Source organism: Anomaloglossus baeobatrachus, chromosome 1, assembly GCF_048569485.1.
Source record: "Anomaloglossus baeobatrachus isolate aAnoBae1 chromosome 1, aAnoBae1.hap1, whole genome shotgun sequence".
Lineage (NCBI taxonomy): Eukaryota > Metazoa > Chordata > Amphibia > Anura > Aromobatidae > Anomaloglossus > Anomaloglossus baeobatrachus.
In genome coordinates, this window is record NC_134353.1 from 13,128,129 (window position 1) to 13,355,341 (window position 227,213).

The 227,213-nt window shown below is 49.8% G+C and overlaps 1 protein-coding gene across 1 annotated transcript; it reads left to right on the forward strand.

Annotated features, from left to right (window-relative positions):
- The first annotated feature begins 62,656 nt into the window (after positions 1-62,656).
- Positions 62,657-185,633, forward strand: LOC142303855 (transcription factor COE3-like). The gene is made up of 16 exons (XM_075345658.1): positions 62,657-62,899; positions 98,081-98,237; positions 98,370-98,433; positions 100,138-100,193; positions 102,597-102,670; positions 109,563-109,631; positions 135,718-135,799; positions 146,222-146,339; positions 146,553-146,686; positions 146,819-146,945; positions 163,707-163,795; positions 179,365-179,430; positions 179,805-179,982; positions 181,629-181,814; positions 183,411-183,614; positions 183,797-185,633. Exons 1-16 carry the CDS (start codon positions 62,769-62,771, stop codon positions 183,826-183,828), a joined length of 1,767 nt encoding a protein of 588 aa, XP_075201773.1. The 5' UTR covers positions 62,657-62,768; the 3' UTR covers positions 183,829-185,633.
- The last annotated feature ends 41,580 nt before the right edge of the window (positions 185,634-227,213 follow it).

Here is a 227,213-nt window from a genome sequence, read left to right on the forward strand (position 1 = left end):
CTTGGCCAGAAAAAACTACGCAGCAGGCGGGCCCGAGTCTTTTTGGTCCCCATGTGCCCAGCCGCAGGAACATCATGAGCTAAACGCAATAGTTGGGGTCTGTATTGCTGGGGTACCACAAGCTGATGTACACGGGTCCAGGGTTTTTCTGGGCAGGATGCGGGCTTCTCCCGATATAAGAGGCCTTTTTCCCATCTATATACCTCCCCCTGATTTCCTCCCCCAGGTTGGGCGGCCGCACTACGGATAAGCTCTAGGGTGGGGTCTGACAGTTGAGCTTCCCTGAACTCTTTACGATCTATCTCCCCCCAATCAATGGCCACAGTTGGGTCTGATGTACTCACATTTGTTGGCTCTGATGAGGAGGCTGAAGATTGAGGAGTTGGGTTCTCCTCTGATGGGCTGGAAGAAAGACCTGCACCAGGATGGTGTTTGGCTTGGCTGCGGGTGATGGCGGTGACAAACTGGCTGGATAGTCCTTGTCCTAGGTCATTTCCCAAAATTACAGGGGTGGGGAGGCCGTCCATAAGCCCCACTTCAACCTCTCCTTGGTCAGTTCCCCAGTCCAACTGCACTCGTGCCAGAGGGATGTTCGAGCGCTGGCCCCCAGCAAGGGTGATGGTCACTTGGCGGCCAGGTAAATGATGTTCTGTGGGAACAATATCTGGGCTGACCAGGGTGATGGAAGATCCCGAGTCTAGAAGTCCCTGAGCCTGTATATCACCGACATTGACCGCCTGGATGTGGGGATGGAGGTTAGCTGGTGTACGGTGTCCGGCCTGCCGTAGGGTGTGGACTGGATAAACCACTTCCTCAGCTATTGGTGTTTCTCGGGAGTAGCATTCCTCAGGTCTCGTTGGTTCATCTCGGCATATGTTGACTGGTAGACGGGCTCCAGGCATGGGGCCCCGGTTTTGTAGACACTCTTTGGCCATGTGTCCAAGGCGCCCACACGTATAACAGCGCCGTGGGTTAGACAAGTCACCCACCTTGTTGGTAAACCTTTGTCTTGTTGGGGCTTCTGTGGTAATGAGTTAGTCCAGCACGTGAGTCTGGGGGTCGCTTGGATCCATGGTTGAGGGACCTCCTCAGATCGGTGGGCCTAGTGGGCCTCCAGCTGGGTCGGTTGGCTGTAAATTCGTCAGCCAATCGCGCTGCTTGCTCTGGGGTGTCGGGCTTCCTGTCAGCTACCCATTCTCGGACTTCCGGGTCCATCTGCTCCAGCAGCTGTTCAAGCACTATCACATCCCGGAGGGCAGCAGCGGAGTGGGCAGCCCGACCATCGAGCCAGCGTTTACAGTGTCGTCGGAGTTGACTGCCAAATTCGACGTACGAGACACTCTGGCGAGACATAGTCCGGAACTTAGTGCGATGTCTCTCGGGTGTTATGGTAAAAAGGGCCAACAAAGTGTCCTTAATAATTCCGTAGTCCAAGCAGTCCTGAGGCCCAAGTGATCGGACAGCCTCCTGGGCCCGGACCGGCAAGCTTGTCCACAGGTATTTGGACTACTCATCTGTGGGCACCTGGTGCATACGCATTAGCATCTCAAAGTTTTGCAAGTGTTCATCTATCTCAGTGCTGGAATCATTAAACACTGGCACATCCTGGTAGCGAAGATGACTTCCTTGGAGGTGGTCTATCCTGGAGGTAGGTGCTGATGGTGAGGAAATTGGAAATCCAAACACAAATTGCAGAACACCAGCCCTCTCTTCCCTTGAAGCTTCAGGCCCCAATGCAGTAAACAATACCTTGACTCGGTCTGCTTGGGTTTGGTTTGTTTCCAGACTGTCACTGGATCTAGGATGAGATACAGGGTTTACCTCCTCTGATACCACAACGGCAGTTTCCTCATCATCCTCTGCATCATTCTGGGCATCCCAACAGACTAATTTCCGGATCAAGTCTGACCGAGTGTCAGTGTAATACTTATTGTATGTTCTGAGGATTTCGATAGCGTTAGGGCAATGACAACCAGAGACGAGTTCTGGGTACAAGATGTTTATAATATGTAACCACGGTAGATACACAACGGAACAAACACAGTAGAACAAACACACAAAATACCTTCCCGAAACGGAGCGAAGGGAATTCCCGGGGCCACGCACCGGACTCCCCCAGGGAGAACACCAGAGCGAACCCCTATACAGGGACTGTCCAGCAATCACCCCGGAAGGCCTAAATGCGCAGCAGCCGGGACACAAGGGGCAAGTGGTAAAGTCCAGAAGTGTCCGTACGGGATGATAGTCCAGAGTGGTTACGAACCGGAGGGAAACCGGGCAGAGTGCTGACCGAAGATGGCAGACGGAATCCGGGCACAGCTTGAAGAAACCGGGTATGGTCCAAAGTCGGTCGGTAGTCTTTCAGGAGGATCCAAAGGCAATCAGGATTTGGAAGCAGCAAAGCAGGAGCACACAGCAAGCAGTATACTCAGGCACTGGACTAAGCTTAGAGGCGGCCTTTTAAGCAGCTGGACAGGAAGTAGGGCAACAGAACAGTAAACTCCATGTTAACTGAGGGCAAGCTCATTCAAAAGAGAACTGGAAAACCCGGAAACCTGACATTACTCCCCCCCCCAGAGACGGCCTCAGGACGGATCAGGGCCTGGCTTGTCCGGGTACCGTCGATGAAACTGAGCAATCTTCCGGGGTGCCCGAATGTTACCCACCGGTTCCCAGGAATCGTCCTCGGGGGCGTACCCCTGCCAACGTACCAGATACTGAAGCCGACGACGATGGAGCCGGGAGTCAATAATGTCCTCAATCACGAACTGCTCCTCGCCGTCGACCATCACAGGCGGAGGAGGAGGCACGACACGACCATGAAATGTATTGGGAGAAACGGGTTTGAGGAGAGAAACATGAAAGACCGGGTGTACCTTTAGATGGTGCGGTAACCGCAGCCGACAGGCCACAGGGCTCACGATCCCGGTGATCTTAAACGGACCGATGAATTTTTGTCCCAGCTTCTGCGAAGGAACACCCAATCTCAGGTTTTTGGTGGATAACCATACAGAGTCCCCTACCTTATACATGGGTGCCGGTTTCCTGTGAGTGTCTGCCGACCTCTTGTAACGCTCCTGAGCCGTAGCCACAGTGTCCTTTAGAACCTCCAGATTTTGTCGTAGCTCTGTCACTCTGTCCTCCACCGCTGGCACTGAAACCGGTGACCTAGGCAAGACATTCGGATGGTAACCCAAGTTAGCGAAAAAGGGCGTTACCTTAGTGGAGCTGCTCTGAGTGTTGTTATACGAGAACTCCGCCAACGGAAGCATCTTCAACCAATCATCCTGCAGATGGCTGACATAACATCGAAGGTATTGTTCCAGGGTTTGATTAGTCCGTTCGGTTTGCCCATTTGTCTGGGGATGGTATGCAGAAGACAAACAGACATCAATCTGGAGTGCCGTACAAAACCCCTTCCAGAACCTAGACGTGAACTGCACGCCCCGGTCAGAGATGATCTCGTCTGGTACCCCATGCAATCGAAATACATTCTGGATAACCAAATCCACTGTCTCTGCGGCTGAGGGAAGACCGGTACACGGAATAAAGTGAGCAGCTTTGGTCAACCGATCCACCACCACTAAAATGGTATTGTGACCGCCTGAGACCGGCAACTCCACAATAAAATCCATTGATATAGACCCCCAAGGGCGAGATGGCACGGGTAACGGTTGAAGGAGTCCCGTAGGAGCCACACGAGGGACCTTGCACCGGGCACAAACCACACATGAGTGGACATAGTCCTTTACATCCTTTAAGCAGGTAGGCCACCAGAAAAAACGGCTCAGAAATTCCTGTGTCTTCTGTACTCCCCTATGACCAGCCAACACGGAGTCATGGACCAACTTGAGAACCCGAAGTCTTACGGCCTCCGGGACATAAATGCGTCGCTCTCTCAACCACACACCATTCCGAAGAACAAGAGTTACATCATTCGGGGGGGCAGCAAGGAATACGTCACCATCATAGGCCAGCTTGATGTCCTTCCACAAGTCCTGGTCCTGGATTACTCCAATGAAATTGGCATCCGATAACACGGTCTGAGACGGGGTTCCAGGCACGGAGTCCACGGCGTGGATTCGGGACAAGGCATCGGCTTTCCCATTACGTGAACCTGGACGGTATGTAACAATAAAATTGAATTGGTTAAGGTATAGGCTCCAACGGGCTTGCCGTGGAGACAGGCACCTGGCAGACTTAAGAAATTCCAGATTACGATGATCTGTGAGTACTATCACTTGCTGCGCGGCTCCCTGTAAGTGGTGTCTCCATTCCTTGAAAGCGGAAATAATCGCCAACAATTCCTTGTCCGCAATGTCATAGTTCCTTTCTGCAGGGGACAACCGGCGGGAAAAGAAAGCACACGGATGCAAGAGACTCTTGTCCCCAGTCCTTTGAGAAAGGATGGCCCCTAATGCGTAGTCGGAAGCGTCGACTTCCACGATAAAGGGAAGTGCGGGATTCGGATGTACCAATATTGGCGCTGAGGTAAAACAAACCTTGAGACGATGGAATGCTTCCTGGGCCTGGGCGGACCACACAAACTTCTGTCCTTTCTTGGTTAACAGAGTGATGGGACGAACGATCTCTGAAAAATTACGGATAAAGCGTCGGTAAAAGTTGGCAAAACCGACAAAGCGTTGTACCTCTTTGATGTTTCCCGGTTCCGGCCAGTCTAGAATTGCTTGTATCTTGCCAGACTCCATGTTCAATCCCTGAGGAGAGATGACATAACCTAAGAATTGTATTTGTGAGGAATGGAATTCGCATTTCTCCAGTTTGATGTACAGGTGGTTTTCCCTCAGTCGGGTAAGTACGGTCTTGACGTGCTCCTGGTGTTCCTGTAGGGAATCAGAAAAGATTAGGATATCGTCCAGATAAATCACCATGAATTGGTCCATGATATCCCTAAAAATGTCATTAACTAGATGTTGGAAAGCCGCGGGAGCGTTACAAAGTCCAAAAGGCATCACTAGGTACTCAAAATGTCCATACCGACATCGGAACGCGGTCTTCCACTCGTCTCCGGGACGTATACGAAGTAGATTATATGCCCCACGGAGATCCAATTTGGTGAATATTTTTGCTTGTTGGACCCTCTCCAATAGCTCAGGAATCAACGGTAACGGATACCGGTTCCAGATGGTTATTTTATTCAGTTCCCGGTAGTCAATACAGGGTCTCAGAGTCCCCTCTTTCTTTTTCACGAAAAAGATGGGTGCCCCTGCTGGTGAGGTAGATGGGCGAATAAATCCCTTGGCTAGACTTTCATCAATGTACTCTTTTAGTGCTTCCAGCTCAGGTGCCGCCAACGAGTAGACATGACCAAATGGAATCTCCGCCCCTGGGAGTAAGTCTATCGGGCAATCATACGGTCTATGCGGGGGAAGCCGATCGGCTTTTCTTTTGTCGCATATATCAGCGAAGTCACGATAAACCGGGGGTAAAACAGGTACCTGTACAGTGTCCTCCGCATTTGGTGTTACTGGAACCGGAACAGTTGGACTAATGGTCGGACCACTCTGGGGTGGGAAGGATATTTCCTTAGTCTCCCAATCGATGACAGGATTTGTAGACCGTAGCCACGGAATACCTAAAATAATCGGAAAATGAGGAGAAGAAATTATCATGAAAACAAGGGTCTCCTGCTGACCTGGCTTCATCACGCATTCTAGTGGAACTGTTTCCCGATCAACTGGTCCAGAGATTAACGGAGACCCGTCTACCGTCTCCATGGTAACCGGTGAGGATCTTTGCTGAGTCCGGATACCGTGTTTCCTGGCAAAAGAAGAGTCCATGAAATTTCCCCCTGCCCCAGAGTCTATCATTGCAGAGGTAGGTATTAGCTGTCCCTGCCACCGGATCTGAATAGGAAGTGAGCAATGGGTATATTTCCCTTCTGAGTCCTTCGGTGAGGTTGACATTACAGTCAAGGGAAATACCGCATCCAAGTGTCCACTTGCCTCGGAGATATCGGACTCTGCGTCCGTGTGGTCACACTCTGCCATGGCTGCCAATACCTTATTTGGGCGATTTGGACGTTTCGGGCAGTCGATCAAGAAATGGTCCGATTGACCGCAATAGAAACACAAACGCTCACGGAGCCGGTGTTCACGACGTTCGTTGGTCTCTCGTTTTTGCAGAGAGTCCACTTGCATAGGAACGTCCTCGGCCTCCCGTGGCGTCCTGAGAGCGGGTTCTCTGGAAGGAAACGCAAAATTGTTTATACGGTTTACAGCTGCCCATTTTTCCTGTCTACGTTCCGTCAAGCGGGTATCAATGCGCACACAGTGCTGGAGAAACAGTTCAAAATCCCCTGGAGATTCGGAACGAGCTAACTCGTCCTTGATGGTACCGGACAAACCTTTTCTGAAAACAGACAATAATGCATTGTTTCCCCAGTCGGTGTCTACCACTAACCTCTTGAACTCAGTGGCGTATTCAACGACAGAACGCTTTCCCTGACGTAAGGAAAGGAGAGCCGATTCAGCGGTAGCACGGCGATTCGGATCATCAAACATTTGCGCCATTGCGGTCAGAAAGTTATCCAGGTTATTTAAACGGATATCCCGATTCTCTATCATAGGATTAGCCCAAGCCAGTGCTCGTGAGGTTAATAACATGATGATACATAACACCTTTGACCGGTCAGAACGGTAATAATCAGCATGTACGTCAAAAAACAGTATACATTGGTTAACAAATCCACGAAACTGACTACGATCACCATTGAAACGGAATGGGGGTAACCTAGGCATACCGGCAGCTGATACGGACGTAGTGGGGACGGCTTGCTGAGCCTCTACTCTGACTTGCAAGTCCTGTATAGCCGGACCCAGTACCTGGTGATCATGGCCCAGCTGTGCCTCCACATCTCTAAGTTTAGTCTGCACCGCCTCCATCTCCTGCTGCAAGGAGTTAATCATGGAAAAGAGCTGATCTACTCGTGTCTCAGTCATTGCCCCAGCGAAATCCTCTTATTGGCCTGAGTATAATGTAATACTTATTGTATGTTCTGAGGATTTCGATAGCGTTAGGGCAATGACAACCAGAGACGAGTTCTGGGTACAAGATGTTTATAATATGTAACCACGGTAGATACACAACGGAACAAACACAGTAGAACAAACACACAAAATACCTTCCCGAAACGGAGCGAAGGGAATTCCCGGGGCCACGCACCGGACTCCCCCAGGGAGACCACCAGAGCGAACCCCTATACAGGGACTGTCCAGCAATCACCCCGGAAGGCCTAAATGCGCAGCAGCCGGGACACAAGGGGCAAGTGGTAAAGTCCAGAAGTGTCCGTACGGGATGATAGTCCAGAGTGGTTACGAACCGGAGGGAAACCGGGCAGAGTGCTGACCGAAGATGGCAGACGGAATCCGGGCACAGCTTGAAGAAACCGGGTATGGTCCAAAGTCGGTCGGTAGTCTTTCAGGAGGATCCAAAGGCAATCAGGATTTGGAAGCAGCAAAGCAGGAGCACACAGCAAGCAGTATACTCAGGCACTGGACTAAGCTTAGAGGCGGCCTTTTAAGCAGCTGGACAGGAAGTAGGGCAACAGAACAGTAAACTCCATGTTAACTGAGGGCAAGCTCATTCAAAAGAGAACTGGAAAACCCGGAAACCTGACAGTCAGTGTTCCTGTAGTCAATCTTTTGCATCTGGCACAGATCCTGTAGCATCCATTTACTGCTACGGTCGTAACTCCACTCTTGTCCTTGTTCCATGGCTGAGCTGGTGGGGTTGGACATGGCAGCGTCCGAAACCTGAATGCCTCCCCTATGGCCTGCTGGGTATGCTTATGTGCCTCCCTGGTTGTTGAGCCCTGGACGGTGTCCGAAAACACCAGTCCACTGCAGCTCCCCTGGGTAAACCAGGCTGAGTAGTATCCCACTGCTGCCACCAATTGTGGAGACACGGAGCTCAGTGGGTGCTCTCGTCCACTAAAACCCGCCGCCTTTAGAAAGACAGCGTGGCTCAGGGCTCATCCCAACTGAACGCCGGCCTCATTAACCGTGGGCGTAACACTACTCAGACAACACAGGGTGAGGGAACCACAATAATTAGACTTATTGGATCCCCAAACAATTAACGGCACATAACACAACCAGCAAAACACACAAATGTAACAGGCAACAGAGTCTCACCCTTCCGCTGGCTCACAAGGGATTTAGAATGTCCATGCCTCAGAGCTTCCAGGGCCGCTTTCTTCAGTCCAGCAGCACCCCGCTTTTGGCGGGCACCCACCGAGAAAGGAATAATGCCAGATTCAGGAAGCTGTGTGAGGTCTGCAAAGTCTGTAACAGGTGACTGAGCTGTCCCAACCTGAGTGTCCTCCTTAGGTAGTCCTGGTATGACGTTACAATCCTGGCAGCCGGAGGCGAAATCCTTAGGCTGTGGATATGGTCTCCAACCGGAACCGGAGTCCCTAGATTGAAGCCATAAGATATCCTGATCCTTTAGTCAGCTCCAAAGAGCTTAGACTGGATCCATCAGCATCCACTAACCTTCATCCACCCTGGTGGCTTAAATAAGTCCCTTTTATAGCCATAACCTTCCCTTAGGATACACTGCGTCCTCATCAATTGGTTGGACAAGATTGCTTCTCCCATTGGATGAATTTCAAGCTGCATGGATAATGTTCATTTAAATGATGTGCATAGAAAGACTCAGTATATCTACATGGAGTCGGCAAGTCACCGACTAGACAATGGCTACTAAGGTAATCACATTATCAATACACAACTACAATACAATGGTTACTGGAAAAGTCTGGAGAGCAATAGCTAAGCAAACATGACTTAGCACACATAAGAACAATAGTCTGGCTGAATGTTAAGAAACTTTAACCCATGAGAGTCCATGTCGTCACACCCCGCTTTTGGCGGGCACCCACCAAGAAAGGAATAATGCCAGATTTAGGAAGCTGGCTGAGGTCTGCAAAGTCTGTAACAGGTGACTGGATTGTCCCAACCTGGGTTTCCTCCTTAAGTAGTCTCTGATTTGATGGTATAATCCTGGCAGCCGGAGTCGAAATCCCTAGACTGTGGATATGGTCTCCAATCGGAACCGGAGTCCCTAGATTGAAGCCACAAGGTATCCTGATCCTCTATCCAGCTCCTAAGAGCTTAGACTGGATCATGCACATCCATCAACATCAACAACATGGTGACTTAAAGAAATCCCCTTTTATAGCCACAGCCTTCCCTTTGGATACACTGCGTCCTCATCGGATTGGTTGGACAAGATTGCTTCTCCCATTGGATGGATTTCAAGCTGCATGGATAATGTTCATTTAAATGATGTGGATAGAAAGACTGAGGATATCTACATGTAGTCTGCAAGTCACTGACTAGACAATGATTACTAAAGTAATTACATTAGCAATACACAACTACATTACAATGATTACTGGAAGGGTCTGGAGAAACAATAGCTAAGCAAACATGAGTTAATACAGAAAACAATACGTCTGGCTGAATGTTAAGAAACTTTAACCCATGAGAAAAGGAGGGGAGCCAGCACTGCTTATGAATGGCATGCAACAATGAAGAAATAAAAAGTGTAATATTCACAAATTCATTCCTACTGTAACAATTCAATGAGATTTTTTGCAAATGATTGATCAATGATTTGAGCCCCCCTGCCCCGTCACGGCAAATCTCTATAGGGGGGTCCCTAACGCTATATTATAAATTATTATGTACCATAAGGTCTCATATAATGAGCAGGACCATATGAAAACACCACTTACCTGAGACATGTCCGAACCGCTCCCATGCTGCCAGGACTGATAACCGCGAATAAAGGCAGCCCAGGTGCCAGTGTGTGTGGCAGAACCACACACACCAGCACAATGTCAGAACTGGCCCTCACAGTGCCAGAGCACCAAACATGGATGAAGGCGGAACAGGTTCAGGCAGGTGGTGTTTAATAATAATAATAATAATAATTTATAATATAGCGTTAGGGACCCCCCTTATAGAGATTTGCCGTGATGGGGCAGGGGGGCTCAAATCATTGATCAATCATTTGCAAAAAATCTCATTGAATTGTTACAGTAGGAATGAATTTGTGAATATTACACTTTTTATTTCTTCATTGTTGCATGCCATTCATAAGCAGTGCTGGCTCCCTTCCTTTTTTCGTTTAACCCATGAGAGTCCATGTCGTCACACTTACAATGACAATCCAGGCATCTCAAGAAAATGGGGGGTAGATAATGACTGCCTGAACCAGTCATCCAGAACCTTGCGATGTATTTGGGTGCCATGGAGTTTGATGGAGAGTTATGTTCTGAGAAGTTGTGGAGGGACTATGTGAATATAATTCGGCTAGGGAGTGTGACAGGCCACCCTAAAAAGATGCGTTTTTAGGGAGCGTCTGAAGCTGAGTAAGTTGTGATTTGTCCTAGCTTCTTGAGGTACAGCATTCTAGAGGATTGGTGCAGCTCAGGAGAAGTCTTGGATTCATGAGTTGGAGATTAGTGTGGATGTTAGTCGGAAGTCATTTGCAGAGCGTAGGGAACGGGTGGGGTGATAGACAGAGAGGAGGGTGGAGATGTCGTGTGTGCCGCACTGTGGAAAGCTTTCTGGGTGATAGACAGAGAGGAGGGTGGAGATGTAGGGGGGTGCCGCACTGTGGAGAGCTTTGTGGTGATAGACGGAGATGTAGGGGGTGCTGCACTGTGGAAAGCTTTCTGGGTGATAGACAGAGAGGAGGGTGGAGATGTAGGGGGGTGCCGCACTGTGGAGAGCTTTGTGGGTGAGAGCAAGCAGTTTGAATTGGATCATGTGATATATGGGCAGCCAGTGCAATGACTGGCACAGAGCAGAGGCATCCGAGTAGCGGTTAGCCAGATAGGTGACCCTGGCTGCTGCATTAAGGATGGACTGTAGAGGAGAGAGTCTAGTTAGGGGGAGACCACTTAATAGAGAGTTACAGTAGTCAAGGCGGGAGTGGATCAGGGCCACGGTGAGGGTTTTTTTTGTGGTGTGAAAGGGGCGGATTCTAGAGATGTTTTTGAGGTGCAAGCGACAGAAGCGGCTAAGAGATTGTATGTGGGAGGTGAAGGAGAGATCAGTGTCAAGTATAGCACCCAGACAGCGGGCCTGCGGCCTAGGACTTATCATGGTGCCGCTCACAGTGTGGGAGATGTCTGGTTTAGGAAGGTTGGAAGACAGAGGGAAAAGAAGTTAAGTTTCAGATACAGAGCAGACATGACATTGCAAACTGCAGTCAGGCAGTCACTGGTGTTCTGTAGTACAGCGGGGGTGAGCTCGGGATGAGGTGTATAGCTGTGTGTCATCAGCATAAAGATGGTACTAAAAGCCAAATCTGCTGATGGTCTGTCCAATTGGGGCCGTGTAGATGGAGAGAAGAAGAGGGCCAAGGACCTTAAGGGACCCCAACAGTGACAGGAAGAGGAGAAGATTTTTAGCCAGCAAATGATACACTCAATGAGCGGCCAGAAAGATAGGAAGAGAACCAGTAGAAAATGGTGTCCTTTAACCACAACCGTAGGACTTGTATCCAGCTCCAGACAGCAATGATAGTTCTTAGGATAGCTCCTCAATCTAGATGATGGAAATCATGACCATAGCAAGTGTATCCAGCTCCAAAGTCTATAGTCTATCCATTGACATCAAGACCTGGCCCGAACAATAGCACCTCTCCCCTCCACGTCTCAACACCAACTCACTAACCAAACGTGTCTCTTCCTTTTTCTACCAGTTTTGGGATCCTGGATGAGGAGAGGTGATCACATCCCACCCCTTTAAACATTTGTTTCATGTAACTCCAAGTAAGGAGGGTAGTCTCCTGGATGGGATGCCCCCTGCAGAGGGGAACAATTGACGTACAGCCCCCCCACCAGATGCAGGACAATTAATCCTACTGCAGGCCTGATTACATTAGAGTGCAAGGAGGCCAAATAAGATGACATACTGTTACAACCCCTTCCCCCTTCCAGTTGTGTACAGACAAGTAACCTTAAACTGCTATGCAAGCACATCTCTAATAAAAAAACAACATCAAGATGGACATAGCACTCCATCCTGGATAAAGTCCAGTAGACTTTAGTTTGAAGGCAGCTCCTCCCTGCTCCCTCACTTTTTCAGCATAGCAAATGCTGGGATCTTTTCTCCTGTTATCCACTGTAATTTGTGCTGCGATGGAGGGGGCTACTACTACACAGATATTAGCTTACCTCTGCCGCTTGCTCTCTCTCTCTGCCCGCTCTCCTAGCACAGCCAGCATCAGCCTCAACTCAGTCGGTCCTTTGCCCTTTGGATGACAGCCCTGGACTGTGGCTCCTCCTCCTATGGGTGTATTCTGTCCCACTCGGCCAAGCCTTATATTAGGGTCGCTCGTTTGTCTTACAGCAAATTCTCCAGCGGTCTCCCAGAGGAAAGGGTTCTCCACTCCTCCTTGAGCCTCTTGGAGATGGAGTTTGCCATGTCTTTTGCCAAGCCATTGCTCAATAACTTTCCTCGTTAAGCTGTGCAGAGATACGTGATCCCACCACTTGAGAAGATCTGAGGTGAGGGGTTGTATTAATCACCTAGGCATGTTAACGATGCAACAATTTTTATTTCTTCTGTGCATGGTCTTACAACAACCATAGTCCTTATGCTCCTCCAGATGATGATGGATATCACGACCATAGTACGTGTATCCAGCTCCAGTCGGCAACAATTGTCCTTATGCTCCTCCAAACAACGGATGTCACAACCGTCGTGCTTGTATCTAGCTCCAGCCGGCAACAGTAGTCCTATGGATTGTTCCTCAATCCAAACGACAGATATCTCGATCATAGCAAGTGTATCCAACTCCAGCCGGCAACAATAGTCCTTATGCTCCTCCAGACGACGGATATGACGACCGTAGCGCTGGTATCCAACTCCAAACTCTACTCCATCCAACCTGGCTGCAACGACAGAAGACTTCAGATCATGCGCCCTCTGAGACCGGGACAAGTACATCCAGCTTCTGGGCGCCCTGACGCTGCTGGACCGAGCCACATGCATGCGTGAGATCTCCAGGAGCTGGTGGGGACGTCAGCTCTTACAAATAATGTTATCAGGCCCAGAGGGGTGTGATAACACCAAAAAAGGGCCGACTAGTCAGGAGAACTAACGCCCATGCAACTACTGCTAGGCCTAATTTGAATTAGAAAAATGGAGGTAAAAATGTTTTTGTTTTTTTTAAGTTTTAGTTTGGTTAAGGAGGGAATTTGGCCATGTCAGTGTAAAAGCTGTCGGCTTAGAGAGCAAGAGACCTGACAGATTCCCTTTAAATTGACAAGCAAGCATATCTCTAATAAAAGCACAACAATGAGATTCACAGGCCCAGCACTTTGTGCTGGTGAAAGTCCAACAGGCTTTAGTTTGTGGCCAGCTCCGAATCACAACCAGCATCTTTAGCACTTTGCAATTCTTCTAGGCTGGCTGTTATTTTCTGGCTATATATAATATCACTGGCAGGTTATGACAAAAGGAGGAATGACGCCCAAACTTTAGATTCCTATCAGAAGACATGAAATGTTCTCATAAGATGTCTTGATACTGAATTCATCTTGCCTTCCATGCATTTTACATTTTGACACTAGAGGAAAGAAAGTTCTCGCCATGCTTCACTGTAGATATCACTGAGCCCCACCGTGTTTCACTGTAGTCATCACCAAGCCCCCACGATGCTTCACTGTAGACATCACCGAAGCCCACCGTGTTTCACTGTAGTCCTCACCAAGCCCCCACAATGCTTCCCTGTAGATGTCATCGAGCCCCCACTGTCCTTCACTGTAGACACGATCGGGCCCCCTCTGGGCGTCACTGTAGACATCGCCAAGGCCCCACCGCACTCCACTGTAATCCTCACCGAGCCCTGCCTCTCTTCACTAGACATCACTGAATGCCCACCACATTTCACTGTAGACATCACTGAGCCCTCGCCGTGCTTCACAGCAGACCTCCCTGAGCCCCTGCCGTGCTTCACAGCAGACCTACCCGAGCCCCTGCCGTGCTTCACTGCAGACCTCCCCGAGCCCCCGCCGTGCTTCACGGCAGACTTCCCCGAGCCTCTGCCGTGCTTCACTGCAGAGCTCCCCGAGCCCCCGCCGCGCTTCACTGCAGACCTCCCCGAGCCCCCGCCGTGCTTTACTGCAGACCTCCCCGAGCCCCTGCCATGCTTCACTGTAGACCTCCCCGAGCCCCCGCCGTGCTTCACTGCAGACTTCCCCGAGCCCCCGCCGTGCTTCACTGCAGACCTCCCCGAGCCCCCACCGTGCTTCACTGTAGACTTCACCGAACGGACATACAGTAATTTCACATAAAACACCATAAATAGGCCAGACAAAATTATTGCTTGAAACAACCTTGTTGCTAGCATGTGATGCTCATTCAAGCTCACCTGTGGTAAGTAACAGGTGTGGGCAATATGAACATCACACCTGAAACCAGATAAAAAGGGGAGAAATTTACTCCATCTTTGCATTGTGTGTCTGTGTGTGCTGCACTAAGCATGGAAAACAGAAAAATAGAAGAGAATTGTATGAAGGCTTGAGAACAAGGCTTGAGAATTGTTGTTGAAAAATATCAACAATTTCAAGGTAACAGTTTATCTCCAGAGATCTTGATGTTCCTTTGTCCATAGTGCACAACATAATAAAACATTTTACAATCCATTGATAAAAGGTTGAAACAGGATAGTCCAGATAGTGGATAAATCTCAATCAAGCTCCAAAGAACTTCAAGCTGTCCTGCAGGATCGGGAGCTTTAGTGTCAGCACAAACTATCCATCCACATCTGAATGAGATGAAATGCTAGGGAAGAGACCCCACTGCTGACCAAGACCTAAAAGAGCCAAAATGTACATCAATAATTAAAATCCTTCTGGGAAAGTGTCTTGTGGACAGATGAGACCAAGATGGAGCTTTATCGCAAAGAACATAATTCTTGTGTTTATGGAAAATAGAAACAGGCCTTCAAAGTAAAGAACACAGCACCTACAGTCACATATGGTGGAGGTCAGAGATGTCTTGGGGTTGTGTTTCTGCCTCTGGCACTGCGTGCGGTGACGTTGTGCAAAACATCATGAAATCTGAAGATTACCAAAGGATTCTGGGTGGCAATGTGGAGCTCAGTGTCAGAAAGCCTCTTATAGTCCTAGATCAGGGGTCTTCAGAAGGACCATGACCCCAAACACTTCAACAAGCCTCAGAAATGGATGGAAACAAAGCACTGGAGAGTTCTCAAGTGTCAGCAATGAGTCCGGACCTAAACCCCATGGAAACTTGTAGAAAGATCTCAAGATTGGGAGAAGAAAAAAGGAAAGGAGAGAAGACACCTTCAGATATGAGACCTGGAGATAAAGAAGAGTCCGAGATTCCGGGTGAGAGGAGGAAGAAGCTTGTGGACGGGGACAGGAGGCTACTGATGGAAGGGATTTATTCCAGAGGGTAAAGGGCGAGGAACCAAATATTAAGAGGGGACATCAATTTTTTTCTGTCCCATTTATGGATTTTTTTTCTGTATTTCTGTCCAATTTGCCTTATTTTATCTGCATTTTTGTGTTGTTCCAATATACACAAGGGAAATAATCATGTGTATAGAGAGAGAGAGAGAGAGAGTAATCGCCACATTCAGCACTAGAGGGCAGTGCCGCACTATATATACAGTTGTAAAGCAGTAATAATTGCCGATGCTGTGAGTGTGAAATACCGTATGACGCTTACAAAGCGGAGGACTCTGCCCTCAACGTCTTACAGATATGTCTCAAAGATATAGAAACTACTTATCCGTATACGTACACACATTGCCTTGAAAAGGTATTCATACCCTGTGAACACTTCCACATTTTTTTCACATTAAATCCACAAACTTAGATGGATTTTATGTGACACCAACACTAAGTACAAGAATTTGTGAGGTGTAAGGAAATACCTGATTTTCTAAATATTTCATACGTATAAATCTGAAAATTGTGAGGTGCATTTGTATTCAGTTCCCTTTAGTCCCCAGTGACCAGTTGCCCCCAGAAGTCACATAATCTGTACATTGCCTCCTCCTGGGTGATTTCTTCTCAGTATAACTACAGCTGTTGTCTGGAGGCCTCAGAGGTTTGTGTTAGAACATCAGAGATCAAATTGCATCAGGAAAACCAAGGAACCTACCAGACAGGTCAGGGATAAAAAGAAGAGTAAAGCAGGGTTAGGTTATAAAGAAATTGCCCAATCTTTGAACATCTCACAAAGCACTGGATTACGGTACAACTGCAAACCTACAGGACACGGCCACCGAAATTGACATCCCAAGAAGGAGAGCACTAATGAGAGAAGGTGCCAAGATGCCCATGGTAACTGGAGGAGCCATAGAGATCACAGCTCCAGGGGAGAATCTGTCCACAGGACAAGTATTAGTTGTAGTCTCCACAAATCTGCCCTTTATGGAAAAGTGGCAAGAAGAAGCCATGTGTGGGCCACAGCGAGCAGTGGGAGAAAGGGCTCTGGTCAGAGGAGACCGAAGGAGAATCTTTTGGGCTAAATGCAGAACTCTGTGTGTGATGTAAAACTAACACTGCACATCACCCTGAAAACACCATCCCCACTGTCACACATGGTGGTGGCAGCATCCTGCTGTGGGTGGCTTTTCTTCAGCAGGGGCAGGGAAGTTGGTCAGAGGTGATGGAAGATGCATGGAGCTAAATACAGGACAATTCTGGAGGAAAACCCGTTAGAGGCTGCAGAAGACGTGAGACTGGAGTGTAGGTTCACCTTCCAGCAGGACAACGACTCTATACATCCTGCAGAGACACAATGGAGGGTTCAGATCGGAGCATATTCCTGTGTGATCGTCCGAGTCACAGTCCAGACCCAAATCCACCGAGAATCTGTGACAAGACATGAAAACTGATCAAGGTTGTCTCCATCCAATCTAACTGACCAAGAGCTCATGTGCAAAGAAGAAGGGAAAATGTCACCTTTAGATGTGCAAAGCTCGATAGACAGACCCCATAAATTTCAGTAACAGAAGTCTGCAAAAGAACATCTGAACAAGCCTGATGCATTTTGGAAAAATCCTGTTGACCGATGAGGTTAAAATAGGACTCTTTGGTTACAATGATTAAAGGTATGTGTGGAGAAAAGCACACAGAATTTCATGAAAAAACATCTCACCTACCATTAAGCATGAGGTGGATCAATCATGCTTTGGGGTTGTGCTGCAGCTAATGGCACGGAGAACATTTCACGGGTAGAGTGAAGAATTAATTCAATGAAATTTCATCAAATTCTTAATTCAAATATGACCTCATCTGTAAAAATGCTGAAGATGGCATCTGCAAATGGATATTGATCCTAAACATACAAAATCCACAATAGACAACCTCAAAAGCTGCAAGCTGAAGGTTTTACAATGGCCCTCACAGTTCTCTGATCTGAAAATTTGTGACTAGACCTCAAAAGAGCAGTGCATGCAAGACAAGCAAGGAATCTCACAGAACTGGAAGACTTTTCCAAGGAAGAGCAGTGCATGGAAGATGAGCCATTAATCTCACAGAACTGGAAGACAGACCAGGAATCTCACAGAACTGGAAGACTTTTCCAAGGAAGAGCAGTGCATGGAAGATGAGCTAGGAATCTGACAGAACTGGAAGACAGACCAGGAATCTCACAGAACTGGAAGACTTTTCCAAGGAAGAGTAGTGCATGGAAGATGAGCCAGGAATCTCACAGAACTGGGAGACAAACCAGGAATCTCACAGAACTGGAATACTTTTCCAAGGAAGAGCAGTGCATGCAAGATGAGCTAGGAATCTGATAGAACTGGAAGACATACCAGGAATCTCACAGAACTGGAAGATTTATCGAAGGAAAAGCAGTGCATGCAAGACGAGCCAGGAATATCACAGAACTGGAAGACCTCTCCTAGGAAGAGCAGTGGATGCAAGACGAGCCTTGAATTTCACAGAACTGGAAGACTTTTCCAAGGAAGAGCAGTAGATGTAAGATGAGCCAGGAATCTGACAGAACTGGAAGACGTCTCCAAGGAAGAGCAGAGCATGCAAGATGAGCCAGGAATCTCACAGAACTGGAAGCTCAAGCTGTCTCCAAGGAAGAGCAGTGTATGCAAGATGAGCCAGGAATCACACATAACTAGAAGACGAGCCAGGAATCTCACAGAAATGAAAGACTTCTCCAAGGAAGAGTAGTGCATGCAAGACATGCCAGGAATCTCACAAAACTGGAAGATGAGCCAATGAAGGAAGGATTAAAATTCCTCAAACAAGAAGTGAAAGACTTGTGGCTGGTACAAAATGCGTTTACAAAGTGTGATATTTGCAAAGGCGGTACTACTGGGTACTAACCAATAAACAAAACAGACCCATTGGTCTATAATATTGTTCTACAGGTCATGGGGGAAATATCAAAAAATAATTCAGACCTGAGGACAGGCACACCCCACAAACTAGCAATATCAGAAGGAGGAACAATAGTGGAGTTAATTGTGTAACACAATATTAATCGAACAATCAATAAACAGTATGAAAAGTGCTGGTGCATCGGTAAGGTGACAATGCCAGTGCCTACAGCTCACAAGCTATACTAAAGCCTGATGTGAATGTCATCAGGGTTAATAAAAGTACATGTGTGAAGGTATCTGTCAGTGTAAATAATACAGTGTGATAGGTGCAAGCATCTGCTATCAAACACTTACAAAAGCTTACACATAACATTAGTTTGGGAGCACAGGCACAGTGAAAACCTCACCACCTCGACGTACGTTTCGCTGGTACTACGCCTGCTTCTTCTGGGAGGAAAGTCAGATAAGAAGTAGGTGTAGAACTTGTGAAACATACATAGAGGTGGTGAGGTTTTTACAGTGCTATTGCACTGTTTTTGCAGTATCAAAATAAGTCCCAGAACATATCATTTAGCTGCAACCCAGCTTACCCGGAGTCACCAACATTTTAAGACCTTGTCACTACTAATTCAGCTTTCCAATCAGCATTAGACTGAAAACATTTGAGCTGCTCTCCAGCTTTCCAGGCTCAGAGTATATCATCATTGTGCTGTACCTTTTCCAGCATCAGCAGGAGTCTGACAATGCATTATTCCTGAGATGCCGCCCAGATTTCCCAGCATCGTCATCATCATTACTGAGCTGTAACTTCATGTTCTCAGTCTTGTCTGAAATCTCAATATGTAACCACTAAAATACAATCCAACTTTCAAACCATCAGAAGCCGTCTCAACGTCCGTCCGTGATCTGGAACCCAACCTTCCTTGACTCAGAAGTAGGTTTGAATGTGTTATCACTAAGATGCAGCCAAGCTTTTCTAGAATTTCCAAGCTGCAAGCTAACACTCACACGGTGACCGTCTCAGAAGATATCAATACTAGGCTAGAACTTAGCTTTCCCAGAGTCAGCAGCAGTCTTCAAATACAACCAGCTTTCCCAGTATCAGCAGCTGTCTTAGTAGACGAGATGAGTGAATTTGCCACACATCAAAAGTTCTCCAAGGCCACCAAGTGCATTAGTCACACGACGTTTGGCTCTAAACTCGCTGAGTGTCATAACGGCATCAGACGCTGTTCAGACCACAGACTGTGACACTCCTCACCATTTTTTCTCTGGTGCTTCTGCGTTTCACAAACCGGCTCGGGCGTTGACCAGCTGTGTACTCATTAGTGATCAGACTAGCAGTAGTTAATTTCTGCTATCCTGTTGATTACCGTTTGGATCACATGTTGTGGGAGACCTATCACAGTACTACCAGCCTTTTTAAGATGGAGGAATTTGTCTTCTTGTGCCGACTATAGTTTTTTTCTAAACCGGTCCATGTGCTGTTGTTTTCCAGTGTGGTGATTTACTGTGACTTGCTTGGTGTGCTATGGAATTCTTCCCGTCATCTGGGTATTTCCAACCTGCTTTAGTTTTCCTTCTTATTACTTATTTTATCTCTTTGTAAGTGTGCTGTGTGATAGTTTTGGTTTCCCCTGTTCCCATGCTTCTGTCCTGCCCACCCTACCCCGAGGGAGGGAGGGGGTATGAGATCAGAGATAGTCAAGAGCAGGGATAGGAAGGTGGCCCAGAGATCCTCACCTCCTGACGTATCCCTAGGTGTTTATTCTTTACTTAGACATTGTTTACAGAAGAAGCAATGTCTTTTGAATAAGTTACAAAAATTATCCTTTTTTTAGGATATCACAGCAGCTTTAGTGTTTGCAAAGCAGAGATGGCTTCTTTTAGCCGTTAGAATATGAATTATTTTTTGAGAGCAACTTCTTATTTCCCCTGTGGGGAGTAGGGTTCCCAACGGTACAGTATGAGACATAATGGAGAGACAGTTGTCCGGCTTTGTAGAAGTAATGGTAGCAGTACGGACCATGATGGACAGGCAGCAGTCGTTGTATTGTTATGCTGGTGATAAATAGCCAGTCCCTACTGTCAGTGATTGCTAATCTAATCATTGGTTTTGGAAAATCCTCATGGATTAATTCCTGAATTATTTTCACAAGTGCAACATTTTCCAGACTTTTTTTCTGAGTATCTTCCCTGGAGACAGTAATCTGATGGCAAACTATTGCTTGCACTGGTCCCATCTGCTGACCCGGAAATCAAGGCTTAAGGTATCTGCTGGAGGAAGAGCACAGTCCAGATATGGCTGAAATTGGATCATCAGGACGTGCAAAAGTTTTGGTGCAGTGGATGAAAAATCTAGTGGTCCATCATGTTCTGGCTGCTGCTGTTGCTGACGCTGCTGGTTTTTTGGCCACTTCTTGTAGCAGTTGTGCTTGCAGAGGTGGTATAGCAGTGAGGGACCTACCGGTCAGACGCGGGCTGAGCGAAAGCTGTGACACGCAGGGTGCAGAGATTATCCCGGAATATGACAATTTTCGCCCTTTTTTGGAACCAGATAAAAATCCCCCCAGGTTACCAAAAGCATGGCCGTCTAATAGTCGTTCCTTGCTTAACACAATACCTGTTAGCATATAAGCAACTGATGAAGCAGCTTGCCATGCTTGCTAATGTGACTTGAGCTACAGCCCCGCACTTTGATGGTTGCTCTTCATCATCACATTGACCGTCAGCTTGTCACTTGGCTTTACCTTTAAAAACTAATTTTCTTCCCCAAATTCATCCACTCCTCCCAGGTCACCATCTACTTCAAGCTCCTAGATATCTTTCACCACCAAATGTAGGACATGGCCTGCAGAAAGAACGGGATAGATTGCCAACTGCAGCGTAGCCACAATGAGTCCACCATTGTCACTGGATACAAAGCCCAAATAGGATTGTCAGGAAAATGTCCAGCAGGAAGAATTCTGCTCCATGAGGTAGACCACCTCTCTTCTCTGGGCTCCTCAGCTGAAAAACATTGTGGCATCACCACAGCTTTCACCCACTAAAGGATTGAGGAGGAATAGAAGTAACGTTCTGCTCTGTCATTGTTGAGGAAGCTGTCTATATTGGTGGAAGTGGATTAGAGCCGCTTTGTGTTGAAACCAGACTTGCTGTACCATGGAGGTGTCATTACCTCATGGTCTCGTGGTGTATTGACGCTGCTGCCACGCAAGACACTGACCCAGTGAACCTTGAAAGACATGTACCATAATTTCTGTTCTACGTATCAATGCTAGAGGGCACCATGCTTCATAAAGACAATTCTGTGAAGCTACCATTGATTTTTGCCATGTGAGATTACAAGGTATGGAAGGCTTTCCTGAAGACATGTGACAACGTAGCCCTCGTTAAGGTTGACCTCTTCCCCAGGGTTGGCTCCGGTCAGTGGATTCCACTAAGTTCTTTGTCTGACATTGTACGGCCATCAGTTGGCACGCAAGTGGATAACTGGGCAGATATTCATGTTTCCTGATGGTACAATCAAATATGGATAACTGATGATGGAACAAAGAAGGAGGATGATGACAATAAGGAGTAGATAATGAATCCGTTAACGTCCGGGTACTAATTGTGGATGTGTTTCGACTAATTGAATGACCACAAGGAGGAGTCCTGCTCAAATTACTGTTAAGTTTAGTTTCCATCCTGGGCATATGGTGCCGCTTCTTGGACTGATGGAGAGCTGTAGTTCTTACATTTCCACCATGTCGCCATGACTTAGTCTGTTCCTTTAGATCAGGAACACTGCAATGGTATTGTCCTATAGCAATGTAAAGAAAGATGCCCACACAGGAGAAGCTCAACATCAGCTCAGACACTTCTAAGCCGACCAAGGTAGAAGTAGATCTGCCCCAGATGGTTATGATCATTTAGATGTACATGTTCTCTGCCCTGTATTGCCACCACTCTTCACTGATCATCATCCACCTGTCACCCTGATTGGCTTCCCAGGTCCTGTCCAACAATTATCATCGTCATCATCATTCAAGCCACATTTCTCGGTGTGTAACCTGTCATGAATCTTTGCCCCGATTCCCTCGCCCTTTCATCATGCACACATCAAAATTTACTTGTAACTCCTTTCTTTTCTGTGTACTGTGTTTTAATGACTCAGGTCTGAGCTCTGTTTTCCTATTTCTGCTTCTTTACTCCCTGATTACCTGTAGTCTGTGTACTATGTCTCTATGACTGCGCTCTAAGCTCCTCTCTCTACTCCTCTCCTCACACACCCTGTAGCCTGTACACTGTTTCATTAAATGAGCTCCTCTCACTTATCTCTCCTGACAAACTATCTGTATTATCTGTTCTATGTCTCTATGACTGCACTCTGAGCTCCTCTCTCCTAACACTTGTCCAGTCCTCATACATTATCAGTATTCTATATACTATGTCTCTATGACTGCACTCTGAGCTCCTCTCTCCTAACACTTGTCCAGTCCTCACACATTATCAGTATTCTATATACTATGTCTCTATGACTGCACTCTGAGCTCCTCTCTCCTAACTCTTGTCCACTCCTCACACATTATCAGTATTCTATATACTATGTCTCTATGACTGCACTCTGAGCTCCTCTCTCCTAACACTTGTCCACTCCTCACACATTATCAGTATTCTATATACTATGTCTCTATGACTGCACTCTGAGCTCCTCTCTCCTAACTCTTGTCCACTCCTCACACATTATCAGTATTCTATATACTATGTCTCTATGACTGCGCTCTGAGCTCCTCTCTCCTAACGCTTGTCCAGTCCTCACACATTATCAGTATTCTATATACTATGTCTCTATGACTGCACTCTGAGCTCCTCTCTCCTAACGCTTGTCCACTCCTCACACATTATCAGTATTCTATATACTATGTCTCTATGACTGCACTCTGAGCTCCTCTCTCCTAACTCTTGTCCACTCCTCACACATTATCAGTATTCTATATACTATGTCTCTATGACTACACTCTGAGCTCCTCTCTCCTAACACTTGTCCAGTCCTCACACATTATCAGTATTCTATATACTATGTCTCTATGACTGCACTCTGAGCTCCTCTCTCCTAACTCTTGTCCACTCCTCACACATTATCAGTATTCTATACACTATGTCTCTATGACTGCACTCTGAGCTCCTCTCTCCTAACGCTTGTCCACTCCTCACACATTATCAGTATTCTATATACTATGTCTCTATGAATGCACTCTGAGCTCCTCTCTCCTAACGCTTGTCCAGTCCTCACACATTATCAGTATTCTATATACTATGTCTATATGACTGCACTCTGAGCTCCTCTCTCCTAACTCTTGTCCACTCCTCACACACTATCAGTATTCTATATACTATGTCTCTATGACTGCACTCTGAGCTCCTCTCTCCTAACTCTTGTCCACTCCTCACACATTATCAGTATTCTATATACTATGTCTCTATGACTGCACTCTGAGCTCCTCTCTCCTAACTCTTGTCCACTCCTCACACATTATCAGTATTCTATATACTATGTCTCTATGAATGCACTCTGAGCTCCTCTCTCCTAACTCTTGTCCACTCCTCACACATTATCAGTATTCTATATACTATGTCTCTATGACTACACTCTGAGCTCCTCTCTCCTAACGCTTGTCCACTCCTCACACATTATCAGTATTCTATATACTATGTCTCTATGACTACACTCTGAGCTCCTCTCTCCTAACGCTTGTCCACTCCTCACACATTATCAGTATTCTATATACTATGTCTATATGACTGCACTCTGAGCTCCTCTCTCCTAAAGCTTGTCCAGTCCTCACACATTATCAGTATTCTATATACTATGTCTCTATGACTGCACTCTGAGCTCCTCTCTCCTAACGCTTGTCCAGTCCTCACACATTATCAGTATTCTATATACTATGTCTCTATGACTGCACTCTGAGCTCCTCTCTCCTAACGCTTGTCCACTCCTCACACATTATCAGTATTCTATATACTATGTCTATATGACTGCACTCTGAGCTCCTCTCTCCTAACTCTTGTCCACTCCTCACACACTATCAGTATTCTATATACTATGTCTCTATGACTGCACTCTGAGCTCCTCTCTCCTAACTCTTGTCCACTCCTCACACATTATCAGTATTCTATATACTATGTCTCTATGACTGCACTCTGAGCTCCTCTCTCCTAACGCTTGTCCACTCCTCACACATTATCAGTATTCTATATACTATGTCTCTATGAATGCTGTCACGCTCCCCGGGTCCTCGGCTCCCCTTCCCGGGTCCCCTGCCCCGCTCCCCGGCTCACCTGCCACGCTCCCCGCGTCCCAGTCCCTTGTGCCCGTCCTTCCTGGGCTTCCTGGCCGCCGATCCCGGCGCCCGACGGCCTCCCAGGCGTCCTCCTCTCAGCCTCCTTCCCTGGCTTCTGGCACCCGGGCCGCGCGCACGCGCATTAGGGCGCGCGCGCGCGGTCACTGACCCTTTCTTAAAGGGCCAGCGCCCATTAACAGGAAATGAGGTTAGACAGGTACGGGGTATAAAGGGGGTTCTTGTCCAAGGGGGCGGGGCCTGATCTTCGTGTTTTCTGAGCTAGGAGTCAGGTCTCCTTGTGTTTTCCTGCCATACTTACGTATCTCTCTTCTAGAGCTGATCCCGCCTCGCCATCCAGTCCTGCTGAATCCCGAGCCCCGCACGCTGTCCGTCTGCCATCTGACAGTCCGTACCATCTCGGATCCCTGCGGTGACCTGTCATCTCGCTCCCAAGGTTCCGGACCCCGCCTGACATCATCTCGGCCTCCGAACCTGAGCTACGTCACCCGGACTACCATCTGTGACTCCGTGGTCCCAGGGACTCCTTCGCTACCTTCACTTGCACGGACTGTTCTGCTGCCCATCAGTGCTTCAGCTACCGGACTCCCTACCACCATCTTAGAGTTCGGTCCAGTGGATCCACCTCCTGGGTCTGCCCGACCGCCCGGCCCTGACAGTAAGATCAGGCCATGGATCCCGCTGCAGCACTATTGGCCCTGCAAGAGGAACTCCAACGCCAGCGTGAAGTCCAGACCCGCATGCTGCAATTTATGACCTCCGTGGACACTCGCCTGTACACATTACAAGCATCAATGACGCCTGCAGCACCCAGGTCTCCCACTAGGCAATCCACGGCTCCCGCACCAGTGGCAGCCGCGTCGGATGCTTCCCGACTCCGTTTGGCGTCACCTCCTCGTTATGCTGGAGATCCCAAGACCTGCAGGGGCTTCATAAACCAATGCTCCCTTCACTTCACGCAGCTGCCCCATCTGTTCGCCTCCGACCAAGCCAAGGTCGCCTTTATAATGTCTCACCTGGAGGGCGAGGCACTGGCGTGGATGAACCCCTTGTGGGAGAAGGAGGACCCCATGACCAAGGATCTTCAAGAGTTCCTGCAGGCCTTTCGCAGTACCTTTGACGAGCCGGGACGCGCCTCTGCGTCTGCTTCATCACTTCTCCGCCTACGTCAAGGAACACTGACGGTGGGCCAATACGCCATCCGTTTCCGCACTTTGGCTTCTGAACTCGGGTGGAATAATGAGGCCCTGACAGCCGCCTTCTGGGAAGGACTGTCAAGTCGCATCAAAGATGAGTTGGCGGGTCGTGACATGCCCTCCACCCTAGATGCCCTGATTGCCCTAGCCACGCGAGTGGACATTCGTTTTCAGGAGCGCTCCAAAGAGCTGGTTCGTGAGCGACGTGCGGTACGGCACTCCTCTCCGCCACAGAAGTCCTCTGTGCCACAGTCATCTACAGCTGGGATTCCTGTCCACGAACCCATGCAGGTTGATCGAGTACGACAGTCTGACCAACGTCGAGCAGAGCGGCTCGCCAAGGGCCTCTGCTTTTACTGCGGAGGGGACACACATCTCCTACGCTCCTGTCCGGAAAGGCCGGGAAACTCCAAAGCCTAGGGTTGGTAGGAGAGGCCACCCTAGGTGCTGGGACTCTCTCCGACCCAGTTATGTGGACGGTACAAGTATCAACAGGAGAGACGCGCTTCACGGCTGAGGCATACCTCGACTCCGGAGCAGCAGGCAATTTTATCCAGCAGGCCACGGTGGACAAATACCAGCTGCCTGTTACTCTACTCGAGAAGCCCCTACTGATTGCCTCGGTGGATGGGAGACCCCTCTCTGATACCATCTCCTGGATCACGAAGCCGGTGGAACTGCGTATCGGTGCTCTGCACACCGAGAACATCGCTCTCTACGTCCTTCCACACATGTCCCACCAAGTCCTGCTGGGACTTCCTTGGTTGCGAACACACGAACCCTCAGTCAACTGGGGTACTGGCGAAATCACCCGTTGGGGCTCTGCCTGTCATGAGAGATGTCTAAAGTCTATACAACCAGTCCGACGACCTCCGGTTCCTGAGAACCTACCGGGTCTGCCCTCGGCCTATTGGTCCTTCACGGACGTTTTTGACAAGAAGGAGTCTGAGGTACTTCCGCCACACCGTCCCTACGATTGCGCCATCGACCTGCTCCCAGGAACAACACCACCTCGAGGACGGATATATCCGTTGTCTCCAGCCGAAACCAGGGCCATGTCCACCTACATCATGGAAAGCCTGGCAAAGGGATTCATCCGGAGATCCTCCTCTCCTGCGGGAGCAGGCTTCTTCTTCGTTAAGAAGAAAGAGGGTGACCTTCGCCCATGCATTGACTACCGGGGCTTGAATCAGATTACTATAAAAAACAAGTACCCCCTACCGCTCATCCCCGAACTGTTCGATCGGCTCAGAGGAGCCCGTGTGTTCACCAAACTGGATCTTCGGGGTGCCTACAACCTAGTTCGTATCCGCTCTGGGGACGAATGGAAGACCGCGTTTAATACTCGCGATGGGCACTATGAATACTGTGTGATGCCCTTCGGTCTGTGTAACGCTCCTGCCGTATTCCAAGAACTGGTGAACGACATTTTCCGGGACCTTCTCTACGTATGTGTAGTAGTTTATCTGGATGACATTCTTGTTTTCTCTCCGGACCTCCAGACCCACAGAGAGAACGTAAAGCTGGTTCTACAAAGACTGAGAGAGAATCGTCTCTACGCCAAATATGAGAAGTGCGTCTTTGAGCAGTCTTCTCTTCCTTTCCTGGGATACATCATCTCGGGGACTGGGCTGCAGATGGATCCCAAGAAGGTCTCCGCCATTCTCAACTGGCCTCCCCCTTCTGGGCTGAAGGCAATCCAACGGTTCCTGGGATTTGCCAACTACTACCGCCAGTTTATTCCTCACTTCTCCGCCCTGACTGCTCCTCTCTCCGCTCTGACCAAAAAGGAGGCTAATCCAAAGGACTGGTCACCTGCGGCCGACGCCGCATTTTGCTCCCTGAAGCGAGCATTCGCCTCCTCTCCTGTACTCCACCGACCAGAGTTAAACCGCCAGTTCACCTTAGAGGTGGATGCTTCCTCCTCAGGAGCCGGAGCAGTGCTCATGCAAAAATCCTCCTCCGGGAAGATGGTGACTTGCGGTTTCTTCTCTAAAAGCTTCTCAGCACCTGAACGTAATTACACCATCGGTGACCGAGAGCTATTAGCGGTCAAACTGGCTCTGGAGGAGTGGCGCTACCTCCTGGAAGGAGCAGTGTACCCCGTGATTATCTACACGGACCACAAGAACCTGGAATACCTGCGGTCCGCTCAGCGACTGAACCCACGGCAAGCCAGGTGGTCCTTATTCTTTGCCAGGTTTGACTTCCAGCTTCATTTCCGACCCGCGGACAAGAATATACGCGCTGATGCCTTGTCTAGGTCTCTCATGCCCCTGGAGCAGGAGGAAGAGACTATCCAACCTATCATCTCTCCTAACAAGATTGTTCCGGTGGCTCCTGTCACTCTGGCCCAGATACCACCCGAGAAGACCTATGTCTCTGAGACCGACAGGGAAAAAGTGTTACACTGGGGTCATGCCTCGAAAACAGCCGGCCATGCAGGCCAGAAGAGAACATGGGGTGCGATTGTACGCCATTACTGGTGGCCATCCCTTCGCACGGACGTTGCCGCCTTTGTCTCTGCCTGCCCCTCTTGTGCCAGGAACAAGACGCCCAAACACCTGCCCTATGGCCGTCTTCTGCCTCTGCCGATACCCTCAGTTCCATGGCAACACATAGCGATGGACTTTATTACGGACTTGCCAGTATCCTCCGGACACACAGTCATATGGGTCGTGGTGGATCGGTTCTCCAAAATGGCTCACTTCGTCCCTATGCCCGGACTGCCCTCTGCTCAGGAACTCGCGGAAGCCTATATACAACACATCTTTCGCTTACATGGCTTTCCTTCCCACATCGTGTCCGACAGAGGAACTCAGTTCACCTCCCGCTTCTGGAGGGCTCTCTGCAAACATCTGGGAGTGACTCTGGACTTTTCTTCCGCTTACCATCCTCAGTCTAATGGCCAAGTGGAGAGGGTCAATCAAATCTTGACATCCTTCTTACGTCACTATGTCAACGCCCATCACGACGACTGGTCCACGCTTCTGCCTTGGGCTGAGTTCTCCCATAACCACCACGTCAGTGAGTCGTCCTCCAAATCTCCCTTCCATGTCGTTTACGGACTACAGCCTTCCGTCCCGTTGCCTATATCCCCTTCTTCGGATGTCCCTGCTGCTGATACTGTAGCCCGTGACTTCGCTACCATTTGGGACTCTGTCAAGGCGTCCCTTGGGCGCGCTTCCCAGCGGATGAAGAAACACGCTGACAAAAGGCGTCTAGACCCTCCGTGTTTCTCTCCTGGTGACCTGGTCTGGCTTGCTTCCCAGTACATCCGACTGAAGATTCCTTCCTACAAGCTGGGTCCTCGCTACATCGGGCCGTTTAAGGTCCTCAGCAAGATCAATGAGGTCTCCTACAAACTGAAGCTTCCGGCCACGATGAGAATACCCAACTCCTTCCACGTCTCTCTCCTCAAGCCGGTGTTCCTTGGTCCCTTCTCCGCTGCTGCCAGCCCGGCTCCTCCTCCTATTGCTGAGGACGACATCTACGCGGTAAGAGATATCGTGGCCATGAAGACTGTTCGTGGCCGGCAGTTCTTCCTGGTGGACTGGGAGGGGTATGGTCCTGAGGATAGATCCTGGGAACCCAGGGAGAATGTGGGCACTCCTCTGATCCGTGCCTTCATGTCTCGGTTGCGGGGAGGGGGGCGTGGGGGGGGGTACTGTCACGCTCCCCGGGTCCTCGGCTCCCCTTCCCGGGTCCCCTGCCCCGCTCCCCGGCTCACCTGCCACGCTCCCCGCGTCCCAGTCCCTTGTGCCCGTCCTTCCTGGGCTTCCTGGCCGCCGATCCCGGCGCCCGACGGCCTCCCAGGCCCTGCTCGGCTCCCCTGCGTCCTCCTCTCAGCCTCCTTCCCTGGCTTCTGGCACCCGGGCCGCGCGCACGCGCATTAGGGCGCGCGCGCGGTCACTGACCCTTTCTTAAAGGGCCAGCGCCCATTAACAGGAAATGAGGTTAGACAGGTACGGGGTATAAAGGGGGTTCTTGTCCAAGGGGGCGGGGCCTGATCTTCGTGTTTTCTGAGCTAGGAGTCAGGTCTCCTTGTGTTTTCCTGCCATACTTACGTATCTCTCTTCTAGAGCTGATCCCGCCTCGCCATCCAGTCCTGCTGAATCCCGAGCCCCGCACGCTGTCCGTCTGCCATCTGACAGTCCGTACCATCTCGGATCCCTGCGGTGACCTGTCATCTCGCTCCCAAGGTTCCGGACCCCGCCTGACATCATCTCGGCCTCCGAACCTGAGCTACGTCACCCGGACTACCATCTGTGACTCCGTGGTCCCAGGGACTCCTTCGCTACCTTCACTTGCACGGACTGTTCTGCTGCCCATCAGTGCTTCAGCTACCGGACTCCCTACCACCATCTTAGAGTTCGGTCCAGTGGATCCACCTCCTGGGTCTGCCCGACCGCCCGGCCCTGACAAATGCACTCTGAGCTCCTCTCTCCTAACGCTTGTCCAGTCCTCACACATTATCAGTATTCTATATACTATGTCTCTATGACTGCACTCTGAGCTCCTCTCTCCTAACGCTTGTCCAGTCCTCACACATTATCAGTATTCTATATACTATGTCTCTATGACTGCACTCTGAGCTCCTCTCTCCTAACGCTTGTCCACTCCTCACACATTATCAGTATTCTATATACTATGTCTCTATGAATGCACTCTGAGCTCCTCTCCCCTAACGCTTGTCCAGTCCTCACACATTATCAGTATTCTATATACTATGTCTCTATGACTGCACTCTGAGCTCCTCTCCCCTAACTCTTGTCCACTCCTCACACATTATCAGTATTCTATATACTATGTCTCTATGACTGCACTCTGAGCTCCTCTCTCCTAACGCTTGTCCAGTCCTCACACATTATCAGTATTCTATATACTATGTCTCTACGACTGCACTCTGAGCTCCTCTCTCCTAACTCTTATCCAGTCCTCACACATTATCAGTATTCTATATACTATGTCTCTATGACTGCACTCCTCTCTCCTCTCTCCTAACGCTTGTCCAGTCCTCACACATTATCAGTATTCTATATACTATGTCTCTATGACTGCACTCTGAGCTCCTCTCTCCTAACTCTTATCCAATCCTCACACATTATCAGTATTCTATATACTATGTCTCTATGACTGCACTCTGAGCTCCTCTCTCCTAACTCTTATCCAATCCTCACCCATTATCAGTATTCTATATACTATGTCTCTATGACTGCACTCTGAGCTCCTCTCTCCTAACACTTGTCCACTCCTCACACATTATCAGTATTCTATATACTATGTCTCTATGAATGCACTCTGAGCTCCTCTCCCCTAACGCTTGTCCAGTCCTCACACATTATCAGTATTCTATATATATACTATGTCTCTATGAATGCACTCTGAGCTCCTCTCTCCTAACTCTTATCCAGTCCTCACACATTATCAGTATTCTATATACTATGTCTCTATGACTGCACTCTGAGCTCCTCTCTCCTAACGCTTGTCCAGTCCTCACACATTATCAGTATTCTATATACTATGTCTCTATGACTGCACTCTGAGCTCCTCTCTCCTAACTCTTGTCCAGTCCTCACACATTATCAGTATTCTATATACTATGTCTCTATGAATGCACTCTGAGCTCCTCTCCCCTAACGCTTGTCCAGTCCTCACACATTATCAGTATTCTATATACTATGTCTCTATGACTGCACTCTGAGCTCCTCTCTCCTAACACTTGTCCAGTCCTCACACATTATCAGTATTCTATATACTATGTCTCTATGACTGCACTCTGAGCTCCTCTCTCCTAACGCTTGTCCAGTCCTCACACATTATCAGTATTCTATATACTATGTCTCTATGACTGCACTCTGAGCTCCTCTCTCCTAACTCTTAGCCAGTCCTCACACATTATCAGTATTCTATATACTATGTCTCTATGACTGCACTCTGAGCTCCTCTCTCCTAACTCTTGTCCAGTCATCACACATTATCAGTATTCTATATACTATGTCTCTATGACTGCACTCTGAGCTCCTCTCCCCTAACTCTTGTCCACTCCTCACACATTATCAGTATTCTATATACTATGTCTCTATGACTGCACTCTGAGCTCCTCTCTCCTAACGCTTGTCCAGTCCTCACACATTATCAGTATTCTATATACTATGTCTCTATGACTGCAGTCTGAGCTCCTCTCTCCTAACGCTTGTCCAGTCCTCACACATTATCAGTATTCTATATACTATGTCTCTATGACTGCAGTCTGAGCTCCTCTCTCCTAACGCTTGTCCAGTCCTCACACATTATCAGTATTCTATATACTATGTCTCTATGACTGCAGTCTGAGCTCCTCTCTCCTAACGCTTGTCCAGTCCGCACACATTATCAGTATTCTATATACTATGTCTCTATGACTGCACTCTGAGCTCCTTTCTCCTAACTCTTGTCCAGTCATCACACATTATCAGTATTCTATATACTATGTCTCTATGACTGCACTCTGAGCTCCTCTCCCCTAACTCTTGTCCACTCCTCACACATTATCAGTATTCTATATACTATGTCTCTATGACTGCACTCTGAGCTCCTCTCTCCTAATGCTTGTCCAGTCCTCACACATTATCAGTATTCTATATACTATGTCTCTATGACTGCACTCTGAGCTCCTCTCTCCTAACTCTTGTCCAGTCCTCACACATTATCAGTATTCTATATACTATGTCTCTATGACTGCAGTCTGAGCTCCTCTCTCCTAACGCTTGTCCAGTCCTCACACATTATCAGTATTCTATATACTATGTCTCTATGACTGCAGTCTGAGCTCCTCTCTCCTAACGCTTGTCCAGTCCTCACACATTATCAGTATTCTATATACTATGTCTCTATGACTGCACTCTGAGCTCCTCTCTCCCAACTCTTGTCCACTCCTCACACATTATCAGTATTCTATATACTATGTCTCTATGACTGCACTCTGAGCTCCTCTCTCCCAACTCTTGTCCACTCCTCACACATTATCAGTATTCTATATACTATGTCTCTATGACTGCACTCTGAGCTCCTCTCTCCTAACTCTTGTCCAGTCCTCACATATTATCAGTATTCTATATACTATGTCTCTATGACTGCACTCTGAGCTCCTGTCTTCTAACTCTTGTCCACTCCTCACACATTATCAGTATTCTATATACTAGGTCTCTATGACTGCACTCTGAGCTCCTCTCACCTGTCTCCTCTCTTCTTTCGTACACTCTCAGTATTGTGTACTATGTTTCTATGATTAAACGATGAGCTTCTCTCTACTATCTTATCCTTTCTCCTCACACACGCTCTATACCCTGTGTACTGTGTGTCTCTTTCAGTGCATTCTGAGCTTCTTTCTCCTATCTCTTCTCCCCTCACACACTATCTGTACTCTGCACTGTCACTATGACTGAGCTTCTCTCTTCTATCTCTTCTCCCATCACACACTATCTGTATTCTGTGTACTATGTCTCTATGACTGACCTCCTCTCTCCTATCTCTGCTCTCTTAACACACTATCTGTATTCTGTGTGCTATGTGTCTATGACTACGCTCTGAGCTCCTCTCTCCTGTCTCTCTCCTCACATACTATTTGTATTCTGTGTACTATCTCTCTATGACTGAGCTCCTGTCTCCTATCTCTTCTCTTCTCTTCACATACTATCTGTATTCTGTGTACTTTGTCTCTATGACTGAGCTCCTCTCTCCTATCTCTCTCGTCACATACTATCTGTATTCTGTGTGACTGAGCCCTGAGCTCCTCTCTCGTCTCTCTCCTCACATACTATCTGTATTCTGTGTACTATGTCTCTGTGACTGCGCTCTGAGCTACTCTTTGCTATCTTTTCTTCTGTTCTCACACATTATCACTATACACCTGCATGCAAATTCTTCAACATTGATCTACAGCAGGGGTCTCTGCTGGGCCGCATCTGGGGGGCCGCATTCTTTGCAGGACAAAGTGACATTTTTATTGGTACCATATATTTTTTACACACCTTTGGATCACTGATTTTGAACATTTTTCACTTGTTTATTATAACAAACGTGCACGTTCTTTGTTTAAATATAAAAAAAACCCCAAAAACAAACATTTTTGATGGTAAAAAAAAATGTCATGCCTTATTTTTTTATTTTTTTTTTAACATTTTATCCCTTTCTTGTAACTAATAGTGTTACAATTATCACCATATAGTAATTTTGGGCAACATCTTTTAGCAATGTTCCCCATCTTGTTGTAATGTGCCCATCCTTGTCCCCTTGTAGAATTGTGCCCCATCCTACAGTAATGTGCTCATCCTTGTCCCCATCGTATAGTAATGTCCCCAGCCTTGTCTCCTTGTAGTATTGTGCCCCATCCTACAGTAATGTGCTCATCCTTGTCCCCATCGTATAGTAATGTCCCCAGCCTTGTCTCCTTGTAGTATTGTGCCCCATCCTACAGTAATGTGCTCATCCTTGTCCCCATCGTATAGTAATGTCCCCAGCCTTGTCTCCTTGTAGTATTGTGCCCCATCCTACAGTAATGTGCTCATCCTTGTCCCCATCGTATAGTAATGTCCCCAGCCTTGTCTCCTTGTAGTATTGTGCCCCATCCTACAGTAATGTGCCCATCTTTGTCCTCATCTTGTAGTAATGTGCCTCATCCTTGTCCTCATTCTATAGTAATGTCTCCATCCAATAGTAATGTCCCCAGCCTTGTCCCCATACTATAGTAATGTCCCCATCCTCTAGTAATGTCCCATCCTCTAGTAATGTGTCCATCCTTGTACCCATCCTATAGTAATGTTCCCCATCCTTGTCCACTTGTAGTAATGTCCCTATCCTGTAGTACTATGCCCATCCTATAGTAATGTCCCCATCTTATAGTAATGTCCCCAAACTATAGTAATGTGCCCACCTCGTCCCCATCCTATAGTAATGTCCCCATCTTATAGTAATGTCCCCAAACTATAGTCATGTGCCCACCTTGTCCCTATCCTATAGTAATGTCCCCAAACTATAGTAATGTGCCCACCTTTTCCCCATCCTATAGTAATGCCACCATCCTATAGTAATGCCCCATCCTATAGTAATGTCCCTATCCTATAGTAATGTCCCCAGCCTTATCCCCATCCTATAGTAATGTTCCCCATCCTTGCCCCTTGTAGTAATGTCCCCATCCTGTAGTACTGTGCCCATCCTAGTCCCCATCCCATAGTAATGTCCCCATCCTATAGTAATGTGCCCATCTTTGTCCCCATCTTGTAATAATGTGCCCATCCTTGTCCCCATCCTGTAGTAATGTGACCATTCTTGTCCCCATCCTGTAGTAATCTGCCCATCCTATAGTAACGTCCCCATCCTAAAGTAATGTGCCCACCTTGTCCCCATCCTATAGTAATATGCCCACCTTGTCCCCATCCTAAAGTAATGTGCCCACCTTGTCCCCATCCTATAGTAATGTGCCCACCTTATCCTCATCCTGTAGTAATGTGCTCACCTTGTCCCTATCCTGTAGTAATGTTTCCATCCTATAGTAATGTGCCCACTTTGTCCCCGTCCTGTAGTAATGTGCCCACCTTGTCCCTATCGTATAGTAATGTGCCCATCCTGTAGTAATGTGTCCCATCACTGTCTTCTTTTACTAATCTGCCCATGCAGGTCCTCTTCTTGTAGTAATGTGCCCTTTCTTGATCCTCTGCTTGTAGTTATGTCCCCTCAGGCGTTTTGCGTTTTTCCAGTTTTTTTTCCTCTCTTCTGAGAGCCGTAACTTTTTTATTTTTCCGTCAATCTCGCCATATGAGGGCTTGTTTTTCGCGGGCCGAGTTGTAGTTTTAAATGAAACCATAAGTTTTACCATATAGTGTACTGGAAAAACTGCAAAAAAAAGTGTGATCGCACAATAGTTTTTGGGACATTTTATTCACCATGTTCACTATATGGTAAAACTGATGTGTCGCTGTGACGTCTCAGGTCGGTGCGAGTTTGGAGACACCAAACATGAATAGGTTTACTTGCTAAGGGGGTTAAAAAAAATTCACAAGCTTGTAAAAAAAAGTGGAGCCATTTTCCGAAACCTGTAGTATTCTCATTTTTCTTGATCTATGGCTCAGTAACAGCTTATTTTTTGCGTTTCAATCTGATGGTTTTAACGGTACCAGTTGTGCGCAGATGCTACGTTTTGATCGCCTGTTATTGCATTTTGCGCAAAATTTGCGGCGAACAAAAAAATGTAATTTTGGCATTTGGAATTTTTTTGACGATACGCCGTTTACCGATCAGATTAATTGATTTTATATTTTGATAGATCGGGCATTTCTGAACGCGGCGATACCAAATATGTGTATATTTGTTATTTTTTTAACCCTTTAATTTTCAATGGGGAGAAAGGGGGCTGATTTGAACTTTTAGGTTTTTTATTTTTTTTATGTTTTTTTTTACTTTTTTTTAACTATTTTTTTTATTTTACTAGGTCCCTTAGGGGGCTATATGGATTAGCAATTTGATCGCTCTTCCATATCTACAGATCACAGTTACAGAGCTGAGATCTGCAGATACGCTGCTTTACTTTCAATGCTGGCTGTATTCCGGCATTGAGAGGAAGTGACTCATGTTAGCTACAGGCGTCATAACATGACCCTGTGCTACCATGGCAACCACCGGAAGTCACGTGATCATGTCACGTGACTTCCGATGGGGGCGGGGTAAGTCATCATAATGGCTGCCTGCATATACATCTCGCTGCCAGATTTTGGCAGCGAGATGTAGGGGGTTAATAGTCGCGGGTGGCAGCAATTCCACTCGCGACTAACAGGCACACATGTCAGCTGTTGAAATCAGCTGATATGTGTGTGGATCGCCGCAGCCCACCAACAGCAGGGGGAGGGGATTAACCTCACATGATCTATGACGTACCCAGTACGTCATGGGTCGCTAAGGGGTTAATGTGCCGTTCTACACACACTCACACACACACACACACAAAAACCCAAAAACCATTCTGACCTGTCCCGCGTTGCCTCGGCTGCCTCATCTCTGCTGCTTGCTGTCTGCAGGCCCATGACTATCATCATCATGATATCATGGCTATCGCGGCTGGTGCAGGGGCAGCGCTTTATGTCAGATGATTGTTTTGTGGGTGCTGCGGGTGCACTCTGGGCACTCTGGGCACAAAGTTTCCAATGCAGCCATAGCCGTCCGCCAATCAGAGGTAAGCAGCTGAGGTCAGGCAGTTTTCATTGGAGGAATAGTTGTACACAGAGCGCTGGACTCTGAGCGTGCAGCGTCGGCAAAACAATCATCTGACATAAAGCGCAGACAGTGGGTGCGGCCCCTGCACCGGCCGCGATAGTTAACAGGGGCACGGGCCTTGAGGGCCGCACAAAGCAGTCTAAGAGGTCGCATGCGGCCCGCGGGCCGCGTGTTTGAGACCTCTGTTGTAAGTAATATCATTTTACCATTACCATAATATAGTAATTTTGGCCAACATTTTGTAGTTATATTTCTATCCTGGTCCTCATATTGTCCTCTTGTAGTAATGTGCCCATATTGCGCCCTGGTAGTAATGTGCCCATATTGCACCCTGGTAGTAATGTGCCCATATTGCCCCCTGGTAGTAATGTGCCCATATTGTGTCCTTGTAGTATTGTGCCCATATTGCACTCTAGTAGTAATGTGCCCATATTGCGCCCTGGTAGTAATGTGCCCATATTGCCCCCTGGTAGTAATGTGTCCATATTGCTCCCTGGTAGTAATGTGTCCAAATTTTCCCCTTGTAGTAATGTGCCCAAATTGCCCCCCTGGTAGTAATGTGCCCATATTGTGCTATTGTAGTAATGTGCCCATATTGTGCTATTGTAGTAATGTGCCCATATTGTGCCCTGGTAGTAATGTGCCCATAGTGTGCCCTTGTAGTAATGTGCTCAATTTGTGCCCTTGTAGTAATGTGCCTATATTGTGCTCTTGTAGTAATGTGCCCACATTTCTCCCTGGTAGTAATGTGCCCATATTGTGCCCTTGTAGTAATGTGCCCATTATGTGCCCTTGTAGTAATGTGGCCATATTACCCCCTGGTAGTAATGTGCCCATATTGTCCCCTGATAGTCATGTGCCCATATGGTCCCCTATGGTAATGTGCCCATATTGTGCTGTGGTAGTAATGTGCCCATAAACTTTTCTAGTAGTAATGTGGCCATATAGCCCCCTGGTAGTAATGTGCCCATAATGCCCCCTTGCCCCCTGGTAGTAATGTAGCCATATTGCCCCCTGGTAGTAATGTGGCCATATTGCCCGTTGTAGTAATGTGCCCGTATTGCCCCCTTGTAGTAATGTGCCCATATTGTCCCCTTGTAGTAATGTGCCCATATTGTCCCCTTGTAGTAATGTAGCCATATTGCCCCCTGCTAGTAATGTGGCCATATTGCCCGTTGTAGTAATGTGCCCATATTACCCCCTGGTAGTAATGTGCACATATTGCCCCCTTGTAGTAATGTGCACATATTGCTCTTTTGTAGTAATGTCACATATTGTGCCCTGTGGTAATGTGTCCAAATTGCCCTCTGGTAGTAATGTGCCCAAATTGCCCCCTTGTAATAATGTGCCCAAATTGCCCCCTGGTAGTAATGTGCCCATATTGTGCTATTGTAGTAATGTGCCCATATTGCCCCCTTGTAGTAATGTGCCCATATTGTCCCCTTGTAGTAATGTAGCCATATTGCCCCCTGGTAGTAATGTGGCCATATTGCCCGTTGTAGTAATGTGCCCATATTACCCCCTGGTAGTAATGTGCCCATATTGCCCCCTTGTAGTAATGTGCACATATTGCCCCCTTGTAGTAATGTGCACATATTGCCCCCTTGTAGTAAGATCCCATATTGCCCCCTTGTAGTAATGTGCCCATATTGCCCCCTTGTAGTAATGTGCACATATTGCCCTTTTGTAGTAATGTCACATATTGTGCCCTGTGGTAATGTGTCCAAATTGCCCCCTGGTAGTAATGTGCCCATATTGCCCCCTGGTAGTAATGTGCTCATATTGTGCCCTTGTAGTAATGTGCCCATATTGCCCTCTGGTAGTAATGTGCCCAAATTGCCCCCTTGTAATAATGTGCCCATATTGCGCCCTGGCAGTAATGTGCCCATATTGCACCCTGGTAGTAATGTGCCCATATTGCCCCCTGGTAGTAATGTGCCCATATTGTGTCCTTGTAGTATTGTGCCCATATTGCACTCTAGAAGTAATGTGCCCATATTGCGCCCTGGTAGTAATGTGCCCATATTGCACCCTGGTAGTAATGTGCCCATATTGCCCCCTGGTAGTAATGTGCCCATATTGCGCCCTGGTAGTAATGTGCCCATATTGCGCCCTGGTAGCAATGTGCCCAAATTTCCCCCTTGTAGTAATGTGCCCAAATTGCCCCCTGGTAGCAATGTGCCCAAATTTCCCCCTTGTAGTAATGTGCCCAAATTGCCCCCTGGTAGTAATGTGCCCATATTGTGCTATTGCAGTAATGTGCCCATATTGTGCCCTGGTAGTAATGTGCCCATATTGTCCCCTTTGGTAATATGCCCAAATTGTGCTCTGGTAGTAATGTGGCCAGATTGCCCCCTGGTAGTAATGTGCCCATTTTGTCTCCTTTGGTAATATGCCCATATTGTTCTCTGGTAGTAATGTGGACATATTGTCCCCTTTGGTAATGTGCCCATATTGTGCTCTGGTAGTAATGTGGCCATATTGGCCCCTGGTAGTAATGTGACCATATTGCCCCCTTTGGTAATATGCCCATATTGTGCTCTGGTAGTAATGTGGCCAGATTGCCCCCTGGTAGTAATGTGCCCATTTTGTCTCCTTTGGTAATATGCCCATATTGTTCTCTTGTAGTAATGTGGACATATTGTCCCATTTGGTAATGTGCCCATATTGTGCTCTGGTAGTAATGTGGCCATATTGGCCCCTGGTAGTAATGTGACCATATTGCCCCCTTGCCCCCTGGTAGTAATGTCCCATCCTGTAATATTCCATTGTGACGCTGTTCACATACAAAAAAATTAAAATATTTTTCTCACCTTTCCTCCGTTTCCTTGTTGTCCTACTTACCTGGTTCTTTCAGCCGCAGCCACCTAGCGCCTGTGACAGTTGCAGCCTGATACATACATGGGGCCGCCGCCATCAGCGTGTTCTTACTGGTTAACGAATTGCGGGACTGCTGCACTCCTCACATCTTTATGTTTACTAATGGCAGCCGTGCCGGCCAATCAGAATACACCCAAGTTAGCTGCTAGCCTCTCATTGGCCGGCGGCAGCTGCCGTTGGTAAAGGTGTGTAGAGACGTACTGCTCTGCGCGGTGCGCAGATTATACTCGCCAGAAAAAATTGCTGACGGTGGCGGCCGGCGTATGTACCGAGCCACAATCGTCACGTGGTCTAGGTGTCTGGGGGCCGCAAGAAGCAGCCTCAAGGGCCGCAAGAAGCAGCCTCAGGGGCCGCAAGAAGCAGCCTCAGGGGCCGCATGTGGCCCGCGGGCCGCGTGTTTGAGACCTCTGATCTAGCCTGTCTGGGATTGAGACATTTGGCTCAAGATATAGGGTTTTTATGGTATGTGATTGCCGTAATCAGATGAACTGCCCCCTCCAGCCAATGGCGCCATTCCTCGAAAGCCAACTTAATTGCCAAGGGCCCTCTGTTACCAACATCATAGTTTCTGTCGTCCAAGGAAAATTTATTGGGAAAGAAAGATCATGGATGCCATTTACCAAAAGATGGACCCTGTGACAGCACAGCCCCCACCCCCACCACAGATGCATCAACCTCCACGATAGAACTCTGTGAAACTTCAGGCTGACTGAGTATAGGTGCTGTGGAAAAACAGCTCTTTAAATAGGAAAATACCTGCTGGGCAGAGCCCGACCATTTAGAGAAATCTGTCCCTTTCTTTGTCATTTCAGTGACAGGCTTTACAATTACCGAATAATTCTGAGTACATTTCCATTAAAAATTGGTAAATCCTAGAAAGCGCTGTAAATCTTTTAGGTTTTTTGATTGATCCCAGTCAAGTACAGCACGGACCTTCTTAGGATCCATCCGAAAATCCGAAGCTATCAACTGGTACTCCAAAAATTGTACCTCTTGGGCAGCGAAAATAGACTTCTCCAGTTTGGCATACAGATTGTTATCTCTTAGAATACGTAGCACCTGTTTTACATGTATTTGATATGGCTCCATATCTGGTGAGTAGATCAAGATATCGTCCAAATAAACCACCACAAACCTGCCCACCACATGCTGAAAAATATCATTCACAAAATGTTGGAAAACGGCAGGGGAATTAGTGAGACTAGATGACATGACCAGACTTTCACAATGCCCCTCAGGTGTACTGAAAGATGTCTTCTATTCTATTCCCCTTCTCTGATTCTAACCAGATTGTAGGCCTTCCTTAAGTCCAACTTGGAGAACCCCTTAGCTCCCACAATCTGGTTGACTAGATCCGGAATCAGATGGAGAGAATAAGGGTTTCAGACGATAATCTGATTCAATTCCCTAAAATCCAAACAAGGGCAAACACCCCCGTCTTTCTTCTTAATGAAGAAGAACCCTGCCACTGCCACTATGGGCAAAGAGGAGGGTCTGATATGTCCCTTCTCCAGGCTCTTAGCAATGTAAGTGTGCCGCCCCCGTGCCAGCAGCCGGCGCTGCTCAGGTCCGGGCCTTCTGGGGCGGTGGCTCGAGGGTCTCCAGACCCGGGGGTCTCGCGGACACGCCGAATATATGGTGGGACGTAGATGTATGGGCTAGGCCGTATTAAGTTCGTGACGCCACCCACGGTGTGTGGTGAGTTGGGACACCACCGCTGCTGTTATGGGGCACCCGGGGGAGGTGTAGCGGCAGCAAGATGTTAACCCCTCCATGGGTAGCGATGGTGGCCCCGTGACCCAGTGGCTCTGGTGCAGGGTATAGCGACGGCAGGGGAATGCGTGTTTACTCACAATCAATAATTCACACAAGTCTCTGGTAAACCAAGGTGATGGTGGCCGGTGCCGCGGCCGGCTACATTCGGGTCCCCCACCTGGCTGGTGATCTCTATCCTTTTCCTCTGCACTGTTTTGTGTAAGGTGGACTTCCTAGTCTGGAACGTAGGAGTCCACTCCCGGCTGGATGTGGTCTGAGGAGCCATGCCTGTAGACGCTGGCCCGTGGGATCTATGGGCCCTGGCGGTGACCTCTTATCCCTATCAATGGGCTGTTGTCTTCTATGAGGGACTTTGGGTGGGACAGGACCTCTAGTCCTGGCCTCAATCGGTTAATTAACCAGTCCGCTTGTTTCCGGTTCTGGCTTTAGGGTCTGAGTACCCCCCTGTGTGCTCCGGTTTCCGGGTCAGTTCCCCGTGTCTGTACCGGCGGGCTACAACCCTGTCCCGGTCCACCTCGGTTCTGCCGAGCTGTCTTCCCCTCTCCTGCTGACGGAGACCACCGTCTGCCTCCTAGCCAAGGCACCGGGGCTCCTACCCTGGTACCGTTCAACTTGAACTTCTCCTGCTGGAGCTACACACTCCTCTCCAAACTGAACTCTAAAGCTAAATCTGACTCCGACAAGGCTGCTTGTTTTCCCGCCCTGGGCTGTCTAGACCCCTGGGTGGGCGTGTCCCAACTGCCTGGTCACGCCCACTGGTGTGTCTATCTTTCCCTAAGGGGGGTGACTAGGGTTTCTAGGATGGCTGTGTGTTGCCTAATGAGGGAAGGTGTCATGCGGGGGCTTATTTGTGACTACCTGGTTTTGCCAGGGCGTCACATAAGCTTTCATGACTTGTCGCTCTGGGCCAGAAAGATTATACAGTCTGGACTTGGGAAGTATTACTCCACGAAGCAGATTAATGGGACAGTCGTATACACGATGGGGAGGGAAATCCTGACACCTCCTCTCCGAAAATATGTCTTCAAACCCAGACAACTCGAGACTGTAGAGAGATAAGGGTTCAGACAATTATCAATACAGTAGTTTCTCCACGCCACAATTTCCCTGGATTGCCAATCCACTACCGGATTATGTTTCACCAACCAGGGTAGACCCAGTACAATGGGAGTGGGAAGACCCTCCAGAGCATAGCAAGAAATTACTTCAATGCAGGGTCCTACCCTCAGTTTTATACCATGTACTATCTGTGTCAGGCATCCCTGAACAAGCGAAACTGAGTCAATGGCATAGATAGAGATGGGGTTATCCAACATACTGTAGGTGAACCCATGAGTTTTTACCAACAGAGCATCCACCATGCTGACTCCTGCTCCACTGTCCCCAAACACAGAAACGCTCTTAGTCCTGCTCTTTAGCACCATCTTTGCTGTCAGGACAAAGCAAGAATTACATGTGGAAGACAAACATATACCCGGATTATCCATCCCCACACCACCAATGGTAAGCCAAGTACCAGATGTTCTTTTCTGCTTTGGAACTAAGGGACAGACTCCAATAAAATGAGCTTTTTTTTACCACAAAAGAACACCTTTTGCAGATTTTAGTGGGAATATGGGAAGTAGTGCCTCCCTCTAGCTGCAAGGGCTCCTCCAAACCCATGAGTGATGGTTCACCCCCAGATCGCTCGCCCCCGACAATGGGGTACTGCCCTGAGAGAGGGTCTCCAGGGAGAGTGGTCTAACCAGTCTGTCAAAGGAGTCTGTCCACACCTTTAGCCAAAGACATGGCAGCCTCCATGGACCAGGAGTTTCGTAAATCATTAAGGCATCTTTCAATTTGTCTGAAAGGTCCTAACAGAATTGGCTTCTGAGAGCCGGGTACTTCCATTTAATGTCAGTTGTCCATGTACAAAATTCCAAACAAGAAGTCTCCGTTGACTGATCTCCTGCTGGAGGCAACACAGCCTGGACTCTGCCAAAGAGACTCAGTCAGGATCATCAGAGATGAGACCCAGTGCTTCAAAAATGTCATCCACCCATCGGAGACAACTGTAGCCATATGGCAACGAGAAAGCCCCTTGTAATAGTGAGATAACAAACTCCACCCGCTGTTCCTCATCTCCACAGGAGTAAGGCCAAAGCCTAAAGTACAGTTTACAAGTCTCCTAAAAGACAAACAATTAGTCTCTACCCCCTGCAAACCTGTTTGGGAGCAATTTTAGCTCGGCTGGATCTGTCTACCTGCAGAATCCCCAACATTAGGACTTAGCAACCACTGATGGGGGTGCACAGATAACATGAGGTCTGCAACCTCCAGGGACAGACCCTGCAGTCGCTGAACCAAGGCAGCAACAGGAGCCATGAGGGAAAAAAATCCTCCTTTTTATGAGATGAAGGTAGAAGGAGGTGATCAGATACAGGGAGTGATAAGGTGAAGGTAGAAGGAGGTGATCAGATACAGGGAGTGATGAGGTGAAGGTAGAAGGAGGTGAGCAGATGCAGGGAGTGATGAGGTGAAGGTAGAAGGCGGTGACCAGATACAGGGAGTGATGAGGTGAAGGTAGAAGGAGGTGACCAGATACAGGGAGTGATGAGGTGAAGGTAGAAGGAGGTGAGCAGATGCAGGGAGTGATGAGGCTCAGGTAGAAGGAGGTGACCAGATGCAGGGAGTGATGAGGCTCAGGTAGAAGGAGGTAAACAATAGGATAAAGAGTTGCACACCAGTCACAATGTATAGGGGAATAATGAAAAGCATAACTGCTATATGAATACTAGACTGAAAAATACAATGGACTATCTGAAATATTATTTCAGATAGTCCATTGTATTTTTCAGTCTAGTATTCATATAGCAGTTATGCTTTTCATTATTCCCCTATACATTGTGACTGGTGTGCAACTCTTTATCCTATTGTTTAGTTGTATATTTTTGAGTCTTGCACCCTGTTCACACCATTGGTGTTCCAGACATACATTCTTTAGCAGGTAGAAGGAGGTGACCAGATGCAGGGAGTGATGAGGTGAAGGTAAAAGAAGGTGACCAGATACAGGGAGTGATGAGGTGAAGGTAGAAGGAGGTGACCAGATACAGGGAGTGATGAGGAGAAGGTAAAAGAAGGTGACCAGATACAGGGAGTGATAAGGTGAAGGTAGAAGGAGGTGACCAGATGCAGGGAGTGATGAGGTAAAGGTAGAAGGAGGTGACCAGATACAGGGAGTGATGAGGTAAAGGTAGAAGGAGGTGACCAGATACAGGGAGTGATGAGGTGAAGGTAGAAGAAGGTGACCAGATACAGGGAGTGATGAGGTGAAAGTAGAAGGAGGTGACCAGATACAGGGAGTGATGAGGTGAAGGTAGAAGGAGGTGACCAGATACAGGGAGTGATGAGGAGAAGGTAAAAGAAGGTGACCAGATACAGGGAGTGATAAGGTGAAGGTAGAAGGAGGTGACCAGATGCAGGGAGTGATGAGGTGAAGGTAAAAGAAGGTGACCAGATACAGGGAGTGATGAGGTGAAGGTAGAAGGAGGTGACCAGATACAGGGAGTGATGAGGAGAAGGTAAAAGAAGGTGACCAGATACAGGGAGTGATAAGGTGAAGGTAGAAGGAGGTGACCAGATGCAGGGAGTGATGAGGTAAAGGTAGAAGGAGGTGACCAGATACAGGGAGTGATGAGGTAAAGGTAGAAGGAGGTGACCAGATACAGGGAGTGATGAGGTGAAGGTAGAAGAAGGTGACCAGATACAGGGAGTGATGAGGTGAAAGTAGAAGGAGGTGACCAGATACAGGGAGTGATGAGGTGAAGGTAGAAGGAGGTGACCAGATACAGGGAGTGATGAGGAGAAGGTAAAAGAAGGTGACCAGATACAGGGAGTGATAAGGTGAAGGTAGAAGGAGGTGACCAGATGCAGGGAGTGATGAGGTGAAGGTAAAAGAAGGTGACCAGATACAGGGAGTGATGAGGTGAAGGTAGAAGGAGGTGACCAGATACAGGGAGTGATGAGGAGAAGGTAAAAGAAGGTGACCAGATACAGGGAGTGATAAGGTGAAGGTAGAAGGAGGTGACCAGATGCAGGGAGTGATGAGGTGAAGGTAGAAGGAGGTGACCAGATGCAGGGAGTGATGAGGTAAAGGTAGAAGGAGGTGACCAGATACAGGGAGTGATGAGGTGAAGGTAGAAGAAGGTGACCAGATACAGGGAGTGATGAGGTGAAAGTAGAAGGAGGTGACCAGATACAGGGAGTGATGAGGTGAAGGTAGAAGGAGGTGACCAGATACAGGGAGTGATAAGGTGAAGGTAGAAGGAGGTGACCAGATGCAGGGAGTGATGAGGCTCAGGTAGAAGGAGGTGACCAGATGCAGGGAGTGATGAGGTGAAGGTAAAAGAAGGTGACCAGATACAGGGAGTGATAAGGTGAAGGTAGAAGGAGGTGACCAGATACAGGGAGTGATGAGGTGAAGGTAAAAGAAGGTGACCAGATACAGGGAGTGATAAGGTGAAGGTAGAAGGAGGTGACCAGATGCAGGGAGTGATGAGGCTCAGGTAGAAGGAGGTGACCAGATACAGGGAGTGATGAGGTGAAGGTAGAAGAAGGTGACCAGATACAGGGAGTGATGAGGCTCAGGTAGAAGGAGGTGACCAGATACAGGGAGTGATGAGGTGAAGGTAAAAGAAGGTGACCAGATACAGGGAGTGATGAGGTGAAGGTAGAAGGAGGTGACCAGATACAGGGAGTGATGAGGTAAAGGTAGAAGGAGGTGACCAGATACAGGGAGTGATGAGGTGAAGGTAGAAGAAGGTGACCAGATACAGGGAGTGATGAGGTGAAAGTAGAAGGAGGTGACCAGATACAGGGAGTGATGAGGTGAAGGTAGAAGGAGGTGACCAGATACAGGGAGTGATGAGGAGAAGGTAAAAGAAGGTGACCAGATACAGGGAGTGATAAGGTGAAGGTAGAAGGAGGTGACCAGATGCAGGGAGTGATGAGGTGAAGGTAAAAGAAGGTGACCAGATACAGGGAGTGATGAGGTGAAGGTAGAAGGAGGTGACCAGATACAGGGAGTGATGAGGAGAAGGTAAAAGAAGGTGACCAGATACAGGGAGTGATAAGGTGAAGGTAGAAGGAGGTGACCAGATGCAGGGAGTGATGAGGTGAAGGTAGAAGGAGGTGACCAGATGCAGGGAGTGATGAGGTAAAGGTAGAAGGAGGTGACCAGATACAGGGAGTGATGAGGTGAAGGTAGAAGAAGGTGACCAGATACAGGGAGTGATGAGGTGAAAGTAGAAGGAGGTGACCAGATACAGGGAGTGATGAGGTGAAGGTAGAAGGAGGTGACCAGATACAGGGAGTGATAAGGTGAAGGTAGAAGGAGGTGACCAGATGCAGGGAGTGATGAGGCTCAAGTAGAAGGAGGTGACCAGATGCAGGGAGTGATGAGGTGAAGGTAAAAGAAGGTGACCAGATACAGGGAGTGATAAGGTGAAGGTAGAAGGAGGTGACCAGATACAGGGAGTGATGAGGTGAAGGTAAAAGAAGGTGACCAGATACAGGGAGTGATAAGGTGAAGGTAGAAGGAGGTGACCAGATGCAGGGAGTGATGAGGCTCAGGTAGAAGGAGGTGACCAGATACAGGGAGTGATGAGGTGAAGGTAGAAGAAGGTGACCAGATACAGGGAGTGATGAGGCTCAGGTAGAAGGAGGTGACCAGATACAGGGAGTGATGAGGTGAAGGTAAAAGAAGGTGACCAGATACAGGGAGTGATGAGGTGAAGGTAGAAGGAGGTGACCAGATGCAGGGAGTGATGAGGTGAAGGTAGAAGGAGGTGACCAGATGCAGGGAGTGATGAGGCTCAGGTAGAAGGAGGTGACCAGATGCAGGGAGTGATGAGGTGAAGGTAGAAGGAGGTGACCAGATGCAGGGAGTGATGAGGTGAAGGTAAAAGAAGGTGACCAGATACAGGGAGTGATGAGGCTCAGGTAGAAGGAGGTGACCAGATACAGGGAGTGATGAGGCTCAGGTAGAAGGAGGTGACCAGATACAGGGAGTGATGAGGTGAAGGTAAAAGATGGTGACCAGATACAGGGAGTGATAAGGTGAAGGTAGAAGGATGTGACCAGATGCAGGGACTGATGAGGCTCAGGTAGAAGGAGGTGACCAGATACAGGGAGTGATGAGGAGAAGGTAAAAGAAGGTGACCAGATACAGGGAGTGATGAGGAGAAGGTAGAAGGCAGTGACCAGTGTGAGGAATCAACCGGCTGTATTACAAAGGGCCGGTATGTTTTGCAGAAGCGTGGGTGCTCTGCAATGTGAAGTTGGCTGGGACCTGTGGTTCCACAGGATTGCATTACATGCAGAGCCATGGAAGGATGTGTGATGCTGATTACACACTCCTTACCACCTGTGGGTGTGGCTCCAGCAGGGGTTAAAGCAATCCTGTCTCTGGACCTGGGTGGAGCGTGTCTAGGGCAGTCTAGGGAGAGACTGGCTCTAGATTTCCAGTGTGTGCGCTGGAGACGGGGAGAACAGAAGCAGGGGGTTTTGCTCTGCTCAATAGACCTTCTCCTGAAGGAAGGGGCTTTTAGGTCCATATGCAAAGCCTGGCTGGAGCCAGGGGGAACTTGGTAAGGACACTAGCCGCCTTCAGAGGAAGGTAACCCGGATTGGACTTTGAGGATAAAGCCAAGTACTGACAAGGGTCAGGGACACGTGTGAGGAAGTCCAAGAGTGTGTGGACTTTATGTTATGTGTTGGACTTTGAGGATAAAGCCATGGTTCCGTTCGTCTGTGTCGGGACTGTAGAGAGTCTTGGAAACGTTCGAAGCCTTCTTGAATATCGGGTACACCATGTACGTGACATGGAGCGGTTGAGGCAAGAAAAACTGAAAATTGAGGAGCAGCTTCCCCAACTGTGTGGGGGACAGCAGCCGTCTTCCACCCGTTGTTCAGGGGAAAGTAGTGGAAGATGGCGTGTTGGTCCAGTAGTTAAGACACGCGATAATAGGAATCGCCGACAGAGAGGTAACCTACGATGTACTGTAGATAGTGGCCGCTATGAGCTTAGAGTTCCCAACAGTAGCCCTGGGGGTACTCGAGAAAGCCTAGGTTCGGACAAGGCTGTAGGTTTAAAATACAAAAAAAGACAGTTTGCGCTCTGATAATGCTAAAGTATGGAAACCATGAATGTGTAAACATGGACCTGCATTACTGCTGAGAAAAATCTAAGAAAAATGAGATATTTAGCATATATAAATGGCCATTTGTATATCTGCCCAGTTGCCCCTTCACAGCATAGCTCATAACTGTGTACCTGCTCTATGCTGAAGCCTCTCTCTGGGTTAAAAACCTCCTGTGTATGGGCAAGTAGGAACCTGCTATATAGGATAAGATTACCTGTGGCAACTGGGGGAGGGGTTCAACTGGGGGAGGGGTGCACGGTCAGAAGGTATGACCCTCTTGATATAGACCAAAAAGACTGCCTGCACTCAGCCTCATCGATTTTCCTTAGCAGTAATGCAGGTCCATGTTCACACATTCATGGTTTCCATACTTAAGCATTATCAGAGCTCAAACTGTCTTTTTTTGTATTTTATGTCATGTTCAGTCATGCGCCTGTTCACACGTCAGGTCGAAAGGCTGAACACGTCAGGTCGAAAGGCTGAACACGTCAGGTCGAAAGGCTGAACACGTCAGGTCGAAAGGCTGAACACGTCAGGTCGAAAGGCTGAACACGTCAGGTCGAGAGGCTGAACACGTCAGGTCGAGAGGCTGAACACGTCAGGTCGAGAGGCTGAACACGTCAGGTCGAGAGGCTGAACACGTCAGGTCGAGAGGCTGAACACGTCAGGTCGAGAGGCTGAACACGTCAGGTCGAGAGGCTGAACACGTCAGGTCGAGAGGCTGAACACGTCAGGTCGAGAGACTGAACACGTCAGGTCGAGAGGCTGAACACGTCAGGTCGAGAGGCTGAACACGTCAGGTCGAGAGGCTGAGTGCAGGCAGTCTTTTTTGTCTATATCAAGACTGCAGGTTTGACTGGGGACGTGTCTCTCTACTACAGTGACCCTGGGGGGGTCAGGGAGAGAACGGTTCGGAAAAGAGATGTCCTTTAACCCTAAGTTGACAAGACAGGGTTTGGTGACAGTGTCGGGCGATGTCTCAGGGTCTACTGCTCTTGGGCGCCTTGGATAGCGCTCTCGACTGGTGGGGCATGACAGCGGGGATGCCCTGTCTCGCGGCCCCGGGTCGTTGGCAAGTGTTCTCCCCTACGGGTTTGAACAGAGGGAGAGAGTATGTGAGGTATCAACCGGCTGTATTACAAAGGGCCGGTATGTTTTGCAGCAGCATGGGTGGTCTACAATGTGAAGTTGGCTGGGACCTGTGGTTCCACAGGATTGCATTACATGCAGAGCCATGGAAGGATGTGTGATGCTGATTACACACGCCTTACCACCTGAGGGGGTGGCTCCAGGGGTTAAAGCAATCCTGTCTCTGGACCTGGGTGGAGTGTGTCTAGGGCAGTCTAGGGAGAGACTGACTCTAGACTTCAGTGTGTGCTGGAGACGGGTAGAGCAAAAGCAGGGTGTTTTGCTCTGCTCAGGAGACCTTCTCCTGAAGGAAGGGGCTTTAAGGTCCATATGCAAAGCCTGGCTGGAGCCAGGGGGAACTTGGTAAGGACACTAGCCGCCTTCAGAGGAAGGTAACCCGGATTGGACTTTGAGGATAAAGCCAAGTACTGACAAGGGTCAGTGACACGTGTGAGGAAGTCCAAGAGTGTGTGGACTTTATGTTAGGCCCCTTTCACACGTCAGTGATTCTGGTACGTTTGTGCTTTTTTTTCTACGTACCAGAATCACTGACATACGCAGACCCATTATAATGAATGGGTCTGCTCACACGTCAGTGATTTGTCACTGCACGTGTCTCCGTGCGGCGTACCCGCGTGTGCGTGATTGCCGCACGGAGACATGTCCATTTTTTTTTTTTTTCTGGCATCACTGATGTTCCACGGACCACGCAGTGGTGTGGTCCGTGAAACACGTGCCAGAAAAAAACCTGCTTTTAAAATAAAAATCATTTTTACTCACCCGGCGTCCAGCGATGTCCTCTGCAGCCCGTTCTCCCTGCTGCTTCTGAGCCGGCTCATTATTGTCACGCATATTCATTATGCGCGACACAGCCGACCCGGAAGCAGCTGCTGCGGGGGTCAGCGCCCGCCGGATGCTGCACCGCGGGAGCGATCAGCACCATGGAGAGCGGGAGCGGGCGCACGTGAGTGAATCTCTAAGTGCAATCACGGGCCACGGAGAACGGAGCCCGGATTGCACTTAGACAACCCACGTGTGCCGTGAATCACTGACGTGTGAAACGGGCCTTATGTGTTGGACTTTGAGGATAAAGCCAAGTACTGACATCTTTCTGTTATGTGACCTAGTATGGTTTATTTGATCTGTTAATAAACCATATGGTCTGTTAAAGAGACAAAATTGTTCCGGTGTGCGTTAATCCCGATACCTGATGTGTGGCCCCCATACACTCGGGGCCCACATCATTACACCAGATACATGGAGTGATGAGGTGAAGGTAGAAGAAGGTGACCAGACATAGGGAGTGATGAGGTGAAGGTAGAAGGAGGTGACCAGATGCAGGGAGTGATGAGGTGAAGGTAGAAGGAGGTGACCAGATGCAGGGAGTGATGAGGCTCAGGTAGAAGGAGGTGACCAGATGCAGGGAGTGATGAGGTGAAGGTAGAAGGCGGTGACCAGATGCAGGAAGTGATGAGGTGAAGGTAGAAGGCGGTGACCAGATACAGGGAGTGATGAGGTGAAGGTAGAAGGCGGTGACCAGATACAGGGAGTGATGAGGTGAAGGTAGGAGGAGGTGACCAGATACAGGGAGTGATAAGGTGAAGGTAGAAGGAGGTGACCAGATACAGTGAGTGATGAGGTGAAGGTAGAAGGAGGTGACTAGATACAGGGAGTGATGAGGTGAAGGTAGAAGGAGGTGACCAGATACAGGGAGTGATGAGGTGAAGGTAGAAGGAGGTGACCAGATACAGGGAGTGATGAGGTGAAGGTAGAAGGAGGTGACTAGATACAGGGAGTGATGAGGTGAAGGTAGAAGGCGGTGACCAGATACAGGGAGTGATGAGGTGAAGGTAGAAGGAGGTGACCAGATACAGGGAGTGATGAGATGAAGGTAGAAAGAGGTGACCAGATGCAGGGAGTGATGAGGTGAAGGTAGAAAGAGGTGACCAGATGCAGGGAGTGATGAGGTGAAGGTAGAAGGCGGTGACCAGATGCAGGGAGTGATGAGGTGAAGGTAGAAGGCGGTGACCAGACACAGGGAGTGATGAGGTGAAGGTAGAAGGCGGTGACCAGATACAGGGAGTGATGAGGTGAAGGTAGAAGGAGGTGACCAGATACAGGGAGTGATGAGGTGAAGGTAGAAGGCGGTGACCAGATACAGGGAGTGATGAGGTGAAGGTAGAAGGAGGTGACCAAATACAGGGAGTGATGAGGTGAAGGTAGAAGGAGGTGACCAGATACAGGGAGTGATAAGGTGAAGGTAGAAGGAGGTGACCAGATACAGGGAGTGATGGGGTGAAGGTAAAAGAAGGTGACCAGATACAGGGAGTGATAGGGCTCAGGTAAAAGGAGGTGACCAGATACAGGGAGTGATGAGGTGAAGGTAGAAGGAGGTGACCAGCTACAGGGAGTGATAAGGTGAAGGTAGGAGGTGGTGACCAGATACAGGGAGTGATGAGGTGAAGGTAGAAGGCGGTGACCAGATACAGGGAGTGATGAGGTGAAGGTAGAAGGAGGTGACCAGATACAGGGAGTGATGAGGTGAAGGTAGAAGGCGGTGACCAGATACAGGGAGTGATGAGGTGAAGGTAGAAGGAGGTGACCAAATACAGGGAGTGATGAGGTGAAGGTAGAAGGAGGTGACCAGATACAGGGAGTGATAAGGTGAAGGTAGAAGGAGGTGACCAGATACAGGGAGTGATGGGGTGAAGGTAAAAGAAGGTGACCAGATACAGGGAGTGATAGGGCTCAGGTAAAAGGAGGTGACCAGATACAGGGAGTGATGAGGTGAAGGTAGAAGGAGGTGACCAGATACAGGGAGTGATGAGGTGAAGGTAGGAGGAGGTGACCAGATACAGGGAGTGATGAGGTGAAGGTACAAGGAGGTGACCAGATACAGGGAGTGATGAGGTGAAGGTAGAAGGAGGTGACCAGATACAGGGAGTGATGAGGTGAAAGTAGAAGGAGGTGACCAGATACAGGGAGTGATGAGGTGAAGGTAGAAGGAGGTGACCAGATATAGTGAGTGATGAGGCTCAGGTAAAAGGAGGTGACCAGATACAGGGAGTGATGAGGTGAAGGTAGAAAGAGGTGACCAGATGCAGGGAGTGATGAGGTGAAGGTAGAAGGCGGTGACCAGATGCAGGAAGTGATGAGGTGAAGGTAGAAGGCGATGACCAGATACAGGGAGTGATGAGGTGAAGGTAGAAGGCGGTGACCAGATACAGGGAGTGATGAGGTGAAGGTAGAAGGAGGTGACCAGATACAGGGAGTGATGAAGTGAAGGTAGAAGGAGGTGACCAGATACAGGGAGTGATAAGGTGAAGGTAGAAGGAGGTGACCAGATACAGTGAGTGATGAGGTGAAGGTAGAAGGAGGTGACCAGATACAGGGAGTGATGGGGTGAAGGTAAAAGAAGGTGACCAGATACAGGGAGTGATAGGGCTCAGGTAAAAGGAGGTGACCAGATACAGGGATTGATGAGGTGAAGGTAGAAGGAGGTGACCAGCTACAGGGAGTGATAAGGTGAAGGTAGGAGGTGGTGACCAGATACAGGGAGTGATGAGGTGAAGGTAGAAGGAGGTGACCAGATACAGGGAGTGATGAGGTGAAGGTAGAAGGAGGTGACCAGATACAGGGAGTGATGAGGTGAAGGTAGAAGGAGGTGACCAGATGCAGGGAGTGATGAGGTGAAGGTAGAAGGAGGTGACCAGATACAGTGAGTGATGAGGTGAAGGTAGAAGGAGGTGACCAGATACAGAGAGTGATGAGGTGAAGGTAGAAGGAGGTGACCAGATACAGGGAGTGATGAGGTGAAGGTAGAAGGAGGTGACCAGATGCAGGGAGTGATGAGGTGAAGGTAGAAGGAGGTGACCAGATACAGTGAGTGATGAGGTGAAGGTAGAAGGAGGTGACCAGATACAGAGAGTGATGAGGTGAAGGTAGAAGGAGGTGACCAGATACAGTGAGTGATAAGGTGAAGGTAGAAGGAGGTGACCAGATAGAGGGAGTGATGAGGTGAAGGTAGAAGGAGGTGACCAGATACAGGGAGTGATGAGGTGAAGGTAGAAGGCGGTGACCAGATACAGGGAGTGATGAGGTGAAGGTAGAAGGAGGTGACCAGATACAGGGAGTGATGAGGTGAAGGTAGAAGGAGGTGACCAGATACAGGGAGTGATGAGGTGAAGGTAGAAGGAGGTGACCAGATACAGGGAGTGATGAGGTGAAGGTAGAAGGAGGTGACCAGATACAGGGAGTGATGAGGTGAAGGTAGAAGGAGGTGACCAGATACAGGGAGTGATGAGGTGAAGGTAGAAGGAGGTGACCAGATGCAGGGAGTGATGAGGTGAAGGTAGAAGGAGGTGACCAGATACAGGGAGTGATGAGGTGAAGGTAGAAGGAGGTGACCAGATACAGGGAGTGATGAGGTGAAGGTAGAAGGAGGTGACCAGATGCAGGGAGTGATGAGGTGAAGGTAGAAGGAGGTGACCAGATGCAGGGAGTGATGAGGTGAAGGTAGAAGGAGGTGACCAGATACAGGGAGTGATGAGGTGAAGGTAGAAGGAGGTGACCAGATACAGGGAGTGATGAGGTGAAGGTAGAAGGTGGTGACCAGATACAGGGAGTGATGAGGTGAAGGTAGAAGGAGGTGACCAGATACAGGGAGTGATGAGGAGAAGGTAGAAGGAGGTGACCAGATACAGGGAGTGATGAGGTGAAGGTAGAAGGGAGGTGACCAGATACAGGGAGTGATGAGGTAAAGGTAGAAGGAGGTGACGAGATACAGGGAGTGATGAGGTAAAGGTAGAAGGAGGTGACCAGATACAGGGAGTGATGAGGTGAAGGTAGAAGGGAGGTGACCAGATACAGGGAGTGATGAGGTAAAGGTAGAAGGAGGTGACCAGATACAGAGAGTGATGAGGTGAAGGTAGAAGGAGGTGACCAGATACAGGGAGTGATGAGGTGAAGGTAGAAGGAGGTGATCAGATACAGTGAGTGATAAGGTGAAGGTAGAAGGAGGTGACCAAATACAGGGAGTGATGAGGTGAAGGTAGAAGGAGGTGACCAGATGCAGGGAGTGATGAGGTGAAGGTAGAAGGAGGTGACCAGATGCAGGGAGTGATGAGGTGAAGGTAGAAGGAGGTGACCAGATACAGGGAGTGATGAGGTGAAGGTAGAAGGAGGTGACCAGATACAGGGAGTGATGAGGTGAAGGTAGAAGGAGGTGACCAAATACAGGGAGTGATGAGGTGAAGGTAGAAGGAGGTGACCAGATACAGGGAGTGATGAGGTGAAGGTAGAAGGAGGTGACCAAATACAGGGAGTGATGAGGTGAAGGTAGAAGGAGGTGACCAGATGCAGGGAGTGATGAGGTGAAGGTAGAAGGAAGTGACCAGATTCAGGGAGTGATGAGGTGAAGGTAGAAGGAGGTGACCAGATACAGGGAGTGATGAGGTGAAGGTAGAAGGAGGTGACCAGATACAGGGAGTGATGAGGTGAAGGTAGAAGGAGGTGACCAAATACAGGGAGTGATGAGGTGAAGGTAGAAGGAGGTGACCAGATACAGGGAGTGATGAGTTGAAGGTAGAAGGAGGTGGCCAGATACAGGGAGTGATGAGGTGAAGGTAGAAGGAGGTGACCAGATGCAGGGAGTGATGAGGTGAAGGTAGAAGGAGGTGACCAGATACAGGGAGTGATGAGGTGAAGGTAGAAGGAGGTGACCAGATACAGGGAGTGATGAGGTGAAGGTAGAAGGAGGTGACCAGATGCAGGGAGTGATGAGGTGAAGGTAGAAGGAGGTGACCAGATGCAGGGAGTGATGAGGTGAAGGTAGAAGGAGGTGACCAGATACAGGGAGTGATGAGGTGAAGGTAGAAGGAGGTGACCAGATACAGGGAGTGATGAGGTGAAGGTAGAAGGTGGTGACCAGATACAGGGAGTGATGAGGTGAAGGTAGAAGGAGGTGACCAGATACAGGGAGTGATGAGGAGAAGGTAGAAGGAGGTGACCAGATACAGGGAGTGATGAGGTGAAGGTAGAAGGGAGGTGACCAGATACAGGGAGTGATGAGGTAAAGGTAGAAGGAGGTGACGAGATACAGGGAGTGATGAGGTAAAGGTAGAAGGAGGTGACCAGATACAGGGAGTGATGAGGTGAAGGTAGAAGGGAGGTGACCAGATACAGGGAGTGATGAGGTAAAGGTAGAAGGAGGTGACCAGATACAGGGAGTGATGAGGTGAAGGTAGAAGGAGGTGACCAGATACAGGGAGTGATGAGGTGAAGGTAGAAGGAGGTGACCAGATACAGTGAGTGATAAGGTGAAGGTAGAAGGAGGTGACCAAATACAGGGAGTGATGAGGTGAAGGTAGAAGGAGGTGACCAGATGCAGGGAGTGATGAGGTGAAGGTAGAAGGAGGTGACCAGATGCAGGGAGTGATGAGGTGAAGGTAGAAGGAGGTGACCAGATACAGGGAGTGATGAGGTGAAGGTAGAAGGAGGTGACCAGATACAGGGAGTGATGAGGTGAAGGTAGAAGGAGGTGACCAAATACAGGGAGTGATGAGGTGAAGGTAGAAGGAGGTGACCAGATACAGGGAGTGATGAGGTGAAGGTAGAAGGAGGTGACCAAATACAGGGAGTGATGAGGTGAAGGTAGAAGGAGGTGACCAGATGCAGGGAGTGATGAGGTGAAGGTAGAAGGAAGTGACCAGATTCAGGGAGTGATGAGGTGAAGGTAGAAGGAGGTGACCAGATACAGGGAGTGATGAGGTGAAGGTAGAAGGAGGTGACCAGATACAGGGAGTGATGAGGTGAAGGTAGAAGGAGGTGACCAAATACAGGGAGTGATGAGGTGAAGGTAGAAGGAGGTGACCAGATACAGGGAGTGATGAGTTGAAGGTAGAAGGAGGTGGCCAGATACAGGGAGTGATGAGGTGAAGGTAGAAGGAGGTGACCAGATACAGGGAGTGATGAGGTGAAGGTAGAAGGCGGTGACCAGATACAGGGAGTGATGAGGTGAAGGTAGAAGGAGGTGACCAGATACAGGGAGTGATGAGGTGAAGGTAGAAGGAGGTGACCAGATACAGGGAGTGATGAGGTGAAGGTAGAAGGAGGTGACCAGATACAGTGAGTGATGAGGTGAAGGTAGAAGGAGGTGACCAGATACAGGGAGTGATGAGGTGAAGGTAGAAGGAGGTGACCAGATACAGGGAGTGATGAGGTGAAGGTAGAAGGAGGTGACCAGATACAGTGAGTGATAAGGTGAAGGTAGAAGGAGGTGACCAGATACAGGGAGTGATGAGGTGAAGGTAGAAGGAGGTGACCAGATACAGGGAGTGATGAGGTGAAGGTAGAAGGTGGTGCCCAGATACAGGGAGTGATGAGGTGAATGTAGAAAGAGGTGACCAGATACAGGGAGTGATGAGGTGAAGGTAGAAGGAGGTTACCAGATACAGGGAGTGATGAGGTGAAGGTAGAAGGCGGTGACCAGATACAGGGAGTGATGAGGTGAAGGTAGAAGGAGGTGACCAGATACAGGGAGTGATGAGGTGAAGGTAGAAGAAGGTGACCAGATACAGGGAGTGATGAGGTGAAGGTAGAAGGCAGTGACCAGATACAGGGAGTGATGAGGTGAAGGTAGAAGGAGGTGACCAGATACAGGGAGTGATGAGGTGAAGGTAGAAGGAGGTGACCAGATACAGGGAGTGATGAGGTGAAGGTAGAAGGAGGTGACCAGATACAGGGAGTGATGAGGTGAAGGTAGAAGGAGGTGACCAGATACAGGGAGTGATGAGGTGAAGGTAGAAGGAGGTGACCAGATACAGTGAGTGATAAGGTGAAGGTAGAAGGAGGTGACCAGATACAGGGAGTGATGAGGTAAAGGTAGAAGGAGGTGACCAGATACAGGGAGTGATGAGGTGAAGGTAGAAGGAGGTGACCAGATACAGGGAGTGATAGGGCTCAGGTAAAAGGAGGTGACCAGATACAGGGAGTGATGAGGTGAAGGTAGAAGGAGGTGACCAGATACAGGGAGTGATGAGGTGAAGGTAGAAGGCGGTGACCAGATACAGGGAGTGATGAGGTGAAGGTAGAAGGAGGTGACCAGATACAGGGAGTGATGAGGTGAAGGTAGAAGGAGGTGACCAGATACAGGGAGTGATGAGGTGAAGGTAGAAGGAGGTGACCAGATACAGGGAGTGATGAGGTGAAGGTAGAAGGAGGTGACCAGATACAGGGAGTGATGAGGTGAAGGTAGAAGGAGGTGACCAGATACAGGGAGTGATGAGGAGAAGGTAGAAGGAGGTGACCAGATACAGGGAGTGATGAGGTGAAGGTAGAAGGTGGTGCCCAGATACAGGGAGTGATGAGGTGAAGGTAGAAGGCGGTGACCAGATACAGGGAGTGATGAGGTGAAGGTAGAAGGAGGTGACCAGATACAGGGAGTGATGGGTGAAGGTAGAAGGAGGTGACCAGATACAGGGAGTGATGAGGTGAAGGTAGAAGGAGGTGACCAGATACAGGGAGTGATGAGGTGAAGGTAGAAGGAGGTGACCAGATACAGGGAGTGATGAGGAGAAGGTAGAAGGAGGTGACCAGATACAGGGAGTGATGAGGTGAAGGTAGAAGGAGGTGACCAGATACAGGGAGTGATGAGGTGAAGGTAGAAGGAGGTGACCAGATACAGGGAGTGATGAGGTGAAGGTAGAAGGAGGTGACCAGATACAGGGAGTGATGAGGAGAAGGTAGAAGGAGGTGACCAGATACAGGGAGTGATGAGGTGAAGGTAGAAGGAGGTGACCAGATACAGGGAGTGATGAGGTGAAGGTAGAAGGAGGTGACCAGATACAGGGAGTGATGAGGTAGAGGTAGAAGAAGGTGACCAGATACAGGGAGTGATGAGGTGAAGGTAGAAGGAGGTGACCAGATACAGGGAGTGATGAGGAGAAGGTAGAAGGAGGTGACCAGATACAGGGAGTGATGAGGAGAAGGTAGAAGGAGGTGACCAGATACAGGGAGTGATGAGGTGAAGGTAGAAGGAGGTGACCAGATACAGGGAGTGATGAGGAGAAGGTAGAAGGAGGTGACCAGATACAGGGAGTGATGAGGTGAAGGTAGAAGGAGGTGACCAGATACAGGGAGTGATGAGGTGAAGGTAGAAGGCGGTGACCAGATACAGGGAGTGATGAGGTGAAGGTAGAAGGAGGTGACCAGATACAGGGAGTGATGAGGTGAAGGTAGAAGGAGGTGACCAGATACAGGGAGTGATGAGGTAGAGGTAGAAGAAGGTGACCAGATACAGGGAGTGATGAGGTGAAGGTAGAAGGAGGTGACCAGATACAGGGAGTGATGAGGAGAAGGTAGAAGGAGGTGACCAGATACAGGGAGTGATGAGGAGAAGGTAGAAGGAGGTGACCAGATACAGGGAGTGATGAGGTGAAGGTAGAAGGAGGTGACCAGATACAGGGAGTGATGAGGAGAAGGTAGAAGGAGGTGACCAGATACAGGGAGTGATGAGGTGAAGGTAGAAGGAGGTGACCAGATACAGGGAGTGATGAGGTGAAGGTAGAAGGCGGTGACCAGATACAGGGAGTGATGAGGTGAAGGTAGAAGGAGGTGACCAGATACAGGGAGTGATGAGGTGAAGGTAGAAGGAGGTGACCAGATACAGGGAGTGATGAGGTGAAGGTAGAAGGAGGTGACCAGATACAGGGAGTGATGAGGTGAAGGTAGAAGGAGGTGACCAGATACAGGGAGTGATGAGGTGAAGGTAGAAGGAGGTGACCAGATACAGGGAGTGATGAGGAGAAGGTAGAAGGAGGTGACCAGATACAGGGAGTGATGAGGTGAAGGTAGAAGGAGGTGACCAGATACAGGGAGTGATAAGGTGAAGGTAGAAGGAGGTGACCAGATACAGGGAGTGATGAGGTAAAGGTAGAAGGAGGTGACCAGATACAGGGAGTGATGAGGTAAAGGTAGAAGGAGGTGACCAGATACAGGGAGTGATGAGGTGAAGGTAGAAGGAGGTGACCAGATACAGGGAGTGATGAGGTGAAGGTAGAAGGAGGTGACCAGATACAGGGAGTGATGAGGTGAAGGTAGAAGGAGGTGACCAGATACAGGGAGTGATGAGGTAGAGGTAGAAGAAGGTGACCAGATACAGGGAGTGATGAGGTGAAGGTAGAAGGAGGTGACCAGATACAGGGAGTGATGAGGAGAAGGTAGAAGGAGGTGACCAGATACAGGGAGTGATGAGGTGAAGGTAGAAGGAGGTGACCAGATACAGGGAGTGATGAGGAGAAAGGTAGAAGGAGGTGACCAGATACAGGGAGTGATGAGGAGAAGGTAGAAGGAGGTGACCAGATACAGGGAGTGATGAGGTGAAGGTAGAAGGAGGTGACCAGATACAGGGAGTGATGAGGTGAAGGTAGAAGGAGGTGACCAGATACAGGGAGTGATGAGGTGAAGGTAGAAGGAGGTGACCAGATACAGGGAGTGATGAGGTGAAGGTAGAAGGAGGTGACCAGATACAGGGAGTGATGAGGTGAAGGTAGAAGGAGGTGACCAGATACAGGGAGTGATGAGGTAGAGGTAGAAGGAGGTGACCAGATACAGGGAGTGATGAGGTGAAGGTAGAAGGAGGTGACCAGATACAGGGAGTGATGAGGAGAAGGTAGAAGGAGGTGACCAGATACAGGGAGTGATGAGGTGAAGGTAGAAGGAGGTGACCAGATACAGGGAGTGATGAGGTGAAGGTAGAAGGAGGTGACCAGATACAGGGAGTGATGAGGAGAAGGTAGAAGGTGGTGACCAGATACAGGGAGTGATGAGGTGAAGGTAGAAGGAGGTGACCAGATACAGGGAGTGATGAGGTAGAGGTAGAAGAAGGTGACCAGATACAGGGAGTGATGAGGTGAAGGTAGAAGGAGGTGACCAGATACAGGGAGTGATGAGGTAGAGGTAGAAGGAGGTGACCAGATACAGGGAGTGATGAGGAGAAGGTAGAAGGAGGTGACCAGATACAGGGAGTGATGAGGTGAAGGTAGAAGGAGGTGACCAGATACAGGGAGTGATGAGGTGAAGGTAAAAGGAGGTGACCAGATACAGGGAGTGATGAGGTGAAGGTAAAAGGAGGTGACCAGATACAGGGAGTGATGAGGTGAAGGTAAAAGGAGGTGACCAGATACAGGGAGTGATGAGGTGAAGGTAGAAGGAGGTGACCAGATACAGGGAGTGATGAGGTGAAGGTAGAAGGAGGTGACCAGATACAGGGAGTGATGAGGAGAAGGTAGAAGGAGGTGACCAGATACAGGGAGTGATGAGGTGAAGGTAGAAGGAGGTGACCAGATACAGGGAGTGATGAGGTGAAGGTAGAAGGAGGTGACCAGATACAGGGAGTGATGAGGTGAAGGTAGAAGGAGGTGACCAGATACAGGGAGTGATGAGGTGAAGGTAGAAGGCGGTGACCAGATACAGGGAGTGATGAGGTGAAGGTAGAAGGAGGTGACCAGATACAGGGAGTGATGAGGTGAAGGTAGAAGGAGGTGACCAGATACAGGGAGTGATGAGGTGAAGGTAGAAGGAGGTGACCAGATACAGGGAGTGATGAGGTGAAGGTAGAAGGAGGTGACCAGATACAGGGAGTGATGAGGTGAAGGTAGAAGGAGGTGACCAGATACAGGGAGTGATGAGGAGAAGGTAGAAGGCGGTGACCAGATACAGGGAGTGATGAGGTGAAGGTAGAAGGAGGTGACCAGATACAGGGAGTGATGAGGTGAAGGTAGAAGGAGGTGACCAGATACAGGGAGTGATGAGGTGAAGGTAGAAGGAGGTGACCAGATACAGGGAGTGATGAGGTGAAGGTAGAAGGAGGTGACCAGATACAGGGAGTGATGAGGTGAAGGTAGAAGGCGGTGACCAGATACAGGGAGTGATGAGGTGAAGGTAGAAGGAGGTGACCAGATACAGGGAGTGATGAGGTGAAGGTAGAAGGAGGTGACCAGATACAGGGAGTGATGAGGTGAAGGTAGAAGGAGGTGACCAGACACAGGGAGTGATGAGGTGAAGGTAAAAGGAGGTGACCAGATACAGGGAGTGATGAGGTGAAGGTAGAAGGAGGTGACCAGATACAGGGAGTGATGAGGTGAAGGTAGAAGGAGGTGACCAGATACAGGGAGTGATGAGGAGAAGGTAGAAGGAGGTGACCAGATACAGGGAGTGATGAGGTGACCAGATTGGAGGAGGAGGAGTACTGAGTTTGAATATTGGGGTGTACATGGCAGGGGGGGGTACTCCGTTGATTAGAGGACTCAGTGTGAATATTGGGGTGCACATGGCGCGCGTGTGTGGGGGTTTCTCGGGTGATTGTGAGTATTGGGGCGCACATGGGGGGTGGGATCAGTCCGGAGACCCGGAGACGGGCGGACTCTGGGATGGGGCACCGGCAGGGAGGAGGTGGAGAGGTGCAGGGGGAGGGAGGCTGCTCTTCCCCCCACTCCCTTGCAGCCTCCCCCGGGACCCTCCGCCCGGCAGCCTCCAGCCGAGGAGCACGATGCAGCCTCAGTGTTGTGTGCGCCGCGCTGCTGAGCGGAGGATCCCGGACACCTGCGCCCGGCGGGGACGGCAGATCGCGGGGAGCGCAGCGCCCGATGTTCTCCCTCCAGGAGCCGCTGTCCCGGGCGCTCAGCATGAAGGAGGAACCGCTGCCGGCCGCTCTGTCCACCGTGCGAGCCTGGATGCACAGCCCGGGGATCCTGGACTCCGGCACCGCGGCGCAAAGGTAAGAGGGGCTGCACCGGGGTCCGACCACAGCTGGGGCTCCACTGCCCACCAAAGTCCCGACCACCACTGAGGCTCCACACTAAAGTCCCGACCACCACTGAGGCTCCACACTAAAGTTCCGACCACCACTGAGGCTCCACACTAAAGTTCCGACCACCACTGAGGCTCCACACTAAAGTTCCGACCACCATTGAGGCTCCACACTAAAGTTACGACCACCACTGAGGCTCCACACTAAAGTTCCGACCACCACTGAGGCTCCACACTAAAGTCCCGACCACCACTGAGGCTCTACACTAAAGTTCCGACCACCACTGAGGCTCTACACTAAAGTTCTGACCACCACTGAGGCTCCACACTAAAGTTCCGACCACCACTGAGGCTCCACACTAATGTCCCGACCACCACTGAGGCTCCACACTAAAGTTCCGACCACCACTGAGGCTCCACACTAAAGTTCCGACCACCACTGAGGCTCCACACTAAAGTTCCGACCACCACTGAGGCTCCACACTAAAGTCCCGACCACCACTGAGGCTCCACACTAAAGTCCCGACCACCACTGAGGCTCCACACTAAAGTTCCGACCACCACTGAGGCTCCACACTAAAGTCCCGACCACCACTGAGGCTCTACACTAAAGTTCCGACCACCACTGAGACTCCACACTAAAGTTCCGACCACCACTGAGGCTCTACACTAAAGTTCCGACCACCACTGAGGCTCTACACTAAAGTCCCGACCACCACTGAGGCTCCACACTAAAGTTCCGACCACCACTGAGGCTCTACACTAAAGTTCCGACCACCACTGAGGCTCTACACTAAAGTTCCGACCACCACTGAGGCTCCACACTAAAGTTCTGACCACCACTGAGGCTCCACACTAAAGTTCCGACCACCACTGAGGCTCTACACTAAAGTTCCGACGACCACTGAGGCTCCACACTAAAGTTCTGACCACCACTGAGGCTCCACACTAAAGTTCCGACCACCCCCAGAGCTGTCCACTCGACATTGGTGCTGCGACCACTACTGGGGCTCAACTCCCAACTAGGGCTCCAACCACCACCAAAGTTCAGCACCCAACACCAGGGCTCCACTCCCAACTAAAACTGTGCTTCCGACACCAGGGCACCACTCCCTTGCAGAGCTATGCTTCCAACACCAGGGCTCCACTCACCACCAAAGCTGAGCACCGGACACCAGGGCTCCACTCCCCTGCAGAGCTGCGCTCCCGACAACAGGGCTCTACTCCCCTGCAGAGCTGTGGTCCCAACAACAGGGCTCAATTACTCACAACCAAGTGCTCCCCACCATGGACTCCTCCAACTATATGACTCTCAGGAAAATTTCTTACTGCTCCTGATCTGCAGACATGAACCAATGGTTCTGACTGAGGACGATCTCCAGACATGAACCAGTGCTCCTGACCAACAACCATCTTCAGACATGAACCAGTGCTCCTGACCAACAACCATCTCCAGACATTAACCAGTGCTCCTGACCGACAATGATCTCCAGACATGAACCAGTGCTCCTGACCAACAACCATCTTCAGACATGAACCAGTGCTCCTGACCAACAACCATCTCCAGACATGAACCAGTGCTCCTGACCAACAACCATCTCCAGACATTAACCAGTGCTCCTGACCGACAATGATCTCCAGACATGAACCAGTGCTCCTGACCGACAATGATCTCCAGGCATGTCCTACTGATGCTCTTTTGATTTCAGCAAATTACATATTGACCCAGGACTGTCATAGGACATATTCTATTGACCCTGATTTAGGACTAGCTCAGGAATCTTTCTACCTATACAGACCCAGAGCAACCTCAACACATGGACCAATAACACTTAAGATATGTCCTACTGACACTGAGCAAACCATGATCCACAGAAACTCACCGAAGTCCAACCACGATCCACAGACACAAACCCTTCCTTGGTCAACAGACCGAGGATAATCCATGTTCCACTTACCTAGGGCCAATCCACTGACCAAGGGCCAACCATGATCCACAGACCCTGACCCAGGACCAGCTATGCTTCACTGACCAAGGACCATCACAGGACATGTCCTACTAACTGTGACCCAAGTCTGTAAAGCAGTAGGTTTATCTTCCCGACACTGACCCAGCGCTGACACAGGGGGACTCATTGTCTATGACCTAGAACCATTTCAGAGCCTTTCTTGCCAATATTGAAATAATCTCACACAGTTCAAATAACTTAAGGTTATTTCAGAAAACGTTCTCCTGACCCAGGACTATGACTTCTAATGTTCCTCTAATCAAGGATTATCATGTGAACTGTCTTACTGGTGCTGGACAATCCCGTACTTTGCCTGTTGAATCAGAGCTATTGAAATACACGTCCTACTGATCCAGAATGTTACACTAAATGAGGAAAACTCTAGAAAATGCTCTCCTGAGCCCGGATTATGCACAGTGTATTTTTTTGGTGGGACAATCATTGACCATGGATCATACAAGGACAAGAATGATATAGGTTCTGATGCTGGATTATTGACCTGTGGACCTCGTACTGATCTGCGGAGTATATCCTGCTGATGCTGAGCCTGCATGGTTACAATCATGATCTGCTAGAGCTGGAACCAAGAAGAACCTTTAGCCAGATCCTGGACTTTCACAGGATGCTTCTAACTAACACAGGACCAATAATGTTACATCGCATGTCCAAAAGACCAGACTTACAGTATCTGAGGAAATAGCCTACGGACACTGTGATTCCGGAATATCGCAGGTTACGCCATACTATAGCCGAATACTATCACAGAACCTGTCCTCCTAATACTATGACCCAGGACTATTACAGAACCTGTCCTACTAATACTGTGACCTAGGATTATCACGGAACCTGTCTTTCCACATGATCCTCTGACGCTTATTCAGGACTATCACAGTACATGGAGCTCTGACACTGACCCAGGACCATCACAGTACATGGAGCTCTGACACTGATCAAGGACTATCACAGTACATGGAGCTCTGACACTGATCCATGACTATCACAGTACATGGAGCCCTGACACTGACCCAGGACCATCACAGTACATGGGTCTGTGACACTGACTCAGGACCATCACAGTACAAGAACCTCTGACACTGGCCCAGGACCATCACAGTACATGGGCCTCTGATACTGACACAGGACCATCACAGTACATGGAACCCTGACACTGACCCAGGACCACCACAGTACATGGAGCTCTGAAACTGACCAATGACCGTTACAGTACATGGAGCTCTGAAACTGACCGATGACCGTTACAGTACATGGGCCTTTGATACTGACACAGGACCATCACAGTACATGGAGCTCTGACACTGACCCAGGACCATCACAGTACATGGAGCTCTCACACTGACCCAGGACCATCACAGTACATGGAGCTCTGACACTGACCCAGGACCATCACAGTACATGGAGCTCTGAAACTGACCCACCCAGGATTATCACAGTACATGGACCTCTGACACTGACCCAGGACCATCACACTACATGGACCTATGTCACTGACCCAGGACCATCACACTACATGGACCTCTGACATCCAGGATCATCACAGTACATGGAGCTCTGACACTGACCCAGGACTTTCACAGTACATGGAGCCCAGACACTGACCCAGAACCATCACAGGACATGGAGCTCTGATACTGATCCAGGACCATCACAGTACATAAGCCTCTAACATCAAGGACCATCACAGTACATGAACCTCTGACTCTGATCCAGAACGATCACAGTACATGGAGCCCTGACACTGACCCAGGACCATCACACTACATGGACCTCTGACATCCAGGATCATCACAGTACATGGATCTCTGATACTGACCCAGGACTATCACAGTACATGGAGCCCAGACACTGACCCAGAACCATCACAGGACATGGAGCTCTGATACTGATCCAGGACCATCACAGTACATAAACCTCTAACATCAAGGACCATCACAGTACATGAACCTCTGACTCTGATCCAGAACGATCACAGTACATGGATCGCTGACACTGACCCAGGACCATCACAGTACATGGACCTCTGACATCCAGGATCATCACAGTACATGGATCTCTGATACTGACCCAGGACTATCACAGTACATGGAGCCCAGACACTGACCCAGAACCATCACAGGACATGGAGCTCTGATACTGATCCAGGACCATCACAGTACATAAACCTCTAACATCAAGGACCATCACAGTACATGAACCTCTGACTCTGATCCAGAACGATCACAGTACATGGATCGCTGACACTGACCCAGGACCATCACAGTACATGGACCTCTGACATCCAGGACTATCACAGTACATGGATTTCTGACACTGACCCAGGACTGCCTCAATACTTGTTGTTAACACATTAAATGCCATGGAAAACATGAACTCAAACTTTATGGTCTCATGGTTCATGGAAAATGTCAAGTTAAAATTTGTCACATCTGTACAGAATATAGTGCTAATGCCTTGGTGTATAGTGAATGTGGGGGCACAGGGGCCTTGGTGTATAGTGTATGTGGGGGCGCAGGTGTCTTGGTGTACAGTGTATGTTGGGGCTCAGGTGCCTTGGTGTATACTGTATGTGGGGGCGCAGGTGCCTTGGTGTATACTATATGTGGGGGCGCAGGTATTTTCCGGCACTGGAGCTAGATACAGTGTAGTACCTAGATGAGAAGGGGTCGGGGCCGTCACATACCGGGGGACACATTGAGGCGAGTGTCAGCGCCGCTGATCCCAGATATAGGAATGCCGGTAATCTGTCCGGGGCGTGAGACGTGAGCGGGATCTTCTCTGAATTACATTTACGCCTTTAGTGAAAGCTTTACTGCCCGATCGTATTCTTTCTTTTGCTGATTAATGAGAGGATCGTATATAAATGGATGAATAAAAGAAAGGAAAATCCAAACAAAGAATAAGAAAAAGTGAAAAGAAAATAAATACAAATAATGAAAACGGCAACAAACTCCAAAATCGTGGGATGCGGTTCTATTTATTATTACCTTTACTAAATACATTTTTGCTATTTTTGTTTATTTACTTTATTTGTTTTATATTTTATGAAAGTTAGTTTTTTTTTATTAAATTTTAGTTTTTCTTCATTTGTAATCTGGACTTTTGTGTATTTTGAGCAGTTTCTTGTTTGTTGCTCTTTATTTTGAGCAGTTTCTTGTTTGTTGCTCTTTATTTTGAGCAGTTTGTTGTTTGTTGCTCTTTATTTTGAGCAGTTTGTTAGTTTGTTGCTGTTTGTTTTGAGCAGTTTGTTATTGTTTGTTGCTCTTTATTTTGAGCAGTTTCTTGTTTGTTGCTCTTTATTTTGAGCAGTTTCTTGTTTGTTGCTCTTTATTTTGAGCAGTTTCTTGTTTGTTGCTCTTTATTTTGAGCAGTTTGTTACTGTTTGTTGCTCTTTATTTTGAGCAGTTTGTTACTGTTTGTTGCTGTTTATTTTGAGCAGTTTCTTGTTTGTTGCTCTTTATTTTGAGCAGTTTCTTGTTTGTTGCTCTTTATTTTGAGCAGTTTCTTGTTTGTTGCTCTTTATTTTGAGCAGTTTGTTACTGTTTGTTGCTCTTTATTTTGAGCAGTTTGTTACTGTTTGTTGTTGTTTATTTTGATACATTGAGTGTTTCTTCTTTATAGAGGGTGTTGTTGTTCCTCGTGGGTTTCTTGCGTTGTCGCCGCGGTGCTGTCCTGCGCTTCTCCCCTCGCTGAGGATCGACTCTTGTGGATCCGGGCTTTTTCCGGATGACATCTTCACCATCTGGCTTCCTTCATTTTCGGTTAATTGTGGTGTAATTGTCTGGGCTGCGGACTCGTGACATGTGCACATTGTATCCAGTCACCATTCTGCTCCTCTTTTTTTTTCTTGTTGTAAATTGACACATTTTACAATAAACAGACTTTAATAATTAGCCCAAAATAAATAAACAGAAGTTAATCAGGGAGTGGTGTGTCCGCGAGGCCCTCATTAGGAGATGGACGTTGCGGACGCCGGGCTGCGATCGCCCGCACATTGTGTCATCAGAGAGGGTCCATATATTCTTTATACTCTGTAACAATTAATCTTTGTTGCTCCATTGTGCTATGTGAAAATAGACCGCACAATAGAGAGGTAAAATGTATATACAGGGTGTAAATATATACAGGAAAGAAGAACGTCACTGCCCTAAAAACAAGGAAGGAATAAAAAAAAGGAAAAATATAATAAAGTGATAAACAATGAATAAACCAGAAAATACAAACATCACGTTAGTGAAGAGTGAAGAGAAACATTCCTTATTGTGTGTACTGCGCAGAAGATAAATCAGAAAAGACGACTCGCAAGAAAGGAACAATTGTTTGTTTTCTGGAATTCCGAGGAAGAATTATTATTATTACAATTTTGTAACTTTTCTTAGCTTTGGTGTATGGGGCTCTCAGGATTGTGCACCCCGTCTCTGTGCTCCCCGTCTCTGTGCGCCCCATCTCTGTGCTCCCCGACTCTGTGCGCCCCATCTCTGTGCTCCCCGTCTCTGTGCTCCCCGACTCTCTGTGCTCCCCGTCACTGTGTGCCCCGTCTCTGTGCTCCCCGTCTCTGTGCGCCCCATCTCTGTGCTCCCCGACTCTGTGCGCCCCATCTCTGTGCTCCCCGTCTCTGTGCTCCCCGACTCTCTGTGCTCCCCGTCACTGTGTGCCCCGTCTCTGTGCTCCCCGTCTCTGTGCGCCCCATCTCTGTGCTCCCCGACTCTGTGCTCCCCGTCTCTGTGCGCCCCGTCTCTGTGCTCCCCATCTCTGTGCTCCCCGTCACTGTGTGCCCCGTCTCTGTGCTCCCCGACTCTGTGCGCCCCGTCTCTGTGAACCCCATCTCTGTTCACCCCGTCTCTGTGCTCCCCATCTCTGTGCTCCCCGTCTCTGTGCTCCCCGTCTCTCTGTGTGCCCCGTCTCTCTGTGTGCCCCGTCTCTGTGCTCCCCGTCTCTGTGCACACCGTCTCTGTGCGCCCCGTCTCTGTGCGCCCCGTCTCTCTGTGCGCCCCGTCTCTCTGTGCTCCCCGTCTCTGTGCTCCCCGTCTCTGTGCTCCCCGTCTCTGTGCTCCCCGTCTCTGTGCGCCCCATCTCTCTGTGCGCCCCGTCTCTCTGTGCTCCCCGTCTCTGTGCTCCCCGTCTCTGTGCGCCCCGTCTCTGTGCGCCCCGTCTCTCTGTGCGCCCCGTCTCTCTGTGCTCCCCATCTCTGTGCTCCCCGTCTCTGTGCTCCCTGTCTCTGTGCTCCCCGTCTCTGTGCTCTCAGGATTGTGCTCCCCGTCTCTGTGCTCCCCGTCTCTGTGCTCCTTGTCTCTGTGCTCCCTGTCTCTGTGCTCCCCGTCTCTGTGCTCCCCGTCTCTGTGCTCCCCGTCTCTGTGCTCTCAGGATTGTGCTCCCCGTCTCTGTGCTCCTTGTCTCTGTGCTCCCTGTCTCTGTGCTCCCCGTCTCTGTGCTCCCCGTCTCTGTGCTCCCCGTCTCTGTGCTCCTTGTCTCTGTTCCCCCTGTCTCTATGCGCCCCGACCTTCCTCTTCATTAGTCGTGGTCAGACATGATGTTATGGTGATGGCTGGTTGCCGGTTAGTTCATCATTGTCCCATAGTTCCCAGTGACTGATGGTTTTGCTGATGGATTGTGTTGAAGCCTCCGTGGTGTCCCCCTTAGTGCAGTGGTAGCCCCCCACACTGGCTGTATGGATTGGGGTCTTACACAAAACTTTTCCTAAACCCCAATGTTCTCCCCAATATTTGCTGGGGTCCCGCAGCTCCATATCCGCACTGCTCCGGGGGCTTCAGCCTGAGTAGTCAGGGGTGTACTTTTATACTATTTTTCTATTTTCATGGCTTTTTTACAATATTGCATCTTTGTTACGACAACACTTTGAAAGAAAGATGAATGAAGGGGGCGGCTGTATAACGCCGGGGGTCCGGGGAGTCACTATTGTAATATTGAGGTGACTGTAGCTTTAAGATTTTTGCAGAAATCTGATTGGTTCCTTATGTTTGTAAACAAAAGTGAAACATTGTTCCTTTTATTTGTATGCAAAGCTTAAACATTGTAACTTTCCTCCTGGGCTGATGGGTGGGGGCTCAGAAGGGGCGGATGGTCCGGCAGAATGTGTGAGGGGTGGGATGGCACCCCCTGGGTAAGGGTTAGGATGGCGCTCCCGGTGTGAGGAGTGGGGGACGGTGCCCCCGGTGGTCACTTATGTCACCCGCGGTTGTGATGGAGTAGGATCGCTTTTCGTCGGTTCAGTGACTGTTTCCCTCCTTATTGAGCCTGTGTTCCCGCCGTCCTCCTGCAGGGGGAGCTCCAGACCTTGGCAATCCCCCGATGTAGCAGAGCCGCCGGTGTCCTCACGCTCTGTCTCATCTGCGCCGTTTATTATTTTATTCCCTCAATATTTGTCGGAAAATAGAACGTTATGTAAAAAGTAAAAACTTCAGAGCGGAGTCCAGAGCGGTGAGACTCAGGGCCGGGCATAGGGTGCACGGATATACCCGGACGGGGGGGACAGGGCGGAGTCCAGAGGAGGGGATGAGGCTGAGGACCGGGGCATAGGGTGGACAGATATACCCGGATGGGGGGGACAGGGCAGAGTCCAGAGGAGGGGGTGAGGCTGAGGGCCGGGGCATAGGGTGCACGGATATACCTGGACGGGGGGGACAGGGCAGAGTCCAGAGGAGGGGGTGAGGCTGAGGGCCGGGGCATAGGGTGCACGGATATACCCGGACGGGGGGGACAGGGCAGAGTTCAGAGGAGGGAGTGAGGCTGAGGGCCGGGGCATAGGGTGCACGGATATACCTGGACGGGGGGGACAGGGCGGAGTCCAGAGGAGGGGGTGAGGCTGAGGGCCGGGGCATAGGGTGGACAGATATACCCGGATGGGGGGGACAGAGCAGAGTCCAGAGGAGGGGGTGAGGCTGAGGGCCGGGGCATAGGGTGCACGGATATACCTGGACGGGGGGGACAGGGCAGAGTCCAGAGGAGGGGGTGAGGCTGAGGGCCGGGGCATAGGGTGCACGGATATACCTGGACGGGGGGGACAGGGCAGAGTCCAGAGGAGGGGGTGAGGCTGAGGGCCGGGGCATAGGGTGCACGGATATACCTGGACGGGGGGGACAGGGCAGAGTCCAGAGGAGGGGGTGAGGCTGAGGGCCGGGGCATAGGGTGCACGGATATACCTGGACGGGGGGGACAGGGCAGAGTCCAGAGGAGGGGGTGAGGCTGAGGGCCGGGGCATAGGGTGCACGGATATACCTGGACGGGGGGGACAGGGCGGAGTCCAGAGGAGGGGGTGAGGCTGAGGGCCGGGGCATTACACTACACACATCACTAAATCATAGACCTGAAGAGCCCGGTGTACTTACTATAATAGTCTAGGTCAGTATAGAGGGGTGCGTTTTCCTTCCTGGTGGAGAAATGTGTATATTAGTTCTTGGGATGGTTCAGCCTTTCTTCCCTCCATTGTCACGGTCAGTACACCGGCCTCCTCAGGTCCGGGAGGTTTATACACCGATCTGTAGAGTTTATGTTGTAGAATCAGGAGTCACATCCACAATAAACTCCTCTGTTATGTTCACTGGAGGCCGGGGTCCGGTGAGACGGGGCCGCAGCGAGGGGGAACGGCGAAACCCCGGCCACCCGCTCTCCAGGACTGAGGCGGCAGCTCCCTGGACAGGTGGTGGCAGGAGGTACAGCACAAGCCAATGTCGGGGGCTCCAGAGATCAGCCCCCCCAGTAACGGCACACCAGTAATCCAATGTCGGGGGACTCCAGAGATCAGCCCCCCCAGTGACGGCACAACAGTAATCCAATGTCGGGGGGCTCCAGAGATCAGCCCCTCAGTGACGGCACAACAGTAAGCCAATGTCGGGGGGCTCCGGAGATCAGCCCCCACCAGTGATGGCACACCAGTAAGCCAATGTCGGGGGGCTCCAGAGATCAGCCCCCAGTGACTGCACACCAGTAATCCAATGTCGGGGGGCTCCAGAGATCAGCCCCCCCAGTGACCGCACACCAGTAATCCAATGTCGGGGGGCTCCAGAGATCAGCTCCCCAGTGACGGCACACCAGTAATCCAATGTCGGGGGGCTCCAGAGATCAGCCCCCAGTGACGGCACACCAGTAATCCAATGTCGGGGGGCTCCAGAGATCAGCCCCCAGTGACGGCACACCAGTAAGCCAATGTCGGGGGGCTCCAGAGATCAGCCCCCCAGTGAGGGCACACCAGTAAGCCAATGTCGGGGGGCTCCAGAGATCAGCCCCCCAGTGACGGCACACCAGTAATCCAATGTCGGGGGGCTCCAGAGATCAGCCCCCCAGTGAGGGCACACCAGTAAGCCAATGTCGGGGGGCTCCAGAGATCAGCCCCCCAGTGAGGGCACACCAGTAAGCCAATGTCGGGGGGCTCCAGAGATCAGCCCCCCAGTGAGGGCACACCAGTAAGCCAATGTCGGGGGGCTCCAGAGATCAGCCCCCCAGTGAGGGCACACCACTAAGCCAATCTCGGGGGGCTGCAGAGATCAGCCCCCCAGTGACTGCACACCAGTAAGTCAATGTCGGGGGGCTCCAGAGATCAGCCCCCCAGTGACGGCACACCAGTAAGCCAATGTCGGGGGGCTCCAGAGATCAGCCCCCCAGTGAGGGCACACCAGTAAGCCAATGTCGGGGGGCTCCAGAGATCAGCCCCCCAGTGACGGCACACCAGTAAGCCAATGTCGGGGGTCTCCAGAGATCAGCCCCCCAGTGAGGGCACACCAGTAAGCCAATGTCGGGGGGCTCCAGAGATCAGCCCCCCAGTAACGGCACACACTGGTGATCTGCTGGGGGGCTCCAGAGATCAGCCCCCCAGTAACGGCACACCAGTAATCCAATGTCGGGGGGCTACAGAGATCAGCCCCCCAGTGACTGCACACCAGTAATCTAATGTCGGGGGGCTCCAGAGATCAGCCCCCAGTGACGGCACACCAGTAAGCCAATGTCGGGGGGCTCCAGAGATTAGCCCCCAGTGACGGCACACCAGTAATCTAATGTCGGGGGGCTCCAGAGATCAGCCCCCAGTGACGGCACACCAGTAATCTAATGTCGGGGGGCTGCAGAGATCAGCTCCCACCAGTGACGGCACACCAGTAAGCCAATGTCGGGGGGGCTCCAGAGATCAGCCCCCACCAGTGACGGCACACCAGTAAGCCAATGTCGGGGGGCTCCAGAGATCAGCCCCCCAGTGACGGCACACCAGTAATACAATGTCGGGGGGCTCCAGAGATCAGCCCCCAGTGACTGCTCAGCAGTAATCCAATGTCGGGGGGCTCCAGAGATCAGCCCCCCAGTGACGGCACACCAGTAAGCCAATGTCGGGGGGCTCCAGAGATCAGTCCCCACCAGTGACACCACACTAGTAAGCCAATGTCGGGGGGCTCTAGAGATTAGCTCCCACCAGTGATGGCACACCAGTAAGCCAATGTTGGGGGGCTCCAGAGATCAGCCCCCACCAGTGATGGCACACCAGTAAGCCAATGTCGGGGGGCTCCAGAGATCAGTCCCCACCAGTGACATCACACTAGTAAGCCAATGTCGGGGGGCTCCAGAGATCAGCCCCCAGTGACTGCACAACAGTAAGCCAATGTCGGGGGGCTCCAGAGATCAGCCCCCCAGTGACGGCACAACAGTAAGCCAATGTCGGGGGGCTCCAGAGATCAGCCCCCAGTGACTGCACACCAGTAAGCCAATGTCGGGGGCTCCAGAGATCAGCCCCCCAGTAACGGCACGCACTGGTGATCTGCTGGGGGGCTCCAGAGATCAGCCCCCCAGTGACGGCACACACTGGTAATCTGCTGGGGGTCTCAAGAGATCAGCCCCCACCAGTGATGGCACACCAGTAAGCCAATGTCGGGGGGCTAGGGAGATCAGTCCCCACTAGTGACACCACACTAGAAAGCCAATGTCGGGGGGCTCTAGAGATTAGCTCCCACCAGTGACGGCACACCAGTAAGCCAATGTCGGGGGGCTCCAGAGCTCAGCCCCCACCAGTGATGGCACACCAGTAAGCCAATGTCGGGGGGCTCCAGAGATCAGCCCCCCACCGGTGATGGCACACCAGTAAGCCAATGTCGGGGGGCTCCAGAAATCAGCTCCCACCAGTGACGGCACACCAGTAAGCCAATGTCGGGGGGCTCCAGAGATCAGCCCCCACCAGTGACGGCACACCAGTAAGCCAATGTCGGGGGGCTCCAGAGATCAGCCCCCCAGTCACGGCACACCAGTAATACAATGTCGGGGGGCTCCAGAGATCAGCCCCCAGTGACTGCACACCAGTAATCCAATGTCGGGGGGCTCCAGAGATCAGCCCCCCAGTGACGGCACAGCAGTAAGCCAATGTCGGGGGGCTCCAGAGATCAGCCCCCCACCAGTGATGGCACACCAGTAAGCCAATGTCGGGGGGCTCCAGAGATCAGCCCCCCAGTAACGGCACGCACTGGTGATCTGCTGGGTGGCTCCAGAGATCAGCCCCCCAGTGACGGCACACCAGTAAGCCAATGTCGGGGGGCTCCAGAGATCAGCCCCCCAGTGGTGGCACACACTGGTAATCTGCTGGGGGTCTCAAGAGATCAGCCCCCCAGTGACGGCACACCAGTAAGCCAATGTCAGGGGGCTCCAGAGATCAGTCCGCACCAGTGACACCACACTAGTAAGCCAATGTCGGGGGGCTCTAGAGATTAGCTCCCACCAGTGATGGCACACCAGTAAGCCAATGTTGGGGGGCTCCAGAGATCAGCCCCCACCAGTGATGGCACACCAGTAAGCCAATGTCGGGGGGCTCCAGAGATCAGTCCCCACCAGTGACGGCACACCAGTAAGCCAATGTCGGGGGGCTCCAGAGATCAGCCCCCACCAGTGACGGCACACCAGTAAGCCAATGTCGGGGGGCTCCAGAGATCAGTCCCCACCAGTGACATCACACTAGTAAGCCAATGTCGGGGGGCTCTAGAGATTAACTCCCACCAGTGACGGCACACCAGTAAGCCAATGTCGGGGGGCTCCAGAAATCAGCTCCCACCAGTGACGGCACACCAGTAAGCCAATGTCGGGGGGCTCCAGAGATCAGCCCCCCAGTAATGGCACACACTGGTGATCTGCGGGGAGGGGGGGGGGGATTTCCTTCCAGACACAGCTGCAATCAGACCCCGTATTGTAAATCCGTTTGAATGAACCAATGATACGAGAACCGTGAAGATGTGTGACCACAAGTGAAGTGACGAGTGATTGACTCACGTTCTGCCCACGATGCCACTTTTCCTGACTCCTCCATTCTCAGGAATATGCACCCCTTCATGCCCAGTGTCTGTAGTCCTTTGTAGATCTCAGCTGGCTGTTGTAACCTGCTGCAGATGAGATGCACAGCAGACTCCAGCTCCAGCCCCTCCTCACGGGCAAAGGCCTCTCGGTCACTAATAACTTTTGGTGCTTCAGCGCCTTCTTCACATCCACCAAAGCTCTTCTATCAGCTCAGACGAGTGCGACGTCCGATCCAGAGTCTTACACAACTTCGGAAACCAGACGATGGTGGACGGTGAGCTGCTGGGACCATTGTGCTGTTAGAAGATCTGATGTCAGCTCCTCACAGAATGATTTCCTGGAGTCACCGAGCCCCCACCGTGCTTCACTGTAGACATCACCGAGCCCCCGCCATGCTTCACTGTAGACATCACCGAGCCTCCACTGTGCTTCACTGTAGACATCACCAAGCCCCCGCCGTGCTTCACTGTAGACATCACTGAGCCCCCGCCATGCTTCACTGTAGACGTCACCGAGCCCCTGCCATGCTTCACTGTAGACATCACCGAGCCTCCACTGTGCTTCACTGTAGACATCACCGAGCCCCCGCCGTGCTTCACTGTAGACATCACCGAGCCCCTGCCTTGCTTCACTGTAGACATCACCGAGCCTCCACCGTGCTTCACTGTAGACATCACCGAGCCCCCGCCATGCTTCACTGTAGACATCACTGAGCCCCCGCCATGCTTCACTGTAGACATCACCGAGCCCCTGCCGTGCTTCACTGTAGACATCACCGAGTCCCCGCCACCCTTCACTGTAGACATCACCGAGCCTCCACTGTGCTTCACTGTAGACATCACCGAGCCCCCGCCGTGCTTCACTGTAGACATCACCGAGCCCCTGCCATGCTTCACTGTAGACATCACCGAGCCTCCACCGTGCTTCACTGTAGACATCACCGAGCCTCCACTGTGCTTCACTGTAGACATCAACGAGTCCCTACCATGCTTCACTGTAGACATCACCGAGCCCCCGCCGTGCTTCACTGTAGACATCACCGAGCCCCCGCCGTGCTTCACTGTAGACATCACCGAGCCCCCGCTGTGCTTCACTGTAGACATCACCGAGCCCCTGCCATGCTTCACTGTAGACATCACCGAGCCTCCACCGTGCTTCACTGTAGACATCAACGAGCCCCCGCAGTGCTTCACTGTAGACATCAACGAGCCGCCACTGTCCTTCACTGTAGACATCACCGAGCCCCTACCATGCTTCACTGTAGACATCACTGAGCCCCCGCCGTGCTTCACTGTAGACATCAATGAGCCCCCGCATTGCTTCACTGTAGACATCACCGAGCCTCCACCGTGCTTCACTGTAGACATCACCGAGCCTCCACCGTGCTTCACTGTAGACATCACCGAGCCCCTACCATGCTTCACTGTAGACATCACCGAGCCTCCACCGTGCTTCACTGTAGACATCAACGAGCCCCCTTAGTGCTTCACTGTAGACATCACTGAGCCGCCACTGTCCTTCACTGTAGACATCACCGAGCCCCTACCATGCTTCACTGTAGACATCAATGAGCCCCCGCATTGCTTCACTGTAGACATCCCCGAGCCTCCACCGTGCTTCACTGTAGACATCACCATGCCTCCACCGTGCTTCACTTTAGACATCACCGAGCCCCTACCATGCTTCACTGTAGACATCACCGAGCCTCCACCGTGCTTCCCTGTAGACATCACCAAGCACCTGCCAAGCTTCACTGTAGACATCACTAAGCCTCCACCGTGCTTCACTGTAGACATCAACGAGCCCCCACAGTGCTTCACTGTAGACATCAATGAGCCCCCGCATTTCTTCACTGTAGACATCACCGAGCCTCCACCGTGCTTCACTGTAGACATCACCGAGCCTCCACTGTGCTTCACTGTAGACATCACCGAGCCTCCACCGTGCTTCACTGTAGACATCACCGAGCCCCTACCATGCTTCACTGTAGACATCACCGAGCCTCCACCGTGCTTCCCTGTAGACATCACCGAGCACCTGTCATGCTTCACTGTAGACATCACCGAGCCCCAGCCATGCTTCACTGTAGACATCACCAAGCACCTGCCATGCTTCACTGTAGACATCACTGAGCCTCCACCGTGCTTCACTGTAGACATCAACGAGCCCCCGCAGTGCTTCACTGTAGACATCACCGAGCCCCTACCATGCTTCACTGTAGACATCACCGAGCCTCCACCGTGCTTCACTGTAGACATCAACGAGCCCCCACAGTGCTTCACTGTAGACATCACCGAGCCTCCACCGTGCTTCACTGTAGACATCACCGAGCCTCCACCGTGCTTCACTGTAGACATCACCGATCCCCCGCCGTGCTTCACTGTAGACATCACTGAGCCTCCACCGTGCTTCCCTGTAGACATCACCCAGCCCACGCCATGCTTCACTGTAGACGTCACTGAGCCCCACTATGCTTTCCTGTAGACATCACCGAGCCCCCACCGTGTTTCACTGTAGACATCATCGAGCCTCTGCCATACTTCACTGTAGACATCACTGAGCCCTCGCCGTGCTTCACTGCAGACATTACTGAGCCCCTGTCGTGCTTCACTGTAGACATTACCGAGCCCCCGCCGTGCTTCACTGTAGACATCACCGAGCCAACGCCATGCTTCACTGCAGACATCACTGAGCCCCCGCCGTGCTTCACTGCAAACATCACTGAGCCCCCGCCGTGCTTCACTGTAGACATCACCTAGCCCCCGCCGTGCTTCACTGTAGACATTACTGAGCTACTATCACTTATCACTATAGGCATCACCAAGACCCTGCCGTGCTCCACTGTAGACATCACCAGGCTGCCGTCATATATCACTATGGGCAGGGTTCTCTTTGCAGTGGATGCTTCTTTCTTTCTCAGACATAATTGGTTCATAGAAAACTTCCATTTTTGTTTCCTCACTCAGCAGAATAGGATCTCAGACATTTGTGGATATTTCTGTGGTTTTGATCATGTTAAAGGCGACTTATTTGTGCTTTTTGGGTCAGTGGAAGTGACGACCCGGAGTGGAGACCTTCAGCGCTTAGGAAGCTCCTTACCGAGATCTCAGCATCTGCCACCACTAGACCTTCTGGAAGTCTTCTCCAGTCACTGGAGGGTTTTAGAGCCCCTGATTCCTCAGGAGTCCGGTGGGTGCCTGCTGGTGTCAGCCTCCTCAGGAGTCCGCTGCCTGCTGGTGTCAGCCTCCTCAAGAGTCCGGTGCTAGCTGGTAACAGCCTCCTCAGGAGTCCGGTGCCGGCCGGTGATAGCCTCCTCAGGAGTCCGGTGCCTGCTGGTGTCAGCCTCCTCAGGAGTCCGGTGCCTGCTGGTGTCAGCCTCCTCAGGAGTCCGGTGCCTGCTGGTGTCAGCCTCCTCAGGAGTCCGGTGCTAGCTGGTGACAGCCTCCTCAGGAGTCCGGTGCCTGCTGGTGTCAGCCTCCTCGGGAGTCCTGTGCCGGCCGGTGATAGCATCTTCGGGAGTCCAGTGCCAGCTGGTGACAGCCTCCTCAGGAGTCTGGTGCCGGCCTTTGACACCCTCCTCAGGAGTGCGGTGCCGGCCGGTGACACCCTCCTCAGGAGTGCGGTGCCGGCCGGTGACATCCTCCTCAGGAGTCCATTGCCAGCCGGTGACAATCTCCTTGGGAGTCTGGTGCCAGCCGGTGACAGCCTCCTCTCAGGAGTCTGGGCCAGAGACAGCCTCCTCTGTGACCTCTGCTCCCGGGTGTATCTTTTTGCACCCTTCTTGTGCGCAGAGTTCTCCTGCTTCCGGGTCTCGCACCGCGCTCCTGGCTGGTGCTGGCTCCTCACCGGGTATTTATCATTTTCATCAGTTCATTTGATAGAATCCGACTCACTCTGGAGCCAGAATAACGGCCGCGTCGTGCGGAGAATTTACAGACGCTTCTGGTTTCCTTCGTTTTTATGGTTTTACACTTTGTTGTTGCTTAATTGTTTTATTCAAAAGTAAAAAGTTACAGATTTTACTGATAAAATGAATTTACAATGAGGAAGTGGGATTGTGACTGCATTATATGATACGCTGAGCCAGAGCTGCGCTCTCATCCTTACACCGGACCCTGTAACCGCCTCTGAGGAGAGCAATCACCTTCCCCCACCCCGCGCAACAAGACTGCAGGAAAGTGGGAACATCAACACCAGCAGAACAGTGAGTGCAGCTCTGGAGTATAATACAGGAACAGTAATGTAATGTATGTACATGCTGACTGCACCAGTAGAATAGTGAGTGCAGCTCTGAGACATAATACTGTAACAGAGAATTTTATAAACTTCTTTGATTGTCATGGCGGCATCGGTTCTGTTCAGACTACAGATTCTGACAAATAACTTCTCTGGTGTCTGTGATGAATGCAGGCAGACTAAGGCGTCAACTTGCAGAGTGGTGGTTCATAGGCAGGCTAGAAAGAGATAATGCCTGCTAGGCTCCTTGTTAGTCTCCTTTGATCACATGCTGTGGGGGAGCCAATCACATCTGCTCCCCTCCTATATATGGTGGCTAGATCCTTCCTTCTATGCCAGCTATAGTTTATCTTAGCTCGTCTGTTGAGGTGTGGTGATCCATGGTGATTGTAGTACTTGTTGCTCAGTGCGGTTGTGGAGTTAACCCTTGTTACCCTTTTGTTGTTACCTTCCTGTTCTTGCTTTTCTCCTGAGTCTCTCACTTTTTGTTCCAGTGTGTGCAGCACTTTATTAATAATGTATTTCCTCACCTGCTGTTGGAAATTTGTTATCATTTGTCTGGATGATATTCTCATTTATTCACAGGATTTTGAGTCACATTTGAAACATATTAAACAGGTTTTACAGATTCTCAGAGAGATCAAGTTGTACGCAAAATTAGAAAATTGTGTATTTGCCGTTCAGGAACCTCCATTTTTGGGTTACGTAATTTCTCTGGTTTTAGGATGGATCCCTCTAAGTTGCAGGCTCTATTAAAATGGGAACTTCCTGAGGACCTTAAGGCCCTGCAACGTTTCCTGGGGTTTGCGAATTATTACAGCACGTTCATTAAAAATGTCACTGTCATAGCAAGAGGATGCTTTGTATGCATTTGACTAATAAAATTCTTCGCGTCAGCACCTGTACTAATTCAGCCTTTTGTGTCGCTTCACGGAGGAAGTTGATGCTTCAGAGGTGGGGGTGGGGGCTGTGTTGTCTCAAGGCTGGTAAACTACGTCCATGTGCCTTCTTTTCCAAGAAGCTGTGTCTGGCTGAATGTAATTACGACATTAGTAATAGGGAATTACTGGCTATCAAATTAGTGTTGGAGGAGTGGTGACACTTTCTGGAGGGAGCTGTCCATCCTCGAACAGTAATTACTGACAGTAAAAATCTGATAGATGGCTAAATCCAAGATTGTGGAGGCCCAGGATAAGGCAGCATCTGGGGTCCAGCTAGCAAGGCGTTTGTTCCCCTGAATCTATACCTTAGGGTTCTGGGGGAACATCATGATTCTGTCCTAGCTGGTCACCCTGGGGTGAGTGGTACTCTGGATCTCTTATTGTGTCGTTTTCTTGGGCCAAAATCCAGAGGGATGTGGTGTCCTATGTGTCGGCTTGTGCCACCTGTGCACGTTCTAATGCCGGCGTCACACGGTACGATATATCGGGCGAAATGTCACCGGGGTCACGTCGGTAGTGACGCACATCCGGCATTGTCTGACATAACGAGCAAAAATACTCACCTTATCGTTGCTCGTTGACACGTCACTCATTTTCAAAAACTCGTTCCTCCTTCTGCGCGACGGTTGTTCATTGTTCCTGAGGCAGCACACGTCACTCAGTGTGACACCCCGGGAACGACGAACACAGCTTACCTGCGGCCGCCGGCAATGCGGAAGGAAGGAGGTGGGCGGCATGTTACATCCGGCTCATCTCCGCCCCTCCGCTTCTATTGGCCGGCCGCTGTGTGACGTCGCTGTGACGCCGAACATCCCTCCCCCTTCAGGAAGAGGATGTTCGCCGCCCACAGCAATGTCGTCCGGGAGGTAAGTGCGTGTGACGGGGGGTTAATGACTTTGTGCGCCACGGGCAACAAATTGCCTGTGCTGCACAAACGACGGGGGTGGGTGCGATCGCTTGTGGAATCACACAATAGATCGTCTCGTGTGAAGCCCACATAAGGCATCGTCCCTCAGGTTGTCCGCAGCCATAGAGTGTTCCTAGAAAACCTTGGATGGATATTTCCATGGATTTTATTACAAATCTTCCTCCCTCTGCTGGTAATATGGTCATTTTTGTGGTGGCTGACTGGTTTTCCAGAATACTTATTTTATTACCCTACCATCATTACCCAATACTCCATGGAGTCCCATCTGATATTGTTTCTCATAGAAGGGCTCAATTTATGGCCAATTTTTGGAGGGCTTTCTGCTCCCGGTTAGGGATAAAGTGTCTCACTCTTCGTTGCTCCACCCTCAGTCTAATGAGCAAACAGAACACGTGAATCAGAACCTGGAGCAGCATTTGCACAGTTCCTCGTTCATTCCTCTGGCCGAGTTTGCTAATCCCTGTCATGAGTCCTCTGGTGTGTCCTCTTTTTTGTGTCTATCGTCGTCATCCCCAATTCTGAATGATTCAGGAGGGGCACTCGTCCGGGGTACCTGGCGAGGACCAATTGGTCTCAGCACTATCGTCTACATAGGAAAAGGTTCAGCGGCATTTGCTTACAATGGGCTTTAGTTATAAGTGTGTGGCTGACAGTAGACGTGTGCCTGGATCTGTGTGTAGGTGATCTGGTGTGGTTATCCACGAAAACACTCCACAGTGTTTTTTTTCTGCTTCTTCTGAGTTACACAGGTAGGATAGGGTGTCGACCAGCTGTGTGTTCATTTGTGATCAGGCTGGCAGGAGTTAATTTCTGTTGTCCTGCTGATTACCTCTGGGATCACATGTTTTGGAAAGACCTATCACAGCTACTCCCACCTATTTAAGATGGAGGACTCTGTTTTCCCATGCCGGCTATAGCTTTTGCTATACCAGTCCGTGTGCTGTTGTATCCCAGTCCTGCTGGTGATTGTATTGCTTGGTGTGTGAAGTTGTGGACTTCTCTCATTGTCTCGTTGTTTCCTCCCTGTTTTTATTTTCCTTATTTTGACTTGTTGTTTAATACCTCTGTGTGAGCATGCTGTGTGATCTAGTCTTAGTTTCCCCTGTTTGTCCTTATCTGTAGGTTCTACCTCCCCTGTCCCGGCCCTCTCCTCGGTTGATGAAGTGGGGATATTAGGTCAGGGTTGTACAGGAGCGGGGTTAGGAAGGCGGCCCAGACATCCTCACCATTAGATGTATCTCTGGGATCAGGGACAGCTAGGGCCCCTATAGCCTAAGGGATGGTTTAGGAGCCCCGGTCCCCAGTTATTCCATCAGACCCTGTGACAACTTCTGTTTATTCCGCCACTCCTCTGGTAGTGAGGCACAGCAGGTGGGAAAACCTCCACTCTTCAAAAAAGGGGCGGAATTAGTTTTTTTCTTTGGCAAAAGGGACACTTTATCAGTGCCTGTGCTTGTGACGAAGGAAAGACGGCAGTTGGAAAACTCCTATACCCAGGTGGGTTGACGGATTCCAACCTGGGTCTATGTATTTCCTCCACTATGCCGTCTCAATACCACAAGGGTTACAGTTGGGGGCTAGATGTCCCTATTACGGTCCTTCTTGATAGTGGATCAGGGCCAAACATGATCGATGAACAGTTTGCTCGATGCTCAGGGATGAATTTGAAGGAGTTACCAAATCCGGTGTAGCTTTTTGACCTCAAGAGGTTCATCACCTCTTAGTCGGGGGGAGGGGGGCTTTTTTGAATCTCTGCAGGGGCTGGAGCTCTGTGTAGGGGTTCTTCATTCGGAGCTCATATAATATTATGTTCTTGAAGTCATTCCAGCACAAATTGTATTGGGGTTCCCCTGGTTTGCATTACATAACCCCACTATTGACTGGAAAACCCAAGCAATAATAACATGGAGCATGTATTGTAATGAACTCTGTCTAGGAACCTGTATTTTGGCCATTACCACAGTCTTCCGGATCCTTTCTCTGAATTTAGTGTTGTGTTTCCAGATGGGGGATGTCAGGAATTGCCGCCACATAGGCCATATGAGTAATTTCTTATGACTGCACCATAAAGTTTATGCCGGGGGCAGAATTGCCCAAGTGCCGACTCTATAATTTGTTGGGTTCTGAGACATTAGCGCTCACAGGACATAACTTAAGGCCCCGTCACACGCTATGATATATCGTGCGATATGTCGTCGGGGTCATGGATTCCGTGACACACATTCGGCATCGTTGGAGATATTGTCGCGTGTGACAGCTACGAGCGACTGTGACAAGCAAAAATACTCACCTTATTGTTGCTCGTTGACACGTCGTTCATTTTCATAATGTCGGTCACATTCCTGGACGCAGGTTGTTCGTCGTTCCTGAGCGACGATACAGCTTACCTGCATCCCGCCGGCAATGCGGAAGGAAGGAGGTGGGGGGAATGTTATGTCCCGCTCATCTCCGCCCCTCCGCTTCTATTGTGTGACGGCGCTGTGACGCCGAACGTCCCTCCCCCTTCAGGAAGAGGATGTTCGCCGCCCACAGCGACATCGTTAAGGAGGTAAGTACGTGTGACGGGGGGTTAACGACTTTGTGCGCCACGTGCAACAAATTGTCCGTGACACACAAATGACGGGGGCGGGTGCGATCACACGATATATTGATGCGTGTGACGGGGCCTTTAGAGTTTGGCTAATGGACACATTAGGCCGTCTTCTTTGCCGGTGGCTGCAAGATTCGCCTTTGTCATAAAAGAAGGATGGTGGATTACAGCCATGCCTGAACTTCAGTGAGCGGAATAACGATTCGAGACCCGTATCCTCTGCCACTCATTTCTGACCGATTTAGTCAGATTACCGGTGCTAAATGGTTCTCTAAACTTGACCTTAGAGATGGGCCTATAGCCTGATCCGGCTCAGATAGGGAGATGACTGGAAGACATTGTTTAATACGCTGGAGGGGCACTTTGAGAACCTTGCGATGCCATTAGGTCTTACAACCCGCCTGTGGTATTCCAGAATTTTGTTATTGATGAGTTTTCTCATCTTTTAGGGAAATCTGTAATCGTTTACCTTGATGACGTGCAAGCCAATGCTGTGTCGTTGGGGAGGGGGGAATCCTGAGGAACCTGTCCCCAATCTTCAGAAGGGAGTGGTGGTGTCGGCGTTCAGTACTGATGTGGAGTCTGCGATTGCTGATTCTCAAAGTGATAAGCCATCTGGGGGTTCAGTGAACAACTTATTTGTCCCTCTGAATCTTTTCCTTGGGGTTCTGGGAGAACATCATGATTCTGTCCTGACTGGTCACCCTGGTGTGAAGGGTTCTCTGGACTTCATATTGGTTTTGGTGGCCCAGAGTCCGGAGGGATGTGGTGTCCTATGTGTCTGCGTGTGCCACCAGTGCGGTCTCTAAGGCATTTCACTCCCGTCCTTCAGGATGTCTGCAGCCTTTTAGTGTCTCTAAAAAGCCTTGGACGGACATTTCCATGGCCTTTATTACGGATCTTCCTTCCTCTGGTGGTAATATGGTCATGCTGGAGATGGTTGATAGGTTTCCTAAGATGGCACAATTTATCTCCTTGCTGTCGTCACCCAATGCTAAGACTTTAGTCCAGGTGTTTATACGTGAGACTGTCAGACTCCATGGAGTCCCGTCTAATATTGTCTCTGATGAAGGAGCTCAGGTTATCGCATGGTTTTGAAGGCCTTCTGCTCTTGGTTAGGGATAGACTGTTTCACTCATCGGCGTTCCACCATCAGTCTAATGGACAAACAGAAGACATGAATCAGAACCTGGAGCAGCATTTGCATTGCTTTGGTCAGATAGTCAGGAGCAGTGGTCGGTCTTCATTCCTTCCTCTTGCAGGCTTTGCGATCAATAATCGCCGCCATGAATCCTCTGGTGGATCTTCTTTTTTGTGTCAATGGTTGCCATCCCCAGTTCTGTACATTTCAGGAGGGGCACTCGTACTGGGGAGGAACAATTTTTCTCAGCACTATGGTCTACATGGCAGAAGGTTCAGCAGTATTTAAGGGACATACGTTCTAAGTATAAGTGTGACTAGATGTGTGCCTGGTCCGGACCTGTGTGTGGCTGACTGTAGATGTGTGCCTGGTCCGGACCTGTGTGTGGCTGACTGTAGACGTGTGCCTGGTCCGCACCTGTGTGTGGCTGACTGTAGATGTGTGCCTGGTCCGCACCTGTGTGTGGCTGACTGTAGACGTTTGCCTGGTCCGGACCTGTGTGTGGCTGACTGTAGACGTGTGCCTGGTCCGGACCTGTGTGTCGGCTGACTGTAGACGTGTGCCTGGTCCGCACCTGTGTGTCGGCTGACTGTAGACGTGTGCCTGGTCCGGACCTGTGTGTCGGCTGACTGTAAACGTGTGCCTGGTCCGGACCTGTGTGTGGCTGACTGTAAACGTGTGCCTGGTCCGGACCTGTGTGTCGGCTGACTGTAGACGTGTGCCTGGTCCGCACCTGTGTGTCGGCTGACTGTAGACGTGTGCCTGGTCCGGACCTGTGTGTCGGCTGACTGTAAACGTGTGCCTGGTCCGGACCTGTGTGTGGCTGACTGTAGACGTGTGCCTGGTCCGCACCTGTGTGTGGCTGACTGTAGACGTGTGCCTGGTCCGCACCTGTGTGTCGGCGATCTGGTGTGATTGTCTACAAGAAAATTAAGCTTAAGATACCTTCACTGAAATTAGGACCTTGGTTTATTGGTCCGTTCAGAATTAATCCAGTTACTTTCCGCCTGGTGTTGCCTCCATCTTTTACCACAGGCAGATTCTGTTGTCGGATTGCAAGAGTGGTGATTCATAGGCAGGTTAGCAAGAGTTAATTTCTGCTAGTCTGCTTGTTAGTCTCCTTTGATCACATGTGGGGAAGCCAATCACATCTGCTCCCATCCTATATATGCTGGCTAGATCTTTCCTTCTATGCCAGCTATAGTTTATCTTAGCTGGTCTGCTGAGGTGGGGTCATCCAGACTACCTGGTGGATGTTATTCCTTTTGCAGAGCTCAGTTGTGCAGTGTCTGTATTATTCTGTATATATACACTGCACAGTACCACTTCCCCTGTCCTGTATACTGGGTGTAATCCTCAGTACCTGTATTATTCTGTATATATACACTGCACAGTGCCACTTCTCCTGTCCTGTATACTGGGTGTAATCCTCAGTATCTGTATTATTCTGTATATATACACTGCACAGTACCACTTCTCCTGTCCTTTATACTGGGTGTAATCCTCAGTATCTGTATTATTCTGTATATATACACTGCACAGTACCACTTCTCCTGTCCTGTATACTGGGTGTAATCCTCAGTACCTGTATTATTCTGTATATATACACTGCACAGTACCACTTCTCCTGTCCTGTATACTGGGTGTAATCCTCAGTACCTGTATTATTCTGTATATATACACTGCACAGTACCACTTCTCCTGTCCTTTATACTGGGTGTAATCCTCAGTGTCTGTATTATTCTGTATATATACACTGCACAGTACCACTTCTCCTGTCCTGTATACTGGGTGTAATCCTCAGTATCTGTATTATCCTGTATATATACAATGCACAGTACCACTTCTCCTGTCCTGTATACTGGGTGTAATCCTCAGTATCTGTATTATTCTGTATATATACACTGCACAGTACCACTTCTCCTGTCCTGTATACTGGGTGTAATCCTCAGTATCTGTATTATTCTGAATATATACACTGCACAGTACCACTTCTCCTGTCCTGTATACTGGGTATAATCCTCAGTATCTGTATTATTCTGTATATATACACTGCACAGTACCACTTCCCCTGTCCTGTATACTGGGTGTAATCCTCAGTATATGTATTATTTTGTATATATACACTGCACAGTACCACTTCTCCTGTCCTGTATACTGGGTGTAATCCTCAGTATCTGTATATATACACTGCACAGTACCACTTCTTGTATAGTGACACCATCTCACGACTTTGGTGCGGCTCTGGGTATCGTATCGGGGTGTGGCGCCTGTTTTCCGCCTGCTGGTGCCCTCTGTGCCCAGGAGAGCGCTGGCATCGTAACATTAATTAGAGGGAAACTGTAATTAGTAACAGACGTATAAAAAATATAATAGGTGGAATTCCCGGCGGAGGAGAGGTTTACACCCTCCGCAATTAACATCTGCCGCTTCATTAACCCCTACTATAGCCTGACCAGGAGCGCCACTCTTCATGGACTATATTACCTGAAATACTCTGTGCTGCTGTGGTGCCGGTCCCTTTTTTCTTCCAGATCAGCCCTCCCCTCTTCCTCCCCTGCTTCTGTCTGTGAATTCCCTGAAGATGAGACATTATATCCTGAAATACTCTGTGCTGCAGGATCACCCTGCAGTTTCCTTGTTTTGTTTTGTATTTGTTTCCTTGCAGGTGAAGTTTGGTTTCTCTTGTGTGTGAGCATGGGGTTTCCCCTTTGTAGCCCTCCCGCAGGAAAAGGGAGTTTCTCCATGTCTAACTTGGTTTTTTGCACTTTTGTATTTTTTTGTTCTTTTTGGCATTTTGTCTCTCCCTTTATTTACAAGAGTACCTGATATAATAGGGGTGAGGTCGTGCAACCTGAAAGGCCATTTTTACTATCAGGAGATTGATATTTTTCTGCAGGATTTTTTTACTGACCACAATCCGTTTCCTTTCCTTTCCTTTGTATCTAGTTAGCTGGACCTCGCCTTTGCTAAATCTGTTTTTCCTATCTGTGTATCATGCTTTCCTATAGCACCGTAATCTTTACATGTCGGGGGCTGTCTACTACTTTGGGGACTACTCTGAGGCAAGGTAGATTTCCTCATTTCTGTGAGGTGTAGCTAGTTTCTCCGGCTGTGACGTGGCGTCCAGGTTTTTAGGAACGCTCCACAGCTACTTCTAGTGTGGCCTTATAGTTAGGGGATTGCTGTCAGCTCAGGTTCCAACTACTCTTATTTTCTTGGTGTTTTTCCACCAATGAGAGTTTTTTGTAATCTTCCACGGTTACTGTGTTGGGATCACATGTTGTTGGAAATCTATGACATTTACTCCCTGCCTTTTTAAGATGGTGGAATCTGTCTTCCCACACCGACTATAGCGTATTGCTATGTGGGTCTGTATACTGTTGTGTCCCTTTCCTGCAGGTGATTATATTATGTGGTGCTTGGAGTTGCTGTGTAGTTGTCTTGTTGTTTCCTCCCTGCTCTTATTTTCCTCCTGACCTCTTATTGTCTTATACCTCTGTGTGAGTGTGCTGCGAGATAGAGTTTTGGTTTCCCCTGTTTGTCTATCTCTGTTGCCTTTCTCACACTCTTGTCTCAGCCCTCCTACAGGATAGGGAGGAAGGGGGTTTAAGATCAGGACCGCAAATCTCATACCTTCCAGAGTCCCTTGCGACTGGACGGAAGGCCACACATCTCTTACCTTCCGATGTCCCTGGTGGTTGGATGGGAAGCTGCAAATCTCTTACCTTCCGGTGTCCCCGGTGGTTGCCAAGGAGGCTGCAAATCTCTTACCTTCTGGTGTCCCCGGCGGTTGGATGGGAGGCTGCAAATCTCTTACCTTCCGGTGTCCCCGGTGGTTGGATGAGAGGCTGCAAATCTCTTACCTTCCGGTGTCTCTGGTAGCTGGATCGGAGGCTGCAAACCTCCTACCTTCCGGTGGTTGGATGGGAGGCTGCAAATCTCCTACCTTTCGGTGGTTGGATAGGAGGCTGCAAATCTCTTACCTTCCCGTGTCCCTGGTGGCTGGATGGGAGGCTGCAAATCTCTTACCTTCCGGTGTCCCTGGTGGTTGGATAGGAGGCTGCAAATCTCTTACCTTCCGGTGTCCCTGGTGGTTGGATAGGAGGCTGCAAATCTCTTACCTTCCGGTATCCCCGGTGGTTGGATGGGAGGCTGCAAATCTCTTACCTTCCGGTGTCCCTGGTGGCTGGATGGGAGGCTGCAAATCTCTTACCTTCTGGTGTCCCTGGTGGCTGGATGGGAGGCTGCAAATCTCTTACCTTCCGGTGTCCCCGGTGGTTGGATGAGAGGCTGCAAATCTCTTACCTTCTGGTGGCTGGATGGGAGGCTGCAAATCTCTTACCTTCCGGTGGTTGGATAGGAGGCTGAAAATCTCCTACCTTCCGGTGGTTGGATAGGAGGCTGCAAATCTCTTACCTTCCGGTGTCCCTGGTGGCTGGATGGGAGGCTGCAAATCTCCTACCTTCCGGTGGTTGGATGGGAGACTGCAAATCTCCTACCTTCCGGTGGTTGGATAGGAGGTTGCAAATCTCTTACCTTCCGGTGTCCCTGGTGGCTGGATGGGAGGCTGCAAATCTCTTACCTTCCGGTGGTTGGATGGGAGGCTGCAAATCTCCTACCTTCTGTTGGCTGGAGTAGACATTGGAAGGAAACCGGCTGTCACACCACGCTTATCACCAATTCCAGTCCGATATAAATTATTCTATGTCTTTATTGCATAAGCTTAGTACAGGTCAACGCGTTTCAGGGGTCGCAGCCCCCTTCCTCAGGACAATTAGCAGTGACAAGGAAAGTAGACGAAAGAGATAAGCCGGTGTATATATATATATATATATATATATATATATATACTCCTGGGTACAGACGTCATAGGACCTCCCTCTATTTCAAAAAGTTGGCTGGATCCTTATCAGTCCGTAAAAACTGTGATAACAAACAAGTGAAAACAATCCAAAAACATAAACTCCAGACAACATAAAGCTTGGTTGGGAAATTACAGGAAGGAGCAAACATCAAAATCCAAAAACACAGAAATAACGGATTTAGCAAAAAAAGAATAAATCCCTTAAAAGGTCGGAAAGGTCTAGAATCCCGGCCAATATGTCACCCAAAGAGAGGATTGTGACGGCTGAGGAAGGGGCTGCGACCCCTGAAAAGCGTTGACCTGTACTAACCTTATGCAATAAGGACATGGGAAAATGTGTATCGGACTGGAATTGGTGATAAGCGCGGTGTGACGCCCGGTTTCCTTCCAATGTCTACTCTGACCTCTTCGGGGGTTCAGCTATTTCACCTAGTTACCACGTTATAGGCGTTGTGATTGGCAGAACTCCTATAGGTGAGAACATCTTTCTAATTAATATCTTGGTGTTTCTTTGGTAAAACCCCATGCGCTTTTTGTTCCACATCCTCTGACCTTCCGGTGGCTGGATGGGAGGCTGCGAATCTCTTACCTTCCAGTGGCTGGATGGGAGGCTGCAAACCTCTTACCTTCCAGTTGCTGGATGGGAGACCGCAAATCTTTTACCTTCCGGTGGGTGGATGGGAGGCTGCGAACCTCTTACCTTCCGGTAGCTGAATGGGAGGCCGCAAATCTCTTACCTTCCAGTGGCTGGATGGGAGGCCGCAAATCTCTTACCTTCAGGTGGCTGGATGGGAGGCTGCGAACCTCTTACCTTCCAGTGGCTGGATGGGAGGCTGCGAACCTCTTACCTTCCGGTGGCTGGATGGGAGGCTGCGAATCTCTTACCTTCCAGTTGCCGGATGGGAGGCTGCGAACCTCTTACCTTCTGGTGGCTGGATGGGAGGCCGCGAATATCTGACCTTCCAGTGGCTGGATGGGAGGCCGCAAATCTCTTACCTTCCGGTGGCTGGATGGGAGGCTGCGAATCTCTTACATTCCAGTGGCTGGATGGGAGGCCGCAAATCTCTTACCTTCAGGTGGCTGGATGGGAGGCTGCGAACCTCTTACCTTCCAGTGGCTGGATGGGAGGCTGTGAACCTCTTACCTTCCGGTGGCTGGTTGGGAGGCTGCAAATCTCTTACCTTCCAGTTGCTGGATGGGAGGCTGCGAACCTCTTACCTTCCGGTGGCTAGATGGGAGGCCGCGAATCTCTTACCTTCCAGTGGCTGGATGGGAGGCTGCGAACCTCTTACCTTCCGGTGGCTGGATGGGAGGCTGGAAATTTCTTACCTTCCAGTGGCTGCATAAGATGCTGCGAGTCTCTTACCTTCCGGTGCCTAGATGGGAGGCCGCAAATCTTTTACCTTCCGGTGGCTGTATGGGAGGCCGTGAACCTTTTACCTTCCGGTGGCTGGATGGGAGGCTGCGAACCACTTACCTTCCGGTGCCTAGATGGGAGGCTGCGAATCTCTTACCTTCCGGTGGCTGGATGGGATTTATTCATAGTTGGAGCTTCCAGAACTTTCTTCTCTTTATGTAGCTTCAATATAGGACATGTTGCGGTTTTGTGCTTCTAAGGCCGTGTTCACACGCTGCATAATTTCTGTGCGTTTTGTTTTATTCCATTTTTATGCCTTCTCCTTATTTGATGGGTTTTTGGTAAAGATGTGAAGCTGAGTTTTTCAGTGTTTTTTTTATAGTACAAAAAAACTTTGACTCTGCACTTAAAGGGAATCTGTCAGCAGATTTTTGCTATGTAAGGTGAAGCCAGCATGCTGTAAGGGTTAACACAGAAAGTTCAGGCATGCCTGTTTTGTTACAGTCCCATCTTTTGTTTTTTTGCTACAGTGCCTTGTGAAATTATTCAGCCCCTTGAATTTTTCAACCTTTTCCCACATTTCCGGCTTCAAACATAAAGATAAAAATGTTAATGTTCTGGTGAAGAATCAACAACAAGTGACACAATTGTGAAGTTGACTGATATTTATTGCTTATTTTAAACTTTTGTAAAAAATAAATAACTGAAAATTGGGGCGTGCAATATTATTCATCCCCTTTACTTTCAGTGCAGAAACTCCCTCCAGAAGGTGATTGAGGATCTGTGAATGATCCATTGTTGTCCTAAATGACTTATGATGATAAATATAAGCCCCTGTGTGTAATCAAGTCTCCGTATAATGCCCCTGCTCTGTGATAGTCTCATGTTCTGTGTAAAGCGCAGAGAGCATCATGAAGACCAAGGAACACAACAGGCAGGTCCGTGATACTGTTGTGGAGAAGTTTAAAACCGGATTTGGTTACAAAAAGATTTCCACAACTTTACACATCCCAAGAAGCCCTGTGCAAGCGATTATATTGAAATGTAAGGAGCATCATACCACTGCAAATCCACCAAGACCCGGCCGTCCATCCAAACTATCATCTCACACAAGGAGAAGACTGATCAGATGCAGCCAAGAGGCCCATGATCACTCCGGATGATCTGCAGAGATCTACAGCTGAGGTGGGAGAGTCTGTCCATAGCACAACAATCAGTCTACACTGCACAAATCTGGCTTTTATGGAAGAGTGGCAGAAAGAAAGCCATTTCTCAAAGATATCCAGAAAAAGTGTTGTTTAAAGTTTCCCACAAGCCACCTGGAGACACCAAACATGTGGAAGAAGGTGCTCTGCTCAGATGACACCAAAATCACACTATTTGGGCACAATGCCAAACGATAAAAGCAACACAGCTCATCACCCTGAACACACCATCCCCACTGTCAAACATGGTGGTTGCAGCATCATGGTTTGGGCCTGCGTTTCTTCAACAGGGACAGGGAAGGTGGTTAAAATTGATGGGAAGATGGATGGAGCCAAATACAGGACCATTCTTGAAGAAAACCTGTTGGAGACTGGGACGGAGATTTGTCTTCGAACAAGACAATGATCCCAAACATAAAGCAAAATCTACAATGGAATGGTTCACAAATAACCCTATCCAGGTGTTAGAATGGCCAAGTCACAGCCCAGACCTGAACCCAATCGAGAAAGAGCTGAAAACTGCTGTTCACAAACGCCTCCATCCAACCTCACTCAGCTCCAGCTGTTTATAAAGGAAGAATGGGCGAGAATTTCACCTCTCCATGTGCAAAACTGATAGACACAAACCACAAGAGACTGCAGCTGTAATCGCAGCAAAAGGGGGCGCTACAAAGTATTCACTTACAGGGGATGAATAATATTGCACGCCACAATTTACAGTTATTTATTTTTTAGAAAAGTATAAAATAAGCAATAAATTTGCTTCATCTTCACAATTGTGTCACTTGTTGTAGATTCTTCACCAGAACATTCACATTTTATCTTTATGTTTTGAAGCCTGAAATGTGGGAAAGGTTGAAAAATTCAAGGGGCTGAATACTTTCGCAAGGCACTGTATGTATATTTAAGCAGCAGGACCGTTATCATTACAGGACTAGAAACTCACCTGCAGAGAAGCAAAGTGGATGTTCATGAAATCTCCCCCCCCCCCCCGCTAAGAGCCTAAAGACGCTGCTGACCTCTGCGCTTCTGGTGACGTTTTAGGGTTTTTTCTCTATAAGTCTATGTGGAGCGCAGAATCAAAGATGTTCTATAGTATTAAAAAAAAAAGCATTAAAACACCAGATTCACATCTGCAGCAAAAAGGCATCAACAAATAAAAAGCGCAGCATTCAGAGCAGATTGTTATTGCATTGTGGTGGGACACCGGCAGAAAGACCGCAGCATTTACACTACGTGAGAACAGGCGGTATTTGACAAAAAATGCAGTGCGTTCATTCTTTTTGCGTTTTTGTCACCCGTTGAAATCAAAATGCAAGGAAAGCGTTATCTGTGCGTTTGCACCGCGTTTTTGTTGCATTTTCGTTTACAAAAATCAAAGGTCCGCCACATTGTTCCAGGATAAAGTCATTCTCATTCTTTCAGGTTCATACTCAATAATCACCGGCGCGGCGCGGCTATCACGCTGCTCCCGCTGCCTCTCATTCTTCTTCCGGAACCGCTCATTAGGCTCATACATATTCACTGCTTCTCCTGACCACCGGTGTCTGTGATTGGTTGCCGTCAGAGCCACCCGCACATTGAGTGACAGCTGTCTGACTGCAACCAATCACAGCCGCCAGTGGGCAGGTCTATATCGTACAGTAAAATAAATAATTGAAAAAACAGGCGTGCAGTCACCCCAATTTTGATATCCAGGAAAGATAAAACCCCACAACTGGGGTCTGGTATTCTCAGACTGGGGCCTATGGTTATTAGGTTCTCCCCAGCCGCTCGAAATTGCTGCATCCATTAGATGCGACAGTCCTGGCACTTTACCCAGCTCTTCCCGATTGCCCTGGTGCGGTGGCAATCAGGGTAATAAGGAGTTAATGGCAGCCCATAGCTGCTACTAAGCCCTAGCTTAGTGATGGCAGGCGTCTATGAGACACCCCCCATCATTAATCTGTAAGTAAATAAACACAAACACTCCTAAAATCCTTTATTTGAATTAAATGACAAAAAAGCTCCCTCTCTCACCACTTTATTAACCCCCAAACCCCTGTCCAGGTCCAACGTAATCCACAAGCGGTCCCATGACACTTCCACCACTGCTACATCTGACGCTCACAGCGAGCGCCATAGAACAAGACTGCCCACTGTGAGCTCCACGCAGCAACTGTAGTGAGCCGCGCAGTCAATGGTGACGTCACTCAGGTTAGCCGCGGCCACTTCTGGTGTCCTCCACCCATGACGTCAGTTGGGTGATTTGCGGTGACAGCTGGAGTCCTCCATCTGTGATCACAATTCAGGCTGCGATTGAAGTTAGCCGCAGGTGGAAGATTCACCTGAGTGACGTCACCACTGATCCCGCAGCTCACTTCAGTCGCGGCCTGAACCTCACAGCGGTGAACTCGTGACGTCACTGCCGCCACACATGCCGTACTGCGGGACCTGCGTCACGGGTTCACTCGAGTTCATTTTGATTGCGTGGCTCTGTCTGCACTCAGTCATGTTCTATGACGCTCAGTGTGACAGGGCAGGGATGTAGGAGAGCTGAATTGCTGTGGGACCTCGTGTGGATTACTTTGGACCTGCAGGGGTTTTGGGGGGTTAATAAAGTGGTGAAAAAGGGGGCTTTGTGTATTTTATTCCAAATAAAGGCTTTTTGGGAGGTTTGTGTTTAGAGCAGAGCGCTAATAAAGAGCCGGGTCCAGCACCAGAATTGGAGCATATAATGGATACGCCACTTTTGGGGTGGCTGTGGCCTGCTATTGTTAGGCTGGAAAGGGTCAAATAACCATGGCCCTTCCCACCCTAAGAATATCAGCCCCCAGTTATCTGCTGCACCCTGGCTGGTTTTAGAAAAATGGGGGAGACCCCATGTCATTGTTTTACTCCCAAAAATTAAAAAAAAACAGGTGGTCAAGCTAGCTATCCGTCTATCAAGCTAATCTGTTATTTCTGTCTATTCTCTGTTCTTTCTTATCTATGATTCTATCTATCTATCCTTTCTATTTTTTTTCTATCTATCAGACAAATATACTATGATATTTTTTTTTCTCCTTTAAAAAACACTAACAAAAACGCGGCAAAAATGGATGTGTTTTTTACCGCATTTTTTTGTCAAATGCAGTGTTTACAGTTGTCAAAATCCGCCAGATTGTGCAGATTTGTTGTCAACCAAAAACGCAGCGTGCGCACATACCCTTAATCTTCACTATGTAAGGGCTTGCTGTTTTGTATCTGTACAGCCGTGTTCACACGTTGCATAAATGCTGTGTTTTTTGTTTTCCACTGTGTATGAAGGAAACAACGCAATAAGAAGATATGATTATTGCGTTTTATGCAGTTTCCCTCTTATTTGATGCATTTGTATCGGCGTTTTTAGTGTTTGTTTACATGCTTTGTTTCAGGCTCCACATAGAGGCTTATATATAAACAATTCACGGTTCCGGAGCCTCTATCAAGGCAATACGGGGAATGTATAACAACGTATCACGTCGCTCCGCACACTGATAATGACACTGATGAATGTGTGCCGGGGATTCTCTCATACTTAGTAAAGTGTACGGGTGTCACGAGGGTCTCCGATCCCTGGGAGATTGGTGTCCGGTTTGGGATCTGAGTCTCACATTGCCTTCTGAGTCTCTGGGTTTTAAACTTTGTTGCTTTCATTTGGTGCAGCAAGGGTTAATGACCTTTTCCTTGCTGGTAGTTCCTGGTTAGTCTTATAATCAAGTGAAACTGGTTTGTGAGCGCTCCCTTCTTCTTTAAATAGTCACATGTTCCATCACTTGATGCCGGTTATAGATTCATTCACTGACCACTTTGGAGGGAGGAGGCTTCTTGTAGCTGCTGGAGTCCTGTTGTCTGCAGCCCTGGCGCTTGGGTGCAGCTTTAGAGTTACATTTTATCCTTTTTGTCTTTCTTCCCCTGTCTGCCTTCCTTCCCTTGTGTCTTATTAGTGCAATGGTGTAGCCTAGTGCACTCACCGGCCTTTGTACTAGCCAGGGTGAGTGGAGGGACAGTGAGAGAATAGGCACGTAACGGTGGTGGGGGAAGTGTGTGTGTGTTGGGCTCTCCTCGTGTGTGTGTGTGTGTGTGTTGGGCTCTCCTCGTGTGTGTGTGTTGGGCTCTCCTCGTGTGTGTGTTGGGCTCTCCTCGTGTGTGTGTGTGTGTGTGTGTGTCTGTGTGTTGGGCTCTCCTCCAGTGTGTGTGTGTTGGGTTCTCCTCCAGTGTGTGTGTGTGGGGCTCTCCTCATGTGTGTGTGTATGTGTTGGACTCTCCTCCAGTGTGTGTGTGTGTTGGGCTCTTCTCCATTGTGTGTGTTGAGCTCTCCGTGTGTGTGTGTGTGTGTGTGTGTGTGTGTATTTGCCTCCTTAGTGTGTGGGATGGGGGACTCTCTAGTGTGTGGGGGGGGGGCTGTCCTCCAGTATGTTTGTGTGGGGGTGGGGGACTGTCCTACAGTGTCTGTGTAGGGGCACACCTGTTTTAGAGGTACCAGGTACTGTGTTGTATACCTTGTACATGAAAACTCTTTCTACTCATTGTACACTCTATACGATGACTGACCGAAAATGTGTCCTCCTTGTGTCTCCTGACAGTGGCATCGGTCTGGCCAGGGCTCACTTCGAAAAGCAACCACCCTCAAACCTCAGAAAATCCAATTTCTTCCATTTTGTCTTGGCACTTTATGACCGTCAGGGGCAGCCGGTGGAAATAGAGAGGACGACGTTCATTGACTTCGTAGAAAAAGACAAAGTAAGACGTATAGTGTAAGGTGATGTTGTCTCAATACACTGTCTGGGGCTGGTATCTACCAAACACTACAAAATCTCCAGTAATTGGGAATCTTGGTCTGACAATCCCAATCACATCTTCTCTACTTCACAGGAACAAAGTGGTGAGAAAACCAACAACGGCATCCATTACCGACTGCAGCTCCTCTACAGTAATGGTAAGAAATCAACTAACTGCTCTCAGGCCTGTCCAGTCCATAGTGGCCACCTCCTGATTTAGCAGCTCTCAGGCATGTCCAGTCCATAGTGGCCACCTCCCTGATTTACCCGCTCTCAGGCATCTCCAGTCCATAGAGGCCACCTCCTGATTTACCCACTCTCAGGCGTCTCCAGTCCATAGTGGCTGCCTCTGATTTACCTGCTCTCAGGCATATCGAGTCCATAGTGGCCACCTCCTGATTTACCCGCTCTCGAACGTCTCCAGTCCATAGTGGCCACCTCCTCATTTACCCGCTCTCAGGCATGCCCAGTCCATAATGGCCATCTCCTGATTTACCCACTCTCAGGCGTCTCCAGTCCACAGTGGCCACCTCCTGATTTACCCGCTCTCAGGCGTCTCCAGTCCATAGTGGCCACTTCCTGATTTACCCACTCTCAGGTGTCTCCAGTCCATTGTGGCCATCTCCTGATTTACCCGCTCTCAGGCATGTCCAGTCCATAGTGGCCACCTAATGATTTACCCGCTCTCAGGCATGTCCAGTCCATAGTGGCCACCTAATGATTTACCCGCTCTCAGGCATGTCCAGTCAATAATGGCCATCTCCTGATTTACCCACTCTCAGGCGTCTCCAGTCCATAGTGGCCACCTCCTGATTTATCCGCTCTTAGGTATCTCCAGTCCATAGTGGCCGCTTCTGATTTACCTGCTCTCAGGCATGTCTAGTGCATAGTGGCCACCTCCTGATTTACCAGCACTCAGGTGTGTCCAGTCCATAGTGGCCACCTCCTGATTTACCTGCTCTCAGGTGTCTCCAGTCCATAGTAGCCACCTCCTGATTTACTCGCTGTCAGGCGTGTCCAGTGCATAGTGGCTACCTCCTGATTTACTCGCTCTCAGGCGTCTCCAGTCCATAGTGGCCACCTCCTGATTTACTCGCTCTCAGGTGTGTCCAGTGCATAGTGGTCACCTCCTGATTTACCTGCTCTCAGGCGTCTCCGGTCCATAGTGGCCACCTCCTGATTTACCTGCTCTCAAGTGTCTCCAGTCCATAGTAGCCACCTCCTGATTTACTCGCTCTCAGGCGTGTCCAGTGCATAGTGGCCACCTCCTGATTTACCCGCTCTCAGGCGTGTCCAGTCCATAGTGGCCACCTCCTGATTTATCCGCTCTTAGGTATCTCCAGTCCATAGTGGCCGCTTCTGATTTACCTGCTCTCAGGCATGTCTAGTCCATAGTGGCCACCTCCTGATTTACCGGCACTCAGGCGTGTCCAGTCCATAGTGGCCACCTCCTGATTTACCGGCACTCAGGCGTGTCCAGTCCATAGTGGCCACCTCCTGATTTACCCGCTCTCAGGCGTGTCCAGTCCATAGTAGCCACCTCCTGATTTACTCGCTCTCAGGCGTGTCCAGTCCATAGTGGCCACCTCCTGATTTACCTGCTCTCAGGCATGTCCAGTCCATAGTGGCCACTTCCTGATTTACCCACTCTCAGGTGTCTCCAGCACGTAGTGGCCACCTCTGATTTACCACCTCTCAGGCATTGTAATCAGTACTTGCCAATGGTTTCCAGGAATTGATTAGTATTTCCCGATGTATAGGTAAAACAGTGCAATTATACTGTGGCCTCAGGGTTGTCAGGACTGTGTATTTGGCTCTAGAATAATAATATAATAAATAATACCATGATTTCTGTTCTCTAGGTCTCAGGACAGAGCAGGATCTCTATGTACGCCTCATTGACTCCATGTCCAAGCAGGTAGGTTGTAGGATTGGGAAAGATTTAGCCCCAGTAGTTCTCCAGATGGTATTAGCTGTTCAATATACATATATTCTCGTATCAAATAATCTCATCAGATTGTGAGGTGGAGGTCAAGGGAGTGTTAAAGGAGGGCATGAGTGGCAGGTCATGAGCTGGTCAGGCGGAGGTCGTCAGAATATTAAATTAGTTCATCAGAGTATTGGAGAAGTTCATTAGAGTGTCAGGCGGAGGTCTTCAGAGTGTCAGGCGGAGGTCTTCAGAGTGTCAGGCGGAGGTCTTCAGAGAGTCAGGCGAAGGTCTTCAGAGAGTCAGGCGAAGGTCTTCAGAGTATCAGGCGGAGGTCTTCAGAGTGTCAGGCGAAGGTCTTGAGAGTGTCAGACGGAGGTCTTCAGAGTGTCAGGCGGAGATCTTCAGAGTGTCAGGCGGAGATCTTCAGAGTGTCAGGCGGAGATCTTCAGAGTGTCAGGCGGAGATCTTCAGAGTGTCAGGCGGAGATCTTCAGAGTGTCAGGCGGAGATCTTCAGAGTGTCAGGCGGAGGTCTTCAGAGTGTCAGGCGGAGGTCTTCAGAGTGTCAGGCGGAGGTCTTCATAGTGTCAGGCGGAGGTCTTCAGAGTGTCAGGCGGAGGTCTTCAGAGTATCAGGCGGAGGTCTTCAGAGTGTCAGGCGAAGGTCTTCAGAGTGTCAGGCGGAGGTCTTGAGAGTGTCAGGCGGAGGTCTTGAGAGTGTCAGGCGGAGGTCTTGAGAGTGTCAGGCGGAGGTCTTGAGAGTGTCAGGCGGAGGTCTTCAGGGGGTCAGGCGGAGGTCTTCAGGGGGTCAGGCGGAGGTCTTCAGGGGGTCAGGCGGAGGTCTTCAGGGGGTCAGACGGAGGTCTTCAGAGTATCAGACGGAGGTCTTCAGGGGGTCAGGCGGAGGTCTTTAGGGGGTCAGGCGGAGGTCTTTAGGGGGTCAGGCGGAGGTCTTCAAGGGGTTAGGCGGAGGTCTTCAGGGGATGAAGTGGAGGTGTCAGGTGGAGTATTGATGTGATTGGAAGAACATTTGTTGAGGTCATCAGAGCAGTCGATGGGATGTCAGCAGCTGCAGATGATGTGGCATAGCCCTAGAGAATGTCATCCGTGTGATAGGAGAGGATGTTAGAATGATACATGAGGAACTTTAGAGCCTCATACACATTAAGTTATTTTTGGCTGATTTTGATGGTGCCATCAAGTGTGTATGGTGCCCCACTCCAGGCTGATGTCTGGTTAGAGAAGGTCTTGCTGAATTATAACGATCCGTTCGTAGCAAACATGGTGTATGATATCTGATGCACACTCAGCCGAACTGGGTGTGGTTGAGTGTACGGGGCGTCACATGGAGAATGTAGACAGAGAGATGTTGGCCGACCGGAAGGGTTTTGGCCACATTTGGAGCTTTTATATCATCCTAAGAGTGTGATGATGCCCCCAGAGTGGTGGATGCAGTTACTGAGGTGTAAGAGGAGGTCATCAGAGTGTAGATACCGAGGACCTCTCCTCACACTTTCCTGTTGAACTGGATACACCGTGTAATAATGGCTGCAGAGCAGAACAAAATGTTTTTCTAGATATTTGAAATCAAACTGTTTGGCACCGAATGAGTTTACTTTTTTAAATCCAAGTAAGTGTTATCAGAGAGCTTTCACTGGGGGTGTGTACTTATTTTCCCTGAATGACATCGACCAATCATAACCAGGCAGCAACACACAGATGAAACACAGCCACCACAGGATGTAGAAGAATACTCAGGCAGCACAGTAGAGGTAGCAGTGCTACGAGAGGAGGAGAGCTGACGGGTTTCTAATGTGACACAGTCAGCTCCACTGCCCCTCCCCCCACACTGACTCCTGCAGGGGATGAGGGCTGGGTCCTTACATCTCACACTGAGAAACCTGTTCTCAGCTATTTTGGGGGGGTGTTCTATTTTACTTTGAGTGTTGCTGCCTGCTTATGATTGGTCAGCATCATACAGGAGAAGAAATCCACGCCCCCAGTGAAAACTCTCTGATAACGCACACTTACCTCTCTCAAAAAAAAATAACCGATTAGGAGCCAAATAGTATAAATGTTTATCTTCTGGGAGATCCTGGAGTTCCAGGAAGAGGTCCTGGGAGGAGATCCTGGAGTTCCAGGAAGAGGTCCTGGGAGGAGATCCTGGAGTTCCAGGAAGAGGTCCTGGGAGGAGATTCTGGGGTTCCGGAGGTTCTTGAGGGAGATCCTGGAGTCCTGAAGAAAGATCCTAGTGTTCCACGGGTTCTGAACGGAGATCCTTGGGTTTTGGTGGGAAGATCCTGGGGTTACAGAGGTTCGAGGAGGAGTTCCTGGGGTTTCAGAGGTTCTAGGAGGATCTTGCTGTTGTATTTCATTCATATCTCTGGGTTTCAGGCGATCATCTATGAGGGACAGGACAAGAACCCGGAGATGTGCCGCGTCCTCCTGACTCATGAGATTATGTGCAGGTGGGTCTCCTTCATATCCTCACAGTCTGGTATCTGGGCACAGCTTTATCTGTGACTGGTGTAGAGATCTGACATGTCCGGATCACAGGGCTTCCGGGTGCAGCTTTATCTGTGACTGGAGTAGAGGATTCTGATGTGTCAGGACTTACCGTGGGTCTGTCCCGTTTCTGCCGTTCAGTTTGCTGTTACACACTGCACCATTTATATCCGGCCAGACCGGTGAGCGGGAGGTGACGTTACACGTTCTGTACTATACACCGGCTTTCTCCTCATACAGACAACACAGGAGGACGGGGTGAGGACCTCCATCTCTCCGGATATAGACCCCCAATGAGTCCATGTGTCCTATGCCATTGGGGCCACTCACTGTATGCCATGGGGGCCACTCACTGTATGCCATCGGGGCCACTCACTGTATGCCATGGGGGCCACTCACACTTTCACTTCACACTCTAGTCGCTTTAGTTCTCACCTTATAAACCATACCATCAGCCTTCTTTCTGCTTTAAACATGGTAACACAATGTGTTTATCTGTGTGATCGCCCACATAGATTCCACTGACCCTGGTCAGTATTCACACCCGGATCTCCACTCCATTACCTCGCAGGTATGCCGGCACATGTTCGACATACCCAGTAATATCCCAGTGGAGCAACCTCCGGTTCCACTCATTGACCTCGCTGAGTACACACATCACCTGTCTCTGGGATTACGTTCAGAAGGTATGGCCGCCTCCACACACTGACTCCTGTCAGTACACACAGGCCCTGGTAACTGGGATTACCTTCAGGAGACATGGACGCCTCCACACACACTGACTCCTGTCAGTACACACAGGCCCTGGTAACTGGGATTACCTTCAGGAGACATGGACGCCTCCACACACTGACTCCTGTCAGTACACACAGGCCCTGGTAACTGGGATTACCTTCAGGAGACATGGCCGCCTCCACACACTGACTCCTGTCAGTACACACAGGCCCTGGTATCTGGGATTACCTTCAGGAGACATGGCCGCCTCCACACACTGACTCCTGTCAGTACACACATGTCCTGGTATCTGGGATTACCTTCAGGAGACATGGCCGCCTCCACACACACTGACTCCTGTCAGTACACACAGGCCCTGGTATCTGGGATTACCTTCAGGAGACATGACCGCCTCCACACACTGACTCCTGTCAGTACACACAGGCCCTGGTATCTGGGATTACCTTCAGGAGACATGGCCGCCTCCACACACACTGACTCCTGTCAGTACACACAGGCCCTGGTATCTGGGATTACCTTCAGGAGACATGACTGCCTCCACACACTGACTCCTGTCAGTACACACAGGCCCTGGTATCTGGGATTACCTTCAGGAGACATGGCCGCCTCCACACACTGACTCCTGTCAGTACACACAGGCCCTGGTAACTGGGATTACCTTCAGGAGACATGACCGCCTCCACACACACTGACTCCTGTCAGTACACACAGGCCCTGGTAACTGGGATTACCTTCAGGAGACATGACCGCCTCCACACACACTGACTCCTGTCAGTGCACACAGGCCCTGGTCACTGGGATTACCTTCAGGAGACATGGCCGCCTCCACACACACTGACTCCTGTCAGTACACACAGGCCCTGGTATCTGGGATTACCTTGAGAAGACATGGCCGCCTCCACACACACTGACTCCTGTCAGTACACACATTCCCTGGTCACTGGGATTACCTTCAGGAGACATGGCCACCTCCACACACACTGACTCCTGTCAGTACACACAGGCCCTGGTATCTGGGATTACCTTGAGAAGACATGGCCGCCTCCACACACTGACTCCTGTCAGTACACACAGGCCCTGGTATCTGGGATTACCTTCAGGAGACATGGCCGCCTCCACACACACTGACTCCTGTCAGTGCACACAGGCCCTGGTCACTGGGATTACCTTCAGGAGACATGGCCGCCTCCACACACTGACTCCTGTCAGTACACACAGGCCCTGGTATCTGGGATTACCTTGAGAAGACATGGCCGCCTCCACACACTGACTCCTGTCAGTACACACAGGCCCTGGTAACTGGGATTACCTTCAGGAGACATGGCCGCCTCCACACACACTGACTCCTGTCAGTACACACAGGCCCTGGTATCTGGGATTACCTTCAGGAGACATGGCCGCCTCCACACACACTGACTCCTGTCAGTACACACAGGCCCTGGTATCTGGGATTACCTTCAGGAGACATGGCCGCCTCCACACACACTGACTCCTGTCAGTACACACAGGCCCTGGTATCTGGGATTACCTTCAGGAGACATGGCCGCCTCCACACACACTGACTCCTGTCAGTACACACTTCCCCTGGTATCTGGGATTACCTTGAGAAGACATGGCCACCTCCACACACTGACTCCTGTCAGTACACACAGGCCCTGGTATCTGGGATTACCTTCAGGAGACATGGCCGCCTCCACACACTGACTCCTGTCAGTACACACAGGCCCTGGTATCTGGGATTACCTTGAGAAGACATGGCCGCCTCCACACACACTGACTCCTGTCAGTACACACAGGCCCTGGTATCTGGGATTACCTTCAGGAGACATGGCCGCCTCCACACACTGACTCCTGTCAGTACACACAGGCCCTGGTATCTGGGATTACCTTCAGGAGACATGGCCGCCTCCACACACACTGACTCCTGTCAGTACACACTTCCCCTGGTATCTGGGATTACCTTGAGAAGACATGGCCACCTCCACACACTGACTCCTGTCAGTACACACTTCCCCTGGTATCTGGGATTACCTTGAGAAGACATGGCCGCCTCCACACACTGACTCCTGTCAGTACACACAGGCCCTGGTATCTGGGATTACCTTCAGGAGACATGGCCGCCTCCACACACACTGACTCCTGTCAGTACACACAGGCCCTGGTATCTGGGATTACCTTCAGGAGACATGGCCGCCTCCACACACTGACTCCTGTCAGTACACACAGGCCCTGGTATCTGGGATTACCTTCAGGAGACATGGCCGCCTCCACACACTGACTCCTGTCAGTACACACAGGCCCTGGTATCTGGGATTACCTTGAGAAGACATGGCCGCCTCCACACACTGACTCCTGTCAGTACACACAGGCCCTGGTATCTGGGATTACCTTCAGGAGACATGGCCGCCTCCACACACTGACTCCTGTCAGTACACACAGGCCCTGGTATCTGGGATTACCTTGAGAAGACATGGCCGCCTCCACACACTGACTCCTGTCAGTGCACACAGGCCCTGGTATCTGGGATTACCTTCAGGAGACATGGCCGCCTCCACACACACTGACTCCTGTCAGTACACACAGGCCCTGGTATCTGGGATTACCTTCAGGAGACATGGCCGCCTCCACACACTGACTCCTGTCAGTACACACAGGCCCTGGTATCTGGGATTACCTTGAGAAGACATGGCCGCCTCCACACACTGACTCCTGTCAGTACACACAGGCCCTGGTATCTGGGATTACCTTCAGGAGACATGGCCGCCTCCACACACTGACTCCTGTCAGTACACACAGGCCCTGGTATCTGGGATTACCTTGAGAAGACATGGCCGCCTCCACACACTGACTCCTGTCAGTACACACAGACCCTGGTATCTGGGATTACCTTCAGGAGACATGGCCGCCTCCACACACTGACTCCTGTCAGTACACACAGGCCCTGGTATCTGGGATTACCTTCAGGAGACATGGCCGCCTCCACACACTGACTCCTGTCAGTACACACAGGCCCTGGTATCTGGGATTACCTTCAGGAGACATGGCCGCCTCCACACACTGACTCCTGTCAGTACACACAGGCCCTGGTATCTGGGATTACCTTGAGAAGACATGGCCGCCCCCACACACTGACTCCTGTCAGTACACACAGGCCCTGGTATCTGGGATTACCTTCAGGAGACATGGCCGCCTCCACACACTGACTCCTGTCAGTACACACAGGCCCTGGTAACTGTAACCGTTACCTTGACAACACCTTAGGCCCAGTGCCCACACCACTGCTCACCACACCTGACCTCCACTGTCCCTCTGCAGCTGTTACCTAGACAACACCTCAGGCTCGGGGTCCACACCACTGCTCACGGGACCCTCCACTTTTATACACGCACTATAACACTCTGCCTTCTCACATCCTCCATTACCTATATACACATTATATTACCACCATTACTATCCAGTGCACATTACTTTACACTGTGGCCTAATACACATACATTACATTATCAGCTCTGCTACATCGCACACATCACAATACCTTACACTATACATTCCTATATTACATTGCACCTTACATTATATTAGTATAACCCTAATCCCTGTTACTCCCCCTCACACGTCCGGACCCCCAATTAACCCTATAATGATTCTATCACTATCTCTGACCATAGGGATGATACCATAAAAACACTTAACCCCCAGATGTGCAATGTAAGATCCACCACACGGACATATTAGGACCACCGATGCCTTCAGGGGAAAAACACGACCCTAGGTCACCCCCTCCATATGTACAAGACGTCCGTGTGCAGTCCACTGAAAAGAAAAAAAGTAACGTCCTGTATCCCAATCACTCCTTGTCCTAACATCCACTCTCGTCTCCCACCGATGTATAACTTACGTCCCCTCACCCTCCGGTGTATAACCTCCAGCCCTTCACCCCCCCCCGGTGTATAACCTCCAGCCCCTCACCCCCCCCCCGGTGTATAACCTCCGGCCCTTCACCCCACTGGTGTATAACCTCCGGCCCTTCACCCCCCCCGGTGTATAACCTTCGGCCCTTCTTACCCCCCCCCCCTTCCCGGTGTATAACCTCCGGCCCTTCACCCCTCTCGGAGTATAACCTCCGGCCCTTCACCCCCCCCCCGGTGTATAACCTCCGGCCCTTCAGCTTCCCCCGGTGGATAACCTCCGGGTCTTCAGCCCCCCCCGGTGTATAACCTCTGGCCGCCTTACCCCCCCGGTGTATGACCTCTGGCCGTGGCCGCTCCACCCCCCCGTGTGTATAACCTCTGGCCCTCTCACCCCCTTGGTGTATAACTTCTGGCCCTCTCACCTCCCGGTGTATGACCTCTGGCCTCTTCACTTCTCAGTGTATGTATAAAGGGCGTGCGTCTGTGTGGAGGAGGGTGCGTCTGTTTTGAAGGCATGCGTTCGTACAGAGGGCGTGTGTATGTGTGGAGAGCGTGCGTCTGTCTGGAGAGCGTGTGTCTGTCTGGAGAGCGTGTGTATGTGTGGAGAGCGTGCGTCTGTCTGGAGAGCGTGCGTCTGTCTGGAGAGCGTGCGTCTGTCTGGAGAGCGTGCGTCTGTGTGGAGAGCGTGCGTCTGTGTGGAGAGCTGTGCGTCTGTCTGGAGAGCGTGCGTCTGTCTGGAGAGCGTGTGTATGTGTGGAGAGCGTGCGTCTGTGTGGAGAGCGTGCGTCTGTGTGAAGGGTGCATCTGTGTGGAGAGCGTGCGTCTGTCTGGAGAGCGTGCGTCTGTGTGGAGGGCGTGCGTCTGTGTGGAGGGCGTGCGTCTGTGTGGAGGGCGTGCGTCTGTGTGGAGAGCGTGCGTCTGTGTGGAGAGCGTGCGTCTGTGTGGAGAGCGTGCGTCTGTGTGGAGGGCGTGCGTCTGTGTGGAGGGCGTGCGTCGTCTGTGCGGAGGGCGTGCGTCTGTGTGGAGGGCGTGCGTCTGTGCGGAGGGCGTGCGTCTGTGTGGAGAGCGTGCGTCTGTGTGGAGGGCGTGCGTCTGTGTGGAGAGCGTGCGTCTGTGTGGAGAGCGTGCGTCTGTGTGGAGAGCGTGCGTCTGTGGAGAGCGTGCGTCTGTCTGGAGAGCGTGTGTATGTGTGGAGGAGGGTGCGTCTGTGTGGAGGGCGTGCGTCTGTGTGGAGAGCGTGCGTCTGTGTGGAGAGCGTGCGTCTGTGTGGAGAGCGTGCGTCTGTGTGGAGAGCGTGCGTCTGTGTGGAGGGCGCGTCTGTTTTGAAGGCATGCGTGCGTGCGGAGGGCGTGCGTGTATGTGTGGAGCGTGCATGTGCTGGCGGTATGGACGCATACTTTCTGGTTAGTGATGATGTGTGCTGTATACCGTGTGCTCTGCAGACAGATGTGACTGAGCCCTGAGTATCGCCTGCAGCTCTGGATGTGACTGGAGTATAACAGGAGGAGCGACTGCAGCTGGATATTTATGAAGAGCCTACAAAGCGGCTGCAGATTGCGGTGTCTCCTGTGGCGGGCGGTGTTCTCCTCTCCTTTAAGTCGCCACCATGTTTACGGAATAGGAATGCTGAAATGCTAATTAGCAGAGAGCCGGTGTAGAGGGCGTGGTATTCCCCGTGGAGGATGGGCTCATCCCTTTAAGCAGACACATTACTACTGTTGCTCCATTGACTTGACCTGGCTTTCCCTCTAGCGCCCCCTGTATTGCCTGTCCGCCACCTCCACTGTGAGCATGCAGCTGGGAGCGCGGCCCCTCTGAGGACTCAATGAGCGGCCATTGATTGCCTCCCCCTTAGCTCTCGGTTGTCGGAGAGGCTGCAGGGACCTCCTGACTGGTTACGGTTGTCACCATCTCCACTTGTTTATCCCAGAGGCAGAGTGTCAGGGGAAGCGGAGACTGCGGTGTGTGCACAGGACCGCGCTAATGAGTCCTGGATGAGCAGCGGGACCTTGTACAGCGGCTGCCACCCGTCATGATGACAGACGCTCCCCCGGGGACCACCCATGTGCACAGAGCACAGATATGACGCTGCAGTGATGGGTGACATCAGCAGTTACCAGGACTGGAGTCAGGACTATTACTGGAAATATTACCAGGATATATTATCATTATGATGTTGTTTTCATGTCTTTTTTTTTGTCTATTATAGTCGATGCTGCGACAAGAAAAGCTGTGGAAATCGTAACGAGACGCCGTCCGACCCCGTTATCATAGACAGGTACGATACAGCTCACAGAATGACCGCGAAAGACCACCGAGGAACTGATGACTGATGGAGCAGACTTTAGTGAGCAGGTCACATTACCAAAGAAACAAGAGGTGGAAATTCAGTGCGAAACATGAAAAGGGAAAACATTCATGAGAAAGTAGTGACATCACATCGAGCTAGCCTATTAAATCTACAGAAAGTAGTGACATCACCGGGAGCCAGCCTATTAAATCTACAGAAAGTAGTGACATCACCGGGAGCCAGCCTATTACATCTACAGAAAGTAGTGACATCACAAGGGGCCAGCCTATTACATCTACAGAAAGTAGTGACATCACAGGGAGCAAGCCTATTACATGTACAGAAAGTGGTGACATCACCGGGAGCCAGCCTATTAAATCTACAGAAAGTAGTGACATCACAAGGGGCCAGCCTATTACATCTACAGAAAGTGGTGACATCACCAAGAGCCAGCCTATTACATCTACAGAAAGTAGTGACATCACCAAGAGCCAGCCTATTACATCTACAGAAAGTAGTGACATCACCGAGAGCCAGCCTATTACATCTACAGAAAGTAGTGACATCACAGGGAGCCAGCCTATTACATCTACAGAAAGTAGTGACATCACCAAGAGCCAGCCTATTACATCTACAGAAAGTAGTGACATCACCGGGAGCCAGCCTATTAAATCTACAGAAAGTAGTGACATCACAAGGGGCCAGCCTATTACATCTACAGAAAGTAGTGACATCACAAGGGGCCAGCCTATTACATCTACAGAAAGTAGTGACATCACCAAGAGCCAGCCTATTACATCTACAGAAAGTAGTGACATCACCAAGAGCCAGCCTATTACATCTACAGAAAGTAGTGACATCACCGAGAGCAAGCCTATTACATCTACAGAAAGTAGTGACATCACCAAGAGCCAGCCTATTATATCTACAGAAAGTAGTGACATCACCAAGAGCCAGCCTATTACATGTACAGAAAGTGGTGACATCACCGGGAGCCAGCCTATTAAATCTACAGAAAGTAGTGACATCACAAGGGGCCAGCCTATTACATCTACAGAAAGTAGTGACATCACAGGGAGCCAGCCTATTACATCTACAGAAAGTAGTGACATCACAAGGGGCCAGCCTATTACATCTACAGAAAGTGGTGACATCACAGGGAGCCAGCCTATTACATCTACAGAAAGTAGTGACATCACCAAGAGCCAGCCTATTACATCTACAGAAAGTAGTGACATCACCGAGAGCCAGCCTATTACATCTACAGAAAGTAGTGACATCACCAAGAGCCAGCCTATTACATCTACAGAAAGTAGTGACATCACCAAGAGCCAGCCTATTACATCTACAGAAAGTAGTGACATCACCAAGAGCCAGCCTATTACATCTACAGAAAGTGGTGACATCACCGGGAGCCAGCCTATTACATCTACAGAAAGTGGTGACATCATAGGGAGCCAGCCTATTACATCTACAGAAAGTGGTGACATCACCAAGAGCCAGCCTATTACATCTACAGAAAGTGGTGACATCACCAAGAGCCAGCCTATTACATCTACAGAAAGTGGTGACATCATAGGGAGCCAGCCTATTAAATCTACAGAAAGTAGTGACATCACAGGGAGCCAGCCTATTACATCTACAGAAAGTGGTGACATCATAGGGAGCCAGCCTATTAAATCTACAGAAAGTAGTGACATCATAGGGAGCCAGCCTATTACATCTACAGAAAGTAGTGACATCACCAAGAGCCAGCCTATTACATCTACAGAAAGTAGTGATATCACAGGGAGCCAGCCTATTACATCTACAGAAAGTAGTGACATCACTGGGAGCCAGCCTATTACATCTACAGAAAGTAGTGACATCACCAAGAGCCAGCCTATTACATCTACAGAAAGTGGTGACATCATAGGGAGCCAGCCTATTAAATCGACAGAAAGTAGTGACATCACAGGGAGCCAGCCTATTAAATTTACAGAAAGTAGTGACATCACATCGAGCCAGCCTATTAAATCGACAGAAAGTAATGACATCACAAGGGGCCAGCCTAGTAAATCGACAGAAAGTAGTGATATCACAGGGAGCCAGCCTATTAAATCTACAGAAAGTAATGACATCACAGGGAGCCAGTCTATTACATCAACAAAAAGTGGTGACATCATAGGGAGCCAGCCTATTACATCTACAGAAAGTAGTGACATCACCAAGAGCCAGCCTATTATATCTACAGAAAGTAGTGACATCACCGGGAGCCAGCCTATTAAATCTACAGAAAATAGTGACATCACAGGGAGCCAGCCTATTAAATCAACAAAAAGTGGTGACATCATAGGGAGCCAGCCTATTAAATCGACAGAAAGTGGTGACATCACATGGAGCCAGCCTATTAAATCTACAGAAAGTAGTGACATCACAGGGAGCCAGCCTATTAAATCAACAGAAAGTGGTGACATCACATCGAGCCAGCCTATTAAATTTACAGAAAGTAGTGACATCACAAGGGGCCAGCCTATGAAATCTACAGAAAGTAGTGACATCACAGGGAGCCAGCCTATTAAATTTACAGAAAGTGGTGACATCACAGGGAGCCAGCCTATTAAATCGACAGAAAGTAGTGACATCACAGGGAGCCAGCCTATTAAATTTACAGACAGTAGTGACATCACATCGAGCCAGCCTATTAAATCGACAGAAAGTAATGACATCACAAGGGGCCAGCCTATTAAATCTACAGAAAGTGGTGACATCACAGGGAGCCAGCCTATTAAATCTACAGAAAGTGGTGACATCACAGGGAGCCAGCCTATTAAATCTACAGAAAGTGGTGACATCACAGGGAGCCAGCCTATTACATCTACAGAAAGTGGTGACATCACAGGGAGCCAGCCTATTACATCTACAGAAAGTGGTGACATCACCGGGAGCTAGCCTATTAAATCTACAGAAAGTAATGACATCACAAGGGGCCAGCCTATTAAATCAATAGAAAGTAGTGACATTACAGGGAGCCAGCCTATTACATCTACAGAAAGTGGTGACATCACCGGGAGCCAGCCTATTAAATCTACAGAAAGTGGTGACATCACAAGGGGCCAGCCTATTAAATCTACAGAAAGTAGTGACATCACAGGGAGCCAGCCTATTAAATCTACAGAAATTAGTGACATCACAAGGGGCCAGCCTATTAAATCTACAGAAAGTGGTGACATCACAGGGAGCCAGCCTATTAAATCTACAGAAAGTGGTGACATCACAAGGGGCCAGCCTATTAAATCTACAGAAAGTAGTGACATCACAGGGAGCCAGCCTATTAAATCTACAGAAAGTGGTGACATCACAAGGGGCCAGCCTATTAAATCTACAGAAAGTAGTGACATCACCACAAACCAGCCTATGAAATCAGTGACGTTTTGACATTACAGACAACCAATGATGTTATCAGGAAGTAGTGACATCACTAGGCACGATACAGGTGCTTCAATGTTATTTTCTACTAAAGATCAGATCTGGGTATGGTCTTCCCCTTCTCTTTCTTCTCTTTCCCTGGCTCTGGTCTTCCTCTTCTCTTTCTTCTCTCCCCCTGGCTCTGATCTTCTCACTTCTCTCTTTTTTTTTCTCACCCCCTGGCTCTGGTCTTCACCCCTCTTTCTTCTCTCCCCCCTAGCTCTGGTCTTCGACCCTCTCTTCTCTCCCCCCTAGCTCTGGTCTTCACCCCTCTCTTTTTTTCTCACCCACTGGCTCTGGTCTTCTCACCTCTCTCTTCTTCTCTCCACCTGACTCTGGTCTTCGCCCCTCTTTTTTGTCTTTCCCTGGCTCTGGTCTTCCTCATCTCTTTCTTCTCTCCCCCTGACTCTGGTCTTCACCCCTCTTTCTTCTCACCCGCTGGCTCTGGTCTTCGCCCCCTTACATTTCTCCCTGGCTGTGGTCTTCCCCTTCTCTTACTTGTCTCCCCCTGGTTCTGGGCTTCTCACCTCTCTTTTTTTCTCCCCCCCCCCGACTCTGGTCTTCACCCCTATTTCTTCTCTCACTCTGGCTGTGGTCTTTCCATTCTCTTTCTTCTCTCCCCCTAGCTCTGGTTTTCGCCCCTCTTTCTTCTTACCCGCTGACTCTGGTCTTCGCCCCTATCTTTCTTCTCACCCGCTGACTCTGGTCTTCGCCCCTATCTTTCTTCTCACCCGCTGGCTCTGGTCTTCCCCTTCTCTTTCTTCTCTCTCTCTGACTCTGGCCTTCGCCCCTCTCTCTCTTCTCACTCCTGACACTAGTCTCAGCCCCTGTTTTTCTTCTCGCCACTCACTCTAGTTTTCGCCCCTCTCTTTCTTCTCACCCCTGACTCTGGTCTTCACATCTCTTTCTTCTCTCCCCTGGCTTTAGTCTTCTCTCCTCTTTCTTTCATCCCTCTGACTCTGGTCTTAACCCCTCTCTTTCTTCTCTACTTTTGACTCTGGTCTTAGAGAGAGAAGAAAGAGAGGGGCTAAGATCAGAGTCAGAGGGATGAAAGAAAGGGGTGAAGACCACAGTTAGGGGGAGAGAAAAAAAGAGAGGTGAGAACACCAGAGACTTGTCATCTTCTTCTTTTCTCGTTCTTCTTTCGCTATCTCTGGTCTCCATCAATCCCTTCTTTTCTTCTTTCATCTGCTTCTGGTCTTCGCACTTCTCTTTATTCCCTCCTCATGACTCTGGTCTGTGCTCTTCTCTTTCTTGTCTCCCCCTGGACCTGGTCTTCGCCCCTCTTTCTCCTCTCCCCTTGGCTCTGGTCTTAACCCCGTAATCTGGTTTAATTCATGTTTATTTACGCTCATAGCTCCTCATCTTGAAAGTTGAATGCGATCTCTCTGTTGATATGAGTGTGTCTTCTTGTGGAACTGTCTGTCAGTGAGTGGAGTCTGTCCTCAGCGACCAGCTCATCCTGTGATCAGTTTGAAAAGCTCTTTTCATATATACAAAGCTTTCCCCCCACCAACTTTCAATAGTGACCCTATATTCATCATTTTTGACCTGGAGACAGTCAGTCCACAAGTGAATAAGAAATGCCAGCCTCATAACATTTCTCAGAGATGAAAAGGGCCCATATTATTCATATTAATATTTCAGCGATACCTTCATTGTGACCACCATTAGTCAGATTTCCTTTGTCCTTTTCCATCTAAAGTTAGGTATAACAATAGATGCTTCTGGTCTACATGGTTGTGTGAGGTTTTTTCATAGTCTTTTGTTTCTCGGAATGTAAAAAAAAATTTCTTCAGGTGGAATCTTGGCCCGAGTCTTGTGATACTCGTGGGTTCACGGCCAGAGACTTCTAGTTTAGTTGGGCATTTTCTATTTCTGCTTGACTCTTGGGCAGAGCCTTTTGGTTCATGTGGACTCCTGACCAGAGTTGCCTGGTTCTAGTGGGCTGTTGTTCAGAGACTTTTGTTGAGATCTTGATTACAGTTTCTGCTTCTGATGGCTTCTGATGGCCTCTTGGCCAAAATCCTTTCTCTTTTGGTGGCCTCTTGAACAGAGTCTTCTACTTTTGGTGGCCTATTGACTCAAGTCTAAAGCTTTTGGTTGCCTCTTCACCAGAATCTTTTGGGTTTAAGTGGGCTCTTGGCTAGAGGCTTATAGTTTAGGTGGACTCTTGGCCAGAGTGTTTTTGTTCTGGTACACGGTTAAGCAGAGTTCTTGTGAGCTCTTGGTTAGAGTCTTCTACAGTAGTTCATGTGTAATTCCTGGCCAGAGTTTTCTGTTTCTTGTGAGTTTTTAGAAAGAGTCTTCTGTTTCTTTTTGGCTCTTAGCCAGAGTCTTCTGGCTATGGTGTTCTCTTGGCCAGAGTCTTCTGGCTTTTGTAAGTGTTTGGCTAGAGTCCTCTGGTTCTAATGGATGCTTGTACAGAGTCTTCTGATTAATGTGAGCGCTTGGCCAGAGTGTTCTGGTTTTCATGGTGCCTGGCAAGAGTTTTTCAGTTATGGTGGGTACTTAATCAGAGTTTTCTGGTTCTGGATGGCATGTGGACAGACCTTCTCCTAGTGGTGGTCCCTTGACTAGAGTCTTCTAGGTTTTATTGGGCGTATGGCTAGAGTCTTCTTGTTTTGGTTAGCTCTTGGTCATTGGCTAGAGATGAATTTCTGTCTTCAGCGTCTGGGTGGTTCTGTGAATGACTTGTAACGCTCCTGATATACAGTATATGATGCCTCCCCAATCTCCTGTATATGCCAATAATGACCCATCAGTTATGTGCTTCTCCTCTAACTTGGAGACACTCCATCAACCAGTGGATAGGAAATGTTAGTCTTGCAAGGTGTTTCAGAGATGAGTACAGCCCAAGACCTCCTGAGGATTTTAGAGGAATCATAGTAATATTACAATGATCGAAATCCTTGTGTAGAAGACCACAATGTTATTTCCATTATCTCTTCTTCTATAGGGTAGATATAATAGTAGATGCTTCTGGTTTTCCTGGTTCCGATAGACTCTTGCCCAAAGTTTTCTGCTTCTAGTTTGGTACTCTAAATAGAGTCTTCTGAATGTTTTTAGTATTTTTAGTTCTAGTGCACTGTTTGCCAGAGATATCTGTTTTTGTTGTTTTCATGTCCAGATTCTTCTGGTTCTGTTGGATTTTTCGCCAGAGTCTTTAGGTGGGTGAGCACTTGGTCAGAGTCATCTAATTTTGGTGAGCACCTGGCCAGATTCTCCTTGTTTTAGTGGACTCTTGATCAGAGTCTTCTGCTTCTGGTGGCCTTTTCGCCAGTCTTTCGGTTTAGGTGTACTCTTGGCCTGAGACTTATGGTTCTCATAGCCTCTTGGCCAGAGTCTTTCAGTCCTGGTGTGCACTTTAGCAGAAAGTTCTGTTTTTTTGCTGGGATCTTGGCCTTAGTCTTCTGGTTTTGCTGAGCAGCTCTTTGCCAGAGTCTTTTAGCTCTGATTGGCTCATGGCCAATGTCCACTGGTTCTGGTAGGCACTTAAACAGGGTCTTATTCTTTTAGTGGGTACTTGCCACAGTTTTACTATTCTGAGTGCTTCACCAGAATCTTCTTGTTTTGGTGGTAGCTTGGACAGAATCTTTTGTTTGTGGTGGGCGCTTGGCCAGAATCCTCTGGTTTTAGTAGGCACTTGGCCAGAATCCTCTTGTTTTGATGGGCACTTGGTCATTGCCTTCTTGTTTTGGTGAGTTTCTGGTCATATTTTTCTCATTCTGGTGGGTGCTTGGACACAGTCTTAACTTTCTGATGAGTCTTCTGGTTTTGTTGGCAATTGGATAGTTTTCTTGTTTTGGTGGGCTTTTGTCCAGAGGATTCTGCTTATGCTGAACTCTTGGCCTAGCCTTCTTGCTTTCATGGGCTTTAGGTCAGAGTTTCCTGGCTCTGGTAAGCCCATGACCAGAGTCCTCTGGTTTTGGTGGGTGCTAGACCAGAGTTCTTCGGTTCTTGGAGTCTTTTGACCAGAGTCTTCTGGTTCTCGTGGGTGCTTGGCCAGAGATCTTTGGTTCTTGGTTAGTTTGCCAGAGTCTTCTGGTTCTTGTGGGTGCTTAGTCAGAGTTCTTCAGGTCTGTTGATCAGAGTGTTTTGGTTCTGGTGGGTGCTTGTTCCAGGGTTTTTGGGGTCTGTTGGCCAGTCTTCTTCTGGTTCTGGTAGGTGCTTGGCGTGGCTTCTGGATTTAGTAAGTGTTCAGTGTCTTCTAATTTAGGAGTGTTTCGCTTGGCAAGTCTCTTCTAGTATTCATGGATGCTTGGCTTGTTTTAGTGAGCTCTTGGCCCAAATCCTCTAACATTGGTGGGCTCTTGGTCAGAACTTTAAGGTTTTGTTTAGCTCTTGGCCATAGATGCCTGGTTCTACTACACTTGTGGCCAGAGATATATGGCACTGATGGGCTATTGGCTAGAGTCTTCTGTTTCTGGTGACCTCTTAGCCAGAGGCAGATGCTGAGGGGGACACATGTGGAGACCAATTTGAGGTAGTTAGTGGAGTTGGCACATAGAGGTAGATATGTATAGACAGATACTGGGGGTCACATGGAGACATATCAGTGGGGCAAATACAGGAAGTTACATAGAGGCAGATGTCAGGGGGCACGTAAAGGCAGATATGGGGTGGTGGCATCATGCTGTTAGTGGAGATCTTCTAAGACTGTACAGAGATATTTCTTTTAGCTAAGGGTTTGTGCTCCCTGTGCTGGTAAATGTATTGTGGAGTCCAGGCTGTGTATCTCACAAAGGATTGTCTACACTGGATATCAATTTTCTGCAGTGAAACATCTGCAGTCAGAACCTTTCTACTCACTGATAGCAAGCAGCGCTCTTACAAATGTGGAGATGAATACACAACAATCCGTGGCACCTGGAACGGGAGAGCGCTGCTAGAAATTGCCACTAAGCCCTATCGTAGCCGACCATTCTCCGATAAGTGGCCTGTGATGGCGCCCCAGCATACCCAGACCTTACTCTTCCTCTTGGCTTTTGACCTTCCCAAGGTCAGTTTGCAGTCATTACCAGACTTTGCACCATCCACTGCAGCCGGTGAAAAGCTTTCTTGTATCCTGTCTGTGTAGGCATGATTGGTTCCGGTGATGTTGGGTGGTTGATGCCCATGGGCCGGTTTGCTGCTGTGGTCCCTGTAGATTTGGTTCTTGACCTTCCCATAGTCAGTTTACAGATGTCACCAGACTTTGCACCATTCCGCAGCAGCCACGTGAAGCTTTCTTGTATCCTGTCTATGTAGACGCTCATATGATAGGTTTTGGTGATGTTGGGTGGTTGATGCCCATGGGCCGGTCTGCTGTCATGGTCCCTGTAGACTCAGGTCTTGACCTTCCCAAGGTCAGTTTGCAAACATTACCAGAGTTTGCAGCATCCACAGCAGCCGGTGGGAAGCTTTCTTTTATTCTGTTTGTGTAGGCATGATTGGTTCCGGTGATTTTGGGTGGTTGATGTCCATGGGCCGGTCTGCTGTTATGGTCCCTGTAGACTCGGGTCTTGACCTTCCCAAGGTCAGTTTGCAGACGTTACCAGACTTTGCACCATCCTCAGCAGCCGGGGGAAGCTTTCTTGTATCCTGTCTGTGTAGACGCTCACATAATTGGTTCCGGTGATGTGGGGTGGTTGATACCCATGGGCCAGTTTGCTGCCGTGGTCCCTGTAGACTCGGGTCTTGACCTTCCCAAGGTCAGTTTCCAGACGTTACCAGACTTTGCACCATCCACAGCAGTCGGTGGGAAGCTTTCTTGTATCCTGTCTGTGTTGTAGACATAATTGGTTCCGGTGATTTTGGGTGGTTGATGCCCATGGGCCGGTCTGCTGTCATAGTCCCTGTAGACTCGGGTCTTGACCTTCCCAAGGTCAGTTTGCAGAGGTTACCAGACTTTGCACCATCCTCAGCAGCCAGTGGGAAGCTTTCTTGTATCCTTTCTGTGTAGACATAATTGGTTCCGGTGATTTTGGGTGGTTGATGCCCATGGGCCAGTCTGCTGTCATGGTCCCTGTAGACTCGGGTCTTGACCTTCCCAAGGTTAGTTTGCAGACGTTACCAGACTTTGCACCATCCACAGCAGCCGGTGGGAATCTTTCTTGTATCCTGTCTGTGTAGACCTAATTGGTTCCGGTGATTTTGGGTGGTTGATGCCCATGGGCCGGTCTGCTGTCATGGTCCCTGTAGACTCGGGTCTTGACCTTCCCAAGGTTAGTTTGCAGAGATTACCAGACTTTGCACCATCCTCAGCAGCCGGGGGAAGCTTTCTTGAATCCTGTCTGTGTAGACATAATTGGTTCCGGTGATTTTGGGTGGTTGATGCCCATGGGCCGGTTTGCTGCCGTGGTCTCTGTAGACTCGGGTCTTGACCTTCCCAAGGTCCGTTTGCAGAGGTTACCAGACTTTGCACCATTCTCAGCAGCCGGGGGAAGCTTTCTTATATCCTGTCTGTGTAGACGCTCACATGATTGGTTCTGGTGATGTTGGGTGGTTGATGCCCATGGGTCAGTTTGCTGTCATGGTCTCTGTAGACTCGGGTCTTGACCTTCCCAAGGTTAGTTTGCAGACGTTACCAGACTTTGCACCATCCACAGCAGCCAGTGGAAAGCTTTCTTGTATTCAGTTTGTGTAGACATAATTGGTTCCGGTGATTTTGGGTGGTTGATGCCCATGGGCCGGTTTGCTGCCGTGGTCTCTGTAGACTCGGGTCTTGACCTTCCAAGCTTTCTTGTATCCTGTCTGTGTAGACATAATTGGTTCTGGTGATTTTAAGTGGTTGATGCCCATGGGCCGGTTTGCTGCCGTGGTCTCTGTAGACTCGGGTCTTGACCTTCCCAAGGTCAGTTTGCAGAGATTACCAGACTTTGCACCATCCTCAGCAGCCGGGGGAAGCTTTTTTGTATCCTGTCTGTGTAGACGCTCACATGATTGGTTCTGGTGATGTTGGGTGGTTGATGCCCATGGGCCAGTTTGCTGTCATGGTCCCTGTAGACTCGGGTCTTGACCTTCCCAAGGTCCGTTTGCAGAGGTTACCAGACTTTGCACCATCCACAGCAGCCGGTGGGAAGCTTTCTTGTATTCGGTCTGTGTAGACATAATTCGTTCCGGTGATTTTGGGTGGTTGATGCCCATGGGCCGGTTTGCTGTTGTGGTCTCTGTAGACTCGGGTCTTGACCTTCCAAGCTTTCTTGTATCTTGTCTGTGTAGACGCTCGCATGATTGGTTCCGGTGATGTTGGGTGGTTGATACCCATGGGCCGGTTTGCTGCCGTGGTCCCTGTAGACTCGGGTGGTCTTCGGGCCTCCTCCGTCTGCCTCCTCCGAGCCCCTCTTGTCACAGCCCAGCCCCAGTGGTTTAGAGAGCGCGATAAGTGCCCTATCAACATGTTAATCAAATTACTTATGAGCCAAAATTGTGGCTTTTCATTAATTATACAAGATTATTCTAATTGCAAATTCAAATTTATTCGCTCTGAACAGAAGGTGTTCTGCAATGTTTCAGGGAATTTGCATATTAAATGGGGAGAGTGGCGCATTATGTATGCTAATTTATGCGTATTGTCTTTATTTTTAACTGGCAGACCATATGCACGGCTGCTGCTTAAGTAGGTGAAGAAGTGGCAGGGAGCTTCATTGCCGCTCGCTGGAGTCTTGGCTCTGGCAGCGGCGGCATCACCTGGTGCCGGGAGCGCAGGGATCAGTCTCCGCGGTACATGACTATGGAGATGATGAGGAGACGTCTGATAATGGAGCCGCGCAGAAATACATCCCTCATTGCTGCTTCCATCCATCCGGTGTGTGGGGAAGACGCCACAAGTCTCCACCACTCCTGGTCATCTGCTGGGGATGTCCATCGAGGCCACCAGTGACTGAGGACCTTCAGGACGAGGCTCCTGGTGACCATTCAGGGAACCCTCCGACCTTGACCCCCTACCTACAGATGTCTGGCAGAGGGGTCTGCGGGCTTTGCGCTGCCACCACCACCTCCACCGAGAGCTTCACCCGCTGCACGGTCTTGTTCCATCACCATTTTATCTTCGTCTTTCTTGCTTTCTGCCTTTCATGCTGTCTTCTGCTCCCTGAGTTCTGTAACAAGTCTGTGCAGCCAGTGAAGCAGTATCCTGTACAGGAATAATGTGAGGCTGTTTATTCAGAGAGCTAACGTGTTGTACAGCAAGTAATGCACAGCTGTGGAGCCAGAGAGGCAGTGCACTGTGCAGCACATAATACAGGTCTGTGCACCCAAAGAAGCACTGTCTTGTGCAGCAGATAATACAAGGCTCTGCAGCAAGGGGTGCACTGCCCTTTACAGCAAATAATACAAGTCTGTTCAGATATAGAGGCAGTTCTCTGTAGCAGATAATACAGTGCTGTGTAGCCCAAGAGGCAGTGTGCTGTACAGCAGATAATACAAGGCTGTGCAGCCAGAGAGGCAGTGTGCTGTACAGCAGATAATACAAGGCTGTAAAGCCATAGAGGCAGTGTCCTGTACAGCAGATACTACAAGGCTGTGCAGCCTGAGAGGCAGTGTCCTGTACAGCAGATAATACAAGGCTCTGCAGTCGAGAGGCAGTGTGCTGTATAGCAGATAATACAAGTCTGTACAGCCTGAGAGGCAGTGTGCTGTACAACAGATAATACAAGGCTGTGCAGCCAGAGAGGCAGTGTATTGTACCACACATAATACAGGTCTGTGCACCCAAAGAAGCAGTGTCTTGTGCAGCAGGTAATACAAGGCTCTGCAGCAAGGGGTGCACTGCCTTTTACAGCAGATAATACAAGTCTGTTCAGATGTAGAGGCAGTGTTCTCTACAGCAGATAATACAATGCTGTGTAGCCCAAGAGGCAGTGTGCTGTACAGCAAATACTACAAGGCTGTGCAGCCAGAGAGGCAGTGTCCTGTACAACAGATACTACAAGGCTGTGCAGCCAGAGAGGCAGTGTCCTGTACAACAGATACTACAAGGCTGTGCAGCCAGACAGGCAGTGTTCTCTACAGCAGATAATACAATGCTGTGTAGCCCAAGAGGCAGTGTCCTGTACAACAGATACTACAAGATTGTGCAGGAAAGTAGGATAAACCGCACATAAGGCCCAGCATGGAGCTTCCCACAGCAGACTTCCTACCTCCACTCACAGACCACTAATGATCACCCCTGGACCTCCTTATATCCACCATACCGGGGGGCGGTTATGTGAGCAGCCGGTCCCACCCATTTGTCTGAGTGCTTGTAAACCCAGTACTGACACGCACTAGTAACCTCCTCAGTACTATACGTGCTGGAGCTTACATCACTGATGATAACCACCTCTGTGATACATATCTCCCCTCCATGGTGTGTCCTACGACCATCTCACAAAGACTGCTATGCAGCCAGACAGGCAGTGTGCTGTATAGCAGATCCGGCACCATCTCACCATTGTACATACAATTAGGTTCAGAAATCTTTGGACAGTGACCAAATCTTCGTGATTTCAGCTCTGCAGGCCACTATTTTTTATGTCAAATGAAACAACTGAGATGCAGTTGAGGTGGAGACTTTCAGGTTTAATTAAAGGAGTTGAACAAACATTTCCCATGCCACGTTTAGGAATTGCAGCCACTTTTCTACAAACCCTAAATGAACTTTCCCATAAATTAAGTGTTCATGTTTTACTCTATTGTGGAGAATCCTTTGTAGCAATGACTGAAGTCTTCCGGCCGTGGACTTCTTCATCCCTGGTCTCCTCAGGTGTGAGGCGTCCAGCCATGGGCATCTCCATTGCTGGTCTCCTCCGGTGTGAGGCTTCCAGTCGTGGACGTCTCCATCGCTGGTCTCCTCCGGTATGAGGCTTCCAGTCTTGGACATCTCCATCGCTGGTCTCCTCCAGTGTGAGGCTTCTGGCCAAAGACGTCACCATCGCTGGTCTCCCCCGGTGTGAGTCTTTTGGCCGTGTACATCTCCATCGCTGGTCTCCTCCAGTGTGAGGCTTCCGGCCATGGACGCCTCCATCGCTGGTCTCCTGTTCTATGAGGCTTCCTGCCAAGGGCGTCACCATCGCTGGTCTCCTCCAGTGTGAGGCTTCTGGCCAAAGACGTCACCATCGCTGGTCTCCCCCGGTGTGAGTCTTTTGGCCGTGTACATCTCCATCGCTGGTCTCCTCCAGTGTGAGGCTTCCGGCCATGGACGCCTCCATCGCTGGTCTCCTGTACTATGAGGCTTCCTGCCAAGGGCGTCACCATCGCTGGTCTCCTCCAGTGTGAGGCTTCTGGCCAAAGACGTCACCATCGCTGGTCTCCCCCGGTGTGAGTCTTTTGGCCGTGTACATCTCCATCGCTGGTCTCCTCCAGTGTGAGCCTTCCGGCCATGGACGCCTCCATCGCTGGTCTCCTGTACTATGAGGCTTCCTGCCAAGGGCGTCACCATCGCTGGTCTCCTCCAGTGTGAGGCTTCGGGCCATGTACCTCTCCATTGCTGGTTTCCTCCATTGTGAGGCTTCGGGCCATGTACCTCTCCATTGCTGGTCTCCTCCAGTGTGAGGTTTCCGGCCAAAGATGTCACCATCGCTGGTCTCCTCCGGTGTGAGGCTTCGGGCCATGAATGTCTCCATCACTGGTCTCCTCCATTGTGAGGCTTCCGGCCATGTACCTCTCCATTGCTCGTCTCCTCCAGTGTGAGGCTTCCGGCCATGTACCTCTCCATTGCTGGTCTCCTCCATTGTGAGGTTTCCGGCCATGTACCTCTCCATTGCTGGTCTCCTCCAGTGTGAGGCTTCTGGCTATGTACCTCTCCATCTCCATCGCTGGTCTCCTCCAGTGTGAGGCTTCCGGCCAAGGATGTCACCATTGCTGGTCTCCTCCGGTGTAAGGCTTCCGGCCATGAATGTCTGCATCGCTGGTCTCCTCCATTGTGAGACTTCCGGCCATGTACCTCTTTATTGCTGGTCTCTTCCAGTGTGAGGCTTCTGGCCATGTACCTCTCCATTGCTGGTTTCCTCCATTGTGAGGCTTCGGGCCATGTACCTCTGCATTTCTTGTCTCCTCCAGTGTGAGGCTTCCAGCCATGTACCTCTCCATCGCTGGTCTCCTACAATGTGAGGCTTCTGGCTATGGACGTCTCCATTGCTGATCTCCTCCAGTGTGAGGCTTCCGGCCAAGGATGTGACCATCGCTGGTCTCCTCCAGTGTGAGGCTTCCGGCCATTAATGTCTCCATCGCTGGTCTCCTCCATTAGGAGGGAGGCTTCCGGCCATGTACCTCTCCATTGCTGGTCTCCTCCATTGTGAGGCCTCCGGCCATGTACCTCTCCATTGCTGGTCTCCTCCATTGTGAGGCTTCCGGCCATGTACCTCTCCATTGCTGGTCTCCTCCAGTGTGAGGTTTCTGGCCATGTACCTCTCCATCGCTGGTCTCCTCCAGTATGAGGCTTCCGGATGTGGACGTCTCCATCGCTGGTCTCCTCCTGGGTGAGGCTTTGCCGCCTTTACTGTGGTGACTTCAGTTGTTTCTTGTTTGTGGCTCTTTCTCCTTAAGTTTTGTCTTAATCCTGTGAAACGCAGCTTGATGGGGCTGAGATCTGGTGAGGACTCGGCCATTGCAGAATATTCCATTTCTTCACTTTCGCGGGATGTTTTGGGTCATTGTCCATCTTTCTGTGAAGTGTCGTCCAGTCATTGCTGCATTTGGTTAAATTTGCGCAGAAAGTCTCTCCCTGTGCACTTCAGAATTCATCCGGCGGCTTCTGTCCTCAGTCACATCAATAATAACCACTAGTGCCCCAGGGTCATTGTCAGTCCTGCAAGCCTGGCCAGCACACCGCCTCTACCATGTGTTACAGAGGACGTGCTGTGCTCTGGATCAGGAGCTGCTCCAAGCCTTCTCCAGACTTTCTTCCATCATTATGGTGCAACTCCTTGTGGTGACTCCTCTGTATTTGCCCCTTGTGGGGACTCCTCTGTATTTGCTCCTTGTGGTGACTCCTCTGTATTTCCTCCTTGTGGTGACCCCTCTGTATTTGCACCTTGTGGTGACCCCTCTGTATTTGCATCTTGTGGTGACTCCTCTGTATTTTCTCCTTGTGTTGACCCCTCTGTATTTGCACCTTGTGGTGACTCCTCTGTATTTGCTCCTTGTGGTGACTCCTCTGTATTTGCTCCTTGTAGTGACTCCTCTGTATTTGCTCCTTGTGGTGACTCCTCTGTATTTGCTCCTTGTGGTGACTCCTCTGTATTTGCTCCTTGTGGTGACTCCTCTGTATTTCCACCTTGTGGTGACTCCTCTGTATTTGCACCTTGTGGTGACTCCTCTGAATTTCCACCTTGTTGTGACCCCTCTGTATTTGCACCTTGTGGTGACTCCTCTGTATTTGCACCTTGTGATGACTCCTCTGTATTTGCACCTTGTGGTGACTCCTCTGTATTTTCACCTTGTGGTGACTCCTCTGTATTTGTTCCTTGTGGTGACTCTTCTGTATTTGCTCCTTCTGGTGACCCCTCTGTATTTGCCCCTTGTGGTGACTCCTCTGTATTTTCTCCTTGTGGTGACTCCTCTGTATTTGCTCCTTGTGGTGACTCCTCTGTATTTGTTCCTTGTGGTAACTCCTCTGTATTTGATCCTTGTGGTGACCCCTCTGTATTTGCTCCTTGTGGTGACTCCTCTGTATTTGCTCCTTGTGGTGACTCCCCTGTATTTGCTCCTTGTGGTGACCCCTCTGTATTTGCACCTTGTGGTGACCCCTCTGTATTTGCTCCTTGTGGTGACTCCCCTGTATTTGCTCCTTGTGGTGACTCCTCTGTATTTGCACCTTGTGGTGACCCCTCTGTATTTTCTCCTTGTGGTGACTCCCCTGTATTTGCTCCTTGTGGTGACTCCTCTGTATTTGCTCCTTGTGGTGACTCCTCTGTATTTGCTCCTTCTGGTGACTCCTCTGTATTTGCTGCTTGTGGTGACTCCTCTGTATTTGCTGCTTGTGGTGACTCCTCTGTATTTGCTCCTTGTGGTGACTCCTCTGTATTTGCTCCTTGTGGTGACTTCTCTGTATTTGCACCTTGTGGTGACTCCTCTGTATTTGCTCCTTGTGGTGACTCCTCTATATTTGCTCCTTGTGGTGACCCCTCTGTATTTGCTCCTTGCGGTTACTCCTCTGTATTTGCTCCTTGTGGTGACCCCTCTGTATTTGCTCCTTGTGGTGACTCCTCTGTATTTGCTCCTTGCGGTGACTCCTCTGTATTTGCTCCTTGTGGTGACTTCTCTGTATTTGCACCTTGTGGTGACTCCTCTGTATTTGCTCCTTGTGGTGACTCCTCTATATTTGCTCCTTGTGGTGACCCCTCTGTATTTGCTCCTTGCGGTTACTCCTCTGTATTTGCTCCTTGTGGTGACCCCTCTGTATTTGCTCCTTGTGGTGACTCCTCTGTATTTGCTCCTTGCGGTGACTCCTCTGTATTTGCCCCTTGTGATGACCCCTCTGTATTTGATCCTTGTGGTGACTCCTCTGTACTTGCTCCTTGTGGTGACCCCTCTGTATTTGCTCCTTGTGGTGACCCCTCTGTATTTGCTCCTTGTGGTGACCCCTCTGGATTTGCTCCTTGTGGTGACCCCTCTGTATTTGCTCCTTGTGGTGACCCCTCTGTACTTGCTCCTTGTGGTGACCCCTCTGTACTTGCTCCTTGTGGTGACTCCTCTGTATTTGCTCCTTGTGGTGACCCCTCTGTATTTGCTCCTTGCGGTGACTCCTCTGTATTTGCACCTTGCGGTGACTCCTCTGTATTTGCTCCTTGTGGTGACTCCTCTGTATTTGCTCCTTGTGGTGACTCCTCTGTATTTGCCCCTTGTGGTGACCCCTCTGTATTTGCTCCTTGTGGTGACCCCTCTGTATTTGCTCCTTGCGGTTACTCCTCTGTATTTGCTCCTTGTGGTGACCCCTCTGTATTTGCTCCTTGTGGTGACTCCTCTGTATTTGCTGCTTGTGGTGACCCCTCTGTATTTGCTCCTTGCGGTGACTCCTCTGTATTTGCACCTTGTGGTGACTCCTCTGTATTTGCTCCTTGTGGTGACTCCTCTGTATTTGCTCCTTGTGGTGACTCCTCTGTATTTGCTCCTTGTGGTGACTCCTCTGTATTTGCTCCTTGTGGTGACTCCTCTGTATTTGCTCCTTGTGGTGACCCCTCTGTATTTGCTCCTTGTGGTGACCCCTCTGTATTTGCCCCTTGTGGTGACTACACTGTATTTGCCCCTTGTGGTGACTCCTCTGTATTTGCCCCTTGTGGTGACTACACTGTATTTGCCCCTTGTGGTGACTCCTCTGTATTTGCCCCTTGTGGTGACTCCTCTGTATTTGCTCCTTGTGGTGACTCCTCTGTATTTGCACCTTGTGGTGACTCCTCTGTATTTGCTCCTTGTGGTGACCCCTCTGTATTTGCTCCTTGTGGTGACTCCTCTGTATTTGCACCTTGTGGTGACCCCTCTGTATTTGCTCCTTGTGGTGACCCCTCTGTATTTGCACCTTGTGGTGACTCCTCTGTATTTGCACCTTGTGGTGACTCCTCTGTATTTGCACCTTGTGGTGACTCCTCTGTATTTGCACCTTGTGGTGACTCCTCTGTATTTGCTCCTTGTGGTGACCCCTCTGTATTTGCTGCTTGTGGTGACTCCTCTGTATTTGCTCCTTGTGGTGACCCCTCTGTATTTGCACCTTGTGGTGATTCCTCTGTATTTGCACCTTGTGGTGATTCCTCTGTATTTGCACCTTGTGGTGACTCCTCTGTATTTGCTCCTTGTGGTGACCCCTCTGTATTTGCACCTTGTGGTGACTCCTCTGTATTTGCCCCTTGTGGTGACTCCTCTGTATTTGCACCTTGTGGTGACTCCTCTGTATTTGCACCTTGTGGTGACTCCTCTGTATTTGCTCCTTGTGGTGACTCCTCTGTATTTGCACCTTGTGGTGACTCCTCTGTATTTGCACCTTGTGGTGACCCCTCTGTATTTGCTCCTTGTGGTGACTCCTCTGTATTTGCTCCTTGTGGTGACTCCTCTGTATTTGCCCCTTGTGGTGACTCCTCTGTATTTGCTCCTTATGGTGACTCCTCTGTATTTGCTCCTTATAGTGACCCCTCTGTATTTGCTCCTTATGGTGACTCCTCTGTATTTGCACCTTGTGGTGACTCCTCTGTATTTGCTCCTTGTGGTGACTCCTCTGTATTTGCACCTTGTGGTGACTCCTCTGTATTTTCTCCTTGTGGTGACTCCTCTGTATTTGCTGCTTGTGGTGACTCCTCTGTATTTGCTCCTTGCGGTGACTCCTCTGTATTTGCTCCTCTTGGTGGCTCCTCTGTATTTGCTCCTTGTGGTGACTCCTCTGTATTTGCTTCTCTTTGTAGTGGACTTAGATCCTGAAGCATGAACGTCCCGGAGAGTGGTCTTCCTTTGGGGGGATGTTGTGAATGAGATTTTCTTCACCAAGGAAAGGATACTGCGATCATTCACCACTGGTGTCTTCTGGGACGTTGAGGCCTTCTTCTTTCCCAGCTCACCAGTGCCCCCTTTTTTTTGCAGAATGATTTGGCCACCTCTCACATTTCTGCTCTCTGATGATTTTCTTCTATTTTAGTCTAATGATGGTCGGTTTCTCTTCCTCTGACCGCATATTGTGGGTTCAAAGCAACAGCTTCCAAATGTAACTGCCGCACCCGGAATCAGCTCCAGACCTTTTACCTGATTAATTGAGGATGATAATGAGAGACTCGCCCATGAAGTCCACTTTATTTTGGTCCCTTGAGAAAAGAGCCAGAATTCCTAAACTTTCCTCCATATTAGGATGTGAGGACCTCCGATTACGGCTGAGTGGGGATATGTTTTGGTAAAAAGCTAAAATACCAAAACCTGTCACCCTCCAGATATTCCTGGCCCGATCTGTATATATATATAGCCGCGTCTGCTCGATATCAATACTTGACATACATTGTTGTGGTTATCATGCTGGTTGTCTTCTCCAACCTCTGACCACCCAGAGTTTTTCTAAGCTACAACCCCCAGCGTGGATCTGTCAGGGCATGATGGGAGTTATTGGTCTGTGATTGTAGTATTAGAGCGCCTTGTGGTGGTCGATGCCCGTGGTCCCAATGCAGTGGAGGTCAGAACAGGCTGCAGTGAGTGTGCACTCCGGGGAGGTGCACTGACACATGGTACCAAACCCTCACCTGGGAGAAATTCTGGCTCTCTATAATCATCCTCTTAAAAGCACAACACTGTTTCCATTACCTGACAGTAAGCAGAGCTCTTCACATTGGAGAAGTCGAAGCATGTGAGTTGTGAGTGTGCGGAGCTGTGTTGCGGGAGCAGTGGGTGATGTCCCCGTCATGGTGGGACTTCCAGCATGCCGGCTTTGTGCGTGGACATATGGCGCACAGGTGGGAATATAGGTGTATTGTTTGTGTATAAATATGTGCAGCGTCGGCGTCGCAGTGTGTTTGTGTGTAACCATATGGCGGCATGCCCGCGCTGCGTCTCCGCCGGGTACACAGCAGCCCATGTATAATTCACCATGCCGGGCCCGCAGCCTCGTCCCACACACATACATATTTCATGACTCCTGGAAGCCGCTGGGAATGGATTGTCTGGCTCGCTGCTCCGTCTGGCTCCTGCTCACTGATTTCCCTCCCCGTCTTCTTTCCTGCATCTGCACCATCCTGTGATCCTCCGGACCGCGGCAATGTCGCCCTGATCCCCGGACGCCACCTTTATAAGTACAGACCCATCGACAGAAGCAAAGGGGACGCCTCAAAGTCATAGACAAGATGTGGGCTGCAAATAAAAGCCTGCGAGACCTTCCCCTTTAAGAGTAGACAATCACTGATCACAGGGAAATCTCAGCTGCCTCTTCTTCACAGACTAACGCAGAACGTGAGGGTTACTGTCACTTTAAGGGGCACTCTTCCCCTGCTGGTTACAGTCACCAGACAGCGATTTACTGAACATTACTATAACACCGAACATCTGCGCAGCCCAATATCCAAGGACCCACCCAATCCCAGGAGCCACACCCCAGAAACAGTACCCCTCACAGGAGACCGACCACAAAAGTCTGGCCAAAGTTGAGGGGGATATTCCTCCCCCAAGCCCCAAACTCCAGAGCTCTGCTGCTGCTGTACAGAACCATTCTCCAAAGCACTGCCCCTATCAACCAGCCCAAATGTTCCCTCTGGACCCTACTATACAGAGACCCCTCTGCTGTCTGTCCCTCCTCCTCTCTGCTGTCTGTACCTCCCCCTCTCTGCTGTCTGTACCTCCCCCCCTCTGCTGTCTGTACCTCCCCTCCTCTGCTGTGTGTACCTCCCCCTCTCTGCTGTCTGTACCTCCCCCCCTCTGCTGTCTGTACTTCCCCCCCTCTGCTGTCTGTACCTCCCCCTCTGCTGTCTGTACCTCCCCCCTCTGCTGTCTGTACCTCCCCCTCTCTGCTGTGTATACCCCCCTCTGCTGTCTGTAGCTCCCTTTCTGCTGTCTGTAGCTCCCCCTCTCTGCTGTCTGTACCTCCCCCTCTGCTGTCTGTAGCTCCCTTTCTGCTGTCTGTAGCTCCCCCTCTGCTGTCTGTACCTCCCCCCTCTGCTGTCTGTACCTCCCCCCTCTGCTGTCTGTACCTCCCCCCTCTGCTGTCTGTACCTCCCCCTCTCTGCTGTGTATACCCCCCTCTGCTGTCTGTAGCTCCCTTTCTGCTGTCTGTAGCTCCCCCTCTGCTGTCTGTACCTCCCCCTCTGCTGTCTGTACCTCCCCCCTCTGCTGTCTGTACCTCCCCCCTCTGCTGTCTGTACCTCCCCCTCTCTGCTGTGTATACCCCCCTCTGCTGTCTGTAGCTCCCTTTCTGCTGTCTGTAGCTCCCCCTCTGCTGTCTGTAGCTCCCTTTCTGCTGTCTGTAGCTCCCCCTCTGCTGTCTGTACCTCCCCCCTCTGCTGTCTGTACCTCCCCCCTCTGCTGTCTGTACCTCCCCCCTCTGCTGTCTGTACCTCCCCCTCTCTGCTGTGTATACCCCCCTCTGCTGTCTGTAGCTCCCTTTCTGCTGTCTGTAGCTCCCCCTCTGCTGTCTGTACCTCCCCCTCTGCTGTCTGTACCTCCCCCCTCTGCTGTCTGTACCTCCCCCCTCTGCTGTCTGTACCTCCCCCTCTCTGCTGTGTATACCCCCCTCTGCTGTCTGTAGCTCCCTTTCTGCTGTCTGTAGCTCCCCCTCTGCTGTCTGTACCTCCCCCCTCTGCTGTCTGTACCTCCCCCTCTCTGCTGTCTGTACCTCCCCCTCTGCTGTGTATACCCCCCCTCTGCTGTCTGTACCTCCCCCTCTGCTGTGTGTACCCCCCCTCTGCTGTGTGTACCCCCCCTCTGCTGTCTGTACCTCCCCCTCTGCTGTGTGTACCCCCCCTCTGCTGTGTGTACCCCCCCTCTCTGCTGTCTGTACCTCCTCCTCTCTGCTGTCTGTACCTCCCCCTCTCTGCTGTCTGTACCTCCCCCTCTCTGCTGTCTGTACCTCCCCCTCTGCTGTCTGTACCTCCCCCTCTGCTGTCTGTACATCCCCCCCTCTGCTGTGTGTACCCCCCCTCTCTGCTGTCTGTACCTCCTCCTCTCTGCTGTCTGTACCTCCCCCTCTCTGCTGTCTGTACCTCCCCCTCTCTGCTGTCTGTACCTCCTCCCTCTGCTGTCTGTACCTCCCCCTCTGCTGTGTGTACCCCCCCCTCTGCTGTCTGTACCTCCCCCTCTGCTATGTGTACTCCCCCCTCTGCTATGTGTACTCCCCCTCTGCTGTGTGTACCCCCCCTCTCTGCTGTCTGTACCTCCTCCTCTCTGCTGTCTGTACCTCCCCCCCTCTGCTGTCTGTACCTCCCCCCCTCTGCTGTCTGTACCTCCCCCCCTCTGCTGTCTGTACCTCCCCCTCTGCTGTGTGTACCCCCCCTCTCTGCTGTCTGTACCTCCTCCTCTCTGCTGTCTGTACCTCCCCCTCTCTGCTGTCTGTACCTCCCCCTCTCTGCTGTTTGTACCTCCCCCTCTGCTGTCTGTACCTCCCCCTCTCTGCTGTCTGTACCTCCCCCTCTCTGCTGTCTGTACCTCCCCCTCTGCTGTGTGTACCCCCCCTCTCTGCTGTCTGTACCTCCCCCTCTCTGCTGTTTTACCTCCCCTTCTCTGCTGTCTGTATTTCCCCCTCTCTGCTGTCTGTACCTCCCCTCCTCTGCTGTCTGTACCTCCCCCTCTCTACTGTCTGTACATCCCCCCTCTGCTGTCTGTACCTCCCCTCCTCTGCTGTCTGTACCTCCCCTCCTCTGCTGTCTGTACCTCCCCCCCTCTGCTGTCTGTACCTCCCCCCTCTGCTGTCTGTACCTCCCCCCTCTGCTGTCTGTACCTCCCCCCCTCTGCTGTCTGTACCTCCCCCTCTGATGTCTGTAGCTCCCCCCCCTCTGCTGTCTGTACCTCTCCCTCTCTGCTGTCTATAGCTCCCCCTCTGCTGTCTGTAGCTCCCCCTCTCTGCTGTCTGTAGCTCCCCCTCTCTGCTGTCTGTACCTCCCCCTCTGCTGTCTGTAGCTCCCTTTCTGCTGTCTGTAGCTCCCCCTCTCTGCTGTCTGTACCTCCCCCTCTCTGCTGTCTGTACCTCCCCCTCTCTGCTGTCTGTACCTCCCCCTCTGCTGTCTGTAGCTCCCCCTCTGCTGTCTGTACCTCCCCCCTCTGCTGTCTGTACCTCCCCCTCTGCTGTGTATACCCCCCTCTGCTGTCTGTAGCTCCCTTTCTGCTGTCTGTAGCTCCCCCTCTGCTGTCTGTACCTCCCCCTCTGCTGTCTGTACCTCCCCCCTCTGCTGTCTGTACCTCCCCCCTCTGCTGTCTGTACCTCCCCCTCTCTGCTGTGTATACCCCCCTCTGCTGTCTGTAGCTCCCTTTCTGCTGTCTGTAGCTCCCCCTCTGCTGTCTGTACCTCCCCCCTCTGCTGTCTGTACCTCCCCCTCTCTGCTGTCTGTACCTCCCCCTCTGCTGTGTATACCCCCCCTCTGCTGTCTGTACCTCCCCCTCTGCTGTGTGTACCCCCCCTCTGCTGTGTGTACCCCCCCTCTGCTGTCTGTACCTCCCCCTCTGCTGTGTGTACCCCCCCTCTGCTGTGTGTACCCCCCCTCTCTGCTGTCTGTACCTCCTCCTCTCTGCTGTCTGTACCTCCCCCTCTCTGCTGTCTGTACCTCCCCCTCTCTGCTGTCTGTACCTCCCCCTCTGCTGTCTGTACCTCCCCCTCTGCTGTCTGTACATCCCCCCCTCTGCTGTGTGTACCCCCCCCTCTCTGCTGTCTGTACCTCCTCCTCTCTGCTGTCTGTACCTCCCCCTCTCTGCTGTCTGTACCTCCCCCTCTCTGCTGTCTGTACCTCCTCCCTCTGCTGTCTGTACCTCCCCCTCTGCTGTGTGTACCCCCCCTCTGCTGTCTGTACCTCCCCCTCTGCTATGTGTACTCCCCCCTCTGCTATGTGTACTCCCCCTCTGCTGTGTGTACCCCCCCTCTCTGCTGTCTGTACCTCCTCCTCTCTGCTGTCTGTACCTCCCCCCCTCTGCTGTCTGTACCTCCCCCCCTCTGCTGTCTGTACCTCCCCCCCTCTGCTGTCTGTACCTCCCCCTCTGCTGTGTGTACCCCCCCTCTCTGCTGTCTGTACCTCCTCCTCTCTGCTGTCTGTACCTCCCCCTCTCTGCTGTCTGTACCTCCCCCTCTCTGCTGTTTGTACCTCCCCCTCTGCTGTCTGTACCTCCCCCTCTCTGCTGTCTGTACCTCCCCCTCTCTGCTGTCTGTACCTCCCCCTCTCTGCTGTTTGTACCTCCCCCCTCTGCTGTCTGTACCTCCCCCTCTGCTGTGTGTACCCCCCCTCTGCTGTCTGTACCTCCCCCTCTGCTATGTGTACCCCCCCTCTGCTGAGTGTACCCCCCCTCTCTGCTGTCTGTACCTCCCCCCCTCTGCTGTCTGTACCTCCCCCCCTCTGCTGTCTGTACCCCCCCTCTCTGCTGTCTGTACCTCCTCCTCTCTGCTGTCTGTACCTCCCCCCCTCTGCTGTCTGTACCTCCCCCCCTCTGCTGTCTGTACCCCCCCTCTCTGCTGTCTGTACCTCCCCCTCTCTGCTGTCTGTGCCTCCCCCCTTTTACCTCCTACCTGAGTGCAGATTGTGATGTGAGTGGAGTGGTGAGTGCAGATTGCGCTGTAAGTGAAGTGGTGAGTGCAGATTGTGCTGTAAGTGAAGTAGTGAGTGCAGATTGCGCTGTAAGTGAAGTGGTGAGTGCAGATTGCGCTGTAAGTGAAGTAGTGAGTGCAGATTGCGCTGTAAGTGAAGTGGTGAGTGCAGATTGCGCTGTGAGTGCAGATTGCACTGTAAGTGAAGTGGTGAGTGCAGATTGCGCTGTGAGTGCAGATTGCACTGTAAGTGAAGTGGTGAGTGCAGATTGCGCTGTGAGTGCAGATTGCACTGTAAGTGAAGTGGTGAGTGCAGATTGCGCTGTGAGTGCAGATTGCACTGTAAGTGAAGTGGTGAGTGCAGATTGCGCTGTGACTGCAGATTGCGCTGTGAGTGCAGTGGTGACTGCAGATTGCGCTGTGAGTGCACTGCATCTCCTTCCTCGGATCCGCTGCTTCTGCTGCAGAGATAAATGAAGTGAGGCCGGTCTCTGCGGCTGTAATGGAGACCGCACACAGAGTTATGGATCTGCGGTTCCAGCAGGTGATGGGGGAGGGGAGACGGCTCTTAATAATGGATACCGTTCTGCATCTGCTTCTTAAGTGCTGCGGCCGCTTCCTGTAATGAAGGAATTGTCCTTAAAGGGATAGCGCAATTTCCTAGATAGTCATATATTCTGTATCCTAGTGAAGCGCTGAGTCTTCCCTACCACAGTTGAGGAAGACTGAGAGCCGCTGGTGACCCTGAGAGCTGCTCTTGACCCTGAGAGGCGCCTGTCCTCCGGTGACGCTGAGAGGCGCCTGTCCTCCGGTGACGCTGAGAGGCGCCTGTCCTCCGGTGACCCTGAGAGGCGCCTGTCCTCCGGTGACCCTGAGAGGCGCCTGTCCTCCGGTGACCCTGAGAGGTGCCTGTCCTCCGGTGACCCTGAGAGGCGCCTGTCCTCCGGTGACCCTGAGAGGTGCCTGTCCTCCGGTGACCCTGAGAGGCGCCTGTCCTCCGGTGACCCTGAGAGGCGCCTGTCCTCCGGTGACGCTGAGAGGCGCCTGTCCTCCGGTGACCCTGAGAGGCGCCTGTCCTCCGGTGACCCTGAGAGGCGCCTGTCCTCCGGTGACCCTGAGAGGTGCCTGTCCTCCGGTGACCCTGAGAGGCGCCTGTCCTCCGGTGACCCTGAGAGCCGCCTGTACCCCGGTGACCCTGAGAGCCACCTGTGACTCTGAGAGGCTCCTGTGCCCCTGAGAGGCACCTGTACGCTTTGGGGACCACCACTGGGCCTCTTCTCCTGCCTGCGCCTATTGATACCCCCTACTTATATAACTGTGTATATGGCTGATATAACCAGCCTGGATATGACTCGTGGTCAGACATGTATATCGCTGGCTGGATATGGACCGGTACCAGTGGAGAGCACCTGGTTCTGTATGGCGCGCTGTGAAGGGTCCGCGGCCCCCCGTAATCTCCCCTCATTGCAGATCTCTTTTCTATCTTAGGTTTTTCTTGAAGTTTTTCCTAAAATGCAACCAGAACTGTCTGAAGAACGCGGGGAACCCCCGGGACATGCGGAGATTTCAGGTGAGACCCCTCAGTGCTGTGTGGTGGAGGGGTGGGGGGATGGAGAAGGGGGTGGGAAAGGGTTTTATGTTCTAGTAAACCTTAGACACCATAACCACCATCATCCCTACAATCCTCCCCTCCGCGTTGTCTCCACTCCCGAAACCTCAACGGTTCATTGCAGCACCGAAGAGAATAAGTTATGGGGGTCGCCCGGATGGGTACACACAGAGGGGGAATGTGATGACAGGAGGGGGGTGTACTGTAATATGGACAGTCCCGGGTGGGTACACACAGAGGGGGAATGTGATACCAGGAGTAGGGGTGTATTGTAATATGGACAGTCCCGGGTGGGTCCACACAGAGAGGGAATGTGATACCAGGAGGGGATGTACTGTAATATGGACAGTCCTGGATGGGTCCACGCAGAGAGGGAATGTGATACAAGGAGGGGGGTGTACTGTATATGGACAGTCCTGGATGGGTCCACGCAGAGGGAGAATGTGATACCAGGTGGGGGGTGTACTGTATATGGACAGTCCCGGATGGGTCCATGCAGAGAGGGAATGTGATACCAGGAGGGGGGTGTACTGTATATGGACAGTCCCGGATGGGCTCACGCAGAGAGGGAATGTGATACCAGGAGGGGGGTGTACTGTAATAGGGACAGTCCCGGATGGGTCCACGTAGAGGTGGAATGTGATACCAGGAGGGGGATGTACTGTATATGGACAGTCCTGGATGGGCCCACGCAGAGAGGGAATGTGATACCAGGAGGGGGGTGTACTGTAATAGGGACAGTTCCGGATGGGTCCACGCAGAGGTGGAATGTGATACCAGGAGGGGGGTGTACTGTATATGGACAGTCCCAGATGGGTCCATGCAGAGAGGGAATGTGATACCAGGAGGGGGGTGTACTGTATATGGACAGTCCCGGATGGGCTCACGCAGAGAGGGAATGTGATACCAGGAGGGGGGTGTACTGTAATAGGGACAGTCCCGGATGGGTCCACGTAGAGGTGGAATGTGATACCAGGAGGGGGATGTACTGTATATGGACAGTCCTGGATGGGCCCACGCAGAGAGGGAATGTGATACCAGGAGGGGGGTGTACTGTAATAGGGACAGTTCCGGATGGGTCCACGCAGAGGTGGAATGTGATACCAGGAGGGGGATATACTGTATATGGACAGTCCTGGATGGGCCCACGCAGAGAGGGAATGTGATACCAGGAAGGGGGTGTACTGTAATATGGACTGTCCCGGATGGGTCCACGCAGAGAGGACATTTGATACCAGAAGGGGGGTGTTCTGTATATTGAAAGTCCTGGATGGGCCCACGGAGAGAGGGAATGTGATACCAGGAGGGGGTGTACTGTAATATGGACAGTCCTGGATGGGCCCACGCAGAGGGGGAATGTGATACCAGGAGGGGGGGTGTACTGTAATAGGGACAGTCCCGGATGGGTCCACACAGAGGGACAATGTGATACCAGGAGGGGGGTGTTCTGTATATGGACAGTCCTGGATGGGTCCACGCAGAGAAGGAATTTTGATACCAGGAGGGCGGTGTACTGTAATATAGACAGTCTTGGATGGTTCCACGCAGAGGGGGAATGTGATACCAGGAGGGGGGGTGTACTGTATATGGACAGACCTGGATGGGCCCACGCAGAGAGGGAATGGAATACCAGGAGGGGGGGTGTAATGTAATATGGACAGTCCTGGATGGGCCCACGCAGAGAGGGAATGTGATACCAGGAGGGGGGGTGTACTGTATATGGACAGTCCCGGATGGGTCCACGCAGAGGGACAATGTGATACCAGGAGGGGGGTGTACCGTATATGAACAGTCCTGGATGGGCCCACACAGAGGGGGAATGTGATACAAGGAGGGGGGTGTACTGTAATATGGACAGTCCTGGATGGGTCCACCCAGAGAGGGAATGTGATACCAGGAGGGGGGTGTACTGTAATATGGACAGTCCTGGATGGGTCCACGCAGAGGGGGAATGTGATACCAGGAGGGGGGGATGTACTGTATATAGACAGTCCTGGATTGGTCCACGCAGAGGGGGAATGTGATACCAGGAGGGGGGTGTACTGTAATATGGACAGTCCTGGATGGGTCCACACAGAGAGGGAATGTGATACCAGGAGGGCGGTGTACTGTAATAGGGACAGTCCCGGATGGGTCCACGCAGAGAGGGAATGTGATACCAGGAGGGGGGCTGTACTGTATATGGACAGTCCTGGATGGGCCCACGCAGAGAGGGAATGTGATATCAGGAGGGGGGTGTACTGTAATAGGGACAGTCCCGGATGGATCCACGCAGAGAGGGAATGTGATATCAGGAGGGGGGTGTACTGTAATAGGGACAATCCCGGATGGGTCCACGCAGAGAGGGAATGTGATACCAAGAGGAGGGTGTACTGTAATAGGGACAGTCTCGGATGGGTCCACACAGAGAGGGAATGTGATACCAGGAGGGGGTGTACTGTATATGAACAGTCCTGGATGGGCCCACGCAGAGAGGGAATGTGATACCAGGAGGGGGGTGTACTGTAATAGGGACAGTCCCGGATGGATCCACGCAGAGAGGGAATGTGATACCAGGAGGGGGGTGTACTGTAATAGGGACAGTCCCGGATGGGTTCACGCAGAGAGGGAATGTGATACCAGGAGGGGGTTGTACTGTGTATGGACAGTACTGGATGGGTCCACGCAGAGAGGGAATGTGATACCAGGAGGGGGTGTACTGTATATGAACAGTCCTGGATGGGCCCACGCAGAGAGGGAATGTGATACCAGGAGGGGGTGTACTGTAATAGGGACAGTCCCGGATGGGTCCACGCAGAGAGGGAATGTGATACCAGGAGGAGGGTGTACTGTATATGAACCATCCTGGATGGGTCCACACAGAGGGGGAATGTGATACCAGGAGGGGGGGTGTACTGTAATAGGGACAGTCCCGGATGGGTCCATGCAGGGAGGGAATTTGATACCAGGAGGGGGGTGTACTGTATATGGAAAGTCCTGGATGGGCCCACGCAGAGAGGGAATGTGATACCAGGAGGAGGGTGTACTGTAATATGGACAGTCCCGGATGGGCCCACGCAGAGGGGGAATGTGATACCAGGAGGGGGGGTGTACTGTAATAGGGACAGTCCTGGATGGGTCAACACAGAGGGACAATGTGATACCAGGAGGGGGGTGTACTGTATATGGACAGACCTGGATGGGCCCACGCAGAGAGGGAATGGGATACCAGGAGGGGGGGTGTAATGTAATAGGGACAGTCCCGGATGGGTCCACGCGGAGAGGGAATGTGATACCAGGAGGGGGGTGTACTGTAATATGGACAGTCCCGGATGGGTCCTCGCAGAGAGGGAATGTGATAATAGGAGGGGGGTGTACTGTGTATGGACAGTCCTGGATGGGTCCACGCAGAGAGGGAATGTGATACCAGGAGGGGGTGTACTGTATATGAACAGTCCTGGATGGGCCCACGCAGAGAAGGAATGTGATACCAGGAGGGGGAGTGTACTGTATATGGACAGTCCTGGATGGGCCCACGCAGAGAGGGAATGTGATACCAGGAGGGGGGGTGTACTGTATATGGACAGTCCCGGATGGGTCCACGCAAAGGAACAATGTGATACCAGGAGGGGGTGTACTGTAATATGGACAGTCCTGCATGGGTCCACGCAGAGGGGGAATGTGATACCAGGAGGGGGGGATGTACTGTATATAGACAGTCCTGGATGGGTCCACGCAGAGGGGGAATGTGATACCAGGAGGGGGGTGTACTGTAATATGGACAGTCCTGGATGGGTCCACACAGAGAGGGAATGTGATACCAGGAGGGCGGTGTACTGTAATAGGGACAGTCCCGGATGGGTCCACGCAGAGAGGGAATGTGATACCAGGAGGGGGCTGTACTGTATATGGACAGTCCTGGATGGGCCCACGCAGAGAGGGAATGTGATATCAGGAGGGGGGTGTACTGTATATAGGGACAGTCCCGGATGGATCCACGCAGAGAGGGAATGTGATATCAGGAGGGGGGTGTACTGTAATAGGGACAATCCCGGATGGGTCCACGCAGAGAGGGAATGTGATACCAAGAGGGGGGTGTACTGTAATAGGGACAGTCTCGGATGGGTCCACGCAGAGAGGGAATGTGATACCAGGAGGGGGGGTGTACTGTAATAGTGACAGTCCCGGATGGATCCACGCAGAGAGGGAATGTGATACCAGGAGGGGGGTGTACTGTAATAGGGACAGTCCCGGATGGGTCCACGCAGAGAGGGAATGTGATACCAGGAGGGGGGTGTACTGTGTATGGACAGTACTGGATGGGTCCACGCAGAGAGGGAATGTGATACCAGGAGGGGGTGTACTGTATATGAACAGTCCTGGATGGGCCCACGCAGAGAGGGAATGTGATACCAGGAGGGGGGTGTACTGTAATATGGACAGTCCTGGATGGGCCCACGCAGAGGGGGAATGTGATACCAGGAGGGGGGGTGTACTGTAATAGGGACAGTCCCAGATGGGTCCACACAGAGGGACAATGTGATACCAGGAGGGGGGTGTACTGTATATGGACAGTCCTGAATGGGCCCACACAGAGGGGGAATGTGATACCAGGAGGGGGGTGTACTGTAATATGGACAGTCCTGGATGGGTCCACGCAGAGGGGGAATGTGATACCAGGAGGGCGGTGTACTGTAATAGGGACAGTCCCGGATGGGTCCACGCAGAGAAGGAATGTGATACCAGGAGGGGGGTGTACTGTATATGAACAGTACCGGATGGGCCGACGCAGAGAGGGAATGTGATATCAGGAGGGGGGTGTACTGTAATAGGGACAGTCCCGGATGGATCCACGCAGAGAGGGAATGTGATACCAGGAGGGGGGCTGTACTGTATATGGACAGTCCTGGATGGGCCCACGCAGAGAGGGAATGTGATATCAGGAGGGGGGTGTACTGTAATAGGGACAGTCCCGGATGGGTCCACGCAGAGAGGGAATGTGATACCAAGAGGGGGGTGTACTGTAATAGGGACAGTCTCGGATGGGTCCACGCAGAGAGGGAATGTGATACCAGGAGGAGGTGTACTGTATATGAACAGTATTGGATGGGCCCACGCAGAGAGGGAATGTGATACCAGGAGGGGGGGTTTACTGTTTATGGACAGTCCTGAATGGGTCCACGCAGAGAGGGAATGTGATACCAGGAGGGGGTGTACTGTATATGAACAGTCCTGGATGGGCCCACGCAGAGAGGGAATGTGATACCAGGAGGGGGTGTACCGTAATAGTGACAGTCCTGGATGGGTCCACACAGAGGGACAATGTGATACCAGGAGGGGGGGGGGTGTACTGTATATGGACAGTCCTGGATGGGCCCACACAGAGGGGAAATGTGATACCAGGAGGGGGGTGTACTGTAATATGGACAGTCCTGGATGGGTCCACGCAGAGAGGGAGTGTGATACCAGGAGGGGGGTGTACTGTAATATGGACAGTCCTGGATGGGTCCACGCAGAGGGGAAATGTGATACCAGGAGGGGGGTGTACTGTAATATAAACAGTCCTGGATGGGTCCACACAGAGAGGTAATGTGATACCAGGAGGGCGGTGTACTGTAATAGGGACAGTCCCGGATGGGTCCACACAGAGCGGGAATGTGATACCAGGAGGGGGGTGTTCTGTATATGGACAGTCCCGGATAGGTCCACGCAGAAGGGGAATGTGATACCAGGAGGGGGTGTACTGTATATGAACAGTCCTGGATGGGTCCACGCAGAGAGGGAATGTGATACCAGGAGGGGGGTGTACCGTAATAGGGACAGTCCCGGATGGGTCCACACAGAGGGACAATGTGATACCAGGAGGGGGGGGGGGGTGTACTGTATATGGACAGTCCTGGATGGGCCCACACAGAGGGGGAATGTGATACCAGGAGGGGGGTGTACTGTAATATGGACAGTCCTGGATGGGTCCACGCACAGAGGGAATGTGATACCAGGAGGGGGGTGTACTGTAATATGGACAGTACTGGATGGGTCCACGCAGAGGGGGAATGTGATACCAGGAGGGGGGTGTACTGTAATATAGACAGTCCTGGATGGGTCCACACAGAGAGGTAATGTGATACCAGGAGGGCGGTGTACTGTAATAGGGATAGTCCCGGATGGGTCCACGCAGAGAAGGAATGTGATACGAGGAGGGGGGTGTACTGTATATGAACAGTATCGGATGGGTCCACACAGAGGGGGAATGTGATACCAGGAGGGGGGGTGTACTGTAATAGGGACAGTCCCGGATGGATCCACGCAGAGAGGGAATGTGATACCAGGAGGGGGGTGTACTGTAATAGGGACAGTCCCGGATGGGTCCACGCAGAGAAGGAATGTGATACCAGGAGGGGGGTGTACTGTATATGAACAGTACCGGATGGGTCCACACAGAGGGGGAATGTGATACCAGGAGGGGGGTGTACTGTATATGGACAGTCCCGGATGGGTCCACACAGAGGGGGAATGTGATACCAGGAGGGGGGTGTACTGTATATGGACAGTCCTGGATGGGTCCACGCAGAGGGGGAATGTGATACCAGGAGGGGGGTGTACTGTATATGGACAGTCCTGGATGGGTCCACGCAGAGAGGGAATGTGATACCAGGAGGGGGGTGTACTGTATATGCACAGTCCTGGATGGGTCCACGCAGAGAGGGAATGTGATACCAGGAGGGGGGTGTACTGTATATGAACAGTCCTGGATGGGTCCACGCAGAGAGGGAATGTGATACCAGGAGGGGGTGTACTGTATATGGACAGTCCTGGATGGGTCCACTCAGGGGGGAATGTGATACCAGGAGGGGGTGTGTACTGTATAGACAGTCCTGGATGGGTCCACGCAGGGGGGAATGTGATACCAGGAGGGGGTGTACTGTATGGACAGTCCTGGATGGGTCCACGCAGGGGGGGGAATGTGATACCAGGAGTGGGTGTACTGTATATGGACAGTCGCGGATGGGTACACACAGAGAGGGAATGGGATACCAGGAGGGGGTGTACTGTGTATGGACAGTCCTGGATGGGTCCACACGTGCACCATCCGCCATGATTTACACTGCAGGCTGTGTGCAGAGGTGAGCGTATCCCCCTCCCCTGTAAACACCGCTGATACCACGTTATCACTGTCAGATTCCCTGTGTGGTGCTGGAAGGGTTAAGTCCCGGGGCGCTGGATGTGGCAGGATCTGCAGCTCTTTCCTCACAGCGGGGGCTCGTCTGCTCATTAGGGGGCTTCTTAAAGAGCTGATAATTATGACATGTAACGTGATTAGCTCCCACTTCATTTACATTCCTGCAGAAGCTGGAGCGCTGCTCTGCAGGTCTGATACCGCGGGTCACCGGTGTGATGGTGCCTGGAGAACGCGGTACCGAACCTCGAGACATACGAGACCGGGCGCTGAGCCCAGATATACACCTGGCTCTGTACCGAGAGACATATGACACCGGGTGCTGAGCCCAGATATACACCTGGCTGTGTACCCTGAGACATACGACACCGGCCGCTGAGCCCAGATATACACCCGGCTGTGTACCCAGACACATACGAGACCGGGCGCTGAGCCCAGATATACACCCGGCTGTGTACCCTGAGACATACGACACCGGCCGCTGAGCCCAGATATACACCCGCCCCTGTACCCAGACACATACGAGACCGGGCGCTGAGCCCAGATATACACCCGGCTGTGTACCCTGAGACATACGACACCGGCCGCTGAGCCCAGATATACACCCGCCCCTGTACCCAGACACATACGAGACCGGGCGCTGAGCCCAGATATACACCCGGCTGTGTACCCTGAGACATACGACACCGGCCGCTGAGCCCAGATATACACCCGCCCCTGTACCCAGACACATACGAGACCGGGCGCTGAGCCCAGATATACACCCGGCTGTGTACCCTGAGACATACGACACCGGCCGCTGAGCCCAGATATACACCCGCCCCTGTACCCAGACACATACGAGACCGGGCGCTGAGCCCAGATATACACCCGTCCCTGTACCCAGACACATACGAGACCGGGCGCTGAGCCCAGATATACACCCGCCCCTGTACCCAGACACATACGAGACCGGGCGCTGAGCCCAGATATACACCCGCCCCTGTACCCAGACACATACGAGACCGGGCGCTGAGCCCAGATATACACCCGCCCCTGTACCCAGACACATACGAGACCGGGAGCTGAGCCCAGATATACACCCGGCTGTGTACCCTGAGACATACGACACCGGCCGCTGAGCCCAGATATACACCCGGCTTTGTACCGAGAGACATATGACACCGGGTGCTGAGCCCAGATATACACCCGGCTGTGTACCCAGACACATACGAGACCGGGCGCTGAGCCCAGATATACACCCGGCTCTGTACCGAGAGACATACAACACCGGGTGCTGAGCCCAGATATACACCCGGCTGTGTACCCCGAGACATACGAGACCGGGTGCTGAGCCCAGATACAGTGGTGTGAAAAAGTGTTTGCCCTTTTCCTGACACCAGGTACACTTTAACAAAGCTGGGTCCTGCAGCTAGGGCGAGGGATTTTGGACACCGCCTGCACTCACATGCAGCTGACTCCTGCACCCCCCAGCCAGCCCTAAACGGGTTATTTCACGCCGTTGGCGAACAGGATACCTAATGCCCTCACAAAGCCCCGAGATCGCCCTCACTAGTGAGAAGGCCGACGAGGAACACTAGTCCCACCCCTGCACTAAAGCCATAAGAATGTAAGGAAGACAAATAGAGGAATACACAAAGGATAAACTCCAACTTCTTGGCTGCAGTCACACACCAGGACTGCAGCCTGCACCACAACAGACAGAGTCAAACAGCTCCTTCCACCTCCAGGCCAAGGTACAGACTGAGGATTGTACAGGAAGATGTGGCCATATATAGGGGATGGGAGTGGTCACCAATCTGATGCGCCTGGTGGAAGGAATCCGAAGCTGCAGCCAAGGAAATCTGACATTAACCCTTGACACACCCAGAGTCTCCACACAAGTCTCCAAACAACGGATGACTTCTGTGACACATTATGGTCAGCCAGCCACTCCTGGGAAGGTTCACTTTTCCACTTTGTCTCCATTAATGGATCTCACTGTGGCTCATTGGATCCCAAAGCTTTAGAAATAGCTTGATAACATTTTCCAGACTGATAGATCTCAGTTACTTTGTATGTAAATTGTTCCTGAATTTCTTTTAATGATGTCTAGCTTTTGAGGATCTTTTGGCCTACTTCACTTTGTCAGGCAGGTCCTATTTAAGTGATTTCTTGATTGAGAACAGGTGTGGCAGTAATCGGGCCGGTGTGCGACTGGGGGATATAGATTTCTGTTTCCAAAAGATGTGATAAAGCACAGGTAATTTATGCTTTAAGGGGGCAATTACTTTTTCACACAGTGTCCTGTAGGTTTGGATTTATTTTTTCCCTTAATAGTAAAGACCTTCATTTATAATCTGCATCTTGAGTTACTTGCGATATCTTTCTATAATATATACATTTGTTTGGTGATCGGAAACATTTAAGTGTGACATACCTGCAAAAGAATAAGAAATCAAAAAGGGGGCAAACACTTTTTCACACCACTGAATACATCGGGGTCTGAGGGGGGCCGTAGGTTATAAACCAGGAGTGTGAGTGGCTGTAGGTTATACACCGGGGTGTGAGTGGCCGTAGGTTATACACCGGGGTGTGAGTGGCCGTAGGTTATACACCGGGGTTGTGAGGGGCCGTAGGTTATACACCGGGGTGTGAGTGGCCGTAGGTTATACACCGGGGTTGTGAGGGGCCGTAGGTTATACACCGGGGGTGTGAGTGGCCGTAGGTTATACACCGGGGGTGTGAGGGGGCCGTAGGTTATACACCGGGGTGTGATGGGACGTAGGTTATACACCAGTGGTATAAGGGGCCGTAGGTTATACACCGGGGGTGTGAGGGACCATAGGTTATACACCGGGGGGTGAGGGGCCGTAGGTTTTACACCGGGGGTGTGAGGGGCCGTAGGTTATACACCAGGGGTGTGAGGGGCCGTAGGTTATACACCGGGGTGTGATGGGACGTAGGTTATACACCAGTGGTGTGAGGGGCCGTAGGTTATACACCGGGGGTGTGAGGGGCCGTAGGTTATACGCCTGGGGTGTGAGAGGCTGTAGGTTATACACGGGGAGTGTGAGGGGCCATAGGTTATACACCGGGGGTGAGGGGCCGGAGGTTATACACCGGGGGTGAGGGGCCGGAGGTTATACACCGGGGGGTGAGGGGCCAGAGGTTATACAGTGTATATTTCTGTGCAGCTTCTTTTCCCCCCTGAAGACCCCTCACACTTTCATCCCTTTGTGTCGCAGGTCGTGGTCTCCACTACGGTGAACGTGGATGGACATGTCCTCGCGGTGTCAGATAACATGTTTGTACATAATAACTCTAAGCATGGACGTCGCGCGAGGAGACTGGACCCGTCAGAAGGTCTGTATACTCTGCGTATCCTTACTGGGTGATAATTAAAGGGGCGGTTTAGACAACGGCTCCTGCACGTGCGCCCCCTGACCAATCGGCTGTGCTCCCAGGTCGTTGTTTGGGGTCAGGATTACAGGGATGGGAGTAGTGGTGGGAATAACTGGACGATTGTCAGCAGCACTTGTTAGGCTCTTACTAATGACACTTCACGTCTGTCCGTAGCGGCCACTCCCTGTATCAAGGCCGTCAGTCCCAGTGAGGGCTGGACCACCGGCGGGGCCACCGTCATCCTCATCGGGGACCATTTCTTTGACGGCCTGCAGGTCGTGTTTGGCACCATGCTGGTGTGGAGTGAGGTGAGTGATGGCACCAGCTTGTCTTATATCACACGTTCTCCGGGGTCCGGCTGCTCAGGCCTGGTCTTGTATCACATACACTCGGGGGTCTCGGCTTCTCACAGGCTGACTGTTCCTCTGTCCTCTCCACAGCTCATTACCCCTCATGCTATCAGAGTACAGACGCCCCCCAGACACATCCCCGGAGTGGTGGAGGTCACCCTGTCCTACAAGTCCAAGCACTTCTGTAAAGGCGCCCCCGGCCGATTCGTCTACACAGGTGAGAAACGCTGCGATGTCCAATATGTCCCACATACCGTCCTGGACAAGAGTCAGGAGACGGCGCTCATCCAGGTGCCCACATTGTGCCTCTGCAGTGGTTTCTGCTCTTTTAGTCACTCGTTTCTATGCTTACTGATGGAAAATTCTAAATATTCCATAACTTGTTATATTTTATTGACAAATACATGAAGTTCCTGCACAGACTGAGATTTGGGTAGTTTTCGGCTGTGGACTCAAAATACCCCCACACATTGTGAGTGAGCCCCTCCACGGATGAGAAGCCCGAACACATTGTGAGTGACCCCCTCCATGGATGAGAAGCCCCCACACATTGTGAGTGACTTCCTCCATGGATGAGAAGCCTCCACATATTGTGAGTGACCCCTCCATTGATGAGAAGCCCCCACACATTGTGAGTGACCCCTCCATGGATTAGAAGACTCCACATATTGTGAGTGATCCCCCTCCATGGATGAGAAGCCCCCACACATTGTGAGTGACCCCTCCATTGATGAGAAGCCCCCACACATTGTGAGTGACCCCCTCCATGGATGAGAAGCCTCCACACATTGTGAGTGACCCCTCCATGGATGAGAAGCCCCCACACATTGTGAGTGACCCCTCCATTGATGAGAAGCCCCCACACATTGTGAGTGACCCCCTCCATGGATGAGAAGCCTCCACATATTGTGAGTGACCCCTCCATTGATGAGAAGCCCCCACACATTGTGAGTGACCCCTCCATGGATGAGAAGACTCCACATATTGTGAGTGACCCCCTCCATGGATGAGAAGCCCCCACACATTGTGAGTGACCCCCTCCATGGATGAGAAGCTCCCACACATTGTGAGTGACCTCGTCTGTGAGCAATTGACCACGGAATAAAGACTATTGGACCAATGGATGTAGAATGGACTTTTTCGAGCATGGAGTGAAGGTTACATCTATCTTATTGTTGTGTTTGAATAGAGATTCCCTTGCTTTCAGTTTAAGATGCTCTCTCTTGACTGAGTGTCTCAGGGGACTCCGTTAAGCCATTGTCCTCCCTGTAACAGAGTGTCAACCCCAGGGTGTCTCCATGGACTCTAATATAATCAAGCCTGCAATAAGATTCATTGTTCTGCACCTGGTGGGGATGGTGCATCCTTGTTCCTCTCTGTAGGGGGCTTCCCCAATAAACACCTTTTCAGACTGGGCTTCTGGAACCTTCCGCATACTTTGAGCTACCTGTAGAAGATGTTTATAGGGGTGGGAGCACTGCTTTTAATTGGATAACATGAATCCTGTTAGTTTGGGTGTGGTGGAGATCAAGCGCTACCTGATAGGTGACTTCCCCGTTTTGTTTACTATGGTGTGCTATGGTGTAGGAACCCTCCCACTTGGATTGCAACTTTTCATGGCAAATGCGATTTAGTACCATGAGCTGCTGGGCCACTCTAAACTCCTGAGGCTGGCTGCCCCTATTATAGTAGGTTGCCCTTGTACATCCTCTAAGTTAAGCCGAGAGAGCCACCCAAGGTGTATCTGGACAAGCCAGGACGTCACAGGTACTGCAACAACACACCCCACACCCCGGTTAGGCACATCAGTCACACACATCCTTGTTGCCTCCCTCCAGGGGCTGATGTCCACACCTGGTGCGGAGGAGCCAGGTGGTTGGCCCCACCCACTGAGGAGTTCACAGTCCTGGAGGCGGGAAAGGACGGGAGAGTAGTTAGGGAGAGTGAAGTGGAAGGAGTAAGTGGTAGGAGAGGAGCAGTCTGACCGTGTCCGGGTATATGGCCCGGGCACATACAGCAAGGTTGGCAGACGGTGGTGACCGTCTGCAGGAGGGGCCGATCGACGCGGAACCGTAGGACCGGGGACAGGCGGTGGCCCGCCGGTACCGAACCGGGGAGCGAAGAGAAGCCAGCACCATCTGGCAGGGCCTACGGACCCCGACCAGGCTTGGAGTCGTCGTAAAACCGGTCAAATCCGTTAGCGACGGGAATCTCATTTCCCAGCAGCAAAGACCCGATTGAAGGCAACCGCTCAACCGTGAAGGGAAATACAGTCACCGCCAAGGCTACAGTTCCCAGGGCCAGAGCCTGCGGGCAAAAGGGGCTCCCTCGGCATCTATCCACGCTAGGGAGCGGGTTACCGGTGGGAAGCCATCGGGGCCGAAAACACACTACAGGTGCAGGGAAAGCCAGTCACCGCCAACCTACCGGGAGTGACCACCGCAGCTGTCTGCGGAACCTGTCCATCCAGCCGTTTGTTTTACCAAGACTCCGTATACGTTATTGGCTGAGTGAGTACCACCGTGCCGTCTGGCACCGCGCTGCCCCCGCGACCCTGCACCTCACCCAAACCCTGCCATCCACTTTCCAGTTACCATCACCGGGCCCCGGGACCACCAAAACCCCCTACCCACGGAGGGGAGAGAAACATCTCGGCTGCTCCCTGTCATCGCTCTCGGGATCCCCGTCCAGAGCAGCGGTGGTCTCCCAACCTCACCACAAACCGTGGGTGGCGTCACGGACAGACTACCCAAACCCCAAAAACTATGCCCTTTTCACTCACGGGCGAGGAGCGCCGCTCGAGTCCCCGGATCCGGCCCACCGCTCGAGCCACCGAGCAGCAGCAGCAGCGCCGGACCCAAGCGTTAGCGAGAGCGCAGCGGCGGCCTCCTCCCCGCCCGCGACATATCCTCTCTCGCAACCACCTCATGTAGCGGAGCACTGGTACCCCCCCAGAAGCAGACCGGTCTTCCCAGTGTTCTCGCACCATGTCCAGCAGGCCCCAAGGCTGCCGGCTATAAAAGGGTTGCAATGTGGAAAAACTGGTAGAAGCCTGCGGCACCTCTCTGTGGACAAACAGGAGCTAGGGCAGAGCTTCTTCACAGTCCCCCCTCCACGTAGGCACAGATCAACCATTTTAAGGTCCCAGTTAACCGCTCGCATGTACACTCGTGTGTGGGTGGTATGCGGAGGGGAACAGTGCTCGGACTCCGGCCCGGCTCCACAGGGCACGCAATATCTCCCCATGAATTGCATTTCCTTATCTAATACAACCTCCTTGAAGAAACTCACCTGGATAAATATCTCCATTAATGTGTGGGCTGCCCTTTTTGTTCCTCTGTTTCTTTTATTCCTTGGAAAGCTACCACATGAGGGTAGCTGGTGGCAAAATCCACAACCATTCATATGTATGTCTTCCCTGAGCGACAGGGTCGGGCAGGGGTCCTATCATATCCACCACCATCCGTTGAAAAGGTTCTGCTATTAAAGACATGGCTTCTAGGCCTCTCATTTCTTGGACGATGTTACACGAGCTTATAAATTTGATTTTAAGGACACTCCGGGTCAGAAGAACCTACTCAGATGCCTGCATTGTCTCCCTCTCACATGTCCCTCTAATGGACCTTCATGGGCTAAGGACAGGATCTCCCTTCTGTATTTCTCCAGCACCACCAATTGCTTGGTATCCTGTCCCACTGTGTAACGTGCAACTGATACATCAATCCACTTTTGCCATGTAATGCGGACCCCCTCTTCCTGTGACTTTTCTTTGGCCTCACACCCCCAGTGATGGGTCTCCCTGTATCTTCTGCCTGATGTCCTCTACCTCCCTCAGATCACGTTCCTTCACGGTAACAGACATTGTATTTTGTGCAATCCTCACCACCGGTGGAGGGGGGTAGTTGTCATCTTGAGATGGCTCTGATCCCTCTACCGTTTCAGTGCTCATATCATGTTATGTTCTCGAGGCCCTTCCTGCACACATTGGACTAGGGTTCCCCTGGTTTGCATTACACAACCCTGTTTTTGACTGTTGATCCTCGTTTTGTTCGACCTTCATTGCAATATTTGGTAGATTGGTGAGGTTATGGTACTGAGGAGAGGATTTGGGCACCAGCATCAGATATCCATGCTGAGCATCTGGATAGGATATTGCATCATCTTCATCCTGAGAGACCGGGTCCTGAAGGTTCATAGGGCCCTCTTAGAGGGAGAGGTACTGTCACATGAAGATTTTCAGAAACTTCGCTGACTGTCATGGGTGGCGTCGGGTTCTGTTCAGACGACAGATTCTGCCCTATAACATCCCTGGTGTCTGGGATGAGCGCAGGCAGAATTTATGGCGACCTGCTGAGTGTTAATTGAGGCAGGCAAGCAAAAGTAAATCTATGTTAGTTTGCTTGTTAGTCTCCTTTGATCACATGTTATGGGGAGCCAATCACATCTGCTCTCTTCCTACATATGCTGGATGGATCCTTCCACCTATGTCAGCTATAGTTTATCTTAGTCACCTTCTCAGATCAACTATGGTGAGATACCTGTTGCTGTGTGCTGTTGTGGAGTTAACCCTTCTTGCCTTTTTGTTGCTACCCTCCAGCTCTTGCTTTACTCCTGAATGTCTCTTTGTGTATTCCTGTGTGCAGTGTGTCAGAGTTTTGTTTTTTCCTGGTCTGTCCTTATCTGTTTATCATTTCACTCTGGGCCCCGTCCGTCCCTGGGATAAGGGCGGTATTACAGTACAATTTCTCAGGAGTATAGTAATGCACGGGTCTCCGGTGTCTCCACCATTTGCAGTAATTTGGAGGTGAGGGATAGCCTAGGGTCAAGAGAAATGGTTCCAGCTGACCGTTTTAGTCAATGTTTCTTCGTTTGGAACCCGCATTGTCTTCTGCCACAGCAAACTGAAGGCAAATAAATGTTAAACTTCTTTATTCTTTACGTTATGAAACAAACTGCTCATGACCATTTCTGCTGGGACAAACAACGCGTTTCAGAAGTCCAGCATCCTTAGCCATATTATAGCCTAGAGTCCACAGCGTAAGGGACAACATCAGAGCCCTCGATTTCCCAAAATAACATCATTACAAATACTGCCCCCTATGTACAAGAATATAACCCCTATAATACTGCCCCTATGTACAAGAATATAACCCCTATAATACTGCTCCTATGTACAAGAATATAACTACTATAATACTGCCCCTATGTACAAGAATATAACTACAATAATACTGCTCCTATGTACAATAATATAACTACTATAATACTGCCCCTATGTACAAGAATATAACTACTATAATACTGCCCCTATGTACAAGAATATAACTACTATAATACTGCCCCTTATGTACAAGAATATAACTGCTATAATACTGCCCCTATGTACAAGAATATAACCCCTATAATACTGCTCCTATGTACAAGAATATAACTACTATAATACTGCCCCTATGTACAAGAATATAACTACTATAATACTGCCCCCTATGTACAATAATATAACTACTATAATACTTACTGCCCCTATGTACAAGAATATAACTACTATAATACTGCCCCCTATGTACAAGAATATAACTACTATAATACTGCCCCTATGTACAAGAATATAACTACTATAATACTGCCCCCTATGTACAAGAATATAACTACTATAATACTGCCCCTATGTACAAGAATATAACTACTATAATACTGCCCCTATGTACAAGAATATAACTACTATAATACTGCCCCTATGTACAAGAATATAACTACTATAATACTGCTCCTATGTGCAAGAATATAACTACTATAATACTGCTCCTATGTACAAGAATATAACTACTATAATACTGCTCCTATGTACAAGAATATAACTACTATCATACTGTCCCTATATACAAGAATATAACTACTATTATACTGTCCCTATATACAAGACTATAACTACTATAATACTGCCCCTATGTACAAGAATATAACTACTATAATACTCCCCCTATGTACAAGAATATAACTACTATAATACTGCCCCTATGTACAAGAATATAACTACTATAATACTGCCCCAATGTACAAGAATATAACTACTATAATACTGTTCCTATGTGCAAGAATATAACTACTATAATACTGCTCCTATGTACAAGAATATAACTACTATAATACTGCCCCTATGTACAAGAATATAACTACTATAATACTGCCCTCTATATACAAGAATATAACTACTATAATACTGCTCCCATGTACAAGAATATAACTACTATAATACTACCCCTATATTCAAGAATATAACTACTATAATACTGCCCCTATGTACAAGAATATAACTACTATAACACTGCCCTCTATATACAAGAATATAACTACTATAATACTGCTCCCATGTACAAGAATATAACTACTATAATACTGCCCCTATGTACAAGAATATAACTACTATAATACTGTTCCTATGTGCAAGAATATAACTACTATAATACTGCCCCTATGTACAAGAATATAACTACTATAATACTGCCCTCTATATACAAGAATATAACTACTATAATACTGCTCCCATGTACAAGAATATAACTACTATAATACTACCCCTATATTCAAGAATATAACTACTATAATACTGCCCCTATGTACAAGAATATAACTACTATAATACTGCCCCTATGTACAAGAATATAACTACTATAATACTGCCCCTATGTACAAGAATATAACTACTATAATACTGCCCCTATGTACAAGAATATAACTACTATAATACTGTTCCTATGTGCAAGAATATAACTACTATAATACTGCTCCTATGTACAAGAATATAACTACTATAATACTGCCCCTATGTACAAGAATATAACTACTATAATACTGCCCTCTATATACAAGAATATAACTACTATAATACTGCTCCCATGTACAAGAATATAACTACTATAATACTACCCCTATATTCAAGAATATAACTACTATAATACTGCCCCTATGTACAAGAATATAACTACTATAATACTGCCCCTATGTACAAGAATATAACTACTATAATACTGCCCCTATGTACAAGAATATAACTACTATAATACTGCTCCCTATGTACAAGAATATAACTACTATAATACTGCCCCTATGTACAACAATATAACTACTATAATACTGCCCCTATGTACAAGAATATAACTACTATAATACTGCTCCCTATGTACAAGAATATAACTACTATAATACTGCTCCCTATATACAAGATTATAACTACTATAATACCGCTCCTATGTACAAGAATATAACTACTATAATACTGCCCCTATGTACAACAATATAACTACTATAATACTGCTCCTATGTACAGGAATATAACTACTATAATACTGCCCCTTATGTACAAGAATATAACTACTATAATACTGCCCCTATGTAGAAGAAAATAACTACTATAATACTGCCCCTATATACAGGAATTTAACTACTATAATACTGCCCCCTATGTACAAGAATATAACTACTATAATACTGCCCCTATGTAGAAGAAAATAACTACTATAATACTGCTCCTATATACAAGAATATAACTACTATAATACTGCCCCTATATACAAGAATATAACTACTATAATACTGCCCCTATGTACAAGAATATAACTACTATAATACTGCCCCCTATGTACAGGAATATAACTACTATAATACTGCCCCTATGTACAAGAATATAACTACTATAATACTGCCCCCTATGTGCAAGAATATAACTACTATAATACTGCCCCTATGTACAGGAATATAACTACTATAAGGCTGTGTGCACACGTTGCGTTTTTTTACCGCGGAAACGCTGCGTTTTGAACCGCAGCGTTTCAGTGGCAAATTGCATGCGTTCAGCTTTCCCAGCAAAGTGTATGGGAAAGCTGAAAAATCAGTGCACACGCTGCGTTTCTTTCCGCAGCGTTTTGGATGCCAAAAATCGGTGCGGAAAGAAAAGCAGCATGTCACTTCTTTTGTGCGTTGTGGCTGCGTTCTCTCCCCCATTGAAATCAATGATGTGGGGTCAGAACGCAGCTACACCGCATGGACCTGCTTTTTTGTTGCGGTCCGCGGGCTTTGTCGGCATACAGAACGCAGGCATTTACCTGGAAGTGAGGTCAAGAGGTTTCCTGTTGACCTCACTTCCTGGCAAAGCCCCCGGTGTCGCCAAAGTGCCCGCCCCGACCCCCGACCCCCCTCCCGAAAATCCAACATGGCCGCGCGCACAGTAGCGCACTGGCCGCCCTGCTGCTATGATTTCTGTCGTATGTGCCTTGAGACATGCGACAGAAAAATGCACCCAGGCCCTGCCCGTTCACCCCAATTCCCCCCGGTGTCATACATACCTGTCCGGTCGCAGCGCTGATCCCCCGCGGCTCCCTCCTCCTTCACAGCAGACGCCGGCCGGTCACATGTGCAGAGCAGCTGACAGCCAGCACTGTGTTCAGAGAGCTGTGCTGGCTGCTCGCACTCTGCAGCTGTGACCCGGGGAGAGTGGGTGCAGATTTTTGGCACCCACTCTCCTCAAATGGAGGGTCTGCCCTCCTAGAAAATGGGGGATACGTTCCCTGAACGTGCCCCCATATTCTAGAAGGTCCAGAGCCGACGTGGGACATCCAAATGGATTTCTGCGGACCCATTTTTTTTATTAAATTGGAGAACAAGGGAATGATTTGGGGAGTGTTTTTTCTAATAAAAAATTTTTTGTTGTCTTTTTTTGCTTTTGTTTACTGTCAATTAGTTATGTCGGGTGTCTGATAGACGCCGTGACATCACTAATTGCTGGGCTTGATGCCAGGTGACATTACACATCTGGTATCAACCCCATTTATTACCCCGTTAGCCAACGCACCAGGGCGCGGGATGAGTTGGGGCGAAGCGCCAGGATTGGCGCATCTAATGGATGCGCCACTTCTGGGGCGGCTGTGGCCTGCTATTTTTAGGCTGGGAAGAGTCCAATAACCATGGCTCTTCCCACCCTGAGAATACCAGACCTCAGCTGTCAGCTTCACCTTGGCTGGTGATCTAATTTGGGGGGACCCCATGTTATTTTTTTTTTATTATTTTTATTTATAAATAAAAAAAAAAACCTGGGGAGCCCTCCAAATTGATCACCAGCCAAGATGAAGCTGCCAGCTGTGGTTTGCAGGCTACAGCTGTCTGCTTTACCCTGACTGGCTATCAAAAATAGGGGGGACCCCACGCCATTTTTTTTTCTTGTTTTTGTGATAAAAACTAGGCTAGGCACCCTTTAGTGCCACATGAAAGGTACTAAAGGTGCCAGCTTAGAATATGCAGGGGGGTTGGGACGTTGTATATATATTTGACCTCCATTGACGCTTTTTAGGCTGGATGCCCACAATCGGGGTTTGCAGCGTTTTGGGCGCAGACTGTTTTCCCTGCGTCCATAACGCTGCGTTGTGCAGTAGAAGCACAGTGGAAGGATTTTTAGAAATCCTGTGCCCACTGTGCTTCTTTTCTCCGCAGCATACACTGACCTGTGGTGCAGCTTCCCGAGCCTCAGCATGTAAATATATGCTGCGGAGACAAGAGTGTTCTCTGCAGGTAGAATAGAGCTCCACAGCAGCCTGAACCCAAATCGTGGGCATGGGCAGCTGCGTTCTCCTGTGGGAAACACTCACATCTCTGCAGGAAGGCTGGCACTGTGTACTAGACGCCGTGTCATGGCCACATAGCCCAACAGTGAGAATATTGTTGCTACAGCTACATTTTGGGGGAAGTAGATGTGGATTCAAAATGATTAATATACTCCTGAATAAAATCCTTGAGGGGTGCAGATTCCAAAATGGGGTCACTTGTGGGGGTTTTCTGACGTATAGGTACCCAAGTCTTAAAAAACGCACCTAAAAAAACGCATGAAAAACGCATGAAAAACGCATGCGTTTTCGATGCGTTGTTTCTCAAAAAACATTGTTTACTATTCTCCCCTCTGCCAGAGGGTGCGTTTTTTTCCGCGCGGAAAAAAAAGCAACGTGTGCACATACCCTAATACTGCCCCTATGTACAAGAATATATCTACTATAATACTGCTCCTATGTACAAGACTATAACTACTATAATACTGCCCCTATGTACAAGAATATAACTACTATAATACTGCCCCTATGTACAAGAATATAACTACTATAATACTGCCCCTATGTACAAAAATATAACTACTATAATACTGTTCCTATGTGCAAGAATATAACTACTATAATACTGCTCCTATGTACAAGAATATAACTACTATAATACTGCCCCTATGTACAAGAATATAACTGCTATAATACTGCCCCTATGTACAAGAATATAACTACTATAATACTGTTCCTATGTGCAAGAATATAACTACTATAATACTGCCCCTATGTACAAGAATATAACTACTATAATACTGCCCCTATGTACAAGAATATAACTACTATAATACTGTTCCTATGTGCAAGAATATAACTACTATAATACTGCCCCTATATACAAGAATATAACTACTATAATACTGCCCCTATGTACAAGAATATAACTACTATAATACTCCCCCTATGTACAAGAATATAACTACTATAATACTGCCCCTATGTACAAGAATATAACTACTATAATACTGCCCCTATGTACAAGAATATAACTACTATAATACTGCCCTCTATATACAAGAATATAACTACTATAATACTGCTCCCATGTACAAGAATATAACTACTATAATGCTACCCCTATATTCAAGAATATAACTACTATAATACTGCCCCCTATGTACAAGAATATAACTACTATAATACTGCCCTCTATATACAAGAATATAACTACTATAATACTGCCCCCTATGTACAAGAATATAACTACTATAATACTGGCGCTATGTACAGGAATATAACTACTATAATACTGCCCCTATATACAAGAATATAACTACTATAATACTGCTCCTATGTACAAGAATATAACTACTATAATACTGCTCCTATGTACAAGAATATAACTACTATAATACTGCCCCTATGTACAAGAATATAACTACTATAATACTGCTCCTATGTACAAGAATATAACTACTATAATACTGCCCCTATGTACAAGAATATAACTACTATAATACTGTTCATATGTACAAGAATATAACTACTATAATACTGCTCCTATATACAAGAATATAACTACTATAATACTGCTCCTATGTACAAGAATATAACTACTATAATACTGCCCCTATATACAAGAATATAACTACTATAATACTGCTCCTATGTACAAAAATATAACTACTATAATACTGCCCCTATGTACAAGAATATAACTACTATAATACTGCATCCTATGTACAAGAATATAACTACTATAATACTGCCCTCTATATACAAGAATATAACTACTATAATACTGCCCCCTATGTACAAGAATATAACTACTATAATACTGGCGCTATGTACAGGAATATAACTACTATAATACTGCCCCTATATACAAGAATATAACTACTATAATACTGCTCCTATGTACAAGAATATAACTACTATAATACTGCTCCTATGTACAAGAATATAACTACTATAATACTGCCCCTATGTACAAAAATATAACTACTATAATACTGCATCCTATGTACAAGAATATAACTACTATAATACTGCTCCTATGTACAAAAATATAACTACTATAATACTGCCCCTATGTACAAGAATATAACTACTATAATACTGCCCCTATGTACAAGAATATAACTACTATAATACTGCCCCTATGTACAAGAATATAACTACTATAATACTGCCCTATGTACAAGAATATAACTACTATAATACTGTCCCTATATACAAGAATATAACTACTATAATACTGCTCCTATGTACAAGAATATATCTGCTATAATACTGCCCCTATATACAAGAATATAACTACTATAATACTGCCCCTATGTACAAGAATATAACTACTATAATACTGCCCTATGTACAAGAATATAACTACTATAATACTGCCCTATATACAAGAATATAACTGCTATAATACTGGCCCCTATGTACAAGAATATAACTACTATAATACTGGCCCCTATGTACAAGAATATAACTACTATAATACTGCCCTATATACAAGAATATAACTACTATAATACTGCTCCCATGTACAAGAATATAACTACTATAATACTGCTCCTATGTACAAGAATATAACTACTATAATACTGCCCCTATGTACAAGAATAGCTACTATAATACTGCCCCTATGTACAAGAATATAACTACTATAATACTGCCCTATATACAAGAATATAACTACTATAATACTGCTCCTATGTACAAGAATATAACTACTATAATCTGCTCCCTATGTACAAGAGTATAACTACTATAATACTGCCCCCTGTGTACAGGAATATAACTACTATAATACTGCTCCTATATACAAGAATATAACTGATATAATACTGCCCCCTATATACAAGAATATAACTACTATAATACTGCCCCCTATGTACAGGAATATAACTACTATAATACTGCCCCCTATGTACAGGAATATAACTACTATAATACTGCCTCTATGTACAGGAATATAGCTACTATAATACTGCCCCCTATGTACAGGAATATAACTGCTATAATTCTGCCCCTGTGGATATGAGGTGATGGGCTGGCCTTGGTCCTCCATGCTTGCTTCTCCTGAGAGCCGTGGTGGATAATGATGGGATCTGCATCTTAGGACATGGCCAAACCCCCGGAGCGTGGATATCCCGAGTCGTGGTGGAGGAGTGTGGTGAGATGTGTGATACCAGCTGCTAGCAGGAAATGAATTGCCCTGCCTGGAAGTCTTCCTGCATGGCCTGTTCTCGCGGGTCGGCCTCATTACTGGATACCACCCATGTTCGCGGCTCCTCCGCCGGCCCGGAGCAGATGCTTACATGGAGTCAATCCTTTTTGGCCGGTGTTCTTCTTTTCTTTCCGGGCGGATGGGCCAGCGAGTCCCGAGTTGCTCCGTTTCTCGCAGAGATCTCCTTTCTATTGTTACCACATGTGGTTCCAGTTATTAGGAGATATTTTTCTTGCTGCAGAATGTTTTACAGAGCGGTCAATGGAATATGAAAAATGAGCGAGATCATTAATCCGGGACATGAGAGGAAGCGCCTCATCCGGGAACTGTCACAATGGAGGCTGCAGAGTCGGCTCCCACCATCTGTGTAGTCACGATATCGCCCAAAGTGCTGGGCCGAAGAAGATGCCCCAAAGATTGATGCCACCCTTACCCAGTGATGAACCCAACCGGAAAGTCCTGGAATCCCTGCTGTCGTCATCCGGTACTTTACTGTTAGGACATTGATGCCTTCAGCCTCCTCTTGAGGACCAGGATGTTCCCCATGATATTTATGAACCTACAGAACTTAGGTGGCCAAGAAAAGGTTGAATAAACAGCCGGGTCTGTAAACTCCCCGAGCGGCACCGTCTACTTACATCATGTGGACGTTCTCTGTATCTTAGTAGGTGGGGATCATGTTGGCTCCTAAAGCTTGATTGAGTTTTTGTAGCTCTAAAAATCCCTCCACCTCATGCAGTGTCAGCCTTGTGGTTGCGGGAGAGCAGAGCTCGGTGGGGACACGATCTTCTCCAAATGTTTCTAGTAGATAACCACACCCGATCACTCACACACAGGTCCGGACCAGACACACGTCTACAGTCACACGCACGCTTATACTTAGAGCTCATGTCACAAATGCTGCTGAACCTTCTCCCACGTGGACCATAATGCTGAGACCAATTGGTCTCCAGGTTCCCCGGACGAGTGCCCCTCCTGAAACGTACAGAACTGGGGATGCAGTCCATAGACCCAATAAAAAGGAGATCCACCAGAGGATTCAAGGCGGCGATTAATGATGGTAAATTTGGCATGAGGAAGGAACGAGGACCACTCCTTCTGATTATCTGACCAAAACATGCTGCTCCAAATTCTGATTCACGCATTCTGTTTGCCCATTAGACCGTGGATGGAACGCCATCGCGTGAGATAGTCTATCCCTAACCGGGAGCAGAAAACCCTTCAAAGCTTGGCAACAACCTGAGCTCCTCTATCAGAGACAATAATAGACGGGACTCCATGGAGTCTGACAGTCTCACGTATAAACACCGGGGCTAAAGTATTGGTATTAGGTAAGGAAGTAAAATGTGCCATCCTAGGAAACCAAACCACCACCAGAATGACCGTATTACCGGCAGAGGAAGGAAGATCCGTAATAAAGTCCATGGAATTGTCCACCCAAGGTTGGCTAGGAACACTCAAAGAGAGTGCACAGGTGGCACACGCAGACACCACATCCCTCCGGACTCTGGGCCACCAAATGCAACACAATATGAAATCCAGAGAACCTTCACCCCAGGCTGACCAGCCAGGACAAAATCATGATGTTCTCCCAGAAACTGAAGGCAAAGATTCAGGGGAACAAACGACTTGTTCACCGGAATCTAAGACGGCGCCTCACCTTGAGCCTCAGCAGTCTTGGAGTGGTGGATCTGGGCTGCTGGAATGGGAGTTGTCATCTGTGTGCAGCCTGGGTGATTGGGAATACTGATTCCCTTCTTATTATACCCAGGTCATGTCAGGGAAGGCAGCACATATGTGTAATGGCGCTTCTGAGCTGGACTTCGTGCCTTGAGATGGCATCTACCAGATTCGCAAATCTAATGGTAACCCATACATCGAGCTGCCATACCCCGAGCTGGTGCATCCCTACTGTACCCCAAGCTGATGCATCCCTACCATACTCTGAGCTTAAGCATCCCCAATGTACCCCGAGTTGATGCATCCCCACCGTACCCCGAGTTGATGCATCCCCACCGTGCACTGAGCTGAAGCATCCCCACTATACCCCGAGCTGATGCATCCCCACCGTACCCCGAGTTGATGCATCCCCACCGTGCACTGAGCTGAAGCATCCCCACTATACCCCGAGCTGATGCATCCCCACCGTACCCCGAGTTGATGCATCCCCCACTGTACCCTGAGCTGATGCATCCCCACCGTACCCTGAGCTGATGCATCCCCACTATACCCCGAGCTGATGCATCCCCCACCGTACCCTGAGCTGATGCATCCCCACCGTACCCTGAGCTGATGCATCCCCACCGTACCCTGAGCTGATGCATCCCCACCATACCCTGAGCTGATGCATCCCCACTGTACCCCGAGCTGATGCATCCCCACTGTCCCGTGAGCTACAGTATCCTGAACTGCCATACCCTAATCTTTCATGAAACGAGCCACCGTGCCCCGAGCCGCGTTACCCTGAGGTGCCAGACTCTATCCCCTTCCTCAGATTTGTAGGTATCTCTGTTTCTGGAAGAGCTCTGTGCTGTGTGTCGTTGGGGTCACCGCGATATCGGGGGTGCTGGAGTCCGGCTCCCCTCGTCTCTGCACAGCAGCTGCATTGATAGATCTATACAGGGTCCTAATTTCTCCGCAGCCCCCTCCCCCGAGGCGCATGTGAAGGGTTAAGACCGTGAGACAACAGAGGCATCATCTCTTCCGACAAGTCCCAATCAATTCCCATTAGTGCAGAGTGGAGGAGGCTCCGGGGTCTCTCGGGGGTCCCTCGTTACATATGTTTAGTGTAAGGCAGGTGATCCATCATCAGGCTGGGGGTCCGTAGTGGGATCGGGTGACACAGCGAGGAGGAGGAGGAGGAGGAGGAGGAGGAGGAGGAGGAGGAGGTGGTGCAGGTCAGAGGTTGTGTCTACCCCACCCTGGATTCATAGCGGCATTACTCACCAATTACTGAGGAGGAAAAGGGAAAAGTACCACAGATGTGAGCGGAGGAGGCGAAGAAATCAGAGATCAGTGCCAGATATGTCTGTGGGGTGCATGGGGTTAATGATAGAGCCACGCCATAGGTGCGGCATCCTGGGGCTTAATGGTAGAGCCCCGCCATAGGTGCAGCATCCTGAGGGTTAATGGTAGAGCCCCGCCATAGGTGCAGCATCTGGGGGTTAATGGTAGAGCCCCACAATAGGCGCAGCATCCGGGGGTTAATGGTAGAGCCCCGGCATAGGTGCAGCATCCACGGGTTAATGGTAGAGCCCCACCATAGGTGCAGCATCCACGGGTTAATGGTAGAGCCCCACCATAGGTGCAGCATTCATGAGTTAATGGTAAAGCCTCGCCATAGGTGCAGCATCCGGGGGTTAATGGTAGAGCCCCACCATAGGCGCAGCATCCTCGGGTTAATGGTAGAGCCCCACCATAGGCGCAGCATCCATGGGTTAATTGTAGAGCCTCGCCATAGGTGCAGCATCCGGGGGTTAATGGTAGAGCCCCACCATAGGCGCAGCATCCACGGGTTAATGGTAGAGCCCCGCCATAGGCGCAGCATCCACGGGTTAATGGTAGAGCCTCGCCATAGGTGCAGCATCCACGGGTTAATGGTAGAGCCTTGCCATAGGTGCAGCATCCACGGGTTAATGGTAGAGCCTTGCCATAGGTGCAGCATCCGGGGGTTATTGTTAGAGCCCCACCATAGCGCAGCATCCACGGGTTAACGGCAGAGCCCCGCCATAGGTGCAGCATCCGGGGGTTAATGGTAGAGCCCCACCATAGCGAAGCATCCACGGGTTAATAGTAGAGCCCCGCCATAGGTGATCCCTGAGATCAGAGGCGGAGGGGATCGGCGCCGAGTGCACTGCTTGGAAGTGAAACAACGTATCAGGACTAACGAAAGTAGAAAACTCGGGAGAAATCTGAGAACAGCAGAAATAAGCAGAGCATTTCAGTGCTACATTGCTTCGACATGTGAGCACCATGTGGCGGTATGATGTATGCAGTATGGTGTGTGATTTGGGGTATATTACTGTCGTTTATACATATAGCGGGGTTGGGTCATCTTGTCGGATGGTCACTGGTTGGGGAGGCGGTCTTACCGGTGTTGATCATGTACCAGGCTGTGGGCCCGTTCGGACCCCCCATGTGTGACCCCTCTTTTCTCCTTTCTTTACAGCTCTGAATGAACCCACAATAGATTACGGCTTCCAGAGGTTACAGAAGGTGGTTCCCCGGCATCCAGGAGACCCCGAGAGATTACCCAAGGTACGGACCAATGTCCCCCTCATATGTAGGTGATGGCTATGACCGTCCCGGAGCCAAGATCAGATCCAGCACAAAGGCCGTGGAGAGTACAGTGGTGCCATACGTGGCACCATATAATGACACAGGCAGTGTCTTCCCACTGAAGACCCCTCATTGCCAGGGCAGACCTTGTGGTAGGGGGTGATGTGTGCAATAAGTCAAAGCAATCCAGCAGCTGCCGGGCACCGATATCTGGGCCCTGTATGACCATGAGTCTGCCGCTATGTGTACACCATATCCATCAGTACGACGCACCGCACAGGGCACTAATGCATATTACCCACAAGCACTCAGTCCATGGACCGGTCCGTCTCACTTGTTTCATCAGTCTGTGCATTGTGATGACATCTAGCACCTTCCTATATGGTAGTATATATGTATATGTAGTTTCATGGCTTGTACAGTGATCATCGGCTGTTCCCGCTCTCACTGCTGATCGCCACCCATTCCCACTCTCACTGCTGATCGCCACCCATTCCCACTCTCACTGCTGATCCCCACCCATTCCCACTCTCACTGCTGATCGCCACCCATTCCCACTCTCACTGCTGATCGCCACCCATTCCCACTCTCACTGCTGATCGCCACCCATTCCCACTCTCACTGCTGATCGCCACCCATTCCCACTCTCACTGCTGATCGCCACCCATTCCCACTCTCACTGCTGATCGCCACCCATTCCCACTCTCACTGCTAATCGCCACCCATTCCCACTCTCACTGCTGATCGCCACCCATTCCCACTCTCACTGCTGATCCCCACCCATTCCCACTCTCACTGCTGATCCCCACCCATTCCCACTCTCACTGCTGATTCCCACCCATTCCCACTCTCACTGCTGATCGCCACCCATTCCCACTCTCACTGCTGATCCCCACCCATTCCCACTCTCACTGCTGATCCCCACCCATTCCCACTCTCACTGCTGATCGCCACCCATTCCCACTCTCACTGCTGATCGCCACCCATTCCCACTCTCACTGCTGATCGCCACCCATTCCCACTCTCACTGCTGATCGCCACCCATTCCCACTCTCACTGCTGATCATCACCCATTCCCACTCTCACTGCTGATCGCCACCCATTCCCTCTCACTGCTGATCGCCACCCATTCCCACTCTCACTGCTGATCCCCACCCATTCCCACTCTCACTGCTGATCGCCACCCATTCCCACTCTCACTGCTGATCCCCACCCATTCCCACTCTCACTGCTGATCGCCACCCATTCCCTCTCACTGCTGATCGCCACCCATTCCCACTCTCACTGCTGATCGCCACCCATTCCCACTCTCACTGCTGATCGCCACCCATTCCCACTCTCACTGCTGATCGCCACCCATTCCCACTCTCACTGCTGATCCCCACCCATTCCCACTCTCACTGCTGATCGCCACCCATTCCCACTCTCACTGCTGATCGCCACCCATTCCCACTCTCACTGCTGATCGCCACCCATTCCCACTCTCACTGCTGATCGCCACCCATTCCCTCTCACTGCTGATCGCCACCCATTCCCACTCTCACTGCTGATCCCCACCCATTCCCACTCTCACTGCTGATCGCCACCCATTCCCACTCTCACTGCTGATCCCCACCCATTCCCACTCTCCCTGCTGATCCCCACCCATTCCCTCTCACTGCTGATCGCCACCCATTCCCACTCTCACTGCTGATCGCCACCCATTCCCTCTCACTGCTGATCGCCACCCATTCCCACTCTCACTGCTGATCTCCACCCATTCCCACTCTCACTGCTGATCACCACCCATTCCCACTCTCACTGCTGATCGCCACCCATTCCCACTCTCACTGCTGATCGCCACCCATTCCCACTCTCACTGCTGATCGCCACCCATTCCCACTCTCACTGCTAATCGCCACCCATTCCCACTCTCACTGCTGATCGCCACCCATTCCCACTCTCACTGCTGATCGCCACCCATTCCCACTCTCACTGCTGATCATCACCCATTCCCACTCTCACTGCTGATCATCACCCATTCCCACTCTCACTGCTGATCGCCACCCATTCCCACTCTCACTGCTGATCGCCACCCATTCCCACTCTCACTGCTGATTGCCACCCATTCCCACTCTCACTGCTGATCGCCACCCATTCCCACTCTCACTGCTGATCACCACCCATTCCCACTCTCACTGCTGATCACCACCCATTCCCACTCTCACTGCTGATCACCACCCATTCCCACTCTCACTGCTGATCGCCACCCATTCCCACTCTCACTGCTGATCGCTACCCATTCCCACTCTCACTGCTGATCGCCACCCATTCCCACTCTCACTGCTGATCGCCACCCATTCCCACTCTCACTGCTGATCGCCACCCATTCCCACTCTCACTGCTGATCGCCACCCATTCCCACTCTCACTGCTGATCGCCACCCATTCCCACTCTCACTGCTGATCCCCACCCATTCCCACTCTCACTGCTGATCCCCACCCATTCCCACTCTCACTGCTGATCACCACCCATTCCCACTCTCACTGCTGATCGCTACCCATTCCCACTCTCACTGCTGATCGCCAGCCATTCCCACTCTCACTGCTGATCGCCACCCATTCCCACTATCACTGCTGATCGCCACCCATTCCCACTCTCACTGCTGATCGCCACCCATTCCCACTCTCACTGCTGATCGCCACCCATTCCCACTCTCACTGCTGATCACCACCCATTCCCACTCTCACTGCTGATCGCCACCCATTCCCACTCTCACTGTTGCTCATTGGCTGATCCCGCTGTTGATGATCGGCTGCTCCTGCTCTTGCTGTTGGTCATCGGCCGCTCTGTCTCACAGATGAACATCGGCCGTTTCCTCTCTCGCTGTTGATAATCGGCCGTTCCTGCTCTTGCTGTTGATCATCGTCCACTTCTGCTCTGCCTGTTGATCATCGTCCACTTCTGCTCTGCCTGTTGATCATCGGCCACTCTCGCTCTCGCAGTTTTTCATCAGTTGTTCTCGCTCTCGCTGTTGATCATCTGTCATTCCCGCTCTTGCTGTTGCTCATCGGCCGCTCCTGCTCTTGCTGTTGCTCATAGGCCGCTCCTGCTCTTGCTGTTGATCATCGTCGTTCCCGCTCTTGCTGTTGATCATTGGCCACTCCCAGCCTTGATGTTGATCATCAGTCTTTTCCACTATCGCTGTTGATCATCGGTCGTTCCTGCAGTTGCTTTTGATAATCGTCCATTCCCGCTCTTGCTGTTGCTCCTCAGTCGTTCCCGCTGTTGTCCATTAGCCATTCCCACTGTCGCTGTTGATCATCGGCAATTCCCAATCTCACTGTTCATCGGCCATTCCTACTCTCACTGTTGATCATTGGCTGTTCCCGCTGTCGCTGTTGATCTTCAACCATTCCCGCTCTCGCTGTTGATCATCGGCCGCTCCCGCTCTGGCAGTTTATCATCGGTTGTTCTCGATCTCACTGTTTATGATCTGCCATTCCCACTCTCACTGTTGATCATCAGCTGCTCCCAGTCTCACTGTTGATCTTTGGCCATTCCCGCTCTTTCTGTTGATCGTCCGTTCCCCTTGCTCGCTGTTGATCATCGGCAGTTCCCGCTCTCACTTTGATCATCTGACATTCCCACTGTCGCTCTTGATCATCGGACACTCCTGCTCTCGCTCTTGATCATCAGCCGTTCCCATTTGCGCTGTTGTCCATCGGCCGCTCCTGCTCTTGTTGTTGATCATCTGCCATTCCCGCTCTCGATCATTGGCCGTTCCCATTCACGCTGTTGTCCACCAGCCATTCCTGCTCTCACTGTTGATCATTGGCCGTTCCCGATCTTGCTGTTGATCATCGGCCGTTCCCGCTCTCGCTGTTGAGTGGCCGTTCCCCCTCACTGTTGATCATCAGCCATTCCTGCTCTCGCAGCTGATCATCGGCGTTTCCCACTCTCGCAGCTAATCATCAGCCATTCCCGCTCTCGCTGTTGACCGGCCATTCCCGCTCTCGCTGATGATCATCGACATTCCTGCTCTCTCTGTTGACTGGCCATTCCCGCTCTTGCTGTTGATCATCGGCCATTCCCCCTCACTGTTGATCATCAGCCATTCCCACTCTCGCTGCTGACCGGCCGTTCCCGCTCTCGCTGTTGATCATCGACGTTCCTGCTCTCGCTGTTGATCATCGGCCGCTCCTGCTCTGGCAGTTTATTATTGGTTGTTCCCGGTCTGGCTGTTTATCATTGACCATTCCTGCTGTCACTGTTGATCATCGGCTAATCCCAATCTCGCTGTTGATCTTCGGCCATTCCCGCTCTCGATCATTGGCCGTTCCCATTCTCACTATTGATCATCGGCCGTTCGCGCTCTCACTGTTGCTCATTAGCCATTCCTACTCTCGCTGTTGATGATCACTGTTCCTGCTCTCGCTGTTGACCAGCCATTCCCGTTCTCGCTGTTGACCAGCCATTCCCGCTCTCGCTGTTGACCAGCCATTCCCGCTCTCGCTGTTGATTATCGACTGTTCTCCCTTTCATGGTTGAGCTTTCGCCATTTTTGCGGTAATGTCTTCCTCTGGCTCTGACCGCCGTTCGTCCATTCTCCACTACATTCCTCCGTTCTTTGCACACATCACCCTCCCACATCGTTCCTGCTCACCATCCTGTAAATGATCAGTGATGTCTCCAGCTTGGTGGAGCTTACCGCGGGACATGAGGTCTTCTAATCAGGAATGACAACTTAAAGCAGTTCCCAAATTGGAGCCATTCATCAAATGGTGACAAGTCCAAGTGGGAAAAAACATTTGTTTTTGTGTCTCCCTGCATTGGTCTCGGAGGGGTGGGCTGGGGGCTCTGGTGGTAGCTCAGTCTGACCCTGCTGCACCACATTCAGGAAGACTCCAACCCCCCAAGTCATTAGGACCGTGTGCAGGTGCCACAATAGGGTGCTGCACTGTACCTTCCATAGGGGCCCTTAAAATGCTAAAAGGGGAACCAAAAGGAGAACGTTGCAGAAGCCTCTTGCCAGCAACAACATGTTAGTGCCATGTAGATACACCGGCTCCGGGCCTGGACCTGCCTTTTTGGCTTTCCGTGCAGGACGGCGGGGGTTAAAGGTGTGAGATTTCTGCCTGGTGATGAGAATGGAGAGTTGCAGGGAATGAAGCAGAGACAGGTCCCTAACAATGATAAATGCCGCGAGCGAGCGTGGTGATGGCGACAAGACCCCCGTCCTCCAGCGTGTAACCCTCCGGGTGCTGGACAAGACCATTATATTGTGCTATTTACTAAGGATACGGAGGCAGGAGGCGGTGGGGACCGCGGTTATCCCTCCAGAGCGGCAGTGCTGCACCAGAGACCCCACAACCCGCCATGTGCGCTCCACATATAAGCCTGACCGATAATGGCTGTCACTATAATGACTAGTGACTGCCGGGCCCCGGATGTGACCTGTAAGGCTGTGCACGGTCCCACGGGGTCCATGCTCCGTGTATCTCTGCTATCCACCATCCATCATCTCTTGTTGCCGCTGTCACCGTCACATCCTCACATCCGGCAATGGACAATCCTGGTACACTCTGGCCATGATCAGGTCCCGGATGTGTCCGGCTCAAAGGGAGACAACAATGTACATGTAATTACAGGCCACTAGGTCTAATATTAGATTGCTGGTTCAGTACGGATCACTTCTCAGTATTCTCATTATCATCGCAGGCAAGATGACACCGACCGATAACACAGGATCCACCATTCACAATAAGTGATGTCACAACTCACCTCCTCCTGTACAATGACTGATAACACCTCTATATACAGTAAATAACACAGGATCCATCATTCACAATAGGTGATGTCACAGCTCACCTCCTCCCTCTCATGTACAATGACTAATTACTCAGGATCCAACATTCACAATAGATGATGTCACAGCTCACCTCCTCCTATACATTGACTGATAACCCAGGATCCACCATTCACAATAGATATCACAGCTCACCTCCTCCCTGTCCTGTACAATGACTGATATCCTATGATCCATCATTCACAATAGGTGATGTCACAGCTCACCTCCCCCTCATGTACAATGACTGATAACACCCAAACAGGAAATAACGCAGCATCCACTATTCACAATATATGTCACAGCTCACCTCCTGTACAATGATTGATGACTAGTGACGAGTGAACTGTTCACTGCTCGGTACTCGTTTACTGAATATAATGGAAGTCAATGGGGAACTAAAGTATTTTTCTTGAAGATTATCAGTAAAATTGCTCCAGTTCCCCATTGACTTCCATTACAGTGGCATGCAAACGTTTTGGGCACCTCTGGTCAATATTACTGTTTTTGTGAACAGCTAAGCAAGTTGAAGCTGAAATGATCTCTAAAAGGCATAAAGTTAAAGATGACACATTTTTGTATCTTTAACATATTTAAAATAACCAAAAAAGAAAATGGAGTTGATGCAAAAGTTTTGGCACTCTGCATGGATAGTACCTAGTAGCACTGCCTTGGGCAAGTATTGCAGCTTGTAAATGCTTTTTGTAGCAGCCAAGAGTCTTTCAATTCTTGTTTGAGGGATTTTCCTCCATTCTTCCTTGGAGACATCTTCCAGTTCTGTGCGATTCCTGGCTCGTCTTGCATGCTCTGCTCTTCCTTGGAGACATCTTCCAGTTCTGTGCGATTCCTGGCTCGTCTTGCATGCTCTGCTCTTCCTTGGAGACATCTTCCAGTTCTGTGCGATTCCTGGCTCATCTTCCATGCACTGCTCTTCCTTGGAGACATCTTCCAGTTCTGTGAGTTTCCTGGCTCGTCTTGCATGCTCTGCTCTTCCTTGGAGACATCTTCCAGTTCTGTGCGATTCCTGGCTCATCTTCCATGCACTGCTCTTCCTTGGAGACATCTTCCAGTTCTGTGCGATTCCTGGCTCATCTTCCATGCTCTGCTCTTCCTTGGAGACATCTTCCAATTCTGTGAGATTCCTGGCTCGTCTTGCATGCTCTGCTCTTCCTTGGAGACGTCTTCCAGTTCTGTGAGATTCCTGGCTCATCTTGCATGCTCTGCTCTTCTTTGGAGACGTCTTCCAGTTCTGTGAGATTCCTGGCTCGTCTTGCATGAACTGCTCTTCCTTGGAGACGTCTTCCAGTTCTGTGAGATTCTTGGTTCGTCTTGCATGCACTGCTCTTCCTTGGAGATGTCTCCCAGTTCTGTGAGATTCCTGGCTCGTCTTGCATGAACTGCTCTTCCTTGGAGACGTCTTCCAGTTCTGTGAGATTCTTGGTTCGTCTTGCATGCACTGCTCTTCCTTGGAGATGTCTCCCAGTTCTGAGAGATTCCTGGCTCATCTTGTATGCACTGCTCTTTCTTGGAGAAATCTTCCAGTTCTGTGAGATTCCTGGCTCGTTTTACATGCACTGCTCTTTCTTGGAGACGTCTTCCAGTTTTGTGAGATTCCTGGCTCGTCTTGCATGCTCTGCTCTTCCATGGAGACGTCTTCCAGTTCTGTGAGATTCCTGGCTCGTCTTGCATGCTCTGCTCTTCCATGGAGACGTCTTCCAGTTCTGTGAGATTCCTGGGTCTTCTTACATGCTCTGCTCTTTTGATGTCTCACCACAGATTGTCAATGATGTTCAGGTCAGGGGACGGTGACACCATTGTTAAACCTTCAGCTTGCGCCTTTTGAGGTCGTCTATTGTGGATTTTGTCGTGTGTTTAAGATCATTATCCATTTGAAGACACCATCCTCTTTACCCCTCTTTTTTTCCTCTTTTCTCCTCTTTTCATCTCCAGCTTTTTTACAGATGATATTATGTTTCCATTAAGAATTTGTTGAAATTTCATTGAATCCATTCTCTATCCGTGAAATGTTCCTCGTGCTATTGGCTGCAGCACAACCCCAAAGCATGAGTGATCCACCCCCATGCTTAATGGTTGTTGAGATATTCCTTTTCCTGAAATTCTGTGCCTTTTTTTTCTCTACACACACCTTTTGATCATTGTGGACAGAGATTTCTTATTTAACCTCATCGGTCTACAGGACGTTTTTCCAGAATGCATCACGCTTGTTAGATGTTCTTTTGCAGACTTCTCACCCATTTTTTTATGGTGAGGACGCAGGAGAGGTTTTCTTCTGACGACTCTTCAATGAAGGCCATGTTTGTACAGATGTCTCTGAACAGTAGAACAATCGACCATAACTCCAGAGTCTGCTAAATCTTCCTGAAGGTCTTTTGCAGTCAGGCAGGGGTTCTGATTTGTCTCTAGCAATCCTACCAGCAGCTCACAGAAACGTTGCTTGGTCTTCTAGACCTTATCTTGACCTCCACTGTTCCTGGTAATGGCCATCTCTTAATTACATTTTGAACTGAGGAAAGGACAACATGAAAACGCTTTGCGATCTTCTTACAGCCTTTGTTGACTTCCATCGTTTTCATTTTCAGAGTGCTAGGCAGCTGCTTAGAAGCACACATGGCAAGGTTAGAGGAGGCCGGGTTTTTATAAAGCTGTGATACTTGCATCACCAGCCTTTCCTAACGATGATAGTAAATAAGCCATAACCCTAACAGGCTAATTAAGGTCTGAAAGCTAGGTCACAGTTATCTGAGCACACAAATCTCCAATAATGCAAAAACTTTTGAAGTGGCTTACTTTCCTTTTTGAAAATTTTGTAAAAATGTAAAAAGATGAAAATAATGTTTTGGGGTTTTTTCTGCCTTAAATACAAATACAATGTCACCTTTTCACTTTATTTCTTTTAGAGATAATTTCATCTTCAATTTGTTTAACTGTTCACAATAACAGTAATTTTGACCAGGGGTGTCCAAACCTTTGCATGCCAATGTAGACTCAGCAAGCAAGTACCGAGCACCCCAGCATCAAAATGCTCAAAAGTAAACCCCTAACCTGAAGGGGTGAAACTCCTGGACAAAAGTCCACCTAGAGATATAGGTGGCAAAGAAGTGCAATGAAAGGTGAATATATATATATTACCCAACCCAGAATGTGATCGGGCAGACCAAAATGGTAAAATGGGAAACACCTGGAAAGGAGTGAAACCAGAAGGGAGATCAAAGAGCATAAGAACCATTCACATTCGGATAGGAAAGGAAGGGCAATAGCCCAGCAGACAGAGGAATCAACAATGAAACAGGTCACTGGATTGAATCCGCAAACCAAACTATGACAATAACATCTCTACAGTCATGGCCAAAAGTGTTGGCACCTTTGAAATTGTTCAAGAAAATGAAGTATTTCTCCCCAAAAATTTATTGCAGTTACACACATTTTGTTATACACAGTTTTATTTGCTTTGTGTGAGTTGGAAAAACGCAAAAAAAAAAACAGCGAATAAAAGGCAAATTGAACAGAATTTCACACAAAACCCTCAAAGTTGGCCAGACAAAATTGTGGGTAAAAAAAAATTGTTTAAAGCATGTGATGCTCATTCAAACTCACCTGTGGGAAGTAACAGGTGCGGGCAATATGAAAATCACACCTGAAACCAGAGAAAAAGGGGAGAGGTTGCCTCAGTTTTTTCATTGTGTGTGCGCGGCACTAAGCATGGAGAACAGGAGGAGAAGGAGAGAACGGTCTGAGGACATGAGAAACAAAATTGTTGAAAAATATCAACAATCTTAAGGTTACAAGTCCATCTCTAGAGATCTTGATGTTGATTTCTCTATGGTGTGCAACATAATGAAGAGGTTTACATCCTATGGCTCTGTATTTGATCTCCCTGGAAGTAAACGGCAGAGAAAAACTGAAGAAATGCAGGATAGTCCAGATGGTGGATAAGCCGCAATCAGATTCCGGAGAAATTCAAGCCATCCTGCACCTCAGGGTCATCAGTGTCACCTCAATCTATCTGTTCACATCTGAATGACATGGCCCAGGAGGACCCTACTGCTCACACAGAGACAGAAAAAAGCCAAAATGTACGTGAGTAACCATAATCCTTCTGGGAAAGCATCTTGTGGACAGATGAGACCAAGATGGAGCTTTTTGATAAAGCATATTGTGACGCCCTGGACCCCAGGGGTCACAGGTAATAATGCCTACCACATGCACACACACCCCCATCCCCTGTGAGGTCACACACATGTCACCCGAAAGGGAGACCTGATGCCTCCCTCAGGGCCAGTAGAGCACACCAGGTGGGCGGAGTCAGGTGGAAAGATACGCCCACCGAGGAGACTACTGTCCTGGGGCAGGAAGTTGAAACAGAAGGAGTTTAGTTTTTGAAGTTGACAGTGATTGGTAGAGGAGCAGCTGTCAGGGACCCGGGTAGGAGTCTGGGCCCCCTTAGAGAATGTCAAGCAGGCAGACGGTGTTGGCCGTCTGCAGGAGTACCGGTACAGCAACCGGCGGAACCGTAGGGACCAGGCCAGGGTTGGAGCCCGCACGGTCCCGAACCAGGGAGTCAATCGTGTACCGGAGAACCAACAGGAGGGTACTCAGACCCCGTCCTAGCTTAGAAGCCACTATATATAGGCAAATTGACTAATTGCTGGCCGGACCTCACGGGTTCATCCACACCCAAAGTCCCGAAAGAAGGCAAAAGCCCACCGAGACCGGGTGAGCGCCACCGCCAAGGGCCAAACACCCGACGGGCCAGCGCCTGCGGGCAACCGAGGGCTCCTCCGGCAGCTCAACGCCAGGGAGCGGGCTACCACTGCTTAGGCAGGGGGGGCCGAAATACAAACATACAGAGGTGCACGGGACAAGGGGGCCACAATCAACCCCACAGGGGACATCAGCAGCCGGACGCGGGGACCGACCACTACCGAACTTTGGTTTACCAGTGACTCTGAGTGTGAATCAATCGTGAGTACACCAGTGCCATCCGGGCACGATGCTACACCGCGGCACGGCGCCCTGCACCCCGACGACAACATCACCCTTTGCAGTCCCCCATCGGGGCCCCAGGACACACCGCCCCTATCCACGGAGGGGCTAACATCTCAGCTGCGGGCGCAATACCGATCCCGGACGAGCCCGCCATCACCTCAGCCGCAGCGGTGGTGCATCCCCCGTCACCACGACCCGTGGGTGGCGTCACGACCCGTTACACAACCACCACCCCCCACCGCCTCCCCTTAACAAGAGCAATGTGGCCCCCGGTCCGGAGGCGCTCGTGCCACCGAGAACCCGAGCCCAGACCTTGAGCGGCTCGGCCCGAGCAAGCGGAGGAAGCGGCCGGGCCCCTCTCAGGACGGTACAATATCATTCTATTGATTTACTGTAAAAAGAATGAGGCCTAAAAAGTAAAGAGCACAGCACCTACAGTCACATGGTGGAGGTCAGAGATGTTTAGGGGTTGTTTTGTTGCCTCTGGCACTGGGTGCTGGGACTGTCTGCAAGGCATCATAAAATCTGAAGATCACCAGAGGATTCTCGGTGGCAATGTAGAGCCCAGATTCAGATAGCTGGGGGTGCGTCCTAGGTCAGGGGTCTCCAGCAGGACAATGACCTAAAACACTTCCAAAAGCTCCAGAAATGGATGGAAACAAAGCGCTGGAGATTTCTGAAGTGGCAGCAATGACCTGGAGCAGTTTGCGAAAGAAGAGTGGTCCAAAAGTCCCCAATAGACCGTTTTGAGCTCTGGTGTAGACCTCTCTAGGGACGGTAATTTCAGCCTCTCTTTGGCGGTGGAGAATACCTTATGGCGCTCAGTAGACTTGTTATGAGATCCTACACATTATTCTCAGTATTTGATGCTCACGAGTCCTAGAACAGCTGTGTCCCAGGGATGAACAAATCTAGAACCTGTCTCCCTCTACTAAATGCAGGATGCTCCAATGATCTGGTGAGAAGTTTCCAAGGAGCAAAGTCATTATCCCTCCTCTTGACTGCTCCTGCCCTCCACAGAGACCCCCTGACCGTCAATGGTCTGTCTGATATTTCTGCTCCGTCTCAGCAAATAGGATGTGAGACGTCCTCTGATCACACAAATATGTATATTCTCAATGTTCACAGGTGTCTCCGACCTTCACCTGCCGCTTTGCACCTTAACCCTGAATCTAGAGATACTTTGCTTAGTTCTGATTCTGATGGACAATGTGGCTCATGCACTGGTCACCTGCAGACCTGCTACTTGGAGGACAAGGACAATCAGTAGCTGGTCTGAGCTCCCATACATTCCTGCACTGCAGAAACTAGAGTTTTACATCAGAATTTTGGTGCTCGGCCTCCTGAGAAGAGAATGTGAGGTCCAGGTGCCTGAGAGCTAACAGGAGCCAGCACAGCCGTGAATCCAGCTTATGATGGGTTTATTTCTGATTACATTATATCTGATACTCTAAAGTCAAACCTTACAGCTCTGTATGTGCTTTACGTCTCCTGCCCTCCGCTCCAGGATAATCTCGCTCTTTAAAGGAGCCACTCTGATGGGTCAATAATTTCACATTACACATAATCCACTTTTTGCATTATGACCATCAAAGAAGTGGTTACTAAGTAGATTGAGCCCTAAGTGAAGGTGCGGCGCTGTAACTCGCCCCGGTCCCGGTGGACAGGGATGAATACAATTAGCGGCTGATTGAGGCTTCGAGCTCAGCCTTGGTGTGATCTTCGATTGATAGGACTGAGACGAAAGAAGTAATGGAAGACTAATGTATCGTCTTCTGCACGAGCGGAGAAGACGATGAGCGAGGGCTGAGGGGGTGGAAAGGAAAACTGGAGTACTTAAAGAAGGGTAATGAAATAAACACGGCAGGATATAGATGTATCTGAGGAAACAATCACAAGTTGGCCTCGAAGTTATGATCACGGATTGAAAGAATCGATGAAGACACCCAGGAGAGTAGAAGTTCTTCAGCCACCAGCCGGTGGGTAGATCTGAGGTGGAGTCACCTGGACAGAATCTCAACTTCCAAAGTGTGGATTTTTGTATGATTAAATGACTTCTTATCGGAGAATAGCACCTTCTTTTATCTTCGGAGTTGGACATGAAGGACCCAATGGTCTTTATGGCTTGTAAAGTAAAGGTTGAGTTTCCCTGAAATGTAGTAGATGGAATCCCAGTTGTCACCATTCTCATGACTGTAGATCTTTGAAGGTTCCCTCAGGACTGGGGTAGGATAAAACGCTTATGTGCTATATCTTACACCTCTGCTCCTCCACCAATGTTTGTAAATTGTACATTGGAAACCAAGGTGCTACCATGGTTTTGTGCCCTTTGTTTTTCTCCTCCAGTGCACACCAATGAGTTTTATATATTAACAAGCAATGCATTTTAGGAACTTGTGACGGCATGTTGGGCAAATTTGACTGACCCTCACAGTACCCCACACAGGGGCGATTCATTGATTTTATTTATGTATTTATTCATCTAATTTACATATTTATTCACCTATTGATACCTAGACGTATATTCATTTACATGCGCTCAATATCACCCAGCTCTGAATCAGGACTCCCCTATTTGAATGCACGATGGTTGAGTTTTATTCCATACCCCATTCATGTGTCTGGCCGGCGCACAGTCTACCATCAGCAGCTCCAAAAACCCATTTATCAGTGAAGCGCCAGTGCATTTGCAGTTAATATAAGATATAGTAGTAGTAGTCTTTTGGCCTGAGCAATATACAGCTGCAATTCCATCTTGCTGTAAGTAATAATATAAGATATATTGCAAAGATTGTATTAAAATTTACGTAAGGTTTGTCAAAGCCGCTGTGACCATTTTAATCTGTAGATGAAGATCTACTGGTGTTAAACCCTGAGGTCTGCAAGTAGGTTGACAAAACAATTTTCTGTGTCGAGACTCCTAACAGAGGCGCCACGGACCTTTTTTGATTTACAAGTAGGTTGAGATACTATGGGTCCCCACTCTGAGGTCACCTTATAGATCAGGATGTGCTGGGCCCCACGCAGAGATCCCCTTATAGATTGAGATCTACTGGTCTTAAATCCTGAGGTGTACAAGTAGGTTGCTATACTATGGGTCCCCACTCTAACATCACCTTGTAGATCAATATCTGCTCTTCTCTACTGCGAGGTGGCCCTATAGATCAAGTTGTTCTGGGCCCCACACTGAGATCACCCTATAGATCAAGATCTGCTGGGCCTCACGCTGAGATCACCCTATAGATCAAGATCTGCTGGGCCTCACGCTGAGATCACCCTATAGATCAAGATCTGCTGGGCCTCACGCTGAGATCACCCTATAGATCAAGATCTGCTGGGCCTCACGCTGAGATCACCCTATAGATCAAGATCTGCTGGGCCTCACTCTGAGGTTACCCTGTGCATCAAGATCTGCTGGTCGCCACTCTGAGGTCACTTTGTAGATCAATATCTGCTGAACGCCACTCTGATTTTACTCTGTAGATTAAGATTTGCAGGCTCCCACTCTTGAATAACTTGTTAAATCAATATTTGCTGCCCTCTAATCTGAGGTTACATAGTAGATCAAAATCTGATGATCTCTACTGAGGTCCCCCTGTACATCTAGATCTGCTAGTATCTACTCTATGGTGCCCCTGTACATCTAGATCTGCTGGCCTCTACTCTGAGGTCCCCCTCTACATCTAGATCTGTAGGTCTCTACTCTGAGGTCACCCTGTACATCTAGATCTGTAGGTCTCTACTATGAGGTCACCCTGTACATCTAGATTTGCTGATCTCTAATCTGAGGTCCCCCTGTACATCTAGATCTGCTGGCCTGTACTCTGAGGTCCCCCTATACATCTAGATCTAGAGCTCTCTACTCTGAGGTCACCCTGTACATCTAGATCTGCTGGCCTGTACTCTGAGGTCACCCTGTACATCTAGATCTAGAGCTCTCTACTCTGAGGTCACCCTGTACATCTAGATTTGCTGGCCTGTACTTTGAGGTCACCCTGTACATCTAGATCTGCTGGCCTGTACTCTGAGGTCCCCCTGTACATCTAGATCTGCTGGCCTGTACTCTGAAGTCACCCTGTACATCTAGATCTGCTGGCCTGTACTTTGAGGTCACCCTGTACATCTAGATCTGCTGGCCTGTACTCTGAGGTCCCCCTGTACATCTAGATCTGCTGACCTGTACTTTGAAGTCACCCTGTACATCTAGATCTGCTGGCCTGTACTCTGAGGTCCCCCTGTACATCTAGATCTGCTGGCCTGTACTTTGAGGTCACCCTGTACATCTAGATCTGCTGGCCTGTACTCTGAGGTCCCCCTGTACATCTAGATCTGCTGGCCTGTACTCTGAGGTCCCCCTGTACATCTAGATCTGCTGGCCTGTACTCTGAGGTCCCCCTGTACATCTAGATCTGCTGACCTGTACTTTGAAGTCACCCTGTACATCTAGATCTGCTGGCCTGTACTCTGAGGTCCCCCTGTACATCTAGATCTGCTGGCCTGTACTTTGAGGTCACCCTGTACATCTAGATCTGCTGGCCTGTACTCTGATGTCCCCCTGTACATCTAGATCTGCTGGCCTGTACTCTGAGGTCCCCCTGTACATCTAGATCTGCTGGCCTGTACTCTGAGGTCATCCTGTAGATCTATTTTTTTCTTAACATGGCTTTAACTACAAACAATTGTTAACCGTCACCACCTTTTCCGCTTCCTTCAGGAGGTCTTGTTGAAGCGAGCAGCGGACCTGGTGGAAGCGTTATACGGGATGCCGCACAATAATCAGGTAAATCTGTGTATCCGTGATTGAGTGAGTGAAATATGAAAGCATTACGAGTCTTTCATTTTGTTAACAATCAATGGGCACAATCAGCTGGAACAAGCTAAGAAATAATTACTCCCAAATATCGCTTGTGCCACTTACTCCATGGGGAAAGACACTGGTGTTGGGGGACTGTCGCCTCTACCCTTACATATTATTTATCTACTGGATTAGGGGCACCTGATAGCTTTGACCAGATGTATCTTGGCGTCCATTAATTTGCTTCTTCTTGAGGAGTCCATTTTAGAACCTCATTGGCTATTTGTAATGTACATCTGGGTGTAAACTTCTGACCTAGAGAAACACCACTAACATCAGCCGTTTCTTCATCCTCCCAGGACATTATCCTAAAAAGAGCAGCAGACATTGCTGAAGCCCTGTACAGTGTGCCCCGAAACTCCAACCAGCTCTCCTCACTAACGACCAACCATCCCCATACTGGCATGATGGGCATCAACTCATTTGGGAGTCAACTGGCCATCAACATTGCTGAATCTTCACAGACTTCTGATCAAGGTGAAGGGAAGAACCGAGGAGCTAAATGCCTTATCCATGCATGGATGATGATATCCACTCCTTAACATGGAAATTACAGCACCAAGAATGAAAAGTGGTGTTAATCCCAGGATTGAGACCTCACTGATCTGCAAAGGATGGGAAAACGTACACATGTGAATTATTCAGTCTGAAATCTGAGTCTCGTGCAGAAATCTTGCACTTCCAGCCTGGGCTGCTGTCACTGAGGTCATTAATGGGCGTCTAAGGATGGTTCTGCCGCTGAATGTACAAATCATCAGGATCCACTGCTGGCAACTCCGGTGTAAACACTGACTAATGACATCCCCGATGTGCTCGATGGAGCCATGTCCGGAGGCTCTGCAGCTGCGGGAGCCATGTCCGGAGGCGCTGCAGCCGCGGGAGCCAAGTCTGGAGATGCTGCAGCCACGGGAGCCAAGTCTGGAGATGTGGGAGCCAAGTCCAGAGATGCTGCAGCCGCGGGAGCCAAGTCCAGAGATGCTGCAGCCGCGGGAGCCAAGTACGGAGATGTTACAGCTGCGGTAGCCAAGTCCGGAGACGTTACAGCTGCGGGAGCCAAGTCCGGAGACGTTAGAGCTGCGGGAGCCAAGTCCGGAGATGTTACAGCTACAGGAGTCAAGTCCTTAGACACTGCAGCCAAGGGATCCAAGTCCGGAGACACTGCAGCCATGGGATCCGGTTTAGGCCATGCAGGCTGCTCTGAGTAGCACCATATAGGTCATCTACCGTCAGTTGTTATGCTGTAAAACTGCTCCTAAGACTCTTTGTAGAAATGGCTAGTTTCACGGCTGATCCATTCTGTGCCGCAAGTGAAATTGGACGCCACATACCAAACCTAAGGGGTGAAATAGTGTCTGCACAAGCCATCAGAAGGTGTTTGCCAGACATTGGGCTATATGAGCCAAATGTCCAGCAACAGCTGTCCACTGAACTCATGCCACCACTCTCAAAGGCCATCGTGATGAAGAGAAAGGCGGCAATGGAGGCTGGAACGGAGGTCTATCCTACAGCGATGAGTCCTACTTTTATCTTGGATCCTTTAATAGCTGGACATTGATCTGGAAATTACGTGACCAACAACTCAAGGGGCCTTCATGATGGAACCTCGCACCGATCCTACTCCCAGGATTACTACGTGATGTAACATAATGTACGGCAGCCGAACCCCTCTAGTCCTCATTCCAAGTGCAAAGACAGCTGAGTGTTACATTGATTTGGTGGAGGTTCTAGGTGTCCCAGGAGCTGTATTTTAACTCATCAATGCCAGGCTGCAAAGAGAGCTGCCAGCAGTGGATCCAGATGATTTCCCTCAGTCCATTCAGCGGCAGAACCTTTCTCAAGATATTAATAACCTCAGTGACAGCAGAAGAAGCTGGAAGTGCCGGATTTCTGCAGGAGGCTCAGACTCCCGGACGGGAGAACTCCAGAGCTTGGGATGTTTTTTCCATTTTGTCATTATTTGAACATCGGTAACATCTCCAGTGATTTCCATCATTTCCTGGGTTTTCCTTGGTGCTGGATTTCCTTCCTGAGGAGCGTCTATTTGGGGATATCGGCCATGGCTTGCTCAGTTCATTGTTTTATTGTTCTTCCTCTTAGGTTGACTTTTATTGCTTCTCTTCCAGGCTACTCTAGGAACACAAGCAGCGTCTCTCCGAGAGGCTACGTCCCCAGCTCAACCCCTCAGCAGTCCAATTATAACACCATCACTTCCAGCATGAACGGCTATGCAGGAACTGGGATGACCGGTCTGGGAGTACCGGCCTCTCCAAACTTTCTTAATGGTTCCACTGCCAATTCTCCATATGCAAGTGAGTGTAGAGCCCTATGAAAATCTACAGTGCCTTGAAAAAGTATTCATACCCTGAGAACTTTTCCATGTTTTTTTCTATTACACTCACAACCTTAAATGTATTTTATTGGGAATTTCTGTGACACCAACACAAGGAATGCAAGGATTTGTGACGTCTCAAGGGAATGAGACCTGGTGTTCTGAATATTTCAAAAATATAAATCTAAAAATTGTCTTGCATTTGTATTCGGCCCCCAATTCAGTACTTTATAGGACCACCTTTCTCTGTCTTGCATTAGTCTTCAGCCCCCGGAGTCAGTACTTTGTAGGACCACCATTCTCTGTCTTGCGTTTGTATTCAGCCCCCTGATTCAGTACTTTGTAGGACCACCTTTCTCTGTCTTGCATTTGTATTCAGCCCCCACAGCCTGTACTTTGTAGGACCACCTTTCTCTGACTTGTATTAGTATGCAGCCCCCCGATTCAGTACTTTATAGGACCACCTTTCTCTGTTTTGCATTAGTAGTCAGCCCCCGGAATCAGTACTTTGTAGAGCCACCTTTCTCTGACTAGCATTAGTATTCATCCCCCAGAGTCAGCACTTTGTAGGACCGCCTTTCTGTGCAATTACTGCTGCACATCTTTTGGGGGTCTCTCCAGCTTTGCATATTTAAAGCCTGAAATCTTACCCTAGTCTTCTTTGCACACAAGCTCTCGCTCAATGAGATTGGTTTCATCTGACCAGAGCTGCTTCTCCCACTGCTCGCTGTGTCCTCTATATGGAAGACAGGGCTCTGGTCAGCTGAGAACAAAGTAGAAACTTTGGGCTAAGTCCAAAACGTTATGTGTGGTGGAAAACTATTACTGCACATTACCCTGAAAGCACCCTCCCCACTGTCACACATGGTGGAGGCAGCATCCTGCTGTGGAGAGGCTTTTCTGCAGCAGGGGCAGGGAAGCTGGTCAGAGATGATGGGAAGATGGATGGAGCTAAATACAGGCTAATTCCGGTAGAAAACCTGTTAGTGGCTGCAGAAGATGTGAGACCGGGGCGTAGGTTCACCTTCCAGGAGGACAACAACCTTCAACATCCTGCAGAGCTACAATGGGGGGTTCAGATCAGAGCATATTCCAGTGTGTGAGTGGCCGAGTCACAGTCCAGACCCAAATCCACCAAGAATCTGTGACAAGACAAGAAGACAGCTGATCACAGACGTCTCCATCCAATCTCACTGATTGAGAGAAGAAGAGGAAAATGTCACCTCTACGTGTGCAAAGCTGGAGAGACCCCAAGGGACAGGGAAAGGTGGTCCTACAAAGAATTGACGCCGAGTGCTGAATACTAATACAAGACAGATAAAGGTGGTCCTGCAAAGTACTGACTCCGGGGGGTGAATACTAATGCACTGCACAATTTTCAGACATATATGAATGTTGCCACTGATATACGGGTTCCATTGTTGGTACTCCGAGATGTAGACCACTGGCCAGGGATTCCCCATGGGTATGACACTGGAACAGAATCCTGATAGTTCAGCACATCAGATACTCAGACGTTTCTTCTTCTTCTTTTTTTTTTTTTTCTTTTTACAAAGTGTTCCCCTTTTTTCCTCAGTTATGCCCGCCAGTCCCCCTTTGGGAGCCTCATCCATAACACTTCCATCCAGTGGAAACTCAGCCACTCCTGCCGGCGTCTTCTCCTTCTCTCCAGTCAATATGATTTCTGCAGTCAAACAGAAGAGCGCCTTTGCCCCCGTGGTGAGACCTCAGAACTCCCCTCCACCTACCTGTAATAGCTCTAGTGCAAACAGTCTTCAAGGTAAGTGCCACCAGCTTCTGGGCACCATTATTAATTAGACGTTTTGGAGAGTGGTCATGCCATTGTGGAGTGATTTACTGGGACCATGATATTTGCTGAGTTGACTTGTTGTAACCGTGACCTATAGGAGTTACGAGATCCCATCGAAGTATTGATCTATTCCCTTGTCTGTTTCCTTTCAGCCATGACCGGCCTCATTGTGCCACCAATGTAGAACACTTCTCTTGTGGTTGTTGGCTCATTATCTCCTGGACTCTCTTTACGTTCTCAAAAACATGGAGTTGGATCTTAGGAACTGGTCAATGGATCTACATTGGAAGCTTGATGGTGATCCAAGAGGTTTTCCATGTTACCATGAGGGATCCAAGAGCTATAACTTTCCTCCATGTGAAGGGTAAACATCACACAGAAGAAGACATGAGGTGCCTTCCCAGGTCTTCTTTTGATAGAGGACTCTTGTACATATAGGACCAAACGTTCTCTTCCTACCTACCTGGTGATGGACTATTTCCTACTAAAGCTAATCTGGACGAATCTCTTATGGATTATTTTCCCAAATGCACTGCCATGTTCACCCTTCCAGATGTGGTGGCACTGGTCCAGCTGGAGATCCTGATTAAAGGTGTGAAGTATCCAGATGGTGTTGACTGTTGGAGGACGCATCCCATCTCCAAAACCTCTACACTTAGGAATGATCTTTAATCTTCCCTCGTCTAACGAGTCTTTTTAATGTGCAATTGATATGGCATCCACCTCCATTGTGACATGTGGAGGAGCATTGTTTTATACGGCACTTTCTATACATTTTGGACATGGTAGACATTTGCAGAGTTACTTTTTATTAAATTATGTGAATACTTATCCCATCTCTTATGTAATCCCACCCGTCCATCGCACCCTAGAGGAAGATTTTTTATTCTACACGACCAGATCTCTTTTCGCAGAGAAGACTGACACCTGAGAGTGAAGGACCCTTCTTCATGTGTCGTGTCCTTCACCCCTTGGCGTTGAGCCTCAATGTCCAGAACGTGAATTGTGATGATCTTCACTCAGAGGCCTTAGGTACAAGATTAGGTTAGAGCCATACGGTGGTAATCTTAGATCCAGAGGAAGGTGATAGACTCTACATTATTTATAGCCCACTATTTATTGTCCCCACCATGAGCACCGATATCTGGACGATTACGTCCTATAAACCCATGTATGTTCTAGATAACCCATAGTCTGTTTTCGAGAACTCATTGCCTCCTGGCCGATGCTAGGCACTTTCCTTTTCTCAGCTTTCTTTGTAACCAGAGGAGCTGACTCTCTAATGTACTGGAAACAATGCACAAGTTATATATTATTTTTTTATATCGGACAAAGGTGGCCCTGGCTGCGACGGGTACAGCACGTTCAGTTATTTCATTTTTTATATTTTATTAATTTATTTTCAGTATCAGAGTTAAGACCTCCAATGTGTTTGTTTCTCTTCGACAGTCTTCTCAGATTTAGTCCCCAAAGATCAGATAATTGTGGTGGGTCCGGCTTTTCTGGCTGTCAATGATGAGCTGATATTCGGGCATGTCTGGATTTACATGACTCCGATCTAAGACCTACTCTGAGCAGGTCCCTCTATGAGATCTATAAGCTCCACTACCACTTAAGGACAGGATTTGGAGGGGACTTCTCCTTTAAGTCATGTAACGTAGTCTGCAATCCGTCGTCTATGACTTCTCGAGAAGATACGACTTTTTCGGGCGGGAGGTGGTCACATGGTGGAAGCTGTGAGAACATTTGCCTGAAGTCAACATCTCCTGAGGCTGAAGGTTTGGCCAGAAATTTGGACAGTAATGTTGCTCGGTTCTACCCAATGTAACAGTAAAACGTTTCATATTTCCAATATTTTCTGGGGAAGATCTTCAGGTTTTTTCCCCAGTTGCTGTTTTAACACAATAAATGAGATCCAGACGTGGAATGCGGATTGTAAAATGGAACAATATTGGTAACGTAATAAACATTCTCATCATAGTCTTATTACAAATTGGGCATCAGATGTTTAATGGCGTCTATTATTATTTGTAATATAATGCCTCCTGCAGGAGCGTACGCCCATGATCACACAGCGCGGAGCAGAGATTATATCCAGCCGAAAGCGTTCCAGGTGTTCAGGCTTCTCGTGATGACACCATCATGAAGCCTCGTCAGCCTCGAGGTCAACCATGAAGTATTGATGTAAGGAATGTACACGGCGCACGGCATATAGATGTAGGACTATATAGGATTACACAGATACAGCACATAGATGATATGTGGAGTATACAGATACAGTACATGGCGTATAGATGTAGGATAGGTGGAGTATATGGATACAGTACAAGGTATATAGATGTAGCATAGGTGGAGTATATGGATACAGCACACTGTGTATAGCTGTAGGATACGGGGATTATACAGATACAGCAACCAGCACATAGATGTAGGATAGGTAAAGTATACGTATACAGTACAAGGCATATACATGTAAGATATGGGGATTATGCAGATATAGCACCTGGCATATATATATGTAGGATACGGGGATTATACACACACATACCCAGCACATAGATGTAGGATAGGTAGAGTATACAGATACAGTACATGGCGTGTAGTTGTAGGATAGGTGGAGTATATGGATACAGTACAAGGCATATACTGTAGATGTAAGATATGGGGATTATGCAGATATAGCACCTGGCATATATATGTAGGATACGGGGATTATACACACAAAGCACCCAGCACATAAATGTTGGATAGGTGGAGTATACGTATACAGTACATAGCGTAAAGATGTAGGATAGGTGGAGTATATGGATACAGTACAATGCGTATAGATGTAGGATAGTTGGAGTATATGGATAGAGCACTAGGCATATAGATGTAAGATAGGGGGATTATGCAGATCTAGCACCCTGCACATAGATGGAGTGTATGGATACAGGACATGGTGCATCGATGTAGCATATAGGAATTATACAGATACAGCACAATGCGCATAGATGAGGGATATTAAGAGATACTGGCCTATACATGGAATATACAAATATAACACCCAGTATAAAAATGTAAGATACACGGAATATATATGGATATACACACGGCGTACAGATGTAGGATATGTGGAGTATATGGGTATAGCATGCGACCTGTAGGTGTAGGATACATAAAGTATACAGATTCAGCACCCAGCGCAGAGATGTAGGATACCAAGAGTACACTGATACAGCATGCGACGTATAGATGTAGGATACGTGGAGTGTATAGACACAGCATATAGATGTGGGATATGTGGAGTGTACAGATATAGCAGGCAGCGTATAGATGTGGAGCATATAGATACAGCACACTGTATAGATGTAGGATAGGTGGAGTGTACAGGTACAGCCGTGAAATAAGTATTGAACATGTTTCCAGTTTTCTAACTAAATATATTTGGAAAGCTGCAATTGACATGAATGTCTCACCAGATGTCCGTAACAACCCATCCAATCCACAGGGGCAAAGAGATCACCATAGATGTCCATTAAATAATTTGAGTAATACTGAGATATGACACTGGGAAATAGTACTGCACACGTTACTGAAATGTATTTAATACTTTTGCTGGTGATGAAGCTTCCAGACGCCTCCTGTATAGAGACACTGGTCGCCTGCATTGCTCAGGTGGATTTTGGTCCATTCTTCCGCACACACTCCTCACATCCTGTATGGAGACACTAGTCCCCTGCATTGCTCAGGTGGATTTTGGCCCATTCTTCCGCACACACACTCCTCACATCCTGTATGGAGACACTAGTCACCTGCATTGCTCAGGTGGATTTTGGCCCATTCTTCCGCACACACACTCCTCACATCCTGTATAGAGACACTGGTCGCCTGCGTTGCTCAGGTGGATTTTGGCCCATTCTTCCACACACACTCCTCACATCCTGTATGGAGACACTAGTCGCCTGCATTGCTCAGGTGGATTTGGCCCATTCTTCTGCACACACTCCTCACATCCTGTATGGAGACACTAGTCGCCTGCATTGCTCAGGTGGATTTTGGCCCATTCTTCCGCACACACTCCTCACATCCTGTATGGAGACACTAGTCGCCTGCGTTGCTCAGGTGGATTTTGGCCCATTCTTCCACACACACTCCTCACATCCTGTATGGAGACACTAGTCACCTGCATTGCTCAGGTGGATTTTGGTCCACTCTTCCACACACACACTCCTCCCATCCTGTATGGAGACACTAGTCACCTGCATTGCTCAGGTGGATTTTGGCCCATTCTTCCACACACACTCCTCACATCCTGTATGGAGACACTAGTCACCTGCATTGCTCAGGTGGATTTTGGCCCATTCTTCCACACACACTCCTCACATCCTGTATGGAGACACTAGTCACCTGCATTGCTCAGGTGGATTTTGGCCCATTCTTCCTCACACACTCCTCACATCCTGTATGGAGACACTAGTCGCCTGCATTGCTCAGGTGGATTTTGGCCCATTCTTCCGCACACACTCCTCACATCCTGTATGGAGACACTGGTCACCTGCATTGCTCAGGTGGATTTTGGTCCACTCTTCCACACACACACTCCTCCCATCCTGTATGGAGACACTGGTCGCCTGCATTGCTCAGGTGGATTTTGGCCCATTCTTCCGCACACACTCCTCCCATCCTGTATGGAGACACTAGTCACCTGCATTGCTCAGGTGGATTTTGGCCCATTCTTCCACACACACTCCTCACATCCTGTATGGAGACACTAGTCACCTGCATTGCTCAGGTGGATTTTGGCCCATTCTTCCACACACACTCCTCACATCCTGTATGGAGACACTAGTCACCTGCATTGCTCAGGTAGATTTTGCCCATTCTTCCTCACACACTCCTCACATCCTGTATGGAGACACTAGTCGCCTGCATTGCTCAGGTGGATTTTGGCCCATTCTTCTGCACACACTCCTCACATCCTGTATGGAGACACTAGTCGCCTGCATTGCTCAGGTGGATTTTGGCCCATTCTTCCGCACACACTCCTCACATCCTGTATGGAGACACTAGTCACCTGCATTGCTCAGGTGGATTTTGGTCCATTCTTCCGCACACACTCCTCACATCCTGTATGGAGACACTAGTCGCCTGCATTGCTCAGGTGGATTCTGGCCCATTCTTCCACACACACTCCTCACATCCTGTATGGAGACACTAGTCGCCTGCATTGCTGAGGTGGAGTTTGGCCCATTCTTCCTCACACACACTCCTCACATCCTGTATGGAGACACTAGTCACCTGCATTGCTCAGGTGGATTTTGGCCCATTCTTCCGCACACACTCCTCACATCCTGTATGGAGACACTAGTCGCCTGCATTGCTCAGGTGGATTTTGGCCCATTCTTCCGCACACACTCCTCACATCCTGTATGGAGACACTAGTCGCCTGCATTGCTCAGGTGGATTTTGGTCCATTCTTCCGCACACACTCCTCACATCCTGTATAGAGACACTAGTCACCTGCATTGCTCAGGTGGATTTTGGTCCATTCTTCTGCACACACTCCTCACATCCTGTATGGAGACACTAGTCACCTGCATTGCTCAGGTGGGTTTTGGTCCATTCTTCCGCACACACTCCTCACATCCTGTATGGAGACACTAGTCACCTGCATTGCTCAGGTGGATTTTGGTCCATTCTTCTGCACACACTCCTCACATCCTGTATAGAGACACTAGTCACCTGCATTGCTCAGGTGGATTTTGGTCCATTCTTCTGCACACACTCCTCACATCCTGGATGGAGACACTAGTCACCTGCATTGCTCAGGTGGGTTTTGGTCCATTCTTCCGCACACACTCCTCACATCCTGTATGGAGACACTAGTCACCTGCATTGCTCAGGTGGATTTTGGTCCATTCTTCCGCACACACACTCATCACATCCTGTATGGAGACACTAGTCGCCTGCATTGCTCAGGTGGATTTTGGTCCATTCTTCCGCACACACACTCCTCACATCCTGTATAGAGACACTAGTCGCCTGCATTGCTCAGGTGGATTTTGGGCCATTCTTCCGCACACACTCCTCACATCCTGTATGGAGACACTAGTCATCTGCATTGCTCAGGTGGATTTTGGCCTATTCTTCCGCACACACTCCTCACATCCTGTATGGAGACACTAGTCACCTGCATTGCTCAGGTGGATTTTGGCCCATTCTTCCACACACACTCCTCACATCCTGTATGGAGACACTAGTCACCTGCATTGCTCAGGTGGATTTTGGCCCATTCTTCCGCACACACTCCTCCCATCCTGTATGGAGACACTAGTCACCTGCATTGCTCAGGTAGATTTTGGCCCATTCTTCCGCACACACTCCTCACATCCTGTATGGAGACACTAGTCACCTGCATTGCTCAGGTGGATTTTGGCCCATTCTTCCACACACACTCCTCACATCCTGTATGGAGACACTAGTCACCTGCATTGCTCAGGTGGAGTTTGGCCCATTCTTCCTCACACACACTCCTCACATCCTGTATAGAGACACTAGTCACCTGCATTGCTCAGGTGAATTTTGGCCCATTCTTCCGCACACACTCCTCACATCCTGTATAGAGACACTAGTCACCTGCATTGCTCAGGTGGATTTTGGTCCATTCTTCTGCACACACTCCTCACATCCTGTATGGAGACACTAGTCACCTGCATTGCTCAGGTGGATTTTGGTCCATTCTTCCGCACACACACTCCTCACATCCTGTATGGAGACACTAGTCGCCTGCATTGCTCAGGTGGATTTTGGTCCATTCTTCCGCACACACACTCCTCACATCCTGTATGGAGACACTAGTCGCCTGCATTGCTCAGGTGGATTTTGGGCCATTCTTCCGCACACACTCCTCACATCCTGTATGGAGACACTAGTCGCCTGCATTGCTCAGGTGGACTTTGGGCCATTCTTCTGCACACACTCCTCACATCCTGTATGGAGACACTAGTCGCCTGCATTGCTCAGGTGGATTTTGGGCCATTCTTCTGCACACACTCCTCACATTCTGTATGGAGACACTAGTCGCCTGCATTGCTCAGGTGGATTTTGGGCCATTCTTCCGCACACACTCCTCACATCCTGTATGGAGACACTAGTCGCCTGCATTGCTCAGGTGGATTTTGGGCCATTCTTCTGCACACACTCCTCACATTCTGTATGGAGACACTAGTCGCCTGCATTGCTCAGGTGGATTTTGGCCCATTCTTCCGCACACACTCCTCACATCCTGTATGGAGACACTAGTCACCTGCATTGCTCAGGTGGGTTTTGGTCCATTCTTCCGCACACACACTCCTCACATCCTGTATGGAGACACTAGTCGCCTGCATTGCTCAGGTGGATTTTGGTCCATTCTTCCGCACACACACTCCTCACATCCTGTATGGAGACACTAGTCGCCTGCATTGCTCAGGTGGATTTTGGGCCATTCTTCCGCACACACTCCTCACATCCTGTATGGAGACACTAGTCGCCTGCATTGCTCAGGTGGATTTTGGGCCATTCTTCTGCACACACTCCTCACATCCTGTATGGAGACACTAGTCACCTGCATTGCTCAGGTGGATTTTGGGCCATTCTTCTGCACACACTCCTCACATCCTGTATGGAGACACTGGTCACCTGCATTGCTCAGGTGGATTTTGGTCATTCTTCCGCACACACTCCTCACATCCTGTATGGAGACACTAGTCGCCTGCATTGCTCAGGTGGATTTTGGTTCATTCTTCCACACATACACTCCTCACATCCTGTATAGAGGCACTAGTTATCTGCATTGCTCAGGTGGATTTTGGTCCATTCTTCTGCACACACTCCTCACATCCTGTATGGAGACACTAGTCGCCTGCATTGCTCAGGTGGATTTTGCCCCATTCTTCTGCACACACTCCTCACATCCTGTATGGAGACACTAGTCGCCTGCATTGCTCAGGTGGATTTTGGCCCATTCTTCCGCACACACTCCTCACATCCTGTATGGAGACACTAGTCGCCTGCATTGCTCAGGTGGATTTTGGCCCATTCTTCTGCACACACTCCTCACATCCTGTATGGAGACACTAGTCGCCTGCATTGCTCAGGTGGATTTTGGTTCATTCTTCCACACATACACTCCTCACATCCTGTATGGAGACACTAGTCACCTGCATTGCTCAGGTGGATTTTGGCCCATTCTTCCACACACACTCCTCATATCCTGTATGGAGACACTAGTCGCCTGCATTGCTCAGGTGGATTTTGGCCCATTCTTCCGCACACACTCCTCACATCCTGTATGGAGACACTAGTCGCCTGCATTGCTCAGGTGGATTTTGGCCCATTCTTCTGCACACACTCCTCACATCCTGTTTGGAGACACTAGTCGCCTGCATTGCTCAGGTGGATTTTGGCCCATTCTTCCGCACACACTCCTCACATCCTGTATGGAGACACTGGTCACCTGCATTGCTCAGGTGGATTTTGGTCATTCTTCTGCACACACTCCTCACATCCTGTATGGAGACACTAGTCACCTGCATTGCTCAGGTGGATTTTGGTTCATTCTTCCACACATACACTCCTCACATCCTGTATGGAGACACTAGTCCCTGCATTGCTCACGTGGATTCTGGCCCATTCTTCCGCACGCACTCCTCACATCCTGTATGGAGACACTAGTCCCTGCATTGCTCAGGTGGATTCTGGCCCATTCTTCCGCACGCACTCCTCACATCCTGTATGGAGACACTAGTCACCTGCATTGCTCAGGTGGATTTTGGCCCATTCTTCCGCACACACTCCTCACATCCTGTATGGAGACACTAGTCACCTGCATTGCTCAGGTGGATTCTGGCCCATTCTTCCGCACACACTCCTCACATCCTGTATGGAGACACTAGTCGCCTGCATTGCTCAGGTAGATTTTGGTCCATTCTTCTGCACACACTCCTCACATCCTGTATGGAGACACTAGTCACCTGCATTGCTCAGGTGGATTTTGGCCCATTCTTCCGCACACACTCCTCACATCCTGTATGGAGACACTAGTCACCTGCATTGCTCAGGTGGATTTTGGCCCATTCGTCTGCACACACACTCCTCACATCCTGTATGGAGACACTAGTCGCCTGCATTGTTCAGGTGGATTTTGGCCCATTCTTCCGCACACACTCCTCACATCCTGTATGGAGACACTAGTCATCTGCATTGCTCAGGTGGATTTTGTCCCATTCTTCCGCACACACTCCTCACATCCTGTATGGAGACACTAGTCACCTGCATTGCTCAGGTGGATTTTGGTCCATTCTTCCGCACACTCCTCACATCCTGTATGGAGACACTAGTCTCCTGCATTGCTCAGGTGGATTTTGGCCCATTCTTCCGCACACACATCCTCACATCCTGTATGGAGACACTAGTCGCCTGCATTGCTCAGGTGGATTTTGGCCCATTCTTCCGCACACACATCCTCACATCCTGTATGGAGACACTAGTCACCTGCATTGCTCAGGTGGATTTTGGCCCATTCTTCTGCACACACTCCTCACATCCTGTATGGAGACACTAGTCGCCTGCATTGCTCAGGTGGATTTTGGCCCATTCTTACACACACACACTCCTCACATCCTGTATGGAGACACTGGTCGCCTGCATTGCTCAGGTGGATTTTGGCCCATTCTTCCGCACACACTCCTCACGTCCTGTATGGAGACACTAGTCACCTGCATTGCTCAGGTGGATTTTGGCCCATTTTTCCGCACACACACTCCTCACATCCTGTATGGAGACACTAGTCACCTGCATTGCTCAGGTGGATTTTGGTCCATTCTTCCGCACACACACTCCTCACATCCTGTATGGAGACACTAGTCACCTGCATTGCTCAGGTGGATTTTGGCCCATTTTTCCGCACACACATTCCTCACATCCTGTATGGAGACACAAGTCGCCTGCATTGCTCAGGTGGATTCTGGCCCATTCTTCCGCACACACTCCTCACATCCTGTATGGAGACACTAGTCGCCTGCATTACTCAGGTGGATTCTGGCCCATTCTTCCGCACACACTCCTCACATCCTGTATGGAGACACTAGTCGCCTGCATTGCTCAGGTGGATTTTGGCCCATTCTTCCGCACACACTCCTCACATCCTGTATGGAGACACTAGTCACCTGCATTGCTCAGGTGGATTTTGTCCCATTCTTCCGCACACACACTCCTCACATCCTGTATGGAGACACTAGTCGCCTGCATTGCTCACATTGCTCAGGTGGATTCTGGCCCATTCTTCCGCACAGACACTCCTCACATCCTGTATGGAGACACTAGTCGCCTGCATTGCTCAGGTGGATTTTGTCCCATTCTTCCGCACACACACTCCTCACATCCTGTATGGAGACACTAGTCGCCTGCATTGCTCAGGTGGATTTTGGGCCATTCTTCCGCACACACTCCTCACATCCTGTATGGAGACACTAGTCGCCTGCATTGCTCAGGTGGATTTTGGGCCATTCTTCCGCACACACTCCTCACATCCTGTATGGAGACACTGGTCGCCTGCGTTGCTCAGGTGGATTTTGGCCCATTCTTCCACACACACTCCTCACATCCTGTATGGAGACACTAGTCGCCTGCATTGCTCAGGTGGATTTTGGCCCATTCTTCCGCACACACTCCTCCCATCCTGTATGGAGACACTAGTCACCTGCATTGCTCAGGTGGATTTTGGTCCACTCTTCCACACACACTCCTCACATCCTGTATGGAGACACTAGTCGCCTGCATTACTCAGGTGGATTTTGGTCCACTCTTCCACACACACTCCTCACATCCTGTATGGAGACACTAGTCGCCTGCATTGCTCAGGTGGATTTTGGCCCATTCTTCCGCACACACTCCTCCCATCCTGTATGGAGACACTAGTCACCTGCATTGCTCAGGTGGATTTTGGCCCATTCTTCCGCACACACTCCTCACATCCTGTATGGAGACGCTAGTCACCTGCATTGCTCAGGTGGATTTGGCCCATTCTTCCGCACACACTCCTCACATCCTGTATGGAGACACTAGTCATCTGCATTGCTCAGATGGATTTTGTCCCATTCTTCCGCACACACTCCTCACATCCTGTATGGAGACACTAGTCGCCTGCATTGCTCAGGTGGATTTTGGTCCATTCTTCCTCACACACTCCTCCCATCCTGTATGGAGATACTAGTCGCCTGCATTGCTCAGTTGAATTTTGGCCCATTCTTCCACACACTCCTCACATCCTGTATGGAGACACTAGTCGCCTGCATTGCTCAGGTGGATTTTGGCCCATTCTTCCACACACACTCCTCACATCCTGTATGGAAACACTAGTCGCCTGCATTGCTCAGGTGGATTTTGGCCCATTCTTCCGCACACACTCCTCACATCCTGTATGGAGACACTAGTCACCTGCATTGCTCAGGTGGATTTTGTCCCATTCTTCCACACACACTCTTCACATCCTGTATGGAGACACTAGTCGCCTGCATTGCTCAGGTGGATTTTGGCCCATTCTTCCGCACACACTCCTCACATCCTGTATGGAGACACTAGTCACCTGCATTGCTCAGGTGGATTTTGGCCCATTCTTCTGCACACACTCCTCACATCCTGTATGGAGACACTAGTTGCCTGCATTGCTCAGGTGGATTTTGGCCCATTCTTCTGCACACACTCCTCACATCCTGTATGGAGACACTAGTCCCTGCGTTGCTCAGGTGGATTTTGGGCCATTCTTCCGCACACACTCCTCACATCCTGTATGGAGACACTAGTCGCCTGCATTGCTCAGGTGGATTTTGGCCCATTCTTCCACACACACACTCCTCACATCCTGTATGGAGACACTGGTCGCCTGCATTGCTCAGGTGGATTTTGGCCCATTCTTCCGCACACACTCCTCACGTCCTGTATGGAGACACTAGTCACCTGCATTGCTCAGGTGGATTTTGGCCCATTTTTCCGCACACACACTCCTCACATCCTGTATGGAGACACTAGTCACCTGCATTGCTCAGGTGGATTTTGGCCCATTTTTCCGCACACACACTCCTCACATCCTGTATGGAGACACTAGTCACCTGCATTGCTCAGGTGGATTTTGGCCCATTTTTCCGCACACACATTCCTCACATCCTGTATGGAGACACAAGTCGCCTGCATTGCTCAGGTGGATTCTGGCCCATTCTTCCGCACACACTCCTCACATCCTGTATGGAGACACTAGTCGCCTGCATTACTCAGGTGGATTCTGGCCCATTCTTCCGCACACACTCCTCACATCCTGTATGGAGACACTAGTCGCCTGCATTGCTCAGGTGGATTTTGGCCCATTCTTCCGCACACACTCCTCACATCCTGTATGGAGACACTAGTCACCTGCATTGCTCAGGTGGATTTTGGCCCATTCGTCTGCACACACTCCTCACATCCTGTATGGAGACACTGGTCGCCTGCGTTGCTCAGGTGGATTTTGGCCCATTCTTCCGCACACACTCCTCACATCCTGTATGGAGACACTAGTCACCTGCATTGCTCAGGTGGATTTTGGCCCATTCGTCCGCACACACTCCTCACATCCTGTATGGAGACACTAGTCACCTGCATTGCTCAGGTGGGATTTGGCCCATTCTTCCGTACACACTCCTCACATCCTGTATGGAGACACTAGTCACCTGCATTGCTCAGGTGGATTTTGGCCCATTCGTCTGCACACACTCCTCACATCCTGTATGGAGACACTAGTCGCCTGCATTGCTCAGGTGGATTTTGGCTCATTCTTCCACACACACACTCCTCCCATCCTGTATGGAGACACTAGTCATCTGCATTGCTCAGGTGGATTTTGGCCCATTTTTCCGCACACACTCCTCACATCCTGTATGGAGACACTAGTCCCTGCATTGCTCAGGTGGATTTTGGTCCATTCTTCCGCACACACACTCCTCACATCCTGTATGGAGACACTAGTCACCTGCATTGCTCAGGTGGATTTTGGCCCATTTTTCCGCACACACATTCCTCACATCCTGTATGGAGACACAAGTCGCCTGCATTGCTCAGGTGGATTCTGGCCCATTCTTCCGCACACACTCCTCACATCCTGTATGGAGACACTAGTCGCCTGCATTGCTCAGGTGGATTCTGGCCCATTCTTCCTCACACACTCCTCACATCCTGTATGGAGACACTAGTCGCCTGCATTGCTCAGGTGGATTTTGGCCCATTCTTCCGCACACACTCCTCACATCCTGTATGGAGACACTAGTCACCTGCATTGCTCAGGTGGATTTTGGCCCATTCTTCCTCACACACTCCTCACATCCTGTATAGAGACACTAGTCACCTGCATTTCTCAGGTGGATTTTGGCCCATTCTTCTGCACACACTCCTCACATCCTGTATGGAGACACTAGTCACCTGCATTGCTCAGGTGGATTTTGGCCCATTCTTCCACACACACTCCTCACATCCTGTATGGAGACACTAGTCACCTGCATTGCTCAGGTGGATTCTGGCCCATTCTTCCGCACACACTCCTCACATCCTGTATGGAGACACTAGTCGCCTGCATTGCTCAGGTGGATTTTGGCCCATTCTTCTGCACACACTCCTCACATCCTGTATGGAGACACTAGTCACCTGCATTGCTCAGGTGGATTTTGGCCCATTCTTCCGCACACACTCCTCACATCTTGTATGGAGACACTAGTCGCCTGCATTGCTCAGGTGGATTCTGGCCCATTCTTCAGCACACACTCCTCACATCCTGTATGGAGACACTAGTCGCCTGCATTGCTCAGGTGGATTCTGGCCCATTCTTCCGCACACACTCCTCACATCCTGTATGGAGACACTAGTCGCCTGCATTGCTCAGGTGGATTCTGGCCCATTCTTCCACACACACTCCTCACATCCTGTATGGAGACGCTAGTCACCTGCATTGCTCAGGTGGATTTTGGCCCATTCTTCTGCACACACTCCTCACATCCTGTATGGAGACACTAGTCGCCTGCATTGCTCAGGTGGATTTTGGCCCATTCTTCTGCACACACTCCTCACATCCTGTATGGAGACACTAGTCGCCTGCATTGCTCAGGTGGAGTTTGGGCTGTTCTTCCGCACACACTCCTCACATCCTGTATGGAGACACTAGTCGCCTGCATTGCTCAGGTGGATTCTGGCCCATTCTTCCGCACACACTCCTCACATCCTGTATGGAGACACTAGTCGCCTGCATTGCTCAGGTGGAGTTTGGCCCATTTTTACACACACACTCCTCACATCCTGTATAGAGACACTAGTCGCCTGCATTGCTCAGATGGAGTTTGGCCCATTCTTCCGCACACACACTCCTCACATCCTGTATGGAGACACTAGTCGCCTGCATTGGTGAGATGAAGTTTGGCCCATTCTTCCGCACACACACTCCTCCCATCCTGTATGGAGACACTAGTCGCCTGCATTGCTCAGGTGGATTTTGGTCCATTCTTCCGCACACACTCCTCACATCCTGTATGGAGACACTAGTCGCCTGCATTGCTCAGGTGGATTTTGGTCCATTCTTCCTCACACACTCCTCCCATCCTGTATGGAGACACTAGTCGCCTGCATTGCTCAGTTGAATTTTGGCCCATTCTTCCACACACTCCTCACATCCTGTATGGAGACACTAGTCACCTGCATTGCTCAGGTGGATTTTGTCCCATTCTTCCACACACACTCTTCACATCCTGTATGGAGACACTAGTCACCTGCATTGCTCAGGTGGATTTTGGCCCATTCTTCTGCACACACTCCTCACATCCTGTATGGAGACACTAGTTGCCTGCATTGCTCAGGTGGATTTTGGCCCATTCTTCCACACACACACTCCTCACATCCTGTATGGAGACACTGGTCGCCTGCATTGCTCAGGTGGATTTTGGCCCATTCTTCCGCACACACTCCTCACATCCTGTATGGAGACACTAGTCACCTGCATTGCTCAGGTGGATTTTGGTCCATTCTTCCGCACACACTCCTCACGTCCTGTATGGAGACACTAGTCACCTGCATTGCTCAGGTGGATTTTGGCCCATTTTTCCGCACACACACTCCTCACATCCTGTATGGAGACACTAGTCACCTGCATTGCTCAGGTGGATTTTGGTCCATTCTTCCGCACACACTCCTCACATCCTGTATGGAGACACTAGTCACCTGCATTGCTCAGGTGGATTTTGGCCCATTTTTCCGCACACACACTCCTCACATCCTGTATGGAGACACTAGTCACCTGCATTGCTCAGGTGGATTTTGGTCCATTCTTCCGCACACACACTCCTCACATCCTGTATGGAGACACTAGTCACCTACATTGCTCAGGTGGATTTTGGCCCATTTTTCCGCACACACATTCCTCACATCCTGTATGGAGACACAAGTCGCCTGCATTGCTCAGGTGGATTCTGGCCCATTCTTCCGCACACACTCCTCACATCCTGTATGGAGACACTAGTCGCCTGCATTACTCAGGTGGATTCTGGCCCATTCTTCCGCACACACTCCTCACATCCTGTATGGAGACACTAGTCGCCTGCATTGCTCAGGTGGATTTTGGCCCATTCTTCCGCACACACTCCTCACATCCTGTATGGAGACACTAGTCACCTGCATTGCTCAGGTGGATATGGCCCATTCTTCCGTACACACTCCTCACATCCTGTATGGAGACACTAGTCACCTGCATTGCTCAGGTGGATTTTGGCCCATTCGTCTGCACACACTCCTCACATCCTGTATGGAGACACTAGTCGCCTGCATTGCTCAGGTGGATTTTGGCCCATTCTTCCACACACACACTCCTCCCATCCTGTATGGAGACACTAGTCATCTGCATTGCTCAGGTGGATTTTGGCCCATTTTTCCGCACACACACTCCTCACATCCTGTATGGAGACACTAGTCACCTGCATTGCTCAGGTGGATTTTGGTCCATTCTTCCGCACACACACTCCTCACATCCTGTATGGAGACACTAGTCACCTGCATTGCTCAGGTGGATTTTGGCCCATTTTTCCGCACACACATTCCTCACATCCTGTATGGAGACACAAGTCGCCTGCATTGCTCAGGTGGATTCTGGCCCATTCTTCCGCACACACTCCTCACATCCTGTATGGAGACACTAGTCGCCTGCATTGCTCAGGTGGATTCTGGCCCATTCTTCCTCACACACTCCTCACATCCTGTATGGAGACACTAGTCGCCTGCATTGCTCAGGTGGATTTTGGCCCATTCTTCCGCACACACTCCTCACATCCTGTATGGAGACACTAGTCACCTGCATTGCTCAGGTGGATTTTGGCCCATTCTTCCTCACACACTCCTCACATCCTGTATAGAGACACTAGTCACCTGCATTGCTCAGGTGGATTTTGGCCCATTCTTCTGCACACACTCCTCACATCCTGTATGGAGACACTAGTCACCTGCATTGCTCAGGTGGATTTTGGTCCATTCTTCCACACACACACTCCTCCCATCCTGTATGGAGACACAAGTCGCCTGCATTGCTCAGGTGGATTCTGGCCCATTCTTCCGCACACACTCCTCACATCCTGTATGGAGACACTAGTCGCCTGCATTGCTCAGGTGGATTCTGGCCCATTCTTCAGCACACACTCCTCACATCCTGTATGGAGACACTAGTCGCCTGCATTGCTCAGGTGGATTCTGGCCCATTCTTCCGCACACACTCCTCACCTCCTGTATGGAGACGCTAGTCACCTGCATTGCTCAGGTGGATTTTGGCCCATTCTTCTGCACACACTCCTCACATCCTGTATGGAGACACTAGTCGCCTGCATTGCTCAGGTGGATTTTGGTCCATTCTTCTGCACACACTCCTCACATCTTGTATGGAGACACTAGTCACCTGCATTGCTCAGGTGGATTTTGGCCCATTCTTCTGCACACACTCCTCACATCCTGTATGGAGACACTAGTCGCCTGCATTGCTCAGGTGGAGTTTGGGCTGTTCTTCCGCACACACTCCTCACATCCTGTATGGAGACACTAGTCGCCTGCATTGCTCAGGTGGATTCTGGCCCATTCTTCCGCACACACTCCTCACATCCTGTATGGAGACACTAGTCGCCTGCATTGCTCAGGTGGAGTTTGACCCATTTTTACACACACACTCCTCACATCCTGTATAGAGACACTAGTCGCCTGCATTGCTCAGATGGAGTTTGGCCCATTCTTCCGCACACACACTCCTCACATCCTGTATGGAGACACTAGTCGCCTGCATTGGTGAGATGAAGTTTGGCCCATTCTTCCACACACACACACTCCTCCCATCCTGTATGGAGACACTAGTCGCCTGCATTGCTCAGGTGGATTTTGGTCCATTCTTCCGCACACACTCCTCACATCCTGTATGGAGACACTAGTCGCCTGCATTGCTCAGGTGGATTTTGGTCCATTCTTCCGCACACACTCCTCACATCTTGTATGGAGACACTAGTCGCCTGCATTGCTCAGGTGGATTTTGTCTCATTCTTCCGCACACACACTCCTCACATCCTGTATGGAGACACTAGTCGCCTGCATTGCTCAGGTGGATTTTGTCCCATTCTTCCGCACACACACTCCTCACATCCTGTATGGAGACACTAGTCGCCTGCATTGCTCAGGTGGATTTTGGGCCATTCTTCCGCACACACTCCTCACATCCTGTATGGAGACACTAGTCGCCTGCATTGCTCAGGTGGATTTTGGGCCATTCTTCCGCACACACTCCTCACATCCTGTATGGAGACACTGGTCGCCTGCGTTGCTCAGGTGGATTTTGGCCCATTCTTCCACACACACTCCTCACATCCTGTATGGAGACACTAGTCGCCTGCATTGCTCAGGTGGATTTTGGCCCATTCTTCCGCACACACTCCTCCCATCCTGTATGGAGACACTAGTCACCTGCATTGCTCAGGTGGATTTTGGTCCACTCTTCCACACACACTCCTCACATCCTGTATGGAGACACTAGTCGCCTGCATTGCTCAGGTGGATTTTGGTCCACTCTTCCACACACACTCCTCACATCCTGTATGGAGACACTAGTCGCCTGCATTGCTCAGGTGGATTTTGGCCCATTCTTCCGCACACACTCCTCACATCCTGTATGGAGACACTAGTCGCCTGCATTGCTCAGGTGGATTTTGGCCCATTCTTCTGCACACACTCCTCACATCCTGTATGGAGACACTAGTCACCTGCATTGCTCAGGTGGATTTTGGCCCATTCTTCCGCACACACTCCTCACATCCTGTATGGAGACGCTAGTCACCTGCATTGCTCAGGTGGATTTGGCCCATTCTTCCGCACACACTCCTCACATCCTGTATGGAGACACTAGTCATCTGCATTGCTCAGATGGATTTTGTCCCATTCTTCCGCACACACTCCTCACATCCTGTATGGAGACACTAGTCGCCTGCATTGCTCAGGTGGATTTTGGTCCATTCTTCCTCACACACTCCTCCCATCCTGTATGGAGATACTAGTCACCTGCATTGCTCAGTTGAATTTTGGCCCATTCTTCCACACACTCCTCACATCCTGTATGGAGACACTAGTCGCCTGCATTGCTCAGGTGGATTTTGTCCCATTCTTCCACACACACTCTTCACATCCTGTATGGAGACACTAGTCGCCTGCTTTGCTCAGGTGGATTTTGGCCCATTCTTCCGCACACTCCTCACATCCTGTATGGAGACACTAGTCGCCTGCATTGCTCAGGTGGATTTTGTCCCATTCTTCCGCACACACTCCTCACATCCTGTATGGAGACACTAGTCGCCTGCATTGCTCAGGTGGTTTTTGGCCCATTCTTCCGCACACACTCCTCACATCCTGTATGGAGACACTAGTCGCTTGCATTGCTCAGGTGGATTTTGGTCCATTCCTCCACACACACTCCTCACATCCTGTATGGAGACACTAGTCATCTGCATTGCTCAGGTGGATTTTGGCCCATTCTTCCGCACACACTCCTCACATCCTGTATGGAGACACTAGTCGCCTGCATTGCTCAGGTGGATTTTGGCCCATTCTTTCTCACACACTCCTCACATCCTGCAGGTCCCGGCTCCTTCTATGAACTCTGAGCTTTAGTTCCTCCTAGACATTTTCTATTGGATTCAGCTCCGGTGATTGGCTTGGCCATTCTAGAAGATTTATTTTCTCTCTCAGAATCCAGCTGAGAGTTTCCTTGACTGTGTGCTTGGGATTATTGTCTTGCTGAAATGTCCTCCCTCGTTTCATCTTCATCATCCTGGTAGATGGCAGCAGGGTTTTATCAGGAATGTCTCCATGTCTACATTTGTCCATTCATGCTTCCTTAAAGTATATGAAGTTTGCCAGTGTCGTCTGCTGAAAACCAGCCCCACACCATGATGTTCCCACCTCCACACTTCACTGGTGTTGGAGTTTTTGGGGGGATTTGCCTTTTGGCCTCCAAATATAGTATGTATTATGGCCTCCAAACAGTTTAGTTTTGCTCTCCTCTGACCAGAATATAATCTCCCAATATTTCACAGACTTCTCTAAATGTTGCTGAGCAAATTATGAACACTCCTGAACCTCCGATTTATTCAGCAGTGGAGTCTTATGTGGTGAGCGTGCATACAGGAGCGTGCATACAGGCCATGGAGGGGGAGCGCATTACTTATTGTTTTCTCTGAAACAATTGTCCCTGCTGATTCTAGGTCTTTCTGTAGCCTCCACAGGTGTCCTTGGCTCTTCAACAACTCTTCTGATAATTCTTTTCACTCCTTTATATGAAATCTAGCTGGGAGCACCTACTCGTAGGTGGTTTATGATGAAATTATGTTTTTTCTAGTTCTAGTACTGGAACCTTCAGTAGTTTAAATTTTTTTTGTAACCAATTTTGTTTAACATTAATAAGGTAGCGAAGGTCTTGAGACAGCTCACTGGTTTTACCCATCATTAGTTGTTTCTTGTGTGACACCATGGTAATCAGACACCTTTTCAACTATCAGTTGAATCAGCGGATATTATATTCACTAAGTGGCAGGATTGATTTCTAATTACTGACAGATTTCAGCTGGTGTCAGGATTTTCCAGGGCTTTTTGCTCCTCTCTTTCTTCATGTGTTCAATACTTTTTCCCTGTATTATTAAAAATAATTTATGGACACCTATGGTGATTTCTTTGCCTGTATGGATTGGATGGGTTGCTATTGACATCTAGTGAGAAATTCATGTCAATAGCAGCTTTATTGAATACGTCACCAATTTCCTAAGTAAATCTATTTCTCCTAATTTCACCCAGACACTGTATAGATGTAGGATAGGTGTGGAATATGTGGAATATATGGATACAGCACACGACGTATAGTATGCAATAATGGTTCTGGCCCATTGAGTGTTGGCGATGCGCAGTAGATCAATCATCACATGTCCTGGATGATGGGAGCACATTCTACACCAATGAGTCACTACTTGGGAAAGGATCCTCGTGATTTTGGAGATGAGCAGCGCGGACGCTTCTCGCTCACACAACATTCTTTCTTTTTTTCCCACATTTCAGGAGAAATCAGAAATTACAATTACAGGCAATAAAACTGGTAAAAAAGCCGAATCCCATGGGAAGAAGACTTGTGCTGCGGCTCTGCGCAACATCTTGTAGACAGGACGGGGGCTCATGTCAGGAAATGTTTCCCAGCTCCGGCCCACAGTCGGTGCCACCACATGTGCTGCTTCTTCTGTGGGAATTCAGGCCTTGAGTTAGTAATTAGCAGTGAATGGGCGAGGACAAGGCACAGGACCATGTCACATCTACTGGCTGCTGAATCCCTGGTAGTGAAGCTACGCCGAGGCTCCTGGATCGAGGTGTCTTCAGGGTCCAAAAATGGATCCGTCACATAAGGGAAGAACTGAGCGCTGTTACTACCAGATGTAGACTGCTCTTACATCTACATCAGAAGCGGCAACACAGCCGACATTGTACTGCTGTGAAAGAGTCTACAACAGCACAGCCATCTATGTATAGAGTTCACACAGACTCTACAGAAGAACAGCCGATAATGTGCATGGTTGACATGGACACTACAGCAGAACAACCAGCTATGTCCAAAAGTGGCACTTACTGCAAAGGAGCACAGCTAACTATATACAGGAGCAACAGATTACGCAGCAGTCAGTAATGTACAGAGTTGACAAAGAATATGCAGCAGCACAGCCATCTATGTATAGAGTTGACACAGACTCTACAGAAGACCAGCTGACTATGTACATGGTTGACATGGACACTACAGCAGAACAACCAGCTATGTCCAAAAGTGGCACTTACTGCAAAGGAGCACAGCTAACTATATACAGGAGCTACAGATTCCACATCAGCAGTCAGTAAAGCCCGCTTTACACGCTACAATAAATCTTACGATGTGTCGGCGGGGTCACGTCGTAAGTGACGCACATCCGGCATCGTAAGTATGATTGTAGCGTGTAAAACCTTCGTGCAATTGCGATTGAACGACAATCCGTTCATCGCATACACGTCGTTCATTCCTCAAAAAATGAACGTGAGGTTGTGCAATGTTCCCAAGGCAGCACACATCGCAGTGTGTGACACCCCGGGAACATTGAACGACAGCTTACCTCCGTCCGCGGCTCCCGCCGACAATGCGGAAGGAAGGAGGTGGGCGGGATGTTTATGTCCCGCTCAACTCCGCCCCTCCGCTTCTATTGGCCGGCTGCCACGTGACATCGATGTGACGCCGAACGTTCCTCCCACTCCAGGAAGTGGACGTTCGCCGCCCACATCGAGGTCGTATGGTAGGTAAGTACGTGTGACGGGGGTGAATCGTCTGTGCGGCACGTTCAACAAATTGCACGTGCCGCACATATGATGGGGGCGTTGCAAATCGCATATGATATTGTATGCGAAATTGCAACGTGTAAAGCAGGCTTAATGTACAGAGTTGATAAATAACAGCAATCCTCGTTCGAGGGGGGCCACTTGACAAGAAGTGTGAGAAGCAATTCAAGAAGGCTAAAATATAACTTTTAATCCTAATATATTAAAACCATTATTAGGTGACATGTAACCAAAAGCTCCTTAGTATTCTGACAGCTCAAATGTAACCTTATGCTGAGATAATATGGTGACTAAGGAGCCTAAAGATATAAGAAACTAAACAAAAAAACGCAATAAACACAAATGATAATTGAGTCGATTATTTCACTCAAATGGACAGTGTGCCCTATAGTGAGCACACAAAAAAATAATCAAAAATAACTCAATATAAAAAAGAATAATATACACTGGTTCTCAGAGGAGAAACTGACAGTATAATTATATACGATATTGATGAGAATGAATTGAAACAATCTCACCCGTATCAATAGCATGGGGTACTTCAGGGTTTCCTCTGTGTGGGTCCTTCCATTTTCATCTTTTTACTGACCCTACGCAACCCTAGGGAAACTCGCTTTACCTGACACCCACAAGCTTCTGCCCTAACAAGGGCAGACCACAGTTAACCCTCACTTAATACCCCTATACAGTTCCTAGGGACAAAGCTATATACAGGATGACACAGACACTGCAGCAGCAGAGCCATCTATCCACAGGAGTGGTACAGAATTTGCAGTAGCACAACTACCTATGTACAGGATGACACAGACTCTGCAGCAACACAGCCATCTATGTACATGAGTAGTACAGAGTCTGCAGCAGCAGAGCCATCTATGTAAAGGAGTAGTACAGAGTCTGCAGCAGCACAGCCATCTATGTACAGGAGTAGTACAGAGTCTGCAGCAGCAGAGCCATCTATGTACAGGAGTAGTACAGAGTCTGCAGCATCACAGCCATCTATGTACAGGAGTAGTACAGAGTCTGCAGCAGCACAGCCATCTATGTACAGGAGTAGTACAGAGTCTGCAGCAGCACCGCTAGCTATGTACAGGATGACACTGATTCTGTAGCAGCACAGCCATCTACACTGTGTGCAAAATTATTAGGCAGATGAGTATTTTGATCACATGATGCTTGTTATACATGTCGTCCTACTCCAAGCTGTATAGGCTGAGAGCCAACTAGCAATGAAGTAAATCAGGTGCTGTGCATCTCTGTAATAAGGAGGGGTGCGGTGTAATGACACAACACCCTATATAAGGTGTGCTTAATTATTAGGCAACTTCCTTTCCTTTGGCAAAATGGGTCAGAAGAGAGACTTGATGGGCTCTGAAAAGTCCATATTGTGAGCTGTCTTGCAGAGGGATGCAGCGGTCTTGAAATTGCCAAACTTTTGAAGCGTGATCACCAAACAATCAAGCGTTTCATGGCAAATAGCCAACAAGGTCGCAAGAAGCGTGCTGGGCAAAAAAAGGCGCAAAATAACTGCCCATGAATTGAGGAAAACCAAGCGTGAAGCTGCCAAGAGGCCATTTGCCACCAGTTTGGCCATATTTCAGAGCTGCAACATTACTGGAGTATCAAAAAGCACAAGGTGTGCCATACTCAGGGACATGGCCAAGGTAAGGAAGGCTGAAAACCACCACCTCTGAACAAGAAACATAAGATAAAACATCAAGACTGGGCCAAGAAATATCTGAAGACTGATTCTTCAGAGGTTTTATGGACTGATGAAATGAGAGTGACACTTGATGGGCCGGATGGATGGGCCAGAGGCTGGATCAGTAAAGGGCAGAGAGCTCCACTCCGACTCAGACGCCAGCAAGGTGGAGGTGGGCACTGGTATGGGCTGGGATCAGCAAAGATCAACTTGTGGGACCTTTACGGGTTGAAGATGGAGTGAAGCTCAACTCCCAGACCTACTGCCAGTTTCTGGAAGACAACTTCTTCAAGCAGTGATACAGTCGGTATCATTCAAGAAAAACATGATTTTCATGCAGGACAATGCTCCATCACATGCATCCAACTACTCCACAGCGTGGCTGGCCAGTAAAGGTCTAAAAGATGAAAAAATAATGACATGGCCCCCTTGTTCACCTGATCTGAACCCCATAGAGAACCTGTGGTACCTCATAAAATGTAAGATCTACAGGGAGGGAAAACAGTGCACCTCTGGGAGCAGTGTCTGGAGGCTGCGGTGGCTGCTGCACGCAATGTTGAGCGTAAACAGATCAAGCAATGACAGAATCTATGGATGGTCGGCTGCTGAGTGTCATCAGAAAGAAAGGGGGCGATATTGGGCACTCATTTTTTGGGTTTTGTTTTTGCATGTCACAAATGTTTATTTCTAAATGTTGTGCAGTTATATTGGTTACCTGGTGACATTATACAAGTGAGATGGGAATAGATTTGGTTTTTATTAAGTGTCCTAATAATTCTGCACAGTAATAGTCACCTGCACAAACAGAATCCTCCTAAGATAGCCAAATCTAAAAAACCCCTCCAACTGCCAAAAATATTAAGCTCTGATATTTATGAGTCTTTTGGGTTGATCAATAATAAAAATAAATCCTCTAAAATACAACTTGCCCAATAATTCTACACACAGTGTATGAACAGCAGTGATATAGACTGTGCAGTAGCACAGCCATCTATGTACAGGAGTGGTACAGACTGAAGCAGCACAGCCATCTATGTACAGACGTGGTACAGAGTCTGCAGCAGCACAGCCATCTATGTACAGACGTGGTACAGTCTGCAGCAGCACAGCCATCTATGTACAGACGTGGTACAGAGTCTGCAGCAGCACAGCCATCTATGTACAGACGTGGTACAGTCTGCAGCAACACAGCCATCTATGTACAGATGTGGTACAGTCTGCAGCAGCACAGCCATCTGTGTACGGACGTGGTACAGTCTGCAGCAGCACAGCCATCTATGTACAGGAGTGGTACAGAGTCTGCAGCAGCACAGCTAGCTATGTACAGGAGTGGTACAGACTGAAGCAGCACAGCTAGCTATGTACAGGATGACACAGACTTTGCAGCAGCACAGCCATCTATCTACAGGAGTGGTACAGAGTCTGCAGCAGCACCGCTAGCTATGTACAGGATGACACAGATTTTGCAGTAGCACAGCCATCTATGTACAGACGTGGTACAGACTGTGAAGCAGCACAGCTAGCTAAGTACAGGATGACACAGACTTTGCAGCAGCACAGCCATCTATGTTCAGGAGTTGTACAGAGTCTGCAGCAGCACCGCTGGCTATGTACAGGATGACACAGACTTTGCAGCAGCACAGCCATCTATCTACAGGAGTGGTACAGAGTCTGCAGCAGCACCGCTGGCTATGTACAGGATGACACAGACTTTGCACCAGCACAGCCATCTATCTAGAGGAGTGGTACAGAGTCTGCAGCAGCACCGCTGGCTATGTACAGGATGACACAGACTTTGCACCAGCACAGCCATCTATCTACAGGAGTGGTACAGAGTCTGCAGCAGCACCGCTAGCTATGTACAGGATGACACAGACTTTGCAGTAGCACAGCCATCTATCTACAGGAGTGGTACAGAGTCTGCATCAGCACAGCCATCTATCTACAGGAGTGGTACAGAGTCTGCAGCAGCACCGCTAGCTATGTACAGGATGACACAGACTTTGCAGCAGCACAGCCATCTATCTACAGGAGTGATACAGAGTCTGCAGCAGCACAGCTATGTACAGGATGACACAGACTTTGCACCAGCACAGCCATCTATCTACAGGAGTGGTACAGAGTCTGCAGCAGCACAGCTAGCTATGTACAGGATGACACAGACTTTGCAGCAGCAGAACCATCTATCTACAGGAGTGGTACAGAGTCTGCAGCATCACCGCTAGCTATGTACAGGATGACACAGACTTTGCAGCAGCAGAACCATCTAACTACAGGAGTGGTACACAGTCTGCAGCAGCACAGCCATCAATCTATAGGAGTGGTACAGAGTCTGCAGCAGCACAGCTATGTACAGGATGACACAGACTCCAGTAAAATAATAGGAATATTTGTAGAAGATTATTTAGAAAGAAGCTTATTTTGATTCTAGAGCAATAATGCGATGCTGTTCATACATTTTAAATTGGATTTCTGGAGCTGTATTATTTCTGAACATATCAATATCTGTTTCTGCCATGAGGAGAGATAAGCATCTCGCCTCAGCTGCGGTGGAAGGGATCTCAGGGGGCAGCAAATGCAGCTCATTGAGCTCAAGACTCAGCCGTGGTAATGAAGCTGAGCAGGCTGGAGTGAGTGGCGCAGGCTGGCGTGAGTGGCGCAGGCTGGAGTGAGTGGCGCAGGCTGCAGAAAGCACCAGTTGGAGCCGAGCGCCGATTGCTGCTGGTAGCCATTTCGATGCCGCTATCAAGTTTTGATAGCGGCATTTAAACAGTGTGGTGGCTAGTGCAGGCGGGAATGCACCAGATCCAACTGCCCCCCCCCATGGCGGGATCATGCTGTATCTATGGATTGCCATTGCAGCCAGGTATTGAAGTATATAGTATAAACAATTAGACAAATCACAAGTTCAAATTATATATAGTTTTTAAAAATATAAAAAAAATATGAAAATTCGGAACACCCTCGCTCCAGAATAAAAAAAATAAACAAGTTGGTGTCTTTGGGCTAACAAAATTGTTAGATAAAATTGTTAAATAAAAAATAAAACCAATCTGTACAGTAAATGCAGAAACAAATCAAAACACAAGAATGGCGTTTTGTGGTGACCCCAGATCCTTACAGGAATTTTGCGAGAAATGTGATAAATACTTTTAAGTATTGAACATTTTTCTAAATACTTCTATTTAGCAAATCTATGCTTTATCTAGTGCACTCTGTAGGGACTGTAAATATGGCAACTGCCATCTGTGTCAGTGTGCAGCCTGTCTGTCATGGTCCGCGGTGCTCTGCTCTCCAGCAGAGCCAATATTCTGTACTATGCTCCAGGTGACGAGCTGCTTCTCAGCCTTTGGGTCCTGCGCTGGTGCGAGGAGGGGCCTGTGTTCAGGCGCCGCATTCCGGGTGACTGCTCAGCTTCATTAGTGAGGAACTTCACCCGGAACGCTGCCAGTCGTAGTTCCTGTCCTGCTCTGCAGTGAGTCCCCTGGCTCCCATGAGTTTTGTTGTTCTGATCTTGTCTCCCTACCCCAGACCTTTGTTACCCTTCTCTGTCCATGCCCCTGACTCTGACATTATCCCTCTGTCTTCTGACCTCTGGCTTGTACCCTGACCTTGGCTCCGCTCGCTCCTTGTGTACCTTATCTGACTCCCTGGCTTCTGACCTCTGGCTGTACCCTGACTGGGGTGACTCACAGACACTATAAAATGTGAGGGCCGGGAAAGTAGGGCGATTTTATAAAGATATGAGGTCACAGTATACAACACAGACCATTACACATAGGGATAGAAAAAGGCAGCACGGTGGCTCAGTGGTTAGCATTGCAGTCTTGCAGCACTTTTGTCCTGGGTTCAAATACCACCAAGGACAATATCGACAAGGACTTTGTATGTTCTCCCTGTGTTTGCGTGGGTTTCCTCCCACACTACAAATACATACTGATACTTAGACTATGAGCCCCAATGGGGACAGTCGCTGATGTAGGTAAAGTGCTGTGGAATTAATAATGCTATATAAGTGAATAAATATTATTATAACAAAAAAAGGCGTCATCTAATAATAGTGTACTGCTACAGTGCTACAGCGCATTAAAAATGGTAGCCTCATTGTGTGCATAATAATCCAAAGATTCAAGTGACGGGAAGGTGCAGGACTTGCAGGGTCAGTATGATCTATATATACAGTACAGCCCAAAAGTTTGGACACACCTTCTCATTCAAAGAGTTTCTTTATTTTCAGGACTCTGAAAATTGTAGTTTCACATTGAAGACGTCAAAACTATGAATTAACACTAGAATTCCCAGAGAGGGGTCATTTAACAATTCTACCTTTGGAATGGGGGGAGCTCGAAATTGAAACTGAAAATATGTCTTATATTCTAGGGTATTCACAGTCGCCGCCTTTTGCTGTGATTACTGCTTTGCACACTCTTGGCATTCTCTTGATGAGCTTCAAGAGGTAGTCACCGGAAATGGTTTTCCAACAGTCTTGAAGGAGTTCCCAGAGATGCTTAGCACTTGTTGGCCCTTTTGCCTTCACTCTGCGGTCCAGCTCACCCCAAACCATCCCGATTGGGTTCAGGTCTGGTGACTGTGGAGGCCAGGTCATCTGGCGTAGCACCCCATCACTCTCCTTCTTAGTCAAATAGCCCTTACACAGCCTGGAGGAGTGTTTGGGGTCATTGTCCTGTTGAAAAATAAATGATGGTCCAACTAAACGCAAACCGGATGGAATAGCACGCCGCTGCAAGATGCTGTGGTAGCCATGCTCGTTCTGTATGCCTTCAATTATGAATAAATCCCCAACAGTGTCACCAGCAAAGCCCCCCCACACCATCACACCTCCTCCTCCATGCTTCACGGTGGGAACCAGCCATGTAGAGTCCATCCGTTCACCTTTTCTACAAAGACACGGTGGTTGGATCCAAAGATCTCAAATTTGGACTCCTCAAACCAAAGCACAGATTTCCACTGGTCTAATGTCCATTCCTTGTGTTCTTTAGCCCAAACAAGTCACTTCTGCTTGTTGCCTGTCCTTAGCAGTGGTTTCCTAGCAGCTATTTTACCATGAAGGCTGCTGCACAAAGTCTCCTCTTAACAGTTTTTCTAGAGATGAGAAGGTGTGTCCAAACTTTTAGTCTGTACTGTATATAGGGAGGTGCAGGACCTGCACAGTCCATGTGATAATTAGGGAGGTTCAGAACTTGCAGAGTCAGTGTGATATATAGGGAGGTGTAGAACCTACAGTCAGTTTGATATATAGGGAGGCTCATGACCTGCATAGTCAGTATGATATATATAGGGAGGTTCTGGACCTTCACAGTCAGTGTGATATATAGGGAAGTACAAGACCTGCACAGTCAGTATGATATATATGGAGGTGCAGGACCTGCAGAGTCTGGGTGATGTTTTGGGAGGTGCAGGACTTGCAGAGTCAGCATGATATGTAGGGAGGTGCAGGAATTGCAGCGTGAGAGTTATATATAGGAAGATGCAGAACCTGCAGCATCAGTGTAATATATAGAGAGTTGCAGGACCTGCAGTCAGCGTAATATATAGGGTTGTGCAGAACCTGCACAGTCAATATGATATGTAGGGAGATGCAGGATCTGCACAGTGTGATATATATGGAGGTGCAGGACTTGCGGAGTCAGTGTGATATAGAGGGCGGTACAGGACTTGTAGAATCAGTGTGATATATAGAGAGGTGCAGGAATTGCAGTGTGAGAGTTATATATAGGGAGGTGCAGGATCTACACAGTCAGTGTGATATATAGGGAGATGCAGGACCTGTAGAATCAGTGTAATATATAGAGAGGTGCTGGACCTTCAGTCAGTTTGATATAAAGGTAGGTGCAGAAAATGCAGAGTCAGTGTGATATTAGGGAGGTGCAGGACCTGTAGAGTTAGTGGGATATATAGGGAGGTGAAGGACCTTTAGAGTCAAGATGATAAATTGGGAGGTGCAGTACATGCAGAGTCAGTGTGATATATAGGAAAGTGCAGGACCTGCAGAGTCAGTGGGATAAGCTGATGAGCAAAAGGGTAACAATATTTTGAACTTTTGACTTTCAAGCTCCATATCTTACCATCCACTAGGGTTTTGAGCGTGAGAAGACCTTCATTTTATAGACTTGCTATCTCATATATATATTTGACTTGCAGCTATTTAGCATATGATTAGATGTGCAGTTTGTTACTGTTTTGCTTCTGGTGGAAAAATATTTTTTTCCTTTATGCTATAAATTATAACCTGTTCTCACACTCCCTAATGGCTCAGTATGTTATTAGGTTGATTCCAAAATGAAAGGTCACTGGTTCAAATTGAGGATCAGCCATGAAGATTTTCCAAGAAAAGAGGATCAGCATTATCAAGTTCATCGATAGTGATCTCTCGGCTAAGAAAATTGCCAAACTGCATGATGTGAACGCCATGACAGTTGGAAGAATAAGAAATGAAGTCCGTCCATCCATTCAAGAGCCAAGAGGTGACGTCCGGGCAAAATATCGGAGTCAACAATTCGCTCCTACATCAACTCTCCCTGAACAGCTTCTAGAGGACAGTGCCGAGCATTGTGCCCTCGGGTCTCATATAGACCTAATGACGCGATGCAGCCGGCCAATCACAGTAATGCCAGTAGCCAACATGGCTCTGGCACTACACTGTATGGCAGGCAATCCCCGCGTGTTACTGGCCATCTAACAGACGAGAAACATGAGGGGCATATCTGAGCTCTGCTACATCTAAAAACTCTGATTCTACTACAACTGCTGCACTCAGTAAGTGACACCACTGGAATCAGGGTCTCTAAAAGCTGCATTATACTATCTCACAGGAGGTAGCAAAACCTGCCGACAGATCCCATCTAATAAGGCTATTTTACATTACAGAGTTCACAAGGGTTTATTACACCTGGAGACCTTTACACGAGACATCTGTGCCTAGCGCTGAAGGTGACTGGAGAATAAGATGCTATGTAACAGCAGAATAGTGACTGCAGCTCTGGAGGTGACTGGAGGATAAGACCTGATGCAACAGCAGAATAGTGACTGCGGCTCTGGAGGTGACTGGAGGATAAGACCTGATGCAACAGCAGAATAGTGACTGCAGCTCTGCAGGAGAATGGAGGATAAGACCTGATGCAACAGCAGAATAGTGACTGCAGCTCTGGAGGTGACTGGAGGATAAGACCTGATGCAACAGCAGAGTAGTGACTGCAGCTCTGCAGGAGAATGGAGGATAAGACACGACGTAACAGCAGAATAGTGACTGCAGCTCTGGAGGTGACTGGAGAATAAGATGCTATGTAACAGCAGAATAGTGACTGCAGCTCTGGAGGTCACTGGAGGATAAGACCTGATGCAACAGCAGAATAGTGACTGCGGCTCTGGAGGTGACTGGAGGATAAGACATGATGTAACAGCAGAATAGTGACTGCAGCTCTGGAGGTGACTGGAGAATAAGATGCTATGTAACAGCAGAATAGTGACTGCAGCTCTGGAGGTGACTGGAGGATAAGACCTGATGCAACAGCAGAATAGTGACTGCGGCTCTGGGGGTGACTGGAGGATAAGACCTGATGCAACAGCAGAATAGTGACTGCGGCTCTGGAGGTGACTGGAGGATAAGACATGATGTAACAGCAGAATAGTGACTGCAGCTCTGGAGGTGACTGGAGGATAAGACCTGATGCAACAGCAGAATAGTGACTGCGGCTCTGGAGGTGACTGGAGGATAAGACCTGATGCAACAGCAGAATAGTGACTGCGGCTCTGGAGGTGACTGGAGGATAAGACATGATGTAACAGCAGAATAGTGACTGCAGCTCTGGAGGTGACTGGAGGATAAGACATGATGTAACAGCAGAATAGTGACTGCAGCTCTGGAGGTGACTGGAGGATAAGACCTGATGCAACAGCAGAATAGTGACTGCAGCTCTGCAGGAGAATGGAGGATAAGACACGACGTAACAGCAGAATAGTGACTGCAGCTCTGGAGGTGACTGGAGAATAAGATGCTATGTAACAGCAGAATAGTGACTGCAGCTCTGGAGGTGACTGGAGGATAAGACCTGATGCAACAGCAGAATAGTGACTGCAGCTCTGCAGGTGACTGGAGGATAAGACACAACGTAACAGCAGAATAGTGACTGCAGCTCTGGAGGTGACTGGAGGATAAGATCTGATGCAACAGCAGAATAGTGACTGCAGCTCTGGAGGTGACTGGAGAATAAGATGCTATGTAACAGCAGAATAGTGACTGCAGCTCTGGAGGTGACTGGAGGATAAGACACAACGTAACAGCAGAATAGTGACTGCGGCTCTGGAGGTGACTGGAGGATAAGACCTGATGCAACAGCAGAATAGTGACTGCAGCTCTGGAGGTGACTGGAGGATAAGACACAACGTAACAGCAGAATAGTGACTGCGGCTCTGGAGGTGACTGGAGGATAAGATCTGATGCAACAGCAGAATAGTGACTGCAGCTCTGCAGGAGAATGGAGGATAAGACACGACGTAACAGCAGAATAGTGACTGCAGCTCTGGAGGTGACTGGAGAATAAGATGCTATGTAACAGCAGAATAGTGACTGCAGCTCTGGAGGTGACTGGAGGATAAGACCTGATGCAACAGCAGAATAGTGACTGCGACTCTGGAGGTGACTGGAGGAAAAGACTTGATGCAACAGCAGAATAGTGACTGCAGCTCTGCAGGAGAATGGAGGATAAGACACGACGTAAAAGCAGAATAGTGACTGCAGCTCTGGAGGTGACTGGAGAATAAGATGCGATGTAACAGCAGAATAGTGACTGCAGCTCTGGAGGTGACTGGAGGATAAGACACGAGGTAACAGCAGAATAGTGATTGCAGCTCTGGAGGTGACTGGAGGATAACACCTGATGCAACAGCAGAATAGTGACTGCGGCTCTGCAGGAGAATGGAGGATAAGACACGACGTAACAGCAGAATAGTGACTGCAGCTCTGGAGGTGACTGGAGAATAAGATGCGATGTAACAGCAGAATAGTGACTGCAGCTCTGCAGGAGAATGGAGGATAAGACACGACGTAACAGCAGAATAGTGACTGCAGCTCTGGAGGTGACTGGAGAATAAGATGCGATGTAACAGCAGAATAGTGACTGCAGCTCTGGAGGTGACTGGAGGATAAGACACGAGGTAACAGCAGAATAGTGATTGCAGCTCTGGAGGTGACTGGAGGATAAGACCTGATGCAACAGCAGAATAGTGACTGCGGCTCTGCAGGTGAATGGAGGATAAGACACAAGGTAACAGCAGAATAGTGACTGCAGCTCTGGAGGTGACTGGAGAATAAGATGCGATGTAACAGCAGAATAGTGACTGCAGCTCTGGATATGACTGGAGGATAAGACCTGATATAACAGCAGAATAGTGATTGCAGCTCTGGAGGTGACTGGAGGATAAAACACGATGCAACAGCAGAATAGTGACTGCAGCTCTGGAGGCGACTGGAGGATAAGACACAATGTAACAGCAGACTAGTGACTGCAGCTCTGGAGGTGACTGGAGGATGAGACACGATGTAACAGCAGAATAGTGACTGCAGCTCTGGAGGTAACTGGAGGATAAGACATGATATAACAGCAGAATAGTGAGTACAGCTCTGGAGGCGACTGGAGAATAAGACAAGAGGTATCTCACGGTCAATGAACAATAATGCTGATCATTACCACATTTGCATTCCTTTGTGGGTTATATTTAGTGATGTCAGACACCATTGATAAGCGGCATCGTCCAGTATTCTCATGGGCAGAGGGGTTTTGTTGTAGCCGTGTCTCCGCACCACGCGCCCCCTGTGAGAACGGAAGCCCCATCTCACCCTCACGCTGTCATTCTTCATAGATAATCACAAGCAGCTGGTGACGAGGGCGAGCAACAGATCTTACTTGTGGTAAGGCAGGTCCCCTATACATATATACTGGGAATACATATTCACGAAGAGCCTGCTGTCCTCTTCAGGGCCAATCCTGCCTAATGTGGGGCCCATCCTGCCTGAAGTAGGGCCTATGCTGCCCGATGTAGTGCCCATCCTGCCTGATGTAGAGCCTATGCTGCCCGATGTAGTGCCCAACCTGCCTGATGTAGGGCCTATGCTGCCCGATGTAGTGCCCAACCTGCCTGATGTAGAGCCTATGCTGCCCGATGTAGTGCCCATCCTGCCTGAAGTAGGGCCTATGCTGCCCGATGTAGTGCCCAACCTGCCTGATGTAGGGCCTATGCTGCCCGATGTAGTGCCCATCCTGCCTGATGTAGAGCCTATGCTGCCCGATGTAGTGCCCATCCTGCCTGAAGTAGGGCCTATGCTGCCCGATGTAGTGCCCATCCTGCCTGATGTAGAGCCTATGCTGCCCGATGTAGTGCCCAACCTGCCTGATGTAGGGCCTATGCTGCCCGATGTAGTGCCCATCCTGCCTGATGTAGAGCCTATGCTGCCCGATGTAGTGCCCATCCTGCCTGAAGTAGGGCCTATGCTGCCCAATGTAGTGCCCATCCTGCCTGATGTAGGGCCTATGCTGCCCGATGTAGTGCCCATCCTGCCTGATGTAGAGCCTATGCTGCCCGATGTAGTGCCCATCCTGCCTGATGTAGGGCCTATGCTGCCCGATGTAGTGCCCATCCTGCCTGATGTAGGGTCTATGCTGCCCGATGTAGTGCCCATCCTGCCTGATGTAGAGCCTATGCTGCCCGATGTAGTGCCCATCCTGCCTGATGTAGAGCCTATGCTGCCCGATGTAGTGCCCATCCTGCCTGATGTAGGGCCTATGCTGCCCGATGTAGTGCCCATCCTGCCTGATGTAGGGTCTATGCTGCCCAATGTAGTGCCCATCCTGCCTGAAGTAGGGCCTATGCTGCCCAATGTAGTGCCTGAAGTAGGCCCTATGCTGCCCGATGTAGTGCCCATCCTGCCTGAAGTAGGGCCTATGCTGCCCGATGTAGATGATGTAGATGATGTAGAGCCTATGCTGCCCGATGTAGTGCCCAACCTGCCTGATGTAGAGCCTATGCTGCCCGATGTAGTGCCCATCCTGCCTGAAGTAGGGCCTATGCTGCCCAATGTAGTGCCCATCCTGCCTGAAGTAGGGCCTATGCTGCCCAATGTAGTGCCTGAAGTAGGCCCTATGCTGCCCGATGTAGTGCCCATCCTGCCTGAAGTAGGGCCTATGCTGCCCGATGTAGATGATGTAGATGATGTAGAGCCTATGCTGCCCGATGTAGTGCCCATCCTGCCTGATGTAGAGCCTATGCTGCCCGATGTAGTGCCCATCCTGCCTGAAGTAGGGCCTATGCTGCCCAATGGAGTGCCCATCCTGCCTGAAGTAGGGCCTATGCTGCCCAATGTAGATGATGTAGATCATGTAGATGCCCTCACACCTGAAATCTACTGGAGGAAGTTTCGGGCGACTGACCAGCCCAATGCACACACTCACCGGGAGATTGCGAACACATGAACGGCATGAACTCAGTAGATAGAAGGACTGGGTGCTCGGGAAGCAGAAAATGTCTTGGATATATTCATGATGGAACAATGTGTGCCGAAGTTCCCAGGTGACTTAAAAGAATCAGAAAACTACTCAACCTGAATGAGGCTACAAGCCTGGCTGATAATTGGTCTGCCAATTGGCCAGGGCTACAAGGAAAGGCAGCCCCAGAAAGTCAGAAACAGGGTGTGGAAACACGAGGGTCAGTGAGTGCTCTCGTCCACTGGCATGGCTGTCTTCCGAAAGACTGCACAGACCAGGGCTCATCCCACTTAACACTCCCACTCTCTCCCTGCTGGTAGAACACTATTCAGACAACACAGAGATCCACAGATTGGTAAGACTTGATTGGTCACCAACAGGCAACTACAGTTAGGTCCAGAAATATTTGGACAGTGACACAAGTTTTGTTATTTTAGCTGTTTACAAAAACATATTCAGAAATACAATTCTATATATAATATGGGCTGAAAGTGCACACTCCCAGCTGCAATATGAGAGTTTTCACATCCAAATCGGAGAAAGGGTTTAGGAATCATAGCTCTGTAATGCATAGCCTCCTCTTTTTCAAGGGACCAAAAGGAATTGGACAAGGGACTCTAAGGGCTGCAATTAACTCTGAAGGCGTCTCCCTTGTTAACCTGTAATCAATGAAGTAGTTAAAAGGTCTGGGGTTGATTACAGGTGTGTGGTTTTGCATTTGGAAGCTGTTGCTGTGACCAGACAACATGCGGTCTAAGGAACTCTCAATTGAGGTGAAGCAGAACATCCTGAGGCTGAAAAAAAAGAAAAAATCCATCAGAGAGATAGCAGACATGCTTAGAGTAGCAAAATCAACAGTCGGGTACATTCTGAGAAAAAAGGAATTGACTGGTGAGCTTGGGAACTCAAAAAGGCCTGGGCGTCCACGGATGACAACAGTGGTGGATGATCGCCGCATACTTTCTTTGGTGAAGAAGAACCCGTTCACAACATCAACTGAAGTCCAGAACACTCTCAGTGAAGTAGGTGTATCTGTCTCTAAGTCAACAGTAAAGAGAAGACTCCATGAAAGTAAATACAAAGGGTTCACATCTAGATGCAAACCATTCATCAATTCCAAAAATAGACAGGCCAGAGTTACATTTGCTGAAAAACACCTCATGAAGCCAGCTCAGTTCTGGAAAAGTATTCTATGGACAGATGAGACCAAGATCAACCTGTACCAGAATGATGGGAAGAAAAAAGACTGGAGAAGAAAGGGAACGGCACATGATCCAAGGCACACCACAACCTCTGTAAAACATGGTGGAGGCAACGTGATGGCATGGGCATGCATGGCTTTCAATGGCACTGGGTCACTTGTGTTTATTGATGACATAACAGCAGACAAGAGTAGCCGGATGAATTCTGAAGTGTACCGGGATATACTTTCAGCCCAAATTCAGCCAAATGCCGCAAAGTTGATCGGACGGCGCTTCATAGTACAGATGGACAATGACCCCAAGCATACAGCCAAAGCTACCCAGGAGTTCATGAGTACAAAAAAGTGGAACATTCTGCAATGGCCAAGTCAATCACCAGATCTTAACCCAATTGAGCATGCATTTCACTTGCTCAAATCCAGACTTAAGATGGAAAGACCCACAAACAAGCAAGACCTGAAGGCTGCGGCTGTAAAGGCCTTGCAAAGCATTAAGAAGGAGAGACCCAGCGTTTGGTGATGTCCATGGGTTCCAGACTTAAGGCAGTGATTGCCTCCAAAGGATTTGCAACAAAATATTGAAAATAAAAATATTTTGTTTGGGTTTGGTTTATTTGTCCAATTACTTTTGACCTCCTAAAATGTGGAGTGTTTGTAAAGAAATGTGACAATTCCTACAATTTCTATCAGATATTTTTGTTCAAACCTTCAAATTAAACGTTACAATCTGCACTTGAATTCTGTTGTAGAGGTTTCATTTCAAATCCAATGTGGTGGCATGCAGAGCCCAACTCGCCAAAATTGTGTCACTGGCCAAAGATTTCTGGACCTAACTGTACATATCGTACATTCCCAGCAAAGACACAAGATGGTACAACCGACATAGTCTCACCCTTCCACTGGCCCACCAGGGATTAGAATCTACGCAACTTTGTGGATTCCAGGGCCAAGTATCCCAGCCAGCAGCACCCTGCTTTTGGCAGGCACCCCTGAGTAGAGATAGAGGATCGAATTGTCCCTACTTGGGTTCTCCAAGCGAATTCGTGGACTCAGCGTTGAACAGAGAAGGAGTTCTATGATTCTCTAGCTGGAACCGTAGATCCTAGGTTGAAGTCCTGTAGAATCAATGAAGTTAAACAGTTCTGTGATCCTATAGCTAGAACCATGGATCCTGGGCTGAAGTTTTGAAGAAAGAATGAATCTTGAAGCATGGCCATTTTTATACCCCCTCAGTTCTCATTTCAGGGTATTGTGTCTTACAGGATTGGTGGGAGATGGCTCTCATTGGTTGCTAGTGTCGCGGGCAGAGGGGACGCGCTCGCCATGCTCGGGTCCGGGACTTCTGCTGCTGCTGCTCGGTGGCTCGAGCGGTGGACCGGACCCGGGGACTCGAGCAGCGCTCCTCACCCGTGAGTGAAAAGGGGTAGTTTATTTAGGGAGATTGTTCGTGACGCCACCCACGGGACGTGGTGATGATGGCACCACCGCTGCTGATAACGGGGATCCCGGGAGAGATGGTAGGGTGCAGCTGAGATGTTGTCCCCTCCGTGGGTAGGGGGGTTGGTGATGCCGGGGCCCGGTGGTAGTGACGGGGAGGCCGGATGGCTGGGGTGCAGGGGCAGCGCGGTGCCGGATGGCTATGGTGTACTCACTCAGATAGACAATGACAGAGTCTCTGGTAAACCAAACGGCTGGATGGACGGGTCCCGCAGCCGGCTGCAGTGTTGTTGTTGTGCTCTCCCCGGAGGGCTGATGGTGGCTGTCTTTCCCTGCACCTTTTAGAAAGTTCTTGACTCCTGTGGTTGCCCACCGGTAGTCCGCTCCCCGGCGTATAGGTGCCGTAGGAGCCCGTTTTGCCCGCAGGCGCTGGCCCTCGGATCTCTAGCCTGTGGCGGTGGCTGTATATCCTCTCTGGGTGGATGGTTGCCTTCAAATCGGGACTTTAGTAGTTGAGAAACCCCTGGGGTTCCTGTCACAGTCGGATTTGACTATTGACGGCGGCTCCAAGCCTGGTCGGGGTCCGATGGCCCTGCCTGTGTGCCTAGCTTCACTCCGTTCCCCAGTCCAGTACCGGCGGGCCGACGCCCGACCCCGGTCCTTACGGCTCTGCGGAGTTCCACTAACTCCTGCAAACGGCCACCACCATCTGACAACCTTGCTGTTAGTGTCTGGGCTCCAACCCAGACACCCAAGTGTTCACTCCTCTCACTTTCACCTCCAGACTCTAACTGACACTTTTCCCGCCTCCAGGCCTGTGAACTCCTCAGTGGGTGGGGCCAACCGCCTGGCTCCGCCCCACTTGGTGTGGACATCAGACCCTGGAGGGAGGCGACAAGGGTTTTTGGTTTGGCTGCTGTAACTGCCTAGGGTGGGGGTGTGTATGTTGGTATGTATGTGACTACCTGGCTAGTCCAGGGCATCACATTCCCCCTTGGTAAAATGCAGACCGTCCGCGGGCTGCCCGTCCATCACCGGCTTTATTTTTCTCAACTGAAAAAGATAAATAACATTTAAAACATTCAACATATGTATATTCAGGTCTTCCCTTACGGGAGGTGCATTGCTTTAACGTTTCATATATTGAACAACTTTATTCAAACGGACGGGTTTGTGGTCATCCGCTCCCCCACCCAAATAACCTGATCCTTGATGCTGCCCCTAAGAAACGGGCAGCACCCCTTTACCCCAGTCCAGGTCCAGGTTACCCGAGCGGAAACGGGTACGGTGTCTCGCACCCGGCTGTCACTTCAGGGGACCCCACGTCCAGGGGGACCCCCTGACCCCCGGAGGATAGCCACCGGTCCTGGTGGTGGCCAGGCCCCAGCCTGCTCTGCTGCGGGCCCTTCCTCCAATCTGCCTCTCTGGAGGCGGCACGGACGGAAACCAGCCCACAAAATTATTTACAGGCCCACAAGTTCGTGGGTGGCCTGCTAGTTCTCGGCCATGTTCATGAGCAGTTTCTCATGTGGGTGGTGAACACATAGAGTCCCTGCGGGGACAACTTGCCGGCAACGGCCGGGATAATCACGTAGATAATCAGGTGAAACTTCGGTTGATTTTGATTAATTCATTCAGCTATTTACACAATTAACATACGTCACCCCTAAATGGTCGTTTCCCTGTACCTAAGTGGGGGTTGACCTAGATTGGGGCGTGTGGACCTTCTGGGCCCAATTCATCAGTGGAGGGCAAGGGGACAGAGGAGACAGTCGGTCCCTCTTCCCTTATGGTAGGTCTGGCGGGTGGAGACCCAAGGGGAGGGGGTAGAGTGGCATCCCTGGGTGCCTGTTCGAGTGGCTCGCTGGCGGGCGTTTCCGTTTCCATTTCTTCCACGTGTTGTGGAAACATTATTACCGGAACAATCACCGCACCGTTTTGCATAGGGCAGTCTTCTGGGAAATCGCCCATCACTTTGTGGATTACCCTCTTCTCCTTTTCCCCGCTCGGCGTCGGAACCGGAACCTCGGTTGCCACCCTCAAGGGGTGAGGACACTTCTTCAGATGGTCCCTGGAAACCGTAGTGGCAGTCCTCCCCTGGTCGCGAGTGATCACATAAGCCTTCTCATTCTCCCATTCAGTGGGCTTAATGACATAAGGGGTCCTTTCCCACTGGTCATCCAGCTTATGGGTCCGTCTCTTCCGCTTCAGCACGACATCACCCGGCTCAAAGGGGGTGGCCGACGCTTGCTTATTGAAGCGTTGCGCCTGTTGCTCTCGGCTCTTACCGAGATTCTTCTCCACATACTCCTGGACTTGTCGGTATTGGATCTGCCGCCGAGTATCCCAGCCAGCAGTCGAAGGAAGGGGCTCAGGGGCTTCCAAACCCATCTCCAGGTCTACCGGCAGCCGGCCCGGTCGGGCTCTCATCAGATACGCCGGGGTGCATTTGGTAGAACTACTTGTTGTTATATATGTCGACCAGGTCAGACAGCCTTTCTGGCCACAGGTTCCACTCTTCCAACGGTATCACCTTGAGAAGGTCCAGGACTAGATGGTTCATCTTTTTGCACATCCCATTAGTTTGGGCATGATATGGCGTGGTCCTGATCTTCTTACAACCGTATAATTGGCAGAACTCTAGGAACACCTCTGCTTCGAAGGCCGAGCCCTGGTCCGTAAGTACCCTCTCCGGGTACCCGTGCGGCCGACAGAAGTAGGCCTGGAATGCCCTGGCTGCAGTACGGCCGGTCAAATCCTTAACTGGAACAACTACCATGAACCTGGAGTAATAATCCACGATGGTTAAGGCATAGGTATACCCGTTCCGGCTGGGCGTAAGCTTGACATGGTCCAAGGCAACCAGCTCCAGCGGTTGATGGGTGATGATCGGCTGTAGAGGGGCCCTTTGGCTGGCTTCATCCTTTCATCTCAGCGCACAGGGGCCGCACTCTCGGTACCAGGCCTCCACAGACTCTCGCATCCCACTCCAATAGAACCGCTCTCGGAGTAAAATTTCCAGCTTTTTCCAGCCGAAGTGCCCGGCACCATCGTGATATGCCCGTAGGACTTAGGGCACGCTGGCCTGAGGGACCACCAGCTTACGGACCTTCTCATGAGTTTTCGGGTTGATTAAACCTCGATACAGCTTCCCTTCGTGCAGGTACAGCCGGGATCGTTCTTTCCACAGCCGCTGGGCCTCAGAGGTAGCTGCAGGGTCCATTCCGGAGGAGCCCTGCTCAATCATGGTCTTGACCAGCTGGACGGCAGGCGCTTGGTCTTGGGCTTCCCGCCATTCCTGGCTGGGTAGCAGGTCCAGGTTCGCCTGTTGTTGTTTGACATGTACTTTTTCGACCAGTGGCCAATGGAACGCGGGCAATTCAATTTCTTCAAGGTCATCAACTTCTGACCCCCCATCTAGCAGGTGGGGCATCCGGGACAACGCATCCGCGTTGGTGTTTTTGCGGCCGGCTCGATATTTGATGGTGAAGTCATAATTAGACAGCCTGGCCACCCACCGCTGTTCCAGAGCGCCCAGTTTGGCTGTATCCAGATGGGTCAACGGGTTATTGTCCGTATAGGCCGTGAATTTTGCCGCTGCAAGATAATGTCGGAACCTCTCGGTGATTGCCCACACCAGGGCCAGGAGCTCGAGCTTGAAGGATCTGTAATTTTCGGGGTTCCTTTTTGTGGGCCGGAGCTTTCTGCTGGCATAGGCGATCACTTTTTCTCGCCCGTCCTGGAGCTAGGACAGGACTGCTCCCAAGCCCACATTGCTGGCATCGGTGTAGAGGACGAACGGAAGGCTATAGTCGGGGTACGCCAGGATCTCCTCTCCCGTCAAGGCCGTCTTCATCTGGTGAAAGGACTCTTCATGTTTTTCCCCCCACACAAACGGGGGCCCAGTGGTCCTGCCACCCTTGGTCTGTCCCACGAGGAGGTCTTGCATAGGGGCAGCCATCTTCGTGTACCCCTTAATGAAGCGGCGATAATAGCCCACCAGGCCCAGGAACTGTCTCACCTCTCTCACTGTGGTCGGCCTCGGCCAGTCCTGGATAGCAGTGATCTTCTCAGGGTCTGGAGCGACACCTTCTGCGCTCACCACGTGCCCGAGGTACTGTACCTTAGGCTTCAGCAGGTGGCACTTGGAGGGCGTCAGTTTCATCCCATACTTGGCTAGGGACGCAAACACTTCAGCCAGATGTTCCAGATGGGCCTCGTACATCTGGGAGTATACGATCACATCGTCCAGGTACAGTAGGACCGTTTCGAAATTGAGATGTCCCAGGCAACACTCCATGAGCCGTTGGAAGGTTCCGGGGGCATTGCACAGCCCGAACGGCATGCTGTTAAACTCGCAAAGTCCCATGGGAGTGGTGAATGCAGTCTTCTCACGGTCCTCTGGTGCGACCGATACCTGCTAGTACCCGCTGGTAAGGTCAAGGGTAGAGAAGAAGTTAGCAGTTCTCAGCGCAGCTAGCGACTCTTCGATACGGGGGAGAGGATAGGCATCTTTATGCGTGATCTGGTTGATCTTCCGGTAATCCACACACATTCTCATGGTGCCGTCCTTCTTCTTTACCAGCACCAGTGGGGCTGCCCAGGGACTACAACTATCCCGAATGACCCCTGCCTCCTTCATATTCCTCAACATGTCTTTGGCGCATTGATAATGTGCTGGCGGGATGGGTCTATATCTTTCTTTAATGGGTGGATGTACGCCTGTAGGTATATGATGTTGAACCCCCTTAATCCTCTCGAAATCGAATGGGTGCTTGCTGAAAACCTGTTCATACTCTTGTACCACCCTGTATACCCCCTCTTTGTGATGCGTGGGTGTGGCGTCAGTGCCAATGTGGCACCCTGGACAAGCCAGGACATCACAGATACTGCAACAACACACCCCACACCCCGGCTAGGCACATCAAGGTCAGACAAAAATCCTTGTTGCCTCCCTCCAGGGGCTGATGTCCACACCAGGGGGTAGAGCCAGGTGGTTGGCCCCACCCACCGAGGAGTTCACAGTCCTGGAGGCGGGAAAAGGAAGTCAGAGTAGAGTAGAGTTGAGTGGTAGAGTGAAGTGGTAGTGGAGCAGACTGACGGTTTCCGGGTGCGTGGCCCGGGCACATACAGCAAGGTTGGCAGACGGTGGTGACCGTCTGCAGGAGGGGCTGATTGACGTGAACCGTAAGGACCGGGGACGGGCGGTGGCCCGCCGGTACCGGATCGGGGAGCGAAGATAAGCCAGCACCATTCGGCAGGGCCTACGGACCCCGACCAGGCTTGGAGTCGCCGTAAAACCGGTCAAATCCGTTAGCGAAGGGAGCCTCCGGGGTTTCCCAGCAGTCAAGACCCGATTGAAGGCAACCGCTCAAACCGTGAAGGGAAATACAGTCACCGCCAAGGCTACAGTTCCCAGGACCAGAGCCTGCGGGCAAAAGGGGCTCCCTCAGCATCCATCCAAGCTGGGGAGCGGGTTACCGGTGGGAAGCCACCAGAACCGAGAACATAACACAGGTGCAGGGAAAGGCAGTCACCGCCAACCTACCGGGAGAAGAACCACCGCAGCCATCTGTGGGACCCGTCCATCCAGCCGTTTGTTTTACCGGAGACTTTGCATTCATCATTGGCTGAGTGAGTACCACTGTGCCGTGCGGCACCGCGCTGCCCCCGCGACCCTGCACCTCACCAGGCCCCGTAACTCGCCTGCCATTCCTCCCTCACCGGGCCCCGGGACAACTAAACCCCCTACCCACGGAGGGGAAAAACAACATCCAAGCTGCTCCCTGTCATCG

Coding starts and splice junctions, on each gene's coding strand:
- LOC142303855 (XM_075345658.1), top strand. CDS start 62,769: ATGTTCTCCCTCCAGGAGCCGCTGTCCCGGGCGCTCAGCATGAAGGAG. Junction 98,434..100,137: donor GCAGCTCCTCTACAGTAATG/GTAAGAAATCAA, acceptor TCTGTTCTCTAG/GTCTCAGGACAGAGCAGGAT. Junction 102,671..109,562: donor ACTCATGAGATTATGTGCAG/GTGGGTCTCCTT, acceptor TGTCTATTATAG/TCGATGCTGCGACAAGAAAA.